The sequence below is a fragment of the Mustelus asterias genome, chromosome 1 (assembly GCF_964213995.1).
Source record: "Mustelus asterias chromosome 1, sMusAst1.hap1.1, whole genome shotgun sequence".
NCBI lineage: Eukaryota > Metazoa > Chordata > Chondrichthyes > Carcharhiniformes > Triakidae > Mustelus > Mustelus asterias.
In genome coordinates this window covers 189,379,156-189,667,513 of record NC_135801.1, presented here as the reverse complement: position 1 = coordinate 189,667,513, position 288,358 = coordinate 189,379,156, and the positions used below count along the sequence as shown (strand labels likewise).

The 288,358-nt window shown below is 46.5% G+C and overlaps 1 protein-coding gene and 1 non-coding gene across 3 annotated transcripts; one reads left to right on the top strand and one right to left on the bottom strand.

Moving 5' to 3' along the window:
* The first annotated feature begins 86,445 nt into the window (after positions 1-86,445).
* Positions 86,446-86,518, top strand: trnat-ugu (transfer RNA threonine (anticodon UGU)). Its single transcript has one exon. It is a non-coding gene; the product is annotated as a tRNA-Thr (tRNA).
* Positions 86,519-99,343: 12,825 nt separating this feature from the next.
* Positions 99,344-274,277, bottom strand: LOC144500844 (transcription factor COE3-like). Of its 2 annotated transcripts, none has more exons than XM_078224323.1 (10): positions 274,199-274,277; positions 230,561-230,678; positions 199,932-200,065; positions 198,086-198,212; positions 164,146-164,234; positions 130,964-131,029; positions 127,879-128,056; positions 121,718-121,897; positions 115,221-115,418; positions 99,344-110,458 (listed from the first exon to the last, which is right to left on the bottom strand). In XM_078224323.1, the coding sequence occupies exons 1-10, from the start codon at positions 274,211-274,213 to the stop codon at positions 110,427-110,429; spliced, it is 1,137 nt and encodes a 378-aa protein (XP_078080449.1). In that variant the 5' UTR covers positions 274,214-274,277; the 3' UTR covers positions 99,344-110,426. The 2 variants fall into 2 exon arrangements, with proteins under 2 accessions (XP_078080449.1, XP_078080456.1); XM_078224330.1 differs by having other exon boundaries at positions 199,932-200,062.
* Between the last annotated feature and the right edge of the window lie 14,081 nt (positions 274,278-288,358).

Here is a 288,358-nt window from a genome sequence, read left to right as displayed (position 1 = left end):
TAAGCCTTGAAAACTCCTGCTTAACAACAGAGAATAGCAGAGCCTGTTCCCACCATTTACTGAGACCAGGTTGTGACTTAACTCCACATACCCACCTTTGATCCATGTCCCTTAATGCACCAGTTTACGGACATCTTTCGATCTCTCATTTAAAATTCATGAATGAGCCTGCATTAATGTCAATAGAGAATTCCAAACTCTGCAGCCCTTTGTACGTGGAAGTGTTTTCTAAGCACTCCTGAAAGCTCTGGATTCAATTTTTAGACAATGTCCCCAACCCGTTTCTTTCTCGCTCTCCACCCTACCGGTACCCCAGAATATCTTGAAACCTTTGACCAGAGAGATTCCCTACAGTGCAGAAGGAGACCATTCGGTCCATTGAGTCTGCACTGACTCTCTGACAGAGTATCTTACCCAGGCCCTCTCCCCCATGCTATCCCCATTCCTTTACCATGGCTAATCCCTCTAACGTACACATCTTGGGACACTAAGGGGCAATTTAGCATGGCCAATCCACCTAACCTGCACATCTTCGGACTGTGGGAGGAAACCAGAGCAGCCGGAGGAAACCCACACAGACACAGGGAGAACTTCACACAGACAGAGACCCAAGCTGGGAATTGAACCCGGATACCTGGAGCTGCGATTTGATTTGATTTATTATTGTCACGTGGATTGATATTTAAAGTTTATTTATTAGTGTCGCGAATGAGCTTACACTAACACTGCAATGAAGTTACTGTGAAATTCCCCTTGTCGCCACATTCCGGAGCCTGTTCGAGTACATTGAGGGAGAATTTAGCATGGCCAACGCACCTAACCAAGTACTGCTTCTTGCGCGCTATACAGACAAAGCATACCATTCGTAGAGTACATAGGGGAGAAGGAAAGGAGAGGGTGCAGAATGTTGTGTTATAGTCATAACTAGGATGTGGAGAAAGATCAACTTAATATAAGGTCGGTCCATTCAAAAGTCTGATGGCAGCAGGGAAGAAGCTGTTCTTGAGTTGGTTGGTACATGTCTTCAGACCTTTATATCTTTCTTCCGACAGAAGAAGGTGGAAGAGAGTGTGTCCTGGGCGCGAGAGGTCCTTAATTATGCTGGCTACTTGAGTTGGTTGGTACGTGACCTCAGACAATTGTGAGGCAGCGGTGCTAACCACTGTGCCACCGTTCTGCCCCAAATCACCCCTTTTAAATTCCAGGGCATGCAGTGTTAGTTTTATGCAATCTCTCTTTGTAACTTAGCCCTTTAAGTCCAGGTATCATTCTGGCAAATCTGTACGCTACTCGTCGCATCAAAACGAATCCCTGTACTCAAGATGGTAACTCTAATTGAAAGGAATTCTTTGCGCTGAAAGGGCTCCCCCTGGACATTCTTTACCTTCTAAATCAAGAGCAAGCAACCTGGAATTGGCTCTTTGGCGATGTGATTCAAGACCATGGTTTTGGATTCAGGAAAAGAGGCAATGGGGAAAAGTAAAATGAAAACTATGGGCAAAAGACAGATAGACCTTATTTATAAAGCTAACCTTATTGGAGCAGTTCTACACCAGTGACAATAGTAAGATGGATGGTGGGCGCCTCTGTGTGCTGTCTGACAAAGCCCTTAGCCCTGAGACATTTATTTTCAGCCTTGTGCCACAGAGACAGTCTGTCCAAAGCCTGACAGAAAACGTTAGAAAAGCAATCGGATTTTGTTGGGCATTGCAAATTGTACTCACTGTAAACTTTTACTTTTTTTTGTCAAAAAAAAAAGTGAGGACTGCGCACAATGTTGAGGATGAATTCTGAGGCTCAAAATACATGTAGCAGTCACTAAAATGAATGGCAACAACGGCCATTACCATAGTAAAATGTCGTGAGGGGCTTCAGGGGAGTATAATCAAACAATATTTGATACCCTGCCACAAGTGGAGACATTAGGACAGGTGACCTAAACTCGGGAGGGTTTAAACTAGTTTGGCAGGAGTGTCGGACCAAAGCAGTAGGGAGATAAAGGAGAAGGTGGAGGATAGCACGGAAGTTAAAAAGAGCAGATTAAATAGCAGAGGCAATGTCAGTAGTCCTTGTAGTAGTCAGGCCAGGCAAGAACAGGACAGACAGCAAGGGAAGTCTAGATTAAACTGCATTTATTTCAATGCAAGAGGCCTAATGGGCAAGGCTGTTAGACTCAGGGCATGGATGGGTACATGGGACTGGGATATTATAGCTATTACTGAAAAATGTCTAAGGGAGGGACAGAACTGGCAACTCAATGTTCCAGGGTAAAGATGCTATAGGAAAGAAAGAACAGGAGGTCAGAGAGGAGGGTACAGATGCTATAGGAAAGATGGAACAGGACGTAAGAGAGGAGGGGGAGTTGTGTTTTTGTTTAAGGAGAACATCACAGCAATACTGAGAGGGGATATCCCTGAGGGTTCACCCACTGAGTCTATATGGGTAGAACTGAGAAACAAGAAAGGGGAGATCACTTTGATAGGATTGTACTACAGGCCCCCAAATAGTCCGCAGGAAACTAAGGAACAAATATGTAAGATTACTGATAACGCCAAGAAAAATAGGGTGGTAATAGTAGGGGGCTTTAACTTTCCCAACATTGACTTGGACAGCCATAGTATTAGGGGCTTGGATGGAGAGAAATTTGTTGGGTGTATTCAGGAGGAATTTCTCATTCAGTATGTGGATGGCCCGACTAGAGAGGGGGCAGAACCTGACCTCCTCTTGGGAAATAAGGAAAGGCAGGTGACAGAATTATTAATAAGAACATAAGAAATAGGAGCAGGAGTAGGCCATCTAGGCCCTCGAGCCTGCCCCGCCATTCAATAAGATCATGGCTGATCTGACGTGGATCAGTACCACTTACCCGCCTGATCCCCATAACCCTTAATTCCCTTACCGATCAGGAATCCATCCATCCGCGCTTTAAACATATTCAGCGAGGTAGCCTCCACCACCTCAGTGGGCAGAGAATTCCAGAGATTCACCACCCTCTGGGAGAAGAAGTTCCTCCTCAACTCTGTCTTAAACCGACCCCCCTTTATTTTGAGGCTGTGTCCTCTAGTTTTAACTTCCTTACTAAGTGGAAAGAATCTCTCCGCCTCCACCCTATCCAGCCCCCGCATTATCTTATAAGTCTCCATAAGATCCCCCCTCATCCTTCTAAACTCCAACGAGTACAAACCCAATCTCCTCAGCCTCTCCTCATAATCCAAACCCCTCATCTCCGGTATCAACCTGGTGAACCTTCTCTGCACTCCCTCCAATGCCAATATATCCTTCCTCATATAAGGGGACCAATACTGCACACAGTATTCCAGCTGCGGCCTCACCAATGCCCTGTACAGGTGCATCAAGACATCCCTGATTTTATATTCTATCCCCCTCGCGATATAGGCCAACATCCCATTTGCCTTCTTGATCACCTGTTGTACCTGCAGACTGGGCTTTTGCGTCTCATACACAAGGACCCCCAGGTCCCTTTGCACGGTAGCATGTTTTAATTTTTTTCCATTGAGATAGTAATCCCATTTGTTATTATTTCCTCCAAAGTGTATAACCTCGCATTTATCAATGTTATACTCCATTTGCCATATCCTCGCCCACTCACTCAGCCTGTCCAAATCTCTCTGCAGATCTTCTCCGTCCTCCACACGATTCACTTTTCCACTTATCTTTGTGTCGTCTGCAAACTTCGTTACCCTACACTCCGTCCCCTCCTCCAGATCATCTATATAAATGGTAAATAGTTGCGGCCTGAGTACCGATCCCTGCGGCACGCCACTAGTTACCTTCCTCCAACCGGAAAAACACCCATTTATTCCGACTCTTTGCTTCCTGTCGGATAGCCAGTCCCCAATCCACTTTAACACACTACCCCCAACTCCGTGTGCCCTAATCTTCTTCAGCAGCCTTTTATGGGGCACCTTATCAAACGCCTTTTGGAAATCCAAAAACACCGCATCCACCGGTTCTCCTCCATCAACCGCCCTAGCCACATCTTCATAAAAATCCAACATGTTCGTCAAGCACGACTTTCCCCTCATGAATCCATGCTGCGTCTGATTGATCGAACCATTTCTATCCAGATGCCCTGCTATCTCCTCTTTAATAATGGATTCCAGCATTTTCCCTACTACAGACGTTAAGCTGACCGGCCTATAGTTACCCGCCTTTTGTCTCCTTCCTTTTTTAAACAGCGGCGTAACATTAGCCGTTTTCCAATCAACCGGCACTACCCCAGAATGCAACGAGTTTTGATAAATAATCACTAACGCATCCACTATTACCTCTGACATTTCTTTCAATACCCTGGGATGCATTCCATCCGGACCCGGGGACTTGTCCACCTTCAGTCCCATTAGTCTACCCAGCACTGCCTCTCTGGTAACATTAATTGTATTAAGTATTTCTCCTGCTGCCAACCCTCTATCGTTAATATTTGGCAAACTATTTGTGTCCTCCACCGTGAAGACCGACACAATGAGGGATTACTTTGAGACCACTGACCATAATTCCACTAGTTTTAAGGAAAAGTAAGTAAAGTTTATTTATTTGTCACAAGTGAGGCTTACATTAACACTGCAATGACGTTACTGTGAAATTCCCCCAGTCACCACACTCCGGCACCTGTTCAGGCCAATGAACCTAACCAGCACGTTTTTCAGAATGTGGAAGGAAACCGGAGCACCCGGAGGAAACCCACGCAGACACGGGGAGAATATGCAAACTCCAGACAGATCGTGACCCAAGCCGGGAATCAAACCCAGGTCCCTGGCACTGTGAAGCAGCAGTGCAAACGACTGTGCTACCATCGATAGCTGTGGGGAATGATAGGTCTGGCCCAAAAGTTGATATTCTAAATTGGGGCAAGGCCAATTTTGATGGTATTAGATAGGAACCTTCAAAAGTTAATTGGGAGAGTCTGTGGGAAGGCAAACGAATGTCTGGTAAATGGGAGGTTTTCAAAAGTGTGTTAATCAGGGGTTAGGGTAAAAATATTCCTCTTAGAGTGAAGGACAGGGCTGGTAGAAGTAGGGAACCCTGGATGACTCGGGATATTGAAGCCCTGGTCAAGAAGAAGAAGGAGGCACATGACATGCATAGGTAGCTGGGATCAAGTGGATTCCTTGAAGAGTATAGGGGGTGTCTGAGTAGAGCTAAGAGTGAAATCAGGAGGGCAAAAAGGGGACACGAGATTGTTTTGGTAGATAAGGCAAAAGAGAATCCAAAGAGCTTCCACAAATATATAAAGGGCAAAAGAGTAGGACCTCTTAAGGATCAACAAGATCATCTATGTGCGGATCCACAAGAGATGGGTGAGATCCTAAATTAATATTTCTCATCAGTATTTACTGTTGAGAAAAGCATGGATGTTAGGGAACTTGGGGAAATAAATAGTGATAACTGGAGGAGTGTACATATTACAGAGAAGGAGGTGCTGGAGGTAGCCAATTGGATACAAAATTGGCTTGATGACAGAAGACAGAGGGTAGAGAGTTGTTTTTCAAACTGGAGGCCTGTGACCAGCAGTGTGCCTCAGGGATCGGTGCTCGATCCACTGTCATTTATCATGCATATTCATGATTTGGATGAGAATTTAGTAGGCATGTTTAGTAAGTTTGCAGATGACACCAAGATTAGTGCATTGTGGACAGTGAAGAAGATTATCTAGGATTGCAATGGGGTCTTGATCAATTAGGCCAGTGGGCAGATGGAGTTTAATTTAGATAAATACTAGGTGATGGATTTTGCTAGATCGAACCAGGGCAAGACTTACTCAGTTAAGGGTCGGGCGTTGGGGAGAGTTATAAAACAAAGAGATCTATGGGTACATGTTCATAGCTCATTGAAAGTGGAGTTACAGGTGGACAGGTGGTGAAGAAGGCATTCAGCATACTTGGTTTCATTGGTCAGAATATTGAATACAGGAGTTGGGACGTCTTGTTGAAGTTATACAAGACATTGGTAAGGACACTTGGAATACTGTGTACAGTTCTGGTCACTCTACTTTGGAAAGGATATTATTAAACTAGAAAGACTGCAGAAAAGATTTACTAGGATGCTACTGGGACTTGATGGTTTGAGTTATAAGGAGACCTGGATAGACTGGGACTTTTTTCCCTGGAGCGTAGCAGGCTGAGGGGTGATCTTATAGAGGTCTATAAAATAATGAGCGGCATAGATCAGCTCGATAGTCAACATCTTTTCCCAAAGGCAGGGGAGTCTAAAACTAGAGGGCATAGGTTTAAGGTGAGAGGGGAGAGATACAAAAGGGCCCAGAGGGCCAATTATTTCACACAGAGTGGTGAGTGTCTGGGACGAACTGCCAGAGGTAGTAGTAGAGGCCGGTACAATTTTGTCTTTTAAAAAGCGTTTAGACAATTACATGTGTAAGATAGGTATAGGGGGATATGGGCCAAATGCAGGCAATTGGGACAAGCTTAGGGGTAAAAACTGGGTGGCATGGACAAGTTGGGCCGAAGGGCCTGTTTCCTGCAGTAAACCTCTCTGACTGTGACCAAAGGTTTGGTCAAAGGAAAAGGTTTAAGGGGGTTCTGGAAGGAGGAGAGAGGTGGAGCGGAAAGGGGTTTTAGGAGGGCATTCCACAGAATAGGACATGGATTGGTACAGTGGTTAGCACTGCTGCCTCACAGCACCAGGGACCCGGGTTCGATTCCAGCCTTGGGTGACTGTGTGGAGTTTGAACATTTTCTCCGTGTCTGCATGGGTTTCCTCCGAGTACTCCGGTTTCCTCCCACAGTCCTAAGATGTGCAAGTTAGGTGGATTGGCCATGGTAAATTTCCCTTTAGTGTCCCAAGAAGGTTAGGAGAATTAGGGGGGTAAATATGAAGCGTTATGGGGATAGTGCCTGGGTGGGATGTTGAATCAGAGTTGGTGCAAGCTCGATGGGCCGAATGGCCTCCTACTGCACTGTCGGGATACTATGATTCTATTCTATGATTCTATGGCTGAAGGCAATTGCATGATGAAGTGAGCGAGGTATAGACAAGAAGCTAGAAATGGAGCAATGCAGAGTTCTTGGGCAAGATGCGGGACCGGAGAAGGCCACAGAGAGAGGGTGAGGTCAAGGAGGGATTTCAGCATGAGGATAACAATTTTAAATTTGGGAGGTTGCAGGACTAGGAGAGAAAGTAGGTCAGTGAGCACAAACCTGTAATAATGGTTCAGTGAGTGGGTCTATCCAAGAGACTTGCGAGACCTCTCTCTTTAGATTCAGAGCTGCTCTGTAATAAATGCATTGCAATAGCATGCTCCAGCAGGCCCCAGCAAATAAAGTCAAGTGTGTACAAATTTCCATTAATGAGAAGAGTCTCGATGGGCCTGTCATTGTGTTGTGGAGTGATTTCACAGATAATTCGATTACAGCGTTACTGATTGGCCACTCACAGCTACTCATGAATGTGTTTGGAACCTGAATATGTCCAAATATGCAAGGTAGCACACTGGAGTACACTGAGACCAGCAATGATCATGCTATGGGGAGGTGGTGACATAGTGGTATTATTACTGGACTAGTAATCCAAAGACCAAGACCTGGTGACCCGGTTTCGAAAGCCACCACAGCAGATGGTGAAATTTGAGTTCAATAAAAATCTGGAATTAGAAGTCCAATGACGACCATGAAACCATTGTTGATTTTTGTAAAAACCCATCTGGTTCACTCATGTCCTGGAAGGAAGGAAATCTGCCATCCTTACCTGGTCAGGCCTACATGTCACTCCAGGCCCACAGCAAATGTCTTCTGAAATGTCCCGGGCGGCACTGTTAGCACTGCAGGCTCATAGTGCCAGGGACATGGGTTTGATTCCCGGCTTGGGTGCAGAGTCTGCATGTTCCCCCCATGTCTGTGTTGGTTTCCTCCAGGTGCTCCGGTTTTCTCTCTCAGTCCTAAAGACGTGTTGGTTAGGTGCATTGGGCATGCTAAGTTCTCCCTCAGCGCACCTGAACAGGCGCCGGAGTGTGGCGACTAGGGGATTTTCACAGTAACTTCATTGCAGTGTTAATGTAAGCCTACTTGTGACACTAATAAATAAACTTAAATTTAGCAAGCCACTCAGTTCAAGGGCAATTAGGAATGGGCAACAACTGTTGGCCCAGCCAACATCACCCACATCCCATGACCCAATAGTTGTTAAGAGTTCCAGATGCAAAGGTTAAAATAGTCAAGCCTTTTCTGATTTCTAAGGTGACAGGGACATGGAGAGGAGAAATGTTCCATTGAATTATGGCACAGGGTGGGCCTCTTTTCAATGGACCGATCAGATGAAGTGAAAATCAAAGGCGATTTCAAGTTCACTCAACCCCTCACGTCCACTCCGATCATTCCATTGGAGTGTGGCTGGTCAGCATTCCAAGGGGGCACAGGTTCGACATGAGAGGGGGGGAAAGTTAAGGGAGATGTGTGGGGGGGATGTTTTTCACGCAGAGAGTGGTGAGTGCCTGGAACGCGCTGCCAGAGGAGGTGGTGGAAGCAGCGCATTAGCAACATTTAAGAGGCATCTGGGTAGGTACATGAATAGGGAGGGAATAGAGGGATATGGACTGAGTAAGGGCAGAAGATTATTTTTTGGTTTAGTTGGGAATCAAGATCAGCACAGGCTTGAAGGGCTTTGTTGATTGTTCTTGTCCATAAGACCATAAGACCATAAGACATAGGAGCGGAAGTAAGGCCATTCGGCCCATCGAGTCCACTCCACCATTCAATCATGGTTGATTTCAACTCCATTTACCCGCTCTCTCCCCATAGCCCTTAATTCCTCGAGAAATCAAGAATTTATCAATTTCTGTCTTGAAGACGCTCAACGTCTCGGCCTCCACAGCCCTCTGTGGCAATGAATTCCACAGACCCACCACTCTCTGGCTGAAGAAATTTCTCCTCATCTCTGTTCTAAAGTGACTCCCTTTTATTCTAAGGCTGTGCCCCCGCGTCCTAGTCTCCCCTGTTAATGGAAACAACTTCCCTACGTCCATCCTATCTAAGCCGTTCATTATCTTGTAAGTTTCTATCAGATCTCCCCTCAACCTCCTAAACTCCAATGAATATAATCCCACGATCCTCAGACGTTCATCGTATGTCAGGCCTACCATTCCTGGGATCATCCGTGTGAATCTCCGCTGGACCCGCTCCAGTGCCAGTATGTCCTTCCTGAGGTGTGGGGCCCAAAATTGCTCACAGTACTCCAAATGGGGCCTAACCAGTGCTTTATAAAGCCTCAGAAGTAACTGGGTATAATGGATTGCATGCTTATCTCCGATTCTGAAGTTGTAGGTTCAAGGCCCAGGAAACTAACTTTCGAGGGAATATTGCTGAAAGTGCCACCTTTCTCGTGAGCTGTTAAAACGAGGCCCTGTCTGTCCTCTCAAGTGGATGATAGAAATGAATCCCTAGAGTGCAGATGAGGCCATTCAACCCATCGAGTCTGCACCGACTCTCTGACAGAGTATCTTACCCAGGCCCTGTCCGTCCCCCACCCTATCCCTGTAACCCATCTAACCTCCCTAATCTATTCAGTTTTGGGCACTGATAATGTAGTCAGGGCAACCATGGATAGACAATCAATGCAGTCTTCCGAGCATTGCTTACATCCCAAGAATAGTGGGGGAGGCAATGGTCTAGTGGTATTATCGCTGGACTATTAATCCAGAAATTCAGCTAACATTCTGGGGAACCGGGTTCGAATCCACCACGGCAGATGGTGGAATTTGAATGCAAAAAAAAATATCTGGAACTTCTTCACACAAAGGGTTGTGAATCTGTGGAATTCCCTGCCCAGTAAAGCAGTTGAGGCTACCTCATTGAATGTTTTTAAGGCAAGGACAGATACATTTTTGAACAGTAAAGGAATTAAGGGTTATGGTGAGCGGGTGGGTAAGTGGAGCTGAGTCCACGAAAAGATCAGCCATGATCTTATTGAATGGCGGAGCAGACTCGAGGGGCCAAATGGCCTACTCCTGCTCCTAGTACTTATGTTCTTATGTTCTTATCAACAATGTACAGTTGCAGCAGTGTGTATCATCTACAAGACGCACTGCAGCAACTCACCAAGGCTCCTTTGACAGCATCTTCCAAATCTGTGACCTTTGCCACCTAGAAGGACAAGGCAGCAGGCACATGGTAACATCACTACCTGCAAATTCTCCTCCAAGTCACTCACCATCCTAATTTAATTATCATTGGGTCAAAACCCTGAAACTTATTCCCTAACAGCACCAGAGGTGCACCTGCGCCACCTGTAATGCAACGAGTTCAAGAAGGTGGTTCACTATCACCTTCTCAAGGGTAGTTCGGGATGGGCAATGAATGCTGGCCCAGCCATATACCAAGAACAATTGTTTTTAAATTGGCAGTTCTCAGGGTCATCTTTCCGAGGCTGGCCAGCAAAGGAAGAGATTTATTGAATTTAATTTCAGAATGTCCCATAGTGGGATCTTGGCAGTGATCCGGTCCCATAACCACTAGACCACTCCAAACTTTACAACGGCAGACATTGCACAATACAAATCGAGGTCATTTATCTCTCAGGCACTAAAAGCAAAAGTGTACAAGGGAAACGAGATAAGGAAGGGATGAAAACCTGCATTTACACAGCAACATTTCTAACCTTAGGATGTCCCAGATTAGCGTTCTCTAGAGTGGGATTTGTTGAGAGGCGGTGGTCTCATGGTATTATTGCTGCAATATCAATCCAGAAACTCAGCTAATGTTCTGGGGACCCGGGTTTGAATCCTGCCAGGGCAAATGGTGGAATTTGAATTCAATTAAAAATATCTGGAATTAAGAATCTACTGATGACCATGAAACTATTGTCGCTTTCTGGAAAAACCCATCTGGTTCACTAATGTCCTTTAGGGAAGGAAATCTGCTGTCCTTACTTGGCCTGGCCTACAGGTGACTCCAGAGCCACGGCAATGTGGTTGGCTTTTAACTGTGCCCTCGGGCATCTATGGATGGGCAATAAATGCTGGCCAGCCAGTGATGTCCATGTCCCATGAATTAATAAAAATAACCCTTGGACTCCAGAGATGAGAATGTTATCAACTGAATCGCCTACCCTAATCCAGTTTAATTTAATTCAGTAGATCCAAGTTGCCTGGCTCTCCACCCCTCAGCAATTCATGGCACAGGACCCTGAAGCCTCTCCCCACAGAGACCAATCTGAGTAGCAGTCGCTGTTTGTGTGCACAGCTCCCAGGCATGCTAAATCCTGTGCTAATACAGGTCAGAAAAGACCGAGAGCCTAAAGTTTGATTTGTCTGATCCACTTGGCATCTCTCAAACTGTCAGCTGTTTAAACCACATCTACTCAAGCCTTAGACTGATAACAGATGCAGGAAAGTGGCAAATGCCACAGTGTGGTGCTGTGCTGTAACTGAATTGCTATATAACAAGGACTTTCTGTCATGGAACACAGCCAGGAACCAAATCTGAATCGGGAGATCATTCCCAGGATTTTGAGCCTCGCCCGCCCGAGGCTCATAAGATCCTGCCCGAGGCCAACGGAGAATGCCATTCTGCGAGCTTTACCCACCCCGATTCTGGGACAGGCGCGGTGGTAAAGTTTCGGCACCTACATTGGCAGGACAAGTTCAGTGCAAAATAATTCAGGGCTGTGTTGGAGATCATCATAAAAAGCAGCCAGCATAATTAAGGACCCCACGCACCCCGGACATTCTCTCTTCCAACTTCTTCCGTCGGGAAAAATATACAAAAGTCTGAGATCACGTACCAACCGACTCAAGAACAGCTCCTTCCCTGCTGCCATCAGACTTTTGAATGGACCTATCTTATATTCAGCTGATATTTCTCCACACCCTAGCTATGACTGTCACATTATATTTTGCATCCTCTCCTTTTCTTTTCCCCTGCGTACTCTATGGACGGTATGCTATGTCTGTATAGCGTGCAAGAAACAATACTTTTCACTCTATCCCAATACATGTGACAATAATAAATCAAATCAAACCAAATCAAATCAAGGTGACAGGCCCATCCCCAGAAGTTTATTCATGAACCTCAGCTCAATATAAAGCATGCCTTTGGTATACTTTATTTATTTATTAGTTACAAGTAGGCTTACATTAAGACTGCAATGAAGCCACACTCCGGCGCCTGTTCGGGTACACTGAGGGAGAATTTAGCATGGCCGATGCACCTCACCAGCACGTCTTTCAGACTGTGGGAGGAAACCAGAGCACCCGGAGGAAACCCATGCAGACACGGGGAGAACGTGCAGACGCCACACAGACAATGACCCAGGGCAGGAAATGAACCCAGGTCCCTGGCGCTGTGGAGGCAGCAGTGCTGACCACTGCACTGTGCCGGCTATACTTATGTGTGAACAAGTGATTGGATCTTTAAGAATTATTGGGTTTGAAGTTAGACTGGGTGACATTTTTGGGCCCAGGCTCCAGCCTGAACTAAGCCCAAGGAGCAAAGCAAATGGTTCCTCTGGCCTCATCAGCTGTTGGTCCTTGTCGCACCCCCACAGGGAAGTTACCACCCAGAGGCAAGGTTTTAAATCAGGGGGATATAGAGTGTGTAGAGGGACGAGAACTGCAGGTGATGGTCAGCTATAATTCCACTGCCAGCCCCACAGGAAAATTTTTACGACATTACTTTTCAAAATTACCTTCCACGGACGACTGGGCAAAGCAACCACCAATTCTGAGCACTAAGGCCTGTCCCATCGAGAATCATATAGATTTTTATAGCATAGAAGAGTTGGCCATTAAGCCCATTGTGCCTTTGCTGGCTCTTTGAAAGCACCAACCAATTATTCCCTCTGACCTGTGTCCTGCAAAAATTTCTTCAAATTCTCGACTGGAGGGTAACATGAATCTGCTTTCATCTCCTGTTCAGGTTGGCATCAGATGACAATTGGCAGCCAAGGACCTTTCTGCAGTCACTGGGCCACTAATTAACATGTTCAAGGGGATTAAGAAGGGTTTCTGATGTCTACCTGGGATGCATAAAAAATAGGCCCCACGAACTTAACAGCGGGATAAATGTCTTCATCATTTGAACAAAGAACAAAGAATAAAGGAAAGTACATCACAGGAACAGGCCCTTCAGCCCGCCAAGCCCGTGCCGATCATGATGCCCTAACTAAACTAAACAAAAAGCCTTCTGCTCTTACTCGACCCATATCCCTCTATTTTCTCCATATTCATGTACCCTTCCAGATGCCTCTTAAATGTTAAAATGTGCCTGCTTGGACCACCTCCTCTGACAGAGAGTTCCAGGCACCCACCACTCTCTGTGTGAAAAACCTCCCCCACACATAAAGAACTAAGAAAATGACATCACAGGAACAGGCCCTTCGGCCCTCCAAGCCTGCACTGACCATGCTGCCCGACTGAACTAAAACTCCTTACGCTGAAATATCAAAGAAAATTAACGCACTGGAACATCTCCCTTAAACTTTCTCCCTCTCACCTTGAACCTGTGCCCCCTTGTAATTGACTCAAATAGAATCAAGCTGCCTCTTGCCTGTTTTAGTTTTGTTATGCAGTGAGTTGTTAAGATCTGAAGTGCCCGAACTGAAAGGGTAGTGGATGCAGGTTTGATTTGATTTACTATTGTCACATGTATTAACATACAGTGAAAAGTATTGTTTCTTGAGCACTATACAGACAAAGCATACCGTTCATAATGAAGGAAATGAGAGAGTGGAGAATGTAATGTTATAGTCATAGCTAGGGTGTAGAGAAATATCAACTTAGTGTAAGGTAGGCCCATCCAAAAGTCTGATGGTAGCAGGGATTCGATAGGAACTTGCAATAGTGAGGATACAGACAGATTTTTAATTAGCAATGGGTTGAAGGATTACGGAGAACAGGCAGGAATATGGCGTTGTGGCTGAGAGGAGATCATCCATGGTCATATTGAATGGTGGAACAGGCTCGAGGGGCTAAATTGCCGACTCCTGCTCCTAGTTCTTATGTTCTGATTGTAAGTTTTCAAGAAGGAGTTAGATAAAGCTCTTGGGGTGAAGGGGATCAAAGGATATGAGCGGAAGGCGGGACCAGAATACTGAGTCGGATGATTAGCCATGCTCATCCAACTCAGTCCAAAGATGTGCGGGTCAGATTGATTGGCCATGCTAAATTGACCCTAGTTTCAGGGGGATTAGCAGGGTAAGTATGTTGGGTTACGGGGATAGGTTGGGATTTTGGTCGGTGCAGGCTTGATGGGCTGAATGGCCTCCTTCTATACTGTAGGGATTCTATGATTCTATGATCATAATGAATGGCAGAGCAGGCTTGAAGGGTTGCTCCTGCTCCTATTTTCTATGTTTCTGAGTAGATTAAATACTTGAAGGAAAAGAATTTGTGGGGCTAAAGGGAAAAGGCAGGAGAGTGGGACTAATTGGATAGTTCTTTCAACGAGCTGACAGAGGTATGATAGGACGAATGGCCTCCGCCCATGCTGTGTAATTTGTATGATTACAACAGCGGCTGCACTGCTGAAAGGAGGACCTGGGTTGGCCGTGTTGCGCTCTGGGACATCCGGAGGTCATGGAAGGCGTTACGTTGGTGCAACTTCCTTCACTCCTCTCAAAGTGATCTGTCCCGACATGTCAATCCCGAGGTGAAGTCTTTGAGTGCACGGGTCAATCGATGTCGGCACGCTTTCCAAAAGAAAAGGAGGCTGACGGCTTCATGGTTCTTCATCAGGTCTCTGGGCGGGCAGCTTTTCAGCTCTGACCGTCCGAGGGTTGTCATACCTGTCAGCATCAACTGACTGCGATTACGTTAAGGCTGAGAGGACTTGTTATTTCACAGCGTATTGATTGATGTCTAAATGTTACATTCTTTCTCCCACTGTGATTTCTTTTTTTGGCGGCTTGTGTTGCGATTGGGATTTTAACCCCCTCTCGGGCTCCTTTCGAGACGAAACTTGCACAGTTAATAGAGAGGGGGCTTTATCTCTTGCAGGATGAACAAGGGAATAATTGCAAAGAAAGGGCTTGGATTTCGAAAGCATTTTTCACAACTTCAGAATGTCCCAAAGCACTTTTCAGCCAACAAGGGGATGCATAAAGTGTTACCACACTTATAATAGGAAACACAGCAGCCAATTTGCATACAGCAAGCTCCCACACACAGTCAGGAGATCAAAAAGGCAAAAACAGTAAACGCTGGAAAATCTCAGCAGGTCTGAAGTTTTAGTTTGTTTATTAGTGTCACAAGTCAGCTTACATTAACACTGCAATGAAGTTACTCTGACAATCCCCTAGTTGCCATACTCTGACGCCTGTTCGGGTACACTGAAGGAGAATTTAGCATGGCCAATACACCTAACCAGCACATCTTTCGCACTGTGGGAGGAAACCCACGCAGACACGGGGAGAACGTGCAAACTCCGCACAGACAGTCACCTAAGCCGGGAATCAAACCCGGATCCCTGGTGTTATGAGGCAACAGTGCTAACCACTGTGCCACCCCACACATTAGTGACAACATTCGAGAGAACAGAGCCATCGTATCGAGTCTGGATGATCCTTCGTCAGAGCCATTCAGGGTTCCAGACTTGAAACATTTGCTCTATTCTCTCCACAGATGCTGTCAGACCTGCTGAGATTTTCCAGCATTTTCTGCTATTGTTTCAGATTCCAGCATCCGCAGTATTTTGCTTATATCTATAAAGTCATGTTACAACACTAATCACAGCTTTATAAAAGTTCATCATACTTTCCTCACTTTTGTAACCAGTGCCTCTATTGATGAAGCCCAGATGCACATATCCTTTGCCAAATACTCTCTCTCAATCTGTCCTGTCACCTTCAAAGATGGCCACCATAACAAAATGATGAGTACTCTGGCTTCTACTGTTACACTTAAAGCTCTGCCTCACACAATTTTCATAAATGTTTCTCAGAGAAAATGGACGGGACCAGTTCCTGACTTTTTAAAAATTTGTTCACAGGACGTGGATTTCATTGGTGAGGCCAATGTTTATTGCCCATCCCTAATTTCCCTTGCAAAGGTGGCGGTGAGCTGTCTTCTTGAACCACTGCAGTCCCTGAGGTGTAGGTACATCCACAGCGCTGTTAGGGAGGAAGCTCAAGGGTTTTGACCAAGCAACAATGAAGGAATAACGATATAGTTCAAGTCATGGAAATGTGTATGACCTGGTTGAGGGCTCGCATAATAGAAACTAGAAGCAGGACTAAGTCATTTGGCCCTTTGCGTCTGATCATCTTGATCATGGCTGATCATAGAATTCAATATCCTGATCCCCCCTTCCTCCCATATCCCTTCATCCCTTTAGCCCCAAGAGTTTTATCTAATTTCTTCTTAAAGTCACACAACGTTTTGGCCTCAACTGCATTCTGTGCGAGTGAATGCCATACATTCACCACCCTCTGGTTGAAGAAATTTCTCCTCACTCATTCCTAAAAGTTTATCCCTTATCCTCAAACTATGACCCCTAGTTCTGGAAAACCCCACCATTGGGAACATTCTTTCCGAAGCTACCCTGTCTAAGCCTGTAATAGAGTCGCAGAGACTTACAGCATGGAAACAGGCTCTTCGGCCCAACTTGTCCATGCTGCCACTTTTTTTAACCCCTAAGCCAGTTCCAATTACCCGCGCTTGGCCCATATCCCTCTATACCCATCTTGCCCATGTAACTGTCTAAATGCTTTTTAAAAGACAAAATTGGACCCGCCTCTACTACTACCTCTGGCAACTCGTTCCAGACACTCACCACCCTCTCTGTGAAATAATTGCCCCTCTGCACCCTTTTGTAGCTCTCCCCTCTCACTTTAAACCTATGCCCTCTAGTTTTAGACTCCCCTACCTTTGGCAAAAGATATTGACTATCTAGCTGATCTATGCCCCTCATTATTTTATAGACCTCTATAAGATCACCCCTAGCCTCCTATGCTCCAGAGAAAAAAGTCCCAGTCCATCCAGCCTCTCCTTATAACTCAAACCATCAAGTCCCGGCAGCATCCTAATAAATCTTTTCTGCACTCTTTCTAGTTTAATAATACCCTTTCTACAATAGGGTGACCAGAACTGTACATAGTATTCCAAGTGTGGCCTGACCAATGTCTGATACAACTTCAACAAGATGTTCCAACTCCTGTATTCAATGTTCTGAACAATGAAACCAAGCATGCTGAATGTCTTCTTCACCGTTCTGTCCAACTGTGACTCCACTTTCAAGGAGCTATGAACATGTACCCCTAGATCTCTTTGTTCTATAATTCTCCCCAACGCCCGACCATTAACTGCATAAGTCCTGCCCTGGTTCAATCTACCAAAATGCATCACTTCGCATTTATCTAAATTAAACTCCACCTGCCATTCGTCAGCCCACTGGTCCAATTGATCAAGATCCTGTTGCAAACCTAGATAACCTTCTTCACTGTCCACTATGCCACCAATCTTGATGTCATCTGCAAACTTACTAACCATGCCTCCTATATTCTCATCCAAATCATTAATATAAATGACAAATAACAGTGGACCCAGCACCGATCCCTGAGGCACACCAATGGTCACAGGCCTCCAGTTTGAAAAACAACTCTCTACAACCACCCTCTGTCAAGAAGCCAATTTTGTATCCATTTGGCTACCTCAGCCTGGATCCCATGAGATTTAACCTTATGCAACAATCTGCCATGTGGTACCTTGTCAAAGGCCTTGCTAAAGTCCACATAGACAATATCAACTGCACTGCCCTCATCTACCTTCTTGGTTATCCCCTTCAAAAAACTCAATCAAATTTGTGAGACATGATTTTCCACTCACAAAGCCATGCTGACTGTCTGTAATCAATCCTTGCATCTCTCAATGCCTGTAGCAAAATACCTTCTAACAACTTACCCACCACAGATGTGAGGCTCACTGGCTTGTAGTTCCCAGGCTTTTCCCTGCACCCCTTTTTAAACAAAGGCACAACATTTGCCACCCTCCAATCTCCAGGCATCTCACCCGTGACTATCGATGATTCAAATATCTCGGCTAGGGGACCCACAAATTCCTCCCTAGTCTCCCACAGTGTCCTGGGATACACTTCATCAGGTCCCTGGGATTTATCTACCTTGATGCACTTTAAGACTTCCAGCACCTCCTTCTCTGTTAAATGTACACTCCTCAAGACATCACTATTTATTTTCCCAAGTTCCCTAGCATCCATGCTTTTCTCAACAGTGAATACTGATGAAAAATATTAATTTAGGATCTCACCCATCTCTTGTGGATCCACGCATAGATGACCTTGTTGATCCTTAAGAGGCCCTACTCTCTCCCTAGTTACTCTTTTGCCCTTTATATATTTGTAGAAACTCTTTGGATTCTCCTTTGCCTTATCTGCCAAAACAATCTCGTGTCCCCTTTTTGCCCTCCTGATTTCTCTCTTAACTCTACTCCTACACCCCTATACTCTTCAAGGGATTCACTTGATCCCAGCTGCCTATGCATGACATGTGCCTCCTTCTTCCTGTTGACCAGGGCCTCAATATCCCGAGTCATCCAGGGCTCCCTACTTCTGCCAGCCTTTCCCTTCACTCTAAGAGGAATGTGCTTACCCTGAACCCTGGTTAACACACTTTTGAAAGCCTCCCACTTATCAGATGTCCCTTTGCCTTCCCACAGACTCCCCCAATTAACTTTTGAAAGTTCCTGCCTGATACCATCAAAATTGCCATGCCCCAATTTAGAATTTTAACTTTTGGGCCAGACCTATCATTCTCCATAGCTATCTTAAAACTAATGGAATTATGGTCACTGGTCCCAAAGTGATCCCTCACTAACACTTCTGTCACCTGCTCTTCCATATTTCCCAAGAGGAGGTCAGGTTTTGCCCCCTCTCTAGTCGGGCCATCTACAAACTGAATGAGAAATTCCTCCTGAATACACTCAACAAATTTCTCTCCATCCAACCCCCTAATACTATGGCTGTCCCAGTCAATGTTGGGAAAGTTAAAATCCCCTACTATTACCACCCTATTTTTCTTGGAGTTATCTGTAATCTCCTTACATTTTTGCTCCTCAATTTCCCGCCGACTATTTGGGGGCCTATAGTACAACCCTATCAAAGTGATTTCCCCCTTCTTATTTCTCAGTTCAACCCATGGGCGAACCCTCGAATATATCCCCTCTCAGTATTGCTGTGACGTTTTCCTTAATCCCCCTCCTCTCTTACCTCCTGTTCTACCTTTCCTATAGCATCTGTACCCTGGAACATTGAGCTGCCAGTCCTGTCCCTCCCTTAGCCATGTTTCAGTAATTGCTATAATATTGCAGTCCCATGTACCCACTCATGCCCTGAATTCATCTGCCTTGCCCATCAGGCCTCTTGCATTGAAATAAATGCAGTTTAATCTGGACTTCCCTTGCTCTCTGTCTTGCTTTTGCCTGATCTGTCTGGTACTAGGATGACTGACACTGCCTTTACTACTTAATGTGCTCTCTTTAACTTCTGTGCTGCCCTCAACCTTCTCTTCTGTCTCCCGACTACTTTGGGTCCCACCCCTCTGCCAAACTAGTTTAAACCCCCCCAAGTGGCTCCAGCAAATGTCCCCACCAGGATATTAGTCCCCCTCCAGTTCAGGTGTAATCCGTCCCTCTTGAACAGGTCATCTCTTCCCCAGAAAAGATCCCAATGATCCAAAAATCTAAATCCCTGCCCCCTGCACTAGCTCTCAAGCCACGCATTTATCTGCCTAATCCTCCTATTCCGACTCTCAATAGCACGTGGCACCGGTAGTAGTCCAGAAATTACTACCTTCAAGGTCCTGCACTTTAGCCTTCTGCCTAACTCTCTATATTCACACTTCAGGATCTCATCCCTTTTCCTGCCTCTGTCGTTGGTACCAATATGTGTACAACGACTTCTGGCTGTTCATCCTCCTCCTTAAGAATGTTCTGCAACTGCTCAGAGATGTCCTTGGCCCTGGCACCGGGAAGGGAACACACAAAGAACAAAGAACAAAGAACAGTACAGCACAGGAAACAGGCCCTTCGGCCCTCCAAGCCTGTGCCGCTCCATGGTCCAACTAGACCAATCGTTTGTATCCCTCCATTCCCAGGCTGCTCATGTGACTATCCAGGTAAGTCTTAAACGATGTCAGCGTGCCTGCCTCCACCACCCTACTTGGCAGCGCATTCCAGGCCCCCACCACCCTCTGTGTAAAAAACGTCCCTCTGATGTCTGAGTTATACTTCACCCCTCTCAGCTTGAGCCCGTGACCCCTCGTGATCGTCACCTCCGACCTGGGAAAAAGCTTCCCACTGTTCACCCTATCTATACCCTTCATAATCTTGTATACCTCTATTAGATCTCCCCTCATTCTCCATCTCTCCAAGGAGAACAACCCCAGTCTACCCAATCTCTCCTCATAGCTAAGACCCTCCATACCAGGCAACATCCTGGTAAACCTTCTCTGCACTCTCTCCAATGCCTCCACGTCCTTCTGGTAGTGCGGCGACCAGAACTGGATGCAGTACTCCAAATGTGGCCTAACCAGCGTTCTATACAGCTGCATCATCAGACTCCAGCTTTTATACTCTATACCCCATCCTATAAAGGCAAGCATACCATATGCCTTCTTCACCACCTTCTCCACCTGTGTTGCCACATTCAAGGATTTGTGGACTTGCACACCTAGGTCCCTCTGTGTTTCTATACTCCTGATGACTCTGCCATTTATTGTATAACTCCTCCCTACATTATTTCTTCCAAAATGCATCACTTCGCATTTATCCGGATTAAATTCCATCTGCCACCTCTCCGCCCAATTTTCCAGCCTATCTATATCCTGCTGTATTGCCCGACAATGCTCTTCGCTATCCGCAATTCCAGCCATCTTCGTGTCATCTGCAAACTTGCTGATTACACCAGTTACACCTTCTTCCAAATCATTTATATATATCACAAATAGCAGAGGTCCTAGTACAGAGCCCTGCGGAACACCACTGGTCACAGACCTCCAGCCGGAAAAAGACCCTTCGACCACTACCCTCTGTCTCCTATGGCCAAGCCAGTTCTCCACCCATCTAGCCACTTCTCCTTGTATCCCATGAGCCTTAACCTTCTTAACCAACCTGCCATGTGGGACTTTGTCAAATGCCTTACTGAAATCCATATAGACGACATCCACGGCCCTTCCTTCATCAACCGTTTTTGTCACTTCCTCAAAAAACTCCACCAAATTTGTAAGGCACGACCTCCCTCTTACAAAACCATGCTGTCTGTCACTAATGAGATTGTTCCGTTCTAAATGCAAATACATCCTGTCTCTAAGAATCCTCTCCAACAACTTCCCTACCACGGACGTCAAGCTCACCGTCCTATAATTTCCTGGGTTATCCCTGCTACCCTTCTTAAACAACGGGACCACATTCGCTATCCTCCAATCCTCAGGGACCTCACCCGTGTCCAAAGAAGCGACAAAGATTTCCGTCAGAGGCCCAGCAATTTCACCTCTCGTCTCCCTGAGCAGTCGAGGATAGATGCCATCAGGCCCTGGGGCTTTGTCAGTTTTAATGTTCCCTAAAAAACCTAACACTTCCTCTCTTGTAATGGAGATTTTCTCTAACGGGTCAACACCATCCTGGATTCTCGATTGCGGCCACAGAAACGCCTGTCTGTGCCTCTAACTAATGAGTCCCTATTACTACTGCTCACTTGCTCTTTGCCCAGCCCTGCTCTACAGCAGAACCAGGTGTGGTGTCACAGGCCTGGCTGCTGCTGGGATCTCCCCCTGACAGGCTATCCTTCTCAACAGTATCCAAAATGGCATACTTGCTTGAAAGGGGAATAGCCACAGGAGACTCCTGCACTACCTGCCTGCCTCCCTTGTTAGAATTTTATAAGTTTCTATGAGATCTCCAGTGAATATAATCCTAACCGACTTAGCCTCTCCTCATATGACAGACCTAATACAGCATATAACTTTGTTACAACTTGTAGTTACACTTCTGTAGGTAGTAAAATCTCCCCGCACACTTCACAGGAGTATTACTGAACAAAATTTGTCACTGAACCTGATAAAGAGACATTAACACAAATGACCGAAAGTTTTGACCTTGGTCAAAGAGCGACTTAGAGGCAGGAAGAGTTGGAGATGGAGAGATTTAGCAATGAAATTCTAGACTTTAGGATGTTGAAGATGCGATCTCCGATGGTGGGGTAATTAAATTCAGAGATGGCCCAGAGGTAAGGATTGGTCTTGGAGATTGTTTTTTATTATTCATTTGTAGGGCATGTGCATTACTGCCTGGCCAGCATTTATTGCCCATCCCTAGTTGTCCTTGGAGAGCAGTTGAGAGTCAACCACATTGCTGCGGCTCTGGAATCACATGTAGGCCAGACCAGGTAAGGACGGTAGATTTCCTTCCCTAAAGGACATTAATAAACGAGATGGGTTTTTCCGACAATCGGCAATGGTTTCATGGTCATCAGTAGATTCTTAATTCCAGATATTTTTTATTGAACTCAAATTCTACCACTGACCATAGCGGGATTCGAACCCGGGTCCCTAGCTGAGTTTCAGGATTCATAGTCTAGCAATAATACCACTAGGCCATCGCCTCTCCTTGGTGGGGGTATGTGGGGCGACAGAGTGAGGAAGGAGGGAAGCTGCGGAAGAAGTTGAGAAAGAGAAATAAAGGATGAGAATTATAGAAATGCGATGTTGTCAGCTTGAGAGCTGATGTAGGTCGGTGGACATATTCCCGGGATTGCTGATGTGTTTAATCACAGAGGTTGGTGCTGCGGATCGTCTTGTGTGTTTGTGTTTTCACAGTGTCAACCAGGGATTTATATATGCTTCCCCTGGCTCGGGCAACAGAGGGCACTGGTGACCACCATGGAGAAAAGCAGGACAATATCAGTGATCACACACAGAAAACGGATGATCATTAGGCACTGGCTAAATTTCATTGATTCCCTCAGATATCACTGAGAGTGAGCTGCTGAACATGTTGGCATGAAATTATCTCCTTCTACCTTGAGACAGCCATTCGCTCATTAAGGAACAATGACCCAGTTTCTCTGCCTTCCTTTCACTGCGGCACGGTGGCACAGTGGTTAGCACTGCTGCTTCACAGTGCCAGGGAACTGGGTTCGATTCCTGGCTTGGGTCACTGTCTGTGTGGAGACGGCACATTCTCTCCGTGTCTGTGCGGGTTTCCGCTGGGTGCTCCGTTTTCCCCCTACAGTCTGAAAGACGTGCTGGTTAGGTGCATTGGCCATGCTAAATTCTCCCTCAGTGTACCCGAACGGGTGCCGGAGTGTGGCGACTCAGGGATTTTCACAGTAACTTCATTGCAGTGTTAATGTAAGTCTACTTGTGACACTAATAACTAAACTTAAGCCTCTATAAAACTATCCTCCGACTATTTCTTTCCAGTGTGCACAGTGAGTCTCTAGCTGTGTAAAAATATCCTTCCTCACAACCACCTGCATCACTTTCTCAACTCTGTCTCCCCTAGCCCTTGTGCTATCAGCCTGCCTGCCTGATGTAAACCAGTCATAATCTTGTACACTTTAATTAAATCTCACCCCAATCTCATTAATTCCAAGGGGTACCATCCCCAACTCCTCCAACCCAACTTTTGGAAGCTACAATCTCTCATTCCTGGGACCATCCTGGTAAATCTCCTCCATACCCTCTCAAGATCCCATTCATCCTTCTTAGGATCATAGAATCCCTACAGTGCAAATGGAAGCCATTTGGCCCATTGGGCCTGCACCGACGATGATCCCACCCAGGCCCTATTCCTGTAACCCCATATCTTTACCCTGCTAATCCCCTGACACTAAGAGGCAATTTAGCATGGACAATCCACCTAATCCGCACATTTTTGGACTGTGAGAGGAAACCAACGCAAACATGGGGAGAACGGGCAAACTCCACATAGACAGTGACCCAAGCCGTGAATGAAACCCGGGTCCCTGACACTGTGAGGCAGCAGTGCTCACCAGAGTGCCACTGTGCTGCCCCTTAGAATGTGGTGGCCAGAATTGGACACACTTTATACCGGTTTGGCTCAATGTTCAGAGCCATAGAGGGACTCAAGACATAAGCACGTCATCTGGGACAATGCCTGTGTTCAATATTCAATTTTGTGTGCTGCCGTTGTCTACTCTGTGGCCTGGATTTTTCGCCTGTTGGGCATGCACACTTGGTGAGCCCAGAAGCAGGGGGGAAACGCATTCCTGGCCATGGTCAGCCCCCAGCGCAATTTCACGCAGAATGGTCAATTAATGGCCATCTGGCGTAAAACGTGCTCTCTGAAAAACTGAGTGCTGCTGGGAAGGGTGGGGTGTGGGCAGGCGCGGAGAAAAGGGAGGGTGCGGGCTGACGTTTCTAACATGCTCCCTCGGGTGGGAGGTGGTGGGGGGTTGACGGGGGGATGTTGGGGGGGGGGGGCGATGCGAAGCTGTCTCACAGAGCTGCTAACCATTGGAATATAAATATTGACATGTTAAACTACACCACGAGTGTCTGGGCAGCACAGTCACACACACAGCTCAGTCCCAGACACATTTCTTCATTTTATTTGAGCCTTGATTTTCCACCCTGCCTTGGGTCGATGTTGCAGCTAAAATGTAAAGAGGGCTTTACCAATCGGCCCACCGGCCAAACCGTAAAAACAGACGGGCCACGCCAAATCCCAGTCAATTGCTGTTTAATTTCATTTAAATTGGCTTCTTTATTTTGGCGGGTGCTCTTCCAAATCGTGAGCGCACATGCCAGTTTTTGATGGGATTTTGATTTGATTTCATATATTATTGTCACATGTATTAATATACAGTGAAAAGTATTGTTTCTTGCTTGCTAGTCAAAACATACCGTTCATAGAGAAGGAAACGGGAGAATGCAGAATGCAGTGTTACAGTCATAGCTAGGGTGTACAGAAAGATCATCTTAATGCGAAGTAGGTCCATTCAAAAGTCTGACGGCAGCAGGGAAGAAATTGTTCTTGAGTCGGTTGGTACATGTCCTCAGACTTTTGTATCTTTTTCCCAATGGAAGAAGGTGGAAGAGAGAATGTCCGGGGTGCATAGGATCCTTAGTTATGCTGGCTGCTTTGTCGAGGCAGCGGGAAATGTAGACAGAGTCAATGGATGGGAGACTGGTTTGCGTGATGGATTGGGCTACATTCACAACCTTTTATAGTTCCTTGCGGTCTTGGGCAGAGCAGGAGACATACCAAACTGAGATACAACCAGAAACAATGTTTTCTATGGTGCATCTGTAAAAGTTGGTGAGAGTCGTAGCTGACATGCCAAATTTCCTGAGTCTTCTGAAAAAGTAGAGGCGTTGGTGGGCTTTCTTACCTATAGTGTCGGCATGGGGGGACCACAACAGGTCTGTATAGACACGCAGAGGGACCTGGGTGTACAAGTCCACAGATCCTTAAAGGTGGCAGCACAGGTGGAGAGGGTGGTCAAGAAGGCATATGGCATGCTTGCCTTTATTGGACGGGGCATAGAATATAAAAGTTGGCATATGATGTTGCAGCTGTATAGAACGTTGGTTCGGCCACATTTGGAATACTGCATCCAGCTCTGGTCGCCACACTACCAGAAGGACGTGGAGGCTTTGGAGAGAGTACAGAAGAGGTTTACCAGGATGTTGCCTGGTATGAAGGGTCTTAGCTATGAGGAGAGATTGGGTAAACTGGGGTTGTTCTCCCTGGAAAGACGGAGGATGAGGGGCGACCTAATAGAGGTGTATAAAATTATGAAGGGCATAGATAGGGTGAACAGTGGGAAGCTTTTTCCCAGGTCAGAGGTGACGAACACAAGGGGTCACGGGTTCAAGGTGAGGGGGACAAGGTTCAACACAGATGTCAGGGGGACGTATTTTACTCAGAGGGTGGTGGGGGCCTGGAATGCACTGCCAAGCAAGGTGATTGAGGCGGACACGCTGGGATCATTTAAGACTTATCTAGATAGCCACATGAGCAGACTGGGAATAGAGGGATACAAACGAATGGTCTAGTTGGGCACATGAGCGGCACAGGCTTGGAGGGCCGAAGGGCCTGTTCCTGTGATGTCTTGTTCTTTGTTTTTTGTTGGTGATCTGGACACCTAAAAACATGAATCTCTCGACCCTTTCTACTTCATACTTGTTGATGTAGACAGGGGCATGTTCTCCTTTACGCTTCCTTAAGTTGATGCCAATCTCTTTTGTTTTGTTAATATTGAGGGAGACATTATTGTTGCTGCACCAGTTCACCAGATTCTCTATCTCATTCCTGTACTCTGTCTCGTCATTGTTTGAGGTCCGACCCACTACAGTGGTGTCGTCAGCAAACTTGAAAATCGAATTGGAGGGGAATTTGGCCACACAGTCATAGGTGTATAAGGAGTATAGTAGGGGCTGAGAACACAGCCTTGTGGGGCACCGGTGTTGAGGATGATCGTGGAGGAGGCCTATCCTTACTGATTATGGTCTGTGGGTTAGGAAATTCAGGATCCAATCACAGAGGGAGGAGCCGAGGCCCAGGCCACGGAGTTTCGAGATGTGTTTCGTAGGTATAATGGTGTTGAAGGCTGAGCTGTAGTCAATAAATAGGAGTGGTGTCGGAGTGATTGGTGACCACCAGATATGAACAACAACAAAGTATTGATTAGAACAACTCTCCTCATATACAGAGGGCTAGGATGTGTCACCGACAGGTCCAGCATCAATTATGCCCGGGAAAGCCCGCACTCGGCCCCGGGATTCATATTCTTCGACCCGATTTATTAATCAGGTCACAGAATCTTCCGAACCCTGGCCCCTTAAAGGGGTCCGCTACTGCAGTATGTTTCAGTATTGCAATCTCTACAAGACAGAAAGTTCGAGGTGAAAACAGAAGGAATGCTCGGGAAAACAATTCAAGATGGCGCCAGAATGGCAACTTCCTGTGAGCTGTGCCCAGCATACCCTCTAAGAAGTCTCACAACACCAGGTTAAAGTCCAACAGGTTTATTTGGTAGCAGGAGATTTCGGAGCGCTGCTCCTTCATCAGGTGAGTGCAGTATTGGGTTCACAAACAGAGCATATATAGACACAGATTCAATTTACAAGATAATGGTTGGAATGCGAGTCTTAACAGGTAATCAAGTCTTTACAGGTGCAGACAATGCGAGTGGAGAGAGGGTTAAGCACAGGTTAAAGAGATGTGAATTGTCTCAAGCCAGGACAGTTAGTAAGATTTTGCAATCCCAGGCAAGTCATGGGGGTTACAGATAGTGTGACATGAACCCAAGATCCCAGTTGAAGCCATCCTCGTGTGTGCGGAACTTGGCTATCAGTTTCTGCTCGGCGATTCTGCATTGTATGTACCAATCCTCCCTCCACTCACCTGATGAAGGGGCTGTGCTCCGAAAGCTCGTGCTACCAAATAAACCTGTTGGACTTTAACCTGACGTTGTGAAACTTCTTACTGTGCTTACCCCAGTCCAACGCCGGCAATTCCACATCACAGCATGCCCTCTAATTCTATCTTTCACGCTCATTCTATGCTTTTAAAACTCCACTCTAATTCTTATAAACTCTGCACCTTATTTTAAGCTGATCTTTATCTACACCCTATCTGTACCTGTAACATTATATTCTGTACCCTCTCCTTTCCTTCTCCCCTATGTACTTTATTTGGTGATACCAAATAAACCTGTTGGATTTTAACCTGGTGTTGTGAGGCGGCACGGTAGCACAGTGGTTAGCACTGCTGCTTCACAGCTCCAGGGTCCCGGGTTCGATTCCCAGCTCGGGTCACTGTCTGTGTGGAGTTTGCACATTCTCCTCGTGTCTGTGTGGGGGTGCTCCGGTTTCCTCCCACAGTCCAAAGATGTGCGGGTTAGGTTGATTGGCCGGGTTAAAAATTGCCCCTTAGTGTCCTGGGATGCGTAGGTTAGAGGGATTAGCGGGTAAATATGTGGGGGTAGGGCCTGGGTGGGATTGTGGTCGGTGCAGACTCGATGGGCCGAATGGCCTCCTTCTGCACTGTAGGGATTCTATGATTATGATTCTATGACTTCTTACTGTACTGTATGAACGGTATGCTTTGTCTGTATAGCGAGCAAGAAATAATACTTTTCACTGTATACCAATACACGTGACAATAAGGGGACATAGCTTTAAATTGAGGGGTGAGAGATATAGGACAGATGTTAGAGGTAGGTTCTTTACTCAGAGAGTAGTAAGGGCGTGGAATGCCCTGCCTGCAGCAGTAGTGGACTCGTCAACATTAAGAGCATTCAAATGGTGATTGGATAAACATATGGATGATATTGGAATAGTGTAGATTAGAGGGGCTTTAGATTGGTTCCACTGGTCGGCGCAACATCGAGGGCCAAAGGGCCTGTACTGCGCTGTAATGTTCTGTGTTCTATGTTCTAAATCAAATCAAATCAAAAGGTTTTTAACCAGTACCAGCTCAAAGCAAAGAAAAGCACACAAATGGATGAGATATAAGCAATTACATCTGAAGCATCCATAAAACATGAAGAGCTTCTTCCAGCAAGACAGTGCCCCTTTAACAATAAAGGAATAAGGAATGGCCTTTGACTTGTGTTGCATGGTCCGTTTGATGACTCACTCATCCCTGCTGGCCAGATCTTCACCTACCACCCCAGTTATGTCATTTCCAAATGAGTCCTTCCACATTGCCCCTACTGAGAGTGGCTCAGTCCTATTAATCACAGCAGCCCCTCTGCGTACTGATGGATCTCTTCCCTGGATCATCATCAATCAGTCATTGCAGGACAAGCAGTCCTGGAGTAGGGTAAGGAGCGGAGCAGCTGTACAGAGCAAGAGGCTGCCTGGGTGCGACACATCTGTCGGGGAGTGATTAGTTGCCTTGTGAAAGACCGATAAATGGGCCACTTCCATGTCAAAATAAGCTTGAATTTATCTCGGACCTTTGTAGAATCATAGAATCCCTACAGCGCAGAAGGAGACCATTTGGCCCATCGAGCTAGCACCAACAACAATCCCACATAGGCCCTATCCCTGTCATCCCACATATTTACCCTGATACTAAGGGGCAATATTAGCATGGCCAATTAACCTAACACTTTGGACTGTGAGACGGAACCCCCACAAACATTGGGCGAACGTACAAACTTCACACAGTCACCTGAGGCTGGAATTGAACCTGACTCCCTGGCCCTGTGCGGCAGCAGTGCTAACCATTGTGCCACCGTGTCGCCCCATGCAAGGAGGATGTTCCCGATGGTGGGAGTGTCCAGAACCAGGAGTCACAGTCTGAGGATACAGGGTAGACCATTTAGGACAGAGACGAGGAGAAATTTCTTCACCCAGAGGGTGGTCAACCTGTGGAATTTGCTACCACAGATGAGGACAAAATATTGAATGTTTTCAAGAAACAGTTAGATATAGCACTTGAGCTGGAGGGGACCAAAGGATATAGGAGTGAAGGCGGGAGCAGGCTATTGAGTTGGATGATCAGCCATGATCATAATGAATGGCTCGAAGGGCCGAATGGCCTCCTCCTGCTCCTACTTTCTATATATTTTTACTATGTTTAAGACCATCTTCAAAACCTAGTTCGATGACCCTGCTTTTTAGTGACCAGTCCTGGTAGCTTCTTATGTCATTTGTTGTTGAATTGTATTTTTTATTCATTTAAGGGATGTGGGCATTACTGGCTAGGCCAGCATTTATTGCTCATCTCTAATTGCCCTTAAACTGAGTGGTTTGCTAAGTCATTTCACATGTCGGCCAGACCAGGACAGCAGATTTCCGTCCCTAAAGGGCATTAGTGAATCAGATGGATTTTTAGAACAATCGACAATGGTTTCATGGTCACCATTGGATTTAATTCTGGATTTTTATTGAATTCAAATTTCACCATTTGGGTGGGATTTGAACCTGGCTCCCCAAAGCCTGTCACCTCTTACCCTGTCTTACTGGTCCAGTGACAATACCACTCTGCTGCAGCCTCCCACTTGTTTAATAGTCTTGTGAAATGCCTTGAAGCACAGTTGTGATAATTGTCACAAGATATACCAGGGCCTTGGAGAGCCAAAAGGCCAACAGATGTGCCAAAATATTTACCAAACTGATTCCCCTCGAATAAAGAAGTGTGAGGAGAGACCTGCTCAGTGATGAAGGGGTTTGCTAGGGCAGATGTGACTAAACTCTTTTCGCTTGTGGTCAGAACTAAACCTAGGGGAAGCAGTGGCATAGTGGTATTGTCCCTGGGTTCATAATCCAGAGACCCAGGACAAGGTCCAAGGATGCAGATTCAAATCCCTCCACAGCAGATGGTAGAATTTGAGTTCAGTAAAAATCTGGAATTCAAAGTCTAATGATGACCATGAGACCATTGTAAAAACCCATCTGATTCACTGATGTCCTTCAGGGAAGAAAACCTGCTGTCCTTACCCTATCTGGCCTACATGTGGCTCCAGATCCACAGCAATGTGGTTGACTCTCAAATTAAATTTATTAATTTATTAGTCACAAGTAAGGCTGACACTAACACTGCAACAAAGTTACTGTGAAAATTCCCACACTCCGGCGCTTGTTCGGATACACTGAGGGACTATTGAACATGGCCAATCCACCTAACCAGCACGTCCGGGAGGAAGCCCACGCAGACACGGGGAGAATGTGCAAATTCCATACAGACAGTGACCCAAGCTGGGAATCGAACCCGGGCCTCTGGCGGTTTGAGGCAGCAGTGTTAACCACTGTGCCACCATGCCGCCCCATGTGGAAGGATATGTCGAGAAGGTGAGATGTGGCAGGGTCGGATGGAAGGTTGTGTGAAATAGAAACTCTGGCATGGACCAGTTGGGCCAAATGGCCTGTGTCTGAGTGATAAATTCTGTGTAATTTTATATTTCACCACTTATAATGGGACAGTGTCAGCAGAGACCTTCCGACAATTATTCACCACTCTTTGATCATTTCTGCTTCCAGTTTTCCTCCCCTTCTGACATTAAAAAACTAATTAAATCTGAACCGAAGCAATTAAGCTGAAAGTTCTAATGGAATTACAAATTGATTTCTGCCAATTCCTTTGTCCTTTATTGATTTGTATTTTCTTGTTTCATTCTTCAAGCGACACGAGAAAGTAACAAAACACCAAGCACTCATGCGAGGGACAGTCGCTGCCCCAACTCCCGAGATCTCTTACTTAAAGTCGCAGGCCCCAGAGCAGTGAAAGGGGAACACAACAGCTGCCCGGATCAGTGACAGTGGCAACTCGGTCAGCATTCGGAAAGATGAAAGAAGGGCCTTGCATTCCTTTAACAGCCTGTCACATCCTCAGCTTGGTCCAACGAAGAGAATGGCAAGGAAGTTACAGTGTAATAAGGCCATTCAGCCCAACTAATCCATGCCTTTCTTTATGCTACACATGAACCTCCTCCCATTCTACTTCCATTCACTCTTGGCAGCGTAGCCTTTTATTCCATTCTGCCTCATGGGGTTCCCTTTGAATGCATCATACTGTACGTCTCAACATGTTGGAGTTCCATATTCCCACATACTTTCTGGGTAACTTTTTAACGAGTAAGGGCGGCAAGGTGGCACAGTGGTTTGCACTGCCGCCTCACAGCGCCAGGGACCTGGGTTCAATTCTGGCCTCGGGTCACTGTCTGTGCGGAGTTTGCACATTCTCCCCGTGTCTGCGTAGGTTTCCTCCGGATGCTCCGGTTTCCTCCCACAGTCCAAAGATGTGCAGGTTAGGTGGATTGGCAATAGTAAATGCATGGGGTTACAGGGACAGGATGGTCCTGGGTGGGATGTTTTTTCGGAGAGTCGGTGCAGACTCAATGGGCCGAATGGTATCTTTCTGCACTGTAAGGGTTCTATGGTTCTGAAATACATTTATCCTGAATGACCTACTTGATTTATTGGTGGCTATCTTATTTATGACCCCCTAGTTCTCGTCCCGACTGCAAGTGGAAATATCTTCTCTATGTCCACCCTATCAAGTTCCCTTATAATCTTAAAGATCGCAATCAAGTCAGCACTAAGTTTCATCCTTTATGGACACAAGAGCCACAGCCTGGTCAGCATCAGCTCACAGTTCTGGTATCTGCCCTGTTTCTTTGCAACTACTCCGGTACCTCTATATCGCCTGGGAACACCACCACCTAGATGTTTCCCTCCAAGACACTCACCATCCTGACTTGGAAATATATATCACGGTTCTTTCACTGTCACTGGGTCAGAAAACCTGGAACTTGCTCCCTAAAAGCACTGTGGGTGTGCTTTTGCCACAGTGGTTCAAGAAGCACCTCCAGTGCTTTGGAAGTCAATCAGAGGAACTTTAGTAGATTGATTTGGGGGTCGGTTAGCTCAGTTGGCTTGGTGGCTGGCTCGTGTGTGTTCAATTCCCGTACCGACTGAGGTTAATTCATGATAGGCCCAGCCTTCTCAACCTTGCCCCTTGCCTGAGGTGTGGCGATCCTCAGGTTAAAATCACCACCAGTCAGCTCTCCCCCTCAAATGGGAGAGCAGTCTAGGGTCACCTGGGACCATGATGACTTTCCTTTTACTAGATTGATACCTAGAATGAATTTTCTTTTATTCATTTGTAAGACATGGATGTCACTGGTTGGCCAGCATTTATTGCCCATCCCTAGTTGCCCTTTGAGGGCAGTTGAGAATCAACCACATTGCTGTGGCTCTGAAGTCACATGTAGGCCAGACCGGGTAAGGACTGCAGATTTCCTTCCCTAAAGGACATTTGTGAACCAGATGGTTTTTCCAACAATCGACAATGGTTTCATGGTCATCAATAGATTCTTAATTCCAGACACTTTTTATTGAATTCAAATTCCACTACCTGCCGTCGCGGGATTTGAGCCCAGGTCCCCAGAACATTAGCTGAGTTTCTGGATTAATAGTCTAGCAATAATACCACTAGGCCATCATCTCCCCTATATCTTAGAGGAAAGACCGGCTAAACTGGGCTTGTTTCTGCTGGAGTTTCGTAAATTGAGGGGTGACTTGATTGAAGTATATAAGCTCCTGAACCAGCTTGACAAGTTGGATGTGGAAAGGATGTTTCCTCTTGTGACTGAGTCCAGAATTAAGGGGCATTGTTTTAAAATTGGGGTTGTCCTTATAGGAAAGAGGTGAGGAGGGTTGTGTGATTTTGGAACTCTCTGCCTTAGAAGATGGTGGAAAGGGGATCATTGAATATTTTTAAGGTGCAAGTGGATACTTACTTGTTAGGAAAAGGAATCAAAGGTTATCAAGACTAGATGGGGGTGAAGAACTTGAAACACAAGTGGATCAGCCATGATCTTATTGAATGGTGAAGCAGGCTGAAGGGGCCAAAAGGCCTACTTCTGCTCCTACTTTGCATGTTCATATGTTCTCAAGGGCAATTAGGGACAGGTAATCAATGCTGGCAACGTCCACATCCCAGGAATGGATTAAAAAATATGGGACGAATTCTCCTGTTCCGCCCGTCACTGGAATCGAAGCGGGAGAGGGGCAGACCATGGAAAGGTCCGTTGATCTCGGGCATGATTTCCCGGTTTTGGGGCGAGTATGGCTGGAAAATTCAGCCCTATATTTTTAATAATATGGAGACCATGTGGTCTGACAATGGTTTCTGCACCGGTTTAACAAAAAATAGTTTTATTTTATTTATTCATGTCACAGTAGGTTTACCTTAACACTGCAATGAAGTTGCTGTGAAAGGCTGCCTTTCTATTCTAATGAACAGTGATTCACATGCATTTTTACAGCATCACTATTCTTTGATGTGAGTGTCAATAATGATACAGCCCTTTGTTCCTCTATTACATTTTAGACTCTCATTTCCCCTGGGTCTCTGCTCTCCTTATTCCACCCACCAACCTTCACCGTCTCACACAAATTTTTTGTCCATTCATGCACCCGATTCGGAGAATTTCTTCATGCTGCCTGCATTCTGTTGCGGTCGCCCACTGTACTAACTATGCCCCTCAGTGCGGTGCCATCCATTGCCTGTCTTGTTCCCGACCAGGTCCAAACAAAGCTAAAGGGACACCATCAAATTCCGTGAGTGAGCTGGGGTGTGGGGGAGGGGGTAGGAGACAGTAGTGGAGGTGGGGGCAGGGCGGGGGAGGAGTGGGCAGAATATATATTGTCCATTCTTTCTGCCCTTTCCTATCACTTGACTTTATTTGTCACACTGAATCAGAGACACTCGCACTGCAGGACCCCTGCTGACTAGATAATCACCCAGTCCCATGCAATCCCGCGTTTGCAAAGCGCGTTCTGAACTCTTATTCTTTAAATATCGGTTAAGGGAGCTGGAGAAATAAGTCAGGAAACCAAAGTAGTAATTTGTTCCATCTTTATCTCTGGGCGTTTCCATGGATTTTGAATTGGTGTGTGATGTCCCATCTTTTTCACATATATATTAAATATACATGTGTATAATGTACAGGTGTAAGTTCAGTAATAAGATGAACCTATGCTGTACAGTGGTCAGAGTAAGTCTCACAAATCCTCACAGCAGGTTGACAAAGAGATTAAGCGACGAAGGCCGGAATTCTCCTACCTCGCTCACGGCTGGGATTCTCCAGTCCCGTTGCAGCGAATGGAGATTTGTCTGAGCGCCAAATTCTCCATCCTCACTGATGGTTGTGTCAGCACGAATGAGATTGGAGGATTCTGACCGAAATATAGAATTAATAAATCCCCTCTTCCCACTCCCACCCTCCAACTACCTCCTGATCTCTTGCGGCTAAAGGGATCAAGGGGTACGGAGGGAAGGCTGGAGTGGGCTACTGAAAATGCATGATCAGCCATATTGAAAGATCCAAAAATATGAAAGATTCATATTTAAATGTCCAAAGATCCGCGGGTTAGGTTGATTGGCCATGCTAAATTGACCCGAGTGGCAGGGAGAGTTATCAGGGTAAATATATGGGGTTCTGGGAAGAGGGCCTGGGTGAGATTGTGGACAGCGAAGACTCGATGGGCCAAATGGCCTCCTTCTGCACTGTAGGGATTCTATGATTCTATGATTCTATGAATGGTGGTGCAGGCTCGAAGGGCTGGATGGCCTACTTCTGCACCTATTTTCTATGTTTCTATGTTTCGTCTGCTTCACTCATCACCCAACCATGTCACCAAATGTTAAAAAGGGCAGAAAAAGTCTACAACTTGTATTTGTAGAAATACAATGTACAGCCCTTCGCAATGACCCAACACGCATGTCAACCAACCAAGAACATTTGAAGTTTTGTCACTGTTGCAGTGTAGAAAACACTTTAATTTGATTTATTATTGTCACATGTGTTAACATACAGTGAAGAGTATTGTTTCTTGCGCGCTATACAGACAAAACATACCGTTCATAGAGAAGGAAACGAGAGAGTGCAGAATGTAGTGTTACAGTCATGGCTAGGGTGTAGAGAATGATCAAATTAGTGCAAAGTATGTCCATTCAAAAGTCTCACAGCAGCAGGGAAGACTCTGTTCTTGAGTCAGTTGGTACGTGACCTCAGACTTTTGTATCTTTTTCCCGACGGAAGAAGGTCGAAGAGAGAATGTCCAGGGTGCGTGGGTTCCTTAATTATGCTAGCTGCTTTGCCGAGGCAACGGGAAGTGTAGACAGAGTCAATGGATGGGAGGCTGGTTTGCGTGATGGATTGGGCTTCGTTCACAATCTTTTGTAGTTTCTTGTGGTCTTAGGCAGAGCAGGAGCCATACCAAACTGTGATACAACCATTAGCGCATCTATAGCGCATCTGTAAAAGTTGGTGAGAGTCGTAGCTGATATGCCAAATTTCTATAGTCTTCTGAGAAAGTAGAGGCATTGGTGGGCTTTCTTAACTATAGTGTCGGCGTGGGGGGACCAGGATAGGTTGTTGGTGATCTGGATACCTAAAAACTTGAAGCTCTCGACCCTTTTGCTTTTGGTGCATTTTGGTGGGAATAATGTAGGGAGGAGCTACACGATAAATGGAAGAACCATAAAGGGTGTAGAGACGCAGAGGGACCTGGGTGTGCAAGTCCACAGATCTTTGAAGGTGACGTCACAGGTGGAGAAGGTGGTGAAGAAGGCATATGGCATGCTTGCCTTTATAGGACGGGGCATAGAGTATAAAGGTTGGGGTCTGATGTTGCAGATGTATAGAACGTTGGTTCGGCCGCATTTGGAATACTGCGTCCAGTTCTGGTCGCCACACTACCAGAAGGACGTGGAGGCTTTGGAGAGAGTACAGAGGAGGTTTACCAGGATGTTGCCTGGTATGGAGGGGCTTGGTTATGAGGAGAGATTGGGGAAACTGGGGTTGTTCTCCTTGGAAAGACGGAGAATGAGGGGAGACTTAATAGAGGTGTATAAAATTATGAAAGGCATAGATAGGGTGAACGGTGGGAAGCTTTTCCCCGGGTCGGTGGTGACGTTCACGAGGGGTCATAGGTTCAAGGTGAAGGGGGGGAGGTTTAACACAGATATCAGAAGGACATATTTTACACAGAGGGTCGTGGGGGCCTGGAATGTGTTGCCGGGCAAGGTGGTGGAGGCGGACACACTGGGAACGTTTAAGACTTATCTAGACAGCTATATGAACGGAGTGGGAATGGAGGGATACAAAAGAGTGGTCTAGTCTGGATCAGGGAGCGGCGCGGGCTAATTGTTCTTTGTTTCTCATTTCAAGGCTTCATTCTATGATCATCTTGCTGGTGCCAGTACAGAGCGAGACTGCGGATAGTTGGGAACCTGTCTCGGGGGCAGGGAATTCATATGGTGTTCGTAAAGCAGAAGTGGAAATGAATAGGGTTGGGAAGCATTTTCTGATCAGGGCCAGTGTGATCTCCTGGACACGTTTCAATCGCCTCAGGGGGTCGGAGAGGAATTTCCCAGATTTTTTTTTCCCCATATTGGCCCTGGGGTTTTCACTCTGGGTTTTCGCCTCTCCCTGGAGATCACATGGTCTGGAATGGGGGGGTGGGGGTGAGTTAATAGGTTGTGATGAACAAAGCATCGTAGCTGTGAGGGACAGCTCGGTGGATAGGATATTAGGATGTAGATAGGCTGGAAAATTGGGCGGGGATCCTGGATTCAGGATTCAATCCTGGACCGGGGAGTGGCGCGGGCTTGGAGGGCCGAAGGGCCTGTTCCTGTGCTGTATTGTTCTTTGTTCTTTGTTCTTTGTTCTTGTTCTTTGTTCTTTCTACTTCGTCTCCATTGATGTAGACAGGGGCATGTTCTCCTTTACGCTTCCTGATGTCGATGACAATCTCCTTCATTTTGTTGACATTGAGGGAGAGATTATTGTCACCGTACCAGTTCACCAGATTCTCTATCTCATTCCTGTACTCTGTCTCGTCATTATTTGAGATCCGACCCACTACGGAGGTGTCGTCAGCAAACTTGAAAATCGAATTGGAAGGGAACTTGGCCACACAGTGAGAGGTGTATAAGGAGTATAGTGGGGGGTTGAGAACAGAGCGTTGTGGGGCACTGGTGTTGAGGATGATTGTGGAGGTGGTGTTGTTGCTGATCCTTACTGATTGTGGTCTGTGAGTTAGAAAGTTCAGGATCCAGTCAGAAAGGGAGGAGCCGAGGCCCAGACCATGGAGTTTGGAGATGAGTTTCGTGGGAATGATGGTGTTGAAGGCTGAGCTGTGGTCAATAAATAGGAGTCTGACATAGGTGTCCTTGTTATCTAGGTGTTCCAGGGCTGAGTGCAGGGCCAGGGAGATGGCGTCTGCTGTGGACCTGTTGTGGCAGTCGGCGAACTGTAGTGGATCCAGGTAGTCCGGGAGACTGGAATTGATTCGTGCCATGACTAGCCTTTCGAAGCACTTCATAATGATGGATGTCAGAGCCACCGGCCAATAGTAATTAAGGCACACTGCTTGGTTTTTTTTAGGTACCGGGATGATGGTTATCTTCTTGAAGCAGATAGGGACCCCAGATTGTTGTAAAGAGAGGTTCAAGATATCTGTGAATATCCCCGCCAGCTGATCTGTGCTGGATCTGAGTGCTCGCCCGGTTACCCCATCCGGGCCAGCCGCTTTCCGTGGGTTGACCTTCAAGAAAGCTGCTTTGACATCTGAATAGTGACCCCATATACAGGTTCATCCAGGGCTTCCAGGGTGGAGGGCATGCTCTCACTGACCTCTTGCTCAAAACGGGCGTAGAATGCATTGAGCTCATCAGGGAGGGGTGTGTTGAAGCCGGCGATTTTACATGCCTTCATCTTGTAGCCTGTTATGTCTTGCAGAGCTTGCCATAGTCAGCGGGGGTCAGTGTGGCTAGCCTGGGACTCTATCTTGGTCCGGTATTGTCTTTTGGCATCTTCGATGGATCTCCTGAGATCGTATCTGGCTTTCTTGTACAGATCAGAGTCACCTGACTTGAACGCCTCAGACCTGGACTTCAGCAAGCAGTGGATATCCCTGTTCATCCATGGTTTCCGGTTGGGAAACACACGGATTTGCTTCTTTGGCACACAGTCTTCTACACACTTACTAATGAAGTCAGTTACTGCAGTGGACAACAGCAGTCCATTTGCACACAGCCAGATCCCACAAACAGCAAAGCAACAATGACAAGGTGATCTTTTTTAATGTCGGCTGAGGGATAAAGTTTTTCAGGACAGGTTTACAAGATCATGAGTGGCGTGGAAAAAGTCTACAAGATTATGAGGGACATGGACAGAGTGGCTAGTCAGAAGTTTTTTCCCAGGGTGGAAGAGTCAATTACTAGGGGGCATAGGTTTAAGGTGTGAGGGGCAAGGTTTAAAGGAGATGTACGAGGCAAGTTTTTTACACAGAGGGTGGTGGGTACCTGGAACTCGTTGCTGGGGGGGGTGTAGTGGAAGCAGATACGATAGTGACTTTTAAGGGGCGGCTTGACAAATACATGAATAGGATGGGGATAGAGGAATATGGTCCCTGGAAGGGTAGGGGGTTTTAGTTCAGACGAGCAGCATGGTTGGTGCAGGCTTGGAGGTCCGAAGGGCCTGTTCCTGTGCTGTAATTTCCTTTGTTCTTTCTTCTTTGACACCAGAGGAAGGCCCCCTGCTCTCCCTCAAAACAGTGCCTCAGAGGCTTTTACACCTGCCCTTGAGGTTAGGCCAGATGTCAATTCATTTTGAAATGCCCACAATGTTGCTCTCAGCAGGAAAGTGGTATTTATTTCCCATCTCTAGTTGGAAACAAATTAATGAAAAAAAAATTCCTTTCCTTGTGATTGTCCTTGCCATTCTGTTCGATAAATGGCCAATTTGTTCAATTCCATTTACCCTCATCCTTGATACCACTACAAAAAAAGGCAACCAATCTCAGTTTTAGTTTTGCTGGCTGGCCAGCATTTCTTGCACATCCCTGGTTGCGAGAGTCAACAAGATTGCATGTGTTCCCCAACCGGAAACCATGGATGAACAGGGATATCCACTGCTTGCTGAAGTCCAGGTCTGAGGCGTTCAAGTCAGGTGACCCTCATCTGTACAAGAAAGCCAGATACAATCTCAGGAGATCCATCTGGAATCACTTGTAGGTTAGACCAGGTAAGGACGGCAGATTTCCTTCCCTCATGGACATTAGTGAACTGGATGGGATTTTCCAACAATCGGAAATGGTTTCATAGTCATCAGTAGATTCTTGATTCCATATGTTTTATTGAATTCAAATTCCACCATCTACTGTGGTGGGATTCGAACCCGGGTCCCCAGAATATTAGCTGAGTTTCCATATTAACATTCTAGCAATAATACCATGAGGCCATTGCCTCCCTGTCACCTGAAAGCTCCAATTAACCTTCGGCATCAATGGCCTTTTACTAAGTGTAAGATTTCCACTATCTTTTGTGTGAAAAAGTAATTCTTGATTCCTAATTGGTCTGCCACTAGACTATCCTCTCGTTCTGCCTCGCATCAGAGGCAATTATTTCTCCACGTCCACTCCTATTGATTCCTCTTAACATTTCAGACATAATCATATCACTCCTTAATTTTCGAAACACCAGGGGACTTCAAGCCTGGTCTCTGTCACCTCATCTAATGTTTTAATCCTCTCTGTTTCCTGGCATCATTGTGAGAGCCAGTGCTACACCTCCTCCAAGACCACAATACACTTCCGGAGGTCTTTGGCCCAAAACCAAACACGATACTCAAATGAGATCAATCCAACACCCCATCCACTGAAGCATAACTTTGTATTTTAGTCACCTTCAATGAAGGCTAACATTTCATGAACATATTCTGATTACATTTGGTAACTATGCACTAGCTTTTATTTGATCTGATTTGATTTACTATTGTCACATGTATTAGTATACAGTGAAAAGTATTGTTTCTTGCGCGCTATACAGACAAAGCATGCCATTCATAAAGAAGGAAGGAGAGGGTGCAGAATGTAGTGTTACTGTCATAGCTCGGGTGTAGGGAAAGATCAACTTAATAGAGATAGGTCCATTCAAAAGTCTGACACAGCAGGGAAGAAGCTGTTCTTGAATCGGTTGGTACGTGACCTCAGACTTTTGTATCTTTTTCCCGACGGAAGAATTTTTTGATTTGATTTGATTTGATTTATTATTGTCACATGTATTAAAATACAGTGAAAAGTATTGTTTCTTGCGCACTATACAGACAAAACATACTGTTCATAGAGAAGGAAATTGGAAGGAGGCATTCTTGGGGAAAAGTACCGAAGGAAAGTGGAGGATTTTCAAGGAATGTTTGTCTGGAGCTCTGCATGACAACGTTCCGATGAGACAGGGGGGTGTTGGTAGGGTACGGGAACCGTGGTGCACGAAGGTTGTGATGAACCTGGTGAATAAGAAAAGAGAGGCGTACAGAAGGTTCAGAGAGCTAGGAGGTGTTAAGGATTTAGAGGAGTATACGGGATGTAGGAAGGAGCTTAAGAAGGAAATTAGGAGAGCAAGAAGGGGTCATGAGAAGACCTTGGCGGGTAAGATTAAGGAGAATCCCAAGGCTTTCTACAAATATGTCAAGAGTAAAAGGATGAGATGTGAAGGCATAGGACCCTTAAAAGGTGAAGGGGGAAAAGTTTGTGCGGAACCGTTAGAAATGGCGGAGGTGCTTAATGAATACTTTACCTCGGTATTCACGGTGGAAAGGGATCTGGGTGGTTGTACTGCTGGTTTGCGGTGGACAGAAAGGATCGAGCATGTGGACATAAAGAAAGAGGATGTGTTGGAACTATTGAATGGCATCAAGGTTGGTAAGTCGCCGGGACCGGATGGGATGTACCCCAGGTTACTGTGGGAGGCGAGGGAGGAGATTGCGGAGCCTTTGGCGATGATCTTTGCATCGTCGATGGAGACGGGAGAGGTTCCGGAGGATTGGAGGATTGCAGATGTGGTCCCTATATTCAAGAAAGGGAACAGGGACAGCCCGGGAAATTACCGACCGGTGAGTCTAACCTCAGTGGTTGGTAAGTTGATGGAGAGGATCCTGAGAGACAGGATTTATGATCATCTAGAGAAGTTTAGTATGATCAAAAGTAGTCAGCACGGCTTTGTCAAGGGCAGGTCGTGCCTTACGAGCCTGGTTGAGTTCTTTGAAAATGTGACCAAACACATTGACGAAGGAAGAGCGGTGGATGTGGTCTATATGGACTTCAGCAAGGCGTTCGATAAGGTCCCCCGTGCAAGACTTCTTGAGAAAGTGAGAGGGCATGGGATCCAAGGGGCTGTTGCCTTGTGGATCCAGAACTGGCTTGCCTGCAGAAGGCAGAGAGTGGCTGTGGAGGGGTCTTTCTCTGCATGGAGGTCAGTGACCAGTGGAGTGCCCCAGGGATCTGTTCTGGGACCCTTGCTGTTTGTCATTTTCATAAATGACCTGGATGAGGAAGTGGAGGGATGGGTTGGTAAGTTTGCTGACGACACCAAGGTAGGTGGTGTTGTGGATAGTTTGGAGGGATGTCAGAAGTTGCAGCGAGACATAGATAGAATGCAAGACTGGGCGGAGAAGTGGCAGATGGACTTCAACCCGGATAAGTGTGTAGTGATCCATTTTGGCAGATCCAATGGGATGAAGCAGCAGTATAATATGAAGGGTACCATTCTTAGCAGTGTAGAGGATCAGAAGGACCTTGGGGTCCGGGTCCATAGGACTCTTAAATCGGCCTCGCAGGTGGAGGATGCGGTCAAGAAGGCGTACGGCGTACTAGCCTTCATTAATCGAGGGATTGAGTTTAGGAGTCGGGAGATAATGCTGCAGCTTTATAGGACCCTGGTTAGACCCCACTTGGAGTACTGCGCGCAGTTCTGGTCACCTCATTACAGGAAAGATGTTGAAGCCATTGAAAGGGTGCAGAGGAGATTTACAAGGATGTTGCCTGGATTGGGGGGCATGCCTTATGAGGATAGGTTGAGGGAGCTTGGTCTCTTCTCCCTGGAGAGACGAAGGATGAGAGGTGACCTGATAGAGGTTTACAAGATGTTGAGAGGTCTGGATAGGGTAGACTCTCAGAGGCTATTTCCAAGGGCTGAAATGGTTGCTACGAGAGGACACAGGTTTAAGGTGCTGGGGGGTAGGTACAGAGGAGATGTCAGGGGTAAGTTTTTCACTCAGAGGGTGGTGGGTGAGTGGAATCGGCTGACGTCGGTGGTGGTGGAGGCAAACTCGTTGGGGTCTTTTAAGAGACTTCTGGATGAGTACATGGGATTTAATGGGATTGAGGGCTATAGATAGGCCTAGAGGTAGGGATATGATCAGCGCAACTTGTGGGCCGAAGGGCCTGTTTGTGCTGTGGCTTTCTATGTTCTATGAAACGAGAGAGTGCAGAATTTAGTGTTACAGTCATAGCTAGGGTGTAGAGGAAGATCAACTTAATCTAATGCAAGGTAAGTCCATTCAAAAGTTTGACAGCAGCAGGGAAGAAGCTGTCCTTGAGTCGGTTGGTACGTGACCTCAGACTTTTGTATCTTTTTCTCGATGGAAGAAGGTGGGAGAGAGAATGTCTGGGGTGCATGGGGTCTTTAATTATGCTGGCTGCTTTTCCAAGTCAGCGCAAAGTGTAGACAGAGTCAATGGATGGGAGTCTGGTTTGCCTGATAGACTGGGCTTCGTTCATGACACTTTTCTTGCAGTCTTGGACAGAGCAGGAGCTATACCAAGCTGTCTACTGTGTTCCTGACAGACACAATGGGCCGGATGCCCTCATTCTGCACTGCAGGGATTTTGTGGTACTCCAGATATGGTCTCACCAATAACCTCTAGAACTGACAGTCAAATCTACTCCAGTGTCCTATGATTCTTACCATGCATGTAATAGCTAGTTTACCCATCTTAAACCAAAGTGGATGGACTGACATTTCTTCCAGCATGGACAAGTTGGGTCAGCATGGACAAGTTGGGCTGAAGGGCCTGTTTCCATGCTGTAAACGTCTATCTGTCTATGTCCATTAATTTACTGTTCCAAAATGGGTCGGTTGTCCAATGAGGAAATGTTGAGGAGGTTAGGCTTGTGCACGCTAGAGTTTGAAGAGTAAGCGGCAACTTGATAGAAACCTTTACAATCCTGAGGGTGTTGACAGGGTGGATGTGAAGAGGATGTTTCCTCTTATTGAAGAATCTGGAACGAGGGACCACTGTTTAAAAATAAGGTGTTACTCATTTAAGGCAGAGGTGAGAATTTTTTTCTCTCACAGGGTTGCGAGTCTTTGGAGCTCCCTTCCTCAAGAGGCAGTGGAAGCAGAGTCTTTGAATGTTTTTAACATGGAGCTAGTTAGACTCTTGACTAACCCGGGGGTTATCGTGGGTTGACAGGTACGTGGGGTTGAGATTGCAATCAGATCGTCCATGATCTTAAATAGCGGAGCAGGCTCGAGGGGCCAAGTGGCCTCCTCCTGCTCCTAATCCATATGTTTGTATGTAATTTCACTACTTAATCTCAGTTGTAATTTTGTGACCTCGCAAACTTGGGGTGGACGGTGGCACAGTGGTTAGCACTGCTGCCTCACAGCGCCAGGGACCCGGGTTCGATTCCCGGCTTGGATCACTGTCTGTGTGGAGTTTGCACATTCTCCCCGTGTCTGCGTGGGTTTACTCCGGGTTCTCCGGTTTCCTCCCACAGTCCAAAGATGTGCGGGTTAGGTGGATTGGCCATGCTAAATTGCCCCTTAGTGTCAGGGAGACTCGCTAGGGTAAATAAGCGGGGTTACAGGGATAGGGCCTGGGTGGGATTGTGGTCAGTGCAGACTCAATGGGCTGAATGGCCTCCTTCTGTACTGTAGGGATTCTATGAAACTTGGATGGTCAACTCTCTATTCCGTTACCCTGGCACATTTTCCGGTTGGAGGGCTGTGACTAGTGGAGATCTGCAGGGCTCTGTACTGGGACCTCTGCTGTTTGTGATATATATGAATGATTTGGAGGAAGATGTAGCTGGTGTGATCAGTAAGTTTGCGGACGACACAAAGATTGCTGGAGTTGCGGATAGTGATGAACATTGTCAGAGAATACAGCAGGATATAGATAGGCTGGAACATTGGGCGGAGAAATGGCAGATGGAATTTAATCCAGATAAATGCGAAGTGATGCATCTCGGTAGATCTAACGTAAGGGGGAGCTATACAATAAATGGCAGAACCATCAGGAGTATAGACACACAGAGGGACCTGGGTGTACAAGTCCACTGATCCTTAAAGGTGGCAACACAGGTGGAGAGGGTGGTGAAGAAGGCATATGGCATGCTTGCCTTTATTGGACGGAGCATAGAATATAAAAGTTGGCATATGATGTTGCGGTTGTATAAGGCCACATTTAGAATACTGTGTCCAGTTCTGGTCGCCACACCACCAGAAGGACGTGGAGGCTTTGGAGAGAGTACAGAAAAGGTTTACCAGGATGTTGCCTGGTATGGAGGAGAGATTGGGTTGCCTTAGCTATGAGGAGAGATTGGGTAAACTGGGGATGTTCTCCCTGAAAAGACGGAGGATGAGGGGCGACTTAATAGAGGTGTATACAATTATGAAGAGCATAGATAAGGTGAACAGTGGGAAGCTTTTTCCCAGGTCGCAGGTGACGAACACAAGGGGTCACAGGTTCAAGGTGAGGGGGGCAAGGTTCAACACAGATGTCAGGGTATTTTACACAGAGGGTGGTGGGGGCCTGGAATGCACTGCCAAGCAAGGTGATTGAGGCGGACACGCTGGTATCGTTTAAGACTTATCTAGATAGCCACATGAACAGACTGGGAATAGAGGGATACAAACGAATGGTCTAGTTGGGCACATGAGGGCCGAAGGGCCTGTTCCTGTGCTGTATTGTTCTTTGTTCTTTGTTTATCGTATCTTGCATGACTTCAGGTTATCTCAAAGTACTGTGCAATTAAAATTAAATATAATGCATGTTGGAGTCACTGGCATTTCATTGGCCCATTGCTGTGTGTGGGAGCTTGCTGTGTGCCAATTGGCCACTGCGTTGTAACAATAACTATGCATCAAAAAGTACTTCATCAGTTATAACTCACTCTGGGGTGACCTGAGGTCATCTGAGGTCACGTGAATCTGAATCCTTTTACCATTCAATCCACTTTTGTTGGTGTTGTTTGAGAAAGGAATGTTGGCCAGGACGCCAAGAGAAATCTCCTCGGCTTTGAACAGCAGCATGGGATTCCTAACATCCATCGGGTCGTCGTATGAGGAACGGTCGAGGATTCTGGATCTGTACTCGTTGTAGTTTAGAAGGATGAGGGGGGATCTTATTGAAACTCACAGGCTACTGTGAGGCCTGGATAGAGTGGACATGGAGAGGATGTTTCCACTGGAAGGAAAAACTAGAACCAGACGGCACAACCTCAGGCTAAAGGGACGATCCTTTAAAACAGAGAAGATGAGGAATTTCTTCAGCCAGAGAGTGGTGAATCTGCGGAACTCTTTGCCGCAGAAGGCTGTGGAGGCCGGGTCATTGAGAGTCTTTAAGACAGAGATAGACAGGTTCTTGATTAATAATCAGGGGTTATGGGGAAAAGGCAGGAGAATGGGGATGAGAAAAGTATCAGCCATGATTGAATGGCGGAGTGGACTCAATGGACCGAGGGACCTAATTCTGCTCCAATTTCTTATGGTCTTACAGTCCAAAAGATGTGCGGGTTAGGTTGATTGGCCAGGTTAAAAAATTGCCCCTTAGAGTCCTGGGATGTGTAGGTTAGAGGGATTAGCGGGTAAAATATGTGGGGGTAGGGCCTGGGTGGCATTGTGGTCGGTGCAGACTCGATGGGCCGAATGGCCTCCTTCTGCACTGTAGGGTTTCTATGTTTACCGTCACTTCAGGCAGATGGGGATCTGTTTTAGCCTCTCTCCTGAATAAGGTGCTCACTCAATAACCTCTGAACTCTGAAATAAAAACAGAACGCGCTGGATAAACCCAGCAAGTCTGGCAGCATCTGTGGAGAGAGAAACACAGTTAACGGCTGGAATTCTCCAGTCTCACATGCCGTGCTACTACTGCCAGCAGGACCAGAGGAAGTTGGTGCTCAGCCAAAGCTCCGTTTCAACCAGGGGGACCAGATAGTACCAGGCGCGGGCAAGGTTCGGATTCTAACCAATGTTTCGGATACAATCATTGGCCAGAATTGTATCGCCGCTCCTGTCCCTGAATCCGGGCGGGCGAGGCTCACAAAACGGAATTCTCAATTAGCCTCGGGCAGGATTTTACAAGCCTCACTTGAGCAAGGTCATAAAATCCTGGCCGTTGATTCTGTTTCTCTCCACAGATGCTGCCAAACCTGCTGACTTCATCCAGCATTTCCCGTTTTTATTTCTGATTTCCAGCATCTGCAGTATTTTGCTCATATTTGACCCCTGAACTCATCAAGACACCATGGGGGAATTTTCCCATCCTGCCCATCAGGATGGTAGCGTGCGGGGTGTGGGGTGGGGGGGGGGGGGGGGCAGTGAACCACTCAAAGTTCCATTGAATTTGGGTGGGATTCTCCAGTTTTGGAGCGAGCGCGGCCAGAGATCCCACCCCAAGTTGCCTCTTGGAAATACGACTGCCTGTTCCTGAGAAATTGACACTTTACCTGCAATTCATGTGTTTAAAAGCAAATGAAAAATTTACCAGAGTTTAGTTGAAAGATAAAAAGGGATTTAATTCTCCTCACTGGATTTATAGGTCTGCTAACATTGGACTGCATCTGTTTTATCAATTGAGAGGCAAAAGATGGATAGAGAGAAGCACAGAAAGCAGGAAAGAAAGACTTGGATTTATATAGCGCCTCACATGATCCCAGAACACGGTGGCACGGTGGTTAGCATTGCTGCCTCACAGCGTCAGGGACCTGGGTTCGATTTCGGCTCAGGTTACTGTCTGTGCGGAGTCTGCACGTTCTCCCTGTGTCTGCATGGGCTTCCTCCGGGTGAAATCATAGAAACCCTACAATGCAGAAAGAGGCTATTCGGCCCATCGAGTCTGCACCGACTACAATCCCACCCAGGCCCTACCCCCATATCCCTACAAATTTTACCCGCTAATCCCTCTAACCTACGCATCTCAGGACACTAAGGGGCAATTTAGCATGGCCAATCAACCTAACCCGCACATCTTTGGACTGTGGGAGGAAACCGGAGCACCCGGAGGAAACCCATGCAGGCACGAGGAGAATGTGCAAACTCCACACAGACAGTGACCCGAGCCGGGAATCGAACCCAGGTCCCTGGACCTGTGAAGCAGCAGTGCTAACCACTGTGCTACCGTTCCCCCCTAACTCCGGTTTCCTCCCACAGTCTGAAAGATGTGCTAAATTCTCTCTCAGTGTACCCGAACAGGCGCCGGAGTGTGGCTACCTGGAGATTTTCACAGTAACTTCATTGCAGTGTTAATGTAAGTCTACTTGTGACACAAATAAATAAACTTTAAAGCTTTAGTGACCTTGAAACAATTGTCGATTGCCGGAAAATCCCACCTGCTTCATGAATGTCCTTTCGGGAAGGAAACCTGCCATCCTTACCTGGTCTGGCCTGCATGTGACTGCAGATCCACAGCAATGTGGTTGACTCTCTATTGCTCTCGGGCAACAGGGGATGGGCAATAAATGCTGGCCAGCCAGCGATGCCCATGTCCCATGAATGAATGAAAAAAAGGCCCTATTAACAGAGTTGTTGGTGAGGGTTCCATTCCAATTCACTCGGCACTAAAGTTATGTTCATAGCCTTTGCTGTGTCTGGTGTATGAAGTGGACTCACCTGAAGAAGGAGCGACACTCCGAAAGCTTGTGCGACCAAATAAACCTGTTGGACTTTAATCTGGTGTTATGAGACTTCTTACTGTGTCTGGTGTACCCAGAGGAATTTTACCTACTGTTAGAGGTGAGTCTGTCACCTACCCTGCTACTGTTTATCAGTCAACCTTTTCTTTATTGCTTGATTCTGTTTCTCAATGCGTAATGGAAGCACTTGCTAGATAAAGACATTAAAAGAGGCCAGTCAGCTCGTTTCTGTGGAACATTATTGTTGAGCGTGGGTTTGCTTTGAGGTTTTTATGAGCGGCATAATTTGGTGTTGATTGACATTTAATTGTTAATCTCAGTGTCGCCAACTGTTGTAATTGCCAAAGGGAGCCCCAGTGCATCATCAGACTCACGGTAATGTTGGAACAGAGTGGAAGCAGCAGCCTCAAGGATTACTTCAACAATTATATTACAGAACACAAGGGTGCCATTTGGTCCATCATACCTGTGCTAGCCTTTTGAAAGAGTTGAACAAAGAACAAAGAAAGGTACAGCACAGGAACAGGCCCATTCGTCCCTCCAAACCTGCGCCGAACATGATGCTCTAATGAAACAAAATAAAAACCTTCGGCCCTTAGTCTGTATCCCTCCAATCCGTCCCGATTCATGTACCCATCCAGATGTCTCTTAAATGTTGCTAATGTGCTGCTTCCACCACCTCCTCTGGCAGCGCGTTCCAGGCACCCACCACTCTCTGAGTGAAAAACCTCCCCCGCACATCTCCCTTAAACTTTCCCCCTCTCACCTTGAACCTCTGCCCCCTTGTAATTGACACTTCCACCCTGGGAAAAAGCCTCTGACTATCCACCCTGTCTACGCCTCTCATAATTCTGTAGACCTCTATAAGGTCTCCCCTCAGCCTCCGTCTTTCCAGTGAATTCAATCCTAGTTTATTCAACCTCACCTCACATCCAACACCTTCAAGACCACCAACATCCTGGTGAACCTTTATGCACTTTCTTTAAGCGGCCATCGCATTGATAATTCGGGGCAGCACGGTGGCACAGTGGTTAGCACTGCTGCCTCACAGCGCCAGGGACTTGGGTTCGAATCCCAGTTTGGGTCACTGTCTGTGTGGAGTTTGCACGTTCTCCCCGTGTCTGCGTGGGTTTCCTCTGGGTGCTCCGGTTTCTTCACACAATCTGAAAGATGTGCTGGTTAGGTGCATTGACCCAAACAGGCGTCGGAATGTGGCGACTAGGGGAATTTCACAGTAACTTCATTGCAGTGTCAATGTAAGCCTTACTTGTGACTAATAAATAAACTTAACAAAAAAAGCTGGGAATTGAACCCGGCTCCCTGGTGTGTGAGGCAGCAGTGCTAATCACTGCCACCGTGCAGCCGCAAAGGGGGAAAAGGACTAAAGCACTCTGTATAAGGTATCCAGCATCTGCCTCTTCATCGAGGGGGCCAATGGTCCCGAATCTTGCCGTCAATTTATTTTTCTGCCGGTGGGCATTTTCCCCCCCATTTTTCCCACCAAAGTGTAGGCCTGAAGCCTCCTCTCACTGTAGACATTAGCGGGGCTAAAAGATTCCACCGGCAGTCAATAGCAAGCCACCTCCATTGCTGGAAAACCCACCATGGATTGGGGGGTACGTGGGGGGGGGGGCAGAACTGCTACCCAAAGCCCCCTGGGATGTAACTTGAGCCCACAATCCCCTGACAGTTACCCGCTGAGCCTCAGCTGAGAACATACAGCATAAACTGCCAGCAATCGATGCACTTAGAGACAAGCTACATTTAGATAGCATCCTTTACACCTTCAGCACATTCCGAAAGACAGCCAGCAAAGGACTTCTGAAGTCAGAGCCCGTAGCCTTCTCTCAGCAAATGCAAGTTTATATCCTTCAGCAAGGTCAGTGAATTTAACAACACTGGAATCTTCCTGTCAATCGCTGGCCCATCCACAAAATATTCCATGGCGTAGACCGATAAGAATAGAATTGGTCACTTTTAAAAATTCATTTGTGTGACATGGGCGTCGCTGGCTGGCCAGCATTTATTGGCCATTCCTAGTTGCCCTTGGAAGGCAGTTGATAGCCAACCACATCGCTGTGACTTTGGAGTTACACGTAGGCCAGACTAGATAAAGATGGCAGATTTCCTTCCCTAAAGGATAATAATGACCCAGATGGGGTTTTTCAGAAAATTGACAATGATTTCATGGCCATCAGTAGATTCTTAATTCCAGATATCTTTTAATTGAATACAAATTCCACCATCTAAACACATGTGACTAAACACATTGACGAAGGGAAGGCGGTAGATGTGGTTTATATGGATTTTAGCAAGGCGTTCGATAAGGTCCCCCATGCAAGGCTTCTAGAAAAAGTGAGAGGGCATGGGATCCAAGGAGCTGCTGCCCTGTGGATCCAGAACTGGCTTGCCCAAAGAAGGCAGAGAGTGGGTATAGATGGGTCTTTTTCTAAATGGAGGTCGGTCACCAGTGGTGTGCCCCAGGGATCTGTTCTGGGACCCTTGCTGTTTGTCATTTTCATAAATGACCTGGATGAGGAAGTGGAGGGATGGGTTGGTAAGTTTGCCGATGACACGGTGGTTGGTGGGGTTGTGGACAGTCTGGAGGGATGTCAGAAGTTACAGAGGGAAATAGGATGAAAGACTGGGCGGACAAGTGGCAGATGGACTTCAACCCAGATAAATGCGTAGTGGTCCATTTTGGCAGGTCAAATGGGATGAAGGAGTACAATATAAAGGGAAAGACTCTTAGTACTGTAGAGGATCAGAAGGACCTTGAGATCCGGGTCCAGGGGACTCTAAAATCGGCCCCGCAGGTGGAGGAGGTAGTTAAGAAGGCGTATGGTGTGCTGGCCTTTATCAATCGAGGGATTGAGTTTAGGAGTCCGGGGATAATGATTCAGCTATATAACACCCTCGTCAGACCCCACTTGGAGTACTGTGCTCAGTTCTGGTCGCCTCATTACAGGAAGGATGTGGAAAAGATTGAAAGGATGCAGAGGAGATTTACAAGGATGTTGCCTGGATTGAGTGGCATGCCTTATGAGGATAGGCTGAGGGAGCTCGGTCTTTTCTCCTTGGAGAGACGTAGAATGAGAGGAGACCTAATAGAGGTATATAAGATGTTGAGAGGCATAGATCGGGTGGACTCTCCGAGGCTTTTTCCCAGGGTGGAAATGTCTGCTACGAGAGGACACAGGTTTAAGGTGCTGGGGGATAGGTACAGGGGAGATGTTAGGGGGACGTTTTTCACACAGAGGGTGGTGGGCGAGTGGAATCGGCTGCCGTCAGTGGTGGTGGAGGCAAACTCAATAGGGTCTTTTAAGAGACTCCTGGATGAGTACATGGGACTTAATAGGATGGAGGGTTATAGGTAGGCCTAAAAGGTAGGGATATGTTCGGCACAACTTGTGGGGCCGAAGGGCCTGTTTTGTGCTGTAGGTTTTCTATGTTTGTATCTGCCATGGCGGGATTCAAACCCGGGTCCCCAGAACATTAGCTGAGTTTCTGGACTCATAGTCGAGTGATAATACCACTAGCCCATCGCCTCCCCGTTTATGTGCATACTTGTTCAGTTTGCTTGCAATACATGGACAGGAATCTCAATCAAAATGAAATGAGTAAAAGGAACTGAATTTGATGGAAGAATGGCAGGTGAGGTGCGGGATTGAAAGTTAACAGTGATAAGTATAGATACTGATGAATTCATACTCCACAGAGCTCAAAGGCTCCATTCCAGGGGCACTGGGAATACGCTCTGTCTAATGCAACCAGTCACGGTTGAATAATCAAGATGATAATGTGAGATTGATATTCTGCACTTTCACTCGATTACCTTTGGGAGACAGGGAGATATCGGGCTGTTTTCCCTCTCGTTATTCACAACATCAAGAGATTAAATAAGTTCAGAAGTGTCTGGGAATGTTCGAATGCTCCTCTTAAATTCTCACTGATTCCGAGTTTCTCTCCCTTCAACTAAGTTTGAAAGTTTATTTATTCGTGTCACAAGTAGGCTTACACTGACACTGCAATGAAGTTACTGCGAAACTCCCCTAGTTGCCACACTCTGGCGCCTGTTCGGGTACACTGAGGGAGAATTCAACATGGCCAATGCACCTAACCAGCATGCGAGGTTATTCACTTTGGAGGAAATAATAACAAATGGGATTACTATCTCAATGGAAACAAATTAAAACATGCTACCGTGCAAAGGGACCTGGGGGTCCTTGTGTATGAGACGCAAAAGCCCAGTCTGCAGGTACAACAGGTGATCAAGAAGGCAAATGGGATGTTGGCCTATATCGCGAGGGGGATAGAATATAAAATCAGGGATGTCTTGATGCACCTGTACAGGGCATTGGTGAGGCCGCAGCTGGAATACTGTGTGCAGTATTGGTCCCCTTATATGAGGAAGGATATATTGGCATTGGAGGGAGTGCAGAGAAGGTTCACCAGGTTGATACCGGAGATGAGGGGTTTGGATTATGAGGAGAGGCTGAGGAGATTGGGTTTGTACTCGTTGGAGTTTAGAAGGATGAGGGGGGATCTTATGGAGACTTATAAGATAATGCGGGGGCTGGATAGGGTGGAGGCGGAGAGATTCTTTCCACTTAGTAAGGAAGTTAAAACTAGAGGACACAGCCTCAAAATAAAGGGGGGTCGGTTTAAGACAGAGTTGAGGAGGAACTTCTTCTCCCAGAGGGTGGTGAATCTCTGGAATTCTCTGCCCACTGAGGTGGTGGAGGCTACCTCGCTGAATATGTTTAAAGCGCGGATGGATGGATTCCTGATCGGTAAGGGAATTAAGGGTTATGGGGATCAGGTGGGTAAGTGGTACTGATCCACGTCAGATCAGCCATGATCTTATTGAATGGCAGGGCAGGCTCGAGGGGCTAGATGGCCTACGCCTGCTCCTATTTCTTATGTTCTTATGTCTTTCGGACTGTGGGAGGAAACCGGAGCACTCGGAGGAAACCCACGCAGACACGGGGAGAATGTGCAGACTCTGCACAGACGGTGACCCAAGCCGGGAATTGAACCTTGGCTCTGTGTGGCAGTGGTGCTAACCACTGTGCCAACATGCCATCCTAAGTGTTTTCCTCTGCTCTGCACCTGTATCAGCCACTTTGTGCTGTCACCTCAGAGTAAACCTCTACATTCCACTTCATCACGGACCATGTTTGTCCTTGCCTTTCCCTGCCTGCTTTAGCTCCTGAGTCGTTTAAACCCTCGGTAAACATTAATATCCTGCAATTCTGCTGGAAGGTTGTCAGCCTAAACTTCATTATTCTCTACAGATAGAATAAAGAACAAAGAACAAAGAGCAAAGAACAGTACTGCATAGGAACAGGCCCTTCGGCCCTCCAAGCCTGCACCGATCATGTTCACCTATCTAGACCAGCTGCTTATAAGCCTCTATTCCCTGTTTGTTCATATGTCCATCAAGATAAGTCTTAAATGTGGCTAACATAACTGCCTCAACCACCTCACTTGGCAGTGTGTTCCAGGTCCCCACCACCCTCTGTGTAAAAAACTTACCCTGCACATCTCCACTGAACCTTTCACCCCCTTATCTTAAACTTGTGCCCCCTTGTAATTGTCATTTCTGGGAAAACGCTTTCAACTGTTCACCCTATCTATGCCCCTCATAACTTTATAAACTTCTTTCAGGTCACCCCTCAACCTCCGTCTTTCCAGGAGAATATGGTGATGCATTTTGGTCGATCGAACCAGGGCAGGACTTACACAGTTATTGGTAGGGCATTGGGGAGAGTTATAGAACAAAGAGTTCTAGGGGTACATGTTCATAGCTCCTTAAGACAGGAGTCACAGGTAGACAGAGTGGTGAAGAAGGCATTCAGCATGCTTGGTTTCACTGGTTAGAACATTGAATACAGGAGTTGGGACGTCTTGCTGAAGTTGCACAAGACCACATTTGGAATACTGTGTGCAATTCTGGTCACCCTATTATAGAAAGGATATTATTAAACTAGAAAGAGTACAGAAGAGATTTACTAGGATGCTACCGGGACTTGATGGTTTGAGTTATAAGGAGAGGCTGGATCGACTGGGACATTTTTCTGGAGCGTAGAAGGCTTCGGGGTGATCTTATACAGGTCTATAAAATAATGAAGGGCATAGATCTGCTCGATCGCCAATATTTTTTCCCAAAGGTAGGGGAATCTAGAGGTGAGAGGGGAGAAATACAAGAGTCCAGAGAGGCAATTTTTTCACACAGAAGGTGGTGAGTGTCTGGAACAAGCTGCCAGAGGTAGTTGTCGAGGCGGGTACAATTTTGTCTTTTAAAAAGAGTTTAGACAGTTACATGGGTAAAATGGGTATAGAGGGATATGGGCCAAATGCGAGCAATTGGTACGAGCTTCGGGGTTTAAAGAAAGGGCGGCATGGACAAGTTGGGCCGAAGGGCCTGTTTCCATGTTGTAAACCTCTATGGCTCTATGATGAGAACAATCCCAGTTTATTCAATCTTTCCTCATGGCTCATACTCTCAATACCAGGCAACATCCTGGTAAGTCTTTTCTTCACTCTCTCCAAAGCCTCCACGTCCTTCTGGTAGTGTGGTGACTAGAATTGGATACAATATTCCAAATGTGGCCTAACCAACGTTTTATACAACTCTAACATAATTTGCCAACTTCTACACTCGATGCCCCATCCAATGAAGGTAAGTATGCCATATGCTTTCTTCACCACCTTTTCCACCTGTGCTGCCACTTTTAAGCAGCTGTGGACCTGTACTCACAGACCTCTCTGCGTGTCTATGCTCCTGATGATTCTGCCATTTATTTTATAGCTCCCATCTGAACTTCATCGACCAGAATACATCACCTCGCATTTGTCCGGATTAAATTCCATCTGCCATTTCTCCGCCCAATTTTCCAGCCTATCTATATCTTGCTGTATTCTCTGACGATCTTCATCACCATCCGCAATGCCGGCAATCTTAGTATCATCCGTAAACTTGCTACTCAGACCAGTAACATTTTCTTCCATGACATTCATATATATTACAAACAGCAGACGTCCCAGCACCAATCCCGACGGAATACAATTAGTTACAGACCTCCATTCAGAAAATGCTGAGATGCTGCGCAATTCCACAGTCTGACCACCAGCACATTAACACTCTTGGAGTCAGAGAGTCCCTGCGGTGCGGAAGGAGGCCATTCGGCCCATCGAGCCTGTACTGGCAATGATGCCACCCAGGCCATCTTTCCGTGTTTTTCCTAGTGGATAAAGGGGGTTTAGAGTTAGACCAGTGGATATGCTGTTTATTAAATGGAGGCTGTTTGACCATAGCTGACTTGTTCCATTCTGTTTCTCTCCAGTCTCGCGTGTAGACCTGAGCCTGTTTTTCCCCAGTCTAGAGTCATAAGAACTAGGAGTGGGAGTAGGCCATAAGGCCCCTCGAGCCTGCTCCGCCATTCAATAAGATCATGGCTGATCTTTTCGTGGACTCAGCTCCACTTACCCGCCCGCTCACCATAACCCTTAATTCCTTTACTGTTCAAAAATCTATCTATCCTTGCCTTAAAAACATTCAATGAGGTGAACAGTCCAAAGATGTGCGGGTTAGGTTGATTGGCCATGATAAATTGACCCTTAGAGTCCTGAGATGCGTAGGTTAGAGGGATTAGTGGGTAAATGTGTAGGGAATTTGGGGGTAGGGCCTGGGTGGGATTGTGGTCGGTGCGGGCTTGATGGGCCGAATGGCCTCCTTCTGTGCTGTAGGGTTTCTATGTTTCTATGAGGTAGCCTCAACTGCTTCACTGGGCAGGGAATCCCACAGATTTGCCACTCAAGTGGATAGAGCTGTGAAGAAGGCCTATGATGTGTTAGCGTTTATTAACGGGGTTTGAGTTTAAGAGCCGTGGGGTTATGCTGCAACTGTACAAGACCTTGGTGAGACCACATTTGGAATATTGTATACAGTTCTGGTCACCTCACTATAAGAGGGATGTGGAAGCGCTGGAGGGAGTGCAGAGGAGATTTTACCAGGATGCTGCCTGGTTTGGAGGGTGGGTCTTATGAGGAGAGGTTGAGGGAGCTCGGGCTTTTCTCTTTGGAGCGGAGGAGGATGAGAGGCGACTTAATCGAGGTTTATAGGATGATGAAGGGGATAGATAGAGTGGACATTCAGAGACTGTTTCCTCGGGTGGATGGAGCTATTACAAGGGGGCATAACTATAGGGTTCATGGTGGGAGATATAGGAAGGATATCAGAGGTAGGTTCTTTACGCAGAGAGTGGTTGGGGTGTGGAATGGACTGCCTGCAGTGATAGTGGAGTCAGACACTTTAGGAACTTTCAAGCGGTTATTGGATAGGCACAGGAGCACACCAGGATGATAGGGAGTGGGATAGCTTGATCTTGGTTTCGGACAAAGCTCGGCACAACATCGAGGGCCGAAGGGCCTGTTCTGTGCTGTACTCTTCTGTGTTCTGTGTTCTGTGCTGCCTGGCCGGCTGAGTGCTTAACCAGCCTTTTTGGTTTTAAATACTTACACTTGTGATGGGAGGATTGTATTTGGCTGCTGAGCGACGATTAAATCGTCAGGGATTAAGCAGCCGGATGAAGTATGGACACAAGCATATGCAGTGCATTATTCAACATGGATTCCTGTCAGAGAGTCATCATGGATTCCTGTCAGAGAGACAACATGGATTCCTGTCAGAGAGACAACATGGATTCCTGTCAGAGAGTCATCATGGATTCCTGTCAGAGAGACAACATGGATTCCTGTCAGAGAGTCATCATGGATTCCTGTCAGAGAGACAACATGGATTCCTGTCAGAGTCAACATGGATTCCTGTCAGAGAGACAACATGGATTCCTGTCAGAGAGACAACATGGATTCCTGTCAGAGAGTCAACATGGATTCCTGTCAGAGAGACAACATGGATTCCTGACAGAGAGTCAACATGGATTCCTGTCAGAGTCAACATGGATTCCTGTCAGAGAGACAACATGGATTCCTGTCAGAGAGACAACATGGATTCCTGTCAGAGAGACAACATGGATTCCTGACAGAGAGACAACATGGATTCCTGTCAGAGAGTCAACATGGAATCCTGTCAGAGAGACAACATGGATTCCTGTCAGAGAGACAACATGGATTCCTGTCAGAGAGACAACATGGATTCCTGACAGAGAGTCAACATGGATTCCTGTCAGAGAGACAACATGGATTCCTGACAGAGAGTCAACATGGATTCCTGTCAGAGAGACAACATGGAATCCTGTCAGAGAGACAACATGGATTCCTGACAGAGTCAACATGGATTCCTGTCAGAGATTCAACATGGATTCCTGTTCGGGAGTCATCATAGATTCCTATCAGGGAGACAACATTAATTCCTGTCAGTGAGTCAACATGAATTCCTGTCAGTGAGTCAACATGGATTCCTTAGGTCATCCCAATACTTCTGCCCTAGGGATCCCGGTCCCGTCTCAGTATTGGCACAAGATTCTGCCCATAGGGGCCACCCTTTCTTCTTAATAAATTCCCTGATTTTTGTTTCCCATATGGGACACTTCTCTGTCTCTGTTCTGTTTCTCAGAGGCCCTGTAACTCAGAGGGCTAAAGAAAAGAGGAGGAAGGCAGTATTAATCGGGGACTCGATAGTCAGGGGGACGGACGGGCGATTTTGCAGAGGCAGGCGGGAGTCTCGCATGGTGGTCTGCCTCCCTGGGGCTGGGATCCAGGATGTCGCTGGGCGAGTCCCGGAAATCCTGAGGTGGGAGCGAGAGGAGCCGGAAGTAGCGGCACATATTGGTACCGCTGATGTAGGTAGGAAGGGGGAAGGGGTCATGAAAATAGAGTATAGGGAATTAGGGAGACAGCTGAGAAGGAGGAAAGCAAAGGTAGTAATCTCAGGATTGCTGCCTGTGCCACAGGAAGGTGAGGACAGGAATGGAGTGAGGTGGAGGATGAATGTGTGGCTGAGGGACTGGTGCAGGGGGCAGGGATTCAGGTTCCTGGACCATTGGGACCTCTTCAGGGGCAGGTGTGACCTGTACACAAAAAACGGGTGGCACTTGAATCCCAGGGGGACCAATATCCTGGCAGGAAGGTTGGCTAAGGCTACTGGGGAGAGTTTAAACTAGATAGGTTGGGGGGAGGGGATCAAAATGAGGTGACTGAGAGTGAGGAAGGTAGCTCGCAAACAGAGAAGGGTTATAGGCAGTGCAAGAGGGTGGATGGACAGTTAATAGAGAAGGGGAGAGCTCAGACCAAAGGATTGAGATGTGTTTACTTTAATGCCAGGAGCACAGTGAATAAAGGGGATGAGCTCAGAGCATGGATCGATGCCTGGAAGTATGATGTGGTGGCCATTACGGAGACATGGATGTCTCAGGGACAGGACTGGATACTCCAGGTGCCAGGGTTCAGATGTTTCAGGAAGGACAGGGAGGGAGGCAAGAGAGGGGGTGGAGTGGCACTGCTGATCAGGGATAGTGTCACAGCTGTAGAGAAGGTGTATGCTGTGGAGGGATTGTCCATCGAGTCTCTGTGGGTGGAAGTTCAGAGTGGGAAAGGACGGGTCACTTTGCTGAGAATTTTCTATAGGCCGCCCAATAGTAACAGGGAGGTGGAGGAGCAGATAGGGAAACAGATCGTGGAGACATGCAGTAATAGCAGAGTTGTTGTGATGGGAGACTTTAATTTCCCAAACATAAATTGGAATATCCCTAGGGTAAGGGGATTGGATGGGGAAGAGTTTGTTAGGTGTGTTCAGGAGGGTTTCCTGACACAGCATGTGGACAAGGCTACAAGAGGAGAGGCTGTACTTGATCTGATACTGACCAATGAACCTGGACAGGTGTCAGATCTCTCAGTGGGAGAGCATCTTGGGGATAGCGATCATAACTCTATCTCCTTTATGCTTGCATTGGAAAAAGAGAGGATCAGGCAAGCTAGGAAAGCATTTATATGGAGTAAGGGGAAATATGAAGACATAAGGCAGCAAATTAGAGGAGTAAATTGGAGGGAGGTATTCTTGGGGAAATGTACTGAAGAGAGGTGGCAGTTTTTCAAGGAATGTCTGTCTAGACTTCTACAGGACAATGTTCCGAGCAGACAAAGAACAAAGAACAAAGAACAATACAGCACAGGAACAGGCCCTTCGGCCCTCCAAGCCCGCGCCGCTCCCCGGTCCAGGATTGAATCCTGAATCCAGGATCCCCGCCCAATTTTCCAGCCTATCTCCATACCAATATCCTATCCACCGAGCTGTCCCTCACAGCTACGATGCTTTGTTCATCACAACCTATTAACTCACCCCCACCCCCCCATTCCAGACCATGTGATCTCCAGGGAGAGGCGAAAACCCAGAGTGAAAACCCCAGGGCCAATATGGGGAAAAAAAATCTGGGAAATTCCTCTCCGACCCCCTGAGGCGATCGAAACGAGTCCAGGAGATCACACTGGCCCTGATCGGAAAATGCTTCCCAACCCTAGTCATTTCCACTTCCACGAACACCATATGAATTCCCTGCCCCCGAGACAGGTTCCCAACTATCCGCAGTCTCGCTCTGTACTGGCACCAGCAAGATGATCATAGAATGAAGCCTTGAAACGAGAAACAAGGAACAAGTAGCCCGCGCCGCTCCCTGGTCCAAACTAGACCACTCTTTTGTATCCCTTCATTCCCACTCCGTTCATATAGTTGTCTAGATAAGTCTTAAACGTTCCCAGTGTGTCCGCCTCCACCACCTTGCCCGGCAACACATTCCAGGCCCCCACGACCCTCTGTGTAAAATATGTCCTTCTGATATCTGTGTTAAACCTCCCCCACTTCACCTTGAACCTATGACCCCTCGTGAACGTCACCACCAACCCGGGGAAAAGCTTCCCACCGTTCACCCTATCTATGCCTTTCATAATTTTATACAGCCCTATTAAGTCTCCCCTCATCCTCCGTCTTTCCAAGGAGAAGAACCCCAGTTTCCCCAATCTCTCCTCATAACCAAGCCCCTCCATACCAGGCAACATCCTGGTAAACCTCCTCTGTACTCTCTCCAAAGCCTCCACGTCCTTCTGGTAGTGTGGCGACCAGAACTGGACGCAGTATTCCAAATGCGGCCGAACCAACGTTCTATACATCTGCAACATCAGACCCCAACTCTTATACTCTATGCCCCGTCCTATAAAGGCAAGCATGCCATATGCCTTCTTCACCACCTTCTCCACCTGTGACGTCACCTTCAAAGATCTGTGGACTTGCACACCCAGGTCCCTCTGCGTCTCTACACCCTTTATGGTTCTTCCATTTATCGTGTAGCTCCTCCTTACATTATTCCCACCAAAATGCATCACTTCGCATTTATCAGGATTGAACTCCATCTGCCATTTCCTTGCCCAAATTTCCAGCCTATCTATATCCTTCTGTAGCCTCTGACAATGTTCCTCACTATCTGCAAGTCCTGCCAGTTTTGTGTCGTCCGCAAACTTACTGATCACCCCAGTTACTCCTTCTTCCAGATCATTTATATAAATCACAAACAGCAGAGGTCCCAATACAGAGCCCTGCGGTTCACCACTAGTCACAGGCCTCCAGCTGGAAAAAGACCCTTCCACTACCACCCTCTGTCTTCTATGACCAAGCCAGTTCTCCACCCATCTAGCGACCTCCCCCTTTATCCCATGGGATCCAACCTTTTTCACTAGCCTACCATGAGGGACTTTGTCAAACGCTTTACTAAAGTCCATATAGACAGGGAGGAGTTGGTCGGTTAAAGGAACCGTGGTGCACGAAAGCTGTGGGGGACCTAGTCGAGAAGAAAAGGAAAGCGTACAAAAGGCTCAGAGAGCTTGGCGAAGATAGGGATTTAGAAGAGTATACGGCTTCTAGGAAGGGACTAAAGAAGGAAATTAGGAGAGCCAGAAGGGGTCACAAGAAGGCCTTGGCAGGTAGGATTAAGGAGAACCCTAAGGCGTTCTATAAATATGTGAAGAGTAAAAGGATGAGACGTGACGGAATAGGGCCTATAAAAGGTGAAGGCGGGAAAGTCTGTACGGAACCAGTAGAAATGGCAGAGGTGCTCAATTAGTATTTTGCCTCGGTTTTCACAGAGGAGAAGGACCTGAGTGGATGTACTGCGGGTGTGCGGTGGACTGAAAGGATTGAGTATGTGGACTTTAAGAAAGAGGTTGTGCTGGAATCTTTGAATGGCATCAAGATAGATAAGTCGCCGGGTCCGGATGGGATGTACCCCAGGTTACTGTGGGAGGCGAGGGAGGAGATTGCAGAGCCTCTGGCGATGATCTTTGCGTCATCGATGGAGACGGGAGAGGTGCCAGAGGATTGGAGGATTGCGGATGTGGTTCCTATTTTCAAGAAGGGGAATAGGGATAGCCCAGGTAATTACCGACCGGTGAGTCTAGCCTCAGTGGTTGGTAAACCGATGGAGAAGATCCTGAGGGACAGGATATATGAGCATTTAGAGAGGTTTAGTATGCTCAAGAATACTCAGCATGGCTTTGTCAAGGGCAGATCGTGCCTTACGAGCCTGGTGGAGTTCTTTGAAAATGTGACTAAACACATTGACGAAGAGAAGGCGGTAGATGTGGTTTATATGGATTTTAGCAAGGCGTTCGATAAGGTCCCCCATGCAAGGCTTCTAGAAAAAGTGAGAGGGCATGGGATCCAAGGGGCTGCTGCCCGGTGGATCCAGAACTGGCTTGCCCAAAGGAGGCAGAGAGTGTGTATAGATGGGTCTTTTTCTAAATGGAGGTCGGTCACCAGTGGTGTGCCCCAGGTATCTGTTCTGGGACCCTTGCTGTTTGTCATTTTCATAAATGACCTGGATGAGGAAGCAGAGGGATGGGTTGGTAAGTTTGCTGACGACACGAAGGTTGATGGGGTTGTGGATAGTCTGGAGGGATGTCAGAAGTTACAGAGGGAAATAGATAGGATGCAAGACTGGGCGGACAAGTGGCAGATGGACTTCAACCCAGATAAATGTGTCGTGGTCCATTTTGGTAGGTCAAATGGGATGAAGGAGTACAATATAAAGGGAAAGATTCTTAGTACTGTAGAGGATCAGAAGGACTTGGGGTCCGGGTCCAAAGGACTCTAAAATCGGCCCCGCAGGTGGAGGAGGTGGTTAAGAAGGCATATGGTGTGCTTTATCAATCGAGGGATTGAGTTTAGGAGTCCGGGGATAATGATGCAGCTATATAAGACCCTCGTCAGACCCCACTTGTAGTACTGTGCTCAGTTCTGGTCGCCTCACTATAGGAAGGATGTGGAAAAGATTGAAAGGGTGCAGAGGAGATTTACAAGGATGTTGCCTGGATTGAGTGGCATGCCTTATGAGGATAGGCTGAGGGAGCTCGGTCTTTTCTCCTTGGAGAGACGAAGGATGAGAGGAGACCTAATAGAGGTGTATAAGATGTTGAGAGGCATAGATCGGGTGGACTCTCCGAGGCTTTTTCCCAGGGTGGAAACGTCTGCTACGAGAGGACACAGGTTTAAGGTGCTGGGGGGTAGGTACAGGGGAAATGTTCGGGGTAAGTTTTTCACACAGGGGGTGGTGAGCGAGTGGAATCGGCCGCCGTCAGTGGTGGTGGAGGCAAACTCAATAGGATCTTTTAAGAGACTCCTGGATGAGTACATGGAGCGTAATAGGACGGAGGGTTATAGGTAGGTCTAGAAGGTAGGGATGTGTTCGGCACGACGTGTGGGCCGAAGGGCCTGTTTGTGCTGTAGTTTTTCTATGTTTCTATGTTTCCTGCCATTCTACCCCTACAAGGGGTAGGGAGTTGATCGGACTGCGGGTACGGCTTTGGGCTACGTTCCGGTTCTAATCCCTCCGGATTCTAATGCAAACCGACGGAGTTTACCCTATCCTCCTTGTTAGTAACAATGCATGCACAATAACCAGTTTCCCGAAAGCAGTTATTTGTCCAATAAGGAGTTTACACCCCCTGTTGGCTCTGAATTTTAAATAATCATTTAATAAAGATTCTGCGGGATTCGATGTCGGAGCAACAAAGTTACTTCTTGTCGATGTCCCGGCCGAGTCGCCAATTGTTGTGCCTGCCACACAATCTGTTTTAATCCTTATACTTTGGACAAATAACTGCGGGTAGACATCTGGTTAGTTGAATCAATATTTATTTAAGACACACAATCAATAATCACCCACCCAACCAACAATAACTTAAACTTACAGAAAAATACTTCAAGTCCAATATAAGACCTTGACTTAACTTTGCGTGACTGGCAAGTACCCAAGCAGATATTGGCCTTTATCTGTGCGTTGGTCTCGGTCGTCCTCTGTGTAGTCTGGTCCTTTGGTCTGGTCTGGCACTCTGGCTCTGGTCTTCCTTCCTTTTTGGGTGTGGTGGCTCTCCTCGTGCTGGTCGTCGCTGGCGATGGTCACCGTTGTTGTAGCTCGTTTGTGGGGTCAGAGAGAGAGAGATTCCTGGTTGCGCAGCACCCTTTATAACCCATTGGGTTTTGTGCCCCTTTTGGCCATTGCCAATCAATCGATCAGGACTTGATCACCCTGATCGATAAAGTCCAATCGGGTGCTGCCACACCAACCTCTGGGTGTGTCCCCAACGGCCATGTCTGCAGGTGCTGGGGGCACGTAGAATTCACAGCTCCCTCCCAAATAAGGGGTTACGGCGCCCTTATGCCTGGTAAACAACCCAGTTTGACCAGAAAGTCTCTTTTGTCCTGGAGATAACCCACATCCTGTGTATTCATCCGTCTGGGTTGCACATTGTTTATCTCTGTCTTTTAGGCTGCAGCCTGTTATTTCAGTTCTTGCCCAATTGTCCCAGAGTGCTTTACAAATCGCCATTTTAGATGGCCGGTTTGGCCACAGAGTCAACATGGATCCCTGACAGGGAGAGTCAACATGGATCCCTGACAGAGAAACAGGATCGAATCCTGTCACAGAGTCAACAGGGATTCCCGTCAGAGAGTCAACATGGATTCCTGTCACAGAGTCAACAGGGATTCCTGTCAGAGAGTCAACATGGATTCCTGTCTGTGAGTCAACATGGATTCCCATCAGAGAGTCAACATGGATTCCTGTCTGTGAGTCAACATGGATTCCTGTCAGAGAGTCAACATGGATTCCTGACAGAGAGACAACATGAATTCCTCTCAGAGTCAACATGGATTCCTGTCAGTCAGTCAACATGGATTCCTGACAGAGATTCAACATGGATTCCTGTTCGGGAGTCATCATAGATTCCTGTCAGAGATTCAATATGGATTCCTGTCAGTGAGTCCACATGGATTCTTGTCAGAGAGACAACATGGATTCCTGTCAGAGAGACAGCATGGATTCCTGTCAGAGAGACAGCATGGATTCCTGTCAGAGAGTCAACATGGATTCCTGTCAGAGAGACAGCATGGATTCCTGTCAGAGAGTCAACATGGATTCCTGTCAGAGAGACAACATGAATTCCTGTCAGAGAGTCAACATGGATTCCTGTCAGAGAGACAACATAGATTCCTGTCAGAGAGTCAACATGGATTCCTGTCAGAGAGTCAACATGGATTCCTGCCTGGGAGTCAACATTGGTTCCTGTCAGTAAATCAACATGTATTCCTGTCAGAGAGACAACATGAATTCCTCTCAGAGTCAACATGGATTCCTGTCAGTCAGTCAACATGGATTCCTGACAGAGATTCAACATGGATTCCTGACAGAGATTCAACATGGATTCCTGACAGAGATTCAACATGGATTCCTGACAGAGATTCAACATGGATTCCTGTTCGGGAGTCATCATAGATTCCTGTCAGAGATTCAATAAGGATTCCTGTCAGAGAGTCAACATGGATTCCTGTCAGAGAGTCAACATGGATTCCTGTCAGTCAGTCATCATGGATTCCTGTCAGAGAGTCAACATGAATTCCTCTCAGAGTCAACATGGATTCCTGTCAGTCAGTCATGATGGATTCCTGTCAGAGAGTCAATATGTATTCCTCTCAGAGTCATCACGGATTCCTGTCACAGAGTCAACATGGATTCCTGACAGAGAGTCAACATAGATTCCTGACAGAGAGTCAACATGGATTCCTGTCAGAGGGTCAACATGGATTCCTGTCAGAGAGTCATCATGGATTCCTGTCAGAGAGTCAACATGGATTCCTGTCAGAGAGTCATCACGGATTCCTGTCAGAGAGACAACATGGATTACTGTCAGAGAGTCAACATGGATTCCTGTCAGAGAGTTGACATGGATTTCTTTCAGAGATTCAGCATGGATACCAGTCAGAGAGTGAACATGGTTTCCGGTCAGTGAGTCAACTGGGACTCCCATCAGAGAGAGTCAACATGGATTCCCGTCAGAGAGTCAACTTGGCTTCCTGTCAGAGAGACAACGTGGATTCCTGTTAGGGAGGCAACGTGGATTCCTGTCAGAGAGACAGCATAGATTCCTGTTAGAGAGTCAACATTTCTGACGGAAATCTTTGTCGCTTCTTTGGACATGGGTGAGGTCCCTGTGGATTGGAGGATAGCGAATGTGGTCCCGTTGTTTAAGAAGGGTAGCAGGGATAACCCAGGAAATTATAGGACGGTGAGCTTGACGTCCGTGGTAGGGAAGTTGTTGGAGAGGATTCTTAGAGACAGGATGTATGTGCATTTAGAACGGAACAATCTCATTAGTGACAGACAGCATGGTTTTGTAAGAGGGAGGTCGTGCCTTACAAATTTGGTGGAGTTTTTTGAGGAAGTGACAAAAACGGTTGATGAAGGAAGGGCTGTGGATGTCGTCTATATGGATTTCAGTAAGGCATTTGACAAAGTCCCACATGGCAGGTTGGTTAAGAAGGTTAAGGCTCATGGGATACAAGGAGAAGTGGCTAGATGGGTGGAGAACTGGCTTGGCCAGAGGAGACAGAGGGTAGTGGTCGAAGGGTCTTTTTCCGGCTGGAGGTCTGTGACCAGTGGTGTTCCGCAGGGCTCTGTACTGGGACCTCTGCTATTTGTGATATATATAAATGATTTGGAAGAAGGTGTAACTGGTGTAATCAGCAAGTTTGCGGATGACACGAAGATGGCTGGAATTGCGGATAGCGAAGAGCATTGTCGGGCAATACAGCAGGATATAGATAGGCTGGAAAATTGGGCGGAGAGGTGGCAGATGGAATTTAATCCGGATAAATGCGAAGTGATGCATTTTGGAAGAAATAATGTAGGGAGGAGTTATACAATAAATGGCAGAGTCATCAGGAGTATAGAAACACAGAGGGACCTAGGTGTGCAAGTCCACAAATCCTTGAAGGTGGCAACACAGGTGGAGAAGGTGGTGAAGAAGGCTAATGGTATGCTTGCCTTTATAGGACGGGGTATAGAGTATAAAAGCTGGAGTCTGATGATGCAGCTGTATAGAACGCTGGTTAGGCCACATTTGGAGTACTGCGTCCAGTTCTGGTCGCCGCACTACCAGAAGGACGTGGAGGCATTGGAGAGAGTGCAGAGAAGGTTTACCAGGATGTTGCCTGGTATGGAGGGTCTTAGCTATGAGGAGAGATTGGGTAGACTGGGGTTGTTCTCCTTGGAAAGACGGAGAATGAGGGGAGATCTAATAGAGGTATACAAGATTATGAAGGGTATAGATAGGGTGAACAGTGGGAAGCTTTTTCCCAGGTCGGAGGTGACGATCACGAGGGGTCACGGGCTCAAGCTGAGAGGGGCGAAGTATAACTCAGACATCAGAGGGACGTTTTTTACACAGAGGGTGGTGGGGGCCTGGAATGCGCTGCCAAGTAGGGTGGTGGAGGCAGGCACGCTGACATCGTTTAAGACTTACCTGGATAGTCACATGAGCAGCCTGGGAATGGAGGGATACAAACGATTGGTCTAGTTGGACCAAGGAGCGGCACAGGCTTGGAGGGCCGAAGAGCCTGTTTCCTGTGCTGTACTGTACTGTTCTTTGTTCTTTGTTCTTTGATTCCTGACAGAGATTCAACATGTGTGTATTTTTTTGGCCTTTACTTTAACAGCAGTTTTTCAAGTTTAAAGTGAAAACTAGAAGTGGGCAGCAAAGGAGTCTGGGAAGGGTTTTTATTTTAACTTTAAAAGTCAGTTACCTGGGAGGTTCCCCCTCATTGATCCACTGGAGCAAGCTGAGAGGGGTGATTGAAAGCAGCAGTGCTGGTAAGAGATTAATTGGATTAATTGAATTGTTTATTTATTTAATTAGTCAGCTAGTGTGTGTATTTTTTTGGCCTTTACTTTAACAGCAGTTTTTCAAGTTTAAAGTGAAAACTAGAAGTGGGCAGCAAAGGAGTCTGGGAAGGGTTTTTTAAGCGCGTGAAGTATAAAAGGTAGGCTGCAGTATACAGCGGGCAGCGTCGGGAGCGGGCAGTGTAGTGTGTGGGAAGCAGAGTGTGAGCTATAAGACTTTGGCTCACAGGGCTTAGGCTGAAAGGGCGAGCAGGGGTGAGTCGAATTCATTTTTGCACTTTCTACCTGGTACTGGCAAGGTATCTCGAGAGGATGGGTGTGCAGGCAGTGCAATGTTCCTCTTGCACTATGTTTGAGGTGAGGGACGACGACAGTGTCCCTGCTGATTACACCTGTGGGAGGTGCACCCATCTGCAGCTCCTCCAAAACCGTGTTAGGGAACTGGAGCTGGAGTTGGATGAACTTAGGATCATCAGGGACGCAGAGATGGCCATAGACACAAGCTTTAGGAATACAGTTACTCCGAGGATTGAAAACAGATGGGTGACGGTGAGAGGGGCTGGGAGGAAGCAGTCCGTGCAGGGATCCCCGGTGGTCGTTCCCCTTAGCAACAAGTATTCCGCTTTGGATACGGTTGAGGGGGATGACATACCAGTGGGGAGCCGCAGTGGAGAGGATCTCCAGCACTGTGTCCGTCTCTGTGGCTCGGGAGGGAAAGGGGGAGAGCGGGAGGGCGATAGTTATTGGGGACTCGTTAGTTAGAGGGATAGATAGGAGGTTCTGTGGCAGCAAAAGAGACTCACGGATGGTATGCTGCCTACCGGATGCCAAGGTCCGTGATGTCTCAGACCGTGTTTTCCAGATTCTGAAGGGGGAGGGGAAACAGTCACAAGTCGTGGTACACATTGGTACCAATGACATAGGTAAGAGAAGGGATGGGGATTTAAAGCAGGAATTTCTGGAGCTGGGCTGGAAGCTGAGAGCCAAGACGAAACATGTGGTCATCTCTGGTACGTTGCCGGTACCACGTGATAGCGAGTTGAGGAACAGGGAGAGAGTGCAGTTAAATATGTGGTTGCAGGGATGGTGTAGGAGGGAGGGTTTCAGATACGTGGATAATTGGAACACGTTCTGGGGAAGGTGGGACCTGTACAAACAGGACGGGGTGCACCTGAACCAGAGGGGCACTAATATCCTCGGAGGGAAATTTGTTACGGCTCTTCAGGGGGGTTTAAACTAATTTGTCAGGGGAGTGGGAAAGGGAGTTGTAGTCCAGAAGTCAGTGAGGGTGGTGAGGTATTGGGGAAGGTATCAGGGTCAAGGGTGGGTACTGGTAGACAGGAAGGTGGGTTGAAGTGTGTCTACTTCAATGCAAGGAGCATCCGGAACAAGGTAGATGAACTTGGGGCGTGGATTAGTACTTGGGACTACGATGTTGTGGCCATTACGGAGACGTGGGTAGAACAAGGACAGGAATGGTTGTTGGACGTTCCGGGGTATAGATGTTTCACTAAGTGTAGGGAAGCTGGTAAAAGAGGTGGAGGAGTGGCATTGTTAATCAAGGATAGTTTAACGGCTGCGGAAAGGCACTTCGTGGGGGATCTGCACACTGAGGTAATATGGGCTGAAGTTAGAAATAGGAAAGGAGCGGTCACGTTGCTAGGAGTTTACTATAGGCCCCCAAATAGTAATAGAGATGTGGAGGAAGAAATTGCTAAGCAGATTATGGATATGTGTGAGGGTCACAGGGTAGTTGTCATGGGGGACTTTAACTTTCCAAATATTGATTGGAACCTTTGTAGGTCAAATAGTTTGGATGGGGCAGTTTTTGTGCAGTGTGTGCGGGAGGGTTTCCTGACACAATATGTGGATGGGCCGACTAGAGGTGAGGCCACATTGGATTTGGTACTGGGAAATGAACCAGGCCAAGTGTTAGATTTGGTTGTGGGAGAGCAATTTGGAGATAGTGACCACAATTCGGTGTCTTTTGTTATTGCAATGGAGAGGGATAGGGCCGTACGGCAGGGCAAGGTTTACAATTGGGGGAGGGGTAATTATGATGCGATTAGGCAAGAATTAGGGGGCATAAGTTGGGAACAGAAACTGTCAGAGAAAGGAACTAATGAAAAGTGGAATTTTTTCAAGGAACAAATACTGGATGTCCTTGATAGGTATGTTCCTGTCAGGCAGGGAGGAAATGGCCGAGTGAGGGAACCATGGTTCACAAAAGAGGTGGAATGTCTTGTGAAAAGGAAGAGGGAAGCTTATGTAGGGATGAGGAAACAAGGTTCAGATGGCTCGATTGAGGGTTACAAGTTAGCAAGGAATGAGCTGAAAAAGGGGCTTAGGAGAGCTAGGAGGGGACATGAGAAGTCCTTGGCGGGTCGGATCAAGGAAAACCCCAAGGCTTTTTACTCTTATGTGAGGAATAAAAGAATGACCAGGGTGAGGTTAGGGCCGGTCAAGGACAGTAGTGGGAACTTGTGTATGGAGTCAGTAGAGATAGGCGAGGTGATGAATGAATACTTTTCTTCAGTGTTCACCAAGGAGAGGGGCCATGTTTTTGAGGAAGAGAAGGTGTTACAGGCTAATAGGCTGGAGGAAATAGATGTTCGGAGGGAGGATGTCTTGGCAGTTTTGAATAAACTGAAGGTAGATAAGTCCCCTGGGCCTGATGAAATGTATCCTAGGATTCTTTGGGAGGCAAGGGATGAGATTGCAGAGCCTTTGGCGTTGATCTTTGGGTCCTCGCTGTCCACGGGGATGGTGCCAGAGGACTGGAGAATGGCGAATGTTGTTCCTCTGTTTAAGAAAGGGAATAGAAATGACCCTGGTAATTATAGACCGGTTTGTCTTACTTCGGTGGTTGGTAAATTGATTTACGACCATTTAGAAAGATGCGGATTAATCCGAGATAGTCAGCACGGATTCGTGAAGGGCAAGTCGTGCCTCACAAATTTGATAGAATTTTTTGAGGAGGTAACTAAGTGTGTTGATGAAGGTAGGGCAGTTGATGTCATATACATGGATTTTAGTAAGGCGTTTGATAAGGTCCCCCATGGTCGGCTTATGATGAAAGTGAGGAGGTGTGGGATAGAGGGAAAGTTGGCCGATTGGATAGGTAACTGGCTGTCTGACCGAAGACAGAGGGTGGTGGTCGATGGAAAATTTTCGGATTGGAGGCAGGTTGCTAGCGGTGTGCCGCAGGGATCAGTGCTTGGTCCTCTGCTCTTTGTGATTTTTATTAATGACTTAGAGGAGCGCGCTGAAGAGTGGATCAGTAAATTTGCTGATGACACCAAGATTGGTGGAGTAGTGGATGAGGTGGAGGGCTGTTGTCGGCTGCAAAGAGACATAGATAGGTTGCAAAGCTGGGCTGAAAAATGGCAAATGGAGTTTAACCCTGATAAATGTGACGTGATTCATTTTGGTAGGACTAATTTAAATGTGGATTACAGGGTCAAAGGTAGGGTTCTGAAGACTGTGGAGGAACAGAGAGATCTTGGGGTCCATATCCACAGATCTCTAAACGTTGCCACTCAAGTGGATAGAGCTGTGAAGAAGGCCTATAGTGTGTTAGCTTTTATTAACAGGGGGTTGGAGTTTAAGAGCCGTGGGGTTATGCTGCAACTGTACAGGACCTTGGTGAGACCACATTTGGAATATTGTGTGCAGTTCTGGTCACCTCACTATAGGAAGGATGTGGAAGCGCTGGAAGGAGTGCAGAGGAGATTTACCAGGATGCTGCCTGGTTTGGAGGGTAGGTCATATGAGGAAAGGTTGAGGGAGCTAGGGCTGTTCTCTCTGGAGCGGAGGAGGCTGAGGGGAGACTTAATAGAGGTTTTATAAAATGATGAAGGGGATAGATAGAGTGAACGTTCAAAGACTATTTCCTCGGGTGGATGGAGCTATTACAAGGGGGCATAACTATAGGGTTCGTGGTGGGAGATACAGGACGGATATCAGAGGTAGGTTCTTTACGCAGAGAGTGGTTGGGGTGTGGAATGGACTGTCTGCAGTGATAGTGGAGTCAGACACTTTAGAAACATTTAAGCGGTTATTGGATAGGCACATGGAGCACACCAGGATGATAGGGAGTGGGATAGCTTGATCTTGGTTTCAGATAAAGCTCGGCACAACATCGTGGGCCGAAGGGCCTGTTCTGTGCTGTACTGTTCTATGTTCTATGTTCTATGGATTCCTGACAGAGATTCAACATGGATTCCTGTTCGGGAGTCATCATAGATTCCTGTCAGAGATTCAAGATGGATTCCTGTCAGTGAGTCCACATGGATTCCTCTCAGAGAGTCAACATGGATTCCTGTCAGAGAGTCAACATGGATTCCTGTCAGAGAGTCATCATGGATTCCTGTCACAGAGTCAACATGGATTCCTGACAGAGAGTCAACATGGATTCCTGTCAGAGAGTCAACATGGATTCCTGTCAGAGAGTCATCATGGATTCCTGTCAGAGAGTTGACATGGATTTCTTTCAGAGATTCAGCATGGATACCAGTCAGAGAGTGAACATGGTTTCCGGTCAGTGAGTCAACTGGGACTCCCATCAGAGAGAGTCAACATGGATTCCCGTCAGAGAGTCAACTTGGCTTCCTGTCAGAGAGACAGCATGGATTCCTGTTAGAGAGTCAACATGGATTCCTGTTAGAGAGTCAACATGGATTCCTGTCAGAGAGGCAACATGGATTCCTGTCAGAGAGTCAACATGGATTCCTGTTCGGGAGTCATCATAGATTCCTGTCAGAGAGACAACATGGATTCCTGTCAGAGAGTCAACATGGATTCCTGTCAGAGAGTCAACATGGATTCCTGTCAGAGAGTCAACATGGATTCCTCTCAGAGAGACAACATGGATTCCTGTCAGAGAGACAACATGGATTCCTGTCAGAGAGTCAACATGGATTCCTCTCAGAGAGTCCACATGGATTCCTCTCAGAGAGTCCACATGGATTCCTCTCAGAGAGTCCACATGGATTCCTCTCAGAGAGTCCACATGGATTCCTCTCAGAGAGTCCACATGGATTCCTGTCAGAGAGTCAACATGGATTCCTGTCAGAGAGTCAACATGGATTCCTGTCAGAGAGTCCACATGGATTCCTCTCAGAGAGTCCACATGGATTCCTCTCAGAGAGTCCACGTGGATTCCTCTCAGAGAGTCCACGTGGATTCCTCTCAGAGAGTACACATGGATTCCTCTCAGAGAGTCAACATGGATTCCTGTCAGAGAGACAACATGGATTCCTGTCAGAGAGTCCACATGGATTCCTGTCAGAGAGTCCACATGGATTCCTGTCAGAGAGTCAACATGGATTCCTGTCAGAGAGTCCACATGGATTCCTGTCAGAGAGTCCACATGGATTCCTCTCAGAGAGTCCACGTGGATTCCTCTCAGAGAGTCCACATGGATTCCTGTCTGAGAGACAACATGGATTCCTGTCTGAGAGTCAACATGGATTCCTGTCAGAGAGTCAACATGAATTCCTCTCAGAGTCAACATGGATTCCTGTCAGTCAGTCAACATGGATTCCTGTCAGAGAACAAAGAACAAAGAACAATACAACACAGGAACAGGCCTTCGCCCCTCCAAGCCTGCGCCGCTCCCTGGTCCTAACTAGACCATTCTTTTGTATCCCTCCATTCCCACTCTGTTCATGTGGCTATCTAGATAAGTCTTAAACGTTCCCAGTGTGTCTGCCTCCACCACCTTGCCCAGCAGCACATTCCATGCCCCCACCACCCTCTGTGTAAAATACGTCCTTCTGATATCCGTGTTATATCTCCCCCCCCTCACCTTGAACCTATGACCCCTCGTGAACGTCACCACCGATCTGGGAAAAAGCTTCCCACCGTTCACCCTATCTATGCTTTCATAATTTTAGTAAGAAGTCTCACAACACCAGGTTAAAGTCCAATAGGTTTATTTGGTAGCAAATACCATAAGCTTTCGGAGCTTGCTGCTCCTTCTCAGATGGAGTGGTCTCTGTTCAACATGGCGGCACTGCTGCTTCACAGCTCCAGGGTCCTGGGTTCGATTCCCGGCTCGGGTCACTGTCTGTGTGGAGTTTGCACATTCTCCTCGTGTCTGCGTGGGTTTCCTCCGGGTGCTCCGGTTTCCTCCCACAGTCCAAAGATGTGCAGGTTAGGTTGATTGGCCAGGTTAAAAATTGCCCCTTAGAGTCCTGAGATGCGTAGGTTAGAGGGATTAGTGGGTAAATATGTGGGGGTAGGGCCTGGGTGGGATTGTGGTCGGTGCAGACTCGATGGGCCGAATGGCCTCCTTCTGCACTGTAGGGTTTCTATGATTTCTATGTTCTCCAACAGTGTACAGACACAGAAATCAAGTTACAGAATACTAATTAGAATGCAAATCTCTACAGCCAGCCAGGTCTTAAAAGGTACAGATAATGTGGTTGGAGGGAACATTAAACACAGGTTAAAGAGATGTGTATTGTCTCCAGACAGAACAAAGAACAAAGAACAAAGAACAGTACAGCACAGGAAACATGCCCTTCGGCCCTCCAAGCCTGTGCCGCTCCTTGGTCCAACTAGACCAATCGTTTGTATCCCTCCATTCCCAGGCTGCTCATGTGACTATCCAGTTAAGTCTTAAACGATGTCAGCGTGCCTGCCTCCACCACCCTACTTGGCAGCGCATTCCAGGCCCCCACCACCCTCTGTGTAAAAAACGTCCCTCTGATGTCTGAGTTATACTTCGCCCCTCTCAGCTTGAGCCCGTGACCCCTCGTGATCGTCACCTCCGACCTGGGAAAAAGCTTCCCACTGTTCACCCTATCTATACCCTTCATAATCTTGTATACCTCTATTAGATCTCCCCTCATTCTCCGTCTTTCCAAGGAGAACAACCCCAGTCTACCCAATCTCTCCTCATAGCTAAGACCCTCCATACCAGGCAACATCCTGGTAAACCTTCTCTGCACTCTCTCCAATGCCTCCACGTCCTTCTGGTAGTGCGGCGACCAGAACTGGATGCAGTACTCCAAATGTGGCCTAACCAGCGTTCTATACAGCTGCATCATCAGACTCCAGCTTTTATACTCTATACCCCGTCCTATAAAGGCAAGCATACCATATGCCTTCTTCACCACCTTCTCCACCTGTGTTGCCACCTTCAAGGATTTGTGGACTTGCACACCTGGGTCCCTCTGTGTTTCTATACTCCTGATGACTCTGCCATTTATTGTATAACTCCTCCCTACATTATTTCTTCCAAAATGCATCACTTCGCATTTATCCGGATTAAATTCCATCTGCCACCTCTCCGCCCAATTTTCCAGCCTATCTATATCCTGCTGTATTGCCCGACAATGCTCTTCGCTATCCGCAATTCCAGCCATCTTCGTGTCATCCGCAAACTTGCTGATTACACCAGTTACACCTTCTTCCAAATCATTTATATATATCACAAATAGCAGAGGTCCTAGTACAGAGCCCTGCGGAACAGCTAGTGAAATTCTGCAAGACCAGGGGCGAGCTGTGGGGGTTACTGATAATGTGACATAAATCCAACATCCCGGTTTAGGCCGTCCTCATGTGTGCGGAACTTGGCTATCAGTTTCTGCTCAGCGACTCTGCACTGTCGTGTGTCGTGAAGGCCGCCTTGGAGAACGCTTACCTGAAGATCCAAGGCTGAATGCCCGTGACTGCTGAAGTGCTCCCCCACAGGAAGAGAACAGTCTTGCCTGGTGATTGTCGAGCGGTGTTCATTCATCCGTTGTCGTAGCGTCTGCATGGTTTCCCCAATGTACCATGCCTCGGGACATCCTTTCCTGCAGCGTATCAGGTAGACAACGTTGGCCGAGTTGCAAGAGTATGTACCGTCTACCTGGTAGATGGTGTTCTCACGTGAGATGATGGCATCCGTGTCGATGATCCGGCACGTCTTGCAGAGGTTGCTGTGGCAGGGTTGTGTGGTGTCATGGTCACTGTTCTCCTAAAGGCTGGGTAGTTTGCTGCGGACAATGGTCTGTTTGAGGTTGCGTGGTTGTTTGAAGGCAAGAAGTGGGGGTGTGGGGATGGCCTTGGCGAGATGTTCATCTTCATCAATGACATGTTGAAGGCTCCGGAGGAGATGCCGTAGCTTCTCTGCTCCGGGGAAGTACTGGACGACGAAGGGTACTCTGTCCACCGTGTCCCGTGTTTTTATACACCTCTATTCGGTCACCCCTCATCCTCCGTCTTTCTAGTGAGAACAACCCCAGTTTACCCAATTTCTCCTCATAGCTAAGCCCTTCCATACCAGGCAACATCCTGGTAAACCTCCTCTGCACTCTCTCTAAAGCCTCCACGTCCTTCTGGTAATGTGGCGACCAGAACTGGGCGCAGTATTCCAAATGCGGCCGAACCTACGTTCTATGCAACTGCAACATCAGACCGCAACTTTTATACTCTATGCCCCGTTATATAAAGGCAAGCATGCCATATGCCTTATTCACTACCTTCTCCATCTGTGATGTCACCTTCAAGGATCTGTGGACTTGCACACCCAGGTCCCTCTGCGTATCTACACCCTTTATGGTTTTGCCATTTATCGTATAGCTCCCCCCTACGTCAGTCAACATGAATTCCTCTCAGAGTCAACATGGATTCCTGTCAGTCAGTCAACATGGATTCTTGTGAGTGGGTCATCATGGATTCCTGACAGAGATTCAACATGGATTCCTGTTCGGGAGTCATCATAGATTTCTGTCAGGGAGACAACATTAATTCCTGTCAAAGAGTCAGCATGATTTCCTGTCAGAGAGTCAACATGGATTCCTGTCGGTGAGTCAATATGGATTCCTGTCAGAGAGTCAACATGGATTCCTGTCGGAGAGTCAATATGGATTCTTGTTCGAGAGTCAACATGGATTCCTGTCAGAGAGTCAACATGGATTCCTGTGAGTGGGTCAGCATGGATTCCTCTCAGAGAGTCAACATGGATTCCTGTCACAGAGTCAACATGGATTCCTCTCAGAGAGTCAACATGGATTCCTGTCAGAGAGTCAACATGGATTCCTGTGAGTGGGTCATCATAGATTTCTGTCAGAGAGTCAACATGGATTCCTGTTCGGGAATCATCATAGATTTCTGTCAGCGAGACAACATTAATTCCTGTCAAAGAGTCAACATGGATTCCTGTCAGAGAGTCAACATGGATTCCTGTCAGAGAGTCAACATGGATTCCTGTCAGAGAGTCATCATGGATTCCTGTCAGAGAGTCAACATGGATTCCTGTCAGAGAGTCAACATGGATTCCTGTTCGAGAGTCAACATGGATTCCTGTCAGAGAGACAACATGGATTCCTGTCAGTGAGTCAACATGGATTCCTGTCAGAGGGTCAACATGGATTCCTGTGAGTGGGTCATCATGGATTCCTGTCAGAGGGTCAACATGGATTCTGTGGGAGAGTCAACATGGATTCCTCTCAGAGAGTCAACATGGATTCCTGTCACAGAGTCAACATGGATTCCTCTCAGAGAGTCAACATGGATTCCTGTCAGAGAGTCAACATGGATTCCTGTGAGTGAGTCATCATGGATTCCTGTTCGAGAGTCAACATGGATTCCCATCAGAGAGTCAACATGGATTCCCATCAGAGAGTCAACATGGATTCCCATCAGAGAGTCAACATGGATTCCTGTCAGAGAGTCAACATGGATTCCCATCAGAGAGTCAACATGGATTCCCATCAGAGAGTCAACATGGATTCCCATCAGAGAGTCAAAATGCTTTCCTGTCAGTTTGTCAACATGAAGTCCTATCAGAGTGTCAACATGGATTCCTGTCAGTGAGTCAATGTGGATTCCTCTAAGAGAGTCAATATTGTTCCTGTCAGAGAGACATGGATTCCCGTCAGAGAGTCAACTTGGCTTCCTGTCAGAGAGACAGCATGGATTCCTGACAGAGAGTCAACATAGATTCCTGACAAAGAGACAACATGGATTTGTGTCTGTAAGACAACATGGATTCCTGTCAGAGAGACAACATGGATTCCTGTCAGAGAGTCAACATGGATTACTGTCAGAGAGTCAACATGGATTCCTGTCAGTGAGTCCACATGGATTTCTTTCAGAGATTCAGCATGGATACCTGTCAGAGAGTGAACATGGTTTCCGGTCAGTGAGTCAACTGGGACTCCCATCAGAGAGAGTCAACATGGACTCCCGTCAGAGAGTCAACTTGGCTTCCTGTCAGAGAGACAACATGGATTCCTGTTAGGGAGGCAACGTGGATTCCTGTCAGAGAGACAGCATGCATTCCTGTTAGAGAGTCAACATGGATTCCTGTCAGAGAGTCAACATGGATTCCTGTCAGAGAGTCAACATGGATTCCTGTCAGAGAGACAACATGGATTCCTGTCAGAGAGTCAACATGGATTCCTCTCAGAGAGTCAACATGGATTCCTGTCAGAGAGACAGCATGGATTCCTGTCAGAGAGTCAACATGGATTCCTGACAGAGAGACAACATGGATTCCTGTCAGAGAGTCAACATGGATTCCTGACAGAGAGACAACATGGATTCCTGTCAGAGAGTCAACATGGTTTTCTGTCAGCGAGTGAACATGGATTCCTGTCAGAGAGTCGACAAGGATTCCTGTCAAAGATTCACCTTGGATTCCTGTCAGAGAGTCAATATTGATTCCTGTCAGTGAGTCAACGTGTGGTGAACCACTGTTAAGCTTATTGCCTGTGTGTGTGTGTGAGACATGCCTGGGCATGCCCCTGCCGGTCCTGCCTGAGACTCCTCCCCCCCTGGTCCAGGCATAAAGGTGACTGCTCCCAACCCCCCTGCCTCAGTCTCTGGACCAGTTCATCAGCATGGGTGTGCTCCAAGTCTTTTGCGAATAAAAGCCTATTTGTTCTTGCATACAAACTAGTCTTTGCTTGATTGATAGTGCATCAATTCTATTCGCAAAAAGTTTTGGGATGGAGCAAATACTAAAACCCGATAGATTAGAATTGGATCCTTAAGCCGTAGGAGCCTCTAACAGCTTTGATCACTGGCTGCGATGTTTCGAAACTTTCCTCACCGCCTCCACCTCGGTCGTCTGGACCGAAACCGACAAGCTACACGTGCTCCACGCCCGGGTAAGCGATCAAGTATTCTCGATGGTTAGAGACGCTGAAACTTACGAGGATGCGATCGAACTTTTAAAAGGCCAGTACAACAAACAGACTAATGTAATCCACGCCAGACATCTTCTGGCTACTCGCAGACAACAGCCAGGAGAATCGGGCGACCAATTCCTGCGTGCGTTGCGAGCACTTGGCAGGGCCTACAACTGCAAGGCCGTAACAGCCGCCCAAAACACTGAGGACTTAATCAGCGATACCTATGTCATGGGTATCAGGTCAAACTATATCTGACAACAACTGCTGGAACAGGGTGGGCTGGATCTACAAAAGACTGTAGCGCTTGCCGACTCGTTAGTTCCACTGGAGCAAGCAGAGAGGGAGTGATTGGAGGCAGGAGTGCTGGTGAGAGATTGATTGATTGAATTATTTATTTATTTAATTAGTCAGTTAGTGTGGGGTTTTTTGGCCTTTACTTTTGTAGTAGTATTTTTCTTAAGTTTAAAGTGAAAACCGGAAGTGGGCTGCTAAGGAGTCTGGGAAGGGTTTTTAAGCGCGCGAAGTATAAAAGGTAGGCTGCAGTATACAGCGGGCAGCGTCGGGAGCAAGCAGTGTAGTGTGTGGGAAGCAGAGTTTGAGCTATAAGGGCTTTGGCTCACAGGGCTTAGGCAGAAAGGGCGAGCAGGGGTGAGTTTAATTCATTTTTGCTGTTCCTACCTGGTACTGGCAAGGTATCCAGAGGGGATGGGTGTGCAGGCAGTGCTATGTTCCTCTTGCACTATGTTTGAGGTGAGGGACGACATCAGTGTCCCTGCTGATTACACCTGTGGGAAGTGCACCCATCTGCAGCTCCTCCAAAACCGTGTTAGGGAACTGGAGCTGGAGTTGGATGAACTTAGGATCATTAGGGATGCAGAGGTGGCCATAGACAGAAGCTTTAGGGATACAGTTACTCCGAGGAATGAAAACAGATGGGTGACGGTGAGGGGGGCTGGGAGGAAGCAGTCCGTGCAGGGATCCCCTGTGGTCATTCCCCTTGGCAACAAGTATTCCGCTTTGGATACGGTTGAGGGGGACGACATACCAGTGGTGAGCCGCAGTGAGAGGATCTCCAGCACTGTGTCCGTCTCTGTGGCTCGGGAGGGTAAGGGGCAGAGCAGGAGGGCAATAGTTATTGAGGACTCGTTAGTTAGCGGGATAGATAGGAGGTTCTGTGGCAGCAAAAGAGACTCACGGATGGTATGTTGCCTACCGGATGTCAAGGTCCGTGACGTCTCGGACTGTGTTTTCCGGATTCTTAAGGAGGAGGGGGAACAGTAACAAGTCGTGGTACACATTGGTACCAACGACATAGGTAAGAGAAGGGACGGGGATTTAAAACAGGAATTTCGGGAGCTGGGCTGGAAGCTGAGAGCCAAGACAAAACATGTGGTCATCTCTGGTACGTTGCCGGTGCCACGTGATAGCGAGTTGAGGAACAGGGAGAGAGTGCAGTTAAACATGTGGTTGCAGGGATGGTGTAGGAGGGAGGGTTTCAGATACGTGGATAATTGGAACACATTCTGGGGACGGTGGGACCTGTACAAACAGGACGGGGTGCACCTGAACCAGAGGGGCACCAATATCCTGGGAGGGAAATTTGATACGGCTCTTCAGGGGGGTTTAAACTCATTTGTCAGGAGAGTGGGAAAAGGAGTTGTAGTCCAGAAGTCAGTGTTGAGGGTGGTGAGGTATTGGGGAAGGTATCAGGCTCAAGGGTGGGTACTGGTAGACAGGAAGGTGGGTTGAAGGGTGTCTACTTTGTGGTGATATAAACAGGGCCTTTAAGGCTGATAAAATTGGATATCCTAAATTAAAGAATTGGGCACATTGAAATCAAACACAGTCACACCTCAGGCAGGCCAATTGTACAATACACAAATGTGTCTGGGCCTGACCCATCAACCACCCATCAAAGGTCGTTACACTCTACTTGAGACTTAGCAGGAGATCATGGCACCTCATTGAAATGCATCGGTCTATTGTTAGAAGCCCAGATCGGGCCAGACTTTCTGTCACCAAGAGTTCCTGTAGATACCTTATCTGATAACAAGTTCAACAACATGGAGATGGACACCTGGGGGGCGGACCCTGGTGTCCTGTCAGGCAGACATCAAGAAACCCACTGGGTATTGGAACACCCTCCTGGGACCTCATTGGCCGGAAGCCAGAGAAGTTTCTGGAAAGGCAAGCAGGCTGGGGATAAAGGGACACACTCAGAGGCACACGGCAGCGAAGACTCGACAGGGGAGACGGCCGTGACCATTCGGAAGACTGACCAGAGAAGGAAGGAAGGAAGAAGCGGCCATCGAGACTCACCTTCGTGACACAGACCAGAGGGACTCAGAGAATCGGGCCTGCAGTTTAACCAAGCCATCTTTACGGGTAGTATACTTGAATCTGGGGTATCCTCTTGTTTTATGTGGGTAATTTAAGGGTTGATAGTGTTATTATTAATAAACTTGTTGAATCTTTACTTGTGTTTGTCCTTTGTCCACCTTGCAAATAAGGGCACCGGGGTAAAACCTTGGAGTAAGTAAACTGGTTGAAAGTATCTGAGAATTAACAGGTACAACAACTTCAATGCAAGGAGCATCCGGAACAAGGTAGATGAACTTGGGGCTTGGATTGGTACTTGGGACTACGATGTTGTGGCCATTACGGAGACGTGGGTAGAACAAGGACAGGAATGGTTGTTGGACGTTCCGGGGTATAGATGTTTCACTAAGTGTAGGGAAGCTGGTAAAAGAGGTGGAGGAGTAGCATTGTTAATCAAGGATAGTTTAACGGCTGCGGAAAGGCACTTCGAGGGGGATCTGCACACTGAGGTAATATGGGCTGAGGTTAGAAATAGGAAAGGAGCGGTCACATTGTTAGGAGTTTACTATAGGCCCCCAAATAGTAATAGAGATGTGGAGGAAGAAATTGCTAAGCAGATTATGGATATGTGTGGGGGTCACAGGGTAGTTGTCATGGGGGACTTTAACTTTCCAAATATTGATTGGAACTTTGTAGGTCAAATAGTTCGGATGGGGCAGTTTTTGTGCAGTGTGTGCAGGAGGGTTTCCTGACACAATATGTGGATAGGCCGACAAGAGGTGAGGCCACATTGGATTTGGTACTGGGAAATGAACCGGGCCAAGTGTTAGATTTGGTTGTGGGAGAGCACTTTGGAGATAGTGACCACAATTCGGTGTCTTTTGTTATTGCAATGGAGAGGGATAGGGCCATACGGCAGGGCAAGGTTTACAATTGGGGGAGAGGTAATTATGATGCGATTAGGCAAGAATTAGGGGGCATAAGTTGGGAACAGAAACTGTCAGGGAAAGGCACTCATGAAAAGTGGAAATTTTTCAAGGAACAAGTACTGGGTGTCCTTGATAGGTATGTCCCTGTCAGGCAGGGAGGAAATGGCCGAGTGAGGGAACCGTGGTTCACGAAAGAGGTGGAATGTCTTGTGAAAAGGAAGAGGGAAGCTTATGTAGGGATGAGGAAACAAGGTTCAGATGGCTCGATTGAAGGTTACAGGTTAGCAAGGAACGAGCTGAAAAAGGGGCTTAGGAGAGCTAGGAGGGGACATGAGAAGTCCTTGGCGGGTCGGATCAAGGAAAACCCCAAGGCTTTTTACTCTTATGTGAGGAATAAAAGAATGACCAGGGTGAGGTTAGGGCCGGTCAAGGACAGTAGTGGGAACTTGTGTATGGAGTCAGTAGAGATAGGCGAGATGATGAATGAATACTTTTCTTCAGTGTTCACCAAGGAGAGGGGCCATGTTTTTGAGGAAGAGAAGGTGTTACAGGCTAATAGGCTGGAGGAAATAGATGTTCGGAGGGAGGATGTCCTGACAGTTTTGAATAAACTGAAGATCGATAAGTCCCCTGGGCCTGATGAAATATATCCTAGGATTCTTTGGGAGGCAAGGGATGAGATTGCAGAGCCATTGGCTTTGATCTTTGGGTCCTCGCTGTCCACGGGGATGGTGCCAGAGGACTGGAGAATGGCGAATGTTGTTCCTCTGTTTAAGAAAGGGAATAGAAATGACCCTGGTAATTATAGACTGGTTAGTCTTACTTCGGTGGTTGGTAAATTGATGGAAAAGGTCCTTAGGGATGGGATTTACGACCATTTAGAAAGATGCGGATTAATCCGGGATAGTCAGCACGGATTCGTGAAGGACAAGTCGTGCCTCACAAATTTGATAGAATTTTTTGAGGAGGTAACTAAGTGTGTTGATGAAGGTAGGGCAGTTGATGTCATATACATGGATTTTAGTAAGGCGTTTGATAAGGTCCCCCATGGTCGGCTTATGATGAAAGTGAGGAGGTGTGGGATAGAGGGAAAGTTGGCCGATTGGATAGGTAACTGGCTGTCTGATCGAAGACAGAGGGTGGTGGTGGATGGAAAATTTTCGGATTGGAGGCAGGTTGCTAGCGGAGTGCCACAGGGGTCAGTGCTTGGTCCTCTGCTCTTTGTGATTTTTATTAATGACTTCGAGGAGGGGGCTGAAGGGTGGATCAGTAAATTTGCTGATGACACCAAGATTGGCGGAGTAGTGGATGAGGTGGAGGGCTGTTGTAGGCTGCAAAGAGACATAGATAGGATGCAAAGCTGGGCTGAAAAATGGCAAATGGAGTTTAACCCTGATAAATGTGAGGTGATTCATTTTGGTAGGACTAATTTAAATGTGGATTACAGGGTCAAAGGTAGGGTTCTGAAGACTGTGGAGGAACAGAGAGATCTTGGGGTCCATATCCACAGATCTCTAAACGTTGCCACTCAAGTGGATAGAGCTGTGAAGAAGGCCTATAGTGTGTTAGCTTTTATTAACAGGGGGTTGGAGTTTAAGAGCCGTGGGGTTATGCTGCAACTGTACAGGACCTTGGTGAGGCCACATTTGGAATATTGTGTGCAGTTCTGGTCACCTCACCATAAGAAGGATGTGGAAGCGCTGGAGAGAGTGCAGAGGAGATTTACCAGGATGCTGCCTGGTTTGGAGGGTAGGTCTTATGAGGAAAGGTTGAGGGAGCTAGGGCTGTTCTCTCTGGAGCGGAGGAGGCTGAGGGGAGACTTAATAGAGGTTTATAAAATGATGAAGGGGATAGATAGAGTGAACTTCCAAAGACTATTTCCTCGGGTGGATGGAGCTATTACAAGGGGGCATAACTACAGGGTTCATGGTGGGAGATATAGGAAGGATATCAGAGGTATGTTCTTTACTCAAAGCGTGGTTGGGGTGTGGAATGGACTGCCTGCAGTGACAGTGGAGTCAGACACTTTAGGAACATTTAAGCGGTTATTGGATAGGCACATGGAGCACACCAGGATGATAGGGAGTGGGATAGCTTGATCTTGGTTTCAGATAAAGCTCGGCACAACATCGTGGGCCGAAGGGCCTGTTCTGTGCTGTACTGTTCTATGTTCTATGTTGTAGGTGGCCTTCCGTAATCTCGAGGCCTACACCCCCGACCACGAGGGCGCATCTTGGCCGCTGCAGTCGCCACCACCTCTGTACTCGGGAGGGCCGCAGGCCTACGCCACGCCACGTCCCACCAATGACCCGACTGCTGCGGCAGTCTCTGGAGGCCCAAAGTGCTACTTCTGCGGCCTGGGGAAGCGCCCCCGACAACGCTGCCTGGCAAAGGATGTGATCTGCTCCGGGTGTGGAAAGAAGGGCCATTAGGCGAAGGTATGCAGGGCGAAGTCGACCTCCAAGCCCAGTAGCGCCGCGTGCGACCCGCGGGGGCCGCCATCTTGGCGTCGGTAGCCACGTGTGAGCCGTGCGGGCCGCCATCTTGGATGCCTTCAGCTGCGGCGTGTGCTCCAAGTCTTTTGCGAATAAAAGCCTATTTGTTCTTGCATACAAACTAGTCTTTGCTTGATTGATAGTGCATCACAACGTAGATTTATTTTAGAGAGACAACATGGATTCCTGTCAGAGACTCATCATGGATTCCTGTTGGTGAGTCAACATAAAATCCTGTTAGAGACAGTCAACATGGATTCCTGTCAGAGAGAGTCAAAAGGATTCCCATTAGAGAGAGTGAACTGGGACGTGGCTATTGTAGAGTTGGTTCACTTGTGTTTCAGGGTAATACCAACAACTCTGGTTCAATTCCCATTCTGGCTGAAGTAGACTTTGCACCTGACTCCTCGCTTGGCCTGAGCTTTATGTGGAATGGTACCTCTCAAGCTAGATCACCATTTGTCTGTCACATAGAGAGATGCCTATGGCCCCTCATGGACAATAATTAATTCTCTACCTGACTATACTCCAAAGAGTGGTTGAGTATATTCCAGATGAAGGTTTTCCGATGCAAAGGATACCAAGGACTCCGGGGACAATTCTTCAATCTGAGTTGAAGATCAGCTGTCATCTTGTTGCTTGGTGGAACAGTTCAAAGGGTTGTACGCCAAAACCTCAACCCATTGCATCGAGTCATAGAGGTTTACAGCATGGAAACAGGCCCTTTGGCCCAACTTGTTCATGCCGTCCTTTCTTTTTAACCACGAAGCTTGCCCAATTGCCCGCATTTGGTCCATATCCCTCTATACTCATCTTACCCATGTAACTGTCTGAACTTTTTAAAAGACAAAATTGTACCTGCCTGTGGTAAACCACTGTCGTGCCTTCGGCACGGTTGAGCTGTATATATTGTTGCCACTACTGTTCGTATATGAGACACTCCCTGACACCTTTAATTCGGCTGCACCTTTAACTGGAGGTTCCGCCCTCAGGGTATAAAGACTGCAGCCCTCCCCCTCCGGCCTCAGTCGGGAGATCCTCATGCCCAGTATTGTTCTGTTTATTGTCTGTTCCACATCGTTCCTTTTTAGCGAATAAAAGCCTTCTGTTCCTGACAACATCAGCCTTGTCTATTTATCAGACGCGCCTCACCGCCTCTACTACTACCTCTGGCAGTTTGTTCCAAACACTCACCATCCTCTGTGTGAAAAAATTGCCCCTCTGGACCCTTTTGTATCTCTCCTCTCTCGCCTTAAATCTATGCCCTCTAGTTTTAGACTCCCCTCCCGTTGGGAAAAGATGTTGACTATCTAGCTGATCTATGCCCCTCATTATTTTATAGACCTCTATAAGATACCCCTCAGCCTCCTACACTCCAGGGAAAAAAGTCCCAGGCTATCCAATCTCTCCTTATAACTCAAACCATCAAGTCCCAGTAGCATCCGAGTAAATCTTTTCTGCACTCTTTCTAGCTTAATAATATCCTTTCTATAATGGGGTGACCAGAACTGTACTCCAAGTGTGGCCTTACCAATGTCTTATGTCTTATCTCTCATGTTCTTATGCAAAAAGGCACCAATGCGACGAGTCAGCTTAGTGAGGAGAGATGGAACAAACAAAGATATCTGTCGAGCATGAAAATGCACAAAGGGTGCATTATTCAAAATTCACAACTCGCAAGTACTGGGAAATCAGGAGAGAGGGACGGCATGTGCGGAATACAATTATATAACCTATAAACACTCTACGGGCAGGATTTTCTGTACCCCCTCCCTTGCTCCCACAGCAGTGGAGGTGGCCTGCCATTGATTGGTGGAGGGATCTTCTGGTCCTGCCGTTGTCGATGGAGTTTACCATTATTCGTACCCTCCTGTGCCACGGGGCCCATAGCGGGGTCTCGCTGACAGCAGGATTGGAAGTTCTCACCGGTAGGAACGGCCAGATAATCCCACCCTACATCTTCATTCAGACACTCCTCTGCCCTCTCTAAGGCAAAAGCTACTTGGCAACTGATGAGATCATTCTGGAGGAGAACAGGAAGCTCTGGAAAATTCCGGAAGGGATCATGGTGATGAGCCTCTAAAATCCGAGGCCGGCAGCCATAGAATCATAAAATGGTCACAGGACAGAAGTAGGCCATGCACTAGTCTGTGCCAGCACTCTGCCGGAGCAAATCAGCTAGTCCCACTCGCTCACACTCTCCCTGTGCAGCTCTGTAATTACTGGCTCCATAGCTCAGTGGTTAGAACGCTGGTCTTGTAAACCAGGGATCATGAGTTCAATTCTCGCTGGAGCCTGTGGTTAAATTATACGGCGGCACAGTGGTTCGCACTGCTACCTCACAGTGCCAGGGCCCCAGGTTCAATTCCCGGCTTGGGTCACCGTCTATGTGGAGTTTGCACATTCTCCCCGTGTCTGTGTGGGTTTCCTCCGCATGTTCCAGTTTCCTCCCACAGTCCGAAAGACGTGCTGGTTAGGTGCGTTGACCCGAACTGGTGCCGGAGTGTGGTGACTAGGGGATTTTCACAGTAACTTCATTGCAGTGTTAATGTATGCCTACTTGTGACGCTAATCAATAAACTTTCTTCAGGTACTTATACAATTCCCTTTGAAAACCACTATTGAATCTGGGTCCACCACACTTTCAGGCAGTGCAGTCCAGATCCTAACTATTCGCTGAGTAAAAAGGCTTTCTGCGTGTTATCGTTGCTTCTTTTACCAATCCTCCTCTGGGTCATGATCTTTCCATCAATCAGAATAGGTTCTCCCTGTCTACTCTGTCCAGACTACTCATGACGGTGAAGACTTCTGCCAAATCTCCTCTTTACCTCGACATGGTGGCAAAGGATGGCACGGTGGCACAGTGGGTTAGCATCGCTGTCTCACAGCGACAGGGACCTGGGTTCAATTCCCGCCTCGGGCGACTGTCTGTTTGGAGTTTGAACATTCTCCCAGTGTCTGCGTGGGTTTCCTTTGGGTGGTTTGGTTTCCTCCCACACTCCAACGCTGCGTGGGTTAGGTTGGTTGGCCATGCTAAATTGCCCCTTAGATTATCAGGGTAAATATGTGGGGTTCAGGGCCTGGGTGAGTGATATTGTGGTCGGTGCAGGCTCGATGGACTGAATGGCCTTCTTCTGCACTGTGGGGATTCTCTGATTCTTCTTCAATGAATGAACTTTTCCAATCCATGCTGTACCAGTCCTGAGAGCACTTGCGACACACACTGAAACACTGAAATGAGGAAGGTGAGTGTCTGGAACGAGCTGCCAGAGGTAGCAGTAGAGGCGGGTTCAATTTTGTCTTTTAAAAAGCATTTAGACACTTACATGGGTAAGATGGGTATAGAGGGATATGGGCCAAACTTGGGTGGGTGGCATGGACAAGTTGGGCCAAAGGGCTTGTTTCCGTGCGATAAACCTCTATGACTGAGATTGATGACATTTATATAAAGGCAAAATACTGCGGATGCTGGAATCTAAAACAAAAACAGGAAATGCTGGAAAATCTCAGCAGATCTGACAGCATCGGTGAAGAAAGAATCAAGCCAACGTTTTGAGTCTGGATGACCCTTCACTCGAAACATTGGTTCTATTCTCTATCCACAGATGCTGTTAGACCTGCTGAGATTTTCCAGAATTTTCTGCTGTTATTGTTGATGCCATTTATGCTGTGGACTACGACGGTAATGCACAAGATCTATTTTAGTTGTATCTGCCACTTAATATGTCATTTATAATTTCTAATCAATTGCAAATTGCCTGTTAATTCATGTTTAACATAGTGATCCTGGGTTTGAGAGGACAGGCGATTACATTTAGTGTTTGCTTTGTTTTGACTCTTGCATAGTGAAATCTCTTCTATTTCAAACCATTGAATCTTGTTGCTTCATTCTTTTAGTAAACAGTTGGGATTTGGGATTTGCTCTTCAAAAAAAAATGTTGCTGGTTTCTACCAAGTTTGTGACAAAATGTGCGATTGATTTTGCTTCCACCAGCCTTTCAGGCAATGTGCTCCGCACCGTAACAACTCAGTGCATCAAACAATTTCTGCTTTGCCAATTATTGTAAACCTGTGTCCTTTGGTTACTGATGTCTGCTCTCTTCACCCATGCATTAGACACACCACATTGACCTGTTGGGCCTGTGCCTCGAGAGGGTTGTTGGTTTGAGTTGAGTTTGTATGCTTCTCATTTGTTATGTGCTATTTTGTTCTCACTTTCAGCTACACCACTAGCTAGCAGCAAGGTGGAAGCGAATCATAGAAATCATAGAAACACTACAGTGCAGAAAGAGGCCATTTGGCCCATCGAGTCTGCACCAACCACAATCCCACCCAGGCCCTACTCCCTTATCCCTACATATTTATCCGCTAATCCCTCTAAACTACGCATCTCAGGACACTAAGGGGCAATTTTAGCATGGTCAATCAACCTAACCCGCTCATCTTTGGACTGTGGGAGGAAACCGGAGCACCCGGAGGAAACCCACGCAGACACGAGGAGAATGTGCAAACTCCACACAGACAGTGACCCAAGCCGGGAACCGAACCCAGGACCCTGGAGCTGTGAAGCAGCAGTGCTAACCACTGTGCTACCGTGCTCTAGGCATAACCTCACTGTTGCTAAGTTCTCTGCTGTGTCTCCACACTGCAACACATAGACATGGAAAAATGTTGAACTGGAAGGGAAAAATAAATTACATGTGTGGCATGGTGGTTAGCCCTGCTGCCTCACAGTGCCAGGGACCCGGGTTCAATTCCAACCTCAGATGACTGTCTATGTGGGATTTGCACGTTCTCCCCATGTCTGCATGGGTTTTCCTCTGGTTGCTCCGGTTTCCTCCCACAATCCAAAGACGTGCAGGTTAGGTCGATTGGCCATGCAAAATTGCCGCTTAGTGTCCCAAGATATGTAAGTTAGGGGGATTAGTGAGGTAAATATGTAGGGTTACAGGGATAGGTTTCTGTTAAGATACACTGTCAGAGAGTCGGTGAAGACTCGATGGGCCAAATGGCGCACTGTCGGGATTTTATGAAGTTACAAGGACAAAGAACAAGGGAAAGAGTGGGGTTAATTGGATGGCTCCACCAAAGCTCTGTGTCACAGGCATGATGTCAAAGGGACCACATGCCCCTAAAGGCATGCTTGAAGATGGGACTGGGAGGATATTTTCAAACAAAGTTTAAAATTTAAAGTTTATTTATTTATTGTCACAAGCAGGCTGACATTAACACTGCAAAGAACTTACTGTGAAAATCCCCTCCTCGTCACACTCCGGCGCCTGATAGGGTACACTGAGGGAGAATTTAGCATGGCCAATGCACCTAACCAGCACGTCTTTCAGACTGTGGAAGGAACTAGGGGGCATAGGTTTAAGGTGGGAGGGGTAAGGTTTAAAGGAGATATACGAGGCAAGTTTTACATAGAGGGTGGTGGATGCCTGGAACTTGCTGCCGGGGGAGGTTGTGGGAGCAGATACGATAGTGACTTTTAAGGGGCGTCTGGACAAATACATGAATAGGATGGGAATAGAGGGATATGGTTCCTGGAAAGGTAGGGGATTTTAGTTCAATTGGGCAGCATGGTCGGTGCAGGCTTGGAGAGCCGAAGGACCTGTTTCTATGCTGTAATTGTCTTTGTTTGTTGTCCTTTGAACCCAGGGCATCTGGAGGAAACCCATGTGGACACAGGGAGAATGTGCAGACTCTGCACAGACAGTGACCCAAGCCGGGAATCACACCCGGGTCCCTGGTGCTGAGAGGCAGCAGTGCTAACCACTGTGCCACACAAGGGCGCCAGGTTAGCAGTCCAACACCTTGCTGCCTGCAGACCCTCTTGTTGGATGTGGGCCAACACCAACAATGGCCACCCCCGTAGCGGAGGGTAACCAATATGAATAATGAAGTGTCCAGCAGGATCTACCTGGTGAAGAATGATTGGGCCCCACTTTGAGGCTAAAGCCTGATAGATGCCCAGAGATGGTTTGCTGGCAGTTGACCAGGAGCCAGTAAGGCCTCCTGTACTTAGCTCAAGGGATCAGCAAGCCACAGCTCTCGTGGCCCCATGGGCTCCCTCCTACAGCAGAGCACCCAGCTTTCTACATGGAGGTGCCCACCATCCATCCTTAATGGGACAACCTCCAGTGGCAGCCTGTTGATTGGTTGCCTCGGGAAGATCTCATTGGTTGGTGCGTGCACCGATTAAGTGTGGGATTGGAACCTGGAAATTTGCCCTGACTCCTGAATACTGTCGAAATCTTATGCATTGCTGTTCCCTTTGAAATTTGCCATTCTTGCATCTGTCCTGATGGGTGAGCTTGGCCAACATGACTCCTTCTTCAGCAACATTCAGGTTTTGTGCTACCAAGCGACGACTTGGTTAAGGGTGGCACAGTGGTTATCATTGCTGCCCCACAGCGCCAGGGACCTGGGTCCAATTCCAACTTTGGGTGACTGTGTGGAGTTTGCACATTCTCCCCATGGCTGTGTGCATTTCCTCCAGGTGCTCCGGTTTCCTCCCACACTCCAAAGATGTGTGGGTTAGGTTGATTGGCCATGCTGAATTGCCCTTAGTGTCAGGGAGATTAGCAGGGTAAATATGCGGGGCTACAGGGATAAGGCCTGGATTATTGTTGGTGCAGGCTCGATGGGCCAAATGGCCTCCTTTTGCACTGCAGGGATTCTATCATTAATTTCTACTTTTAAAGTTCTTAAACTACCGCTCTTTCTGGGCTGTGTCATTCAGTGGTTATGTAAGTTTTGAACACCTCGACTGAATCTCCCTTTAACCTTCCTCACTCTACAGAGAACAAGCCCAGATTCCTTCCTCTTTATAAGAAGCAGCGTGATTATGTTTCATGCCTGGATGGGGAAAAGAGACCCGGTTTTGCTCTTCGTGCTCCACGTGGGAGGCCGGGAATGTTTCCAGTGCCTGGGGCCAGCATGAGTGTAGGAAGTGTCTCCAGCTGCAGCTCCTGGAAGCCCACATTTCAGAGCTGGAGCTGTGGCTGGGGATACTGTGGAGCCTCTGCGGGGTGGAGAAAATCGTGGATAGCATGTATAGAGAGCTAGGTAGGCAGTGCAGGAATCTCCTGTGGCTATTCCCCTAAAAAACAGATGCACCATTTTGAATACCATTGTACCACGGTTGGTTCTGCTGCAGACAGGAGGGGTAAAAAGTGTGGGAATGCTATAGTTATAGGGGATTCAATTGTAAGGGGAATGGATAGGCATTTCTGTGGCCGCAAATGAGACTCCAGGATGGTATGTTGCCTCCCTGGTGCTAGGGTCAATGATGTATCGGATCATTTAGAGGACTTCCTGAAGGGAGAGAGTGAACAGTCAGTGGTCGTAGTACACATTGGTACAAATGACATAGGTACAAAAAAAGGGATGAGGCCCTAAAAGCACAATAAAGGGAGCTAAGAAGCAAGCTGAAAAGTAGGACCTCAAAGGTAATGATGTCAGGATTACTACCTGTGCCAAGTGCTAGTCAGAGCAGAAACAGCAGGATACATTGGATGAATATGTGGCTGAAAAGCTGGTGTGACGGGGAGGTTTTCAGATTCCTAGGGCATTGGGACCGGTTTCGGGAGAGTTGGGACCTGCACAAAATGGACAGTTACACCTGGGCAAGATCGGGACTGATGTCCTTGTGGGGGTACTTGCTAGAGTTGTTGGGGAGGGTTTAAACTAATATGGCAGGGGGATGGAAACCTTTGCAAGGATTCAGAGCAGGCTGAATAAGTACAAGAGGAAAAGACATTCTGGAGAGTAAAGAAAGTGATAGGCAGAGAAATCAAGGGCCAGAGTCAAATAAGGACTGGGGAAAAAAATAGTAGGAAAGGGAAAAGAAATATTAAAAGTGCCCACCTTAAGGTTTTGTACCTGAATGTTCAGAGCATTTGAAATGAAATAGATGAATTAGTTGCACAGATAGATGTAAAGGGGTGTGATATAGTTGGCATTACGGAGATGTGGCTTCAAGGTGAGCAAGGATGGGAACCAAACATTGAGGGCTATTCAGTGTTTTGGAAGGACAGACAGAAAGGAAAAGGTAGTGGAGTTGCATTGTTGATTAAAGATGATATAGATACAATATTGAGGAAGGATATTAGGATAGATGATGTGGAGTCTATATGGGTCGAGTTAAGAAACAACAAGGGGCAAAAATCATTGGTGGGAGCAGTATACAGACCACCAAACTGTAGTGGTAATGTTGGGAAAAGCATTAGACAGGAAATCAGAAATGCAGATGTTGAAGGAACACCTATGACTATGGGCGTCTTTAATCTGCATATAGATTGGGAGAGTCAAATTAGTCACAGTACAATAGAGGATTTCTGGATTGTATGCAGGATGGTTTTCTGAAACAATACATTGAGGAACCAACAAAGGAGCAGGCCGTCTTGGACTGAGTGTTGTGCAGTGAGAAAGGATTAGTTGGCAATCTAGTTGAACATGCGTGTCTGCGTGGGTTTCCTCCGGGTACTCCAGTTTCCTCCCACAGTCCAAAGATGTGCCGTTCAGGTGGATTGGCCATGTTAAATTGCCCCATAGTGCCAGGGTGACTAACTAGGGCAAATGCATGGAGTTATGATGATAGGGCCTGGATGGGATTATGGACAGTGCAGACTTGATGGGCCGAATGGCCTCTTTCTGCACTGTAGGAATTCTATGGTAAAATTCTTTGTCAAGGTGGATAATGATGTAGTTGATTCTAAGACCAGGGTCTTGAATCTCAATAAAGCTAACTATGATGGGTATGAGGCATGAATTGTTTATGATGGACAGGGAAACATTACTGAAAGGAAAGACAGTGGACAGGCAAAGGCAGGCATTTAAAGAACGAATTGATGAACTCCAGAAGTTGTTGATTCCTGTTTGGCGCAAGGGTAGTAAGGGAATTGTGGCCAAACCATGGCTTACAAGGGAAATTAGAGATAGCATCATATTCAAGGAGGAAGCATACAAATTGGCAAGAAAAAGCAATAGGACTGAGGACTGGGAGCAGCTCAAAATTCAGCAAAGGAGGACCAAAGGAAAACCCCAAGGCTTTTTACTCTTATGTGAGGAATAAAAGAATGACCAGGGTGAGGTTAGGGACGGTCAAGGACAGTAGTGGGAACTTGTGTATGGAGTCAGTAGAGATAGGCAAGGTGATGAATGAATACTTTTCTTCAGTGTTCACCAAGGAGAGGGGCCATGTTTTTGAGGAAGAGAAGGTGTTACAGGCTAATAGGCTGGAGGAAATAGATGTTCGGAGGGAGGATGTCCTGGCAGTTTTGAATAAACTGAAGGTCGATAAGTCCCCTGGGCCTGATGAAATGTATCCTAGGATTCTTTGGGAGGCAAGAGATGAGATTGCAGAGCCTTTGGCTTTGATCTTTGGGTCCTCGCTGTCCACGGGGATGGTGCCAGAAGACTGGAGAATGGTGAATGTTGTTCCTCTGTTTAAGAAAGGGAATAGAAATGACCCTGGTAATTTAGAGACTGGTTAGTCTTACTTCGGTGGTTGGTAAATTGATGGAAAAGGTCCTTAGAGATGGGATTTACGACCATTTAGAAAGATGCGGATTAATCCGGGATAGTCAGCACGGATTCGTGAAGGGCAAGTCGTGCCTCACAAATTTGATTGAATTTTTTGAGGAGGTAACTAAGTGTGTTGATGAAGGTAGGGCAGTTGATGTCATATACATGGATTTTAGTAAGGCGTGTGATAAGGTCCCCCATGGTCGGCTTATGTTGAAAGTGAGGAGGTGTGGGATAGAGGGAAAGTTGGCCGATTGGATAGGTAACTGGCTGTCTGATCGAAGACAGAGGGTGGTGGTGGATGGAAAATTTTCGGATTGGAGGCAGGTTGCTAGCAGAGTGCCGCAGGGATCAGTGCTTGGTCCTCTGCTCTTTGTGATTTTTATTAATGACTTCGAGGAGGGGGCTGAAGGGTGGATCAGTAAATTTGCTGATGACACCAAGATTGGTGGAGTAGTAGATGAGGTGGAGGGCTGTTGTAGGCTGCAAAGAGACATAGATAGGATGCAAAGCTGGGCTGAAAAATGGCAAATGGAGTTTAACCCTGATAAATGTGAGGTGATTCATTTTGGTAGGACTAATTTAAATGTGGATTACAGGGTCAAAGGTAGTGTTCTGAAGACTGTGGAGGAACAGAGAGATCTTGGGGTTCATATCCACAGATCTCTAAAGGTTGCCACTCAAGTGGATAGAGCTGTGAAGAAGGCCTATAGTGTGTTAGCTTTTATTAACAGGGGGTTGGAGTTTAAGAGCCGTGGGGTTATGCTGCAACTGTACAGGACCTTGGTGAGACCACATTTGGAATATTGTGTGCAGTTCTGGTCACCTCACTATAAGAAGGATGTGGAAGGGCTGGAAAGAGTGCAGAGGAGATTTACCAGGATGCTGCCTGGTTTGGAGGGTAGGTCTTATGAGGAAAGGTTGAGGGAGCTAGGGCTGTTCTCTCTGGAGCGGAGGAGGCTGAGGGGAGACTTAATAGAGGTTTTATAAAATGATGAAGGGGATAGATAGAGTGAACGTTCAAAGACTATTTCCTCGGGTGGATGGAGCTATTACAAGGGGGCATAACTATAGGGTTCGTGGTGGGAGATACAGGAAGGATATCAGAGGTAGGTTCTTTACGCAGAGAGTGGTTGGGGTGTGGAATGGACTGCCTGCAGTGATAGTGGAGTCAGACACTTTAGGAACATTTAAGCGGTTATTGGATAGGCACATGGAGCACACCAGGATGATAGGGAATGGGATAGCTTGATCTTGGTTTCAGATAAAGTTCGGCACAACATCGTGGGCCGAAGGGCCTGTTCTGTGCTGTACTGTTCTATGTTCTATGTTCAAACGATTGATTGAGAAAGGAAAAATAGAGTATGGAAGTAAGCTAGCGAGGAGCATAAAAACTGACTGTAAAAGTTTCTATAGATATGTAAAGAGAAAAAGATTGACAAAAATGAATGTAGGCCCCTTACAGTCAGAAACGGGAGAATTCATAACAGGGAATAAAGAAATGGTTGAGGAATTAAATTTGTACTTTGCTTCAGTCTTCACAAAGGAAGACATGAATAATGGATCAGAAATGCTGAGAGAAACATGTTTTAGTGAGGAGCTGAAGGAAATCAGCATTAGTAGAGAAATGGCTTTGGGGAAATTGATGGATTTGATGATAAATCTCAAGGTCCTGATAATCTTCAGCAAAGAGTACTTAAGGAGGTGGCCCTGGGAATAGTAGATCCATTGGTGGTTATTTTCCAAAATGTTTTGGACTCTGGAATAGTTCCTACAGATTGGAGGGTAGCTAATATAAGCCCACTTTCAAAAAGGGAGGTGGAGAGAAAACAGGGAACAAGAGACCAGTGAGCCTAACGTCGGTACTGGGGAAGATGCTAAAGTCTATTATTAAGGATTTCATAACTCGGCATTTGGAAGGCAATGGTATAATCAGACAAAGCCAACATAGATTTACAGAAGGGAAATCATGCTTGACAAATCTATTGGATTTTTTGAGGATGTAACTAATCGAGTGGACCAAGGAGAACCAGTGAATATGGTTTATTTAGACCTTCAGAAGGCTTTCAACAAGGTCTCACATAACAGGCTACTATGTAAAGTTAAAGTGCATGGGATTGCAGGTAATGTCTTGAGATGGATAGAAAGCTGGTTAGCAGATAGAAAGCAAAGAGTTGGCATAAATGTGTCTTTTTCTCATTAGCAGGCAGTGACTAGTGAGGTACCGCAGAGATCTGTGCTGGGACCCCAACTGTTCGCATTATATATTAATGATTTGGAAGTGGGAACAGAATATGTTACCTCCAAATTTGCAGATGACACAAAGTGGGAGGGTGAGCTGCGAAGAGGATGCAGAGATGCTGCAGCGTGATTTGGACAGGCTGAGTATGTGGATGTTTGCATGGTAGATGCAGTATAATGTGGATAAATGTGAGATTATCCACTTTGGTAGCAATAATAGGGAGACAGATTATTACTTGAAAATTGAGAGAGGTGGATACTCAACGAGACCTTGGAATCCTCGTGCATCAGTTCTGAAAGTAAGTGCAAAGGTACAGCAGGCAGTAAAGAAGGCAAATGGTATGTTGGCCTTCATAGTGAGAGGATTTGAGTATAGGAATCGGGATTTTTTTTGCTGCAATTGCATAGGGCGTTGGTGAGGCCCAACTGGAGTATTGTGTGCAGTTTTTGTGTCCTTATCTGAGGAAGGATGTCCTTGCTGTAGAGGGAGTACAGTAAAGGTTTACCTGGCTGATTCCTGGGATGGCAGGTCTGTCATATGAGGAGAGACTTTATTCGCATTAAGTTGATCTTTCTCTACACCCTAGCTATGACTGCAACACTATATTCTGCACTCTTTCCTTTCCTTATCTATGAATGGTATTCTTTTTCTGTATAGTGCGGAAGAAACAATATTTCTCACTATGTACCGATACATGTGACAATAATAAATCAAATCGAATCAAAAAGACTAAATCAGGTAGGATTATATTCACTGGAGTTTAGAAGAGTGAGAGGGGATCCCATAGAAACTTATAAAATTCTAACAGGGTTACACAGGGTAGATTCAAAAAGAATGTTCCCGATGGTGGGGGAGTCCAGAACTAGGGGGTCATAGTTTGAGGATAAGGGGTAAACCTTTTAGAACTGAGGTGAGGAGAAATTTCTTGACCCAGAGGGTGATAAATGTGTGGAATTCACTACCACAGAATGTAATTGAGGCCAGAGCGTTGTCGGATTTCAAAAAGAAATTAGATATAACTCTTGGAGCTAAACGGATCAAGGGATATGGGGGGAAGGGGGGAATCAGGATACTGAATTTGATGATCAGCCATGATCATAATGAATGGTGGAGCAGGCTCGAAGGGCCCGAATGGCCTACTCCTGCTTTTAGTTTCTATGTTTCTAAGGGTGACAGACTCAGAACACGAAAAGGAAAGATTGGAAACGAAAGGTGTTTGAATTAATTTATTTAGGAATTGTAAAAGTCATCATGAACACACTGATATTATACACAGCTTTTTAAGTACAACTTCAGCGGGAGTTTTAAAAAAAAATTAAAAAATCACAAAGTGTTAACAGTTTTTTTTAGAACTACGTACAAAAAAACACAACAGAGAAAGGATCGTTAAGCAACAAATTGGTACCAGTTTCATATCACAGGAACAGCAAGCATTTAAACATATTGTACTGTACAGTACTCGGCAAAAACCCCACCTAGCCCAGAGAATGTTCAACCCTTTTGATATCAATATATACATAGCCTGTACAATGCACACACACTCTCGCAGCATCTGTGGAAGTATCGCCTCTTGTGCTATAGATAACATTGCCTAATTTCCCTGTTCAGTTTATAGACACCAGGCTTTCAAGACTAGAATGTGCCAAGTCCGGTTTTCTAGTCTGTACCGAGGTGGACGAGCTTAAGCAGTTTGGTTGTTGCAATTGGCCTCAGTGTCTTCTTAGCTTGGGGGGGGGGGGGTGGTTGGGGAAGTCATGCAGGGGGAGAAAAGCGAGGGGTGATTATGGGGGGGTGGGCGGGGTGGGGGGGAGGGGAGGTGGGGGCTGCGTGGAGGAAACTCATTGAAACTTACTGAATACTGAAAAGTCTGGGTAGAGTGGACATGGGGAAGATGTTTCCATTAGTGGTGGCGCCTAGGGTCCGAGGGCACAACCTCAGAGTAAAGGGATGACCCTTTTGAACTGAGATGAAGAGGAATTTCTTCAGCCAGAGGGTGGCGAATCTGTGGAATTTATTGCCACAGAAGGCTGTGGAGGCTGGGTCATTGAGTGTGTTAAAGACAGAATAGATAGGCTCTTGATTGGTAAGGGAATCAAAGGTTATGGGGAAAAGGCAGGAGAATGGGGTTGAGAAACCTTTCAGCCATGATTGAATGGCGGAGCAGACTCGATGGACCGAATGGCCTAATTCTACTCCTGTATCTTATGGTCTTATGGAAGTTGGGATGAGGGAAGATTTCATTCCGAATCGCTTGGGTAAGAAAATCGTGAACAAAATCCCTGTGCCTTCATGACAAGGAGAGGAGAAATGAGAACATTGGAAACTGAAAGAAAAATGGGCCGCCTGAGAAACTTGCCAGCCCTCCGTCAGCTGACGTGGGCACGAGCACGACATTCACTCCAATTGGCACTTTTCCCCTGACTTCCTCTGACCTCGACCGTGGGGGCAGCATTGAATAACTGGGTAATCTTATCAAGTATGTGTGAGCAAATACACACTCACACACACACACTCACCACACACACATCACACACACACACTCACCACACACACATCACACACACACACTCACCACACACACATCACACACACACACTCACCACACACACATCACACACACATCACACACACACACACATCACACACACACTCACCACACACACATCACACACACACACTCACCACACACACATCACACACACACACTCACCACACACACATCACACACACACACTCACCACACACACATCACACACACACACTCACCACACACACATCACACACACACACTCACCACACACACATCACACACACACACTCATCACACACACATCACACACACACACTCACCACACACACATCACACACACACACTCACCACACACACATCACACACACACACTCACCACACACACATCACACACACACACTCATCACACACACACACTCACCACACACACATCACACACACACACTCACCACACACACATCACACACACACATCACACACACACACTCACCACACACACATCACACACACACACTCACCACACACACATCACACACACACACTCACCACACACACATCACACACACACACTCACCACACACACATCACACACACACACTCACCACACACACATCACACACACACACTCACCACACACACATCACACACACACACTCACCACACACACATCACACACACACACTCACCACACACACATCACACACACACACTCACCACACACACATCACACACTCAACACACACATCACACACACACACTCACACACATCACGCACTCACACACACACTCACACACACACTCACACTCACACACACACACACTCACACACACACATCACACACACGCTCACACACACACACTCACACACACACATCACACGCACGCTCACACACACAGACTCACACACACACATCACACACACAGTCACCACACACACATCACACACACACACTCACACACACACTCACATACACACACACATCACACACACAGACTCACACACACACATCACACACACACTCACCACACACACAGCACACACACACACTCACACACACACTCACACACACACACACACACATCACACACACAGACTCACACACACACATCACACACACACGCTCACACACACAGACTCACACACACACAGACTCATACACACACCACACACACGCTCACACACACTCACACACACACCACACACACCACACACACACTCACACACACACATCACACACACGCTCACACACACAGACTCACACACACACATCACACACACGCTCACACACACACTCATACACACACCACACACATGCTCACACACATTCACACACACACCACACACACACACACCACACACACATGCACCACACACATACACACACAGACACTCACACACACACCACACACACACACACCACACACACACTCACTCACACACTCCACACTCACACCACACACGCACAAACACACACACACTCACACACACCGCACACACACACGGGAATTGTAACGGGCGGGACATGGACCGTGCAAAGGTCTGTTGACCTCGGGTGGGATTTTCCGGTTTTGGGCAAGCGCGGCCGGAAAATTCAACCCACAGAATGCCGAGTTATGAAATCCTTAATAATCCCCCATCCCAACTTCCATAAGGCAACAGGGATTAGGAGCTGGAACCTCAGCTGATGTCCCACACCACTGCTCTGACCTTCCCCTCCCCCCGAGTCCGTGGGATGCTAAGACCGATAGCACCATCGCTGTGGTTACCATGATTGAAGCCAACACAGAGTCATAGAGGTTTACAGCATGGAAACAGACCCTTCGGCCCAACTTGTCCATGCTACCCTTTCTTTTTAACCACTAAGCTAGTTCCAATTGCCCGCGATTGGCCCATATCCCTCTATACCCATCGTACCAATGTAACTGTCTAACTGCTTTGTAAAAGACAAAATTCCAGCCGCCTCTACTACTACCTCTGGCAGCTTGTTCCAGACACTCACCACCCTCTGTGTGAAAAAATTACCCCTCTGGGTAAAAAATTACCCCTCTGGACAATTGTTTTCACAATTATTCACTCTGAGGAAATTGGTCTGATACCAGTCAAAGCAATAACTTGTATCTGGCACTCCTGTGCCAGTGTGTGTGTGTGTGGGTGTTCAGTATTGTAAAAGCTCGCTGTAGCATTCCTAGATTGCAACACATCCTCTGTAATTTATTTTGCTGAGTTTGATTTTGTGCTTATTGGAGAGGTGAGTGCAGCTAAGATTGGAATTTGTTTTATTGTTCATATCCGGTGTCAGTGACGATCACTCGCAGGTCTGGCTCAATATAAAGATCTCTCCACACTCCCCAGGGCAGGAATACCTCACAGGTCACATTCAAAATATATCCTCCTCTACACCGCACCCATCGAACACCCCCAGCGCAGCACGGATTAGATACTGAGTGAGGCTCTCTCCGCACTGTCCCATCACATACTCCTTCGAGCTCAGCATGAAAAGGCTGCTTTTCCAGACACCACTATCACTGTAGCCTTTGAAACATAGAACAGTACAGCACAGGAACAGGCCCTTCAGCCCATGATGTTGTGCCGAACATGACACCAAATTAAACTAATCCCTTCTGCTCTGACGAAGGGTCATCCAGACTCGAAACATTGGCTCTATTCTCTCCCCACAGATGCTGTTAGACCTGCTGAGATTTTCCAGCATTTTCTGTTTTTGGCCCTTCTGCCTGGCCTTGGTCCGTATCCCTCTATTCCTTGCATATTCATGTGCTTATCTAAAAGCCCCTTAAACACCCCCTGCATGCACTACCATCCCTGGCAGCATGTAATGGACTTTCCACTCTCTGTGTAACAAACTTGCCCCTCAGATCTCCTTTGAACTTCTCCCTTCCACAGATCATGAGGTGGGTTTGGTTTCTCAATGAGCTTTTATCCTTAGCTACTCTTGGAAGCTCCCTCTTTACCTCTGCAATCTGATCCTCCTGTAATGTGTTTTAGGATTCAGTGTGGAACATTCTGAGCAATGGCATCCATGCTCCCTTCCTTTCCTCCCATGCCCAATATACAAAATAACTCATTATCCCCACTGACCCACCAACCCACCTTCCCCACCCACCCAGGCCTACCCCACAAACCATGTTGAAAGGTGGCATCAAAATTAGGCAGTAAATTTGTGTGTACATGTGTTGAACTCATATAAGACCAAACAGAGCCACTGAAGTAGAGGAAATGCTTTGTACATCCACAAACTCTACATGTTCCTGCACTATACAAACTCATTTCTGGTCACCTACCCCAATGTCTCCTTATGTAACGATACCTGCCTGATATCTTTCCTGTGAAATGCCTCAGGGCTGTATTACTATGTTTCAGGTTCGATTCCCAGTTTGGGTCACTGTCTGTGTGGAGTCTGCACGTTCTCCCCGTGTCTGCGTGGGTTTCCTCCGGGTGCTTCGGTTTCCTCCCACAGTCCAAAGATGTGCAGGTTAGGTTGATTGGCCATGCTAAATTGACCCTAGTGTTGAGGGGATTAGCTAGGGTAAATGCGTGGGGTTGCGGGAATAGGGCCTGGATGGGATTGTGGTCAGTACAGACTCGATGGGCCGAATGGCCTCCTTCTGCACTGTCGGGATTCTATGATTCTATGAATGATAATTCAGCACTAAGTTAATTGGTCACTTGGGCAAATGGTGGTTAATGAGCACAGCACAGATTTGTCACGGAACAATCATGTTTAACTAACCTGCTGGCATTTTTTTGAAGAGGCAACTGAGAGGGTTGATATGGGCAAAATGTCAGTTACACTTTAGATGCAAAATTGGCTGAATAATAGGAAGCAGAGAGTAATGGATAAAGGGTATTTTTCAGGCTGGAGGAAGAACAAACAACAAAGAAAATTACAGCACAGGAACAGGCCCTTCGGCCCTCCAAGTCTGCACCGACCATGCTGCCCGACTGAACTAAAACCCCCTATCCTTCCGTGGACCATATCCCTCTATTCCCATCCTATTCATGTATTTGTCAAGACGCCCCTTAAAAGTCACTACCGTATCTGTTTCCACTATCTCCCACGGCAACGGGTTCCACTACTTTCTGTGTAAAAAGTCTGCCTCGTACATCTCCTTTAAACCTTGCCCCTCGCACCTTAAACCTATGCCCCCTAGTAATTGACACTTCCACCCTGAGAAAAAGCTTCTGACTATCCCCTCTGTCCATGCCTCTCATAATCTTGTAGACTTCTATCAGGTTGCCCCTCAACCTCCGTCGTTCCAGTGAAAACAAACCAAGTTTCTCCAACCTCTCCTCATAGCTAATGCCCTCTATCGCAGGCAACATCCTGGTAAATCTTTTCTGTACGCTCTCCAAAGCCTCCACATCCTTTTGGTAGTGTGGCGACCAGAATTGAACACTATATTCCAAGTGCGGCCTAACTAAGGTTCTATAACGCTGCAACATGACTTGCCAATTTTTTAACTCAATGCCCCGGCTGATGAAGGCAAGCATGCCGTATGCCTTCTTGACTACCTTCTCCACCTGCATTGCCACTTTCAGTGACCTGTGTACCTGTACACCCAGATCCCTCTGCCTACCAATACTCTTAAGGGTTCTGTCATTTACTGTATATGAAGGTTCGTAGTGGAGTTCCCCAGAGGTTGGTATTGGAACTCTTGGTTTTTCTGATACATATTAATGATCTAAATCTTGGTGCAGGGGATAATTTCAAAATTTGAGGATGATACAAAACTTGGAGACATTGTAATCTGTGAGGATGACAGTATAAAACTTCAGAAGGACATAGACAAGTTGGTGCAGTGGGCAGCTAGGTGGCAGACGCTGTGAATTGTAATGTGATGCACTGTGGTAACAAAGAAAATATGAAATGAGGGATACAATTCTAAAAGGGGTGCAGGAGTGAAGGGATATAGGTGTGGATGTGCATAGATCATATAAGATGGCAGGGTAGGTGGAGAGCGCAATTAATAAAGTATAGAGGATCCTGGGCTTTATTAATAGGGGCATAGCGTACAAGATCAAAGAGATTATACTGAACTGATACAAGACACTAGTTGGACTTCAGTTGGAATATTGTGTACAGTTCTGGGCACCACACTATAGGAAGGATGTGAATGCATTGGAGAGAACTTTACAAGAATGGTCCCAGGGATGAGAAACTTCAGCTATGGGGATAGATTGGAGAGGTTGGGACTTTTCTTAGAGAGAAGGCAGCTAAGAGGAGGTTTGATAGAGAAGTTCAAAATCCTGAGGGGACTGGCTGGACAGAGTAGAATCATAGAATCATAGAAACCCTACAGTGCAGAAGGGTCTGCACTGACAACAATCCCACATTATTTCCGTAACCCCACACATTTACCCTGCTAATCCCTCTAGCCTACCCATCCGGGACACTAAGGGGCAATTTAGCATGGCCAATCGACCTAACCCGCACATCTTTGGACTGTGGGAGGAAACCGGAGCACCCTAAGGAAACCCACACAGACACGGGGAGAACGTGCCGATTCCGCACAGACAGTGACCCAAGCCGGGAATTGAACTCAGGAACCTAGAGCTGTGAGGCAGCAGTGCTAACCACTGTACTCTATCTGGCGGCACGGTGGCAGAGTAGACAGAGCGAAACTGTTCCCTTGGAAAGGGATCAAGAACGAGAGGGCACAGATTTAAGTTGATTTGCAAAAGAAGCAAGTATGATGGGAGAAAAAGCTTTTTCACACAGTGAGTGGTTGGGGTCTGGAATGCACTGCCCGGAAGTGTGGTAGAGGCAGGTTCAATCGAGGCAATTCAAAAGGACATTTCTGGGGAACCACAATTTAGGAAGGATGTGAAGTGATTAGAGGGAGTGCAGATACCATTCATGAGAATGGTTTACCGAATGGGAAACTTCAGTTACCTCGAAAAATTGGAGAATTTGGACCGTTCTCCTTGGAGGGGAGAAGGTCAAGAGGAGATCTGATAGAGGTGTTCAAAATCATGAGGACTCTGGGCAGAGTGGATAGGGAGAAATCGTTCCCGTTGGTGGATGGATCGAGAATGAGAGGGCGCAGGTTTGAGGCAATTGGTAAATGGAGCTGTGGCGGAGTGAAGAAAAACCCTTTTATTCAGTGAGTGATGAGGATCTGATGTACGCTGACTGAATGTAACGGGGAGGCAGGTTCAATCGAGACTTCCGAAAGGGAATTGGATCATTTCCTGGAAGGGAAAAGAAAATGCAGAGCTATAGGGAAAAGGCAAGGGAGTGGCAATGGGTGAATTGCTCCTTTGGAGAGCTAGCTCGGACAAGACAGGCCAAACAGCCCCTTCTGTGCTGTTACCATTCTATGATTCTGTAAAGATGCGAGATGCTATTTCCATGCACGTTGTTGCTCTCACATAGCCCCCACGTTTACATCACCTCTCAACACATATTTTGCTCCCCATTCGACAGATTTATCTTGTGTGTCCCTTTGTTGCTGTTTTATTACTTAACAAGGAAACTTTTGGCTTACAAAAAAGAGAAAGCAAATATTGCATTTCAACAAGCATCTAGAACTACCAATATTACAGAAAAAAGAACTTCATCTCTGAGCCCATTCTACGAGACTCTTAGTATTCTTTAGAAATTATTTGCACTGAGATACAAGTTGCTTATGAAACTATTTTTTTTTCTTTTTAAACAGTGGAAACCCTGCCCCAAGAACTGTGCGTCAGAGAATCTAACACACGCTGTAAGGCCCTACTTAACACTACAAAATCTGATCTTGTTGCAATGATGTTCACTTCAATAATATCAGCTTTCTGAAAACAAAAATTTGTCAGGATATGTGCGGCATTAATTAGGCCAGAATTTCCCTTGAGAAGGCGGTGGTGAACCTTCTTGGACCGCTGCAGTGCGTGTAGTGTAAGTACACCCGCAGTGCTGTTAGGGAGGGTGTTCCAAGATTTTGACCGAGCAACAATGAAGGAACAGTCAATATAATTCCAAATCAGGATGGTGGGTGGTTTGGGAGGGGGGTGTTTCCATGTGCCTGCCGACCTTGTTGCTTTAGCTGGGACAGGTTATGGGTTTAGGAGGCTCTCGAGGGAGTGGTGGCAAGTTCCTTTCTTTTTATTCATTTGTAGACATGGCCATCACTGGCTGGCCAGCATTTATTACCCATCCCTACTTACCCAAGGGCAGTAGAGAGTCAACCACATTGTTGTGGCTCTGGAGTCAAATGTAGGCCAGACCGGGCAAGGACGACAGATTTCCTTCCCTAAAGGACATCAGTGAACCAGATGGGTTTTTCCGACAATCGATGGTTTCATGGTCATCAGTCGATTCTTAATTCCAGATATTTTTTGTTGAATTCAAATTCCACCATCTGCCGTGGCAGGATTTGAACCCGGGTCCCCAGAACATTAGCTGAGTTTCTGGATTAATAGTTGAGTGATAATACCACTCGGCCATCACCTTCTGTTGTGCATCTTGTGGACAGTGCACACTGCATGAGAAACACACTCTGCAATCTCAATCACAAATAAGCCAGGAAGATACATATCTATAAAATTCCATTATCAACTGTGGCAACTGATCTGCTTCAAGTCATGAGTTTCATTAATACCGAGGACAGAAACTTCATAGGGATTAGTTAATGGGTTATTGTTGGGGAGAAAGCTAGATTAGCCTTTCTTGATATAGCTCTTTATTGTTCTCTCAGGAATATCTCAAGTTGGAACACAAGAATATAAGAATAAGCATGTCTGATCCTCTTGAGCGTGTTTCGCCATTTAAGAAGATCTTGGCTAATCTCCTATGTCAGTTCCAGGGAGGTGCTAGTAGCATGTGGTAATGTTACTTGACTAGTGGTTTGGACTAAAGCTCTAATGGTGTAAATTGTCACTGGACTAGTAATCCAGAGACCCAGGCTAATTCTTTGGGGACACGGGTTCGAATCCTACCACGGCAGATGGTGAAATTTGAATTTAATAAAAATCTGGAATTTAAAAAGTCTAATGACTGGGGCAGCATGGTGGCACAGTAGTTAGCACTGTTGCCTCACAGTGTCAGGGACCTGGGTTCGGTTCCAGCTTAGGGTGACTGTGTGGAGTTTGCACATTCTCTCCGTGTCTGCGTGGGTTTCCTCCAGGTGCTCCAGTTTCCTCCCACAGTCCAAAGATGGGCAGATTCGGTTGATTGGCCACACTAATCTGACCCTTAGTGTCAGGGGGAATTGCAGGGTAAATACATGGGGTTACGGGTATAGGGCCTGGGTGTGATAGTTGTCCGTGCAGGTTTGATGGGCCAAATGGCCTCCTTCTGCTCTGTAGGGATTCTATGATCATTAAACCCTTGCCAATTGTCATAAAAACCCAACTGGTGGGAAAGGAAATCTGCCGTCCTTATCTGGTCTGGCCTACATGTGACTTCAGACCGACAGCAATGTGGTTGGCTCTTAAATGCCCTCAGGGATGGGCAATAAATGCTGACCCAGCCAGCGACGCCCACATTCCATGAATTAATAAATGCTTAAAAATTCAAATCCCATGACAGCAGCTGAAGGGAGTTTAAAATTGATTAATAAAAAAAGGGAATTTTCTAATGAAAAAAAAACTTAATATCATGAATCTATTGTGGATTGCTATTAAAAGCTCATCTGGTTCATTAATGCCCTTTCGGGAAGGAAATCTGCCATCCTTACCTGGTCTGGCCTACATGTGTCTCCAGACCCACAGCAATCAGTTTGGTCTTAATTACCGAGCACCTTCTCCAGTCGGGAAAAAGATACAAAAGTCTGAGGACACGCACCAACCGACTCAAGAACAGCTTCTTCCCTGCTGCTGTCAGACTTTTGAATGGACCTACCTCGCATTAAGTTGATCTTTCTCTACACCCTAGCTATGACTGTAACACTACATTCTTCACCCTTTCCTTTCCTTCTCTATGAACGGTATGCTCTATCTGTATAGCGCGCGAGAAACAATACTTTTCACGGTATACTAATACATGTGACAATAATAAATCAAATCAAATTAAAATCAAAGCTATTCAGTTATGACGAACCCGCAACTGAAAAGTAAGCACTATGGCTGTCCTTGCAGCACGTGGACTGCAGTGGGTTAAGAAGACCGCTCGCCACCACCTTCTCAAAGGCAATTGGGGTTGGGCAATGAATATTGGCTGATAACCAGCGACACCCACATCCCCAAAAGAAACAAAACAAATCCCACTTTCCTGCCCTATTCCCAAACAGCTAAATTCCCTTTGGATGAAATTAAGTAACGGAAGGTGAACAATTTTGAAATATAGTTTCTGCAGCTAAGTAGGAAAGACAGAGGCCATTTTCTGCACAGCAAGATTCCAAACATTAGAAAGTGAATGAACGGCTGGTAGTTCTGCTTTTCTTTTTGCCTTTGGCTGGGGACAGAACGTTGGCTGGGGCAGCAAGGGAACTCCCTCTCTGGTACGCAAATAGTGGGAGTGAATCTTTCCTTTTTAACTGACCTGGCAGATAAAGCCTTGGTTTACCACCTAACCCCCAAGATGACATCTCTGACAGACCAGACAGATGGCATCTCAGTACCAAATCACAAAATGGGGCAAGAGTTAGTTGGTGAAATAGAGGCAAAAAGGAAGACGATTGTCAGCTAAATACTTCCACCTGCCACGTCACTCCAGAACCAGATTATTTCAACCTTTCAATGCAAAAGCAACAAATCTCCTTCCAGCAACACGTACAAGACCATCGAACCATACTGAGCATGGCCCCTTGAGGAGTCCAAGAAATTGCCTGTTCAGTTCCTGTCTACAGTCCGACAAGATCAGATTTTGCAACGTTAAGTTTACAATTCAGCAAACACCATTTTGTACAACATCGTGCTTCATTTAAGTTTGGTCCCTGTTAATCCCTGATAAGATCAGAATCTGCAGCTCGTATGGGACGTTACACAAAGTGCAGTGAGGTGAAGTGTCTACACACTTGCACTCGGAGCGAGTGAGTCAGCGGGGGCAGACCCAAGGGGCCGAATGGCCGACTCCTGCTCCTGTTTCTCACACTCTTACGACTCCGCTAGCCTCTCTCATTGGAAATCTGAACCTGTTGTGCTTAACACCAAACAGGAACTAGAGTGAGTGTGGTCAGGTGGACAGCAAGGTAAAGATACTGGAGGCAAACTGCAAATGGCGTGCTAGTGAGGAATTTGCGTTTATTTAGTGCCTGGCACAACCTCAGGATGTCCCCCAAGTGTTTTATAGCCAATGGAGTACTTCTGAAGTCATCGGTGTAACACAGGACGGGTGGCAGCCAGTTTGTACACAGCAAGCTCCCACAAATAGTAATGTGATAATAACTAGATCATTTGATTAGGTGGTGATGGAGAGATGGATAAGTGTTGTTCCAAGACCCCAGGGGGAAATCTTCTACTCTTTTTCAGAGTGGTATAATGGGATCTTTGTCACCCTTCTGAGAGGGCTGACAGAACCTCCACTTAAAGTCTTATCTGAAAGACAGCACCTCTGACAGTGCAGTGCTTCCCTCAGTACTGCATATTAAGGTTAGTCTGGATGTTGTGCTCAAATCTCTGGAGGGGAACTTAAATCCATAACCTTCTGACTCTGAGGCGATACTCATTGACATAGATCATAGCAGCAACTCACCTCTGCTCTATCTTGCCATACTGTGTTCCACAGTGAATTGGAAATGGATGGCTACTCTCCCTGTTTTGTTGACAATGGGTCATGGAGCAGAATGGTGCCATCTGTTAAAACGTCAAGCACTCAGGGAAGCTGGGACCTCAACCATGAATTAAAAACACTGGGCGGAGTCGTCTGAGACCCTGGGAAAATCCTGCATGGCGAAGCGTGCATCATCCGGAATTTTTCGACAAGCCGTGGGACGTAAACCCGACCAGTCGGACCGAGGGCCCTCAGAAAGTTCCTCCAGCCCTTCGTGCTTCGCTAAAGGGTTGATTGTGGATGATGGATTTCGACCACGGAGGCAAGAGAGGAAGAGGAGGTAAGAGAGAGAGAGAGAAAGAGGGAGAGAGAAAGAGAGAGGGAGAGGGAATTCTTGTCACATAATTAGTGTTCCTAATAACCTGTGAACAATCGGTCACTATACCTTCTGCAGAAACAGAATGCCCCAGGAACAGTGCACCGATTGGTGTACTCCAGTCAATGATAAAGACCACCATAACTATGTGGGGGTCAAAGGGCCTGATGGGATCTAGCCTTCACTGACAATGGAATCAACTTTACCCTCCCTTTGATTCCCTCTGAGCACAGTCTCTCAAATTCTCTTCACCACCAGTCTTGGCATCGCCTGGGACTGATTTTGATTCCAAAAAACATTCCTCAGTTTTTTTTTTACACTGCTGCCATTTGTTGTCTATTTTCAGAATGTCTTCCTTCTCCTCCAAGAGTTCCACCGTGTCATTTCTCTCTTTCCCTCCGAGAAGAAAGAAGAAAATAAATCGAGGGAAAGGAAGACCCCCTCCTTGGTTTGGGTTTTTTAGAAATGTTGATAGCCCACCGTCATTGGCCCGACTTGAAGGAAGGCAGATGTGGGGGGGGGGTGAGGGGGTGGTGTGTGGAAGGGGGGTTTGTCTGGCAGAGGGAGGGGGAATGGGGAGGGGACAGGAATCGGGAGGGAAAACTCGCTGTCCATCTCCTGCACAACACCTCACGCCGTTCAACTCGTGGATGGCCGCTCCAGAGTATTTCCACTCGCCTCGAAATATAAAGCCCACGAGTCCACGGATAAAATATCGTCGCTGCATGAGACATCTCAAATTTGGGGGGGGGGTGGTGGCGGGGTGGGAGGATGGGGAGCACAGACAAAAGGAAATGGATGACGTCGGGCCTTGTCTCCAGCTTGACCCATCCGTTGACTTGCGGAGCTGTTTGCCTTCGTCATGCGCGAGTCTCCTCTACATCGGGGGAACTATCAGGCCAGACATGGCTGAGGGAAAGAAGGAAAGAAAACACGTTTTAGAATGGCCTTCCCCTCCACCACCAACATTCACTGTCTGAAGTGTATTGCGTGTGAAAACGGGGTTAGACATGGCGGAGAGGGGTTTTTCACAGTAACTTCATTGCAGTGATAATGTTAGCCTGCTTGTGACACCAATAAAAAATAAATAAATAAGTTGAGTGAAAATTGTAATTAAGGAATCTTATCTCTGGCACTAAGATCCAAGTGACATGGATGGTTAGTGGGCTTCACAATGAACAACAAGATGTATATGAAGGGTGTGAGGCTCAAATAAGACAACAGGCCATGATTAGGGATTGGGGAGTCCTTGAATATTAATTTCATGGGGATTGGGAAGACAGTTGAGAAAATATTTATAGGTATTGGATGAAACATAGATCGACAAGAATAAGCAACAAATGGACCTATGATAGGCGACATTCTGAAATTTTGGTCAGGGTGTTCACTGAATATGTGTGGGTCATTGGTGGCAATGGGAATCATTTGCTGTGGCACTTGGTTTCTGTCTCCCCTTCAATGTTTTTCTCTCGTGTGAGTGCTGGCTACACAGCACGGTACCCAGCGGAATAGCCGCCACTGGGTTGAAGCCATCAGCCAGGGGGAAAAGGGAAGCAAAGGGGAAGAAAGGTAAGAAAAGGGGGAATAAAACAGAGGGAAAGAGTGGGGGTGGAAAAGAAAAATAGAGAAAGACAATAAAGAAATAAAAGGTAGAGAACAGTTAAAATGTAATAAAGTTGAAACAAAGGGGTCGAGGTGGGGTAGAGCTAATCGTCTGAAAATGAGGGGCGGCACGGTGGCACGGTGGTTAGCACTGCTGCCTCACAGTGCCAGGGACCCGGGTTCAATTCCCAGCTTGGGTCACTGTCTGTGTGGAGTCTGCACGTTCTCCCCGTGTCTGCGTGGGTTTCCTCCGGGTGCTCCGGTTTCCTCTCACAGTCCAAAGATGTCTGGGTTAGGCCATGCTAAGTTAACCCTAGTGTCAGGGGAATTAGCAGGGTAAATATGTGGGGTTACGGGAATCGGGTCTGGGTGGGATTGTGGTCGGTGCAGACTCGATGAGCTGAACGGCCTCCTCCTGTCGGGATTCTATGATTCTCTGAATGAGAGGAACTTTGTTTCGTTGCTCAATATGAAGGAAATTCCAGTCCCTTTGTTATAGTTCCCCTACTGGCACAATGGTTAGCACTGCTGCCTCACAGTGTCAGGGACCCGGGTTCAATTCTGGCCTCGGGTCACTGTCTGTGTGGAGTTTGCACTTTCTCCCCATGCCTGTGTGGGTTTCCTCCGGGTGCTCCAGTTTCCTCCCACAGTCCAAAGATGCGCGGGTTAGGTGGATTGGCCATGCAAATTGCTCCTTAGTGTCAGGGGGACTAGCTAGTGTAACTGCATGGGGTTATGGGGATAGGGCCTGGGTGGGATTGTGGTCAGTGCGGACTCGATGGGCCGGGTGGCCTCCTTCTGCACTGTAGGATTCTATGACTGCCTTAAAATCAAACCACTTTCCTGAGCCAGAAGTGTGAATGCGTTTTGATAGGAAGAATGAGGAAAGGAAAAAACAACTAACAGGTACAATGTACTAACAGGTTTCATGCTGCAACTGTACAGGGTACTGGTGAGGCCGCACCTCGAGTACTGTGTACAATTTTGGTCCCCTTATTTAAGAAAGGATATATTAGCTTTGGAGCGGGTACAGAGAAGGTTCACCAGGTTGATTCCGGAGATGAGGGGGTTAGCTTATGAGGAGAGATTGAGCAAACTGGGCCTGTACTCATTGGAGTTTAGAAGGTTGAGGGGAGATCTTATAGAGACATATAAGATAATGAAGGAGCTAGACAGGGTAGAAACAGCGACGTTATTTCCACTTACAATGGAAACAAGAACTAGGGGGCAGAGCCTCACAATACGGGGGAGTCAATTTAGAACAGAGTTGAGGAGGAACTTCTTCTCCCAAAGGGTAGTGAATCTTTGGAATTCTCTGCCCAATGAAGCAGTCGAGGCTACCTCGTTAAATGTGTTTAAGTCACAGATAGATAGGTTTTTAACCATTAAGGGAATTAAGGGTGATGGGGAGCGGGGGGTAAGTGGAACTGAACCCACTATCAGATCAGCCATGATCTTATTGAATGGCGGAGCCGGCTTGAGGGGCTAGATGGCCTACTCCTGCTCCTATTTCTTATGTTCTTATGTTCTACAATCTCAAAGAGGGTGCAGGAACAGAGAGACCTGGCCCGGTGTGTGCACCAACTATTCGGGGATAGTCAGAGACTTTTACCCAAGGTGAAAGTGTCAATCATAAGGGGGCACAGGTTTAAGGTGAGGGGGAAAGGTTTAAGGGAGATGTGCGGGGGAAGTTTTTCACGCAGAGAGTGGTGGGTGCCTGGAACGCGCGGCCAGAGGAGGTGGTGGAAGCAGCACATTAACAACATTTAAGAGGCATCTGGATGGGTACATGAATGGGGAGGGAATAGAGAGATACAGACTGAGTAAGGGCAGATGGTTTTTTTTAAGTTTAGTTAGTGCATCATGATGGGCACGGGCTTGGAGGGCGGAAGGGCCTGTTCCTGTGATGTACATTTCTTTGTTCTTTGTTCTATTGAAGACAGTGTAACAAGTGGAGAAGGCTGTTAAAGAAAAAAACACGTTCTATCCTTGGCTTTATGAATGGAGTATAAAAGCAAGCAAGTTAAAAAGATTTTCTAAATCACATTTTACCCCTCAGCTGGAGTATATTGTGTTCAATTTCAGGCACCACACTCTGTGAAGACATTGGAGGGGAGATTTACCAGGGTAGGATACTGGGGGTGAGGGGCCTGAGGTATGTGGAGACACTAACAATGCTGGGATTGCTCTCATTAGATCAGAGGTTAAGGATGGAGGTGTTCAAAATCATGAGCGGCTTTGGTCGATTAAAACAGGATAAATTGTTCCCGCTGCCATGAAGGTCAGTAACCAGAGGAAACAGATTTAATACAAGTGCCAAAAAAGGGAAGATGTGGAGATTTTTTTAAAAACTGAGCCATTTGTTATCTTGAACTCATTGCTTAGTAAGAAAGGAAATGTGCCAATCTTGTGGATGCAGGCCCCATGTGACTCCAATCCTGTATTATGGAGGCCGGTTTAGCCCAGTTGACTGGACAGTGAGTTCGTGATGCAGAGTGAAGCCAAAGTGTGGGTTCAATTCCCGTACCTGCTTAGATTCCCCTTCTCAACCTTGCCCCTCGCCTGAGGTGTGATGATCCTCAGGTCAAAATTGCCACCAGTCAGCTCTCAAAGGGGAGAGCAGCCTATGGTCCTCTGGGACGACATTTACATTTGGGAAGAACGGTGGCGCAACTGCTGCCTCACAGCACCGGGGACCCAAGTTCAAATTCCGGCCTCGGTTGGCTGTCTGTGTGGAGCTGGCATGTTTACCCTGTGTGTGCATGGGTCTCCTCCGGGTGCTCCGGTTTCCTCCCACAGTCTGAAGATGTGCGGGTTAGCGAGATTGGCCATGGAAAATGTGTGGAGTTACAGGGTTTGGGCGGAGGAGAGGGCCTGAGTAAGAGACTCTGTCAGAGAGTCAGTCCAGACCCGATGAGCTGAATGGCCTCCTTCTGCACTGTCGGGATTCTATGGTTACCAAATCGAACCTTAATGACCTTTATAGGAAAGCCATTCAGTTGTAATTGCTAGTTCACGATTCCCATTATCCTGTCAGGGCGAGTAACAATGGGCAGTAATCGTGGCCTTGCCAATGTTACCACCATTGTGTGTAGCACTGTTGTGGAAAATGCTGCATGGATTGATTAAGTTGAAGGGCCTGCTTCTGCGGTGTACAGTCTCGACAGGCATGCTCCCGAACTTTTTGTCTTGTGTTCAGCAGGGCAAACACAAGAATGCTTAATTTCAAATGATCACAGCAATTTCTGCCACACAAGAAAAGGGTGCTGATTGGTTGGCAAGTCGACTCCCATTGGCTGAAGTGTTGCCATGGAGAATGTATAAACTATTGCAACCGTTTGAAGTTTGGTATTCTTGCGATTGTCCTGATGAGCCCAAGGTGAAAAGATTCGGTAGCATGTTTCTCTTTTCAGCAACAAGTTTAAAGTTCTGTTAAGTGACTGGTCTATGCAATTTTGTCATTTGCAATGGTCCCAATGGGCTCCTGACGACACTCCCTCTTCAGGTTTACACATGAGGTTTTGGGTGAATCTGAGCAAGACTCAGCACCTTCAGGAGCAGAGAGGAATGAAGCAAAATCCAGGGTAATCATGGGACATGGTGGGGTGGGAGACTGTAAGAGGCAGGCACCCTTGAGGCAAGATCTGACATTGAAACTATAAAAAGTCCTTTGCTTTTCAAAACCTCCCAGTAGACGCAAGGATGTGACCTGAATCACATCTTTTCTGAGGCTGCTTTTCTACAATCCTTGTGAAAATCCTGCACTGTAATAACTCCTCCCGTATAGTGCGCAGACATTCTCCAAGTGAGTCACCTACATCCAGCAAGTTGAGCTGCTCTTACCCACAGTCCTAATAGGAACATGTCACTACAGGGCTCAAGTGCGGCCTACTAACCCACAAGCTGATCTCTGACCTTTCACGCCCAGCATTGCGGTCCCCCCTTCTCCCCCACCTTGTGGCTTCACTTGCCTGAAATAACTGCCAACAAAAAAAAGGAAAAGAAAGCCCTTTAAGTGTAAACTTAAAATAAAGAAGCAGTACCATTGAATGTGGCAGCTTTAGCTCACCTTGCAGGTTGTTCCCATTGGAGCCGGTGCAGGTAGGGGGCGGAGAGGCCTGAGGCCTAACGACAGGGGCAAAGGCGCTCTTCTGTTTCACTGCAGAGATCATATTGACAGGAGAGAATGAGAAAATGCCTGGGGTAGTGTTACCATTGGAAGAGAGGGTGATGGAGGGTGCCGTCATAGGTGGGCTGGACGGCACGACTGAAACAGAAGACAGATACGAAGGGAATACACGTTAGCATTCATTGTGGTTAAGGGAGGCTAAGTTGCAGATTGCCTCAGGCGACTCTAAGCAAAGTTTCTCTCCCTCCCTGCCCCCACTTTCCCCTCTCCATTCATCCACCCCTCAAATTCCATCCAGTTGGAGCACTGTGATAAGTCCTGGGGGGGTTTTACTCATCAGGAAGGAAATAAGTTGACCTTGGAGCGGGAGCAGTATCATAGAATCCCTACAGTGCAGAAGAAGGCCACTCGGCCCATCGAGCCTGCACCGACATCAATCCCACTCAGACCCTATCCCCGTAACCCCATGTATTTACCCTGCGAAGCCTTCTGACAATTTAGCTTGGCCAATCCACCTAACCTGCACATCTTTGGAGTGTGGGAGGAAACCGGAGCACCCGGAGGAAACCCTGTAGTGCATTGGAGTTAAATTATACGGACAGGTTATGTAAATTTGGTTTATATTCTTGTGTTTTCACAGGATTGAAGGGTGGTCCAGTCGAGCTCTTTTAAAATGTTCAAAGGGTTTATTTAGGGAGATGGAGAGAAATCACGAACATTTCAAAATGGATGTTAGTCCATTTAAGAGAGAGATCAACAAGTATTAATTTACATAAAGGACATTGGAAATTGGAATCTTCTCCTCCCAAAACACTGTGGGTGCTGGAATTGAATCAGAGCTTCGAAGACTGAGATTGCTGGACTTTTTTTAAGCAATAGTAGATAAGAATGTAGACCCAAAGGTTAGGGTTAAGATTGGGGTTGTGGTTAGGGAGAAAGCCTGAGGGGCTGAATGGCCTCCTCCTGTGCTTAATGTTCCACACAATGCATCCACCTTACGTGTGAACTTAACAAGAGTCAACGGCAATTCTCCTTCTTCCTCTTCACAAGAGATTCAACCTCCTTAGATAGGGAATTGGTTTCACCCTATTATAGAAAGGATATTATTAAACTAAATAAAGCGCAGAAAAGATTTGCTAGGATGTTACTGGGACTTGATGATTTGAGTTAGAAGGAGAAGCTGGATAGACTGGGACTTTTTTCTCTGGAACATAGGGGGCTTAGGGGTGATCTTATAGAGTTCTATAAAATAATGAGGGGCATAGACAAGGTAGATAGTCAACATCTTTTCCCAAAGGTAGGGGAGTCTAAAACTAGAGGGCATAGGTTTAAGGTGAGAGGGGAGAGATACAAAAGGGTCCATAGGGGCAATTTTTTCACACAGAGGGTGGTGAGTGTCTGGAACAAGCTGCCAGAGATAGTAGTCGAGGCGGGTACAATTTTGTCTTTTAGAAAGCATTTCGACAGTTACATGAATAAGATGAGTGTAGAGGAATATGGGCCAAATGCGGGCAATTGGGACTATCTTCATGGTAAAAACTGGGCAGCATGGACAAGTTGGGCCGAAGGGCCTGTTTCCATGCTGTAAACCTCTATGACTCTATGACATACGGAAGTTGAGAAAATGTCATTCAGCGCATCAAGCAGGATGAATTCAGCAGATCAATAAAAACGGAAAGTTCTAGAAAAAACTCGGCAGGTCTGGCATCCCCTGTGGTGAACGAAACAGAATTAACGACCGGAATTTTACCGTTCCGCCCGCCACGGGAATCATAGTGGGCGGGACACGGACTATGCAAAGGTCCGTTGACTTTGGGTGGAATTTTCCGGCATTGGGGCTGAGCACGACCGGAAAATCCCACCCAGCCTTTTGAGTTGAATATGACCCATCTTCGGAGTTCGAAAGAAGATTCACATGGACGCAAAATGTTGGCCGTGATTTTCTGGCTCCATTGCACCTGGCGCAGAATGCGTTGGAGCTGAGCGGGACCAGGGAATCATGGGTGAGTGGTTTGGCACGTTCTGCACTGGTGCCAAACCTCACTGGTACCTACCCACCCACTGCCCCCGGGCATAATCTGGTTCCCACTCAGTAAGTGCGGACCTAATGAGCATTTAAATATGCTGAGTCCGTTCGACGCCGGATCTTCCCTGCTCCCGGGATTTTCCTACCCTAGGGCACAGCGAGAACCTGGTGAGGATCACAACTGGTCTCCATTCATGGAGACCCAGGGCTGATGGCCACACTGGGGTGGGGGAGGTGGGGGGGGAGGGGGCGCTTGGAGGCCATTGAAGTCCCCAGTGGTCAAGGACATGGGCATTGTCCATCTGGCATTGCCAGCCTGGCAGTGCCAACCTGCCGGCGTGAATCACACCAGTGTTCTTGCCCGAAATGACACTGTGGCCTGAATTCTCCCTAAATGTTTCTAAGGACACGATCTGATGATTAAAATTCTAAGTGCTGAATGAGCGAGAAAATGGGAGAGTTCCAGGCTTGTTTTTTGGGTGAATTTGAAAATGCAATCTTATGGCGCATAGTGCAAAAAAAAACCCAGGATGCAATTCTCGCCAGCAGGAGGGGTGGGGAGCCTGAGCTGACCAGTGAACTGGGAGATCTCCTCCTGCTTGCACACCACACGGACATCGCCAACACTGATCCCCCACCCCCCGCCGATCACCTCCCCGGCAGAGTTCCCTCCCTCCCACCCCCATCGCCAACCCTTCTGCAGAGTTCACATCCCCCACCTCCCCCTGCGGATGTCGAACCATACCCCCACCCGACCCCCCCCCATCATCAGCGACATTGTCCCCCCGCCCTGCACCAACACGGGTCGCTGACATCGGGCCATGAGGGACCTCCCGCCATGACTCACCCCAGAATGCCCCGCTCCATAGGACGCCCCCCCCCCTCCCCCCCCCCCCCCCCCTGCTTGCATAGCACAGGCACAAATCAGATTTTTGTCCTCTCGTACTATCATCCCGGCTCGTCACGCTGATTGGCCAGCGAGACGGTAAGATCATGCCCTTATTCATTCTTTGGGTAATTTCTGCCCATTAACTCTGCTTCTCCCTCCACAGATGCTGCCAGACCTGCCGGGCTTTTCCAGAACTTTCCATTTTATTATCGTAAATTAATCTAGCACAGAAACGAAAAGAGAAAATGCTGGAAAATCTCAGCAGGTCTGGCAGCATCTGTAAAGAGAGAAAAGAGCTGATGTTTCAAGTCCAGATGACTCGTCAAAGCTTTGAGCTTTGACATCGGGTCATCAAAGCTTTGAGCTTTGACAAAGGGTCATCTGGACTCGAAACGTCAGCTCTTTTCTCTCCTTACAGATGCTGCCAGACCTGCTGAGATTTTCCAGCATTTTCTCTTTTGGTTTCAGATTCCAGGATCCGCAGTAATTTGCTTTTAATTTAATCTAGCATAGATTTATTTACTTAAGAAGCAGTTTCAATTTCTAAAACAAACTCGCCGTTATTTCTGTACATTATCACTGAAAGAGACTATTTGGCCCATTATGTCTTTTCTTTGAATAGACTACTCACTTCCCTTGGTCTTTGCCTGTCGCCTTATCATTTCTTATCTTTTTTAAGTTTTTATCTAAATCTCTGCTTGACCTTCTCAGCTCTAAGGAGAACGATCCCAGCTTCTCCAGTCTCTCCGCATAACTGAAGTCCTTCACACCTGGGACCATAATAGTCAATCTCACCCGAATCCTCTCCAAGGCCTTAACAGAATTGTAAAATGTCATGCTCAGAATTCACCACAATAGTCCAGCTGAGGTCTAGCCAATGATTAATGAGGGCTTAGCATAGCTTCCTTGCTTTTGTTCTCTATTGTTTGACCAATGAAGACAAGGATTTTATATACTCATATTGAGAGTCTTTATTGCCCTGTCATTACTTCTGTACCTTTTGCGATGATACTGTGCTTTAAGAACTGTATTTGTGTCATGTTTCTTGTGCAGGATGTTTTTTAGCAGTCAGTTTCTATTTATTGATGCCGCCTTATCTATAACCGCAGCCTACATATTGATTCTGTAGAAGCATAATTGACCCTAAATGCTGGAATGTTTGTTTTAATCTGAGTTAATGTAGTGTTGTTATTTTTGTGTTCTCCCCTGGGGTTTTTCAGAGTAGGGTTTTATTAGGTTGATTGACAGGAAAGTTATGTGACTGGCCACGGCTCAGCTCACAGAGTGACACAAGCTCAGTTGCTGCTTGGGACCTTTAGAGAGAAGTCGCTCTTTGTTTCTTTCTCTCTCTGGTGATTGGAGACTGGAACCTGCCAAAAAAGGTCTCTTTCTCTGACGTTCTGCTGTTTTGAAGGTAGATCTTTCTCCGGAGGCTGTTGTACGGGAGTTAGAAACAAGTGTCTTTCTGTATCTCTGTCCAGAAGGGTTAAAAGGCTGGAAGCCTATATGTTTTTGTGCCAACTGATTCTGAAGAGGGGTTTGTGTCTGTGGAGATATTGCTTAAATTGGAATATAGAGTTAGCTAGCTGTTAAGAATTATATCTTGTCATGTTTAAGTATTTCAATTGGTAAAAGATTTGCTAATTATTTTTGTTACATTTTAACTGTGTTGTTAAATAAAGTTTGTTTTAAGAAAAGCTTCCTAGTGGGTCAATCGAATCATACCTGGAGTGAAACACCTCATGCTCGCACTAATGCCAAAATCAGAAAATAAAATGGGGTCTAGGTTAACTCCATAATGTATCTTGGAGTTTCTGATCTGGTCCCTAACACTCTGGCCTGCGGATATGTTGGGGAAATGGAACCTTGATGAAATTTGGCTATCACTTTTCCATAGTTTTCCCTGGCCAGGGCAGGTAGGTTATTCAAACAGTTGATCAACTGGGTCATGTAAAACCTTCACGATGGCATGTTTGGTATTGTGTTGTACCGAATCATCAGGACAGTCCGAGGTTAGATCCACACTTCCTCCTGAGCTGGCTGACTGTAACCTAGCTGAGCATTGTCATGATGTGGCTGCCATGCCCAGCAGGCCCTAGGCTAACTAGCGAGTGAAAAATCACATCAAGGCTTCTCTCCCGCGCTCATGATTGCTATAGGGTGACTGGCTAGTATAGGCCCACAGATGAGGAGAAGACAGCGGGGGGAGGGGGCGGGGGAGGGGACGGTGGTGGACAGAGATGCTAAGCACAGTTGAACCATGTGCCAACGCTCCCAGCCTGGTTTAGCTTCAGCTGTGGACTGGCATCAATTATTTCTGATTGGCACTCTAACACATGGCTCACTGTTAAGAAGATGGGGAAAATCCCAGTGCAAGGGTAAATGGCCACTGACAGCATCCAGGTCCCTGAGGTCTGAGAGGTGGAATGGTTCCCACTCCCAACCCCCCCCGTAATGAGCTGGTGAACTCGGGAAAGGAGGGGAAGTAAACTGTGCTCAAAAATACACAAGGCCCAACTCACAAAGTCTATGAAATCCGGTTCCGGTCTGCACTCCACGAAAGGTCAAAGGAGATGTGAGGGGTAGGTTTTTTACACAGAGAGTGGTTGGTGTCTGGAACGCGCTGCCAGGGGTGGTGGTGCAGGCAGATACGATAGGGGTGTTTAAGGGGCTTTTAGATAAACACATTAATATGCAAGGAATAAAGGGATACGGACCAAGGGCAGGCAGAAGGGATTAGTTTAATGTTTGGCACAACATCGTGGGCCGAAGGGTCTGTTCCTGTGCTGTACTGTTCTATGTTCTATCTATTTGCCTTTGCCTTCTCGATGAAGGGGTATCGGGGTTGGAGTGAAGGGACAAAGTGGATGGAGAATGCTGGTGTGAGCAATGGGGAAATCATGAATAATCAAAAGCATAACGGCAATGGCTCAACATGGGATTAAAATGGTTGCTATGCATTGGCACAGGCAATAATACTCTCACAATTAGTGCCACACTGTCACTAGGGGACTGGGAATCTGGGCAATTTTGACATCGGACAAGATTGTGAATTGGATCAAGTTCGTGTCAAATGTTTCACTCTTGGGCCGGAATTCTCCAGCCGTTCACCCCGGTGAGATTCTCTGGTCCCGTTGGCAGCGCACCCCTGCCCGTGGGTTTCCTGCCGGCGCAAGGTGGCATCAATGGGAATTCCCATTGACAACGGAAGGATCAGAGAATCCCACCACTGGCAAACAATGTGCCACCTCCAGCCGACAGGAAATCCGTGGCTGGGAGGTTCTGGAATCTCGCCCGGTTTCCAGTAATCGGGAGAGAGGCATTTAATAGGCATCCCCCTTGATATCACCCATCTCACATCATTGACACCCTCCGCCCCCCCCCCCCGCCCCCCCCACCACCCTCCCCCCCCACCCCCCCGCAGTCAAACGTTTACCTCCCTGTCCTCATGCCCCAATCCCGTCTCTGATTAATTTGGTCTTGCCACCTCGAAGATCACCTGCACAGCTTTGTGCAACTTACTGGCATAAGGAGAGTTGGCAGTCGAACCATTCAGGAAGCTCGGAGAGCCGGGTATTCCCAAATTGGTCATTCCGGCGTTCCCGTATCCGTTCATACTGCTAGTGTTGTAGCTGGACTGTTGGGGGGTTGAGCTTGTCACGTAGCCCCGAGGGGAGACGCTGTTGGTATTGCGGGAGTAACCTGCATGGAGAAAGACATAGAAACATACAATACACAAGATAGAAGGAGGCCATTCTGCCCATTATGTCAATGCCAGCTGAAAATGATTCATCCAACCTAGTTCCATCCTTGGCACTTCCAGTGCAAATCCAACTATGTTGTAAATGCAACGAGGATTTCTGCTTCTACCACATTTAGTAAAAAGTCTCACAACACCAGGTTAAAATCCAGCAGGTTTATTTGGAATCACGAGCTTTCAGAGCGCTGCTCCTTCATCAGGTGAGGGGGAAAAGAAAAATAAAGAAAAACAATAAAGAAATAAAAGGTAGAGAACAGTAAAAGAATAAATAAAATGAAAACAAAGGGGTCGAGGTGAGGTAAAGCTAATCATCTGAAGTTGTTTAACTCGATGTTGAGACCGGAAGGTTGTAACGTGCCTACTCCAGAAGATGAGATGCTGTTCCAATGGATACCTGGAAGTGGGTTACACAGAATAATCGATACCTGGGAGTGAATTACACAGAGTAATAGATATCTGGGAGTGAGTTACATGGAGAGTAATAGATACCTGGGAGTGAGTTACACAGAGTAAAGAACAAAAAACAAGAACAGTACAGTACAGGAACAGGCCCTTCAGCCCTCCAAGTCTGTGCCGATCACGATGCCTTAACCAAACTATAAAAAAACCTTGTAATTGACACTTCAACCCTGGGAAAAAGTCTCTCTCCATCCACCCTAAAAGTACTGGATATCTGGCAGAGCTGAGCAGGGAATAGTTGTTGGTGCATTATGCAACGTAAATGCAAATGAAACTTTCAGATAATGGGATGTGACAGTGTTCTCCAACAATTTGTTTAATGGTGTGATCCTCTTTATTGCAGGGTGCATCATTAGTCTGGGGTCACTTTGCATCTGACATTCACTCGAATGATAGTGAAATTCTCTCGGTGGAGCCCCGCATAATGATTTGGATTCACTCAAAATACACATACAGAGATTACAACAAGTCCTGGGAAGCTGGAAGCAAGGTGCACAGAACAGGGAAAGATATCAATGTTACTCTTTTGTCCAGAAAACAGAAGTCAGAAGGATTGATCTGATAAAGAACTTGAACATTCACATGGTGGCACAGTGGTTAGCACTGCTGCCTTACAGCGCTGGGGACCCGGGTTCGATTCCCAGCTTGAGTCACTGTTTGTGCAGAATCTGCACGTTCTCCCCGTGTCTGCGCGGGTTTCCTCCGGGTGCTCCGGTTTCCTCCCACAGTCTGAAAGACGTGCTGGTTAGGTGCATTGGCTATGGAAATTCTCCCTCAGTGGAGCCGAACAGGCACCAGAGTGTGGCGACTATGGCATTTTCACAGTAACTTCATTGCAGTGTTAATGTAAGCCTACTCATGACACTAATGCATAAACACCAGCATGGAGCTGTTGGGCTGAATGGCCTGATTCTAAGCTGTAATAATTTATAACTTATCTTGGTTGCGAAATGTCCTTGCCTTACTGATCAACCGCTGCCGTGAACTGTGGCCAGGCCCAAGAGCCATCAGGGGTCACTACTTGTGGAGCCAGAACCCGCCCCAGCAATAGTTAACCCCTTCACGGCAGGGATGGAGGCGGTAAAAGGAGGGGCGGCAAACTCAACTCAAAGGTTAAATTTTAAATGGCATTTCTTTCCAAACAAGTTCAACAAAGCAGCCACGTACGAGCGGTGTGAGGAGGGGCCAAAGCTGGGGGAGGGTCAGTCACAGCTGTGCCTGGGGCCTGGGGATACGGCCCTCTTAACTACCACCAGCCTCAGGCCTTGCTAGGCCTGCTGATTGAGATAGAAAAGTGAGTTTCCTCTCTGTCTCTTTCTCTCTCCTCCCCCCCCCCCGTCTCTCTCTCTCTCTGATTGCACGTGGCATCTGTGAGGACACAGCTTCTCGATTAAGGCCTCGGTTGATCCAGCTCAGACCTCCCGCGGTCCTTTAATTGGCCACAGTTACGAGAGCACGCACCCTGCAATCAGCAGGGTGGCTGCTGAGAAGCGGAGGGGATCTTTTAAGAGGCACTCTGATGTCTGAGACCGCCTGGGATCCGTGCCTGCAGCCCCTGGACTCCAGCAGCACCACAGGCACAGCATATTAAGTCTGGAGAGGCTCAAGTGACCATGCAATAAGAGGAGACCATAGCAATGGCACGTTTCTCTGTTATCTATCAAAATGGCATTTGGCCCAATTGGTGATGACACAAATTGTTCCAATTTATTTCTGTTACCTCGTCTCAAAGAGAGATTTCTCTCTTTCCCCTTTGAGATGTGTCAAATACAAAACCTGAGGAGTAGTGGCGAGAGGTCTCGGGCCAGAGTAATCACGCTTTATTTTTCCATTACATTCTCTTTCGGGGGCAGGCAGTGATAGAAATATAAACGGAAAGGTGATGTTAGTCAGAGATCTACAGATAATATGAAACACACTCTGGCTATTGCACTGTTCATAGAATCTAGAATCCCTGCAGTGCAGAAGAAGGCCACTCGGCCCATCGAGCCTGCACCGATCCCACAATCCCACACAAACCCTATCCCCTTAACCCCAAGTATCTACCCTACTAATCCCCCTGACACTAAGGGGCAATTTAGCATGGCCAAACATCCTAACCTGCACATCTTTCGTCTTTGGGAGGAAACCCACGCAGACATGGGGAGAACGTGCAAACCCTGCACAGACAGTCATCCGAGACTGGAATTGAACCTAGGTTCCTGTGAGGTAGCAGTGCTAATCACTGTGCCACCCTGCTGCCCGTGATCTGTGAAAACCTCAGGCTAGAAGCCCATACCCACATTTCACTCTCTGTCATTTATCCTTATCCATTAAAACTGTGGTTCAGTGGCTGTTCCTTTCGCCTCTGAGCAAGCAGGCTATCGCTTCCCATCCCAAGGTTATTTGTTTTATTTAGTCAAAGGCCAGCATTTGTTACCCATTCCTAATTGCCCTTGAACTGAATGATTTGCGAGGCCATTTCAAGATTCAATCACATTGTTGTGGATCTGGAGTCACATGAAGGCCAGGCTGGGTAAGGATGTCAGATTTCCTTCCCTAAAGACGGGTCCCAGCTGGAATGTTTGGCCAGGAGAGCAGTTATCATACGATGTGACCTCTAGAAATCAATCCAGAGTTTAGAAGCGGTGGTGTGGTGGTTTTGTCAGTGGACTAGCAATCCAGAAACCCAGGATAATGTTCTGGGGACGTGGGTTCGAATCCAACCATGGCAGATGGCAGAATTTGAATTAAATAATAAAAAAAATCTGGAATTACGAATCCAATGATGACCATCAAACCATTGCCGATTGCCGGAAAAACCCATCTGGTTCACTAATGTCCTTTAGGGAAGGAAATCTGCCGTCCTTACCTGGTCTGGTCTATATGTGACTCTAGAGTCACAGCAATGTGGTTGACTCTCAACTGCCCTCAGCCAACTAAGGATGGGCAATAAATGCTGTAAGAAGTTTAACAACACCATGTTAAAGTCCAACAGGTTTATTTGGTAGCAAAAGCCACACAAGCTTTCGGAGCTGCAAGCCCCTTCTTCAGGTGAGTGGGAATTCTGTTCACAAACAGAGCATATAAAGACACAGACTTAATTTACATGAATAATGGTTGGAATGCGAATACTTACAACTAATCAAGTCTTTAAGAAACAAAACAATGTGAGTGGAGAGAGCATCAATGTCTTGATAAATAAACCTGTTGGACTTTAACCTGGTGTTGTTAAACTTCTTACTGTGTTTACCCCAGTCCAACGCCGGCATCTCCACATCAATAAATGCTGGCCAGCCAGCGATGCCCATGTCCCAAGAATGGATCAAAAAAAGGCTAGCCAGATGGGGGCGATACTTGTGGGGTCCTAAGCCCGAAGTGGTGATGAAACCCTGCAAAGAGGATTGTTAGGGACCAAAATGGAGTTTGGAAAATGGTATTTACTTTCAATCAAATGATTCACTGAGTTTTAGAGTCATAGAGTCGTAGAGGTTTACAGCATGCAAACAGGCCCTTTGGCCCAACTTGTCCATGCCGCCCTTTTTTTTTTAAACACCTAAGCTAGTCCCAATTGCCCGCATTTGGCCCATATCCCTCTATACACATCTTACCCATGTAACTATCTAAACACTTTTTAAAAGACAAAATTGTACCCGCCTCTACTACCTCTGGCAGCTTGTTCCAGACACTCACCACCCTCTGTGTGAAAGAATTGCCCCTCTGGACCCTTTTGTATCTCTCCCCCCTCACCTTAAACCTATGGCCTCTAGTTTTAGACTCCCCTACCTTTGGGAAAAGATATTGACTATCTAGCTGACCTATGCCCCTCATTATTTTATAGACCTCTATAAGATCACCCCTCAGCCTTCTATGCTACAGAGTTGAACAAGACAACTATGGTGGGGGAAGGTCAGTTCCAGAATCTCCCAGGGACAGATGTGCCTTGGGGTCAGAGACCTGCGTGGCACGCTCATCCAACAAGTTCAGGCATTCCAGCTAATCAGGAACGATAAACATTTTTTCTCATTGGCTGCAGCATGGGTTACAGTCCCACACGCAAACCAGCCTCCCATCCATTGACTCTGTCTACACTTCCCGCTGCCTCAGAAAAGCAGCCAGCATAATCAAGGACCCCACACACCCCGGACATTCTCTCTTCCACCTTCTTCTGTCGAGAAAAAGATACAAAAGTCTGAGATCACGTACCAACCGACTCAAGAACTGGAACCAGAGGGCACAACCTCAGGCTAAAGAGATGATCCTTTAAAACAGAGATAAGAAGGAATTTCTTCAGCCAGAGAGTGGTGAATCTGTGGAACTCTTTGCCGCAGAAGGCTGTGGAGGTCATTGAGTGTCTTTAAGACAGATATAGGTAGTTTCTTGATTAATAAAGGGATCAGGGATTATGGGGAAAAGGCAGGAGAATGGTGATGAGAAAAAAAAATCAGCCATGATCGAATGGTGGAGCAGACTCGATGGGCCGAGTGGCCTAATTCTGTTTCTTATGGTCTTATGGTCTTAAGAACAGCTTCTTCCCTGCGGCTATCAGACTTTTGAGTGGACCTAACTTGTATTAAGTTGATTTTTCTCTGCACCCCAGCTATGACTGTAACACTACATTCTGCACTCACTCGTCTCCCTCTCTATGAATGGTACGCTTTGTCTGTATAGCACGCAAGAAACAATACTTTTCACCAAAAGAGAAAATGCTGGAAAATCTCAGCAGGTTTGGCAGCATCTGTAAGGAGAGAGAAGAGCTGACGTTTCGAGTCCAGATGACCCTTTGTCAAAGCTAAAAGGCATAGAAAGTGGGAGATGTTTATACTGCAGGGTGAGGGAATGAAAGATGAGTCATAGCCACAGAAACCAGGGAAAAAGACTGCTAATGGCTGTCCACAGAGAGAATAAAGGGTGTGAATGGCCAAACGGCAGAGAAGCTAAAATGAAAGGGTAAAGTGTGACAGATGAAGATGTTGGAAGATGGGGGGGTAATGAATGAGACAGAGGTAAAATTTAGAAAAGGGGGAGAAAAGGTAAGGGAAGGGGGATAAAGGAGGGGGAAAGAGTGGGGGAGGCAGAAGAAAAATGAAGAAAGACAATAAAGAAATAAAAAGTAGAGAACTGTAAAAAATTAAATAAAATAGAATGAAAATAAAGGGGTCGAGGTGGGGTAGAGCTAATTACCTGAAGTTGTTGAAACAACTTTTCACTGCAGACTAATACATGTGGATAATAATAAATCAAATCAAATTGCAATTGAGGGCAGCTTTGCATGGAAGCAGAATGGTGGGAATGTTGTCTACTCCATCCCTCCATCCTCATTTACAAGCCCAGATTTGTTGGCCTCACTTTTCATTTTTTGACTTCCCTCATTTCCTCTCCATCACTTCCAACTCTGACTTGTCTCGTGAACTTTGAGCCTTGACCATTCACCTTGCTTTCACCCTCAACCGGAAGAAAAGAAGAACGAACCAGTGGTACAAACCTTGATCGTTGGCTTGTGATGTCTCCGAGACGTTGACTGCCAGCTGGCTGCTAAAGGAGTTCACTCCCATCATCCCCGAGTGGCCCGGTGTGTTGGCTAGGGATGGAAGCTGGTTGTGGCTCCGTGGGACACTGTACAGAGCTTCCGCAATATCTGCCGCTCGCTTCAGGATAATCTCCTGAGGTGCCGGGAAATAAACAAACGGTACGAGGTTTAACAAAGGTGGAACATTTCTAGAAGCACCCAATCACCCATTAAATATCTGAAAGAGGAGGATCTATTATACTAACATTGGTTAGGCCACAGCGAGAGTATTGTGTGCAGTTCTGGAATCATAGAATCACACAGTGCAGAAGGAGGCCATTCAGCCCATCGAATCTGCAACAACCACAATCCCACCCAGGTCCTATCCTCCTAACCCCATGCATTTACCCTAGCTAAATCCACATTATAGGAGAGATGTTATGGGCGGCACGGTGGCACAGTGGTTAGCACTGTTGCCTCACAGTGTCAGGGACCCAGGTTCAATTCTCAGCTTGGGTCACTGTCTGTGCAGAGTCTGCACGCTCTCTCCGCATCTATGTGGGTTTTCTCCAGGTGCTCCGGTTTCCTCCTACAGTCCAGAAGACATGCTGGTTAGCTGCACTGGCCATGCTAACTTCTCCCTCAGTGTACCCGAACAGGCGCTGGAGTGTGGTGACTCGGGGATTTTCACAGTGACTTCATTGCAGTGTTAATGTAAGCCTACTTGTGACACTAATAAATCAATGTTATAGTATTTGAAAGGGTGCAGAGGTATTTACCAGGATGTTATCTGGGCAGGAGAGTTTTAGTTATGAAGAGAGTTTAGATTGAGCGGGGTTGTTTTTCTTGGGATGGGGGCGGGGGGGGTGGCAGGCGGGGGCATGATTGAGATGCATAAAATTATGAGAGGTATAGATAGAGAGGAAGAAACGTTTCCCCTTGGTGGAGGGATCAATGACCAGGGGGCATAGGTTTACGGTAAGGGGCAGGAGGTTTATTGGGGATGTGAGGAAATACCTTTTCACCCAGATGGTGCTGGGAGTCTGGAACTCACTGCCTGAAAGACAGAGACCCTCATAACATTGAAGAAGTATTTAGATGCGCACTTGCAATGCCAAGACACCCAAGGCTACGGGCCAAGTGCTGGGAAATGGGATTAGAATAGTTGGGTGGTTTGTCTTTGACCGGCGCAAATGTGATGGGCTGAATAGCCTTTTCCTGTGCTATATACCTCTCTGACTCAATGAGTTCGATATTGGAACTTGTAAAGTGAACCCATTTTACTGCTTTGACCAAAACAGAAAGCACTTGGGAGTTAGGTCAAATGACAATCCTTGACTTAGTGCCAGGAGTGATTACAGGATATTAATGGGTTAAGTGATGGAGATGTTTATGATGGTCATTTGTTTCTTTTTGTTCTGAACTCCTTTCAATTTAGATCCGGGATTGGTTGGGTGTATTGCCCAGGATGGGCCAATCAGGTGCGTACAGAAGAGTGTGAAAGGATATAAATCCTGGCAGGATTGTGGAGGCTATTAATGAACAAACACACCACTGGCTGGTACAATGTTCTTTCGTCTGCTTAGGGAAGAAACAAAGTACTGAACATAAATGATAAAATCAAAGAATCCCTACAGTGCAGAAGGAGGCCATTCGGCCCATCGAGCCTGCACCAACAAGAATCCCACCTCAGCCCACATATTTACCCTACTAACCCCCCTGACACTAAGGGGCAATTTAGCATGGCCAATCCACCTGACCCACACATCTTTGGACTGTGGGAGGAAACTGGAGCACCCGGGGGAAACTTACTGAGACACTGGGAGAACGTGCAGACTCCACACTGACAGTGACCCAAACCGATAATTGAACCCAGGCCCCTGGCATTGTGAGGCAGCAGTGCTAACCACTGTGCCACCTTAAATGGGTCAATATAACGGATACAAAGGGTGGGATTTTCCCGTCCCGCCCGCCACGGGAATCGTAGCGGGCAGGACACGGACCATGAAAAGATCCGTTGACCTTGGAGATAATTTTCTGGACTTGGGCCGAGGGCGGTTGGAAAATCCCTCCCAAAGAATGAACTGCAGGTTTCTCCTGAATTCCCAATTAGATTTATTCGTGCCTACTTCGCATTTGTGACCTGTAGTTTTGGTCTCCCACCCCACCACTCCGACATATGGGAACATCTTTAGTATGTTTAACCGATCAAAACTCTTCAGAAAATGGAAACGCAGCAATGCTTTCACCCACAAACAGCAATGTAAAGGCAGTCAAAGTAACATGCTGCTTTTCTCCAGATTTCAGGATGAGTTAGGATTTGGAATGCGCTGCTTGGATACAGATTTAACAGCAGCCAAATTGGACAAATACCTGAAGGAGAAAAAAAAGATCTCGGTGGTATTGGGAAAGAGTGCAGGGATAAGCACTATCTGGATTGTCCTTTGAAAGGGCCCGTGCAGTCTCAATGGCTCTCAATGGATGGTGGGGGAGTCCATGACTACGGGTCATAGCTTGAGGATAAGGGGTAAAGCTTTTAGAACTGAAGTGAGGAAAACGTTCTTCACCCAGAGGGTGGTGAATGTGTGGAATTCACTACCACAGAATCAGGCAAGGCCCAGATCCAGTGAACCTGGAAGTGCCACCATACGAGTTCATTAATGAGGATCTTACAGTTGTAGAGTAATGTTATGAGCTTTCAGTTGAGTGTCTTCCAGTTATATTGATGTGTTATCTGCTCAGTTGAACTGAACATTCTTAGCAGCAATTTGTTAAGGTAATCCTTGTTGTGTGATTTCAAGAAATTAGATATATCTCTTGGGGCTAAAGGGATCAAGGGATATGGGGGAAAGGGAGGATCAGGATATTGAATCTGATGATCAGCCATGATCAAAATGAATGGCGGAGCAGGTTAGAAGGGCTGAATGGCCTACTCTTGCTTCTAGTTTCTATGTTTCTTCCAGTGCTGTTCTATTGTATGATTTTACTCCAATAGTAAATTGGGAGTAATTTACTGCCAGGTGTTGCTGCCATGGGCAAACCATCCCCTGCTGTCACCCACCTGGTTGTTGTGTGGCATCCCGTACAAGGCCTCGACGAGGTCAGCAGCTCGTTTCAGCAGAACCTCCTGTAAAAGAAACAATTAGACTTAAAAACAGGTCCTCCTTGTTTATTTAATTCGGATGTGAGCATCACTGGCCAGGTCAGCATTTATTGCCCATCCCGAGTTGCCCAAGGGTAGTTGAGAGTCAACCACATTGTTGTGGCTCTGGAGTCACATGTAGGCCAGACCAGGTAAGAACGGCCGATTTCCTTCCCTAAAAGACCAGAGTGAACCAGATTGGTTTTTACAATAATTGACAATAGTTTCATGGTCTTCATTAGACTTTTTAACTACAGATGTTTTATTGAAAATAATTTCCACCATCTGCTGCAATGGGGTTTGAACCTGGGCCCTCAGAGCATTACCCTGAGTCGCTAATCCAGCAACAATACCACTGCACTGCTGCCTCCCAGCAACACTGTCTTCCTGTGGGTTTAGAGCTCTTGGCTATGTTTGTAGATGGAGAGATTGATCGGGAGACACAGAGAGAGAGAGAGATACTGATGAACACAAAGAACAAAGAAAAGTACAGCACAGAAACAGGTCCTTCGGCCTTCCAAGCCTGTGGCAATCATGATGCCTGAACTAAACTGAAAAAAATCCTTCTGCCCTTACTCGGTCCGTATCCCTCTATTCCCTCCCTATTCATGTACCCATCGAGATGCCCCTTAAATGTTGCTAATGTGCCTGCTTCTACCACCTCCTCTGGCAGCACGATCCAGGCACCCGCCACTCTCTGTGTAAAAGAACTTCCCCTGCATATCTCCCTTAAACTTTCCTCCTCTTACCTTGAACCTGTGCCCCCTTGTAATTGTCTCTTCCGCCCTGGGAAAAAGCCTCTGACTATCCACCCTGTCTATGCCTCTCATAATTTTGTAGACCTCTATCAGGTCTCCCCTCAGCCTCTGTCTTTCCAGTGAAATCAATCCTAGTTTATTCAACCTCACCTCACAGCCAACACCATCGAGACTAGGCTACATCCTGGTGAACCTTGTTTGCATTCTCTCCAAAACTTCCACGTCCTCCTGATAGTGTGGTGACCAGAACTGCATGCAATATTCCAAATGCGGCCTAACCAAGGTTTTATATAGCTGCAACATGATTTGCCAACTCTTGTACTCAATGCCCCGGCTGATGAAGGCAAGCATGCCATATGCCTTTTTAATCACCTTGGCCACCTGTATTGCCACTTCTAGGGAGCTGTGGACCTGCACGCCCAGATCCCTCTGTATGTTAATGTTCCTAAGGGTTCTGCCATTTACAGTATAATTCACACCTAAATTTGATCCTCCAAAATGCATCACTTTGAATTTGTCCATCTGGCGTTTCTGTGCATAAGTCTCCAATCTATCCATATTCTGTTGTATCCCCTGACAATCCTCGACACTATCAGCAATTCCACCAATCTTCGTGTCATCCGCAAACTTACTAATCAGACCACCCACATTTTCCTCCAGATCATTTATACAAACAACAGAGGTGCCAACACTGATCCCTGAGGAACACCACTAGCTACAGGTCTCCATTCTGAAAAACACCCTTCCACCGCTACTCTCTGTCTTCTATGATCAAGCCAGTTCTGTATCCATCCAGCCAGCCCACCCCGAATCCCATGTGACTTTAGTTTTTGTACCAGTCTGCCATGTGGAATCTTGTCAAGTGCCTTACTAAAGTCCATATAAACTACTTACAAAGCCCTTCCTTCATCAATTACCTTTGTCACCTCTTCAAAAAACTCAATCAAGTTGGCAAGACATGACCTTTCCCATACAAAAATGCTGCCTATCACTAACTAGTCAATTTTCCTCCAAATGTGCATATATCCTGTCTCTCAGTATCTTCTCCAAAAGCTTCCTCATCACTGACATCTAGCTCACCGGCCTATAATTTCTTGGATTATCCCTGTTTCCTTTCTTAAAGAAGGGAACAGCACTGGCTATTCTCCAGTCCTCTGGAACCTCACCTGCGGTCAAAGAGGATGGGAAGGTACCTGTTAAGGCCCTAGCTATTTCTCCCCTTGCCTCCCACATCAGGCCCGGGGAACATGTCTACCTTAATGCAACTTAGGATATCCAACACTTCCTCCTTCGATATATTGAAATTCTCTAGAGCGCTCGCACACTTATCCCTGACCTCAACATCCGTTTTTTCCTTCTCCTTGGTGAATACTGATACAAAGCAGTCATTAAGGATCTCACTCACTTCCTGTGACTCCATGTATAACTTTCCTCCATTGTCCTTGAGTGAGCCTACTCTTTCTCTTGCTATCTCTTGCTCCTAATATATGCATAAAAAGCTTTGGGATTCTCCTTGACCCTGTTTGCTAAAGACATTTCATGGCCCCTTTCAGCCCTCCTAATTCCGTGTTTAAATACCTTCCTGCTTTCACTATGCTCAAGTGTTTCGTCAGTTTTTAGATGCCTAGACCTATCATACGCTTGCTTTCCCTGTCTGACTAAGCTTACAATTTCCCTTGCCATCCATGGTTCCTGAATCCTGCCATTTCTATCCTTCATTTTTGCGGGGACCTGCACTTCAATCTACTGGCCTTTAAAAGCCCTCAAATATTCGCTCCCAATCCGCATTCCCCAGTTCCTGTCTCACTTGGATGTTATTGACCCTCACCCAGTTAAGCACCCTCACCCGAAGGCCACTCTTGTCCTTATCCATGTCTACCCAAAATCTTATGGAATTATGATTGCTAAGCTCAAAACACTCGCCCACTGAAACATCGATCACCTGGCCTTGCTCATTCCTCAATACCAAGTCTAGTATGGCCCCCTCCCTGGATGGATTGTCAACATACTGTATAAAAAGCCCTCCTGGACACATCTAACAAATTGCTCCCCATCCGAGCCCCTGGTTATAAGGGAGTCCCAGTCAATATGGGGGAAGTTGAAGTCACCCATCACAACTATCCTGCTTTTTTTCACACCTTTTCAGTATCTGACTACACAACTGCTCCTCTGTGTCCTGCGGGCTGAAGATACAGAGTTGGAGTGAGATAAATATACAGAAATAGAGAGACAGGCAAACAAAGATAGAAGCAGTGATATAGACAGTCCAGCAACAACAGCAGCTTAACTTAGATAGGGCCTTTATCACAACAAAATGGCCCAAGCTACTTCGCTGAAAACATTGTAAAAACATAGTATGACGCCCAGCCATAAAGATTTTTTAAAAAGTTTATTTATTAGTGTCACAAGTAGGCTTACATTAACACTGCAATGAAGTTACTGTGAAAATCCCCACGTTGCCACACTCCGGTGCCTGTTTGGCACACTAAGGGAGAATTTAGCATGGCCAATGCACCTAACCAGATACCTTTCAGACTATGGAAGGAAACCGGAGCACCCAGAGGAACCGCATGGAGACACAGGAAGAATGTGCAAACTCCACACAGACAGTCACCTAAGCCGGGAATCAAACCTAGCTTCCTGGTGCTGTGAGGCAGCAGTGCTAACCACTGTGCTACCGTGCCGCCCCAGATGGCTAAAAGCTTGGTCAAAGAGCTAGGTTTTAAGGAGCATTGTGAAGGAGGAAAATGGGGTAGGGAGAGGGAAGAGGTGTCAGGAGAGAATTCCAGAGTTTGGGGCCTAGGCTACTGAAGGCACACCGCCACCAATGGTGGGATGATTAAAATGGGGGATGCTCCAGGGCCAAATTTAGAGGGGTGCAGATATCTCAGGGAGTTGTGTGGTTGGTGGGGATTACAGAGACAGGGATTTGGAACTACAGGTGGAAATTTTAAAGTCATTGTGTTGCTGGACCAGGAGTCAATGTAGGTCAGCAAGGCCCGAGTGTACTGTGTGAATTAGCAGGAATACAGGGAATGGGGGAGGTGATGGCCAAGCGGTATAATCACCAGACTATTAACCCAGAAACTCAGCTAATGTTCTGGGGACCCGGGTTCGAATCCCACCACGGCGGCTGGTGAAATTTGAATTCAATAAAAAATATCTGGAATTAAGAATCCACTGGTGATCATGAAACCATTCTTGATTGTTGGAAAAACTCATCTGGTTCACTAACACCCTTTAGGGAAGGAAATCTGCCGTCCTTACCTGGTCTGGCCTACGTGTGACTCCAGAGCCACAGCAATGTGGTTGACTCTCAACTGCCCTCGGGCAACTAGGGATGTGCAATAAATGCTGGCCAGTCAGTGACGCCCATGTCCCACAAATGAATATGAAAAAAAAGGAGGAGGAGTCAGCCATTTGACTCCTGGCGCCTGCTCTGCCATTGAATTAAATCATGGCTGATCTTTGACCTCAACACCATTTGCCCGCATTATCCCCATATCCCTTCATGTCTTTATGATGTAGAAAACACGGCCAGAAGAGTTTTGAATGACCTGAAATGACCTCAGACAACAGGTACACATGCATAAACAAATAGCCATCATGTACATCTGCCCTGTTTAAGTACACAGACAGATACATGAACCAGGACACACGCGGACATGCTTCTGTTCTGCTGCTGGTTTGCAGCCTGAACCACAGTCATCTCCTTCCTGCAGTTCACTTTTTCATTTTCATTCCCTCTCAAAGTGATTTGAAATTAATTGGGAGTCGAGGGATTGCGGGGTTGGGGGATTGCGGAATCCTGAGTCTAATCCACTGATGTAGCCGCTGGCTGATTAAAGTTTACACCAAAGGGGATGAGAGGCTCATCGCTATTTCAAAGGAACAGTCTCTCCAGCCCGGCACCTTTCTCTCGGGTTGTTTTCCTGATTGCGAGTTTAAGGTCAGGCAGATAATCAGGGACCGTGTGTGGCGAGGCTCTTTCACTTATTCATTCATCTGTACCTCCCAGGCGGCTTAATGGTGGCCAAACAAAACTGGAAGTCATAACATGTTCAGGGAGCGCTCCTAAAATCCTTAACTCATTGACCTCGCCTTTGATCGCCTGTCCACATCTCTCTTTATGTGGATCAATGTCAAGTTTAGGTTTTTATTTAAATTAATTTGTGGGACATGGGCATGGCTGGCTGGCCAGCATTTATTGCCCATCCCTATTGTTTGTGATCCTGTCAACCATTTCCAGGGGCTCTCAACATTTTAGCCCTTTATGTTTCTTGTTTATGGACTCATCCACAAGTAGAAGCAATTTTCCCTGCCCTCTCTATTGAGCTCCTTCACAATTCTTATCCTAAGTGTTTTCCCTTTTGTTACTGGTAAACCGACAACTGGTAACAATCTTTTCGAACAAAGAACAAAGAACAATACAGCACTGGATGCACAGTTGCCCGAGGGCAGTTGAGAGTCAACCACATTGCTGTGGCTCTGAAGTCGCACATAGGCTAGACCAGGTAAAGACGGCAGATTTCCTAAGGACATTAGTGAACCAGATGGGTTTTTCCGACAATCGACAATGGTTTCACGGTCATCAGTAGATTCTTAATTCCAGATATGCTTTATGGAACTGAAATTCAATCTCCTGCCATGGCGGGATTCGAACCCGGGTCCCTAGAACATTAAGCTGAGTTTCTGGATTAATAGTCTAGCGATAATAGCACCAGGCCATTGCTCCTGTGATGTATTTCAGGGCATATTATGATGTTAAAAGGACTATATAAATGCAATTTGGTTTCCCAAGGTGTGTGTGTGTGTGAAACAGAGTGCTGAATGGCTGCCCCACCAACCAGCACATCAATTTAGGGCAGGATTTTCTGACCCCACCCCGCTCTTCCCCCACACCCTGGGGCATTTTTTCTGGCAGTGGAGGCCAGTTGAAATTGGACATCGCCGGCAATGCAATATCCGCCAACGTCTATGGCATTCTGCGTGGCTTGCGTTTCCCGCTCCAGGTGAAGCCTGCTGTAAGGGGCTTCCATTGGTAGGACTGGAAGATTCCACCGATGGGAAAGGTCCTGGATTAATGGTCCAGTTATATAACTGCGACTGTACCAGTGCACATTTGTACTTCGTACGTTAGTTAGTCGGATATACCAATGGAAAGAAGGATATGCCAGTGTTTTTTGATTATTGAATGCTTCAACTTCCTTTGTTGCAAAGGGTAGTGATATTGTAAAGCCCCCATACACACATGAATATATGGATGTAGAGAGCATAGAAAGGCAGAATCATGAATAGGCCATTCAGCCCTTCAAGTCTACCCTGCCATCAATAAGATCTGATATGGCCTCAACTCCACTTTCCTGTCTCAGAGAATTATCTCTTTCTGTTTTCTTTGGGCAGCACGGTGGCACAGTGCTGCCTCACAGCTCCAGGAACCTGGGTTCAATTCCCGGCTTGGGTCACTGTCTGTGTAGAGTTTGCACATTCTCCTCGTGCCTGCGTGGGTTTCCTCAGGGTGCTCCGGTTTCCTCTCACACTCCAAAGATATGCGGGTTAGGTGCATTGGCCGTGCTAAATTGCCGCTTAGTGTCCTGGAATGCGTAGGTTAGAGGGATTAGTGGGGTAAATATATAGGGTTATGGGAATAGGGCCTGGGTCTGATTGTTGTCAGTGCAGACTCAATGGGCCGAATGGCCTCCTTCTGCCCTGTAGGGATTCTATGATTCTAAGTTCTGAAATCCAAATCAACCAATTTTGTCGTTTGTTACAAGTGGAAATGGCCATGGAAGTTGTCGGCTTGTTCTAAAAACTCAAAGGAACAAGGGAAGTAGCAGGACGAAATGGAGCATTCATCATCCCAAAACTCTTTACAGCCACTGAATACTTTTGTAGGTGCTATTATAATATAGGAAATGTGGCAGGCAAATTGTGCACAGCCCGCTCCTACAAACAGCAATGGGATAACCATCATCAACTTGGGCAGCACGGTGGCACAGTGGTTCGCACTGCTGCCTCACAGCTCCAAGGACCCGGTTCGATTTGGCCTCGGGTCACTATCTATGTAGAGTTTACACATTCTCCCCGTGTCTGCGTGGGTTTCCTCCGGGTTCTCCAGTTTCCTCCCACACTCCAAAGATGTGCAGGTTAGGTTGATTGGCCCTTAGTGCGAAGGGGATTAGCAGAGTACCTACATGGGGTTATGGGGATAGGACCTGTGTGGGATTGTTGTTGATGCAATCTCAATGGGCCGAATGGCCTCCTTCTACACTGTAGGGATTCTATGAGTCTATGAAAGGCCCTCCCACCATCAGCTTCTTGAAGCAACTAGAGGGAGACGGTAAATGTAGCCTTTGACCATCATTCAGATCTTCAGAATAAATAAAAGTAATGCGGAATCTTTCTGTCAGATGGTTGCGTATATGTCAACTTATTTTACAGAAGGAGGCCATTCGACCCATTGCATTTGTGACAGCCTTTTGAAGATGTGATTCAATTCATCACAGTTCCCGATCTCTCTCCACTGACGACTATTTCTCTTTCCATTTTAAGTTGCTATACAAATTGTTGTTGGATCGGTTACCATCGCCCTTAAGAAAAGTTCTCATTTCCCCCTCTGGCTCTTTTGCCAATTATCGTCAATCCATGTAATTTTAATTTTGTCATCCCCTAACCTACATATCTTTGGAGTGTGGGAGAAAACAGGAGCACCCGGAGGAAACCCACGCAGACACGGGCAGAACGTGCAAACTCCACACAGTCACCATGCCGCCCATTCCTAATTGCCCTTGAACTGAATGGCTTGCTGGGCCATTTCAGAGGGAAGCTAAGAGTTAACCACACTGCTGTGGGTCTGGAGTCACATGTAGGCCAGACCAGGTTAAGGACAAAAGACACCATTAGTTAACTAGATGGGTTTTTCTTAACCACAATCAATGATAGCTTCATGGTCACCATTAAGGAGACTAGCCTTTCAATTCCAGATTTTATTCACCGAATTAAAAATCCAACAGTTGGATTTGAACCCATGTCCCTTGAGAATTTTCTGGGGTCTCTGGATTACTAATCCGACACCACGACACCACCACCGCCTCTGATTAATGACACTCCTGCCGATTAGAAACAGATTATCCCGATTTACTCTATCAAAACCCCTCATAATAGTGAACACTTACAGACTAACTTTTGATCTAACTGAACAAAGACAACCATGCGATAGAGATAAAAAGTAACAAAGGCACTTGCTGAAAATCAAGGATTAGTTAATCCCAAGTGACAAAAATGTCAATTTGTCATTTTGTCTTTGGCTTCTAGCTGCGTGTTTCTGGTTGTTCCGTTCTCAGTTTGAAATGAGTACCTTGCAAGTCTTTAACTGCGCATACTGACCCCTCACTGTGGGGAGCCCCAGGGCACCCTGTATTCATATTCATCCCTGCACATCGCATTTAACAGAGACATCCTTTTTTAAAAATTCAGTTACAGATGTGGGTATCGCTGGCTGGGCCCAGCATTTACTGCCCATCACTAACTGTCCTCCATTTCAGAGGGACATTTGAGAGTCAACCACTTTACTATGGCTTTGGAGTCACATGTCGGCCAGACCGGGTAAGGACGGTGGATTTCCTTCCCTAAAGGACATTAGTGAACCACATGGGTTTTTCCGACAATGGTTTCATGGTCTTCATTAGACGTATAATTCCAGGTTGGATGGTGGGATTTGAACCCGTATCACCAGAACTTGCCCTGGGTCTCTGAATTGCTAGCCCAATGTCAATGCCACTACACCACTGCGTCCCCCTCTTGAAACAATGAATTAATGTTTGATAAGGCCCCCCCATGGTCGGCTTATGATGAAAGTGAGGAGGTGTGGGATAGAGGGAAAGTTGGCCGATTGGATAGGTAACTGGCTGTCTGATCGAAGACAGAGGGTGGTGGTGGATGGAAAATTTTCAGATTGGAGGCAGGTTGCTAGCGGAGTGCCGCAGGGATCAGTGCTTGGTCCTCTGCTCTTTGGGATTTTTATTAATGACTTAGAGGAGGGGGCTGAAGGGTGGATCAGTAAATTTGCTGATGACATCAAGATTGGTGGAGTAGTGGATGAGGTGGAGGGCTGTTGTAGGCTGCAAAGAGACATAGATAGGATGCAAAGCTGGGCTGAAAAATGGCAAATGGAGTTTAACCCTGATAAATGTGAGGTGATTCATTTTGGTAGGACTAATTTAAATGTGGATTATAGGGTCAAAGGTAGGATTCTGAAGACTGTGGAGGAACAGAGAGATCTTGGGGTCCATATCCACAGATCTCTAAAGGTTGCCACTCAAGTTGATAGATCTGTGAAGAAGGCCTATAGTATGTTACCTTTTATTATCAGGGGGTTGGAGTTTAAGAGCCGTGGGGTTATGCTGCAACTGTACAGGACCTTGGTGAGACCACATTTGGAATATTGTGTGCAGTTCTGGTCACCTCACTATAAGAAGGATGTGGAAGCGCTGGAAAGAGTGCAGAGGAGATTTACCAGGATACTGCCTGGTTTGGAGGGTAGGTCTTATGAGGAAAGGTTGAGGGAGCTAGGGCTGTTCTCTCTGGAGCGGAGGAGGCTGAGGGGAGACTTAATAGAGGTTTATAAAATGATGAAGGGGATAGATAGAGTGAACGTTCAAAGACTATTTCCTTGGGTGGATGGAGCTATTACAAGGGGGCATAACTATAGGGTTCATGGTGGGAGATATAGGAAGGATATCAGAGGTATGTTCTTTACGCAGAGAGTGGTTGGGGTGTGGAATGGACTGCCTGCAGTGATAGTGGAGTCAGACACTTTAGGAACATTTAAGCGGTTATTGGATAGGCACATGGAGCACACCAGGATGATAGGGAGTGGGATAGCTTGATCTTGGTTTCAGATAAAGCTCGGCACAGCATCGTGGGCCGAAGAGCCTGTTCTGTGCTGTACTGTTCTATGTTCTATGTTCAGTAACTACAATGACGACAACCATTTGCCCACCATAAAATCACATCCCATGTTGGCATAGATGTTTAAAGTTTTTCTATGTTTATTTATTCGAGTCAATCAAAAATCTGTCTAACTCAGCCTTAAATAAATTCAATAACTCAGCCTCCAGTGGAAAGTAAAGTTTATTTATTCATCACAAGTAGGTTATATTAACACTGCAATGAAGTTACTGTGAAAATCCCCTAGTTGCCACACTCCGGCACCTGTTTGGTTACACTGAGGGAGAATTTAGCACGGCCAATGCTAAATTTAGCATAACCAGCACGTCTTTCAGACTGTGGGAGGAAACAAGAACACCCGGAGGAAACCCACGCAGAAGCAGGGAGAACGTGCTGACTCTGCATAGCCAGTGACCCAAAGCCGGGAATCAAACCCAGGTCCCTGGCACTGTGAGGCGGCAGTGCTAACCACTGTGTCACCCAGATTTGAGACCAGGGAGAGATCAGCCATGATTAGATTGAATGGCGGAGCAGGCTCGAAGGGCTGAATTTGCCTATTTCTGCTGCTAATTTCTATGTTCCTATGTTTCAGGTTGATAAGGTTGTTAAGAAGCCATATGGTGTGTTAGCTTTTATTGGTAGAGGGATTGAGTTTCGGAGCCATGAGGTCATGCTGCAACTGTACAAAACTCTGGTGCGGCCGCACTTGGAGTATTGCGTACAGTTCTGGTTGCCGCATTATAGGAAAGATGTGGAAGCGTTGGAAAGGGTGCAGATGAGATTTACAGGATGTTGCCTGGTATGGTGGGAAGATCATATGAGGAAAGGCTGAGGGACTTGAGGTTGTTTTCGTTAGAGAGAAGAAAGTTAAGAGGTGACTTAATAGAGGCATACAAGATGATCAGAGGATTAGATAGGGTGGATAGTGAGAGCCTTTTTCCTCGGATGGTGATGGCTAGCACGAGGGGACATAGCTTTAAATTGAGGGGTGAAAGATATAGAGGTAGGTTCTTTACTCAAAGAGTAGTAAGGGCATGGAATGCCCTGCCTGCAGCAGTACTGGACTCGTCAACATTAAGAGCATTCAAATGGTTATTGGACAAACATATGGATGATATTGGAATCGTGTAGATTAGAGGGGCTTTAGATTGGTACCACTGGTCGGCGCAACATCGAGGGCTGAAGGGCCTGTACTGCGCTGTAATGTTCTATGTTCTATGTAAGGATGATGTACCACTGAAATTACAACAATCCCCTCTCTGTAGTTAGTGAGGAGATTACACGTGCAGAGAGCAGGAAGGGGACTTAAATACTTGACCTCCTGACTCAAGGCTGAGTTCAACAGTGGCAAACTCGGGAAAGGTAGATTGGCTGGGGTTTACCGAGTGGTTTGTGTGGCCCACTGCCAGAATTCGACAAAGTACCACATTTGCTTTGAAAGAGTTGATTAAACTACGAGGTTGCTAGTGATTTATAAAAACAGTCTGTTTAATGGTGCGGGGTTACACTGTGCATTAGAGGGCTGCTCTCATTCATTTTTAATGCTGTATTTTTCCTTTGCAATATTTTGAAAATAAATATTAATAATAAACCAAGCCGAGCTTGACTCCCAATTCATCAGGCGCTTGGGAAGGTTATCATGATTACAATCAGAATGTCTATATGACCATGGGGCAAAATATTATTGATATCTAAACTCTTCCAAATCAAAAAAGAAGAGAGATCCCATGCACCACAGGTGTCATTCATTCAGATTCCCCCAAGATTGTAGCCATGGCAACAATCCATTAACATCATCAAGGTTTTTAACCATATAACTGCAGACTCCCAAGTTAGCACTCTTAAGAATTGCTTTTGACAGGAGGTTTGCTGTATGTGTGGCATTTAAAGCATAACAGGGACTTTGCATCAATGAAGTCCATTCCATCGCTCACACAGACCACTCCTCAACCCAGCCAATCGCACACTCGTTTCTCACTGTAGTTACTTGCTAAGCGCTACGCTTCTACTTTCTCAGGAGGCTAAGGAAATTCTGCATGTTCGCTTCAACTCTCACCAATTTTTACAGATGCACCACAGAAAGCATGCTTTCCAGATGTATAGTAAGTAGTCTCACAGCACCAGGTTAAAGTCCAACAGTTTTATTTGGTAGCACCAGCTCTGCTCCTTCATCAGGTGAGTCCGGATGGATCAGAGCTTGGTATGGCTCCTGCTCTGTCCAAGACCCCAAGAAATGACAAAGGGTCATGAACAAAGCCCAGCCCATCACTCAAAACAGCCTCCCATCCATTGACTCTGTCTACACTTCCCACTGCCTCGGAAAAGCAGCCAGCATAATCAGGGACCCCACGCACCCCAGACATTATCTCTTCCACCTTCTTACATCAGGAAAATGATACAAAAATCTGAGGTCACGTACCAACTGAGTCAAGAACAGCTTTTTCCTGCTGCCATCAGATTGTTGAATGGACTGACCATATATTAAGCTGATCTTTCTCTACACCCTAGCTATGACTGTAACACTGCATTCTGCACTCTCTCCTTTTCTTCTCTATGAACGGTATGCTTTGGCTGTATAGCGCGCAAGAAACAATCCTTTTCACTGTATGTTAATACATGTGACAATAATAAATCAAATCAAATCAAAGTAAATACAGGCTGGAATTCTGTGGTCGTTCACACCAGCGGGATCCTCTGGTCCCACCAGTGGCGCAATCCCTGCCGCAGATTTCCTGGTGCTGTAGGAAATGGGATTCCTCTTTGACAGTGGCGGGTCCAGGGGATCCCGCCACCAGCGAACCGCACGCCTCCTCCTGCCTCCGAGCAAAACGCTGAGGGGAGGCCAAGAAGCTCGCTCAATGCTTTCCTTATAACAGTGATTGTACTTGAAACATACTTACTGGGTGTGAAACACGCTGGGACAACCTCAGACAACGAGAAGTGCTTTATAAATGCAATTTTTTTTTGTTGAAATAAGGGTGAGAGGAATTCCTGGCAGATTACACATGTTATGAACATTAAAGGTTGCAAATTCTCATTGCTGGTTTACAAGCTGTGTGTTACACTCCCTGGCGCAATAAATGCCAGTGAAAATTTTGATAGAGGTTCCAGGGGTTTTAACAGAGCAGACAAGAAGAAAATACTTCCACTGGCACTGTTCATACCTGGGGAGGGGGTGGGTGAGCAGTGCGAGTGGTCACCTTGTCCAGAAACTGAACCAGACTTAGCATATAGATATTGTGGCTACAAGAGCAGGTCACAGGCTGGGAATTCTGCAATGTGTAACTTGCTTCCTGACTCCCCAAAGCCTGTCCATCATCTACAAGGCACAAGTCAGGACTGTGGTAGAATATTCCCCACTTCAAGAACACTCAACAAGCTCAACACCATCCAGGACAAATCAGCTCACTTGATTGTCACCCTCTACACCACTTTAACCAATACAATCAACCCCTCGACTGCCCCCCACCCCCTCCACCCAGTGCCCACTGTTACACAATGTGCACCATCTACGAGATGCAACCTGTCAAGCCTCTTTTAACGGCACCTTCCTAACCCACAATGTTTACCACCGAAGAGGATGAGGACAGTAGACACATGGGAACACTGCCACCTGAAATTTCCCCTCCAAGGCACACCCCATCCTGACTTGGATCTGTGCACGGTGGCACAGTGGTTAGCACTGCCGCCTCACAGTGCCAGGGACCCGGGTTCGATTCCAGCCTTGGGCGACTGTCTGTGTGGAGTTTGCACATTCTCCCCGTGTCTGTGTGGTTTTCCTCCGGGTGCTCCAGTTTTCTCCCACAGTCCAACCATGTGCAGGTTAGGTTGATTGGCCGTGCGAAATTGCCCCTTAATGTCTCAAGATGTGTAGATAAGGTAGATTCACGGAGTATAAATGTGGGGTTACGGGGATCGGGTCTGGGTGGGATGCTTCCTTCTGCACTGCAGAGATTCTATGATTCTGTATCGCTGTTCCTTCACTGTTGTTGGGTTAAAATCCTGGAACTCTCCCTAACATCATAATGGGTGTACCTACCTCAGTGGGACAAGAGCAATTCAAGATGGAGGCCACCACCTTCTCAAGGGCATTTCAGAATAGACAATAAATGTTGGTCTAGCCAGCAAAGCCCACACCCAAAGAATGAATAAGAAAAAAGATCCACAAAAAGAGAACACAGAATAAAGGAAAAGAACCAGAGGGGACATGAGGGAAAAGAAATGCAGCGAGTTATAATGAGATGGAATAGAACATAGAACATAGAACATAGAACATTACAGCGCAGAACAGGCCCTTCGGCCCACGATGTTGCACCGACCAGTTAAAAAAAAACTGTGACCCTCCAACCTAAACCAATTTCTTTTCGTCCATGAACCTATCTACGGATCTCTTAAACGCCCCCAAACTAGGCGCATTTACTACTGATGCTGGCAGGGCATTCCAATCCCTCACCACCCTCTGGGTAAAGAACCTACCCCTGACATCGGTTCTATAACTACCCCCCCTCAATTTAAAGCCATGCCCCCTCGTGCTGGATTTCTCCATCAGAGGAAAAAGGCTATCACTATCCACCCTATCTAAACCTCTAATCATCTTATATGTTTCAATAAGATCCCCTCTTAGCCGCCGCCTTTCCAGCGAAAACAATCCCAAATCCCTCAGCCTCTCCTCATAGGATCTCCCCTCCATACCAGGCAACATCCTGGTAAACCTCCTCTGCACCCTCTCCAAAGCCTCCACATCCTTCCTGTAATGTGGGGACCAGAACTGCACACAGTACTCCAAGTGCGGCCGCACCAGAGTTGTGTACAGTTGCAACATAACGCTACGACTCCTAAATTCAATCCCCCTACCAATAAACGCCAATGCATTGCCTGAGAGGGCAGTGGAATCAGATTCAACAGTAATTTCAAGGCTAATAGCGTAAAGTGAACGGCATGGTAGCACAGTAGTAAGCACTGCTGCCTCACAGTGTCAGGGACCCAGATTTGATTTCCGGCTTGGGTTACTGCCTGTGTGGAGTTTGTATGTTCTCCCCGTGTCTGCGTGAGTTTCCTCTGGGTGCTCCGGTTTCCCCCCACAGTCCGAGAGACATGCTAGTACGGTACATTGGCTGCGCTAAAAATATTCTCCCTTAGTGTACCCAAAGAGACGCCGGAGTGTGGTGACTCGGAGATTTTCACAATAACTTCACTGCAGTGTTAATATAAGCCTACTTGTGACACTGATAAATAAACGTAAACTTAAAAGGGCTGAGGGGAAACATTCGGATAACTATAGGCAAAGAAAGATGAAAATCCAAAGGGCCAGCACTGTGGGAATGAGCCGAATGGCCTGCTTCTGTCCTGCCTCATTCATTGAATCTCATGAATGTACATAGTGCAGTGGCAGCTTCAACAGTACCCAGCAGTTGGAGGAGCCCTAAGCCATCATTATATCAATTGAGAAATTATAGGCTTGTGAGGAACTCCATGCATCACTGCAGCTGAAAGTGGGTTATTATTCATCATTTTTCTATTTGTTTAAATTGACTGGGCGCACAAATTACATCCTGAACAACCATCACTGCTAGGCCTCAGCTGTGAGCTGGCAGGAGTTGGCTGTTTTACATCCTTGACATTATCTACTTAACCCCCGGGTCAGGCCAACTCCATGTCTGGCAATCAAAATACCAGGAGCTTTATTGTTGAGGTGAGCTGCCGGGCAAAATATCATAGCTAAACCTCATTGTGCCCAGAACTCATTCTGATACACCACTCAAAGGCCAGATCTCAATCCGCATTTCCCCCAAGGTTTATATAAAAGACTTCACAGAAGATTTACAGAGTGGCACGGTGGTTAGCACTCCTGCCTCACAGTGCCAGGGACCCAGGTTCAATTCCCGGCTTGGGTCACTATCTGTGCGGAGTCTGCACTTGTCTGCGTGGGTTTCCTCCCACACTCCAAAAGACGTGCTGGTTAGGGTGCATTGGCCATGCTAAATTCTCCCTCAGTGTACCCAAACAGGCGTCAGAGTGTGGCGACTAGGGGATTTTCACAGTAACTTCATTGCAGTGTTAATGTAAGCCTACTTGTGACACTAATAAATAAAATTCAAACTGCAGCTCAGGAGGAGGCCACTTGGCCCATCATGCCTATGCTAGCCTTCCGAAGGAGCAATTCACCCAGTGCTAGTCCCCCACCTTCTCTCCAGAGCCTTGCATATTCTTCCTTTTCAGATATTTCACTCTTTAAGACCTCAACTGAACCTTCCTCCACACACTCAGTCAATACAATCACGTTCCCTTAACCATTCGCCGAATAGAGAATGTTTCTCCTCGGGTCTCCCTTGCTTCTCTTGCCAATCATCTTAAATCTGCACCTTCTAGTACTCGATCCTTCTGCCAATGGGAACAGTTTCTCCCTATCTGCTCTGACCAGACCCCTCACGATTTTGAACACCTCTATCAAAGCTCCCCTCAACTTTCTCTTTGTCACAGAAAACAGTCCCAACTTCTCCAGTCTATTTACATAACTGAAGTCTATCATCCCTGGAACCACTTTCCTCGATCCTTTCTGCACTCTCTACAATGGCTTTACATTCTTCCTAAAATGTGATGTCGAGAGCAGATTCAATACTCCAGTTGAGGCGTTTTATGCAAGTTTAACATTTCTGGTGTTAAAAGGAGCAGCACGGTGGCACAGTGATTAGCACTGCTGCCTCACAGCAGCAGGGGCCCGGGTTTAATTCCAGACTCGGGTCACTGTCTGTGTGGAGTTTGCACATTCTCCCCATGTCTGTGTGGGTTTCCTCTGGGTGCTCCAGTTTCCTCCCACACTCCAAAGATGTGCAGGTTAGGTTGATTGGCCATGTTAAATTGACCCTAGTGTCAGGGAGATTGGCAAGTGAATATATATGGGGTTACGGGAATAGGGCCTGGGTGGGATTGTGGTTGGTGCAGACTCGATGGGCTGAATGGCCTCCTTCTGCACTGTGATCTAAATGATTCTATGATCATTCTATTCTATGATAAGTGAGCAGGAATATCCAGGCTGACACTTTCGGGGCAGTGCTGAGGGAGTGCTGCATTGTCAGAGGTGCCGTCTTTTGAATGAGATATCAAACTGAAGCCTTCTATGCCCTCTCTGGCAGATGTAAAAAACATCCCACATCCACTATTGAGGTAAGACCACAAGAAAAAGGAGCAGAAATAGGTCATTCGGCCCATTCTGTCTGCTCCGCCCTTCAATCATGGCTATTATGTTTCACAACCCCATTCTCCTGCCTTTTCCCCATAACCCTTGATCCCCTTACCAATCAAGAACCTATCGATCTCTGTCTTAAATACACTCAATGACCTGGCCTTCACAGCCTTCTATGGCAATTAATTCAAGATGGCGCCAGAGGGTGGCAACATCTTGCAAGCTGTGCCCAGCACATCCTGTAATTCTATCTTTTACTCTCATTCTATGCTTTTAAAACTCTACTCTAACTCTCTAATACTGTTCTATTTCAATGGTACGCTTTGTCTGTACAGCGTGCAAGAAACAACTTTTCAGCATATGCCAATACAGGTGACATTAATAAATCTAATCAAAAAAATTAATTCCATAGATACCCCACCCTCTGGCTGAAGAAATTCCTCCTCATCTCGATTCTAAAGGGTCGTCCCTTTATTCTGAGGCTGCGTCCTCGGATCCTAGTCTCTTCTACTAATGGAAGCATCTTCAGAAGGGCAGGGAGTTCTCCAATATTTATGCCTCAAACAATATGACAGTAATAGGTTGTCTGGTCACTTATCTCACTGCTGTTTGTGGGAGTTTGCTGTGTGCATATTAGCTACTGCCTGTCCTCCATTACAACAGTGACTACTGCTTCAAAAGTATTTCATGGGTTCTGAAACACTTGGGGACAACCTGAGGCTGTGAAGGGTGCGACAGAAATGCAAAGTTCCAAAATCAGTTCCCCGCCTCAAATTGGGCAGCGACCAGTTGGCACAAAATGCTGGACAATGACTGAGAAGATTTATAAATGCAAGACCTTTCTTTTCATTATATGCACAGTGGGGAACTCCGACTCGCTAACTGAGTGAAGAAGAAGGAATGCAAGAAAAGAGAGAAGATATCGCGAGGGGAAAAGGGGGTGATGCAGGTGAGAGAGAGAAGAATGGGAAGACAAAAAATGAGAGAAGGAGAAAATTCCAGAAGGAGGAAAGAAAATAATGGGAAGAAAGGATAAGAGAAGAAGAAAGGCAAAGGGCGAGTCATAGAAGAGAAAAAGAACCAAATGAGGTGAATAAAAAATGTAGGTAAAGAAGATACAGAGAAGGTGCAATGAAGGTTTACCAGAATGATGTGGAGATGCCGGCGTTGGACAGGGGTGGGCACAGTAAGAAGTCTCACAACACCAGGTTAAAGTCCAACAGGTTTATTTGGAATCACGAGCTTTCAGAGCGCTGCTCCTTCATCACCACTCACTTGAGGCAGACTTAATTAGGGAACTTAAGGTGAAGGAACCCTTAGGGAGCAGTGACCACAATAAGATAGAATTTACCCTACAGTTTAAGAGGGAAAAGCTGGAATCGGATGTAACGGTATTACAATTAAATAAAGGTAACTACAAAGACATGAGGGAGGAGCTGGCCAGAGTTGATTGGAAAGGGAGCCTAGCAGGGAAGATAGTGGAACAGCAATGGCAGGAGTTTTTGAAGTTATTCGGGAGGCACAACAGAAATTCATCCCAAGGAGGAGGAAACATGCGAAGGGGAGGACGAGACATCCATGGCTGACGAGGGAAGGCAAGGACAGCATAAAAGCAAAAGAGAAAGCATACAAAGTGGCGAGGATTAGTGGGAAGCCAAAGGATTGGGAAGCCTTTAAAAGCGAGCAGAGGATAACTAAAAAAGCAATAAGGGGGAGAAGATGAAATATGAATGTAAGCTCGCTCGTAATATAAAAGACGATAGGAAGAGTTTTTTTCAATGTATGAAAAGTAAGAGAGAGGGAAAAATAGCCATTGGACCACTGGAAAATGAGGCTGGAGAAGTAATAACAGGAAACAAAGAAATGGCAGAGGAACTGAATAGTTACTTTGTATCAGTCTTCACGGTGGAAGACACCAGTGGGATGCCAGAGCTCCAGGAGAGTGTAGTGACCATCAGTAAGGAGAAGGTTCTGGGGAAACTAAAAGGTCTGAAAGTGGATAAATCACCTGGACCGGATGGACTAGACTCCAGAGTTCTAAAAGAGATAGCTGAGGAAATTGTGGAGGTATTGGTGGTGATCTTTCAGGAATCACTGGAGGCAGGATGGGTCCAAAAGGACTGGAAAGTAGCTAATGTAACACCGCTGTTTAAGAAGGGAGGGAGGCAGCAGACGGGAAATTATAGGCCGGTTAGCCTGATTTCAGTCATTGGCAAGATTTTAGAGTCCATTGTTAAAGATGAGATCGCGGAGTACGTGGAAGTGCGTGAGAAAATAGGACTGAGTCAGCACGGTTTTGTCAAGGGGAGGTCATGTCTGACAAATCTGTTAGAGTTCTTTGAGGAGATAACAAGGAATTAGATAAAGGAGAACCACTGGACGTGATTTATTTAGATTTCCAAAAGGCCTTTGACAAGGTGCCGCATAGGAGACTGTTAAATAAGTTAAGAGCCAATGTTGTGAAGGGTAAGATCCTGGCATGGATAGAGGATTGGTTGACTGGCAGAAGGCAGAGAGTGGGGATAAAGGGGTTTTTTTCAGGATGGAAGCAGGTGACTAGTGGTGTGCCTCAGGGGTCAGTGCTGGGACCACAACTTTTCACAATATACATTAACGATTTGGAGGAAGGAACTGAAGGCAATTTTGGTAAGTTTGCAGATGATACAAAGATATGTAGAGGGACAGGTAGTATTGAGGAAGCAGGGGGCTGCAGAAGGAATTGGACAGGTTGGGAGAGTGGACAAAGAAGTGGCAGATGGAATACAATGTGGAAAAGTGTGAGGTTATGCACTGGGAGCAGACTTGATGGGCCGAGTGGCCTAATTCTGCTCCTATGTCTTATGGTCTTATGGAAGGAAGAATGGAGGCATGGACCATTTTTTAAATGGGGAAATGCTTAGGAAATCAGAAACACAAAGGGACTTGGGAGTCCTTGTTCAAGATTCTCTGAAGGTTAAGGTGCAGGTTCAGTCAGCAGTTAGAAAGGCAAATGCAATGTTAGCATTCATGTCGAGAGGGCTAGAGTACAAGAGCAGGGATGTACTTCTGAGGCAGTGTAAGGCTCTGGTCAGACCCCATTTGGAGTATTGTGAGCAGTTTTGGGCCCCGTATCTAAGGAAGGATGTGCTGGCCTTGAATTCTATGATCAACCATAATCAAAATGAAGGGCGGAGCAGGCGAGAAGGCCCAAATGTCCTCCTCCTGCTTCTGGTTTCTCTGCCGGTTCTACGGAGGACGGAACAGTGATGAAAAAAAAATCCCCTATTCTCCTGTCACAGGAGAGCGAACCCCACCCACACCCCACCCCCATGGAGCTCCCTAGAGGGCCTCCCCTGTCATTGTGTCAAGGGGCATGCCATCAGGCAGTTCCAGGGTACTGCCCAGGCATGTCTCTCCCCCCAGGGGGCTGCACTGGACTGTGCTCCCCTGGCAGACTTCCTTTGCCGGGCTCATATTTTGTGAAAGCAATTGTACAGCAAAATGTTAACTTTAAGCGTTTAAACCCGCTAAGCAGGGAGGGTGTGGGGTGGGGAGGAGTAAGAGGGACCATGGCAGGAAACTGCTTTGATTATATTATAATTGATTGAAATGAGGTTCCTAACCTTTCTGGACAGGAACCTTGTTACGTCATTGGCGGGTTGCGGGGGGTGAGAATTGGAAAACAAGGTCTCGCTGGTGAGATTCGTGTTTTCCGAGTTCCGTGAGATTCTGCTCCCAAATCCCTGTTTGCGCTCATGACAAACACGGGCGCACAATCGCAGCACATATGTTACAGGTAGGAGCTGGCCCAAGTAATGTAGGGTCAGTGGTATGTAGCTGAAGTTTAAAGTTTTTAAAGTTTATTTATTAGTGTCACAAGTAGGCTTACATTAACACTGCAATGACGTTACTGTGAAAATCCACTCGTCGCCACACTCCGGTGCCTGTTCGGGTACACTGAGGGAGAATTTAGCATGGCCAATGCACCTAACCAGCACATCTTTCAGGCTGTGGGAGGAAACCGGAGCATCCAGAAGAAACCCACTCAGACACGGGGACAATGTGCAAACTCCACACATAGTGACCCAAGCCAGGAATTGAACCTGGGTCCCTGGAACTGTGGGGCAGCAGTGCTAACCACTGTGCCACCATGCTGCCCATTGGGGATGAAAAATGATGTTGTCAATAGTGACGTAATTCTATGTGGGCTGCATGGTGGTTAGCACTGCTGCCTCACAGCGCCAGGGACCTGGGTTCAATTCCAATCTCGGGTCACTGTCTCTGTGAAGTTTGCATGTTCTCCCCGTGTCTGCGTGGGTTTCCTCCGGGTGCTCCAGTTTCCTCTCACATTCCAAAGATGTGCAGGTTAGGTGGATTGGCCGTGATAGATTGATCCTCGTGTCAGGGGGATTAGCAGGGTAAATATGTAGGGATATGGGGATGGAGCCTGGGTGGGATTGTGGTCAGTGCAGACTCGATGGGCCGAATGGCCTCTTTTTGCACAGGGTTTCTATGATTATTCAATGATGTAGCCTGCCTCAGATTTGTGCGGAGGGGTCGGACATGACCAAGAATAACGAAACCATGTCGCCCACAGCGCAGGTTCTTCAAGTTTCATTTCAGGGCACTGAAGTAATTTCACTGCTTGTTCCTCGCTGCCCCCTGAGGCTAGACAGCTGATTGAGGACAGGGGGCAATTTGTCAGAATCGTCCTACAAAACGGATTTTAATAAAAGATTCTTAATCCCATGCACAATGACACTGTCTTGCCGGCACAAATAACAGAGACCATAGCTGATGGCTCGCTGACTCAGTATTAACTGGACACGCTGAGGAAAAGACTTAGAAATATGAAATGATTACACAAACGACATTAGTTAGTGAATTAATACACCAACAGCTCTCAGCTGAATTTTAAGATCCCCAGGGCAAAGCTACGTGCAGTTTGTCATTTTTTGTCAATTTTTTTTTAATCGTTCATGGGATGAGGGCAGCGCTGGCTGGGCCAGCATTTGGTGCCCATCTCTGAGTCCACTGCTGTGGATCTGGAGTCACATATAGGCCAGACCAGGTCAGGATGACAGATTTCCTTCCCTTTCGGGGGGTGACACAGTGGCACAGTGGTTCGCACTGCTGCCTCACATCACCAGGAACCCGGGTTCAATTCCCGGCTTGGGTCATTGTCTGTGTGGAATTTGTACATTCTCTCCATGTCTGCGTGGGTTTCCCGCACTCCAAAGATGTGCGGGTTAGGTGGATTGGCCATGGTACATTTCCCCCCAGTGATCCAAGATGTGCAGGTTAAGGGGATTAGTGGGGTAAATACATGGGGTTATGGGGATAGGGCCCGGGTGGGATGCTCTGCCGGTGAGTCGGTACAGGCTCATTGACCGAAGGACATCCTTCCCAGCATGGGTCACTGTCTGTGCAGAGTCTGCATGTTCTCCCCGTGTCTGTGTGGGTTTTCTTCTGTTTCCTCCCACAGTCTGAAAGATGTGCTGATTAGGTGCTTTGGCCATGCTAAATTCACCCTCAGTGCACCCGAACAGGTGCCAGAGTGTGGTGACAAGGGGATTTTCACAGTAACTTAATTGGAGAGTTAACATAAGCTGACTTGTGACACTAATAAATAAACTTAAAACGAAAGTACTTTAGTGAACCAGATGGGTTTTTTACAACAAACGATGATTGCTTCATGGTCATCATTAAACTATTAACTCCACATTTTCATTGAATTCAAATTTCACCGTCACAATGGTACAGAGTGTGGCGACAAGAGCAATTTTCACAGTAACTTCATTGCAATGTTAATGTAAGCCTACTTGTGACAATAAGAAATAAATTTTCAACTTAAACTTAAATAATTTGTAGGCAGGGGAATTTGCTGAACTGCACAATTCTAAGTTTCAAAAGATAAGCAAAAGAGAGAGAGGACACAGGTTTAAGGTGCTGGGGAGTAGGTACAGAGGAGATGTCAGGGGTAAGTTTTTCACTCAGAGGGTGACGGGTGAGTGGAATCGGCTGCCGTCAGTGGTGGTGGAGGCAAACTCGATGGGGTCTTTTAAGAGACTTCTGGATGAGTACATGGAACTTAATAGGATTGAGGGTTATAGGTAAGCCTATATACAAGCCGAGGTAGGTAGGGACATGACCGGCGCAACTTGTGGGCCGAAGGGCCTGTTTGTGCTGCATTTTTTCTATGTTCTATGTTCTAAAAAAAAATGTTATTCTGTCCTTGAAATTGGGGATTGGCTGTATGAAAAATGTCGCTTTTACCTTTTTGCATTGACTGACCGAGAATGTTCATGAAAAGTGGCCCGCAGGTGGAAAATACCCCAGTCTGACTCAGTCCTCTCCAGGCAAACCAACCTTGGACAGTTCCTTTAACAATGATAAATCACTTGTTCTCTGCACTCCTCCCCTACCCTCCCCAACAACCCACCCATCCACCCACCCCCCTCCTCCCGCCACCATCCATCACCACTTCCTCAACTCTAACTGAATTGCCGGCCTGGAGAATGCTCTGGCAGGCAAAAGAAATCATCAAAGTATATTTCAGATAATGTATCGGGGACACAGCAGCCTTACTTCAGCGTAATCACATTGGGTCGTGTCTTTTCCAATGAGCGTCTGTCGGACAGGAGAGGGTCGAATTAAGCTTGCTACTCGATTGCTTCTCTGGTGGTGATGGGGGTCGGGGGACGGAGTGGGGTCGGGGGGGGGGGGGGGGAGGAATGGAGACATGACACAATGTGTGGATTCCCCAGCCTCGAGTAATGCAGTTAGCGCTTAACAAACACTTTGAGGACTGGAACCCTCCTTGACATTGTATCAGGTCGAAATGGACAGAAGTAAATTTGATAGCTCTACCTGTCTCAAATTGAATTTTCTACTCCTGCCTCATTGATGCGATGGCACACTCCAAATATGCTCGCCTGGTCCCTGAAGGAATCAGGAACGGTGCTTCTGGGCTTTGTGTCATCCTTTCTTTCATTCCTTGCTAGGAGTTGCAAGCATGGTCGCCGCCAAAATATCACAGAGCTTCTTTCTTTTGAGTACAAATTAGCATGGGATTGCGACTTTGTTACGTGTGGAGAGAGAGAGAGAGAGAGAGAGATAACAGGCAAAGAGATTGAGCCTCAGCGATGCAAAAATATGGAGAGAATAAAGACATGAGGAAGACATCACAGAGATGGAGGAATGAAACAGAGGAAGGGATTGAAAGTGCAGAGAAACGGAGGAAATGAGACAGAGGTGTCAAAACAGATAGAGGGGTAACAGAGAATGTGAAACAGCAGAAGAGGCAGATGATAGTCTAAAGATGTGCGGGTTAGGTTGATTGGCCATGCTAAATTGACCCGAGTGTCAGGGGATTAGCAGGGTGAATATGTAGTGATACGCGAATAGGGCCTGGGTAGGATTGTGGTCTTGATGGGCCGAATGGCCTGCATCTGCTCTGTCAGGATTCTCTGATTCTATAAAGAAATAGGGAAACAGGTTAAAGGGAAACAGAGGCAGGCAAGCAGGCAGAGAGATGGGGAGACGGAGAATAAGAAGCAGAGAAAACGCAGAGTTGTGAGACTTCTCACTGTGCTTACCCCAGTCCAACGCCGGCATCTCCACATCGAAGCAGAGAGAGACAGAGAAACATAAGGTGGAATTATACCACCCCGGCATTTACCGCCTCAGCATTGAGGGGACGGCACTGGAAAATGGGGCAAGCCGTTAAAAAGCCCACTGACTTCAGCGAAACTGGAAAATCCCATTGGCGGGATTATGGGTCTTAAAATTCCGCACTTTGAGACGGAGAGAGAGTGTGGCAGAGATAGAAGCAATAAAGAGAAAAAAACATCAAGAGAAACACAGGCAGTGAGGGACAGAAAAAAGAGGAAGTCAGAATGAGAGGCAGAGAGAGTGACAGAGAAAGAAGAGAGAGGGAGAGAAAGAGAGAGAGAGAGAAATAGAGAGAGACAGTGAAGGAGAGGTAGAGAAAGAGAAAGAGGCAGAGAACGAGAGAGAAGCAGAGAAAGAGAGAGATAGAGAAAGAGAGGCAGAGAAAGAGAGAGAGGCGGAGAAAGAGACAGAGAAAGAGAGTGAGATAGAGAAAGAGAGAGAGAAAGAGAGGCAGAGAAAGATAGAAAAAGACAAAGAGAGTGAGATAGAGAGAGAGAGAGATAGAGAGAGAGAGAGATAAAGAGAGAGAGGCAGAAAAAGAGAGAGGCAGAGAAAGAAAGTGAAATAGAGAAAGAGAGAGAGGTAGAAAGAGTGAGAGAGAGAGAGAGTGGTAGAGAAAGAGAGGTAGAAAGAGAGGTAGGGAAAGAGAGTGAGATAGAGAAAGAGAGAGAGAGAAAGAGCGAGAGGTAGAGAAAGAGAGGTAGCGAAAGAGAGTGAGATAGAGAAAGAGAGAGAGGCAGAGAAAGAGGGCGAGAATTTACACCTTGCTCGTCCCAAAACTGTAAAATCCTGCCCGAGGTCAATGGATCTTTCCATGGTCCGCTCCTCGCCCACTCCAATTCCCATAGTGAGTGGGCTGGTAAAATTCAGGACCTCTTCTCTCCCAAACTGCACCCTCATCCTCCCCCCTCCTAATGTCCTAATCCCTGACCAAGTTACATAATAATTTCTTGTGATCTGAAAAAAAGTGTTGGAAGCAGTTTCAAGAACAACTTTCAAAAGATAAGTACTTGAAAATGAAAACGTGGCAGGACAATGAGGAAAGCAAAGAGGAATGGGATGAATTGGATAGTTCATAGAATCCCTAAAGTGCCGAAGGAAGCCATTCGGCCCATCGAGTTTGCACTGAACTTCCGGAGATTCATCTTTCACAGGGCTCCATCCCCGTAGCCCCATATATTTACTCCCCCTGACCTACTAAGGGGCAATTTATCATGGCCAATCTTTCTAACCTACACATCTTTGGACTGTGGGAGGAATCCGGAGCACCCGGAGGAAACCCACGCAGACACGGGGAGAATGTGCAAACTCCACACAGACAGGGACCCGAGGCTGGAATCAAACCTGGGTCCCTGGCGCTGTGAGGTTGTAGTGCTCACCAGTGTGCCACCGTGCCGCCTCTTTTCAAACAGTTGATACAGGCAAGTTGGGCTGAATGACCTGCTTCTCTGGACAGTGCAAATGATCTCAAATGGAGTAAGAAGGAAGTTTATCACATGGTGGTTACATCAAGTTGATCCATTAAAGCAGATGGGTATGAAGGGGATTTTTTTATTCATTCGTGGGACATGGGCGTCACTGGTTGGCCAGTATTTATTGCCCATCCCTAGCTGCCCTTGAGGTGGTGATGAGCTGCCTTCCTGAAATGCTGCAGCCCACATGCTGTAGGTTGACCCACAATGCCGTTAGGGAGGGAATTCCAGGATTTTGACCCAGCGACTGTGAAGGGACGGCGATATATTTCCAAGTCAGGATGGTTAGCGACTTGGAAGGGAACTTGCAGGTGGTGGTGTTCCCATTTATCTGCTGCCCTTGTCCTTCTAGACAGAGGTGATTGTGTGTTTGGAAGGTGCTGCCTAAGGATCTTTGGTGAATTGCTGCAGTGCATCTTGTAGATAGTACACACTGCTGCTACTGAGCATCGGTGGTGGAGTGAGTGGATGTTTGTGGATGTGGTGCCAATCAAGTGGGCTGCTTTGCCCTGGATGGTGTCGAGCTTCTTGAGTGTTGCTGGAGCTGCACCCATCCAGGCAAGTGGGGAGTATTACATCACACTCCTGACTTGTGCCTTGTAGATGGTGGATAGGCTTTGGAGAGTCAAGATTTGAGTTACTCGCCGCAGTATTCCTAGCCTCTGACCTGCTCTTGTAACCACTGTGTTTATGTGGCGAGTCAAGTTGAGTTTCTGGTCAATGGTAACCCCAAGGATGTTGACAGTGGGGGATTCAATGATGGTAACACCATTGAATGTTAAGGAGCGGTGGTTAGAGTGTCTCTTATTGGTGATGGTCATTGCCTGGCATTTGTGGGTCAATGAGTTTTACACAGACTGAAATAAAACTTACATTTTTATTGATGACCTCAATTTGATTCAAATTCATTGCCAGGTTATGATTTCTTCCTTAACCCTGCGAAGCTTTTAAATTAGCCAAGATCTCTGGTGAGGAATCAAATGCTTCCTGATATATTTCCCTCACCCATTAATTCTATTAATTTCTTCCAAAGAATTCAGATTAACTTGGCACAGTGCAGCAAGCCTTTGCTGGCTCGCTTTTAAGTTTACTGAATGCATTCAAATGGCTTCCTCCCACGTGGCCATTGGTGTTTTCTTCACAGTAGATGCCTCAGTCTTGACCTTTCTTGGGGTCATTTCTTAGAGATGGGAATTGCAATTAGACTTACTTGCAATTTCCCCCAAGAAACCCACTCTTCAAACGACTGTAAAGTATGGGCGGCACGGTGGCACAGTGGTTAGCACTGCTGCCTCACAGCACCAGGGACCCAGGTTCAATCCCAACCTCGGGTGACTGTGTGGAGTTTGCACGTTCCCCCTGTGTCTGCGTGGGTTTGCTCTGGTGCTCCGGTTTCCTCCAAAGATGTGCAGGTTAGGTTGAGTGGCCATGCTAAATTGTGCTTAGTTTCAGGGGGACTAACTGTGTAAATATGTGGGGTTATAGGGGTAGGGTCTGGGTGGGATTGTTGTCAGTGCAGGCGCTGTAAGGCAACAGTGCTAACCACTGTGCCACTGTGCCGCCCATAACATCTCTCCTATAATGTGGATTTAGCTAGGGTAAATGCATGGGGTCACGGGAATAGGGCCTGGGTGTGATTGTGGTCAGTGCAGACTCGATGGGCCAAATGGCCTCCTTCTGCACTGTAGGGATTCTACGATTCTATTTCTAGTCACGATCATTCCAATATTTCTACCTTCTCTCTATCAAGTGTTACCAGATGTGGTCCTTGAGCATGGTCCAGCTTTCAATAGCCATTCGTGGGCTGTGGGCATCACCAGCTAGGCCAGCATTTATTGCCCATCCCTAATTGCCCTTGAGAAGGTGGTGAGCTGCCTTCTTGAACCGCTGCAGTCCATGTGGTGTGGGTACATCCACGGTGCTGTCAGGGAGGGAATTCCGGGATTCTCCAGAACACTGGAGAATCAGGTGGATCTTTACGAAATCCAGTTGCTTTATTGTCATAACCATGAAACCATCATCAAAAACCCATCTGGTTCACTAATGTCCTTTAGGGAAGGAGATCTGCCATCCTTATCTGGTCTGGCCTACATGTGACTCCAGAACCTCAGCAATGTGATTAAGTCTTAAATGCCTCTGAAATGGCCTAGCAATGGCCTAGAGTTAAGAAAGCCCACGAACGCCTCTATTTTCTCAGGAGGCTAAGGAAATTCAGCATATCTGCTACGACTCTCACCAATCTTTACAGATGCACTGTAGAAAACATCCTTTCCAGATGCATCACAGCTTGGTATGGCTCCTGCTCTGACCAAGACCGCAAGAAACTACAAAGGATTTTGAACAAAGCCCAGTCCATCATGCAAACCAGCCTCTTATCCATTGACTCTGTCTACACTTCCCCCTGCCTTGGGAAAGCAGCCAGCATAATCAAGGACCCCACGCATCCTGGACATTCTCTCTTCCACCTTCTTCCGTCGGGAAAAAGATATAAAAATCTGAGGTCACGTACCAACCGACTCAAGAACAGCTTCTTCCCTGCTGCCATCAGACTTTTGAATGGACCTACCTCGCACTAAGTTGATCTTTCGCTACACCCTAGCTATGACTGGAACACTACATTCTGCGCTCCCTCCTTTCCTCCCCTATGACTTTTGAACGGACCCACATTATATTAAGTCGATCTTTCTCTACACCCTAGCTGTGGCTGTAACACTATATTCTGCATCCTCTCCTTTCCTTGTCCCTTATGTACTCTATGAACAGTATGCTTTGTCTCTATAGCAAGCAGGAAACAATACTTCTTACTGTATCGCATTACATGTGACAATATTAAATCTATCAAATCAAATCAAAATCAAATCAAATCAATCCACTTAGTTCTAGGCAATTAGAGTTGGGCAATAAATGCTGGCCCAGCCAGCGAGACCCACATCCCATGAATGAATTTTTTAAAAACACCGTTACTAGCTTTTTATTCAATTAATTAATCGAATTTAAATTCTGCTGTGGGATTTGAATTCACGGCTCAGGGTTATTAATCCAGGACTCGTCCACTAACATCACCACGAAGCTCACATAATAATTGTAGTAACTGGAATCGCCAAACTGCCACGTTCCTTGACATCTGCTCACACGGACGAGAGTATCAAGTTTCCAGGCCTGCATAACGCCCGTAAGCCTGTATACACAGGGTGCGTACACACCTTCCAGCACTATCTATAGCTCGCCAGTCCTGACAGACCATCATGTGTAGGCTAACACTACCTCCATTCCTCCTCATATTATATTAAGAACCCTTACTATATTAATATAATAATTACCTCCTGAGGGATAAGGGAATCCAGAGATAAAACAATTAAGAAGAAAATTGTAAAAATTCATGTGACCCCCTTTAGGACTTCAATATTAAGCAGAACACCAAGAGATTATTAAAAAAAAAACATGGTACAACAGATAATTAAACAATCCTCAATCTTTTATAGCAATAATATGATCTATTATTTAATAACATATATAATATGCTGAGAGCCTGGGCGGTACAATAGATAAGTGCCCCATATTTTAATCTCTGGTGCCTAATTCTGAATCCATCTGAGACTAATGTGATGGAGGGAAGGAAGCAAAGGAAATAAGGATGAAAGGAAGGAAAGAAAGACTGCATTTTTTTTGGTGCCATTTATCACCTCGTCCTACCGAAAGTGCTTTCAGAGTGTTGTCACTGTTGAACAAAAAGCAGGAGAAGGCCATTCAGCCCCTCAAGCCTGCTCCCCCATTGAATAAGATCATGGCTGATCTGATATCTGCATCCCACCTACCTCTGATAACTGATCGCCCCCTTGCTTATCAATAATCTATCCACCTCTGCTGCACAAATATTTAAAGACTCTGCTTCCACCGCCTTTTGAGAAATAGAGTTTCAAGGCAATGGCCTAGTGGTATTATCACGGTGGCACAGTGGTTAGCACTGCTGCCTCACAGCGCCAGGGACCCTGGTTCAATTCCCAGCTTGGATCACGATCTGTCTGGAGTCTGCACATTCTCCCCGTGTCTGCGTGGGTTTCCTCCGGGTGCTCTGGTTTCCTCCCACAGCCCAAAGATGTGCGGGTTAGGTGGATTGGCCACGTTAAATTGCCCCTTAGTGCCAAGGGGACTATCTAGGGTAAATGCATTGGGTTATGGGGATAGGGCCTGGGTGGGATTGTGGTCAGTGCAGACTCAATGGGTCAAACGGCCTCCTTCTGCATTATAGGATTCTATGATTCTATGATTCTATTAATCCAGAAACTCAGCGAATGTTCTGGGGACCCGAGTTCGAATCCTGCCACAGCAGATGGCGGAATTTCAATTCAATAAAAAATGTCTACTGATGACCGTGAAACCATTGTCAATTGTCGGAAAAGCCCATCTGATTCACTAATGTTCTTTAGGGAAGGAAATCTGCCATCCTTTCCTGGTCTGGCTACATGTGATTCCAGAGCCACAGCAACGTGGTGACTCTCAAATGCTCTCTGAACAATGGGATGAGCAATAAATTCTGGCCAAGCCAGCGACGCCCATGTTCCACAAATGAACAAAGAACAAAGAAAATTACAGCACAGGAACAGGCCCTTCGGCCCTCCAAGCCTGCATCGAACATGCTGCCCGATTGAACTAAATCCCCCTACCCTTCTGGGGACCATATCCCTCTATTCCCATCCTATTCATGTATTTGTCAAGACGCACCTTAAAAGTCACTATTGTATCCGCTTCCACTACCTCCCCCGGCAGTGAGTTCCAGACACCCACCACCCTCTGTGTAAAAAAACTTGAATGAACGAAGAAAAACCTGCCCATTCCAGGTATTAGTCTGGTAAATCTCTGAACAGTTTCCAATGCATTTACATCTTTCCTGACATAAGGTGACAAATACTGTGCACAGTACTCCACATGCCGCTGGAATCCTCTGGTTTTGCACGGCCCGCTACCGCTGCTAGCGCGAATGGAGAAGTTGGTACTCAGCCAAATATCTATTCACAACAGCGGGACTGGATAAGCCCGGCCACGTGCGAGGTCGGAGAATTCCAGCCCTGGTCTCACCAATTCCCTGTACAACTGAAGCATAACCTCCCTACTTTTGTAATCAGTTCCCCTCACAATAAATGATAACATTCTACTAGTTTTCCAAATTACTTGTTGTACCTGCATAATAGCCTTTTGTGATTCACGCACGTTCTGCATTGCAGAGCTCTGCAATCTCTCACCTTTGGATATGATTCTTTTTTATTCTTCCTGTCATAGTGGACAATTTCACATTTTCCCACATTATTCTCCATTTGCTACATCTCTCCCAACTCAATTAACCTATCTGTATGTTTTTGTAGCCTTCTTAGGTCCTACTTTCCTCCCGATCTTTTTGTCATCAGAATATTCGGCAACCATCCTTTCAATTCCTGCATCTAAATCATTTATATAAATTGCAAACAGCTGAGTTCCCAGCATTGATCCCAGTGACATAGCTCCCGTCACATCTTGCAAACCTGAAAAAGACCCATTTATGCCTACTCTCTGCTTCTGGTTAGCCAGAATATTCTATCCATGCCAATACATTACTCCCTGCACCGTGAGCTTTTATCTTCTGCAATAACCTTTGGTGTGACACTTTATCAAATGTCTTCTGGAAACCTGAGTACAGTACATCCACCAGTTCCCCTTTATCCACAGCACATGTTACTTCCTCAAAGAACTCTAATAAGTTGGTTAAACATGAGTTCCCTTTCACGAAACCATGTTGACTCTGCTTGATTACCTTGAACTTATCCAAGTGGCCTGCTATAATATCATCTTTGAAAATAGCATCTAACATTTTCCCTATGACAGATGTTAAGCTAATTGGCCTGTAGTTTCCCACTTTCTGTTTTCCTCCCTTTTTGAATAATGAAGTTACATTTTCTATCTTCCAACCTAATGGGACCTTCCCCAAATCTAGGGATTTTTGGAAAATTAAAACCAATGCATCAACTATCTCATTGGCCAGACATTTGGATGAAGTCCGACAGGACCCGGGTTCTTGTCAGCTGCAGCTCCAACAATTTGCTCAGTGCCACTTCTCTGGTGACTGTAATTTTCCTGAGTTCCTCCCTCCCTTCCATTCCCTGATTTATAGCTGCCTCTGGGATGTTGCTTATATCCTCTCTAGTGAAGACTGAACATAGAACATAGAACAGTACAGCACAGAACAGGCCCTTCGGCCCACGATGTTGTGCCGAGCTTTATCTGAAACCAAGATCAAGCTATCCCACTCCCTATCATCCTGGTGTGCTCCATGTGCCTATCCAATAACTGCTTAAATGTTCCTAAAGTGTCTGACTCCACCATCACTGCAGGCAGTCCATTCCATACCCCAACCACTCTCTGCGTAAAGCAAATGATGCAAAATAGTTGAGGACAAAATGTTGTCTGATTTCAAGAAGAAATTCGATATAGCTCTTGGGGCTAAAGGGATCAAGAGATATGGGGGGAAGGGGGATCAGGATATTGAATTCGATGATCAGCCATGATCAAAATGAACGGCGGAGCAGGCTCGAAGGGCCGAATGGCCGACTCCTGCTTCTAGTTTCTATGTTTCGATGTAAAATGCCTGTTGAATTCACAGAATCCCTACAGTGCAGAATGAGGCCTTTCGGCCCATTGAGTCTGCACTGACCACAATCACAATGTACCCTTCACCCCAATGTACCATCATACACTCCAATATACTCCTTCACCCCAATGTACCCCTTCACCCCAATATATCCCTTCACCCCAATGTACCATCATACACCTCAATGTATCCTTCACCCCAATGTCCCCTTCACCCCAATGTGCCCCTTCACCCCAATATACCCCTTCACACCAACGTACCCCTTCACCCCAATGTATCCTTCACCCCAGTGTACCATCACTCATTCTAATGTATGAACAAACCCCAAAAGATTGCTGTAGTCACAGTGATGTCTTAATGACTGATGGCCTTTCTACCATCCCATTACCATTATAATGCCCTGTTAACCTTAATACTTGCCATGTCTTTCTTTGGCGAATGGAAAATCATGTATTTAAAAATCTAACCTTGGGTAATCGCTCAGGGTCGCCGGGGTGCCGTGGGATCACCTTCTGTAGCCGCTGAAATCCATAGTCAATGGTGGGTTCATTCAATGCTGTAGGATTAAAGGGGGAACAAGAAGAAATCAGTCAGTGACATGTCGACAGGACAGTGCACAGTAAGCCTCAGCCACAGCTAACCTGCTGCTGACATTGGTTGAGAGTAAGAGACTAGACTGCAACCCCAATCCAGGGTGCTGAGGCCAATTGCAGAGGTCTTATCGCTGCCCCCAAATGATGTCAGTGATGAACACATTGTAAATGAGACATTACTAGTTTGCATTGAGCAGTTCCACCTTGGAGATTGCAATATCCAATAAAGCCATCAGGGGAGGAACATTCAAAGACTGGACAAAGTTCAATTTCTGATCCTAAGAAGTTGGGGAGAGAGCCACCAGACCTGGACTGCTAATTATCAGTTTGGTTTAGTTGGTGGAACTCTCCTCTCTGAGTCAGAGGTTCTCACAGAATCATAACGTCACACAGTCCAGAAGAAGGCTGCTCCACCCATCCTATGTGTGCTGGCCCTTTTGAATGAGACGGCCAGTTAGACCCATTCCCCATCACCCTGATAATTCATGCGCTTCAAGTACTTATCCAATTTCCTTTACATCAAAGGAGCTTCATAAATGAAAGCTGCTGAGATGGGGCGGAGAAGAGGTCTGCAGGAACTAAAAAGGGGGCAGCGTTTATAGACCTGAGGTGCAGCACTGAGTGGAGTTGCATTGGCAAAATTAGAGAAGTAAGAAAGGCTGATCTGGATGGAAAGGACAAGACCTTATTTTGTATTCAGTCATGAGGATGGGCGTCACTGGCTACCCATCCCTAGTTGCTCTTGAGAAGGTGGTGGTGAGCTGCCTTCTTGAATTGCTGCAGTCCACATGCTGTGTGGGTTGACCCACAATGCAGTGAGGGTGGGAATTCCAGGATTTTGACCCAGTGACTGCAAAGGAACGGCGATATATTTCCAAGTCAGGATGGTGAGTGGCTTGGAGGGGGACTTGCAGGTGGTGGTGCTCCCATGTATCTGCTGCCCTTGTCCTTCTAGATGGAAGTGGTCGTGGGTTTGGAAGGTGCTGTCTAAGGATCTTTGGTGAATTGCTGCAGTGCATCTTGTAGATAGTACACACCGCTGCTACTGAGCGTCGGTGGGGGAGGGAGTGGATGTTTGTGGATGTGGTGCCAATCAAGCGGGCTACTTTATCCTGGAAGGTGTGTAGCTTCTTGAGTGCTGTTGGAGCTGCACCCATCCGGGCAAGTGGGGAGTATTCCATCACACTCCTGACAGGTGCCTTGCAGATGGTGGACAGGCTCTGGGGAGTCAGGAGGTGAGTTACACGCCGCAGTATTCCTAGCCTCTGACCTGCTCTTGTAGCCACTGTGTTTATGTGGTGAGTCCAGTTGAGTTTCTGGTCAATAGTAACCCCAAGGATGTTGACAGTGGGGGATTCAGTGATGGTAACGCTGAAGGAACAATTGCCCATCAAAGCAGCCATGTTCCTGTATTCCAGACAGAATATGCTCAAGGTGGAGTAATGGGGATGAGAAGCATATCAGCCATAATTGAACAGCGGAGCAGACTGAGAGGGGGTTATCCAGTGATTTATAGGATCCCTACAGTGCAGAACAGGCTATTCAGCCCATCAAGTCTGCATCGACTCTTTGACAGAATATCTTACCTAGACCTTCTGCCCCACCCATATCCCCAGCTTGGGTCACTGTCTGTGCGGAGTCTACACATTCTCCCCATTTCTTCTTGGGTTTCCTCTGGGTACTCCAGTTTCCTCCCACAGTCTGGCTGGGTACATTGGCCATGCTAAATTCTCCCTCAGTTACCCGAACAGGTGTCGGAGTGTGGCGACTAGAAGATTTTCACAGTAACTTCACTGCAGTGTTAATGTAAGCCTAGTTGTGACACTAATAAATAAACTAAAAGTACGCTTACGAAACAATATTTACTGGATGGCAATAAAGGCATTACTTTCAGACGCCAAATTGAGTGTAATTCTTTTCTTCATACAAGTTTAGTTAGATGGTTAGAACTGGATTTATGTCCATCAACACTCCCATCTGGACTTGTTCTGTATTTTTGTTGTTGGCTGTCTTTGTGCTGCTCCTCTCTATTCCTGCCAGTAACAATCTGAGGTCTCATGCTTAATAGATTTTCATTTAGTCTGTTGTCCAAGATTGAGATCTTACCAGCTGTGATGACACCATTATTATCTATTGCCAGTTGGTGGGTGCCAGCTGATGTGGCTTCCAGCTGTGGTTCAATGGGCAGCATTATTGTCTCTGAGTCACAAGGTTCACGCCTAAGATTTAAGTATAAAAATCTGCACTGACTCTCCCTGAGGGGAGAATGTGTATTGAGGGGAGCACTGCGCTGTGTTTGGGGTGAGCGATGCCTGTTCAGGTGGATGTATAAGATGCCATGGCAATAATTTGAAGAGGAGTAGGAGGGTTATCCCTGGGTGCCCTGGCCAATATTTATACCACAATCACCATCACAAAAATAAACAGACTAACTGGCCATTATCACATTGCTGCTTGTGGGAGTTTGCTCTGCATTGACTGCTGTGTTTCCTGATTGACTACACTTCCAAAAGTACTTCATTAGCTGTAAGCACTTTGATATATCTGGAGGTGTGAAAAGAGCCTCATAAATTAAAGTTCATTCACTCTCTCTTTCTCTCTCGCTCAGTAAGACCATAAGATTTTTATTAATTCATTCATGTGCCATGGGCATCGCTGGCTGGGCCAGCATTTATTGCCCATCCCTAGTTGCCCAAGGGCAGTTGAGAGTCAACAACATTGCTGTGGCTCTGGAGTCACATGTAGGCCAGACCAGGTAAAGGCGGCAGATTTCCTTCCCTTAAGGACAGTAGTGAACCACATGAGTTTTTCCAATAAGCGACAATGTTTTCAGGGTCATCAGTAGATTCTTAATTCCAGATATTTTCTATTGAATTTAAATTACACCATCTGCCATGGTGGGATTCGTACATAGAACATAGAACAGTACAGCACAGAACAGGCCCTTCGGCCCACGATGTTGTGCCGAGCTTTATCTGAAACCAAGATCAAGCTATCCCACTCCCTATCATCCTGGTGTGCTCCATGTGCCTGTCCAATAACCGCTTAAATGTTCCTAAAGTGTCTGACTCCACTATCACTGCAGGCAGTCCATTCCACACCCTAACCACTCTCTGAGTAAAGAACCTACCTCTTAACTCAGTCCTATATAGCCAGACCCTCATTCTGAGATATTTCATTGAGGTCTCAACCTCCCTCTCAGACGAACGTTAAAGATCCCAGTGTATTGTTTTCCCTGGAAAGATGGAGGCTGAGGGGAGACCTGATAGAGGTTTACAAAATTATCAGAGGCATTGACAGAGTGGATAGTCAGAGGCTTGTTCTCAGGATGGAAATGTCAATTACAAGGGGGCACAGATTCAAGGTGAGCGGGAGAAAGTTTAGGGGAGATGTGTGGGGGAAGTTTTTCACACAGAGAGTGGTGGGTGCTTGGAATGCGCTGCCAGGGAAGGTGGTGGAAGCAGGCACATTAGCAAGATTTAAGAGGTGGTATCTGTGGGTACATGAATAGAGAGGGAATAGAGGGATACAGACCGAGTAAGGGCAGATGGTTTTTTCAGTTTAGTTAGGGCATCATGATCGGCACGGGCATGGAGGGCCGAAGGGCCTGTTCCTGTGCTGTACTTTTCTTTGTTCTTATTATTTTCAAAGAATAAGAGGGGGCTTCTCCGTCAAACAACAACATGGACATTATGGGCGGGATTTTGTGGCTGCGTTCGCTCCAAAACCAGAAAATCCCACCCGAGGTCAATGGACCTCTGCATGGTTCCCTCCCCCTCACTACAATTCCCGTGGCGGGTAGGATGGAAAAATTTCCCTCGATGTCTTTGGTGCTTGTGTTTCCAGGCCTGTGTGCGAGAATTGGCTGCTACATTTTCCACAACATTGAACGTAGTTCAAAAATATTTCATTGCCTGTAAAACGCTCTGTGATGTCCTGATACTCTGTCAGGGAGTCGGCGCAGACTTGATGGGCCAAATGGCCTCTTCTGCACTGGAGGGATTCTATGATCCTATGAGAACAATACGTCACCGCCTCCCCATTCAACCTTAATTCCACCTTTCTGTACTGTCCCCCTATCTCTTGAGTGCTTTTGTATAAAACACTTACAACCCTGTCTTGAATATACTCGAACACTGAGAGCCCACAGACCTTTGGAGGGTGGGGAGGGGGGAGACAAAATTTCAAAGATTCATAACCACTTCCCTGCCCCGAGTGAAAACATTTCTTATCTTAGTCCTAATTATGAGGTTATGAAAAACCCTACATAAATGCAAGTCCTTCCTTCTCACACCATGTTCTGTGCTCAACCTCAAACGGCTGGAGGAATGAAGGGCCACAGAACGCAAAAAGGTGGCACAGCAACATTATGGGATGGAAATGAATGTCTTATTATGTACAAATTGACAAACAGACTCGGGCAAAATTCCTCTGATTGCTATTTTAATTAAGTCATTAACCCGTTAGATTGACACTGAATTAATGTCTTTGGTAATGGTGATTAGAAAGATTTTCCAAACTCATTAAGAGTGGTACGCCAAGTAATTTCAAACCCTTAAAGTATTGGATAGGACTCGACGAAGAAGCATGCTTCAGCAGAAAGGAACAAAGGGGGATTATTGCTGGAAGAGCAACACATTTCCGAAGCTTTTTATTCAGCACTCATCAGGACAAATGCGAGGATTTCAAACAAGTCGGGGGACCTGGGTTCGAATCCCACCACGGCAAGTAGTGAAATTTAAATTCAATAGAAAAAAATATCTGGAATTAAGAATCTACTAATGACCATGAAACCATTGTCGATTATCAGAAAAATCTATCTGGCTCATTAATGTCCTTTAGGGAAGGAAACCTGCCGTCCTTACTTCAGCAGCCAGCATAATCAAGGGCCCCATGCACACCGGACATATTCTTTTCCACCTCCTTCCGTTGGGAAAAAGATACAAAAGTCTGAGATATCATGCACCAACCGACTCAAGAACAGCTTCTTCCCTGCTGCCATCAGACTTTTGAATAGACCTATCACATATTAAGTTGATCTTTCTCTACACAGCAGCTATGACTGTAACACTACATTCTGCACTCTCTCCTTTCCTTCTTCCCTATGTACCCTATGAACAGTATGCTTTGTCTCTATAGCGCGCAAGAAACAATATTTTTCACTATCTCTCAATACATGCAACAATAATAGATCAACAAATCTGGCCTACATGTGGCTCCAGAGCCACAGCAATGTTGCTGACTCTCAACTCCCTCCGGCAACTAGAGATTGGCAACAACTGCCAGCGATGCCCACGTCCCATGAATGAATAATAAAAAAGTGAAGAGAGTTACCTTAACTGAGTGCGGAATAGATTTGATGGGCTGAATGGCCTACTCTTGTTCCTATGTTAACATGTGTGCTGACCCGTTGATCTCAAAGCTCTGTTAACAGATCAGAGATGAGCCCTGGTCCGGGTGCAGTGACGACAATAAGTGTGAGGCAGCAGGCCACACGGTGCCCACGGCAACTCAGACCTCCAGTAGGCCGGTCTCCTTTCCGGACTAAAGAATATACAACATCTCCTGACTAAATGCCATCCATTTCCCTCTCCGTGGCTGTTCGGTGGAAACAATTTCCATCTTTATGTAATGCAAATTCAAAACGTGTGTAAGAAAAAAACGCTCCCATAATCAGGCCATTAATCACAAAAAGGCTGTCAGATTTGACTTTGGGGACAATTTGTCAAGCAAGTTGCTCACTCCAGTTTGTCAAGTACAAATCTTGTATTCGCTAAAATGATTGACACTCCAAATATAAGCAAGTCGAATACCTTGTTTGCACTAATATGCATAACTCACCGTTTCATGAATAACAATCAGAGGTTCTCCCCCACCCCTCCCCGTGCGCACACACCTTTACAAAGATTGGAACTCAGTCAGCAAACTGCAGATAGACTTTATTACTCAAATTACAATATTTGCTTTCCACTGAAACACCCTTTGCGGTGGATTTACTTCCAAGAGCTCTGTGATAAATCAAATTGATTTAAGGCAGATTGTTTGCACAGAGCAAAAGGGGTGTTAAAGCTCAGGATTGTTACTTGGGCTGTTCTATTGCAACACGCTTGATTACATCCAAATGGCTGATTTATTTATCCCTCACCTATTTAAATATTTACGCTGATTCTTTTCTCTCCTCTCTCTCTCTCTCTCTTTGCTTTACACTCTCTGTGTGTTTCCCGGACCATATTTCAACGTCGTTCATCTCCCTCTGTTTATCTCGGGCTCGTTCCATCTTTCGGCATCCTTTATCTGCCTCTGACTTCTTCAACAACAACTTCCTGGCGTCGCCAATATAGTTGAACAGCATGCCGGGCGCGACGCAGGAATGGAATGCTTTTCGTACGCGGTGCTTCTGAGGACGCTGGGTCTGTACTCGATGGAGTTTAGAAGGATGAGGGGGAATGTTGTCATAGAGTCATCGAGGTTTACAGCATGGAAACAAGCCCTTCAGCCCAACTTGTCCATGCCGCCCAGCTTTTACCATTAAGCTAGTCCCAATTGCCTATGTTTGGCCCATATCCCTCTCTACCCATCTTACCCATGTAACTATCTAAATGCTTTTTAAAAGACAAAATTGTACCCGCTTGTATTATTGCCTCTGGTAGCTCGTTCCAGACACTCACCACCCTCTGTATGAAAATATTGGCCCTCTGAACCCTTTTGTATCTCTTCCCTCTGACCTTAAACCTATGCCCTCTAGTTTTAGACTCCCCTATCTTTGGGAAAAGATATTGACTATCTTTGATCTCTTCGAAACTTACAGAATACCGAAAGGCCTGGATAGAGTGGACATGGAGAAGATGTTTCCATGAGAAGGAGAGACTAGGATCCGCGGGCACAGCCTCAGAATAAAGGGATGACCCCTTTAGAACCGAGATGAGAAGGAGTTTCTTCAGCCAGAGCGTGGTGACTCTGTGGAATTCATTGCCACGGAAGGCTGTGGAGGCCAAGTCATTGAGTGCATTTAAGATAGAGATAGATAGGTTCTTGATTAATAAGGTGATCAAGGGTTATGAGGAAAAAGCAGGAGAATGGGATTGAGAAACTTATCAGCCATGATTGAATGGTGGAACAGACTTGACGGGCTAAATGGCCTAATTCTGCTCTATCTTATGGTCTTATGGTTATCAGGCAGAATTTGACACTGAGACACTTAAGGGGATGTTAGGGCAGCTGGCAAAAGCTTAGACATAGATGTACAGTTGAAGGAGTGTCCAAAAGGAGGGAAGGGAGTAGGGTTGTCAACCATTAAGGATTGGCCTGGGAGTCTCCAGGATTTGAAGATCAATCTTCAGGATACTGCTGTGTGCAACGCTGGAGAAACATCATCGGGACATTAACAACAATTGTTATATTCTTTGAACATTTCTCTTTACCAGATATAAAAATAGTGAACAGAAAATGCTGGAAAATCTCAACAGGTCTGGCAGTATCTATGGAGAGGGAATCGAGTCAACGTGAAGGGTCATCCAGACTTGAAATGTTGGCTCCATTCTCTCTCGGCGAAGAGGTAGAATGCATTAAGATGGGAATTCCAGAGCTGAAGGAGTAGATGGGTGGCACAGTGGTTAGCACTGCTGCCTCACAGTGCCAGGGACCCGGGTTCAATTCCGGCCTCAGGTGACTGTGTGGAGTTTGCACGTTCTCCACGTGTCTGCATGGGTTTCCTCCGGGTGCTCCAGTTTCATAAGAAAATCAGGAGTAGGCCATCTGGCCCCTCGAACCTGCTCCGCCATTCAATAAGATCATGGCTGATCTTTCTGTGGACTCAGCTACAATTACCCGCCCGCTCACCATAAACCCTTAATTCCTTTACTGTTCAAAAATTCATCTTTGCCTCAAAAACATTCAACAAGGTTGCCTTAACTGCTTCACTGGGCAGGGAATTCCACACTCCAAAGATGTGCAGGTGAGGTTGATTGTCCATGCTAAATTGGCCCTTAGTGTCAGGGGGACTAGGGGGGTATGTACATGGGGCTGCGGGGATAGGGGCTGGGTGGGATTGGTGCAGGTTCGATGGGCTGAATGGCCTCTCTCTGCACTCTAGGGATTCTATGATTAAAAAAAGATGGCTGAAAGTGCTGCTACCAATGGTCGCTCAAAAGAAATCGGGGATGCACATGGGGCTAAGATTGAATGAACGCAGATTTTGGGAAGACGAAGTTACGAAGTTAGGGAGGGGGAAGGTAGGATTCGGATACGAGTGTGAGAAATTTACAATGGAGACACTGATCCGTTGTGTAAGTCAGTTAGTTCAAGGGTAATAGATGAATGGAATGCAGTGCAAGTCAGGAGACTGGCAAAGAGTTTGGATGAGTTCAAATTTATGGAGCTTGGAAGATGGGAGTTCAGTCAGGAGGGCAGGTGTGGAGGTAAGCATGATATAGTTGAGAATTTTAGCAGCTGACACAATGTGATGGAGCCAGACAATACTTTCAAGGTGGCAGTAGGTGTTCCTGGTGAAGGGGTCATAGGTCATAGCTCAGGAAAGGCCCTTCAACTCATCAAGCCTGCACCATCAATAACTACCGGTAAAGGCGCGCTAATCCTATTTTCCTGCACTCGTTCCATATCCTTGAACGTTATGATATTTCAAGTGCTATTTCATTGAATCATAGAATCATAGAAACCCAACAGTGCAGAAAGAGGCCATTTGGCCCATCGAGCCTGCACTGACAACAATCAATCCACCCAGACCCTCTCCCCATAACCCCACGTATTCACCCTGCTAATCCCCTTGACACTAAGGGGCAATTTTAGCACGGCCAATCAACATACCCTGCACATCTTTGGACTGTGGGAGGAAACTGGAGCACCCGGAGGAAACCCACGCAGACACGGAGAGAATGTGCAAACTCCACACAGACAATGACCCAAGGCCGGAATCGAACCCGGGTCCCTGGCGCTATGAGGCAGCAGTGCTAACCACTGTGCCGCCCAATTCAAATATTTTTTACAAGTTGTAAGGTTTCCAGCCTCCACTACCTTTCCAGGCAGTGCATTCCAGATTCCCACCACTCTCTGAGCGAAAATGTTTTTTCTCAAATGCCCTCTGAATCTCCTGCCCCCCTTATCCTAAAACTATGTCCCCTCGTGATTGACCCCTCCACCAACTAATGGGATTGGAAATTAAGTGTCCTTCTTTCTCCGTCTGCTCTGTCTTTGCTACACCGTTCTGTCCTCCCAGCCTGTATACTCTTTCACTCTGATCCATCTGGTCAGAACGAGTAGAGCAGCGACTAAATGAGAGGCCCAACTCCTACCGATCAACAGGCCATCTGTTAGCCTGCGTGGCACCCCAGTGGAATTTTACCTCCATCCTAGGTGAGGTCCCAACTGCTCGGTGAGCCTCTTGGGCAGCCAGGGTAATCCGCTGAGGTGTGTCATATAAAACTTCCCAGAATTGAGGCCAAGAGGAGTACACATGCTCCTGACTGGCCCCACAAGGAATGTCCAGCTATCATATCAAGGAATAGTAGGAGGAGGAACAATCAAAGGAGCAAAGGAGGCCATTCAGCCCCTCGACCCTGTTCTGCGAATCAGATCATAGCCAAACTCCCATCTTAATTCCAGCTACCCACCTCGATTCGGTAACCGTTCACACCTTTGCATAACAAAAATCTATTAATCTCAGTTTTGAAGTTTTCGACTGACCCTCAACCTTAAGGGCTTATTTTGGAGGGGCAGGGGACCCGGCTTCCAGATTTATACCCTTTGTATGAACACGTACTTCCTGACATCACCCTTGAATGGCCTTATGCTAACATTAAGGTAATGTCCACTTCTTTATAGATTCCCAAACTGTGCAGGATATAGTTCCTCTCAATTTACCATCTTAAACATCTCAATTAGTCACCCCTTTAATCACAGAATCATAGGAATTTATGGTATAAATCTTCTCTGCCGACAGAAATAGTTCCTTCCTATCCACTCTATTTATGCCTCTTATAATTTTATGCACCACAGTAAAATTTCCCTTTAGCCTCCTCTCACAGAATCCTGACTGCACAGAAGAGGCCATTCACCCCATCAAGTCTGCACTGGCACTCTGACAGAGTATCTTACCAGTGCAAACCACTGTGCCATCGTGCCGCCCACCTCTCTCTACTGTACTGTACAGCACTGCACTGAAGTGACCAGCTGGAGACCTTAAACCCATTGGCTGTTTAAAACCAACACCGTCAGGACATACGATGTCAACCTACAATATACAGACCAGCTCACCCCATCAGTCTGTGTTGATCATGGCTCAATGGGGAGCACTTTCGCCTTTGTGTCAGACTTCTATAGGTTCAAATTCCACTCCAGAATCAGAAGCACAAAAATATAGGCTGACACTTCAATGCAGAACCGAGGAAGTGCTGGAAGGCCATAGGTGCTATTTCTTTCTTTCACAGGATGTAGCCTTCGTTGGGTAGGCCAGCATTTATTGCCCATCCCTAATTGCCCTTGAGAAGGTGGTGGTGAGCTGCCTTCTTGAACTGCTGCAGTCCATGTCCCACAGTGCTGTTAGGAGGGTGTTCCAGGATTTTGACCCAATGATGGTGAAGGAACAGTGGTTAGCACTGCTGCCTCACAGCGCCAGGGACCCGAATTCAATTCTGGCCTCAGGTTACTGTCTGTGTGGAGTTTGCACGTTCTCCCCGTGTCTGCATGGGTTTACTCCGGGTGCTCTGGTTTCCTCCCACAGTCCAAAGATGTGCGGGTTAGGTTGATTAGCCAAGATGAATTGCCCCTTATTGTCAGGGGGATTAGGAGGGTAAATACGTGGGGTTACCGGAATAGGACCTGGGTGGGATTGTTGTCGGTGCAGGCTCGATGGGCTAAATGGCCTCCTTCTGCACTGTAGATTCTATGATATTTCTAAGTCAGGATGGTGAATGGCTTGGAGGGAAACTTGCAGATGCTGGTGTTCCCAGATATCTGCTACCCTTGTCATTCTAAGTTTAAGTTTATTTATTAGTGTCACAAGTAGGCTTACATTAACACTGCAATGAAGTTATTGTGAAAATCCCCCAGTCGCCACACTCCGGCGCCTGTTCAGGTACACTGAGGGAGAATTTAACATGGACAATGCACCTAACCAGCACGTCTTTCTAGATGGTGGAGTCCGCGGATTTGGAAGCATGAAATATTAAATTGAGGTCCGCACTTGCCCTCTGAGTGAAAAATCCCACGGCGCTATTTTGTGATACATTGATATCGGACCTTACCAACTCAAAAACGCTGCAAAATTGCTTCAGACAATTAATAACGATTGGAATCCAGTGATTTGTTATTGTGTAGGCAACAGGCCATTCCTAACACCTCACCCACAAACACCTATGCGATGATTGACCATTTAATCTGCTGGTGGAGACAGGATCTTCAATCTCCGTTTAAGTGGGAAGACAAAAGCTTGGCTAACAGCTCTCTCTCTCTCTCTCTGAGAAAGGCACGGGGATAAAAGGGTCCACTTTCTCACAGAAAAACCCCTTTAAGTAAACGGCTTCGCAAAAGGGAAGGGATAGAGATGAGCATCGTCGCCACCGAGTGACACACAAACCCTATGGGGGCCTTCCGGAACAGTGCTGGGACCCAGAGGTTTGCTGTTAATTTATTTCTCCGTGCACTCTTTGAAATTGAATATTGCAAAACTCAACTGCATTATCTCCTTTGTGTAATCGTCTGCTCAGCGACTCGTGAAAGGGCCCAGGGAAAATCAATACCAATTACCTCAGAGTGCCATGACGCTGATTCCTCCAATTGCAGCATATGTTTGTGTAGAATCAAGCAATCCATCTTCATATCAGCTAAGTAATGCACTTTGGGTTAAAGGTCAGCTCAGCTTCCCTCCCCGTCTCCCCCCGCCCCCCCCCCCCCCCCCACCCCCAACCACCCCTTTATAATTACCTCACGATGAAACAGGAAAGTGTTTATTGATTGGTTTGAATGTACTGGAATCTACCAATCAGGGACGGGATAGGAAGAGGGTAAAAGGGTCAGAGGAGATGCGGTTGTGTCATTGTGAGGTGCTAATATCTGCCAATCGACAATGCACTTTATCATGCCGCTGGTAGTTTAAAGGTAGACACTCTACTCTGGAAGGATAATCCATGTCTGGCAGTGTAATCTGCCCTATTTTTCTTCACTCTCAGTCCAGCTATGCCTCTGTTTTTCTTTGTTTTCGAATCCTTCCATGGCCTCACCATTCCCCACCTCTGTAACTTCCTCCAGTCTTGCAAACTTCTAAAATATCTGCGTTTATCCCCTTTTGGCCTCTTGTACATCCATGAATTAAATCGCTCCAACATTCCCGGCTCTGCTTACAGCTGCCGAGGCCCTAAACTCTGGAAGAGATAATGGCCTCCTTCTGTGCCATGCCACTTCTCCTTCCATAACACGATTTGTCAGTCCTGCTTCTTGGATCACAGTTTTCGGTCATCTCCAGAGGAAGGGCTTTAGCTTGCGAAGAGAAGTTTCTTTTCCCAGGAGTCGGGACCATTCCGGATTCCCATTCTCCCCATGCAGTGCACCATCTGGCACAACCTTCCAGGAGGCCCCCCTCTCCTGTCCAATTGAGTGGGTCCCTGAGGCTTCAGACCAATCAGAGATTCCGCAACTGTGGATTTCAATTTAGCATGGCCAATCCACCTCATTTCCATATCTTTGGAGTGTGGGAGGAAACCGGAGCACCCGGAGGAAACCCACGCAGACATAGGGAGAATGTGCAAACTACACACAGACACTGACCCAAGGCCAGAATCGAACCTGGGTCCCTGACGCTGTGAGGCAGTAGTGCTAACCGCTGTGCCACTGTGCCGCCCCACAAAGTGATGTGCCAATTTTTTCCCTCATCGCCAATGTAGTAATGGAGACTCCAGACGACCACCAGTTAATAATCAACTATCACTATACAAACAACAACAATACACAGATTCTGATACAGGCCGTACTTTCCAAACCAAAGAACTGAGGACAAAAGCCCGTGCTCTCTTTTAGGTCACACCAACTCCCTTCCTATTGGATGAATATGTCACATGGTCCAACCAGAGTTCGCCCCTTAAAGGAATCTCACTCCAACATACAAGAGATTAATGAAAATTTCCAGCAAAGTGGTTGTGAATATTTGGAACTCTTTTACCCTGCTTTTCAGTACATTGGAGCCTGAGGTCAAAAGGTTTTTAGGAATTAAGGGGTAGTGTGGAAAAGGTGAGGTAACGTAAAAGATCAGTCACAATGTTTTGAATGATGGAGCAGGCTTGAAGGGTCAAATGGCCTATTCCTCTTCCTTACATTAATCTTACGTCCCATCCCCCAGGCAACACAATGGGCAAAATTGAGGGGGTGCAGAAGAGATTCACCAGGATGCGGCACGGTAGCACAGTGGTTAACACTGCTGCTTCACAGCTCCAGGGACCTGTGTTCGATTCCCGGCTTGGGTCACTGTCTGTGTGGAGTTTGCACATTCTCCTCGTGTCTGTGTGAGTTTCCTCCGGGTGCTCCGGTTTCCTCCCACAGATGTGCAATTGTCTGAAGCAATTTTGCGGCGTTTTTGAGTTGGTAAGGTCCGATATCAATGTATCACAAAATAGCGCCGTGGGACTTTTCACTCAGAGGGCAGGTGCGGGCCTCAATTTAATATTTCATGCTTCCAAATCCGCGGACCCCACCATCTAGAAAGACGTGCTGGTTAGGTGCATTGTCCATGCTAAATTCTCCCTCAGTGTACCCGAACAGGCGCCAGAGTGTGGCGACTGGGGGATTTTCACAATAACTTCATTGCAGTGTTAATGTAAGCCTACTTGTGACACTAATAAATAAACTTAAACTTAGAATGACAAGGGTAGCAAATATCTGGGAACAGCAGCACAGTCCAAAGATGTGCGGGTTAGGTTGATTGGCCATGCTAAAAATTGTCCTTAGCGTCCTGAGATGCGTAGGTTAGAGGGATTAGTGGGTAAATATGTAGGGATATGGGGGTAGGGCTTGGGTGGGATTGTGGTTGGTGCAGACTCGATGGGCCGAATGGCCTCTTTCTGTACTGTAGGGTTTCTATGATTCTATGATGCTGCCTGGGATGGAATGTTTAAGTTATGAAGAGAGGTTGGATAGGCTTGGGTTGTTTTCATTGGAGCAGAGAAGACTGAGGGCGACCTGATCGAAGTATACAGGATTTTGAGTGACATGGACAGAGTGGATAAGGAGGAGCTGTTCCTCTTAGTTGAAGGGTCAGTCATGAGGGAACATAGGTTCAAGATGAGGGGCAGGAGGTTTGGGGGACTGTGAGGAAAAACCTTTTTACCCAGAGGGTGTTGCTGATCTGGAATACGCTGCCTGGGAGGGTGGTAGAGGCGGGTTGCCTCACATCCTTTAAAAAGTATCTGGATGAGTACTTGCCAGGTCCCCAGACTATCACCTGGATTACTATATCTCTGGATTACTAGTTCAATGATAATACCACTAAGACACCATCTTCCCTCTGAATGCCAGTGGTTAAGGGAGTGAATATTTGAGGTGACAGCTGGGGTGAAAATAAAGAAAGACTCACTAATTTGACAACCATTGGACTTCACAAATCGCTCTACTGCCAATGAAATGCTTTTGAAGTGTAGTTACTGCTATAATGTGCCAGTTTTATATGCTGCTTTGTGATGGATGATGGCAAGCTCCTTGAGTGTTGTTGGAGCTGCACTCATCCAGATAACATACTCCGTTGTTAGAATATAACCAGTGATCACATTGGATCTGTTGTAATGCAACCAATGGAAACAAGCTGTAAAGGTCAGCTGACCCAGTAAACCACGCAACCAATGACAGAATGATGTGATGATCAGTTGACTCAGTATAAATTAGAACATGTTGGGAATTGTGGGGAATGGCCCAGGTTGAGGCCTCAAGTTTGGAATAATGAAGTTTCATGATTGAACCTTTTCTTTGATTTATAAGTTCTGTTATATTTCTGTTGTCCACATTTGAAGAGTTCCTTCTGGATTAACATCTGTCACACTCCTATAGAATCATACAGCGCAGAAGAGGCCCTTCGGCCATTGAGTCTGCACCAACAATCTGCGCCAAGGGTGGCACGGTAGCACAGTGGTTAGCACTGCTGCCTCACAGCTCCAGGGACCTGGGTTCAAATCCCGGCTCGGGTCACTGTCTGTGTGGAGTTTGCACATTCTCCCTGTGTCTGCGTGGGTTTCCTCCGGGTGCTCCGGTTTCCTCCCACAGTCCAAAGATGTGCGGGGTAGGTTGATTGGCCATTCTAAATTGCCCCTTAGTGTCCTGGGATGCATAGGTTAGAGGGATTAGTGGGTAAATATATAGAGATATGAGGATAGGGCCTGGGTGGGATTGTGGTTGGTGCAGACTCGATGGGCCGAATGGCCTCTTTCTGCACTGTAGGATTCTATGATTCTATGATTCTAACAATCCAGGAACCTGACCTTCCACCGAATCCCATTTACCAGCACTTGGTCCATAGCCTTGAATGTTATGATATGCCAAGTGCTTTCTGGAAAGGAGCAGAAGAGATTGAGGGGACCAGAAAGAGAAGCAGGGAGAAGAGGCAAGGGCGAGTGAGGGTTGGGACAGGCTTCTTGGGCCTCAGGCCTATTCCTGCTGCAGGAAACTCATTTGGATCCTAGCAAAGCATGAAAGGGGTAAGGAGACTCAACCTTTTATTACTAAAGACCCCATTCCTTAATGAGGCAAACTCAGGAAGGAAGACAGTCAGCAAGGGCTTGTGTTTTGCAGTGACAATAATAAATTGTCGAATAATGATGAAGTGCCAACAAATGGCAATTACCATCAATCTACGGGAAATGCCAGGTTATGCAGGGGAGAAAGCAAGGCTGTATTAAAAATACACACAATGCTACCTTAACAGTTTTATACAGTTACCTAAGTCATTATTATCCTGTTCAAGCCCTCTTTACTATAGTTCTGCTGCTCATTAAGATGAGGGATGAGACTGTGGCAGCAGAGAACATTTCTCTGTTAAATAACAGCTCTCGTACCATTCTCATTGAGATGAATTTTCCTCTCTGCCTCTTTCCCTCCTAACAGGACAACAACGAGTTGCACCGACGTGCCGTAGAACAAAAAATTGGCCATAAGCTGACTCTGAGTCACACAAGGAGGTATTTCAGGGTCAGGTGATCAAAAGCTTGGTCAAAGAGAGAAAATGTCCAATGGGCGGCACGGTGGCACAGTGGTTAGCACTGCTGCCTCACAGCGTCAAGGACCCGGGTTCAATTCCGGCCTTGGGTCACTGTTTGTGTGGAGTTTGCACATTCTCCCTGTGTCTGCATTGGTTTCTTCCCACAGTCCAAAAGGCATCCTGGTTAGGTGCATTGGCCATGCTAATATCTGCCTCAGTGTACCCGAACAGGCGCCGGAGTGTGGCGATTAGAGGATTATCACAAATTATTTGTATTTTTTTATTATTCAGTTTTCTGGTTGTCACTACATATTCCTCTCAAGTGGACGTAAAAGATTCCATGGCACCATTTTCAAGAAGCGTAATGTGCTGGGAATCAACAACATCAAAAAAAATCTGGTCATTTATCTCACTGCTGTTTGTGGGAATGTGCTGTGCTCTAATTGGCTGCCATACTTCCTACGTTACACCAGTGATAACATTACAAAAATATCACTTCATCGATGATGAAGCACTTTCTAATGCACCAAAGTCATGAAATACAAATGCTATAATTAATGCAAGTTTTTTATGTTTCCTCAAACCAGTAGTTTTGTTTTTGATTTGATTTATTATTGTCACATGTATTGGGATACAATGAAAAGTATTGTTTCTTGCACGCTCTACAGACAAAGCATACCGTTCAGAGAGAAGTAAAGGAGAGAGTGCAGAATGTAGTGTTACAGTCATAGCTAGGGTGTAGAGAAAGATCAACTTAATGCAAGGTAGGTCCATTCAAAAGTTTGACAGCAGCAGGGAAGGTGCTGTTCTTGAGTCAGTTGGTCCGTGACCTCAAACTTTTGTATCTTTTTCCCGAAGGAAGAAGGTGGAAGAGAGAATGTCCGGAGTCCGTGGGGTCCTTAATTATGCTGGCTGCTTTGATTGGTCATTGAAGACTTTACAGTGAATTTACAGATGAGTGGAGGTTTCTTTTGATCTCCTGGGCCACAGTCCCTTTGACTCTAAACACGGGAAATTGGGACCAGCTGGGAGAGCACCATGGCTGGCACAGACCTGTTGTGCCAAAGGGCCTGTTTCCATGCTGTATTGCTCTCTGACTCCAATCAATCACAGATCAGAGAATTGAGCCACTCATTTTTGATAACTGTGAGATCTTGCTGTGTGCAAAATCTTATATTCCCTGGAGTTTAGGAAAGTGAGAGGGGATCTCATAGAAACTCATAAAATTCCAACAGGATTAGACATGGTGGATTCAGAAAGAATGTTCCTGATCATGGGGGGAGTCCAGACTAAGGGTTATAGTTTGAGGATAAGGGGTGAACCTTTTAGAACTGAGGTGAAGAGAAATTTCTTCACCCAGAGGGTGGTGAATGTGTGGAATTCACTACCACAGAAAGTAGTTGAGGCCAAAACATTGTGTGGTTTCAAGATACAATAATTAGATATAGCTCTTGGGGCTAAAGGGATCAAGGATGTGGCAGGATATTGAAATTGATGATCAGCCATGATCAGAATGAATGGCGGAGCAGGATTGAAGGGCCGAATGGCCTACTCCTGCTTCTAGTTTCTATGTTTCAAGCATGTCTGCCATCTTGGTTATGTGCGGCAAAAGAGTTCATTGCATGAGATATCCCTTTGAAACGACCCTGAGAGTTTGGGATGAAACTGCCTCAATGCGGAACTGTCTCTTTCTTTGCACCTTAACGCAACAAATGCATTAAAAATGCTCACTCGCTGACAGTGCCTGGGAGTTAATTGACCTGTTTGCCTCTCCATCGCTTCAGCCAGACAAGAAAAATATAAAGGAGCGCACTCTGTAAAAGAAATTAAAATTTCAAAAGATTTGCAAAGGGGAAAGAGAGCAAAAGAAAATCAATTGAATCCAATCAATTCTCATAGAAATTTCATGAACTTTAAAATCAGACGGTTTCTCACGAGGGGCCAGAGTCTGTAATCCATGGGGAGGGGCGAGTAACACTTAAATGAAAGGCTTAGCATCCCTAACCCCCTCCCCAGCTCACCAGCCCTTCCCCCATCTTGATTAGGCCCATAAAATTAGCCCTTTGAGAAAGTGGACTCACCACTAAAAGGAGCCTGATTAAACCTAGGGATGATGTATGATCAATAGGTCTGGAGGATGAATGGTTTCTGAAGTCAATCTGTTCATCCCTGTTTCTCCTGACTGATAAAAAAAAACAACCTCGACAGTGGTCATGAATCCCTTCACAGTGCTTCCCTCCGAGTTGATTTGATTTATTATTGTCACATGTATTAACATACAGTGAAAAGTATTGTTTCTTGCGTGTTATACAGACAAAGCATACCGTTCATAGAGAAGGAAAGGAGAGAGTGCAGAATGTAGTGTTACAGTCATAGCTAGGGTGTAGAGAAAGATCAACTTAATGCAAGGTAAGTCCATTCAAAAGTCTCGATGGCAGCAGGGAAGAAGCTGTTCTCGAGTCGGTTGGTACATGACCTCAGGCTTTTGTATCTTTTTCCCAAAGGAAGAAGGTGGAAGAGAGAATGCCGGGGGTGCGTGGGGTCCTTAATTATGCTGGCTGCTTTGCTGAGGCAGTGGGAAGTGTAGACAGAGTCAATGGATGGGAGGCTGGTTTGCGTGATGGATTGGGCTACATTCACAATCTTTTGTAGTTTCTTGCAGTCTTGGGCAGGGCAGGAGCCATACCAAGCTGTGATACAACCAGAAGGAATGTTTTCTCTGGTACATCTGTAAAAGTTGGTGAGAGTCGTAGCTGACATGCCAAATTTCCTGAGTCTTCTGAGAAAGTAGAGGCGTTGGTGGACTCCATCCTGAATGTCCAAAATGGAACAGGGCGAGCTCTTGCAAGCTGTCCCCAGCCTCCCCTCTAATTCTATCCTTTACACTCATGCTTTTAAAACTCGACTCTAACTTTTATAAACTCTCACCCTCTCCTTTCCTTCTCTATGAACAGTATGCTTCATCTCTATAGTGTGCAAGAAACAATACTTTTCACTGTATCCTAATACATGTGACAATAATAAATCAAATCATAGAAACCCTACAGTGCAGAAGGAGGCCATTCGGCCCATCGAGTCTGCACCGACCACAATCCCACCCAGGCCCTACCCCCACTAATCCCTCTAACCTACACATTTTAGGATTCTAAGGGGCAATTTTTAACCTGGCCAATCAACCTAACCCGCACATCTTTGGACTGTGGGAGGAAACCGGAGCACCCGGAGGAAACCCACGCAAACACGAGGAGAATGTGCAAACTCCACACAGACAGTGACCTGAGCCGGGAATCGAACCCGGGACCCTGGAGCTGTGAAGCAGCAGTGCTAACCACTGCGCTACCGTGCCGCCATCAAATCAAATAAACTTTAATTCAAAACTTCACTGCCCATATCAGAACTGGCACCATGTCCTGGATGTCCTCTGTTTACCAGCATAGGACTTCATCCCGGTGCAGGTGTGGAAATTAAGTTATAACAACTATGGCAGGCAGCTCTGTCAGCAAGAATGGAAAAAGCCAGCTGTTGCATATTCAGTAAAGAGACTAACCTAACCTTGTGTCAGTTTCATAAACACTGCATTCCCAGCCTTAGCCACAGGAAGAAATAGAGACAAGTTACCATAACAAAGACCAAAAAACAAACTATGGTGACATATTATGTTCGAGATCATAACCTCGTCCCCCATTCTTTTGAGTACAAAGAATAAAGAAAAGTACATCACAGGAACAGGTCCTTCGGCCCTCCAAGCCTGTGCCGATCATGATGCCCTAACTAAACTAAAGAAAAAACCTTCTGCCCTTACTAGGTCCGGATCCCTCTGTTCCCTCCCTATTCATGTACCCATCCAGATGCCTCTTAAATGTTGCCAATGTGCTGCTTCCACCACCTCCTCCGGCAGCGCGTTCCAGCACCCACCACTCTGCGTGAAAAAGTTCCTCCGCACATCTCCCTTAATCTTTCCCCCTCTCACCTTGAATCTGCGCCCTCCTTGTAATTGACACTTCCACCCTGGGAAAAAGCCTCTGACTGTCCACCCTGTCTATGCCTCTCATAATTTTGTAGACCTCTATCAGGTCTCCCCTCAGTCTGTCTTCCCCAGTGAAAACAATCCTAGTTTATTCATCCTCTCCTCATAGTCAATACCCTCGAGACCAGGTAACAACATCCTGGTGAACCTTCTTTGCGCTCTCTCCAAAGCTTCCACATCCTTCCGGTAATGTGGTGACCAGAACTGCACGCAATACTCCAAATAAATAAGTAGCAGGTGCCAGTAAGGATTCTGCTATTTACACCTCCTCTTTATCCCTTTACTCTGGGCTTCGAGCCTCAGTGGGTGGGGTGGGGCAGAGGAGAGGGGGCAAGCAATTGAGGTTACAAACTCTGAGGAAGCAATGGTGGCTGTGGAGCAGAGAGGAAGGTTTGATAGTCCTGGGATCAGATGTGAGGCCCCATTAAATCTGTGTGATATTATTTTGCCTGTGGGCATGACCGAAGCAATGAGCTCTGAGGCCTAATGACCAACACCATAGTCTGCAAAATGGGAGGTGTTTGAAGGAGATAGTCATCGACTTCAGGAAGTGTAGTGGAGGACATGCCCCTGTCTACATCAATGGTGCTGAAGTGGAAATGGTCGAGAATTTCAAGTTTTTAGGTGTCTAGATCACCAACAACCTGTCCACCACACGGATGCTATAATTAAGAAACCACAACAATGCCTCTACTTTTTCAGGAGGCTAAGGAAATTTGGCATGTCTGCTACGACTCTCTCCAATTTTTAACGGATGCACGATAGAAAGAACATCCTTTCAGGATGTATCAGAGCTCGGTATGGCTCCTGCTCTGACCAAGACCGCAAGAAACTACAAAAGGTTGTGAACTTAGCCCAATCCATCATGCAAACCAGTCCCCCATCCATTGGCTCTGTCTACATTTCCCAATGCCTCGGAAAAGCAGCCAGCATAATCAAGGACCCCACGCACCCCGGACATACTGGCCAGAATTTTACCAGCACGCCCGATTCCGGGGTGGGCAAGGCTTGCAGAACGGCATTCTCCGTTGGCCTCAGGCAGGCGAGGCGGTAAAATTCCGGTAACTCTCTATCAAACCTCTTTTGTCGGGATAAAGATACAGAAGTCTGAGATCACGTACCAACCGACTCAAGAACAGCTTTCTTGCTGCCAATAGACTTTTGAATGGGCATACCATATATTAAGTTGATTTTTCTCTACATCTTAGCTATGACTGTAACACTATATTCTGCACCCTCTCCTTTCCTTCTCCCCTATGTACTCTATGAACGGTATGCTTTGTCTGTATAGCACGCAAGAAACAATACTTTTCATTGTATCCCAATACATGTGACAATAATAAATCAAATCAAATCAAACCATTACCCTTTAACCTTGCACCATCATTCCTTTTTGTCATCTAATCTCTCCAACCATCCTATCGTAGGTCTTCCTCCTCCCACCTCCCCCTACCCTGCCCTTTCCCTCTTTCTGTTTTTGCTTGAAGCCAAATAAGATCTCAAACTTTAATGACCTTCAACACTAATTGAAGAGCGGGGATCAACGCGAAATGATTCTCTTGTTTTCGTTTCCACAGCAGCCCTGAGCTCAGCGTTTCGAACGCTTTTTGTTTGTATTTTCGAAGAAGTCCCCAGCGGATGTCTAAAGCAGGTTTTAATTGCCTTCAATGTGTTAATTAGTGGCCTAATACCTGCTGCAGTGGAGAAATTAGTTCTTCAGGATTCTTCAGCAAGCAGAACGAGTCCATCTCCGGGATCTGTGCATATACTCATGACTGACACGTCAGTACGAAGGGAATGCTACAATGTCAGAGGTGTTGTTGAAGCCCCAGTCTTCCCTCTCAAGAAGAGGATTTTTTTCTTAATTAATTTATGGTTCATGCGTTTCGTTGGCTGGCCAAGCATTCGTTGCCCATCCCTAGTTGCCCTTGAACTAAGTGGCCATTTCAGAGGGCAGTTGGGACTCAACCATTGTTGTGGCTCTGGAGTTTGTTACCCATTTATTGCTTATTTATTGCCCATCCCAAGTTGCCCTTCTATCAACCACATTGCTGTGGCTCTGGAGTCACATGTAGGCCAGACCAGGTAAGAACGGCAGATTTCCTTCTCTCAATAGTTTCATGGCCATCAATAGATTCTTAAATCCAGATTTTTTAAATTGAATTCAAATTCCACCATTTGCCATGGCGGCATTCGAACCTGGTTCCCCAGAACATTAGCTGAGTTTTGGGATTAATAGTCTAGCGATAATACCACTCGGCCATCGCCTCCCCATAAAAGATAAAAGGTCACGTAGTAGGCTTTGAAGAAGAGCAGGAGATTTCTCCTTCGCACCCTGGCCAGTATTCATGACTTGGACAATACGTCAAAAACATCACCTTGTTGCTGTTTGTGGAATGTTGCCGTGCACAAAATGGTCGCCACATTTTCCATGTTGCAACAGTGACTACACTTTTTTTCCATTTTTTGTCTCACAGGTAGGCTTACATTAACACTGCAGTGAAGTTACTGTGAAAATTCCCCAGTCGCCACACTCCGGCGCCTGTTCGGGTACACTGAGTGAGAATTTAGCATGGCCAATGACATGACGTGCTGCTTAGGTGCATTGGCCATGCTAAGTTTCAAAACTAAGACTGATAGATATTTGTTAGGCAAAGGTATTAATATTCATGGAATCAAGATGGCGGGTAGATAGAGTTAAGTTGTCGATCAGCCACAATGTAGTTGAATGGAAGCAATCTTGAAGAGCTGAATAGCCTCTTCCTGCTTCCACACTCCAAGTAATTAGTCTGATCAATGATCCTTTCTTAAAGTTTTCAAGTTTGTTCATTAGTGTCACAAGTAGGCTTACATCAACACGACAATGAAGTTGCTGTGAAAATTCCCTAGTTGCCACACTCTGGCGCCTGTTCGGGAACACTCAGGGAGAATTTAGCATGGCCAATGCACCTTAGCAACACACAGACAGTGACCCAAGCTGGGATTCGAACCTGGGTCCCTGGCGCTATGAGGCAGCAGGACTAACCACTCGTCGCCCCTGGGCAGGATTCAGGATAAAAAAACAGGTCTTCACCAGTTCCCTTTCAGAACTGTGAGTGGGAGTGTAAATCTTGTAGCTAATGTGGTATGAAATCCTTATTCCAGCTGTTAGTGAATACACTCAATAAAGATTACCATTAGATTGACAAAGAACAGTCATAAAATTGACGTTATGAGCTCGGCATTCTGAGCTGCGTGCGGAAGTGTCAAATATTGAGCAGTGGAATATTTGGGACTGAAGGGAGTTCTCCACCCCTCCCAGGGACAGCACCAAGCCCATCTGATCACCGAGGTGTTCTCTGGCCTCTGCCAGAAAGTCGGTGCCCTTGCCCTCTAAGTTAGACACCCAAAAACTAAACACAATACCAATCCTGATTAATGCTATCAGATCACACCAACAATCAGCTCGCACCCAGCCCGCTTCCCTTCACCATCCTCCCCCCCGCCACTGCCCTGACCCTGTTTATTTTTGTGTGAGGTGGTATCAAGAGTAGGGTAAGATTGGCGGATGCAATGCCGCCTCTTTGAGCTCCAATTACCCCTTCAGTTCTTGATTGAGTGTTAAAGAAGGGGCGGCATGATGACACAGTGGTTAGCACTGCTGCCTCACGGCGCCAAGGGCCCAGGTTCGATTCCCGGCTTGGGTCACTGATTATGCGGAGTCTGCACGTTCTCCTCATATCTGCTTGGGTTTCCTCCAGGTGCTCTGGTTTCCTCCTACACTCCAAAAGACATGCTGGTTAGGTGCATTGACCATGCTAAATTCTCCCTCAGTGTACCCGAACAGGCTCCAGAGCGTGGCGACCAGGGGATTTTCACAGTAACTTCATTGCAGTGTTAATGTAGGCCAACTTGTGACACTAATAAATGAACTTACACTCGTGGCAATATCACTGGGCTAGTAATCCAGAGACCCAGGCTAAGGCTCTGGGGACATGGGTTCAAATCCTGCATGGCAGCTGGTGGAATTTTAAATTCAGTTCATAAATGCAAAATTGAAAGTATGAAGCTATTGCCAATGTATAAACTCATCTGGTTCACTAATGTCCTTGAGGGAAGGAAATCTTACCTGGTCTGGTCTACATGTGACTCCAATCCCACAGCAATGTTTTTTTTAATTCGCCCATGGGATGTAGGCGTCGCTGCATTTATTGAGCATCCCAAATTGCCCTTGAACTGAATGGCTTGCTAGGCCATTTCAGAGGGGCATTTAAGAGTCAACCACATTTCTGTGGCTCTGGAATCACATGTAGGGTAAGGACAGCAAATTTCCTTATTTAAAGGACATTAGTGAACCAGATGAGTTTTTATGACAATTGACAATGGTTTCATGGTCATCATTCGACTTTAATTCCAGATCCTTTTATTGAATTCAAGTTTCACCATCAGCCGTGGTGGGATTTGAACCCGGATCCCCAGAGCATTACCCTGGTCTCTGGATAACTAGTCCAGTGAAAATGCCACTGCATTAGTTTTAAAGTTTAAAGTTTATTTATTAGCGTCACAGGTTTACATTAACACTGCAATGAAGTTACTGTGAAAATCCCTGAGTCTCCACACTCCGGCGCCTGTTCGGGTACACTGAGGGAGAATTTAGCATGGCCAATGCACCTAACCAGTCTTTCGGACTGTGGGAGGAATCCGGAGCATCCGGAGGAAATCCTCGCAGACACAAGGAGAACATGCAGACTCCGTCTGCACAGACAGCGACCTAAGCTGGGCATCGAACCCGAGTCCCCGGCGCTGTGAGGCAGCAGTGCTAACCACTGTGCCGCCCTGCCGGCATGTCACTGGTTGACACTTAAATTTCCTCTGAAATGGGATAATAAATCATTCAGTTCAAGGGCAATTAGGGACGGACAACAAATGCTGGCCTTGCTAGTGACCACAGTAAGAGTTTAACAACACCAGGTTAAAGTCCAACAGGTTTATTTGGTAGCAATACCATTAGCTTTCGGAGCACTGCTCCTTCGTCAGATGGAGTGGAAATGTGCTCTCAAACAGGGCACAGAGACACAAAAATCAAGTTACAGAATACTGATTTAGTCCAACGCCGGCATCTCCACATCTTGCCAGTGACACCATGAAGGGCGAGATCAGAAATGATGGCCTCAGGTAAACATGCAAACTTTGTATTCTGCAAGCACAGGCCAGGGCTGTATAAGAATAGACCCAGATTATTTCAACATGGTATTTCAGGAACATTAGAGTCACACAAGGGCCTGGCATTCCTTACTTCAGGACTTGCATTCTCCGCCATTAGGGAGGATTCTCGGAGAGAGGCAAAGCCTAGCAACCAGGTTGTATTATTTGCATATCATCGAATATAAATGGAAGACCAATTCAGTCACTGTGATAAAGCTTGTTATAATAAAAACTACTCACACATGAATCATTACTGTCACAGAACGAACAATGCTTTGTTGTGATGGTAACCAGTAAGAAATCCACCAAAATGCGAAGAGGTCTAAAACGCACGCAAAACATATTCACCGAAAACCTCCGCCCTCGTTCGCGGCTGGGATTTTCCGGCACCGCTGGAAGTGAATGGATCTCACTCACAGTGGGAGGGGAGGAGGGTGGGGGGGGGGGGGGTTCGGGGTCATGGACGAGACTGGAGAATCCTGCCTATTATAAATCACTGTTTGGATGTCCGCTGGAATATTGGGCAGGATTTTCCGTCCCTTCGCCATCCTGCAGCGGTAGTGGTAGCCCGCCATGGACCAGTGGGATCTTCCCATCCAGTGCTGTCGATGGGGTTTCCCATCGTTTGCACTTTACACCACAAGGGAACTCACCCATGGGTCGGGGGGGGAGGGGGTGCACTGTTGACGGGACCAGAAGCTCCCGCTAGGGAATGGCGAGAACATACCGGTCACTGTGTCTAATTGAGGCAGTAGAGTTTAGGGAGGACGTCAAGGCCTTGGAGAAGGTGGCAGTGGAGGTTCATGGGAATGGTAGCAGGGAAGAGGGAATTCAGTTACATTGAGACACTGAAGGAGCTTGGATTGTTCTCCTTAAAGAACAAAGAAAATTACAGCATCGGAATAGGCCCTTCGGCCCTCCAAGCCTGCACCGACCATGCTGCCCGACGGAACTAAAACCCCCTACCCTTCCAGGGACTGTATCCCTCTATTCCCATCCTATTCATGTATTTGTCAAGATGCCCCTTAAATGTCTTAGACCAGAGAAGGTGAAAGAGGCATTAAAAATGATGAAAGGTTTTGATAAAGTTAGTACACAGAAACTGTTTGCATTTTCAGAAGGTCCGGATGACACACTCAAGATAATTGGAGATGATATGGAGATGAAGAGAATGCTTTCTGCTGAACAAATTGTTATCAAAACATAGAAAAGTGGGAGCAGGAGGAGGCTATTCAGCTCTTCAAGCCTGCTCCACCATTCTTTATGATCATGGCTGATCATCCAACTCAGTAGCCTGATCTCCCCTTCCCCTCCATATCCTTTGATCCCCTTTACCTTAAGTACTCTATCCAACTGCTTCCAAGTGATTATCTGGATGGCGCTGCTTGAGAGGATGGTGGCAGAAGGTTCAACAGGAACTTTCAAAAACAATTGGATAAAGAATTGGAAAGGAAAATTGGCAGGGCTGTGGGGAAGAGCCAGGGAGTGGGGTGGCACGGTAGCACAGTGGTTAGCACTGCTGCTTCACAGCGCCAGGGACCCAGGTTCGATTCCCAACTTGGGTCACTGTGCAGAGTCTGCACGTTCTTCCTGTGTCTGCGTGGGTTTCCTCCGAGTGCTCCGGTTTTTTCTTCCATGTTCTGAAAGACGTGCTGGTTAGGTGCATTGACCCGAACAGGTGCCGGAGTGTGGCGACTCGGGGAATTTCACAGTAAGTTCATTGTGGTGATAATGTAAGCCTTACTTGTGACTAATAAATAAACTTAAAACTTAATAATTGGATAACTCTTTCACAGAGCCAGCAGAGGTATGATGGGTCAAATGGCCTCCATCCATATTGTCAAAACTATTCGCCCTGGCCTGGTGCACACTTCAGCTTGGTGTGGACCATTTGGAGCATCCCGCAGCAGGGTCTAAGTGAGGTTTGAGTTAGTCTAAGTTAGTCTAACAAAGCAACTCAAGCACCAAGACTCAAGGCTGTATCACGAAGTTAAATAGTTTCTCTTGAAAAATACAACAGATTTTTGGATCTAATATTGATCTTTCTATAAATATTACAAACTATACATCTCACTCTTATGGGGCGGCAGGAGGGCACAGTGGTTAGCACTGCTGCCTCACAGTGCCAGAGACCTGGGTTCAATTCCGGCCTTGGGTCACTGTCAGTGTAGAGTTTTCACTTTCTCCCCGTGTCTGCGTGGGTTTCCTCCGGGTGCTCCGGTTTCCTCCCACAATCCAAAGATGTGTGGGTTAGGTGGATTGGCCACGCAAAATTGCTACTCAGTGTCAGGGGGATTAGCAGGGTAAATATGTTGGGTTACGGGAATAGGGCTTGGGTGGGATTGTGGTTGGTGCAGACTCGATGGGCTGAATGGCCTCCTTCTGCACTGTAAGGATTCTATGATTCTCATGAGCTTTCAGATCAAATCATCTCACCATTGATGTCACCTTGGCACTTGAGCGAACTGAAGGCAAGGCACGATGTAAGTCAGTGCTCGAGATCCTCCTGACTCCAAAAACCATTGTGACAATTGCCATCCCACCTCAGTCATGTTCACACCCACCCCACCACCTGTTACCCACATTCCTCTGACAATGCCCCTGCCTGTCATCAGCCTGAGGCCTAAACCCAGCAATCTGTCCCTGTGTGTGTTGTCCCTCAGAGAAGAAATCCGTGATACTGCACAGAGAATTGATTCTGTTTGATTTGATTTGATTTATTATTGTCACATGTATTGGTATACAGTGAAAAGCATTGTTTCTTGCGTGCTATACAGACATTGCATACCGTACATAGAGTACAAAGGGGGAAGGAAAGGAGAGGGTGCAGAATGTGGTGTCATAGCTAGGGTGTAGAGAAAGAGCAACTTAATATAGGGTAGGTCCATTCAAAAGTTTGATGGCAGCAGGAAAGAAGCTGTTCTTGAGTCAGTTGGGACGTGATCTCAGAATTTATATCTTTATCCCGATGGAAGAAGGTGGAAGAGAGAATGTCCGGGGTGCGTGGGGTCCTTAATTATGCTGGTTGCTTTTCCGAGGCAGCAGGAAGTGTAGACAGAGTCGATGGCTGGGAGGGACAGGCCCTAGAAAACCCGGAGCTGCCTTTTGGCCATTGGACATGGGCAACTGGCCAGCAGGCAAGCTCCATGACTGACCCAGATGTGTCTACCTCCATTTTAAATCACAATGTTGGCATTCGATTATTTTCAAACAGTGAGAGCGGTGTGGGTTTGCGCGCTGCCCTTACAGCTGTGGGTTCAGTTTCCCCCAAGGTGGTTGCTGAGGATCCCATCTGATGTTAGGCCTGGGTCCACAATGCGAAACTGAGGTCAAACTGACCTAAATTTGCTGAGCAGGAAACAGGGGGCAAGCCATTGTGGGCAGTTAAAAATGTTAAGTTGGCCGGTGGGCCGGGGGGGGAACATGTTGAGTTGTGCAAATGCCGAATGCAGCCCGACTTACCATTGCTGGTTATGTTGTGCATCACTTCACCTCACAAGTGGCGGCTTTGCCTTCAGCTACCTCAGCCCTCGCTCTGGAATTCCCTCCCCTGCCTCACTCCATCTATCTTCTTCTTTAAGTCACTCATTAAAATTTAGCTCTTTGACCGAGCTTTTGGTCAACTTTCCTGATACCTCAGAAATTAGAAGCAGGAGTAGGCCATTTGGTTCTTCGAGCCTGCTGCATCATTCATTTTGATCATGGCTGATCATCAAATTCAATATCCTGATTCCCTCTTCCCCCCCATATCCTTGATCCCTTTAGCCCCTCGAGCTATATCTAATTCTTGAAATCACAAAAATATTTGGCCTTAACTATATTCTGTGGTAGTGAATTCTACAGATGCACCACCCTCTGGCTGAAGAAATTTCTCCTCACCTCAGTTCTAAAAGGTTTACCCCTTCTCCTCATACTATTACCCCTAGTTCTGGACTCCCCTACCATTGAGAACATTCTTCTGAATCTACCCTGTCTAACCCTGTTAGATAAGTTTCTATGAGATGCCCCCTCACTCTTATAAACTCCATTGAATATTTTACTAACCAACTTAATCTCTTCTCATATTACAGCCCTGCCATCCCAGGAATCAGCCTGGTAAACCTTCACTGTACTCCTTCTACACCCCTGATGTTTTCCTTATTCATTCATGGGATATATGGGTGTTGCTGATTGGCTAGCATTTATTGCCCACCCCTAGTTGCCCTTGGATCAACTACCTTGCTGTGGCTCTGGAGTCACGTGTAGGCCAGACCAGGTAAGGACGGCAGATTTCCTTCCCTAAAGTGAACAAAATGGGTTTTTCCGAAAAATCGATAATGGTTTCGTGGTCATCAGTAGATTCTTAATTCCAGATTTTTTTTATTGAATTCACATTCTACCATCTGCTATGGCGGGATTTGATCTTGGGTCACCAGAACATTAGCTGAGTTTCTGGATTACTTGTCTCCCGATAATACCACGAGGCCATCATTACCCCTGAGCTGTGCTCAGTCTAAAACCTCTTTGTCTATTAATGCCCCACCCACCCCGTGAAGTGATCCAGGGCATTTTCCTACATCAAAAGTATGACAGAAAGACAAGTTTTTTTGCTGTTATTTGGAGTCAATTGGTAAAACTGGATATCTGAAATGAGAACAATCTATGACTGAAAATCCATACAAATATTCAACCAAGTGCCTTGCAAGCGAATCTTTACCTTATACCACTCTGAATAAACAGGGTGACCCATTTTAATATGAACAGCAAAGAGAATGAATCCTTTGAAGGGGTTAATACACTTCCCTTGAAGGCGGCCTGATTTACTCATTCTGCTTTTGTCAATACTCAGTGTTGATCCCCTTTGTAACCGACTTGCTGGGTTGGTAGATTTTCCTTTTCGTAACAGCAAGTCTGTTGAATTATACATTTCATAAGCAAATCTATTTTTCAAACTATTGGCTCCTCGACACCGTACGAACAGATTGTCCGGTGATATTGCGAGGGACTGTGGACAGCTTGACAAAAGCAAATCATTCTGACAAATCTAATGGTTAGAAATGGTCAAATGGGATGAAGGAGTACAATATAAAGGGAAAGACTCTTAGTACGGTAGAGGATCAGAAGGACCTTGGGGTCCGGGTCCATAGGACTCTAAAATCGGCCCCGCATGTGGAGGAGGTTGTTAAGAAGGCGTATGGTGTGCTGGCCTTTGTCAATCGAGGGATTGAGTTTAGGAGTCCGGGGATAATGATGCAGCTATATTAGACCCTCGTCAGACCCCACTTGGAGTACTGTGCTCAGTTCTGGTCGCCTCATTACAGGAAGGATGTGGAAAAGATTGAAAGGGTGCAGAGGAGATTTACAAGGATGTTGCCTGGATTGAATGGCATGCCTTATGAGGATAGGCTGAGGGAGCTCGGTCTTTTCTCCTTGGAGAGATGTAGGATGAGAGGAGACCTAATAGAGGTGTATAAGATGTTGAGAGGCATAGATCGGGTGGACTCTCAGAGGCTTTTTCCCAGGGCTGAAATGGTTGCTACGAGAGGACACAGATTTAAGATGCTGGGGGGTAGGTACAGGGGAAATGTTCGGGAGAAGTTTTTCACACAGAGGGTGGTGGGCGAGTGGAATCGGCTGCCATCAGTGGTGGTGGAGGCAAACTCAATAGGGTCTTTTAAGAGACTCCTGGATGAGTACATGGGACTTAATAGGATGGAGGGTTATGGGTAGGCCTAAATGGTAGGGATATGTTCAGCACAACTTGTGGGGCCGAAAGGTCTGTTTTGTGCTGTAGTTTTTCTATGTTTCTAAATTGGAGTTTCATTGCGGCCCTAACCAGCAGGACTTTATATTACAACCTAAAGGTCACCATCAAAGCAGTCTGACATGACAGGAGATAAAATGATAACAACCCTGTGGGAAAGACAATCTATAACAATGGCAGCACTGGTCATTACTTCAATGCTGATCAGTTCAATTAGTGTCCATCATGGTCAGTGCTAAAGCCACTGCCCAGCCTCTACTTATGGTATCAGGACCCCTCTTGGATCCAAACATAAGATGAATCTATGACAGCAGAGTAAACACCTTTCTATTCCTCCCTCAGGGCAGCATGGTGGCACAGTGGTTAGCACTGCTGCCTCACAGCCCCAGGAACCCAGGTTCGATTCCCAGCTTGGGTCACTGTCTGTGCGGAGTCTGTACGTTCTCCCAGTGTCTGCATGGGTTTCCTCCGGGTGCTCCAGTTTCCTCCCAAGTCCGAAAGACGTGCTGGTTAGGTGGATTGGCCGCGCTAAATTCTCCCTCAGTTTAAAGTTTATTTATTAGTGTCGCAAGTAGGCTTACATTAATACTGGAATGAAGTTAGTGTGAAAATCCCCTAGTCGCCACATTCCGGCGCCTGTTTGGGTACACTGCGGGAGAATTTAACATAGCCAATGCACCTAACCAGCACGTCTTTCTAACTGTGGGAGGAAACCGGAGCACCCGGAAGAAACCCATGCAAACACGGGGAGAACGTGCAGATTCAGTGATCCAAGCCAGGAATCGAACCCAGATTTCTGACACTGTGAGGCACCAGTGCTATCCACTGTGCCACCGTGCCACCCATTGTCCCCGAACAGGTGCCGGAGTGTGGCGACTAGGGGATTTTCAGAGTAACTTCATTGCAGTGTTAATGTAAGCCTTTTTGTGACACTAATAAATAAACTTTAAACTCTTCAATCATCCAATGACAATGCTCCCCCCATTCCCCGCCTTGACTCTCTTCCTAATCTAACATCTGATTGACGGCGGTGAAGTTTGCTAAGGGGTGCTTGCACTATCCTTATTCCACTTTTAGCATTATTAACTCACAGAATGTGGATATCGCAGCAAGGCCGACATTTATTGCCCATCCCTCATTGCCCTGAGAAGTTAGAGGCAGACCTACTGACTGACATGGCTAACTGACATGCAGCGCCACTTCGAGTAGGATTGCTAAGTGTCTTTGGCTACTTGGAGACATTGGGATTCTTTTCCTTATCGCAGAGAAGGTTAAGAGTAGATTTAATTGTCGTGTTCAAAATTACAAAGGGGTCACGATAGACGCACAAAGAGGAAACTGTACGCACTGGTGGAAGGATGGTAATAGATTTAAGATAATTGGCACAAAGACCAGAGGGGGAGATGGAGAGTCATTTTCTTCAATACAGCGAGTTATATTACAATCTGGAATGTGCTGTCCATGTGGAGTTTGCACATTCTCCCCATGTCTGAGTGGGTTTCCTCTGGGAATTCCAGTTTCCTCCCACAGTCCAAAGATGTGCGGGTTAGGTTGATTGGCCATGCTAAATTAGTGTCAGGGGGATTAGCAGGGTAAATATGTGGGTTTATGGGGAGAGGGCCTGGGTTCGATTGTTGTCGGTGTAGGTATGATGGGCTGAATGGCCTCCTTCTGCACTGTGGGGATGCTATAATTCTATGAAACGAGGTGAAAGCAGATTCAATAGCATCTTGCAAACAAAATTGGCTGAATACCTAAAACGGGGGACAAGAGATCTGGGCTATGGGATAAAAATGAGATAAAGCAGTGGAGAATGGGTCATTGGATTAATTCAAGATTGGAGACATTGGGATTCTTCTCCGGTACGGTACGGTCGCACAGTGGTTAGCACTGTTGCTTCACAGCTCCAGGGACCTGGGTTCGATTCCCGGCTTGGGTCACTGTCTGTGTGGAGTTTGCACATTCTCCTCGTGTCTGCGTGGGTTTCCTCCGGGTGCTCCGGTTTCCTCCCACTGTCCAATGATGTGCGGGTTAGATTGATTGGCCATGCTAAAATTGCCCTTAGTGTCCTGAGATGCGTAGGTTAGAGGGGTTAGTGAGTAAATATGTAGGATATGGGGGTAGGGCCTGGGTGGGATTGTGGTCGGTGCAGACTCGATGGGCCTAATGGCCTCTTTCTGCACTGTAGGAATTCTATGATTCTATGAAGAGTGCGTTTGGTCGGATTTTTGATCGAATTGGAGTCAAAGGCTATGGGGGAGCAGGCAGGTAAGTGGAGTTGAGACCACACTAAATCTTATTGAATGGCAGAGCAGACTCGAAGGGCTGAATGGTCTACTCTTGCTCCGAAGTCCTATGATCCTATAATGGGGCTGATTTTGTAGCTCCTTTAAAGAGCTGACACAGGCTGGATAGGATGAATGGTCTTTTTTAACAATTTGTTTATGGGATATGGGTGTCGTTGGCTAGACCAGCATTTATTACCCATCCCTAGTTACCCATGAGAAGATGGTGGTGACCTCCCTTCTCGAACCTCTGCAGAACTCCCTTTGTGCAGTGTGATCTGTGGGCCTGTGTTGAGGTGGGTGCTTTGTAGTATTGACCTTTCCTCTAGCATAGGAGACTTGTGAGTGCAGGTGTACCAGGCGGTATAGCCACAGAACACAACACTAACCTGTGTAGACAAATCTCCCCGGTGCTCCTTTACAGAACTGCTTCGACTTGTAAGATAGCGTGACTTCCACCACTCCCGGGATGTGCCGTGGAGGCGTCTGCACTCGGATCGCGTGAGGCGTGATCAACTGGTCCGGGAACAGGGAAAAAAATAACATCAAAATCAATGACAAAATCTTCACAAACTCAGCAAACCCAAACGACATGAAAACACAGGGCACGCTGTGTCCCGATATTGGCAACTGTCCTGTCAGCGATTGTACAGTCAGAGACACAACTGTCCTTCCTCGACCAATCCTTGAGCCTAATGGAGGGATTGTAGCAATTGGAATTGTTGTCCTCTCAGCTTAAGAGGTGAACAGGAGATTTAATCGAGGTGTTCAGAACCAAGGAGGCTTTGGAGGCTGGCACGGTGGCACAGTGGTTAGCACTGCTGCCTCACAGTGCCAGGGACCCGGGTTTGATTCCTGGCTTGGGTCTCTGTGCGGAGTCTGCACCTTCTCCCTGTGTCTGCATGGATTTCCTCCGAGTGCTCTTGTTTCCTCCCACAGTTTGACTGACGTGCTGGTTAGGTGCATTGGCCGTGCTAAATTCTCCCTCAGTGTACCTGAACAGGCATCGGAGTGTGGCGACTCGGGGACTTTCACAGTAACTTCATTGCAGTGTTAATGTAAACCTGCTTGTGACTAATTAACTTTAACTATTGTTCACAGTAAAGAAGAAGAAAATATTTCTAGTCGCATCTTTAAAAACTTTAAGAGTGCCCACTTGGTGTGCTTGGCCAACATTCATCCCAGTACCAATAAAACAGGCCAAACAATTCACTCACTTCCTGTTTGGCCCATCTTTTTGCATACAATTTAACTGCCTGTGGGGAGCAGAGGCAGCACTTTGCATTGATGCAAACCTTTCATTTCAGTTTTTCAAACTTTATACAACATAAGTTTAGTTTTTGTCTCCTTCTGAATTGCAAATAACCTAAGAAGAAAAGTCTCTCCTCATTTTATTGCCAAAATATCTTGTAAATCTGCTGCTATATTAACACTTGTCGTGGGTTGTTATCTTAAACTACAGGCAGGTTTGTTTTATCTTTGAAATTTGCCCTCTCCGGAGGCAGTATGGACCACAGACCCTTGCTGCCCTCTGTCACCTGATACCAGGGGGCATTGGGTATTCCCACACATGTCACATTGGGCAGTGTGTCCCGCCAAGTTATCTGACCATGATGCTGAATCCAATCCTATTCACACACAACTTTGTAGAAAGGGGGGAATGTGGGCTCACTGGATACAGCTCAACAGAGAGAGAGAGAGACAGAGAGGGAGAAGGAGAAAGAGTGAGATCTTGCCCTGACAGATCGTTTGCCCTCCGTAGCCCAGGTGTTCCAGGACCCGAGTTGAGGACACAATGCAAGGGGAGGGTGTGGCAGCCAGGGTCAAGCCCAGGACCTCCTGGCCGGAGAGCCAAAACCGTGCAGGGAAATCCCGGGATCATTAATAGAAAGGACGTGCTGTGGTGTGTTCCCTGGAGGTGGGGACGAAACGACAAGAGGCAGCCTAGCAAAACATCCCGGCAGCTGATATGAGGGATGCATTGGAAAAGAAGGAAGAACAGACCGTGGACTCACTCCCCCCTCCCCCATCCCTCCCCCCAGTTAAGGGAATAGTCTCCAAGGAGTGAAACTGAATAATGGGGATGGTTGGAAAGAAATACATTCTTATTATTTTGTTTAAAAGTGAGTCATGCACTTTTAAAACATTAATGGAACTTCCGTTTGTACAGTGGTAAGAACTGACTGTATCCTAATTGATAGCTCAATGGGTTGCTTTATAAGATTTAGGACGTACCTCACTCCAGACCAACATCGTTCCAAAAACAACCTGTAATCCATCAAAGAAGTTGTCTCCGATAATGATGACAGTGGCTCCGCCTGTAGTCCACCCTTCACTCGGGCTAATTGCTTTGATGCATGGAGTGGCTGCTTTGCAAGAGAAAAGACAGAGTTCTTTAGCACCTCTGGAGAGTTCTACCCACGCGCAATCTTCTCCACTTTAACTCCTGTGTTCCTTCGCTGTTGTGGAATTGCAAACCCAATTCTGGCACTGCACCATTTCCATGACACAAATTAACAAGGGAACTGCAGGCTTCCCGACCCCCATTCCTGAATTTTGGCTGACGTAGATTCGGGATCTGGGAAGGCTGATCAAGCCCACGAGGTGGGCAGGCATTCAGGCTTGTTAAATATCTTGTCAAGCATGGATTAAGGAGGCTGGCTCGGGATTTTTCCCTTTGATGTACGACAGAGGTACTGGAAAGAAGGGTTGATGGAAGGGAGCTGGCCAACTGCCTGGAAGCGGGCACCAAGGGGTGTCAGTGCTCCTGTCAGGCCTACAGGTCCTCTCCACCACTTGGGTGAAGGAAGAGCCAAGACCAACCTGTAGAGGGGTTCCCCACTCCATCCCCCAGCCTCCTCCCCACCACAGTGCTGGCCTGGCTGCTTTCTTTTTTTCCAATGTTTTTAATAAGTTATCACCTTCCCCCCAGCATCAGGAGTTTGTCCACCTAAATTGGATTGGAAACCTGTCTCTATGTCAATTAAAGGTCCTCAACATTGAAAATCTTGAAGTGAATCAGCTTCTCACTGGCGACGTAAAGGGGCCTAAAATAAAGTCCTGACTCCTTTTCGAAAAAAACATTTTCACAGGATGTGGGTCTTGTTAACAATGTCAGCATTTGTTGCCTGTCCCTAAGTGTTCACTGGCATGGTGGCACAGTGATTAGCACTGCTGCCTCACAGCGCCAGGGACCCGGGTTCGATTCCCGGCTTGGGTCACTGTCTGTGTGGAGTTTGCACATTCTCCTCGTATCTGCATGCGTTTCCTCCGAGTGCTCCGGTTTCCTCCCACAGTTCAAAAGACGTGCTGGTTAGGTACATTGGTCATGCTAAATTCTCCCTCAGTGTACTCGAACAGGCGCCGGAGTGTGGCGTCTGGGGAATTTTCACAGTAACTTCATTGCAGTGTTAATGTAAGCCTTACTTGTGACACTAATAAATAAACTTTAAACTTGTAGAAGGTGGTGGTGAGCCACTTTCTTGAACCACTACAGTCCATCTGATGTAGGTACTCCCACATTGCTATTAGGATGAGAGTATCTGAGGAGTCGCAAATTGTTTTGAACTCTGTAGAATGATCCATGAACATCCCCACTTCTGACCTTATGATGGAAGGAAGGTCATTGATGAAGCAGCTAAAGATAGTTGGGCCTAGGACACTACCCTGAGGGACTCCGACAGTGATGTCCTGGAACTGAGATGGTTGATCTCCAAAAGCCGCAACCATTTTCCATCTATCAGGTAAGACTCCAACAAGTGGACAGCTTGTTCCCAATTCCCATTTACTCCAGATTTCTTAGGGCTTCTCCATGTCATACTTGGTCTTGGTGTCAAGCGCAATCACTATCTGCTCCCTTCTCGAGATGAGCTCTTTTGTCCATGTTTGAACCAAGGCTGTAATGACGTCAGCAGCTGAGTGGACCTGGTGGAAGCCAAACTGAGTGTCCTTGGGCAGGTTATTGCCTCCATGGGGAGAATCCAGCCCACATTAGTGATGTAAAACCCAGAGGCCACTCAGCCCCACAAATCTATCTGATTTGTATCTCACCCATTAGCCACCTCTATACAGCAATGTGGTTGACTCTCAACTGCCCTCCCAGGACAACAAGGGGTGGGCAATAAATGCTGGTCGGCCAGTGACACCCATGTCCCATGAGTGAATTTTTAAAAAATTTCACCGGTAAATACTCTAAAACCCCTGCCTAACAAAAATCTATCGATCTGAGTTTTGAAATTTTCAATTGACTCCCCCCTGCCGCCCCTAACCCTCTCCCCAGCCTCGCAGGAGAATAGAGAGTTCCAGATTTTCACTGCATTAATTAGCACTGCTGCCTCACAGTGCCAGGGACCTGGGTTCAATTCTGGCCTTGGGTCACTGTTTGTGTGGAGTTTGCACATTCTCCCCGTGTCTGCATGGGTTTCCGCCGGTTGCTCCGGTTTCCTCCCACAGTCCAAAGATCATAGAATCCCTACAGTGCAGAAGGAGGCCATTCGGCCCACCAAGTCTGCACCGACCACAATCCTACCCAGGCCATATCCCCTTAGCTTCATGTATTTACCCCGCTATTCCCCCGGCACTATGGGGCAATTTAATATGGCCAATCAACCTAACCCACACATCTCTGGACTGTGGGAGGAAACCGGAGCACCCGGAAGAATCCCATGCAAACACAGGGAGAACATGCAATCTCCACACTGCGTGTTAGATGGATTAGCCATGTTGAGTTGCTCCTTAGTGTCTCAAGATGTGTAGGTTAGGTAGATTGGCCATGCTAAATGCGCGGGGTTACGGGGATAGTGGTGGAGGAGTGGGCCTGGATGAGATGCTCTTTTGGAGAGTCTGTACAGATTCAATGGGCCAAATGGCCTCTTTCTGCACCGAGAGATTCTTTATGGGAAACCATCAGGAATCTCTGAATGATGGTGAAAATGGAACAGCCATAAACAGAACCTTTAGGAATAGAACTATTAAGAACAGGAGGAGGCCATTCAACCTTTGGACATGCTTGGTTCAATTAGTAAATAGTCTCACAACACCAGGTTATTTGGTAGCACAAGCTTGGGTATAAACCTAAACTGGTGTTGCGAGACTACTTACTGTGCCCGCACCAGTCCAACGCCGGCATTTCCTCATCTTGATTCAATTAGATCATGACTGATCTGGATCGTAAATCTGGCCTTTGCTGTGTTTCCCTTGATATATTCACCTAAAAATGGACGATTTATCATAGTCTTGTAAATTCACATTGACCCACAATATCCACAGTCTTTTGAGAAGTGAGTTCCAAATTTCCATTATTTTTTGTATCATAAGTGCTTCATGATTTTCCTTAGAATCATAGAAGGACAGAGGGAGGTCATTCAGCCCATTGGGTCTGTACCGACCACAATCCCATCCAGGCCCTATTTTCCTAACCTCACACATTTACCCTGCTCATCCCCCTGAGTCTAAGGGGCAATTTTAGCATGGCCAATCAACCCAATCTGCACGTCTTTCAGACCATGGGAGGAAACCGGAGCACCCGAAGGAAACCCATGCAGACATGGGGAGAATGTGCAAACTCCACACAGACAGTGACCAAGGCCGGAATCGAACCTAGGTCCCTGGCGCTGTGAAGCAGCTGTGCTAACCACTGTGCCACCGTGCCGCCCATAGCTTGGCTCGAAATGTAAGATTATGCCACCTTGTTCTTGATCTCCTCCCATGCACAACATTCCATACATATTGTGTGATAGCTTGAGTGCTTGATAACCAACGGCCATTTAGAAATTAGTTAAAATTAATGATGGTGATGCATTGAAAATCCTTTCCTCTTTCTTTCATTCAATAAAAAGACTCACTTAAAAAAAAGGACATGTGAGCGCCCACCGATCTTGTGGATCGAGATATCTCCCAGTGATGAGCCAGAGGAAAATCTGAGTACGATAAAGACAGGCTGAATAGCCATCAGCGTTCCAACAATGGGAATTTGATGATATCTCCCAGTGATGAGCCAGAGGAAAATCTGAGTACGATAAAGACAGGCTGAATAGCCATCAGCGCTCCAACGATGGGAATTTGATGACCCTGGGTTCTGAGAGTGTAAAAGGCAGATCCAGAGAGCTATGCAGTGATATAGAGGTCATAGAGGCTTATAGCATGGAAACAGGCCCTTCGGCCCAACTTGTCCATGCGCCCTTTTTTTTTAAACCCCTAAGCTAATCCCAATTGCCCGCATTTGGCCCATATCCCTCAATACCCATTGTACCCATGTAACTATCTAAATGCTTTTTAAAAGATAATATTGTACCTGCCTCTACTACTACCTCTGGCAGCTTGTTCCAGACACTCACCACCCTCTGTGTGAAAAAATTGCTGCTCTGGACACTTTTGTATCTCTCCCCTCACACCTTAAACCTATGCCCTCTAGTTTTAGACTCCCCTACCTTTGGGAAAAGATATTGACTATCTAGCTGATCTATGCCCCTCATTATTTTATAGACCTCTATAAGATCACCCCTCAGCCTCCTACGCTCCAGAGAAAAAAGTCCCAGTCTATCCAGCCTCTCCTTATAACTCAATCCATCAAGTCCCGGTAGCATCCTAGTAAATCTTTTCTGCACTCTTTCTAGTTTAATAATATCCTCTGTATAACATGGTGACCAGGATTGCACACAGTATTCCACGTGTAGCCTTACCAATGTCTTGTACAACTTCAATAAGTCATTCCAACTCCTGTATTCAATGTTCTGACCGATGAAACCAAGCATGCCGAATGCCTTCTTCACCACTCTGTCCACCTGTGACTCCACTTTCAAGGAGCTATGAACATGTACCCCTAGAACTCTTTGTTCTGTAACTCTCCCTAGTGCCCTACCATTAACTGAGTAAGTCCTGCCCTGGTTCAATCTACCAAAATGCATCACCTCGCATTTGTCTAAATTAAACTCCATCTGCCATTCGTCAGCCCATTGGCCCAATTGATCAAGACATGTATCGGGAAAGGCGCTTGTGTGCTTGCATATGCCTGCATATGGAAACAAACTCTGCCACAAGTCGCTGGCCACCACACTTTCAGCTTCCAACAAGACAGAATCTAACCATCCACCCATGATATTCAATAGCATTAGAGTTATTGAAACCCCATCAGTATTGGGAGGGTTACTACTGACCAGAAACTTAACTGAGACAACCATATAAATACTAAAGCTACAAGAGCAGGTCAGAAACTGGAAATTCTGCAGTGGCTAACTCACCTCCTGACTCCCAAAGGTCTGTCTCCCATCTATTTTGATTTGATTTGATTTATTATTGTCACATGTATTAACATACTGTGAAAAGTATTGCTTCTTGAGCCCAAACAGACAAACCATACCATTCATCGAGAAGGAAAGGAGAAAGTGCAGAATGTAGTGTTACAGTCATAGCTGGGGTGCAGAGAAAGATCAACTTAATGTGAGGTAGGACCATTCAAAATTCTGACAACAGCAGGGAAGAAGCTGTTCTTGAGTCGGTTGGTACATGACCTCAGACTTTTGTATCTTTTTCTCGATGGAAGAAAGAGGAAGAGTGTATGTCTGGGGTGCGTGGGGTCCTTAATCATGCTGGCTGCTTTGTCGAGGCAGTGGGAAGTGTAGACAGAATCTGAAAGGCAAGATCAGGAGTCTCCACTTGCCTAGAGACTCAAGAAGCTCAACGTGATCTGAGATGCTTGGGAACACCACCACCTTCAACTTTTCCCTCCAAGTCATACATTATATTGACTTGGAATACATTGCCGTTCCTTCACTGTCGCTGAGTCAAAATCCTGGAACTCCCTCCCGAACACTACTGTGAGTGTGTATCTACACCACATGAACTACAGTGGGTCAAGAAGGCAGCTCACCATCACCTTCCCAAGAACAAAGAACAAAGAAAATTACAGCACAGGGACAGGCCCTTCGGCCCTTCAAGCCTGCACCGACCTTGCTGCCTGACTTAACTAAAACCCCCTACTCTTTCGGGGACCATATCCCTCTATTCCCATCCTATTCATGTACTTATCACGATGCCCCTTAAAAGTCACGACTGTATCCGCTTCCACTATCTCCCCCGGCAACAAGTTCCATGCATCCACTACTCCCTGTGTAAAAAATCTGCCTCGTACATCTCCTTTAAACTCTGCCCCTCGCACCTTAAACCTATGCCTCCTAGTAATTGACTCTTCCACCCTGGGAAAAAGCTTCTGACTATCCACTCTGTCCATGCCCCTCATAATCTTGTAGACTGCTATCAGGTTTCTCGTCAACCTCCGTACAAACCAAGTTTCTCCTACCTCTCCTCATAGCTAATGCCCTCCATACCAGGCAGCATCCTGGTAAATCTGTTCTGTACCTTCTCCAAAGACTCCACATCCTTCTGGTAATATGGCGACGAGAATTGAACACTATATTCTAAGTGTGGCCTAACTAAGGTTCTATAAAGCTGCAACATGACTTGCCAATTTTTAAACTCAATATCCCGGCCGATGAAGGCAAGCATGCCGTATGCATTCTTGGCCACCTTCTCCACCTGCATTGCCACTTTCAGTGACCTGTGTACCTGTACACCCAGACCCCTTTGCCTATCAATACTCTTAAGGGTTCTGCCATTTACTGTATAATTCCTATCTGTATTAGACGTTCCAAAATGCATTACCTCACACTTGTTTGGATTAAACTCCATCTGCCCACCTCTCTGCCCAAGTCTCCAACTGATCTATATCCTGCTGTATCCTCTGATGGTCCTCATCGCTATCCGCAAATCCGCCAACCTTTGTGTCATCTGCAAACTTACTAATCAATCCAGTTACATTTTCCTCCAAATCATTTATATATATTACAAACAGCAAAGGTCCCAGCACTGATCCCTGAGGAACACCACTTATCACAGCAACCTGAAGAAGGAGCGACACTCCAAAGGCTTGTGCTACCAAATAAACCTGTTGGACTTTAACCTGGTGCTGTGAGACTTCTCACTGTTCTATTCTCTCTCCCCAGATGTTGTCAGGCCTGCTGAGATTTTCCAGCATTTTCTGCTTTTGTTGAAGAAACAACCATATTGGTGTTGGACTGGAGTCACTTGTAAGAAGACCAGCAGAGGACAGCAGTGTCTCCCATCCTGAAGGCCACTGGTGAACTAATTGGGTTTTTACAACAATCATGACCATTTCAAGGTCACTATTACTGATACCGACTTTTTTATTTCCAGATTTTGAAGACAAAATTCACACTTTCAATCTCCCACAGAGTCCCATTCTCTGAATTATTAGCCAATTACACATTGGGTAACATGTCTCTACACCACAATCCCCCATGTCTGCACACTCAGCTCAATTGTAATTTTCTAATTCTAGCTGGGTAGGTATCCGGTTAATCTACCAAGTGCAGACTTGCATTTCACTGTGACATTTGCCTTTGTTAATTGGATCATAAGCACTTCCCCACATGCAGATACCAGGATCCAATCTCCCGGGGATCAGTGAGGGAATTCTGCCTTCTTAATGTTCTGCAGATAAGCTTTCATAATCCATGCTAATTGTTGGCTAATATGACATCGAATCTACAGGACAGAAACAGGCCATTTGACCCCAACAGGTCGATGCTGGTGTTTATGTTCCACATGAGCCTCCTCTCACCTTTCGTCACCTAACCTTTTATTCCATTCTCGCTAACACACTGAGTGAACCTCCTCCTGAATGCATCTATGCCATTCAACTCAACTATTCCAAGTACTCAGTTCCACATTCTGAGCACTCGCTGGGTAAAGATGTTTAGTCTCCAACCTTGAGTGGACTCATTAGTGACTTGACTACTATGCGTTTGGAGATGTCTTGTGGCTCACTGGGTAGCACCCTTGCCTCTGAGGCTGAAGCCCTGAGGTCAAGAGCCAGCCGAGGACTTGTTGGTCAAGGAAGACTTATTCATAACTTGGCCTAACTTGGCCAAGCAGGTTGATTACCAACGTGCAAATCCTTCCAACCCATGCCAATGGCAGGTGGTAAGAGTGTGGTAAGCCAGGTAATGGAACGGAAATCTACCATCACTATCCATAGACGAGGGGAAAGTTTAAGAAGGCAGGACATCATGAAGAACCTTAGCCAGTGCAGGGATTGAACCCGTGCTCGATCTGCATCACAAGCCAGCCATCACAAGCCAGTAGTGTGTCGGTCATCAACGAGTGGAGAAGGTGAAGAGCAACAGATCTGCTAGGAAATTATAGAGAGTGGCAATCATGATCGAATAGTTATAATGGGGGATTTCAATTAACTCACAGTTTTGTATATCGCAATCAAATGTCCAAGGTGTGCGGGTTAGGTGCATTGTCCGTGCTAAATTGCCCCTTAATGTCTCAGGATAAAATCATAGAATCCCTACAGTACAGAAGAAGGCCATTTAGCCCAACTGTACTGACCACACTCCCACCCAGGCCCTATTCCCGTAACCCCACACATTTGCCTGCTAATCCCACTGACACTAGGGTCAATTAAGCATGGCCAATCAACCTAACCCACACGTCTTTGGACTGTGGGAGGAAATCGGAGCATCCGGAGGAAACCCACACAGACACAGGGAGAACATGCAAACTCCACACAGACAGTGACTGAGGCCAGAATTGAACTTGAGTCCCTGGTGCCGTGAGGCGACAGTGTTAGCCAATATGCTACCGTGCCGCCCCATGCATAGGTTAGAGGGATTCGTGAGGTAAATAGGTGGGATTATGGGGATAGGGCTTGGGTGGGATTGATGTCGGTGCAGAATCGATGGGCCGAATGGCCTCCTTCTCACTGTAGGGATTCTATGGTTTCTAAATTTCCCTCAGCCTCCTCTGTTCCAAGGAGAATAACCTCAGCCTATCCAATCTTTCTTCATAGCTGCAATTTTCCAGTCCTGGCAACATTCTCGGAAATCTCCTCTAACCTCTCTGGTGAATTTGTTAGTGCTAATTAACGGGAAGGTTTTGGCATTTTTAAAATTAGAAGCAAAATCAGGTGACTTGCACCAATCAAATATGCCACTGTTGGTTCAAGATATTTTCAGTTTATTAATTGGATTGTTTGTGGTGCTTGTGAGGTTCACGTCATCTGGCTTTAGCGAACGTCAACCTTGCATTCACCTCTGGTGGCGCATACCCCTCTGTAGGATACACAGGAAAGTGGGGGTGGAAGTGGGTTACCTTTTGAGCCTAGGTTTTCCTCCTCTCTGGCCTGGTGTGTGAGTTGTTTTTTGGGCAGGAAGGAGTAGGAGGAAGAAGGGGAGAATGGGTTCCTGGCTTCCCCCTTCTGCCATCTTGATGTAGTGTTTTAGTGGGCTGGGGCTTGCATAGGAAAGCAAAGATATGGCCAGGGGCTAGACTACATCACCAAGAACGCATTGTGGCTGTCAAAACAAATGGCCTTATGGGTTGAGGTTCTAGCTCCAGGTTGATTGAATATTGAGCACTGGAGCCACTGCACATTTATGTGAGAACACATTGTGCCACGAGGTGGCTATTTGATGTGGAAAGGAATGGTGCTGCTGTGAAGGGCAAATGGAAAGGTGGCAAATAAAGTCCAGGCCCTCCAAAGTTATGATGCCTGATGTGTTGCACCTTCTGCAGCTTCCCTCCCAGGCCATGCCTCGAGGTGAATTATCCTCAGGGCGGCATGGAGTCACAGTGGTTCACACTGCTGCCTTACAGCGCCAGGTTCGATTCCCAGCTTGGGTCACTGTGTGGAGATTGCACATTCCCCCCGTGTCTGCGTGGGTTTCCTCCGGGTGCTCTGGTTTCCTCCCACACTCTGAACGACATGCTGGTTAGATGCATTGGCAATGTTAAATTCTCCCTCAGTGTACCCGAACAGGCACCGGAGTGTGGCAACTAGGGCATTTTCACAGTACTTTCATTGCAGTGTTAATGTAAGCCTACTTGTAACACTAATAAATAAACTTTACCTTAAGAGAGCTAGCACAGACTCAACTATTTTAAGATTCTCTGTCGAAGAAGTCTTAAGCCTCACTGTTAACCACCTGTCCAATCTTTGTGTCATCCACAAACTTACTAATCCTACCCCCCACATAGTCATCAATGTCATTTATCAATGACAAATAATAGAGGACCCAACAGATCCCTGAGGTACGTCACTGGACACTGGCTTCCAGTCACTAAAGCAGCCTTCTGTCATCACCCTCTGTCTCCTACAACTGAGCCAATTTTTAATCCACTTTATCTAATTACCCTATATCCCATGTGAATTTACCTCCTTTACAAGCCTCCCATGTGGGACCTTGTCAACGTCTTTGCTGAAATCCATATAAACTACATCGACTGCACTACCCTCATCTACACATCTGGCCACCTCCTCAAAAAATTCAAACAAATTTGTTAGACATGACCTCCCTCTGACGAAGCCATGCTGACTATCCCTGATCAAGCTTTGCCTCTCCAAGTAGAGATAAATGCTCTCCTTCAGAAGTTTCTCCAATTGTTTCCCTACCACTGGTCTGTTGCTCCCTGGTTTATCTCTACAACTCTTCTGAAATAGCAGAACCACATTTGCTGTTCTCCAGTCATCTGCCACCTCCCCCGTGGCCAGAGAGGAATTGAAGATTTGCGTCAGAGCCCCTGCAATCTCCTCCCTTGCCTCCCACAGCAGCCTAGGTCACAATTAATCTGGACCTGGAGATTTATCCACTTTTAAGGCTGCTGACACCTTCAATATCTTGTCCTTCCCTATGTCAATCTGCTCAAGAACCTCACAGTCTCTCTCCCTGAATTCCATACCATCGTCCTCACTCTCTTGGGTGAAGACGAATGTGAAATATGCATTCAACATCTACCAATGTCCTCTGGCTCCACCCACAGATTTCTCCCTTGGTTCCTAATGGGCCCTACTCTTTCCCTGGTTATCCTCTTCCCATTGACATACTTACAGAATATATTGGGATTTTCCCTGCCAGAATTTTCTCATATCCCCACTTTACATTCCTGATTGATTTCTTAAGCTCCACCCTGCACTTTCTATATCTCACTAATGCCTCCACTGTTTTGCTCCCCTTGTACTTTTTTAAAAGCTTTTCCTTTCCTTCTCATTGTTTCCTGAATTTTTTATGAAGTTTATTTATTTATTAGTCACAAGTAAGGCTTACATTAACACTGCAGTGAAGTTACTGTGAAATTCCCCTAGTCGCCACACTCCGGCACCTCTTCGGGCACAATGCACCCTAACCAGCATGCCCTTCAGACTGTGGGAGGAAACCAGAGCACCCGGAGGAAACCCACGCAGACACGGCAGAACATGCAAACTCCACACAGTGACCCAAGTCGGGATTCGAATCCGAGTCCCTGGACTCTGGTCATCCATGGTTTTCTGGGCTTGTTATTCCTACCCATCACCCGAGAGGGAACATGTTGGGCTTGCACCCTCCCCATTTCCCTTTTGAATGTCCCCCACTGCTTTTCTGTCGATTTTCCCATGAGTAGCTGTTCCCAGTCTAACTTGGCCAAGTCCTATCTTATTTTACGAAAATCCGCTCTCCTCCAATCCAAAACTTTTTTTTTGCAGCTTGTCTATTTCTTTGTCCATAACAAGCTATCACTAAAATGCTCCTCCAACACCATCTCAACCACCTGTCTGGTTTCATTTCCCCAGAATTAGGTCCAGTACAGCTCCCTCCCTTGTTGGACCCTTCACATATTGATTTAAAAAGTTCTCCTGTACACATTTCAAGAAATCTACTCCATCCAAGCTTTAACATTATGTATATCCCAGTTAATGTTGGAAAAGTTGAAATCATCTACTATAAAATCACCTAATATAATAACCCTATTGTTAGAGTTATTGTTTTTACACACCTCTGCCTCCTGGAGATGATGGATGGGCTTTAGTGAGTCAGGTATTGAGTTCTCACCACCAAAGCCCAAGCCTCTGACCCGGTCTAGTGGCAACAGTATTTATATGGCTCATCCAGTTAAGTTTCTGGATATTTCATTCATCTTGCTGAACACTCTTTTAGTGATTAGTGAACATAGTCACCTAAACCTAAGATTATCCCCTACATTGCTCCCCTGTAAGCCAGTCACTGTAACCAATACACTCCTAATTCTGTTTCTTCACCCAGCCATGAACGGAGGTCTGTAACTAGTGGTACTCATGATGTGGAGATGCCGGCGTTGGACTGGGGTAAGCACAGTAAGAAGTCTCACAACACTAGGTTAAAGTCCAACAGGTTTATTTGGTAGCAAATACTAGTGGTACTCTGCAGGGATCCGTGCTGGGACCTCTGTTGTTTCTGGTATATATAAATGAGAAAACATAGTTGGTCTAATTAGCAAGTTTACGGATGATACTAAGATTGCCGGCATTGCGGATAGTGATGAAGATTGTCAGAAAATACAGCAGGATATAGATAGGCTGGAAAATTGGGCGGCGAAATGGCAGATGGAATTTTATCCGGACAAATGCGAGGTGATGCATTTTGGTAGATCCAATTCAGGTGGTAGCTATAAAATAAATGGCAGAACCATCAGGAGCATAGACACACAGAGAGATCTGGGAGTACAGGTCTCCAGATCCTTAAAAGTGGCAGCACAGGTGGAAAAGGTGGTGAAGAAAGCATATGGCATGTTGCCTTCATCGGCTGGGGCATTGAGTGTAAAAGTTGGCAAATTATGTTACAGTTATATAAAATGTTGGTTGGGCCACATTTGGAATACTGTGTCCAATTCTGGTCGCCATGCTACCAGAAGGATGTGGAGGCTTTGGAGGGAGGACAGAAAAGGTTTACCAGGATGTTGCCTGGTATGGAGGGTATTAGCCATGAAGAGAGATTGAATAAACTGGGATTGTTCTCCCTGGAAAGACAGAGATTGAGAGGCAACCTGTTAGAAGTTTATAAAATTATGAGGGTATAGATAAGGTGAACAGTTGGAAGCTTTGTCCCAGGGCAGAAATGCCAATTACAAGGGGGCACAATTTCAAGGTAAGGGGGGAAGGGTTCAGTAGAGATGTGCGAGGAAGGTTTTTACACAGAGGGTGGTGGGAGCCTGGAAAGCTCTGAAAAGTGAGGTGGTTGTGGCAAACACATTAGCGACATTTAAGACTAATCTAAATAGACACATGAACAAGCAAGGAATAAAGGGATACAGGCGGTTGGTATAGATAGGACAATGTGATCGGCACAAGCTTGATGGGCTGAAGGGCCTGTTCCTGTGCTGTACTGTTCTTTGTTCATAGTCAAGCAGTGTGACACTGGGAGAAATGAATTCGATACACAAAACCCGAGAAAATTGTTCGCAGATGTAACTGAATTGACAGCAGATTCTCAGCAGAAATGGAATCAGTAACGCAAGGTGCTGGGGCAGGCAAGAGCTACTGAGAGTGTCAGAGTGCTAGATTAACAAAGCCAATAACACAGGGAGCAAGGGGAGGAATTGCTGAGTTTAAACTTTAAGTTTACTTATTTTATTACTACTTTATCACAAGTAGGCTTACATTAACACTGCAATGAAGTTATTGTGAAAATCTTAGTCGCCACACTCCGGCGCCCGTTCGGGTACACTGAGGGAGAATTTAGCATGGCCAATTCACCTAACCAGCACATCTTTCAGACTGTGGGAGGAAACTGGAGCACCCGGAGGAAACCCACGCAGACACGGGGAGAACGTGCAGACTCCGTACAGACAGTGACCCAAGCCGGGAACCGAACCATGTGTCCTGGCGCTGTGAGACAGCAGTGCTAACCACCGTGCTGCCCATGTGGCAGTGGAAGTGATCTTGATTAACATCGGTAAAATACAGATAAGAGAGATCCAACGTATCACATCCTTGACTGGTGTCCTTTGGCAGCTGATATTTGCAAGGGTCTCAAGAGGTCTAGAGCAAATGGTCGATTCCTTCTATCTCTTAATCCTCTTTCGAACTAGATATTCATTTAGCTTATACTGATAGGTGTTAATTAGCAAAGCATTAACTGGATGAGCCAAGAGTCTTAATTCAGGCTTGTTAACCACACTGTCACGTTTCCTTTCTCTGTCGTCACAGTCTGAGTGGAGCACACCATCAGATTCTACATTGCCCATTTCTTTTTGTTTAGAGTGTGCAGTAATCACTAAGCCAAGCAACAGCTTCCTCAGTGACTAAACGGAGCTCTCTCAGCCTCCGCTGAATTCCGTCAGGAGGCAGTCTTCAATGATGTGACTCATTGATTGGGGTACACCACAGCTGCAGGCCGGGTTCCCTGCAAGGCCCCACTTGTGCCAATTTGCTGCACAAAGGCCTTAGTCAGTGTGGAAGCAGTTGAGGAGTGCCCAGCGTTGGCATGGCAGGGTGGACAGGCTGCGGGATCTGTGATGAGGAAGTGTTTTTAATGGTGGTGTGTTGGTTCCATTCCCGTTGCCACAGGGCCTCTGCTGTGGTTCCTTGGCACGGTGGTCTGAGCCATGCAGACTGGCGTGATGGGAGGAAAGCAGCCTGTGCTTTGGTAACGTCCTTGTGTAGCAACAGGCTTTGGACATTCCCTACAATACAAAGGAGGCCATTCGACCCATCGAGTCTGGGCTGACTCTCCTAAAGAGCATCTACTAAGGCTCACTCCCCCGACCCCCCGCTGCCCCCCCCCGCCCCTTCCCATCCCCATAAGCCTGTGCATTGATCATGGCCAATCCACTTAACCAGCACATCTTTGGACTGTGGGAGGAAACCGGAGCAGCCGGAGGAAACCCACGCAGACACAGGGAGAACATGCAAACTCCACACAGACAGTCACGTAAGGCCGGAATTGAACCCAGATCCCTGGCGCTGTGAGGCAGCAGTGCTAACCACTGTGCCACAGCGCTGCCTATTTAATACCTCAGCCACACCCCAGCCTCCATGTGCAAATCCCCATTTTGATTCCAAATCAGACCTATACCTCCTTTGATAACTCTTTCACTGTTTATATGCCTATAGAAAGACTTTGGGATTTATTTTTTATGTTCGCTGTCAGCCTCTCTCTTTCCTTCTCTTACTTGTTCCTTCACCTCCTCTTTAAACCTTTTATATTCAGTCTGGTTTTCAACTATAATTTTTTACCTGACATCTGTCATGAGCACATTCTTTCTTCTTTTGCATAATTTCGATCTCTTTTGACATCCAGGGTGATCTTGATTTGTTTGCCTTCCCTTTCCCTCTCGAGGGAATATACCCTGACTGTTCCAGAACCATCTCTACTTTGAAGTTAATCCATTGTTCAGTTATCACTTTCCTTGCCAAACGTAACTCCAACTGAGAATCGCAGAATCACAAAGCACAGAAGAGGCCCTTCGGCCCATCGGGTCCGCATTGACACCTGTGAAACACCTGACCTCCCACCCAATCCCATTTCCCAGCACTTGGCCCATAGCCTTGAATGTTATGATGTGCCAAGTGCTTATCCAGATACCTTTTAAAGGATGTGAGGCAACCCGCCTCTACCACCCTCCTAGGCAGCGCATTCCAGACCCTCACCACCCTCTGGGTAAAAAGGTTTTTCCTCACATCCCCCCCGAAACCTCCTGCCCCTCACCTTAAACCTATGCCCCCTCGTGACTGACCCTCAACTAAAGGGAACAGCTGTTCCTTATCCACTCTTTCCATGCCCCTCATAATCTTGTACACCTCGATCAGGTCGCTCCCTTAGTCTTCTCTGCTCCAAAGAAAACAATCCAAGCCTATCAAACCTCTCTTCATAACTTAAATATATTAACTGGGACTCACTTAGTGTGAGGGGCATGAATGGGGCAGAGTTTGTAAGGAGCATCCAGGAGGGCTTCTTGAAACAGTATGTAGGATAGTCCAACTAGAGAAGGGGCCATACTGGACCTGGTATTGGGGCATGAGCCCGGCCAGGTGGTCGATGTTTCAAAAGGGAGCAATTCGGGAAGTGACCATAATTCAATAAGCTTTAAGGTACTGATGGATAAAGATAAGTGTAGTCCTCAAGTGAAGGTGCTAAATTGGGTGAAGGCTAATTACAATAATATTAGACAGGAACTGAAGAATGTAGATTGGGGGCAGATGCTTGAGGGCAAATCAACATCTGGCATGTGGGAGGCTTTCAAGTGTAAGTTGATAGGGATTCAGGACCAGCACACTCCTGTAAGGATGAAGGATAAGTGTGGCAAGTTTCGGGAACCTTGGATGACGAGAGATATTGTGAGACTAGTCAAAGAGAAAAAGGAAGCATTTGTCAAAGCTAGGAGGCTGGGAACACACGAAGCAAGTGTGGAGTACAAGGAAAGAAACTTAAGCAAGGAGTAAGGAGGGCTAAAAGAGGACACAAAAAGTCATTGGCCAGCAGGATTAAGGAAAATCCCAAGGTTTTTTATACATCTATAAAGAGCAAGAGTGTAGCCTGGGAGTGGGTTGGCCCACTCAAGGATAGGGGAGGGAATTGGGCAGGGTAAGCACAGTAAGAAGTCTCGCAACACCAAGTCAAAGTTGGTAGCACAAGCCACAGGCTTTTGGAGCACTGCTCCTTCATCAGGTGAGTGGGAGTCGTGTTCACAAACAGGGCATTTAAAGACACAAAACTCAATTTACAAGATAATGGTTGGAATGTGAGTCTTTACAGGTAATCAAGTCTTAAAGATACAGACAATGTGAGTGGAGAGAGAGTTAAGCACAGCTTAAAGAGATGTGTATTGTCTCCAGCCAGGACAGTTGGTGAGATTTTGCAAGTCCAGGCAAGTCGTGGGAGTTACAGATAGTGTGACATGAACCCAAGATCCCGGTTGAGGCCTCATGTGTGCAGAACGTGGCTAACAGTTTGGCTGATTCAACCATTATCTTGTAAATTGAGTTTGTGTTTTTATAGACCCTGTTCGTGAACACGACTCCCACTCACCTGATGAAAGAGCAGCGCTCCGAAAGCTTGTGGCTTGTGCTACCAAATAAACCTGTTGGAATTTAACCTGGTGTTGTGAGACTTCTTACTGTACAGGGGAGGGCCCAGAGGGTTGGAGAATAGCCAATGTTGTTCCTTTGTTTAGCAAGGATAATCCAGATAATTACAGGCCGGTGAGCCGTATGTCAGTGGTAGGGAAATTATTGGAGAGGATTCTTCGAGACAGGATTTACTCCCACTTGGAAATAAGTGGACATATTACCGAGAGGCAATACGGTTTTGTGAAGGGGAGATCGTGTCTCACCAACTTGATCGAGCTTTTTGAGAAAATGACGAAGATGATTGATGAAGGTACAGCAGTGGATGTTGTCTACGTGGACTTCAGTAAGGCCTCTGACCATGTCCCTCATGGCAGACTGGTGCAGAAGGTGAACTCGCATAGGATCAGAGGTGAGCTGGCAAGATGGGTAAGAACTGGCTCGGTCATAGAAGACAGAGGATAGCAGGGGGAGGGTGCATTTCTGAATGGAGGGCTGTGACAAGTGGTGTTCCACAGGGATCAGTGCTGAGACCTTTGCTGTTTGTAACATATATAAATGATTTGGAGGAAAATGTAACTGGTTTGATTAGTAAGTTTCTGGAGAACACTAAGGCTGATGGATTTGCAGATAGTGATGAGGACCGTCAGAGGATACAACAGCATAGAGATCAGGTGGAGACTTGGGCGGAGAGATGGCAGATGGAATTTAATCCGGACAAATGTGATGTAATGCATTTTGGAAGGTCTAACACAGATAGGAAATATACAGTAAATGGCAGAACCCTTAAGAGTATTGATAGCAGAGGGATCTGGTGTACAGGTACACAGTTCACTGAAAGTGGCAACGCAGGTGGAGAAGGTGATTTTACCAAAGCTTCGTGCATGTTTTTGGGCGCGAAATCACGGTAAAGTTGGGCGTTGGGCCTATACCGCGATCTGCACCCGATTCCAAGCAGATTGCGGCTTTACCGACACCCGATTCGGGCGCGGGTATCGTGCGGCCCGGCGATTTTAAGTGCATTTGCATGCATTTAAATCGACTTAATGAATCGCGCGCCCAACTCTACCGCCAAATCCCACTTCACCGTCTTCTGGTCCGATGCGGATCCGTGCTCTATTCGACCTGCCGAATAAAAATCCGAAGTCACTGCTGCAGCCTCCAAAGAGCGGGGTCAGAGATTGCAACGGCTCTCTGACCCAGCTCCTCCTCTGGGTGGGGGGGTGGGGGGGGGGGGGGGGGGGGGGGGGTGGTGGTCCGGGGAAGAGAGGGGGTGTGACGTATCATCCTCTCGGGGTGGGGGGGGGGGGGTGCTGTCACTCTGCAGCTGATCGGTGTGAAGGGAGCGCCCCCCTCCCCCCCTCCCGAGAGGATGATCGGTCACACCCCCTCTCCTCCCCCCCACCTCCGGATACGGTAGTGACTTTTAAAGGGCGTCTGGACAAATACATGAATAGGATGGGGATAGAGAGATATGGTCCCCGAAAGGGTTTTAGTTGAGTCGGGCAGCATGCTCGGTGCAGGCTTGGAAGGCCGAAGAGCCTGTTCCTGTGCTGTAATTTTCTTTGTTCTTTGTTCTAAATGTTCCATCCCAGGCAACATCCTGGTGAATCTCCTCTGCACCCACTCCGGTGTAATCACATATTCCGACAATGTGGTGACCAGGACTGCACACAGTACTCTCGCTGTGGCATCAGCAAAGTTCTATACAACTCCAACATGATCTTCTGTTTTTGAAATCTGTGCCTCGACTGATAAAGGCAAGTGTCCCACATGCCTTTTTCACCACCCTACTAACATGTTACTTACAGGGCAGCACGGTGGCACAGTGGTTAGCATTGCTGCCTCACAGCTCTTGGTACCTGGGTTCATTTCCCAGTTTGGGTAACTGTCTGTGCAGAATCTGCATGTTTTCCCTGTATCTGCGTGGATTTCCTCCGGGAGTTCTGGTTTCCTTCTACAGTCTGAAAAACACGCTGGTTAGGTGCATTGGCCATACTAAATTCTCCGTACCTGAACAGGCGCCGGAGTGCGGTGATGAGGGGATTTTCACAGTAACTTCATTGCAGTGTTAATGTAAGCCTACGTGTGACACTGGTAAATAATCTTTCAAACTTATGGACAAACACACCAATGTCCCTTTGTTCTACAGAAATTCCTCGTGTCATGCCATTCATTGAGTACTTCCTTATCAAATTATTCCTTCCAAAGTGTATCACCTCACACTTTTCAAGGTGAAATTGCATTTGCTACTTATCTGCCCATTTGATCATTCCGTTCATGTCGTCTTGTATTTATTCAGCCCAGACCCATTCTTAAAGTTTTTAAAGTTCAAAGCTTTAATTCAAATTCCACCATCTGCCGTGGCGGGATTTGAACCTGGGTTCCCAGAGCATTAGCTGAGTTTCTGGATTAATAGTCCTGCAATATTTATATAGTGCCTTCCACAACCTCAACTTGTCGTAGAAACATAGAAACATAGAAATTAGAAGCAGGAGTAGGCCATTCGGTCCCACGAGCTTGCTCTGCCATTCATTCTGATCATGGCTGACCATCAAACTCAATATCCTGATCCCCCCTTCCCCCCCGCCCCCCCCATATCCCTTGAGTCCTTTAGCCCCAAGAACTATATCTAATTTCTTCTTGAAATCAGACAACATTTTGGCCTCAACTACTTTTATGAGAGTGAATTCCACACATTCACCACCCTCTGGGTGAAGAAATTTCTCCTCACCTCAATTCTAAAAGGTTTACTCCTTATCTGTGGCATGGCGGCACAGTGGTTAGCACTGCTGCCTCACAGCACCAGGGGCCTGGGTTCAATTCCGGCCTCAGGTGACTGTCTGTGTGGAGTTTGCACGTTCTCCCCGTGTCTGCATGTGTTTCCTCCGGGTGCTGCGGTTTCCTCCCACACTCCAAAGATGTGCAGGTTAGGTCAATTGGCCATGCTAAATTGCCCCATAGTGTCCCAAGATGTTTAGGTAAGGGGAATTAGCAGGGTAAATATTTGGGGTTACAGGTAACAGGTCTGGGTGGGATTTCCCCTGAGTGTAATGGGGATTACGTGTGGTTACAGGGATGGAGCCTGGGTGGGATTGTTGTTGGTGCAGGCTTGTTGGGCTGAATGGCCTCCTTCTGCCCTGTAGTGATTCTATGATTATCCTCAAACTATGACCCCTCGTTCTGGACTCTCCCACCACTGGGAACATTCTTTCTGAATCTACCCTGTCTAACCCTGTTAGAATTTTATAAGTTTCTATGAGATCCCCTCTCACTCTTTTAAACTCCAGTGAATATAATCCTCACCAACAGTCTCTCCTCATATGACAGACCTGTTATCCCAGGAATCAGCCTGGTAAACCTTTGCTGTACTCCCTCTATAGCAAGGGCATCCTTCCTCAGATAAGGACTCCAAACTGCACACAATACTCCAGATGCAGCCTCACCAACACCCTATACAATTGCAGCAAAATATCCCTATTCCTATACTCAAATCCTCTCGCTATGAAGGCCAACATACCATTTGCCTTCTTTACAGCCTGCTGTACCTGCGTGCTTACTTTCAGCGACTGATGCACGAGGACGCCAAGGTCTCGTTGAGTATCCACCTCTCTCAATTTACACCCATTCAAGTAATAATCTGTCTTCTTATTATTGCTACCAAAGTGGATAACCTCACATTTATCCACATTATACTGCATCTGATGCCCACACACTCAGCCTGTCCAAATCACACTGAAGCATCTCTCCATCCTCCTCACAGCTCACCCTCTCATCCAACTTTGTATCATCTGCAAATTTGAGATAAGACATTCAGTTCCCTCTTCCAAATCATTAATATATAATGTGAACAGTTGGGGTCCTAGCACAGATCTCTGTGGAACCCCCTAGTCACTGACTGCCAATCAGAAAAAGATCCATTTATGCCAACTCTTTGCTTCCTATCCAAAGATGTGCGGGTTAGGTTGATTGGCCATGCTAAAAATTGTCCCTTAGTGTCCTGAGATGTGTAGGTTAGAGGGATTAGTGGGTAAAATATGTAGGGATATGGGGGTAGGGCCTGGGTGGGATTGTGGTCGGTGCAGGCGCGATGGGCCGAATGGCCTCTTTCTGTACTGTAGGGATTCTATCATTCTATCATTCTATCTGCCAACCAGCTTTCTATCCATCTCAAGACATTACCTGCAATCCCATGTGCTTTAACCTTACATCGTAGTCTGTTACATGATAATTTGTTGAAAGCCTTCGAAAAATGTAAATAAACCACATCCACTGGTTCTCCTCGGTCAACTCTACCAGTTACATCCTCAAAAAGTTCCAATAGATTCGTTGAGCATGATTTCCCTTGTGTAAATCCCTACTGAATTTGTCTGATTATACCACTGCCTTCCAAATGCCGAGTTATGAAATCCTTGATAAAAGGCTCGATTTCCAACTGTCTTATAGCCAACGAAGCACTTTGGAAGTCAAGTCACTACTGTGATGTCGAAAAAAAGACAGTCAATTTGCACACAGCAAGCTCCCCCCAGGCAGCAACGAGTTAATCATCAGTTAATTTACTTTTCATGATGTTGGTTGAAGGCTGAAAGGTTGGTCGGATATCATTGCTGCTCTACTTCAACGTAGCCCACTCACAAGGGAAAGAAGAACCCCACCTTAATGTCTCATAAAACTACACCTCTGGTAGTGCAGCACTCCCTCAGTATGTGCTGAAGGATCAATCACAACAGCTTGCATTTACAAAATGTTTTCAATGCAGGAAAACATAGAACATGGAACAGTACCGCACAGAACAGGCCCTTTGGCCCACGATGTTGTGCTGAGCTTTATCTGAAACCATGATCAAGCTATCCCACTCCTTATCATCCTGGTGTGCTCCATGTGCCTATCCAATAACCACTTAAATGTTCCTAAAGTGTCTGACTCCACTATCACTGCAGGCAGTCCATTCCACACCCCAACCACTCTCTGCGTAAAGAACCTACCTCTGATATCCTTCCTGTATCTCCCACCACGAACCCTATAGTTATGCCCCCTTGTAATAGCTCCATCCACCCGAGGAAATAGTCTTTGAACGTTCACTCTATCTATCCCCTTCATCATTTTATAAACCTCTATTAAGTCTCCCCTCAGCCTCCTCCGCTCCAGAGAGAACAGCCCTAGCTCCCTCAACCTTTCCTCATAAGACCTACCCTCCAAACCAGGCAGCATCCTGGTAAATTTCCTCTGCACTCTTTCCAGCGCTTCCACATCCTTCCTATAGTGAGGTGACCAGAACTGCACACAATACTCCAAATGTGGTCTCACCAAGGTCCTGTACAGTTGCAGCATAACCCCACGGCTCTTAAACTCCAACCCCCTGTTAATAAAAGCTAACACACTATAGGCCTTCTTCACAGCTCTATCCACTTGAGTGGCAACCTTTAGAGATTTATGGATATGGACCCCAAGATCTTGCTGTTCCTCCACAGTCTTCAGAACCCTACCTTTGACCCTGTAATCCACATTTAAATTAGTCCTACCAAAATGAATCATCTCACATTTATCAGGGTTAAACTCCAGGGTTAAATGAGGCAAAACTAAGCCAGGTGATCCAGCAGCGGTTCAAAAAGACAGCTCACCACCATCTTCTCAAGGGAAATTAAGGATGGGTAACAGATTTCTATTTATTCTTTCATGGGACGTCGCAGGCTGGCCAGCATTTATTGCCCATTCCCTTGGAGGGCACATGTAGGCCAGATTAGGCAAGGACGGGCAGATTTCCTTCCCTAAAGGACATTAGTGAACCAACTGGGTTTTTCCGACAATCGCCAAAAGTTTCATGGTCATCAGTAGATTCTTAATTCCAGATATATTTTTTATTGAATTCAAATTCCACCATCTGCCGCGATGGGATTCGAATCCGGATCCCTAGAGCATTAACTGAGTTTCTGGATTAATAGTCTGGCGATAATACCAGTAGGCCATCACCTCCTCAGATGTTTGCCTTTCCAGCGACGCTCTCATCACATGAACATTTTTTTTAAAAAAGCCTCCTATCAGTCACCTGCCAGTCTTCACTTTCCTGGAGGAAGGAGCCAGTTCCACCTTCTCAGTGGCACTTTTCTCTGCACTCTCTCCAGTGTTCTGAGTCAGGGTGAGCAGATCTGTGCTCAATTTGCGAAGTATCTGCCTTATTGCAGTCTCAACGAACAGAATGTATTTGGTTTTGTAATGGATATCCCTTATTCTGGGCCTGCCAAGAGAAGAGCTAATTTCTCGTCTTAATACAAACTGATCTTCATGCCTAAAGTTATCTTTGAATTTGCAGTAACGACTTTTAGACCCCGCACAAACTGTTTCCAATTAGGCTGTCCAGATGGCAGCTGTTCAATCCACTAATAGGATATAAAGTTTCCCTCTTTCGCGGCCATCTGTTCCTTTATTTACGAACAGTATCTGCTGTGTAACTCCAAGAAAACTTACGTTACCCTTCCCAGCAATGTATATATCTGTATTATTTCTAAGGTTTGAGGCATCTGTCTGTCTTCCATGGCTGCTTGAAATCTCCCAAGGATTTCCTCTCAGTCCCTTCTTTGTAATTGCCAAATATTCATTCCAAGGTTTCCTTAATAATTAAACTTCGTTATACACAACCTGAACCTTCCACTCCCCCACCTCCGTGGATGTACTGTGCACTTTCTACAAGAAGCACTGGGCAGCAACTCGCCGAGCCTCTTTCAATAGCGCCTTCCAAACTCATGACCTCTCCCATCAAGAAGGACAAGGGCAGCAGATGCATAGAATAATCTGCAAATTCCCCTCAAAGCCCCCCCCCCCAACACCATCCTGACTTGGACATACATGATCGTTAGGTCAAAATCGGCACAGGGGTACAGTGGTTAGCACTGCTGCCTCACAGCGCCAGGGACCCAGGTTTGATTCCGGCCTTGGGTCACTCTCTGTGTGGAGTTCGCACGTTCTCCCTGTGTCTGCGTGGGTTTCCTCCAGGTGCTCCGGTTTCCTCCCACAGTCCACAGATGTGCGAGTTAGGTTGATTGGCTGTGCTAAATTGACCCTAGTGTCAGTGGGACTAGCAGCGTAAATATGTGGGGTTACGGGTATAGGGTCTGGTTGGGGTTGTGGTCGGTGCAGACTCGATGGGCCGAATGGCCTCCTTCTGCACCGTTGGGATTCTATGAAAATCCTGGAACCTTCTACCCAGCATCTAATCCTTTCCACCCGCACGCCCTCAAGGGAGGTAGGTTTGCCGATCTCACCCGCTGCAGGAATCGTTATGGGCAGGATCAGAAAATTTGATGAACCATTGAAAGGCCCATTGACCTTGGGCAGGCAGAATGGAAAAATTCCACCCATGATGTGCCCTGAGGTGGTAGGGACTTGTGGGATCTTGAGCAATCGACCATGAAGGTACGACCAAATCGGTCAAAATCATGATGGTGTATGACTTTTTGAAATAGGACTTGGTATTGATGGTGTTCCTGTGATTTTGCTGCTTTTGTGCTTCAGTGGCAAGAGCTGGGAAGTGGCAATCTTGGTAAGTGGCGATAGGAAGTGAATTTGTACCCAGAAAGAATGGTCCACAGAGGAGTTAACCCCAAAGCAACAACTCAAATTTGCATTTAAATAACACATTTAACATTGCTCAATGTCCCCAGGCACTTCACAAGAGCATGTTCAGATGAAAATTGACACTGGAATGAAGGTGAGTAACCAAAGGACACAGATTTCAAATATTTGGCAGGGAAGAGATGAGGAGAACTTTTACACAGTGCGTTTTAATGAACAAGAATGCACTGTCTGAAAGGTTGGTGGAAACCAATGTAATGGTAACTTTCAAAAGGGGATTGCACATCCATTTGAGAGGAAGATATGATATCTGATGGTTTAGTGGCATTACTGCTTGACTATTAATCCAGAAAATCAGCTAATGCTCTGGGGACCCGGGTTCGAATCCCGCCACGGCAGACAGTGGAATTTGAACTCAATAAAATATCTCTGGAATTAAGAATCTACTGTTGACCATGAAACCATTGTCGATTGTCGGAAAAACCCATCTGGTTCACTAATGTCCTTGAGGGAAGGAAATCTGCTGTCCTTATCTGGTCTGGCCTACATGTGACTCCAGAGTCACAGCAATGTGGTTGACTCTCAACTATCCTCGGGAACTATAGAGTCACAGAGTCATTGGGATTTACAGCATTGAAACAAGCCCTTCGGCCCGACTTGTCCAAGCCGTCCCTTTTTAAACCACTAAGTTACTTCCAATTGCCCGCATAGTTTAGGGATGGGCAATAAATGCTGGCCAGCCAGCGACGCCCATGTCCCATGAATGAATAATAAAAACCCACAGGGAACAGCAGGGAGCGGGGCTCCCAACAAACTTATGAATTAGGAGCTCAGATCAGCCATTCAGTCCCTGGTGATCTGATTGTGCCCTCAGCTCCATATTCCTGATGACCTTTGACTCCCTCGTTAGTCAAGAATCTATCCACCACTGCCTTAAAAATATTGATTGACCAAGCCTCCACCACGCTCCAGGGAAAAGAGTTCCATGGATTTATGGCCCTCTGAGAGACTTTGTTTCTCATTCTCTGTTTCATATGGAAGACCGATTATTTTAACTGTGGTGCCCTCGTTGTATTCTTGCCAATTAGGGGAAACATTCTCTCAGCACCCACTCTGCCAAGTTCCCTCAGGATCTTATATGTTTCAGGAAGATCACCTCACAATTCTTTAAACTCTGATGGATACAACCTTTCCTCATCAAATAATACTCCCCCTTGCCGCCCCACCATCCCATGTGTCAGTGCAGTGAACCTGCTCTGAACTTCTTCTCATGCATTCAAACACAACGCACCAAAGATCCTTTAACAGCACCTTCCAAACTCACAATCTCTACCACCTAGAAGGTCCAGGGCATCAGATGCATTGGTACACACCATCTTCAAGTCCCCCTCCAAGCCACTCACCATCTTGACTTGGAAATATATCATCGTTCCTTCACTGTCGCTGGGTCAAAATCTTGGAACTTTCTCCCTAACAGCACTGTGGGTGTGCCTACACCACATGGACTGCAGCAGTTCAAGAAGGCAGCTCAGTATCACCTTCTCTAGCTTAATTAGGGAAGACAAATGCTGGCCGAGCCAGTGATGCCAACATCCCAGGAATGAAGGTTCCGCCTTTTCAACCTTGTTTTTGTCTGAAGTGTGGTAGCCCTCAGGTTAAATCACCACCAGTCTGCTCTCCCCCCTCAAAGAAGAGAGCAACCTATGCCATCTGAGACTAGGACAACTTCACCTATCTACAAGACGCACTGTAGAACTCACGAAGGTTCCATCGACAGCACCTCCCAAACTCGCAACCTCTAAAACTTAGAACAAGGACAGCAAATGCATGGGAACACCATCGCTTGGCAATTCCTCTCCAAGTTGCACATCATCCTGACTTGGAAACACATCGCCGTTTCTTCACTGTCGCTGAATCAAAATCCTGGGACTCCCTCCCTAACAGCACTGTGGATGTACCTACACCTTACAAATCAAAGTGGTTCTAGAAGGTGGCTCACCACCACCTCCTTCTGAGCAATTAGGGATAGGCACGCTGGCCTAGCTAATGATGCACACATCCCATGAATGAATTTTTAAAATCCTTTCTTAAATAAGGAGACCAACACTGGACGCAGTACTCCACATGTGTGGTCTCACCATCTCCGTGTATAACTGTAGCAAAACATCCCGACAAATATATTTAAAAAAAATCCCATCAGGCTGAAATAAAAACAGAAAAAGCCGGTAATACAGATTTGACAGCATCTGTGGAGAGAGAAACAAAGATAATAGCCGGAATTTTACCACCCTGCTCACCACAGGAATCGGAGCAGGCAAGGGGCGAAGGATGGGAAGGTCCGTTGACCTCGGGCAGGATTTTATGGTTTCAGGACGAGCAAGGCCGTAAAATCCCATTAAATGTTTGAGGTTGATGATCTTTTCAGAATCTAGCATGGAATCTGGATCAGGAGCCAATTCTGAGAGACCAGTTTCTGTGCAAGCTCATCCATCAATGGCATGCTTCAAAAACTTGGATGCCAAATTGACCCGAGTGTCAGGGGGATTAATAGGGTGAATATATGGGGTTACAGGAATAGAGCCTGGGTGGGGTTGTGGTCGGTACAGACCCGATGGGCCGAACGGCCTCCTTCTGCACTATAGGGATTCTCCCAGGAAAGGAGGAGGAAGGCGGTATTAATCGGGGACTCGACAGTCAGGGGGGACGGACAGGCGATTTTGCGGAGGCAGGCGGGAGTCTCGCATGGTGGTCTGCCTCCCTGGGGCTGGGATCCAGGATGTCGCTGGGCGAGTCCCAGAAATCCTGAGGTGGAGGGAGAGGAGCCGGAGGTAGCGGTACATATTGGTACCGCTGATGTGGGTAAGAAGGGGGAAGGGAACATGAAAAGAGAGTATAGGGAATTAGGGAGACAGCTGAGAAGGAGGAAAGCAAAGGTAGTAATCTCGGGATTGCTGCCTGTGCCACGGGAAGGTGAGGAAAGGAATGGAGTGAGGTGGAGGATGAATGTGTGGCTGAGGGAATGGTGCAGGGGGCAGGGATTCAGGTTCCTGGACCATTGGGACCTCTTTAGGGGCAGGTGTGACGCGTATACTAAAAACGGGTGGCACTTGAATCCCAGGGGGACCAATATCCTGGCAGGAAGGTTGGCTAAGGCTACTGGGGAGAGTTTAAACTAGATAGGTTGGGGGGAGGGGATCAAAGCGACGTGACTGAGAGTGAGGAAGGTAGCTCGCAAACAGAGAAGGGTTATAGGCAGTGCAAGAGGGCAGGTGGACTGGGAACAGAGAAGGGGAGAGGTCAGACCATAGGATTGAGAGGTGTCTACTCTAATGCCAGGAGTATAGTGAATAAACAACTAGCTAAAGGAGGAGAGGGCTTGGGAGATGTTAGTGGCGCTTCAACAAACCGGGTCCAGATAAAGGCTGGCATAAAGACACTTTGCCTGAATGCACGAAGCATTCGAAACAAAGTAAATGAGTTGATGGCACAAATCCATACAAATGAATATGATCTAGTGTCCATCACAGAAACGTGGTTGCAGGGTGACCGGGACTGGGAACTGAATATACAGGGTTATCAGGCATTTAGGAAGGATAGACAGGTAGAAAAAGGAGGTGGGGTAGCTTTGTTAATAAAGGATAATATCAGGACGGTAGTGAGAGACGACATAGGCTCTAAGGAGCAAAACGTGGAATCGTTGTGGGTGGAGATAAGGAATAGTAGGGGGAGAAAGACACTGGTAGGCGTGGTCTATAGGCCCCCAAATAATAACTTAGAGGTGGGGAGGGCTATAAACAAGCAAATAATGGATGCGTGCAAAAGTGGAACGGCAATAATCATGGGGGATTTTAACCTACATATTGATTGGTCGACTCAAATTGGACGTGGAGGGCTTGAGGAAGAGTTCTTGGAATGCTGTCGGGATTGTTTCATTGAACAGTATGTTACAGAACCTACGAGAGAGCGAGCTATCTTGGATCTGGTTCTGTGCAATGAGACAGGTAGGATTAAGGATCTTCTTGTGAAAGATCCTCTTGGGATGAGTGATCATAATATGGTGGAATTTCTGATACAGATGGAGGGTGAGAAAGTAGGGTCCCAAACCAGTGTCCTCTGCTTGAACAGAGGGGAGTACGATAGGATGAGGGTGGAATTGGCTAATGTAGACTGGGCGAGCAGACTGGTAGGTAGGACAGCTGAGGAACAGTGGAGGATTTTTAAGGAGATTTTTTTAAGTATTCAGCAAAAATATATTCCGGTGATAAAGAAGGACTGTAAGAAAAAGGATAACCGGACGTGGATAACGAAGGAAGTAAAGGAGAGTATTAAAATAAAATCAGATGCGTACAGAGTGGCCAAAAATAGTGGAGAATTAGTGGATTGGGAAAGCTTTAAAGAAAAACAAAGAACGACTAAGAAAGCGATTAAGAAAGGAAAGATAGATTATGAAACTAAACTAGCTCAAAGTATAAAAAATGATAGTAAAAGTTTTTACAAGTATATAAAAAGGAATAGAGTGGCTAGAGTGAATGTTGGACCCTTGGAAGATGAGAGGGGGGATTTAATAGTGGAAAACGAGGAAATGGCTGAGACTTTAAATAAGTTCTTTGTGTCGGTCTTCACGGTGGAAGACACAAATAGTTTGCCGAATATTAGAGATCGAGAGTTGGTGGGAGGGGAGGTCCTTAATACAATTACTGTTACTAAGGAGGTGGTGCTTGGTAGACTAATAGGATTGAAGGTAGACAAGTCCCCGGGCCCGGATGGAATGCATCCCAGGGTACTGAAAGAAATGGCTGAGGTAATAGCAGATGCGTTAGTAGTAATTTATCAAAATTCGCTGGACTCTGGGGTAGTGCCGGCTGACTGGAAAACAGCTACTGTTACGCCGCTGTTTAAAAAAGGAAGTAGACAAAAGGTGGGTAACTACAGGCCGGTTAGCTTAACGTCCGTAGTTGGGAAGATGCTAGAGTCCATTATTAAAGAGGAAATAACAGAGCACCTGAATAAGAATGGTTCGATCAAGCAGACACAGCATGGATTCATGAAGGGAAAGTCGTGTTTGACGAATCTACTGGACTTTTATGAAGATGTCACTAGTGCGGTTGACAGAGGGGAACCGGTGGATGTGGTGTTTTTAGATTTCCAGAAGGTGTTGGATAAGGTGCCTCACAAAAGGTTGCTGCAGAAGATTGGGGTACACGGAGTTAGGGGTAAGGTGTTGGCGTGGATTGGGGATTGGCTATCTAACAGGAAGCAGAGAGTTGGGATAAATGGGTGCTTTTCTGGTTGGCAGCTGGTGACCAGTGGCGTGCCGCAGGGATCGGTGCTGGGGCCTCAATTGTTTACCATTTACATAGATGATCTGGAGGAGGGGACTGAATCTAGGGTATTCAAGTTTGCTGATGACACGAAGGTGAGTGGGAAAGCGAATTGCGTGGAGGACGCGGAAAGTCTGCAGAAAGATTTGGATAGGCTGAGCGAGTGGGCGAGGATCTGGCAGATGGAATATAACGTTAGCAAATGTGAGGTTATCCACTTTGGAAGAAATAATAGTAAATTGGAATATTATTTAAATGGAGAAAAATTACATCATGCGACTGTGCAGAGGGACCTGGGGGTCCTTGTGCACGAATCGCAAAAACTCAGTCTGCAGGTGCAGCAGGTGATCAAGAAGGCGAATGGAATGTTGGCCTTTATCGCAAGGGGGATAGAATATAAAAGCAGGGAGGTCTTGCTGCAACTGTACAAGGCACTGGTGAGGCCGCAACTGGAGTACTGTGTGCAGTTTTGGTCCCCTTATTTGCGAAAGGATATATTGGCCTTGGAGGGAGTGCAGAGAAGGTTCACCAGGTTGATACCAGAGATGAGCGGTGTAGCTTATGAGGAGAGATTAAACAGATTGGGTCTGTACTCGTTGGAGTTTAGAAGGATGAGGGGTGATCTTATAGAGACATATAAGATAATGAAGGGGCTGGATAGGGTAGAGGTGGAGAGATTCTTTCCACTGAGAAGGGAAACCAGAACTAGAGGGCACAGCCTCAAAATAAGTGGGGGCCGGTTCAGAACAGAGTTGAGGGGGAACTTCTTCTCTCAGAGGGTAGTGAATCTCTGGAATTCTCTGCCCATTGAAGTGGTGGAGGCTTCCTCGTTGAATATGTTTAAATCACGGGTAGATAGTTTTCTGATCGATAAGGGAATTAGGGGTTATGGGGAGCAGGCGGGTAAGTGGAACTGATTCGCTTCAGATCAGCCATGATCTTGTTGAATGGCGGGGCAGGCTCGAAGGGCCAGATGGCCTACTCCTGCTCCTATTTCTTATGTTCTTATGTTCTTATCATTCTATGAACAGCACCTTCGAAAGGCAACAGAGAGCAATGAGTGGTACTGCAGCTGTGTTCCAGAGGTGACGTACCTTCGCAGGGGTCAAGCCTCCGAGCCCTCCGCCCGTGTTTCGAGTTGTTGTGGATGAACATGTTGTCGGACACCGCCAGGACATGACCGTCCACATTAATCGTTGTGCATATGACCACCTGCAAAGAGAAGACAAGCTGGGGGTGAGGAGTCAGGGACACAAATAGTCAACCTTTGACACAAAACATAATTAAATCACACCAATATGCCTTTTAGCTCGACAGGTCCAAACTGGCGTTGATGCTCCACGCAAGTCCCTTCTTCAAAAACTTTACCCCGTGCGGCACGGTGACACAGTGGTTAGCACTGCTGCCTCACAGCTCCAGGGACCCTGGTTCGATTCCCAGCTTAGGTCACTGTCTGTGTGGAGTTTGCACATTCTCCTCGTATCTGCATGGGTTTCCTCCGGGTGCTCCGGTTTCCTCCCACACTCCAAAGATGTGCGTGTTAGGTTGATTGGCCATGCTAAATTGCCCCTTAGTGTCCTGGGATGCGTAGGTTAGAGGGATTAGCGCGGTAAATATGTGAGGGGATCAGGCCTGGTGGGATGATTATCGGCGCAGACTCAATGGGCTGAATGGCCTCCTTCTGCACTGTAGAGATTCTATAATTCTATTCACACTGATTGAATTCATCTAAATTTGTCCAAAAGCACCTTAGCCAAGAGCTGCTGAGTATCCAAACGTGCTCAGCAACCAATGATATTATTCTACGGCCCGAGATACTTTTAGCACACCAGACAGGGTATCCACACCTGGGGTACCACATTCCATACATTCATCTGTCTTCCATGATACTGCCTGAGAAATGGATGTTGACGGATGTAGACAATGGGGACAATACACAATGCTATAAACAATGCCCACTGGATATTTTAGGCAAACTGAACATACGAAATGTGTCATTTGAAAAAGTTTATTATATTTATTAGTGTCACAGGTAGGCTTACATTAACATTGCAATGAAGTTACTGTGAAAATCCCCCAGTCGCCACATTCCGGCGCCTATTCGGGTACACTGAAGGAGAATTTAGCATGGCCAATGCACCTAACCAGCACGTCTTTCAGACTGTAGAAGGAAACCGGAGCACCCGGAGGAAACCCACGCAGGCACGGGGAGAACATGCAGATTCCGCACAGACAGTGACCCAAGCCGGAATCGAACCCAAGTCCCTGACGTTGTGAGGCAGCAGGTGCCACCATGTCGCCCAATTGGTCACCAACAGATTCTAATATGAAGTAAGGAAGACCCCCAGCGGTGGAGAGCTTCGGGAACTGTAGATCCAAAGTCACCAGTACCTTCCAAACACGTTGCACTTACCACACCTCATGGCCTTGGGTTAAACAGATACTGGATCCCAAAATGGTACTTCCTGGAAGAAATGTACCTTACAACAACAACTTACACTCATTCTTCTTAATGTAGAAGATTGCTCCAAGGTTGATCACCGGGATGTAAACCAACACAAACTGTCAGTGATGCCACGTAAGAAGATACGGGGACAAGTGACCAAGAGTTACGTCAAAGCGGTTAGTTTTGAGGAGCATCCTTAAAGGAGGAATGAGAACGAGGGAGGCAGGGAAGTTCAGAGAGGGAATTCCAGAGCTAAGGGACCAGGCAACTGGAGATACAGTCGCCAGTTCTGGGGGAGTGATGGAAATCAGGGATGTGTAAAATGCGGGAATTGGAGGAGTGCGGAGGTCTCATCGGAGGGAGATTGCTTTTGAATGAATCAACATTAACTGCTTGCACGTGAGTGACCACTCACTCACTGAAATAGTGGGCATGACTGTCCGGTCCCTTCCGCCGTGGGCATCATCGCGGGCGGGACAGAATATTTGACGGATCAGGAAAAGGTCCATTGACTTTGGGCGGGATTACGCCACAGGACTGGAAAATGCCGCCCTTAGTTTCCACAGCTTTGCATTTTAGCCTCCTTCCAATTCAGTCCATTTCCCTGGGTTCTACTCTCCTGGACACGGTGAGACAGCTTGTCTGTGACAAGATCGCAAAACGAAGATCCAACATAGAGCATAGAACAGTACAGCACAGGAACAGGCCCTTCTGCCCACAATGTCGTGCCGAACATAATGCCAAATTAACCTAATCCCTTCTCATAGAGACATAGAGGTTTACAGCATGGAAGCAGGCCCTTTGGCCCAACTTGTCCATGCAGCCCTTTTTTTTTAAAACCCGTAAGCTAATCCCAATTGCCCGCATTTGGCCCATATCCCTCTATACCCATGGTACCCATGTAACTATCTAAATGCTTTTTAAAAGACAAAATTGTACCCGCCTCTACTACTACCTCTGGCAGCTTGTTCCAGACACTCACCACCCTCTGTGTGAAAACATTGCAAGAAGTTTAACAACATCAGTTTAAAGTCCAACAGGTTTATTTGGTAGCAAAAGCCACACAAGCTTTCGGAGCTCCAAGCCCCTTCTTCAGGTGAGTGCTCACCTGAGTGCTCACCACTCACCTGAAGAAGGGGCTTGGAGCTCCGAAAGCTTGTGTGGCTTTTACTACCAAATAAACCTGTTGGACTTTAACCTGGTGTTGTTAAACTTCTTACTGTGTTTACCCCAGTCCAACGCCGGCATCTCCATATCATGAAAACATTGCCCCTCTGGACACTTTTGTATCTCTCCCCTCTCACCTTAAACCTATGACCTCTAATTTTAGACTCCCCTACCTTTGGGAAAAGATATTGACTATCTAGCTGATCTATGCCCCTCTTTATTTTATAGACCTCTATAAGATCACCCCTCAGCCTTCTCTGCTCCAGAGAAAAAAGTCCCAGTCTATCCAGCCTCTACTTATAACTCAATCCATCAAGTCCCGGTAGCATCCGAGTAAATCTTTTCTGCACTCTTTCCAGTTTAATAATATCCTTTCTATAATAGGGTGACCAGAATTGCACACAGTATTCCAAGCGTGGCCTTACCAATGTCTTGTACAACTTCAACAAGACATCCCAACTCCTGTATTCAATGTTCTGACCGATGAAACCAAGCATGCCGGATGCCTTCTTCACCACTCTGTCCACCTGTGACTCCACCTTCTGTCTGCCCTTAGTCCATATCCCTCTATTCCTTGCATATTTATGTGCTCATCTAAAAGCCCCTTAAATGCCCCATCACATCTGCCTCCACCACCACCCGTGGTAGCGCATTCCAGACACCCACCACTCTCTGCATAAAACATTGGCCTTTCACTCTTTAAGTGCATGCCCTCTAGGTTTTTTAAATTATTCATTTGTGGGACATGGGCGTCGCTGGCTGGCCAGCATTTATTGCCCATCCCGAGTTTCCCGAGGGCAGTTGAGCTCTGGAGTCACATGTAGGCCAGACCAGGTAAGGATGGCAGATTTCCTTCCTTAAAGGACCTCAGTGAACCAGATGGGTTTTTCCGACAATCAACGATGGTTTCATGGTCATCAGTAGATTCTTAATTCCAGATTTCTTTTGGTGAATTCAAATTTCACCATCTGCCGTTGCGGGACTCGAGCCTGAGTTCCCACAACATAAACTGAGTTTCTGGATTCAAAGTCGAGCGATAATACCATTAGGCCATCACCTCCTCATCTGGTATTAGACATTTTGGGTGGGATTTTATGGCCTCGCTCGTCCCGAAACCGTAAAATCCCACCCGAGTTCAACGGACCATTTCCTGCTCCACCTCTCATCCGCTCCTATTCCTGTGCAGGGCAGGCCGATAAAATTCCGGCCTCCAACTCTGGGAATGAGATTCTGACTGTCAACCCTATCTATGCCTCTCATAATTTTATAGACTTCTATCAGGTCTCCCCTCAGCCTCCGCCACTCCAGAGAAAACAACCCTAGTTTGTCCAGCCTCTCCTCATCCCCTCTAACCCAGGCAGCATCCTGGTAAACCTCTTCTGCACCCTCTTCAAAGCCTCCACATCCTTCCTGTATTGTGGCGACCAGAATTGAATGCAATGCTCTTAAATGCGGCCTAGCTAAAGTTTTATAAAGCTGCAACATGACATCCTGACTCTTGTACTCAATGCCCGGACCAATAAAGGCGAGCGTGCCATTCCGCCCTGTAATGTGTAATCTTGTAGCCTCAGGTGGCAATGCCGTTTAAGGAGTTAATGAAACGGCGCAGAAAATCTTTTCTTTATTCTTTTGGCAAACTCTTGCACAATGTGAGCAGTAACCAGGCAGTTAATCCATGTAAGTAATGGAGTTTTCCTTGCAGTAATTTCATTATCAGTCACTCACAGTGCCTTACCAAGTGGCTCTGGTTAGTCCCCTCTTTGTTTTGATTGATCTTTTGACAGATTAACCAGTGGCTTTATTTAATTAAGTTCGCCTCACTTGAGAAATGCAATACGCATAAAAAAAAACTTCAGCCCCTAATGGAATTGCTCTCATAATAAAGGAGTTTGTGAAATGCTTGTGGATGTTCTTCCGTTTTATTTGTTCTCCAGTGCCTGGGGCCAGTTTGAGGCTCTTGTGTTTTCTTTTTAATTACTCCTTATACAGTCAATCTCACTTAATCAGGCAATGCTTAAATTTGCCTCCCTCTTCACTGGAGCTGAGGGTAGTTTTTTTGTTGCTTCCCCTCACACATTCCCAATTTTTATTTAACTGGAATAACATATTGCAGATGTTGACAACTGTGAAATTCGATAATTTTTATGTATGAGAAACTTAAAACTGGCCCGTTGCATCATCTCATTTTCGAGTCGCACTCTAACCCAGGGTCTCTGAACTGTGGAGCTCCTTCCCTCCCTCAGCCTTTCCACCATCCTTATCTTTTAGTCTTTCATTTCTTTATTCAATCGTGGGATATGCGGCATCGCTGGCTGACCAGCATTCATTGCCCATCCTTAGTTGCCCAGAGAGGGCAATTGAGAGTTAACCACATTGCTGTGGCTCTGGAGTCTCATGTAGGCCAGACCAGGTAAGGACAGCAGATTTCCTTCCCTAAAGGACATCAGTGAACCGGGTTAGTTTTCCCGCCAATTGACAATGCTTTCATGATCATCAGTAGATTCCTAATTCCAAATTTATTTTTTATTCATTTGTGGGACATGGGCGTCGCTGGCTGGGCCAGCATTTATTGCCCTTCCCTAGTTTCCCGAGGGCAGTTGAGAGTCAACCACATTGCTGTGGCTCTGGAGTCACATGTAGGCCAGACCCGGTATGGATGACAGATTTCCTTCCCTAAAGGACATCAGTGAATCAGATGGGTTTTTCCGACAATCGACAATGGTTTCAGGGTCATCAGTAGATACTTAATTCCAGATATTTTTTATTGAATTCAAATTCCACCATCTGCCGTGGTGGGATTCGATCTCGGGTCCCCCAGAACATTCGCCGACTTTCTGGATTAATAGTCTAGCGATAACACCACTAGGCCATCGCCACCTCAACATGGGTCCTTGGATTACTGGTCCAATGACAAATCCAGGCCCCAGAACAAATTCTGGATTAGCGATAATACAACTACACCATCGCCAACCCAACCTGGGTCCCTGGATTACTAACCCAATGACAACACCATTACACCACTGCCTCAACCTTCTGATGGCAGTCAAGTACATTGCTGTAGGTCTGGAGTTGGAAGCAAGTCTGGGTAAGGGTGGCAGATTTGGGGGCGGCACGGTAGCACAGTGGTTAGCACTGCTGCTTCACAGCTCCAGGGACCTGGGTTCGATTCCCGGCTCGGGTCACTGTCTGTGTGGAGTTTGCACATTCTCCTCGTGTCTGCGTGGGTTTCCTCCGGGTGCTCCGGTTTCCTCCCACAGTCCAAAGATGTGCGCGTTAGGTTGATTGGCCATGATAAAAATTGCCCTTAGTGTCCTGGGATGTGTAGGTTAGCGGGATTAGTGGGGAAAATATGTAGGGATATGGGGGTAGGGCCTGGTGGGAGTTTGGTCGGTGCAGACTCGATGGGCCGAATGGCCTCTTTCTGTACTGTAGGGTTTCTATGATTTCTATGATTTCCTTCCCGAAACATTCATGTTGTTTTACACCAATCTGGTAGTTTCACTGCCAACACAACTGACACTTGCTTTTTGTTTCAGAGGTACTCATTCAAGTGAGGTTAAATTCCACCAGCTGCCATGGTGGGATTTGAACCTGGTTGCCGGAACTTCCTGTCCTGCTGTTGCCCGCTTTGGGATGGAAAATTCCTACCCAAAGCCAACTGACCATTGGCCGGTCAGTCAGATTTTCCGTGCCGCTCACGATTCTTGCCATGGGCAAACCAGAAACTTCCGGCTGGCGTCTGGAGCATTAGTTCTGGCCTCTGGGTTCCTAGTCCAGTAACATTACCAAGACATTACCAAGCCCCCATTTCAACAAGCTAAAAGTAAATTATTAAAGTTTATTTATTAGTCACAAGTAGGCTTAACACTGCAATGAAATTACTGTAAAGATCCTCTATTCACCACACTCCGGTGCCCGTTCGGTTACACTGAGAAAGAATTTAGCATGGCCAATGCACCTAACCAGCACGAATTTCAGACTTTGAGAGGAAACCGGAGTACCCGGAGGAAACCCATGCAGACATGGGGAGAATGTGCAGACTCCACACAGACAGTCACCCGAGGCCGGAATCGAACTCAGGTCCCTGGCGCTGTGAGGCAGCAGTGCTAACCGCTGTGCCACTGTGCCATCCATTGTGTTGTAAGCCTGTTCCTCAGTACTATCTCTTCTCTCCAAATGGCACAGCCTTTGCCATCCGAATGCTGGAAGGTCACAACTCTAGGTGCCATTCTTTAGGAAGGATATCAGAGATAGCCAGAAGGGTTCAGTTACTGTTGCAGCGTAAGAGACGTGACAACCAGTTTTCACCTCGCAAGCTTCCAAAAATAGCAGTGTGGGTGGCAGGGTGGGACAGTAATCAATGGTAACCCCCAAAAACCACGAGGTTTGATCCCCAACTTGGGTCACTGTCTGTACGGAGTCTGCACGTTCTTCTCTGGGTGGGTTTTCTCCCACAGTCCTAAAGATGTTAAATCTTTCCTCAGTGTACCCGATCAGGTGCCGGAGTGTGGCGACTAGGGGATTTTCACAGTAACTTCATTGCAGTGTTAATGTACACCTACTTGTGACACTAATAAATAAACTTTAAAAACAAAAATGAAATTCCACGAAGTCCTGTGGACGTGTTGAAGTGAGAACTTTCCTCCTGTGAAAGATTCTCAAACGTTCTGGCATCCTCTGGCCTAATTTATTTCCCAGCATGAACCATTCCCAAAACCTGACAGGAATGCAGTCTTTGGTTTCAAAGAGTTTGGGATGGCCACCCAAATACTTCCATTGAAATACGCTGATTACTTACACAAGAAACTTGCCAAAGAAACTAACAGCTCCTCCTGAATGACAACAGCTTGCATTTATATAGCGCCTTTCATGTACTTAAACATCAGGAGCATTATCAGACAAAATCCAACAGCAAACATGAAAAGAAATAACAGAACAGGTGGCACAAAACCTGGCCAAAGAGAATAGCAACAGCAATACCAACAACTTATATTTATATTGTGCCTTTCATGTAATAAGGAGTTCCTCCAGGGTAGGCCCAACCATTTTCAGCGGTTTCATCAATGACCTTCCCTCCATCAGAAGGTCAGAAGTGGGGATGTTCGCTGGTGATTGAACAATGTTCAGCACCATTCGCGACTCCTCAGATACTGAAGCAGTTCATGTCCCAATACAGCAAAAGCTGGATGATATCCAGACTTGGGCTGACAAGTGGCAAGTAACATTGGCGCCACGTAAGTGCCAGGCAATGACCATCTCCAACAAGAGAGGATTGAACCATATCCCCTGACATGCAATGGTATTACCATTGCTGAATCTCCCACTATTAATATTTTGGGGGTTACCATTGACCAAAAACTGAACTTGTCCAGCCATATAAATACTGTCGCTACCAGAGTAAGTCCAAGTTTAGGAATCCTGCAGTGAGTAACTCACTTCCTGAACCCTCCCCCCCACAAAGTGTGTCTACAGTTGAAAAGGCGCAAGTCAGCAGTGTGATGGAATACTCCCCACTTGCCTTGATGAGTTCCAACAACACTCAAGAAGCTCAACACCATCCAGGACAAAGCAGCCTACTTGATTGCTCCCCCTTCCACAAGCAATCGCTCCCTTCACCACCGATGAACAGTAGCAGCCACGAGTACCATCGACAAGATGATAGAATCATAGAATACATTGCAGAAAGAGGCCATTCGGCCCATTGAGCTTGCACTGACATCAATCTCACCCAGGCCCTATTTACCATGCTAATTCACAAAGGGACAATTTAGCACGGTCAATCCACCTAACCTGCACATCTTTGGACTATGGAAAGAAATCGGAGCACCCAGAGGAAACCCATGGAGACACGGGAAGAACATGCACACTGCACGTTTTCACCATGTACATTGACTGTAGGGCCTCACCAAGGCTCCTAAGGTAGCACCTTCCAAATCCATGAACACTACCATCTAGACGGACAAGAGCAGCAGCTACCTGGAAACACCACCACCTGCAGGTTCCCCTCCAAGCCACTCATCACCCTGACTTGCAAATATTTCGCCGTTCCTTCATTGCTACTCGGTCAAAATCCTGGAATTCCCTCCCTAATAGGTCTGTGGGTGTACCTGCATCTCAGGGCTCAAGAAGGCAGCTCACCGCCACCTTCTGAAGGATGGACAATAAATTTTAACATAAGAACTAGGAGCAGGAGTAGGCCATCCGACCCCTCGAGCCTGCTCCGCCATTCACTAAGATCATGGCTGATATTTTTGTGGACTCAGCTCTACTTACCCGCCCGCTCACCATGACCCTTAATTCCTTTACTGTTCAAAAATTTATCTATGCTTGCCTTAAAAACATTCAATGAGGTAGCCTCAAGTGGGCAGGGAATTCCACAGATTCACAACCCTTTGTGTGAAGAAGTTCCTCCCCAACTCAGTCCTAAATCTGCTTCCCCGTACTTTGAGGCTATGCCCCCTAGTTCTAGTTTCACCCGCCAGTGGAAACAACTTCCCTGCTTCTATCTTATCTATTCCCTTCATAATCTTATATGTTGATCTAGCCAGCCACGCCCACATCCCATAAAGGGGAACTTCACAGTGACTTCATTGCAGTGTTAATGTAAGCCTTACTTGTGACTAATAAATAAACTTTACTAAATGTATTGATAAAAAAAAACCACTTGCTTTAATTAATTAATGACATTATGACATTTAGGATCCATTTCGAAAATGGAGACAGAAGGGAAAGTCCTCCATTGTTCTCCTGATTGTAACCAGTGCACAAATAAACACTCCCACAAAACCCCTATATAAAGGAACGCTTAATGTAAAAGGTTATGATCTGGAAAGCACTTTTTAAAAAATTCATTCATAGGACATGGAGGTCGCTGGCTGGCCAGCATTTATTGCCCATCCCTCGTTGCCCTTGAGAAGGTGGTGGTGAGCTGCCTTCTTGAATCGCTGCCGTCCATGTTCTGTGCATTAACCCACAATGGCGTGAGGGAGGGAATTCCAGGATCTTGACCCAGTGACTGCGAAGGAACGACGATATATTTCCAAGTCAGGCCTGCCTGAAAGAAAGGTGGAAGCAGGTTCGCTCATAATTTCGAAAAAAGGTCGGGATAAAGGCTTGAAAAGGAAAGTTTTGCTGGACAGGAAGGAGGTAGGTTTGATCAGACAGCTCTTTCAGAGGGCTGCCGCAGGTGGAATGGGATGAATGGCCTCTTTGTGTATTACTCTGTGACTCTGTGAAAGAGAGGCTGAGCAGCTCCTGCTCTCCTCTTGTGAAACCTAGTTCCTCTCCAGTTAATCAATGTATTGTCTTGGCTTTCTGTGCTGCGTCAGGCTCACATTAATGCAGAAGCCTGACCTTTAGGCCGCTGAGGCCTGATCCCTGGCACAACAATGTGAGAGAGCCTGGCTGAAACTCACGTTGAGCAATTGAGGCGATTTACTTTCTTCTCTTTTCTAAAGAACTCCTCCCTAGGTGGCCTCGAGCTGCCAGCCGACTCCTTGTGAGAACTGAGCATGCTGAGAGTGTGAGAAGTGATCCTCATTTGTTTTGGCACACAGTCACTGGGCAAGCCGCTTGCACTATTTACATGCCACATTCAAGGGTGCTGTGGGGGGGCGGTGGGGGGGGTGGGGGGGGGGGGGGGTGGGGGTGTGGGGGGGGCGGGGGAGGGGGTCGAGGGGAGCAAGGTAGGGGGATGGGGCGGTGAGGGGCGTGCGGTCTCTGGTTGACTGCCAATTATTACTAAGAAGCTCAATCTAGCCCCTTGGGAGGCCACAGTTTGTCACTTACAGCTTTAGTGGTAGTTATAGACAGTGCAGACTCGATGGGCTGAAGGGCCTTTCTGTGCTCATCATAGAAATCATAGAAACCCTACAGTACAGAAGGGCCATTCGGCCCATCGAGTCTGCACCGACCACAATCCCACCCAGGCCCTACCCCCATATCCCCACATATTTAACCGCTAATCCCTCTAACCTACGCATCTCAGGACACTAAGGGCAATTTTTAGCATGGCCAATCAACCTAACCCGCACATCTTTGGACTGTGCTGTACGGCTCTATGTACGATGACTTAGAGTAAGTTGTGCAACACATCACGGTCATCCTTTAATTAATTAACGCCACTTTTGCTCCTCTTGGACAGATTAGGCCTGCACTGAAATCTTTAATATGTAATCTTTAATTTGCTCCCAGGATGTGGACAAATCAGCATTTATTACCCATCTCCAGTTACCCACTGAGGGCACTGAGGTGACTAGAACAAAGAACAAGAACAAAGAGCAAACAAAATAAAGTACAGCACAGGAGCAGCCCTTTGGCCCTCCGACCCCATGCCGATCATGATGCCCTCACTAAAGACTTTCAGACTCAAGTCCGAAAGAAATGCTGGTTGGCTGCATTGGCCATGCTAAATTCTCCCTCAGTGTACCCGAACAGGGGCTGGAGTGTGGTGACTCGGGGATTTTCACAGTAACTTCATTGCAGTGTTAATGTAAGCCGACTTGTGACACTAATAAATAAACTTAAGTTTAAACTAAAAAAAAACCTTCTGCCCTTACTTGGTCCGTATCCCTCTATTCCCTCCCTATTCATGTACCCATCCAGATCCCTCTTGAATCTTGCTAATGTACCTGCTTCCACCACCTCCTCTGGCAGCGTGTTCCAGGCACCCACCATTCTCTGCGTGAAAAACCTCCCCCGCACATCTCCCTTAAACTTTCCCCCTCTCACTTTGAACCTGTGCCCCCTTGTAATTGACACTTCCACCCTGGGAAAAAACTTCTGACTGTCCACCCTGTCTATGCCTCTCATAATTTTGTAGACCTCTATCAGGTCTCCCCTCAGCCTCCATCTTTCCAGTGAAAACAATCCTAGTTTATTCAACCTCTCCTCATAGTCAACACCCTCGAGACCAGACAATATCCTGGTGAACCTTCTTTGCATTCTGTCCAAAAATTCCACATCCTTCTACTATTGTGGCGACATCCAAATGCGGCCTAACTAATGTTTTATATAGCTGCAACATGATTTGCCAACTCTTGTACTCAATGCCCCGGCTGATGAAGGCAAGCATGCCATATGCCTTCTTAATTACCTTGAGTTACATTTGACCAGACCAAGCAGGATAACAAGGTTTCTTTCCCTGAAGAACAGTTAGGACATTTTGCATCAATATTGATGCAGCTAGCCACATGTCCGATCAAAAAAGAAAATCTGAAAAACTTGCATTTTTATAGCGCCTAGCAAGATCTCAGCATGTCCCAAAATGTTTTCCAGCCAATTCAGTACTTTGGAAGTACAGTCACTGTTGTCATGTAGGAAGCACAGCAGTTGATTTGTACACAGGAAGATCCCACCAACAACAATGTGCCAGTGAGCATAATGGTCGGGATTCTCCGACCTCGCCTGTGTCTGGGAATTTCCAGTCCCGCTGCAGTGAATGGAGTTTTGGCTGAGCGCCAAACTCTCCATTCTCACTGGCTGTGGTTCGGGTGAATGGGATCGGAGAATTCCGGCCGATGTTTTTTCTTGAGGTTGGGAAGAATTCTTCCATCCGGGAGTAAATCCTATAGTGGGGCCGGATACGTGGAGTGTTTCCCGCTGTGGAGGGGGCTGACGGCAAACCACATCTTATCTTCCATCCCGAGTATCATTGATTATCCATCTGGGAGTTTTATGCGGGACAGACCTGACGGCATGTCTCCCCCTGTCATATCTGGGTGCCATATTTAAACAGTCCCCAACATCACTGACCCATCATTGAAGAAAGAAGATGGACCTCTTGAAGAAAGGGGTTGGATGTCCAGGAGTATCATGAGGCTGAAAGGTGGACCTCCACGAAGACACTGAGGCTGGAAGATCCAGCTGATAGAAATTCCCTCCACACCCACTGCTGTGGTGTTCCCATTCCAGGGTCACAGCTGGCCTCCATCCTGAAATTCAGAGTGAGCTCCAGGCCTTCTTCAGGTAAGCCCCGGCTTGTGCACGCCATGTTCGTCTGGGCGTATTTTGGGCTGGCGTGTCACCCTACTGGCATCGCGGAGATTCGGGCGTTGGGGGAAGATTCCAGTTGGGTTTTTGTCTGCATCTCATTAGCAAATTGATTTCACGCTGGGCTCCAATGGGATTCCCAATCTACCATGGCAAAAGCCTGCTGTAAATTCACACCAGATTTTGGGCCTTCCATTATATTCTCCGCCCTTGCCCACCATTGATTCCAGCAGTGAGAGCATGGGAGAATCCCACCCACAGACTGAGCAATGAACATTGGCCAGGACACCAGAGGAAATCTCTCCTACTCCTTTGAAATAGTAAAACATTTTCACCTAAAAGAGCAATGAAGCCTTAAGTTTAAACATCCCAACCGAAAGACAGATCAAGCACTCCCAGAACTGGTATAGCATGGGGTTAGATACAGAGTAAAGCTCTCTCTATGTTGTCCCCATCAAACACTGTAAGAATTTTAACAACACCAGGTTAAAGTCTAACAGGTTTATTTGGTAGCAAATGCCATTAGCTTTCGGAGCCCTGCTCCTTCGTCAGATGGAGTGGATATCTGCAGATATGTGCTTCTCCACCACTCATTTTGATGTTCACTGGCACAGCAGATGTCCACTCCATCTGACGAAGGAGCAGCGCTCCGAAAGCTAATGGCATTTGCTACCAAATAAACCTGTTGGACTTTAACCTGGTGTTGTTAAAACTCTTACTGTGTTTACCCCAGTCCAACGCTGGCATCTCCACATCATGACTCCCATCAAACACTCACAGGACAGGTACAGCATAGGGTTAGATACAAAGTAAAGCTCCCTCTACACTGTCTCCATCAAATATTCCCAGGACAGGTACAGCACAGGGTTAGATACAAAGTAAAGCTCCCTCTACACTGTCCCCATCAAACACCCCAGGACAGGTAGAGCATGGGATTAGATACAGAGTAAAGCTCCCTCTACATTGTCCCATCAAACATTCCCAGGACAGGTACAGCGCGGGGTTAGATACAGAGTAAAGCTACCTCTACACTGTCCCATCAAACACTCCTGGGACAGGCACAGCACAGGATTAGCTGCAGTGTAAAACTCCATCTACACTATTCCCATCAAACACTCCCAGGACAGGTACAGCACAGGGTGAGATACAGAGTAAAGCTCCCTCTACACTGTCCCCATCAAACACTCCCAGGACAGGTACAGCACGGGGTTAGATACAGAATAAAACTCTCGCTACACTGTCCCCATCAAACACTCCCAGGACAAGTACAGCACGGGGTTAGATACAGAATAAAACTCTCGCTTTATCGAATGGTTTCCTTCTGCACTGTAATGATTCTATGATTTTATAGTGTCTGATTAAATACTCCAAGAACAGTGCATCACAGGGTATCTGGCACAGCAAGTGATAATGCGGGACTGGGAAACAGTACCATCTACAGTGTGAGGGAGCTTTACTCTGCATCTAATCCCATGCTGTATCTGTCCTGAAAGAAGCTCGAAAGCAGAACTGAGAGCAGAAAGGCAGAAAGATACCATTTGGCCCATTGAGTCTGCACCGACTCTCCGAAAGAACATCCCACCCAGGACCATTCTGTCCCTGTAACACCATGCATTTACTATTGCCAATCAACCTAACTCGCACATCTTTGGACTGTGGAGGGAAACCGGAGCACCCGGAGGAAACCCGTGCAGACAGGGGGAGAATGTGCAAACTCCACACAGACAGTGACCCGAGGCCAGGATTGAACCCGGGTCCCTGGCGCTGTGAGGCAGCAGTGCTAACCACTGTGCCACCGTATCCTCTCTTGTCAAAGAGTCTCGCTCTCGAGGCCATTGTTGTAAAAATAAGGTTGACCATTTAAGGCAGAGATGAGGAGAATTATTTTCTCTCAGAATCGTGAGTCTTTGGAACTCTCTTCCTCAAAAGGCAATGGAAGCAGAGCAGAATATTTTAAGGGGGTGAAAGGTTATCGGGGGTTGGCAGGAATGTAAGCCCGAGGTTCCAATTGGATGAGCCATGTTCTTATTGAATGGCGGAGCAGGCTCGAAGGGCCGAGTGGCCTACTCCTGCTTCTAATTTAGATATGTTTGTGTGAAAGCAGCGCAGGCCGCCTGGGTTCAGCACGCACAGGGCAGCTGTGCTCATTGTAATAAAGAATGAACTGGACGGTTTAAAATCTTCCGGTTAAAGCCAGGAATCCACTGTAAAACACCTGAAATTCCTCCAATATCGCAGGGAATGGCCCAGAATAGTCGACTGAGTAACTGCTGCACAAAACTAAAGACAAAATGGCCGGGACTGCCATGGCCGGAAGAGCCCGCCAAAACCTGACGCCGCAGGAACTCTGAAAAATGGGCGGCACGGTGGCACAGTGGTTAGCACTGCTGCCTCACAGTGCCAGGGACCCGGGTTCGATTCCCGGTTTGGGTCACTGTCTGTGCAGAGTCTGCACTTTCTCCCCCGTGTCTGTGTGGGTTTCCTCCGACTGCTCCGGTTTCCTTCCACTGTCGAAAGATGTGCTGGTTAGGTGGATTGGCCATGCTAAATTGCCCCATAGTGCCTCAAGATGTGTAGGCTAGGTGGATTAGCAGGGTAACTATGTGAGGATATGGGTATAGGGACTGGGTAAGATGCTCTGTCGGAGAGTCGGTGCAGACCCGATGGGCCAAGTGGCCTTCTTCCACACTGTAGGGGGATTAGTGGGATAAATGGGTTGGCTTACGGGGAAAACGTGGGGGCAGTGCTGAGTAAGATGCTATGTCGGAAAGTTGGTGCAGACCCGATGGGCCAAATGGCCTCCTTCTGCACTGTGTAACTCTATGTTCGCATTAAAGCAGCACAGGCAGCCTGGGTTCAGAATCCACACGGTGGCCGTGCTCATTGTAAAAAAGAATGCACTGGAAGGTTTAAAATTCTCTGGCCAAAGTCAGGAATCCACTGCAGAAAAAAACCTGAAAATCCTCCGATATCACACCGAAAACCGAGAATAGTTGACTGAGTAAACTGCTGCACAAATCCAACAAAACAAAGAAAATTATAGACAGGAACAGGCCCTTCAGCCCTCCAAACCTGCACCAACCATGCTGCCCGCCTGAACTAAAACCTCCTACCCTTCCAAGGATCATATCCCTCTATTCCCATCCCATTCATGTATTTGTCAAGACGCCCCTTAAAAGTCACTACCGTATCCGCTTCCACTGCCTCTCCCAGCAATGAGTTCCAGGCACCCACCCCCTCTGTGTAAAAAATCTGCCTCATACATCTCCTTTAAACCTTGCCCCTCGCACCTTAAACCTTTGCCCCTCGTAATCGAATCTCCCACCCTGGGAAAAAGTTTCTGACTATCCACTCTGTCCATGCCCCTCATAATCTTGTAGTCTTTTATCAGGTCGCCCCTCAACCTCCGTCGTTCCAGTGAGAACAAACCAAGCTTCTCCAACCTCTCCTCATAGCTAATGCCCTCCATACCAGGCAACATCCTGGTAAATCTTTTCTGTATCCTCTCCAAAGCCTCCACATCCTTCTGGTAGTCTGACAACCAGAATTGAACACTATATTCCAAGGGCGGCCTAACTAAGGTTCTATAAAGCTGCAACATGACTTGCCAATTTTTAAACTCAATGGCCCGGCTGATGAAAGCAAGTATGCCATATGCCTTTTTGACCACCTTCTCCACCTGCGTTGCGACTTTCAGTGACCTGTGTACCTGTACACCCAGATCCCTCTGCCTATTAATACTCTTAAGGGTTCAGTCATTTACTGTATATTTCCTATCTTTATTCGACCTTCCAAAATGCATTACCTCACATTTGTCCGAATTAAACTCCATCTGCCATCTCTCCGCCCAAGTCTCCAACCGATCTATATCCTGCTGTATCCTCTGACAGTCCTCATCGCTATCAGCAAATCCACCAACCTTTGTGTCGTCCGTAAACTTACTAATCAAACCAGTTACATTTTTCTCCAAATCATTTATATATATTACAAACAGCAAAGGTCCCAGCACTGATCCCTGAGGAACGCCACTTGTCACAGCCCTCCATTCAGAAACGCACCCTTCCACTGCTACCCTCTGTCTTCTTTGACTGAGCCAATTCTGAATCCACCTTGCCAACTCATTTCTGATCCCATGCGACTTCACCTTCTGCACCAGTCTGCCTTGAGGGACCTTGTCAAAGGCCTTACTGAAGTCCATGTAGACAACATCCACTGCCCTACCCTCATCAATCATCTGCGTCACTTCCTCCAAGTTAGTGATTATTCTTGCTACCCTTCTTAAACAAAGGAACAACATTGGCTATTCTCCAATCTTCTGGGCCCTCCCCTGTAGCCAGTGAGGATACAAAGATTTCTCTCAAGGCCCCAGCAATTTCCTCCCTTGCCTCTCTCAGTTCTGGGGTATAACCCATCAGACCCTGGGGACTTGTCTACCTTAATGTTTCTCAAGAACCCTAAACCTCCTCCTTTTTGATCTCAACATGACTCAAACTATCTACACAGCCTTTCCCAGACTCATCATCCACCAAGTCCTAAAACTAAAGACAAAATGATCGGGACTGCCATCGCCAGGGGAACCCGGCCAAAACCTGATGCCGCAGAAACACTCTGAGAAATAGATACCGTGGCCACATCTTTAGAACCTGCACAGCATTTAAAGCTGTACTCACCTGAACTTCAAAGCAACCGCGGACAACACATCAACGTTAGCGGACCAATTAATTTAGACTGAGCCAAGGGCCAGACCAAATACAACACTGGGGACTTTGACAGAAAAGATTCTTATAATACATGACAACTTCAGGATTAGATATAAAGACAGAGGAGGCAATGGCCTAGTGGTATCATCGCTAGACTATTAATCCAGAAACTCAGCTAATGTTCTGGGGACCCGGGTTCGAATCCCCGGCAGAAAAATCTGGAATTAAGCATCTACTGATGACCATGAAACCATTGTCGATTGTCAGAAAAACCCATCTGGCTCACTGATGTCCTTTAGGGAAGGAAATCTGCCCTCCTTACCTGGTCTGGCCTACGTTTGACTCCAGAGTCACAGCAATGTGGTTGACTCTCAACTGCCCTCCAAAGGCAACTGGGGATGGGCAATAAATGCTGGCCAGACAGCGACGCCCATGTCCCTCAAATGAATAAACAAAAAGGAGCTAAATAAGCGAATACACTACGTTATTCAGTCGGTCTGATCGTCGATGATATTATTGTGAAACATTATTGTAAACAAATCCTCAAGATAAATTTGATAAATTCAAAAATCATTCAATATATAGTTTAATCTAAAAAGCAAGACAAGTTGAGAGACAGTGAAATTCGATAAATGTCTCCAACAGACTGGAGAACCGGTTGGTTTGATTTGATTTGATTTATTATTGTCACATGTATTACCATACAGTGAAAAGTATTGTTTCTTGTGCGCTATACAGACAAAACATACCGTTCATAGAGCAGGAAAGGAGAGAGTGCAGAATGTCATGTTACAGTCACAGCTAAGGTGTAGAGAAAGATCAACTTAATATCAGGTAGGTCCATTCAAAAGTCTGATGGCAGCAGGGAAGAAGCTGTTCTTGAGTCAGTTGATAAGTGACTTCAGATTTTTGTATCTTTTTCCTGATGTAAGAAGGTGGAAGAGAGAATGTCCGGGGTGTGTGGGGTCCATGATTATGCTGGCTGCTTTGCCGAGGCAGCAGAGTTAATGGATGGAAGGCTGGTTTGTGCGATGGACTGGGCTTCATTCACGGCTCTTTGTAGTTTCTTGTGGTCTTGACTTTTTTATAAATTGATTATACAGATTGGCTGAAGGCCACGATGACAGTGACCTTGAGTCAGAACTGATAAGGTTCAGAATTGTTGCCGGAGTGACAGATGATGTCCTTTCGGACATATTACACACCAAGAAAGATCTGACTCTCGAAAAGGCCATCCAAACAGTTAGAACAATATAAGATCCATTAATAACATTTATTTTACATGGTATAAGCATGCCATGGGACTGACCAATCCCAACTGTCCAGTGAGTAAGCCAGTAAAGTGGCAAATGGGACTCCAGGCCAAGGAAGGCAATACCCAAGCTGACAACAAGATGGCGGGAGACCATGTCAACTCTGTGGAACCAAATGACCTTACAGGCGATAGCAATGTCCAATCTGGTTCATTCTTTCAACTGCCACCACCTAGGACACTTTAGGAAGCTATGCAAAGCTGAGACCCCTGGGCTGGGGAAGGATCCCAAGACAGTCCATAAGATTGAGGTGCCACATTTCTTGGGTGAGGCCAAGAATCCTGGATTCTCTCTTTGTTTCTTTTTATTCATTCACGGGCGTCGCTGGCTCGCCAGCATTTTATTGTCCCATCCCTAGTTGCCCTTGGAGGGCAGTTGAGAGTCAACCACTTTGCTGTGGCTCTGGAGTCACATGAAGACCAGACCAGGTAAGGACGTCAGATTTCCCTCCCTAAAGGACATTAGTGAACCAAATGGGTTTTTCCGACAATCGACAATGGTTTCATGGTCATCAGTAGATTCTTAATTCCAGATATTTTTTATTGAATTTAAATACCACCACCTGCCGTGGCGGGATTCGAACCCGGGTTCCCAGAACATTAGCTGAGTTTCTGGATTAATAGGTTAGCGATAGTGCCACTAGGCCATCACCTCCCCTTGGAATGCAGACGTTTCAGTGAATGATCACCTCACCAATTTCAAATTGGCAATGGAAGCCAATGTTATGATCCCGTCCAAGGGCAGTGGCTGAGAGATTCTGGCTATGAACAACAGGCACATCACTCTGAGTCTGGAGGAATCCGATTTCTAGTCATAGAAATTATTCCAGAGCCACTCCAGTATGGTGACAAGCAGATGTTCAAAGTCATGTATGTCATCAACACCAATCTCTCTCTCTCTCTCTCTTTGAGCAGCCTGTCTTGCCTCTAACACGGCGAAAGATGTCAAGACCACCTCTATCATCAACTACATGGAGCTATAGGTTCCCGAGAGGCCCACCTGTAAAGATACCTGACTGCGTCTTCAGCTCTGAATTGACTTTGCTCTGTGCTGAGTCAGTTTGTCCAATCTCTTTGCAGGTGGCAAGTGCTCCTCTTTGGTCAGACTAGCAAAACCTTCAACAATCACCGCTGTACCTCGAGTGGAAGGCACACAGGAAAAGGACCAGCTGATGAAGAAAGAGTCCCAAACCCAGGCTCCAACAGTTGCTGTCAGATGACCTGCATATACAATGGCACAGATACAATGGCACAGCGGTTACAAGAGCAGGTCAGAGGCTGGGAATCCTGCAGCGAGTCTCTCAGCTCCTGATTCCCCAAAGCTTGTCCACCATCTACAAGGCACAAGTCAGGAGTGTGAGGGAATACTCCCCACTTGCCTGGATGGGTGCAGCTCCAACAACACTCAAGAAGCTTGATCCATCCGGAACAAAGCAGCCCGCTTGATTGGCACCACATCCATTTCTTCCACCACCGACGCTCAGTAGCAGCAGTGTGTACTATCTACAAGATGCACTGCAGCAATTCACCAAAGATCCTTCGACAGCACCTTCCAAATCCATGACTATCTGGAAGGACAAGGGCGGCATATATATGGGAACACCACCATCTGCAAGTTCCCCTCCAAACCACTCACCATCCTGACTTGGAAACATATCGCCGTTCCTTCACAGTCGCTGAATCAAAATCCTAGAATTTCCTCCCTAACAGCATTGTGGATCAACCCCAGCAGGTGGACTGCAGCGATTCAGGAAGGCAGCTCACCACCACCTTCTCAAGGGCAACTAGGGATGGGCAATAAATGCTGGCCAGCCAGCGACGCCCATGTCCCACGATTGAATTTTTTAAAAAACCTACCCCAACAACTACCTTCAAAGGCAATAATGGTGAGGCAGAGGGCAGAAGTCATATTACTGAGGTAACAATTTGTTTTTTTTTCAGAAGAAGAAGCATTGTGGCAAGTCTGGTGATCCTTTCTCGTTCACTGAAGGCCATTTTCCAGCGGTATAGACATGCAGAAAACGCCGCGCTCACCCGCAGTTTTCAACATGAAGACCCCTTAATGATGTGTGGCACTAAACCTGTGGTGAATCGCTGTCTTTACCCACCACCCCCACCCTGGGATGCTTCACTACTCATTCCCAGTGGTGCATAACAGACATCTCACACATCATCGATATGGCAGGCAAACCAGTTATAGGATTTCTCTATGCTAATAGCAGATTAGGCCTTTTAATCCTTCACTCTCTTGCTCTCCTGAGAGCCAAGTCTCCATCAGACACCAGATCAGAATCGGAATACATATTGTATTGCCACCACTTCTTTCTGTTTGATGAGATTCACTGACTACATCAGTTGCAAGCAGGAATTAACCTTTTCAGCGTCGGTGAAGGAGCAACTATTCCAAAAGAACGAAATCTAAAAAATAAACTTTAAATTGTTTTAAAAGCCGCTTGCCTCCGACTGCAGCAGACTGAGCTGTGGCTCAGTGGGTAGTACTTGCATCCCTGAGTTGAATGCTCATGGGTTCAAACCCCACACTGAAGTTAATTTAATGGCAGGGGATTATGCTTTGCATGCGGAGGCTGGTGGGGTGAAATGTGAAATTTCCTCCACATTTTCGCCAACTCCAGCGTGATGCCACCACCAAACACATCTTCCCTAAACTCCCTTTGTCAGCATTCCGCAGAGACCATTCCCTCCGGGATAACCTAGTCCACTCCTCCACTATACCCAACACCTCTCCCGTCACCCATGGCACCTTCCCATGCAATCGCAGAAGGTGTAACACCTGTCCATTTACCTCTTCTATGCTCACCATCCAAGGCCCAAAACACTCATTCCAGGTTAAGCAGCGTTTCACTTGCACCTCTTTCAATTTGGTCTATTGTATTCCCCGCTCCCAATGTGGTCTCCTCTACATCGGGGCTACCAAGCATAGACTGGGTGATCGCTTTGCTGAGCACCTTCGGTCTGTGCGCAATCAGGACCCTGACCTTCCGGTTGCTTGCCATTTTAACACACAATCCTGCTCCCGAGCCCACATGTCTGTCCTTGGCCTGCTGCAATGTTCCAGTGAAGCTCAACGCAAATTGGAGGAACAGCATCTCATCTTCCGACTCTTCCAGCCTCAACATTGAATTCACCAACTTCAGATGACTTGCCCTACCCCACCTCCACCCCTTTGTTTTCATTCTATTTTATTTTTTAACTGTTCTCTCCCTTTTATTTCTTTATTATCTTTCTTTATTTTTTCCCCCCACTGGTTCCCCCTATTTTATCCCCCCTTTCTTACCTTTTCTTCCCCTTTGCTTCCCTTTTCCCCCTTTTTCTCAATTTTACCTCTCTCTCACCCATCCCCCCTCTCCCCTCACATCTCCATCTGTCACAGCTTACCTTCTGATTTCAGCTTCTCTGCCGTTTGGCCTATTCTCTCTGTGGACTGCCATTAGCAGCCTTTCCCCTTGTTTTTGTGGCTATGACTCATCTTTCATTCCCTCGTCCTACAGTATAAGTATCTCCCACTTTCTATGCCTTTTAGCTTTGACTAAGGGTCGTCTGGACTCGAAACATCAGTCTTTTCTCTCGTTACAGATGCTGCCAGACCTGCTGAGATTTTCCAACATTTTCTCTTTTGGAGTCTGGATACAGAGAAAAGCTGCCTTTACACTGACCCCATCTTCCAGCTGTTTTAACACAACGGAATTGTGTTTCTCCAGGTTTCCACTTGCTATGGTATTGTGATCTGGGTGGAATTGGCTGAACCAGGACAAAAGATCTGGGATGGGCCCCGATCCCCCTTACCTTGCTGATTTTCACCACCACTGTTTAAATTCACCTGGGTCAGACTCTGCCAGGGAAACTGGCTACTTCAACTCAAGACCTCTGGTCTCGGGTCACGTCATCAGGTCAAAATTGCAGGATGCCATCAATGGCGCTGACCCAGAGGGAAAATATTTTTCAACACTTGAAAAGACGACGCTTTTAAAGATCTTTCCATATCAAAAGATGCTGAAGCTGGCTACGGTACATCAATGAAACCTAAAAAAAAAATCCATACTGGAGCTTTTTATAGTTGTTTCCAGTGAATTTGTATTAAATTACACACTGAGGGAGGATTGGACCCTCTTATTGAAAACATTTATTTTGTTGATGAATCAATTTTCAGTGGTATTAGTGAAACTGCACCAGGTTACGACACTTACAAAGAGTACAGTACAGCACAGGAACAGGCCCTTTGGCCCACGATGTTGTGCCGAACATGACACCAAATTAAACTAATCCCTTCTGCCTGCCTTTGGTCCATATCCCCCTATTCCTTCATATTCATGTGCTTATCTAAAAGTCCCTTAAACATCCCTATTGCATCTGCCTCCACCACCACCCCTGGCAGTGTTACAGACACCTACCACTCTCTGTGTAAAAAAACTCACCCCTTACATCTCCTTTGAATTTTCCCCCTCTCACTTTCAGTGCTTGCTCCCTCGTATTAGACATTTCAACTCTGGGGAAAAAAAAGATTCTGACTGTCAATCCTATCTATGCCTCTCAGAATTTTATAGACTTCTATCAGGTTTCCCCTCAGCCCCTGCCATTCCAGAGAAAACGGTCCTAGTTTTTCCAGCCTCCCCTTATATCTTATACCCTCTAATCCAGGCAGCATCCTGGGAAACCTCTTCTGCATCCTCTCCAAAGCCTCCACATCCTTCCTGTAATGTGGCGACCAGAATTGAACGCAGTAATCCAAGTGTGATCTAACCAAAGTTTTATGAAGCTTATGAAGACATCCTGACTCTTTGTGCTCCAATGCCCCGACCAATAAAGGCAAGCATGCTATACGCCTTCTTTACCACCCGAATCTACTTGTGTGGCCACTTTCAGGGAGCTATGGACTTGAACCCCAAGATCCCTCTGTACATCAATGATGTTCAGGGTCCAGCAAGCATCTTCTGGATATGCTTACCATGAGGGACCTTGTCGAAAGCCGTACTAAAATCCATGTATAGAAAATCCACTGCTCTACCCTCATTGATCAAGTAAAATATCCCTATCCCTGTACTCAAACCCTCTCGCTATGAAGGCCAACATACCATTTGCTTTCTTTACTGTCTGCTGTACCTGCGCACTTACTTTTAGCGATTGATGCATGGGGATACCAAGTTCTCACTGAGTATCCAACCTCTCTCAATTTACACCCATTCAAGTAAGAATCTGCCTTCCGATTATTGCTACCAAAGTGGATAACCTCACATTTATCCACATTATACTGCATCTGCCATGCATTTGCCCACTCACTCAGCCTGTCCAAATCACACTGAAGCATCTCTGCATCCTCCTCACAAACTTAATTTACCATTCCAGTATATTGCTTGTAAATTCCTCACTGATAGAATCATACAATGATGCAGCACAGAAGAAAGTCAATTCTCCCGGCTTTTCTCCCATTACACTGTTGTTTATTTTCCTTCAAATATTTATCCAATTCCCTTTTGAAAGTTACTGTTGAATCTGCTTCCATCATCCTGTCAGGCAGCACATTCCAGATCATGACAACAGGCTGTGTAAAAATACAGTCCACCATGTTGCCTCTGGTTCTTCCATCAATTATCTGAAATCTGTGTCCTCTGGTTACCAAGGCTTCACAGTAAGAAGTTTAACAACGCCAGGTTAAAGTCCAACAGGTTTATTTGGCAGCAAAAGCCACACAAGCTTTCGGAGCCCCAAGCCCCTTCTTCAGGTGAGCCCACTCACCTGAAGAAGGGGCTTGGGGCTCCGAAAGCTTGTGTGGCTTTTGCTGCCAAATAAACCTGTTGGACTTTAACCTGGTGTTGTTAAACTTCTTACTGTGTTTACCCCAGTCCAACGCCGGCATCTCCACATCATGACTACCAAGGCTTCAGCCAGCTTTTTAAACAACACTCTCAAAATTTGTCTGATATACCCCAGGTATCTCTGATCCTGCGCGCCACTTAAAACTGCGGCATTTTGTTTATATTGCCTTCAGCTTTTCTCCTCACAAACATTTCTCTGCATCAAATTTGGCCACCCATGTGCTTGTCCATCCCAGCAGTCTGTTCATCGCATCTTGAATTCCGTTACCATCCCCTCTCTTTACTACATTCCCGAGTTTTAGTTTAATCTGCAAACTCGGAAGTCGTGCTCTCTCTACCCGAGTCCAAGTCATTAAAAAGTAGCGTGAAATGGAGCCCTGGGAAATATCACTCTATTCTCTGAAACATTATTGTTCTCCAACTCACTATTCTCTGCTTTCTGTCCCTTAGCCAATCTTGCATCCATGCTACCACTGTCTCTTTAATCCCACGGGCATTAATTTTGCTGACAAGCTTATTATGCGGTACTTTATCAAACGCCTTTTGGAAGTCCACATATACATCATCCGTCACTATTACTTCAAAGAACTGAATGAAGTTTACTATTTATATGTTTATAAAAGAATGTTGAGTTCCCTTTTATGTTAGCCGCCAACTTATTCTTATTCTCTCTTTGCCCCTCTTACTTCTTTTTCTGGATCTCCTCTGTACTTTCAGCTTGGTTCTCTACTGTGAACTGAACATTTCTCAAGAGCTTCCTATCTTTGCTTTAATCTGTTTGGTCCTTCCTTTACCCCTCTTGGGGAAACTGTCTACTCTGTATTTGCACAATCTCCTCTTTGAAGGTCTCCCATTGTTCAGCCAACCAATTTTTGATTTAAATCCACCTGAGCCAGGTACGTGTTCAAGTCACTGAAATTAGCCTTCCTTCAGTTGAGGGATTTTACATAATAGTTCTTCCTGCTTTCTTCAAAACCCAAAGATGTTGTGATCACTGTTCCCCAAATGCTCCCCCACTGAAATGATCTCCACTTGCCCCACTTCTCTCCCCCAGAACTAGATTCAGCCCCGATTCCTCTCTTGTCAGACAGGAAATACAATACTGAAAGAACAATACATAGAACATAGAACAGTACATAGAACAGTACAGCACAGAACAGGCCCTTCGGCCCACGATGTTGTGCCGAGCTTTATCTGAAACCAAGATCAAGCTATCCCACTCCCTATCATCCTGGTGTGCTCCATGTGCCTATCCAATAACCGCTTAAATGTTCCTAAAGTGTCTGACTCCACTATCACTGCAGGCAGTCCATTCCACACCCCAACCACTCTCTGCGTAAAGAACCTACCTCTGATATCCTTCCTGTATCTCCCACCACGAACCCTATAGTTATGCCCCCTTATAATAGCTCCATCCACCCGAGGAAATAGTCTTTGAACGTTCACTCTATCTATCCCCTTCATCATTTTATAAACCTCTATTAAGTCTCCCCTCAGCCTCCTCTGCTCCAGAGAGAACAGCCCTAGCTCCCTCAACCTTTCCTCATAAGACCTACCCTCCAAACCAGGCAGCATCCTGGTAAACCAGGTAAATCTCTGGTAAATCCCTGGTAATACAGAACAGGGATAGCCCCTTCGGCCCACCAAGCCTGTGCCGATACGTCGTTTCTATCCCTCTGTTTGCCTTCTTTTCCTGTACCTATCAAGATACGCTTAAGAACTTGCTAAAGTGCCTGCTTCCACTACTTTCACTGGCGGCGTGCTCCAGGCACCCACCACCCTCGGTGTGAAAAACCTTCCCCCACACATCGCCCCAAAACCTACCCCCTCTCACCTTAAACCTGTGCCCTCTTGTAGCTGACCTCTTCACCCTGGGAAAAAGTCTCTGACTATCCACTCTATCTATGCCTCTCATAATTTTGTTGACAATTTTCTATCAGGTCACCCCTCAGCCTTCGTCTTTCCAGTGAAAACAATCCGAGTTTATCCAACTTCTCCTCGTATCTAAGCCCCTCCAGACCAGGCAACATCCTGGTAAACCTTCTTTGCACCCTCTCTCCAAAACACCCACATCCTTCTGGTAGGGTGGCGACCAGAACCACAAGTAATATTCCAACCAAGAAGGTTCTCTAGGAATTCCTCCCCATTTTTATCCTTTACACTACTACTGCAGCCGAAATGAGGAAAGTTTTTGACGAGGTAACAAAGAGGTATTCTGTTCGATGTAGTAGTCGACGTGGATTTTAACAAGACTTTTGACAAGATTTCACATGGTCAGAAAATTAAAAGCCTCTGGGATCTAAGGGCAAATGAGGTTTGGTGGATTGGATATGCTAAATTGATTCCAGTGTCAGGGGGATTAGCAGGGTAAATATGTGGGGTTGCGGGGATAGGGCCTGGGTGGGATTGTGGTCGGTGCAGACTCAATGGGTCATGTGGCCTCCTTCTGTACTGTAGGATTCTATGAAATGGCAAACTGGATCCGAAAGTGGCTCACTGGCAAAGTGCTTTGGTTTGATGGGTGTTTTTGTGACTGGGAAACTGTTTGCAGTGTGGTTTCACAGAGCTCAGAATCATGTCCCTTGCTGTTTGTGCCATATATCAATGATTTAAAGTTAAATGGCGAGAGCATGATTAAGAAGATGGTAGACGATACAAAAATTGGCCATGTAGTGAAGGGGAAAGCTGTAGACCGAAGGAAGATTTGATTTGATTTATTATTGTCACATGTATTGGTATGCAGTGAAAAGTATTGTTTGCTTGCATGCTATACAAAGCATACCATTCATAGAGAAGGAAAGGAGAGGGTGCAGAATATAGTGTTACAGTCATAGCTAGGTTGTAGAGAAAGATCAACTTAATATTAGGTAGGTCCATTCAAAAGTCGGATGGCAGCAGGGAAGAAGCTGTTCTTGAATCAGTTGGTTCGTGACCTCAGACTTTTGTATCTTTTTCCCGAGAGAAGAAGGTGGAAGAGAGAATGTCCGGGGTGCGTGGGGTCCTTAATTATGCTGGCTGCTTTTCCAAGGCAGCGAGAAGTGTAGAATCAGTGGATGGCAGGCTAGTTTGTGTGATGGACTGGGCTTCGTTCACGACGCTTTGTAGTTTCTTGCGATCTTGGTCAGAGCAGGAGCCATATCAAGCTGTGATACAACCAGAAAGAATGCTTTCTATGGTGCATCCACAAAAGTTGGTGAGAGTCATAGCGGACATGCCGAATTTCCTTGTCCTTCTGAGAAAGTAGAGGTGTTGGAGATGTCAATGGACTGGTCAGGAAAATCGAAAATGGAAATCAATTCACTTGAAGATAATCAAAGTGGGAACACAGAGTGTGATGGTAGGAATTTGGTGCAGGTGAGGTGTTTAGTACTGAAGAGGAGCTGCTTTTTCTAGCTTTTCGTTTAACCTCCAGAAGATGGAGAGTGTTCAAGGCTTTAATGAGGGGAGCAGATAAATGATTGGTTAATGAGTTTTAAATATTTTATTCCTTCAAACTTGGGCAGTAGTTTAAATCATTACGAGAGTGCACACTCCATGGGCCAAATGGCCTCCTTCTGTACTATGGAGCAGCACGGTGGCACAGTGGTTAGCACTGCTGCCTCACAGTGGCAGGGACCCAGGTTTGATTCCTGGCTTAGGTCATTGCCCGTGTGGAGTTTGCACGTTCTCCTCATGTCTGTGTGGGTTTCCTCCGGGTGCTCCGGTTTCCTCCCACAGTCCAAAAATGTGCAGGTTAGGTGCATTGCCCATGTTAAATTGCACCATAGTGTACCCGAACAGGTGCCGGAGTGTGGTGACTAGGGGATTTTCACAGTAACTTCATTGCAGTGTTAATGTAAGTCTACTCGTGACTAATAAATAAACAAACTTTACTTTAACTTCTATGATTCTGAGTGATATAAGCATTGCATTAAATTTATAGATTAACTGGCTAAACTACTTGGTAAAGAAGTATAAAAGCAAATTACTGCTTCAAGTTCAGCTCGTTTGTCCATGATTGAACCAAGGCTGTAATGAGGTCAGGAGCTAAGTGGCCCTGGCAGGATCCAGACTTCCTATATCATTGGTTCCAACATGAACCACCACTTTTAGATGTTCCCTCCATCTCAAAATGTCTGCACCCTGTCAGCGATGTCTTTGGAATTCTGGACACCCCACCGTTGGGAACATCCTTCTTGCATCCGCAGCAGAAGGAGGCCATTTGGCCTATTGTGTCTGCACTGGCTCTCTGAATTAAAGTGTGATAACCTAGTGCCATTCTTCTGCCATCTCCCCATAACCCTGCATATTGTTTCTTTTCAAATAATCATCTAATCCCCTCTGGAATGCCTTGATTGAACCTGCTTCCATTATTCGCAGACAATGCAATCCAGACTCTAACCACTTGCTGTGCAAATAAGTGTTTCTCATATTGAATTTTTACCAATTACCTTAAATCTCACTCGAGGTGTCGTCACTGAAGCCTGGCTAGCGAGAGATACGCTCCTGAGTGGCCTAACACTTACCCTGCCAGAACCCAACCACTTCCTGCCAGAGCTCTCTGTGGCTGAGGGAGTGCTGTCTCCGGGAAATTCCCAGACTCCTGTTTTCCTTGCAGTCATCTCAGTCACTCCTCAAGAATCCTGGAGCTCAGGCTTGGTGGTATTTCCTACGCACATAATTATCACGGACACCTGTAGTGTCCTGGAATTCACACATGTCAGAGGAATTGCAGACAATCCATTTGACCAGAGCCACAGCTCTATTTCGAGTGGATTTATAATTTGTTTATAATGATAGATCTGATTTTAGTCCCTCTTAAAGTCTTGTCTTAGATTTCTTTCCATAATCTCTTGTAGAGTCTCAATACAATTTTGGATATCTTTAGTTTTAGAGTTCGCCACTTAATTAAATTATCCCCTTGGATAATTAAGCTAAATATTAATCCTAAATAGTTATCTGTAATTCCTCAAGCTCCACCCTTTTTGCTGGTTGTCACGTTACATCCTCAATCTTTCTCCCTTTGAGTGTTTTCCTATGCTCTCCATTTCTCTCTCTAGCACTGCAATGTATTTATGTTCCTTTTTGATTTGATTTGATTTATTATTGTCACATGTATTGGGATACAGTAAAAAGTATTGTTTCTTGCTCGCCAGAGAGACAAAGCATACCATTCATAGAGAAGGAAGGGAGAGGATGCAGAATGTAGAGTTACAGTCATTGCTAGGGTGTAGAGAAAGATCAACTTAATATAAAGTAGATCCATTCAAACATCTGATGGCAGCAGGGAAGAAGCTGTTCTTGAGTCGGTTGGTATGTGTTTTCAGACTTTTGTATCTTTTTCCCGACAGAAGAAGGTGGAAGAGAGAATGTCCGGGGTGCATGGGGTCCTTGATTATGCTGGCCGCTTTTCCGAGGCAGCGAGAAGTGTAGACAGAGTCAATGGATGGAAGGCTGGTTTGAGTGATGGACTGAGCTTCGTTCGCGACCCTTTGTAGTTTCTTGTGGTCTTGGGCAGAGCAGGAGCCATACCAAGCTGTGATACATCCGGAAAGGATGTTTTCTATGGTGCATCTGTAAAAATTGGTGAGAGTTGGTGGAGCCTCTGCAATGCGCTGCTTCACGCTTTCTTTCTGCTGCTGCGCCGTATTTATTTTCTTTGGATCCTCCCGCAATGCCTCTCTCTGCCCCAGCACTATATTTATGTTCCTTGAGGCCTCCCTCGATGCTCTCCGTGGCTTACTCCACCTTGACACTGTAATTATATTCTTTGTCCTTCCATAATACTCTCTGTCTCCAGTACAAAGGAGTAAATTTACTACTCAAGTACAATACAAGTAACATCAGTAATCCAGTGCCGCAAGTCTAAATTCATCACCCAGTGCAAAAGGCAATTGAACAATTCCAATGTACCACAGAACAAATTGACTCCTCCAGCCCAATCCAAGGTAAACTCAGCATTCATGCATAATCAAACAGAACTCAACACTCAAGAACAATTTAAGATCAAGGAATTAAGGCCTCCAGCACAATCCAAGTCTAATTGACTATCACGGAAGATTAGAAATAAATTAACCACTCCAGTTCAACAGAAGGTAAATTCACCACACTCTGCACAATTTTAACATGTAGGTACAGCAAACAGTTAGGAAGGCAAAGAGTAGTTTTCCAAATATTTCCAATTAGTATTTTTCCAAGTATTGTTCCATATATTATTTCAAGAGAGCTGGAACATTAAGCGGAAGCAAGGAAATCTTGATGCACTTATAAAGAGGTTGAGATCACATCTGGAGTCCAGTGCACAGTACTGTTCAGATTAGATTTGATTTGATTTATTATTGTCACATGTATTAACATACAGTATTGTTTCTTGCGCGCTATACAGACAAAGCATGCCATTCATAGAGAAGGAAACTAGAGAGTGTAGAATGTAGTGTTACAGTCATAGCTAGTGTGTAGAGAAAGGTCAACTTAGTACAAGGTAGGTCCATCCAGAGGTCTGATGGCAGAAGGGAAGAAACTGTTCTTAAGTCAGTTGGAACGTGACCTCAGACTTTTGTATCTTTTTCCCGACGGAAGAAGGTGCAAGAGAGTATGTCTGGGGTGTGTGGGGATCTTCATTATGCTGGCTGCTTTACCAAAGCAGCGGGAAGTGTGGACAAAGTCAATGGATCAAAACTAGGCTCACATTAACACTGCAATGAAGTTACTGTGAAAATCCCCGAGCCGCCACATGCCGGCACCTGTTCGGGTACACTGAGGGAGGACTTAGTATGGCCAATGCACCCAACCAGCACAGCTTTTGGGCTGTGGGAGGAAACCTGAGCACCCAGAGGTGACCCACGCAGACACAGGGAGAACGTGCAGACTCCACACAGATAGGGACCCAAGCCAGGAATCAAACCCAGGTCCTTAGTGCTGTGAGGCAGCGGTGCTAACCACTGTGCTACCATGCCACCCTGTCAGTGATTATACTTCATATAGTGTCACTGGTGGCTAAGCTGGAAAGCCTGAGACTGTATGAGCTTATTTTTTAACTGGGCAAAATATATCATTGTAAAAAGGTGGATTATGACGTACAATTACCCTGTGCTAAATATATGTTGCCTGTTCATGAGAATAATTTCCGTGTGTACCCATCGCTAACTGCTGTACATCTGCTGCATGAATCAGCAGGGTGCATATAGGATTACTCCTGAGAAATAGTTGAAGCTAGGCTGCACTTTGTAAAGGGAAGTTGCTGGAGGTGTGAAAATTATTGCTGCGCAGTCCAATATTCCCAAACAACAAATGATGATCACAGGATGGTGCACTGGACACCTTAGTGGAAAAGGTGGAAGAGGTGAGATGTCGTGTATGGTATCTGCAGGTGGGAACGAGGCCCTCCAGACACCCGATTGAGAAGATAGAGGGAAAATACTGCGGATGCTGGAATCTGAAACAAAAACAGAAAACACTGGAAAATCTCAGCATGTCTGACAGCATCTGCGGAAAGAGAATAGTTTCGAATCTGGATGACCCTTTGGCGACATTGGCTCTATTCTCTCTCTCCACAGACGTTGTCAGACTTGTTGAGAATTTCTAGAATTCTTAAAAGCATAGAGCAAGAGATTTTATTGAATTCAAATTCCACCATCTGCTGACCATGAAATCATTGTCGATTGTCAGAAAAACCCATCTGGTTCACAGATGTCCATCAGGAAAGGCCTTACCTGGTCTGTCCTACATGTGACTCCAGATCCAGAGCAATGTGGTTAAATCTTAAATGCCCTCAGCAATGCTGGCCCAGACAGTGATGCCCACACCCATCAAACAAATTTTTTTAAAAGCCAAAGGACAACACTTCCCATTTTTACCCATCCGAACCATTAGGAAACCACTTACACTAGAACGCCCACCTCGAAGGATGGCTGAAATAGTCTAGTTTCATGTTCTTTAGGTCACCAAATGATGGGAAATTAAGCATGAATTTATCCAGTTTTAATTTTTTTTTATTTGCCCAGGAAACATTTGCAGCTTTAGGTTGTTTCATCAGAGCCTGTAATTTCAACACATCAAAACTAACACCTTGATTCCCTAACCATTTCAAATTACCAATCAAGCTTTGCAGTTACACTGTCCCTTCTTTAAATACAACATCATCTTTCTCTGGTGACCTAGTAAAATTAACCTGGATCAGAGTAACACTCTCCAAATAGAATTGTTGATTTAAAGGCATTCCAGACCTGCTTTGCATAACATCTGAATGAATATATCTATTAACCCCACAAGCCTCACTTCCAATATTAAACTCCACTCTAATCTTATTAATAACACACTCTTAAATTCCGCAGGACCACCCCATAAGAAAGCATTAACGTGCATCATGAGGATGTCTGAAAGTTTTCCTTTATTCTACAAATAAGACATTGTGGGGTCTGTTTTAAGTCGATCACAACCCATTTTCAGCAAAACAGATTTCAATGTTATGAACGCTGGACCTTATAAGACAGTTATGTTTTAAACTGTCTCCTTCATGTGCGGAGTCTGGATGTTCTCCCCGTGTCTGCGTGGGTTTCCTCCGGGTGTTCTGGTTTCCTCCCACAGTCTGAAAGGCGTGCTGGTTAGGTGCATTGGCCGTGCTAAACTCTCCCTCAGTGTACCCGAACAGGCGCCGGAGTGTGGCGACTAGGGGATTTTCACAGTAACTTCATTGCAGTGTTAATGTAAGCCTACTTGTGACACTAATAAATAAACTTTAAACTTTAAAAAACTTTACCTTTAAAACTTCAAACTTTAAAGGTCAAATAGAGTCATGGGAGACGTGACTTTCTCTGTAGCCCATGTGACCTCATACTAACTCTGCCTGGAGACAAGTTGATATGACCTGGTTGCCAAGGAGACAAGGGGCCAGGTCAAAACATATTGAAAATAAGGTGCAGGTTTTAACAGCTGGACACAAAAAAGGAGGCAGCAGTTCCTACAGACTCTCTGGGCAGAATTTTCCGGTCCCGCCCGCCACAGGAATCGTAGCAGTTAGGACAGAAAATTCGGTGGACCATGCAAAGGTCCGTGACCTCGGACAGGATTTTCCGACCTTGGGGCGAGCGCGGCCAGAAAATCCTGCCCACTGAGTCAGCAAGCGAGGTTTGGGGAAGAGGGCCCACATCAGGTGATGTCGTGTCAGGCAGGACGAAAGAACGACGTTGGGGTTAACTACCAAGCAGAGTGCTGGTGAAGATAGGTCCCCTGTTCAAAGAGTTTATGGCCAAAGATGTGCCAGTGCGTGCTTTGCTATCAGAGGTCCAATCAAGGATGCTTACGAGATTGGGGGAAGGGAATGTTCTTTAAAAGGACACTGGAAGATTCACCTTGATTGGGGTTATAAAAAGCCCAAACCTGGCTGTTAGGACAATGAAACATAGGGCGAACATGCCTTTGTCTTTAGATCCTTGGAAAATGTAATGACTTAGGAAGCACAACTGGAAAGGAATACAATTTATTAAAGAATGCGAAGTGAAACAGCTACCATGATGTAAACATACTTGTCCCTGCCTGGGACCACAGTGCAACAGGCCCGCCCTGGGCCTGCCTTAAAGAAGGTTCAGGAAATGAGTTCCAGCTCAGGTCTCTGGCTGTTACCATGGGAATTCATACTCAATGAGCTCCACAGGGAGATCAGTCAATGTTTCCTCATTGACCTCATGGCGGTTATCACACACCGCCACCCCCCCCCCCCCACCCCCCCACCCTGAGTCCCAGGGTTTCCCTCGCTCCCATGACAATGGGACCTTTGCTCGTGGCCTCATCTCCATCATACGTAGGGTCTGGTCGGAGAACGTGTACCGATAGGTGAACGTCTCTTCCTCGAAGTGCCACGCCAGGGGACTTGTACTCGGTGCTGACCTCTGACTGGGTGTCCACTTTGCCTCTGTCTCTATGTCAGAGCCAGAATCTTCATCGTTCAGATGACTGGCTCTTGAGTTTTTAGAGGGCAAAGTTTCCCGTCCACAGGCCAGTGCGAAGAACACCGATGGTGGCGTATCCATAGTTGCCGCTGTGGTGGGTTCCCTGTGACACAGGTGATCTACATGTTCTTTAAGGTCTTCTTCCTGGTTTTTTACCTCATAAGACACCAGTCATGTTTTCTTGAGAATAGCTCCCAGAATCCATGGAGAGCCATCACCGAAATTCCTCACGTGGACCGTATCTTCAGGTTTGAAGTCTCTATCCAGTCTCTGACCATCGTGGCCCCTTCTCTGGGCTTCTTGCTTTAACTCGGCATTACCGGCCAAATTTGGGAACATCTGGCTAAGCCTTGTCCGAAGGCATCAGCCTGGCATTAGCTCCACTGGGGTTATTCCTATAGTCATATGAGGCACAGTCTGATAGCTAAAGAGGAAACGTGCGAGCTTTGTTTTACTTGCCACAAATTATTTGCCACAAACCTGTGGTTTGATTCTTCACGCCACTTTTGAATGTCTGGACCCTCTCGCTCAGCCAGGCCTTTTGCAAGGGTGCCACGCGGTGGTGCCTTGCTCCATTCGGACTCAAGAAGGTCTGAAACTCTCTGCTGGTAAATGGGGTCCTGTTGGCTGTCCCGAGAACCTCGGGTGTACAATGTGTACTAAAAAACTGATGGAGTTTCTCTTTGGTATTGTAAGACAGTAGAAGCAACCCGGTGCACAGCATTCCATTTTGAATGGGCGTCAATGAGAATTAAAAACATGGAGCCCATAAATGGCCCTGAGAAGTCTGCATGTACGTGCATCCAGGGTCTCCCTGGCCATTCCCAAGGGTTCAACGAGGCTGCTGGTGGAGCTTTCTGCTTTTCCTGGCAGGTTTTGCATCACTTGACCAGGTTTCCATTATCACAGTCTATGCCAGGCCTCCAGACATAGCTCCTTGCAAGCATTTTCATCTTAGAAATTCCTAGTGGGCCATTGTGCAATTCTTGAAGTTTTGGTTGCTGGCCTGGACGTGGGACAAACACCCGGGCTCCCCACAAGATGGTGCCATCTTCTATACTCAACTCCTGATCCTTAGAGAGATAAGGTTTCAAATCCTCCGTAGGAGACCCTAATGGTCCATTACTTAGATGTGATGTAGTTTCACCAATGTAAAGTCCTTCTGGGTCCATGCCTGGATTTGCTTGGTGTATCCTGACAGAGTGTGCATGAGGTGGGAGGCACAGCGGCACAGTGGTTAGCACTGCTGCCTCACAGCGCCAGGGACCTGGGTTCGATTCCTGGCTTGGATCACCATCTGTGCGGAGTCTGCACGTTCTCCACGTGTCTGCGTGGGTTTCCTCCAGGTGCTCCGGTTTTCTCCCACAGTCCAAAGATGTGCGGGTTAAGTGGATTGGCAACACTAAATTGCCCCTTAGTGTCAGGGGGACTAGCTAGGGTAAATACATGGGGATATGGGGATAGGGCCTGAGTGGGATTGTGGTCAGTGCAGATTCGATGGGCTGAATGGCCTCCTTCTGCACTGTAGGATTCTATGATCTAGGTTCAGAGTCATGACGACTTCATCCATCTTCAGAGGAGAAGGTAGGCTGGTGAGTAATGGCAGGCAGCTCAAGGCATCCGTGTTGGCAATATGTCTCCCTGGATAATATTCTAAGGTTGATTCCTAGACACCTAATAGCAGTGCCCAGCATTGGATCCAGGCTGATGAGTTGGGACAAAATCACCTGAAGAGGTTTGTAGTTAGTTACTATGGTAAAATGCTGAGCCTAAAATGATGTACTGGTGGAACTTTTTCATGGTCAAACCTTCTTTTTCGAGCCGGGCATACTTCCTCTCTGCATCCACAAGGGTTTGTGATGGGTACGCGATTGGACACTGATTTGCATCGTCCCAACGTTGTGATAATACCATTCTTAACCCATAGGGGGAGGTGTCGCAGGTTACAATGAGTGGTCTCGGGGGCGGGGTGGGGGGAGGTCATAATGGGCTACTGCATTTGTTGACTCCAATTGTTCAATTGTCGTTTGACATTTGTGGTGTTTGCCATGACCATTCCTGATTTTTTTTTAAACAGTACATGGCGTGGCGCCAGCAGGTTTGCCAAATTCGTAACGAATTTTCCATAGTCATTTATGAGACCCAGGAAAGACTCCAACTTCAAGTTGTATTCCTTGGAGTAAGAACCCCCTTTATGGCCTTCACTTTCTCTGCGACAGGCGTAATGCATCCTTGTCAACTCTGTACCCGAGCTACATTAGCTCATTTATCTGGAACACACATTTCTCTATTTTTAATCGGATGCCAGCATCAGAAAAAAGCCATAAGACCTCCTCCAAACTTTCCTTTGCGGGAGCTCCTGAGATTAAAACGTCATCAAGATAGACTGCCACTCTGGGCACCCCTTGAAGGCTGTTCTTCATCAATCTTTAAAAATGGCACAAGCCAAACACACCCCAAAGGGCAACTGAGTATAATCATACAGTCCTCTGAGTATTTATGGTGACGTACTTCCTGGATGAGAACTCAAGCTCCAGTTGGAGGTAGTAATGGGGGTGGCACGGTGGCACAGTAATTAGCACTGCTGCCTCACAGCGCCAGGGACCCGGGTTCGATTCCCAGCCTGGGTCACTGTCTGTGTGGAGTCTGCACGTTCTCCCCGTGTCTGCGTGGGTTTCCTCCGGGTGCTCCGGTTTCCTCCCACAGTCTGAAAGACATGCTGGTTAGGTGCAGTGACCCAAACAGGTATCGTAGGATGCCGAGGAGGAGAATTTCACAATAACTTCATTGCACTGTTAATGTAAGCCTTACTTGTGACTAATAAATAAAATAAATCATGTCTAACTTGGAAAATATGTGACCTCTCCAGCCAACTTCGCATGCAAGTCTTCTATGCGTGGCATAGGATATCTTGTCTAAGGGGGAGGCTTTGTTGACCATCAACCTATAATCCCCACAGAGATGGACTGAATTGTGAAGTTTTTAAAACTGGGACTACTGACACGGCCCATTCAGCAAGTTGTCCTGGGTGTGCAGTGCCAAGTTCCTCAAGACATTCCAATTTCAGTAAACCGTTTGATAAGGTTCCCCACGGTAAGCTATTGCAGAAAATACGGAGGCATGGGATTGAGGGTGATTTAGTGGTTTGGATCAGGAATTGGCTAGCTGTAAGAAGACAGAGGGTGGTGGTTGATGGGAAATGTTCATCCTGGAGTTCAGTTACTAGTGGTGTACCGCAAGGATCTGTTTTGAGGCCACTGCTGTTTGTCATTTTTATAAATGACCTGGATGAGGGCATAGAAGGATGGGTTAGTAAATTTGCGGATGACACTAAAGTCGGTGGAGTTGTGGACAGTGCGGAAGGATGTTGCAGGTTACAGAGGGACATAGATAAGGAGCTAGGGCTGTTCTCTCTGGAGCGGAGGAGGTTGAGGGGAGACTTAATAGAGGTTTATAAAATGATGAAGGGGATAGATAGAGTGAACGTTCAAAGACTATTTCCTCGGGTGGATGGAGCTATTACAAGGGGGCATAACTATAGGGTTCATGGTGGGAGATATAGGAAGGATGTCCGAGGTAGGTTCTTTACTCAGAGAGTGGTTGGGGTGTGGAATGGACTGCCTGCAGTGATAGTGGAGTCAGACACTTTAGGAACATTTAAACAGTTATTGGATAGGCACATGGAGCACACCAGGATGATAGGGAGTGGGATAGCTTGATCTTGGTTTCATATAAAGCTCGGCACAACATCGTGGGCCGAAGAGCCTGTTCTGTGCTATACTGTTCTATGTTCTATGTTCTAGATAAGCTGCAGCGCTGGGCTGAGAAGTGGCAAATGGAGTTTAATGCGGAAAAGTATGAGGTGATTCACTTTGGAAAGAGCAACAGGAATACAGAGTACTGGGCTAATGGTAAGATACTTGGTAGTGTGGATGAGCAGAGAGATCTCGGTGTCCATGTGCATAGATCCCTGAAAGTTGGCACCCAGGTTGATAGGGTTGTTAAGAAGGTGTAAGGTGTGTTAGCTTTTATTGGTAGAGGGATTGACTTTCGGAGCCATGAGGTCATGTTGCAGCTGTACAAAATTCTGGTGCGGCCGCATTTGGAGTATTGTGTACAGTTCTGATCGCCGCATTATAGGAAGGATGTGGAAGCATTGGAAAGGGTGCGGAGGAGATTTACCAGGATGTTGCCTGGTATGGTGGGAAGGCCTTATGAGGAAAGGCTGAGGGACTTGAGGCTGTTTTCGTGAGAGAGAGGGTTAAGAGGTGACTTAATAGAGGCATATAAGATGATCAGAGGATTAGACAGGGTGGACAGTGAGAGCCTTTTTCCTTGGATGATGATGGCTAGCACGAGGGGACATAGCTTTAAAATGTGGGGTGATAGATATAGGATAGATGTCAGAGGTAGGTTCTTCACTCAGAGAGTAGTAACGATGTGGAATGCCCTGCCTGCAACAGGAGTGGACTCGCAAACATTAAGGGCATTGGAATGGTCATTGGATAATCATATGGATGATATTGGAACAGTGTAGGTTAGATGGGCTTTAGATTGGTTTCACTGGTCGACGCAACATCGAGGGCCGAAGGGCCTGTACTGCGCTGTAATGTTCTATGTTCTAATTCGCCTCTACTTTTGCACGTAGAGCATAGGGGACTGGTCATGCCTTGATGTATTAAGCTTGGGCCTCTGGGTCCATGTAGATCTTGGCCTTAGCGCCTCTAATCTTCCCGAGGTCTCGTTGGAACACTTCAGGATACTTCCCAATGACTTTGTACAAATGGCCAGTGCCCATTTTAAAGATCTGCTGCCAATCCAAGTGGATTTTCCATCGGCCAGTCTCTTCCCAAAAGGCTCGTACCCCCTCCCTCCCCCACACACAAGTATTGGGTTCACTTCCACCCACCCCCCCCAACCCCACCACCACCATGGGGCTTGCCAGAGTGCTCGTCCCTTGCAGTGTCACCCGCCGCCCTGGAGTTAGTGATCCACTTTAAAAAGGCGAGAATGATTTACTTTTATAAAAAAAGTGAGTGATCCATTTTTGTAAATAATCAGTTATCTTCTGTTCCTGATGCTAAATACAGCACATTGTCCCAAGGTATTTCTGGTTGACCCAATTCTCATGGTTTCTTTCCTAAAGCTATCATTATGGCTAACTTCTGTTCAGTAAAAGTTTTTCTTTCAGACCTGAAGACTTGTGCCATTTTCCAGTTAGTAACCGAGAGTGTGAATTTCTTTTAAAAAGTTCACTGAGACGGTAACAATATAAAAGCATTTAATAAGGTGCAATGTAAGATTATGACTGGAAGGGGGTAGGGTTATATATTAGCACGGACAAAAGATTGGCTATCAGACAGAAACAGAACAGGAATAAAAGAGTCATTCTTGGGTGAGCAATCTGTTACTAATGTGCTTTCTGTCAGGATCAGTGCTTGGGTCCCAGCTATTTACAATTTATAAATAATCGCAAATCACTGCGGACGCTGGAATCTGAAACAATGCTGCAAAATCTCAGCAGGTCTGACAGCATCTGTGGAGGGAGAATACGTTCCGTGTCTGGATGTCAAAATGTTGGCTCTATTCTCTGTGTACAGATGCTCTCAGACCTGCTGTACAATTGATATACATTTGACTTAGAAACATAGAAACAGAGAAAAACTACAGCACAAACAGGCCCTTCGGCCCACAAGTTGTGCCGAACACATCCCTACCTTCGAGACCTCCATCCTATTAAGCTCCATGTACTCATCCAAGAGTCTCTTAAAAGACCCTATTGAGTTTGTCTCCACCACCACTGACGGCAGCCGATTCCACTCGCCCACCACCCTCTGTGTGAAAAACTTACCCCTAACATCTCCCCTGTACCTACCCCCCAGCACCTTAAACCTGTGTCCTCTCGTAGCAGACATTTCTACCCTGGGAAAAAGCCTCTGAGAGTCCACCCGATCAATGCCTCTCAACATCTTATACACCTCTATTAGGTCTCCTCTCATCCTTCGTCTCTCCAAGGAGAAAAGACCGAGCTCCCTCAGCCTATCCTCATAAGGCATGCCATTCAACTTAGATGAAGGGACAGAATATAATGTAACCTGCTGCTGATACAAGTTTTAAGTTTATTTATTTACTCCAGAACTAGTTTAAAGTAAAATTTTATTAATCACAAGTAAGACTTATATTAACATTGCAATGAAGTTACTGTGAAATTCCCCTCGTCGCCACACTCCGGTGCCTGTTCAGGTCAATGCACCTAACCAACATGTCTTTCGGACTGTAGGAGGAAACTGGAGCACCCGGAGAAAGCCCACACAGACACAGGGAGAACATGCAAACTCCACACAGACAGTGACCCAAGCCGGGAATCGAACCTGGGACCCTGGCGCTGTGAGGCAGCAATGCTAACCACTGTGCCACCGTGCCGCCCCCTAGGGATCCCACTAGGGGTCATAGTTTGAGAATAAGGGGTAAATCTTTTAGAACTGATGCGAGGAGAAATTTCTTCTCCCAGAGGGTGGTGAATGTGTGGAATTCACTACCACAGAATGTAGTTGAGGCCACAACATTATCTGATTTCAAAAAGAAATTAGATATAGCTCTAAGTGGATCAAGGACAATGGGGGGAAGGGGGGGATCAGAATATTGAATTCAATGATGAGCTCTGATCAAAATGAATAGTGCAACAGGCTCGAAGGGCTGAATGGCCTACCCCAGTTTTATGTCACAAGTAGGCTTACATTAACACTGCAATGAAGTTACTGTGAAAATCCCCCAGTCGCCACATTCCGGCACCTGTTTGGGTACACCAAGGGAGAATTTAGCATGGCCAATGCACCTAACCAGCACATCTTTTGGACTGTGGGAGGAAATTGGAGGACCCGGAGGGAACCCATGCAGGGGTAGAACATGCAGACTCTGCACAGGCAGTGACCCAAGCCGGGAATCGAACCCAGGTCCCTGGTACTGTGAGGCAGCTGTGCTAACCACTGTGCCAACTTTAATCACCATTGCTGATATCTCTTTATGTGTTATAATAATTGCTCCTGTGAGTCACTCGCTGCAGGATATCTAGCTTCTGACCTGCTCTTGCGGCCACTTGCTGGAATTTTACCGTCTCGCCCGCCCGAGGTTCGTAAGATCCCGCCCGAGGCCAATGAAGAATGCCGTTTTGCAAGCCTCACCCGCCCCAATCTTGGGGTGGACGTGCTGGTAAAATTCCAGCCATTGTGTTTATCTGGCTGGTTCAGTTCAGTTTCTGTGCCGGTTTTGTCAGGGTAAATGCCAAGGAACTATTTCCCCTGGTTGCAGAGTGAAAAGAGAAGACTGGCAGGAAACCTTGGCGGCATGGTGGCACAGTGGTAGTGAATTCCACACATTCACCACCCTCTGGGAGAAGAAATTTCTCCTCACATCAGTTCTAAAAGATTTACCCCTTATTCTCAAACCATGACCCCTCGTGGGATCCCTGGGGGGCGGCATGGTGGCACAGTGGTTAGCATTGCTGCCTCACAGCGCCAGGGTCCCAGGTTCGATTCTGGCCTCCGGTCACTGTCTGTGTGGAGTTTGCACGTTCTCCCCGTGTCTACGTGGGTTTCCTCCAGTTTCCTCCCACAGTCCAAAGATGTGCGGGTTAGGTTGATTGGCCATCCTTGGTGTCAGGTGGATTGGCAGGGTAAATATGTGGGGTTGCGGGAATAGTGCTTGGGTGGGATTGTGGTTGGTGCGGACTCGATGGGCTGAATGGCCTCCTTCTGCACTATCGGGATTCTATGATTCTATGAAACCTGACAGAGGATATTAAAATGCTGAAATGGTTTTGTCGAGGCAGACCAGAAGTGGAGGCTGTACTCACTAATAAATGCAATAGGGACTACAGGACGTAACCATTTGTACAGAGAGTGGTTAGCATGTGGAACACCCTGACACATGGAGTTGAGTAGTATCATAATATTACAGGGTAATCCAGGTAAACACAGAAGGGAGAAAGAAATCGAAATAAATGTTCATGTGCACTATATAAACAGCACAGCTTGATTGGTCTAAATGGCCTTTTTCTGTGTTGTACATTGGGCCTTATTGTCAGGAATTCCTCCCATTCCCCTCTTCAGCAAGAGAATTGCCCCTTTACCACTCTTCTCTCCTTTCAGACACTCCTTAAAACCCAGCGCTTTGATCAAACATAAAACTCTTTTAGGGAAGGCGATAGCCCATTAAAGCAGAAACTTAACTAATGTTCTGGGGACCTGGGTTTGAATCCCAACATGGCAGCTGGTGGAATTTGAATTCGATAAAAAATATCTGGAATTAAGAATCTACTGATGACCATAAAACCATTGTCGATTGTCAGAAAAACCCATCTGGTTCACTAATGTCCTTTAGGGAAGGAAATCTGCCGTTCTTACCTGGTCTGGCCTACATGTGACTCCAGACTCACAGCAATGTGATTGATTCGCAACTGTCCTCAGGCAACTAGAGATGGGGCAATAAATGCTGGCCAGCCAACGACAAACATGTCTCATGAATGAATTAAAGAAAACATTGGAACACCACCAACTGCAAGTTCCCCTCCAAGTCTCTCACCATTCTTTCACTTTCACTGGGTCAAAATCCTGAAAATCTCTTCCTAACAGCACTGCACCACAGGGTGGTTCAAGAAGGTGGCTCACAACCAGCTTTACCACTACCGCTTTACCACACCGTTACCACTACCACAGCCAGGGGATTTTCACAGTAACTTCATTGCAGTGTTAATGTAAACATACTTGTGACGCTAATAAATAAACTTTAAACTTTTCAAAAGCAATTAGGGATGGGCAATAAATCCTGGCCTAGCGAGCGATGCCCACATCCCATGAATGAATAGAAGAAAGCTTTTGATCAATTGCTCTAACACCCCCTGAGGGTGGCACAATGGTTAGCACTGCTGGCTCATAGCTTCAGGGACCCAGGTTCAAATCTGGCCTCGGATGCCTGTCCATGTGGAGTTTGCATGTTCTCCCCGTGTCAAAGAACAAAGAACAAAGAACAAAGAACAGTACAGCACAGGAAACAGGCCCTTCGGCCCTCCAAGCCTGTGCCGCTCCTTGGTCCAACTAGACCAATCGTTTGTATCCCTCCATTCCCAGGCTGCTCATGTGACTATCCAGGTAAGTCTTAAACGATGTCAGCGTGCCTGCCTCCACCACCCTACTTGGCAGCGCATTCCAGGCCCCCACCACCCTCTGTGTAAAAAACGTCCCTCTGATGTCTGAGGTTGTACAAGGTACTGCTTTTTCTTCTACTCAATGTCTTTCCATTCAGTTCTTAATCCACAATAAACACAGCTAAAATTTTAGAAATGAATGAGCAGTCGGACTCTACCTGGAATCGCCGCATGTCTCTCGGATTCCCAGCATTTTTCAAACAGTTCTGATTGCACTTGAGGAAGAACTTTAAGAAGAATCTGCAGGAAGCAAATGAAATCTGGGTCAGAACACCTCGCGGAGTCTTTGTTCAAGTTAGCTTTTATGTGTGCCTGAGTGAAGCACAAGTGTGTACAGTTTAACCAAACCCACTGCCATTCACACAACCTGACACCATTCCAATGGATCAAATACCCTTCCATTCACCCCCATCATGTAGCACCAATGAGATCGAATGACCTGTTTCTAAAGTTTAAGTTGATTTATTTGTGTCATAAGTAGGCTTACATTAACACTGCAATGAAGTTACTGTGAAAATCCCCTAGTCGCCACACTCCGGTGCCTTTTCAGGTACACTGAGGGAGAATTTAGCACGATCAATGCACCTGACCAGCATGTCTTTCAGACTGTGGGAGGAAATTCTTGCAGACAACATGCAGATTCCACACAAACAGTGACCCAAGCCAGGAACTGAACCCAGGTCCCTGGCGCTATGATGCAGCAGTGCGAACTGTTGTGCCACTGTCCGTTTCTGCACAGTGAGCTTGATGGGCTGAATCAATGGCCCTGCCCCCCAACAGGAAAGTCATGCAAAACTGCAACATCCACTTTTTTGAAAGGTCTGGCAGGATTAAAAATGTGAAAACAGGCAATTAACTGCCTATTGCAGGGTCTTCCGCCACATGGAGGGTGAAGGTCCCACCAATCAGAGCTCTTCAGTCCCAGTAGCGCTATGGGAAAGCAGTGGACACTGTTGGTACTACAGCAAGGCACAGCAAGCCAGCATGGAGAAGGCAAGGGAAGGAGGGTGGCTGTCAGCGGCCACCTCCCTGCCCCATGTCCAGGATCACAAGAAACTACAAAGGGTCACGACCGAAGCCCAGTCCATCACGCAAACTAGCCTCCCATCCATGACTCTGTCTACATTTCCCGCTGCCTCGGAAAAGCAGCCAGCATTATCAAGGACCCCACGCACCCCGGACATTCTCTCTTCCACCTTCTTCCATTGGGGAAAAGATACAAAGGTCTGAGGTCACATATCAACTAACTCAAGAACAGCTTCTTCCATACTGCCATCAAACTTTTGAATGGACCTACCTTGTATTGAGCTGATCTTTCTCTCCACCCTAGCTATGACTGTAACACTACATTCTGCACCCTCTCCTTTCCTTCTCTATGAATGGTATGATTTGTCTGTATAAGAAACAATACTTTTCACTGTATACTAATACATGTGACAATAATAAATCAAATGATATCAAAATCAAATGTCCTCAAGCTTGCACAGATTAGTGCAGATCGAGTGATCACTCTTCCAGCTGACATGCAGCCCGCAGTTTAACCAGTCGCACAGGCTGCCTTTCATCAGGGCCGCCTGGAGCTGGGAAGATTGCAACAGAGATGGGAAGAGGCCCTTATGGGGTCATTAATTTGCCACTTAAGAAACTCAAGTGGAGGCGGGGCAGAAAGGTCAGCCATGGGCCTTCCCATCCAGAACTTCCTTCCAGCATCAGCGGGAAGGCATCGGGTGTCAGTGCTGAGGTCAACCCGCTGAATTCTCAGACCCACCTGCCTCCTTCTTCACCTCCTACAGGAGTCCTTAAGTCCAACTTCTGAACTCACAATGCTACGATTTCTACCTGATTTCCCTCTTAATCACTGTGTTATCCGCTGACGATAGTGTCACGAATCTTGTTACAGCTGAAATATCATCATGTATCAATTGCATTGAGCAGTGTTCGGGTCCTGATTGACTGTGTTGGCCATTGCACCTGCCAGTATAATAGACTGGTATTTCCCACTGTTAGGAACAGAATGAAGACATACCACTGAATATATTGACTTTGATTTGATTTGATTTATTATTGTCACATATATTAACATACAGTGAAAAGTATTGTTTCTTGCGCACTATACAGACAATGTGTACCATTCATAGAGAAGGAAAGGAGAGGGTGCAGAATGTAATGCAGTCATAGCTAGGGTGTAATGAAAGATCAACTTAGTCCATTCAAAAGTCTGATGGCAGCAGAGAAGAAGCTGTTCTTGAGTCGGTTGGTACATGTCCTCAGACTTTCGTATCCTTTTCCCGACGGAAGAAGGTGGAAGAGAGTATGTCCGGGGAGCGTGGGGTCCGTAATTATGCTGGCTGCTTTACCGAGGCAGCGGGAAGTGTAGACAGAGTCAATGGATGGGAGGCTGGTTTGAGTGATGGACTGGGCTTCATTCACGAGCCTCTGTAGATTCTTGCTGTCTTGGGCAGAGCAGGAGCCATACCAAGCTGTGATACAACCGGGAAGAATGCTTCCTATGGTGCAGCTGTAAAAGTGCAGGAAGGATGTAAGTGCTCTGGAGTGAGTGCAGAAGAAGTTTACAAGAACGTTACCAGGGCTGGAAAAGTGTAGCTATGAGGAGAGATTGGATAAGTTGGGGTTATTTTCCTTGGAACAAAGAAAGCTGAGGTGTGACTTGATAGAGTTACAGAAAATTATGAGGGGAAGAGATTGAATGGGCAGGATAAAATTATTTCCCTTGGTGGAGAATTCTAGAACCAGGGGACATCGATTAAAGATAAGTGGGAGCAGGTGTCGAGGAGGCGCGAGGAAGATCTTTTTTACGCAGATGGTGTTGGGTATCTGGAATTCACTGTCCGAGTTAATGGTGGAGGCAGAGACCCGAAACTCCTTTATAAAATACCTGGATCTGTACCTTAGATGTTGTAAGCTACAGGGCTATGGGCCAGGTGCAGGAACGTGGGATCAGAAAGGGCACCTGGTTGCCCTTGGGTTGGCATGGATAAGATGGGCAGAATGGTTTCCTTCCATGCTGTAACTGTTCTTTGGTTCTATCAGAAGGACCTTGGGGTCCGGGTCCATAGGACTCTTAAATCGGCCTCGCAGGTGGAGGATGCGGTCAAGAAGGCGTACGGCGTACTGGCCTTCATTAATCGAGGGATTGAGTTTAGGAGTCGGGAGATAATGCTGCAGCTTTATAGGACCCTGGTTAGACCCCACTTGGAGTACTGCGCGCAGTTCTGGTCACCTCATTACAGGAAAGATGTTGAAGCCATTGAAAGGGTGCAGAGGAGATTTACAAGGATGTTGCCTGGATTGGGGGGCATGCCTTATGAGGATAGGTTGAGGGAGCTTGGTCTCTTCTCCCTGGAGAGACGAAGGATGAGAGGTGACCTGATAGAGGTTTACAAGATGTTGAGAGGTCTGGATAGGGTAGACTCTCAGAGGCTATTTCCAAGGGCTGAAATGGTTGCTACGAGAGGACACAGGTTTAAGGTGCTGGGGGGTAGGTACAGAGGAGATGTCAGGGGTAAGTTTTTCACTCAGAGGGTGGTGGGTGAGTGGAATCGGCTGACGTCGGTGGTGGTGGAGGCAAACTCGTTGGGGTCTTTTAAGAGACTTCTGGATGAGTACATGGGATTTAATGGGATAGAGGGCTATAGATAGGCCTAGAGGTGGGGATGTGATCGGCGCAACTTGTGGGCCGAAGGGCCTGTTTGTGCTGTGGCTTTCTATGTTCTATGTTCTATATTTAAAGAAGAAAGAATTGGGAGAACGTGAGGAAAAATCTCCCCTCGGAGTGTGCCCGATTATAACCAGACTGAGCTTGAGCCTCACTGTGTATATCACTTGGATCCTTCAATGGTTGCAATTCCTTCTACCCGCCACAGTGTTTTGGCTTCATGTTTTCCCATTCGTACCTTCCCTCTTCACTCACTCCCCGCACTCACTTCTTGCATGTGGGAATTGTAAACAGGAATCTCCTGTTAGTCACTATCTCCCATCATTTGTGTTCCTCCCTCAGTCTCTTTATCGATCATTAGCTGTTCTAACCCTGCGTGGAGCTCAGCTAATGCCTTCTATTGCTCTCAGATTTCAGTAATGAACATCATCCCACACAGGAATATAATCCCCCAGCATCAGAGACTATACAGCAATATGGGTGAGTACCAACCGAGTTTAACTCTTTGCATTCTTCTTCATTCACCCTTATCATAGAGTCATACAGTGCAGAAAAAGCTCTTCAGCCCATTGAATCTGTTCCGACAATAGCTACCATTAAAGTTGCACTGATCTTATTTTCCTGTACTTGTCCCATATCCTTGAATGTACTGATATTTCAAATGCCCATCCAAATATTTTTTAAAGGTTGTAAGGCTTCTGGCTTCCACTTCCTTCCCAGGCAGCGTGTTCCAGATTCTCGCCACCTTCTGAGCAAAAATCTTTCTTCTCAAATCCTCTCTGAATCTCCTTTCCCATCCCCTCCAAGTATGCTCCCTCAACCAAGGGGAACAACTGCTCCCTACTCACCCTGTCCATACCCCTCATAATCTTATAGGCCTCAGTTGTAACCCCCCCTCGGCCTTCTCTGCTCTGAAGAAAACAATCCAAGCTTATCCAGCCTCTCCATATAGCTCAAATGCTCCATCCCAGGCAACATCCTGGTGAATATCCTCTTAACCCCGTCTAGTGCTATCACACCCTTCCTATAGTGAGATGATCAGAACTGCACACAGTAGAACAAAGAACAAAGGACAAAGAACAGTACAGCACAGGAACAGGCCCTTCGGCCCTCCAAGCCCGCACCGCTCCCTGGTCCAAACGTTCCCAGTGTGTCCGCCTCCACCACTTTGCCCGGCAGCGCATTCCAGGCCCCCACCACCCTCTGTGTAAAATACGTCCTTCTGATATCCGTGTTAAACCTCCCCCCGCCCCGCTCACCTTGAACCTATGACCCCTCGTGAACGTCACCACCGACCTGGGAAAAAGCTTCCCACCGTTCACCCTATCTATGCCTTTCATAATTTTATACACCTCTATTAGGTCACCCCTCATCCTTTGTCTTACCAGTGAGAACAACCCCAGTTTACCCAATCTCTCTTCATAACTAAGCCCTTCCATACCAGGCAACATCCTGGTAAACCTCCTCTGCACTCTCTCTAAAGCCTCCACGTCCTTCTGGTAGTGTGGCGACCAGAACTGGACGCAGTATTCCAAATGCGGCCGAACCAACGTTCTATACAACTGCAACATCAGACCCCAACTTTTATACTCTATGGCCCGTCCTATAAAGGCAAGCATGCCATATGCCTTCTTCACCACCTTCTCCACCTGTGATGTCACCTTCAAGGATCTGTGGACTTGCACACCCAGGTCCCTCTGCATATCTACACCCTTTATGGTTCTGCCGTTTATCGTATAGCTCCTCTCTACGTTAGTTCTACCAAAATGCATCACTTCGCATTTATCTGGATTGAACTCCATCTGCCATTTCTTTGCCCAAATTTCCAGCCTATCTATATCCTTCTGTAGCCTCTGACAATGTTCCTCACTATCTGCAAGTCCAGCCATTTTTGTGTCGTCTGCAACTCCAGCTGTGGCCGAACAAATGCTCTGTACAACTCCAACTCTTTGCTTTTCTACTCTATACCACGACTGATGAAAACAAGTGTTCCATTTGCCTTCTTTGGTGTTTGTATGTCTGCTAGGGTTGACAATTCTCCAGGCCTGGCCTAGAATATTCGGGAATTAAAGATTAATCTCCACCGTTACAAGCCCTCACCGCAGTTCTTCCAATGTCCAAGGCCGCAAGAAACTACAAAGGGTCGTGAACATGGCCCAGTCCATCAAGCAAACAGCCTCCCATCCATTGACTCTGTCTACACTTCCCGCTGCCTCAGGAAACCAGCCAGCATAATCAAGGATCCCACACACCCCGGACATATTCTCTTCTACCTTCTTCCATCAGAAAGAAAATACAAAAGTATGAGATCACATACCAACCAACTCAAGAACAGCTTCTTCCCTGCTGCCATCAGACTTTTGAATGGGCCTAACTCGCACTAAGTTGATCTTTCTCTACACCCTAGCTATGACTGTAACATTACCTTCTGCACTCTCTCCTTTCCTTCTCGGAAGGAAGCTTTGTCCGTACAGCGTGCAAGAAACAATACTTTCCACTCTACACCAATACATGTGACAAGAATAAATCAAATCAAATCAAATAAAAACCAGAACTTAATGACCTCGGCAGCTGAAGGCGCAGCATGAGGAAGAAATTGGGGGATGCACAAGGGGCTGGAATTGGAAGAACAGAAAGATCTAAGAGGGTCAGAGGGCTGGAGGAGGTTGCATGGATATAAGGAGGATATAATAGCAAGTATTAGAATTTTAAATTTGAGGCTTTGTCAAATCTGGAGCCAACATGATACAATTCTGCAATCCAAGCAGACAAAAATAATTTTTTTTCTAAAGTTAGAAGCAAACACTGCCATGCTATCAGAAGGATGTTGATGCATTGGAAAGGGTCCAGTAGAGATTTATCAGGACATTGCCTGGTTTGGAGGATATGGACTATGAAGAAAGGTTGAACAAACTTGGATTGTTTTCATTGGAGTGTCGGAGGATGAGGGGGGACCTGATAGAGGTTTACAAGATTATGACAGGCTTGGACAGAGTGGATAGCAGAGTCTTTTTCTCAGAGTTGAAGGGTCAATTACTCGAGGTTGGGGGGGGGGGGGGGGGGGGGGAGGGCGGGGGGGGGGTGGAGGCAGAGGTTAAAAGTGAGAGGGGGAAAGTTTAAAAGAGATGTAAGGGGAAGGTTTTTCACACAGAGGGTGGTGAATGCCTGGAACGCGCTGCCGGAGGAGGTGGTGGAAGCAGATTCTACAACAACGTTCAAGAGGCATCTGGATAGATACATGAATAGGCAGGGAATAGAGGGATATGGACCATGTAGAGACAAGAAAATATTAGACTGGGGAGGCATCTGTGTCGGCACAGACTTCGCGTGCCGAAGGGCCTGTTCCTGTGCTGTACTGTTATTTGTTCTTTGTTCTTTGAAATCTTGCAGGCGTGTAGGCTGGTGAGAGCGCACCCCCACTGCAGGTTTCCCGGTGGCAAAAGACGTACAATGGAAAACTTCATTGACCACGCAGGACCATAAAAATCCTGCTGCCGCAAAACACGCCACGGCGAAGGAGAAAAATCCTGCCCACAGATGCCACATTACCTCAAAATCCTACGAGGAATATTAAGGCCGGTTATGTGGTAACAGACAGCGTAGAGAGAATTACTTTATTTATTCTGGCGAGCATGACTTTAAAGAAAGATATAAAAAGTGTACTAATCTTTCCTTCCTTAACATCCCCCCCCCCCCCCCCCCCCCCCCCGCCACCACCCCCACCTATCACCGCATTATAAAACCTTATTAAAATAGAATAAATAATTAATGCCTGCATCGAGCTTATCAGCAATTATTGGTTTTGGAGCAAATGGGACTAGCTAATGAGAGAGGAGGGGAAGAACTCGCTCCCTTCGCTACAAACGTTCCTGCTTCATTGCCGTTTTGTCAAAAGATCAGCAGGGAGAGAGAGAGTAACAAGACAGCCCTGTGATCCATTACCCTGCCCGAGACTGTGTCACCGTTTGCTCTGTCCCCACTGAGGTGGCAGCAGCTATAAATCAATCTGCAGCCGGACATTTATGTTCCGCGTGCTTCAGCCCGCTGTTAACAAACATCTTCATTAGCAGCTCCAGCCTGGCATTGGATCAATAACAACAACGACAACCTGCATTCAGATAACACCTTTAATGCCACAAACTGCTGCGTCAGGTTGAGGCCGTCCTCGGGACGGCCTCAACCGGGATATTGGGTTCATGTCACACTATCTGTAACCCCCACAGAGTTTCACTGGCTGTCTTGTCTGGAGACAATACACATCTTTTTAGCCTGTCTTGATGCTCTCTCCACTCACATTGTTTTGTTTCTTAAAGACTTGATTAGTTGTAAGTATTCACATTCCAACCATTATTCATGTAAATTGAGTTTGTGTCTTTATATGCTCTGTTTGTGAACAGAATTCCCACTCACCTGAAGAAGGGGCTTGCAGCTCCGAAAGCTTGTGTGGCTTTTGCTACCAAATAAACCTGTTGGACTTTAACCTGGTGTTGTTAAACTTCTTACTGTGTTTACCCCAGTCCCACGCCGGCATCTCCACATCTTAAATGGATGACCCCTTACTCTGAGATTATGCCCTCTGATCCTAGATTCTCCCACAAGGGGAAACAACCTCTCAGCATCTACGCTATCAAACCCCCTTCGAATTCTATATGTCTCAATAAGGTCACCTCTCATTCTTCAAAGAAAGAATAAAGAGAACAAGGAAAAGTACAGCACAGGAACAGGCCCTTCGGCCCTCCAAGCCCGTGCCGATCATGATTCCCTTACCAAACTAAAAATAACTTTCTCCCCTTACTTGGTCCATATTCCTCTATTCCCTCCCTATCCATGTATCCATCCTGATGCCTTTTAAATGTCGCTAATGTGCCTGCTTCCACCACCTCCTCTGGCAGCATGTTCCAGGCACCCACCGCTCTCTGCGTGTAAAACTTTCCCGCACATCTCCCTTAAACCTTCCCCCTCTCAACTTGAACCTGTGCCCCCTTGTAATTGACACTTCCATCCTGGGAAAAAGCCTCTGACTATCCACCCTGTCTAGGCCTCACGTAATTTTGTAGACCTCTATCAGGTCTCCCCTCAGCCTCCGTCTTTCCAGTGAAAACAATCCTAGTTTATTCAACCTCGCCTCATAGTCAACACCCTCAAGACCAGACAACATCCTGGTGAACCTTCTTTGCACTCTCTCCAAAGCTTCCACGTCCTTCTGGTAGTGTGGTGACCAGAACTGCACGCAATACTCTAAATACGGCCTAACCAAGGTTTTATATAACTGCAACAAGGTTTCCCATAACATTCTGAAGTCCAATGAGTACGGACCCAACCTACTCAACCTCTCCTCATAAGAAAATCCTTCCATTCCCGAGATCAACCGAATGAACCTTCTCTGGACTGCCTCTGATGCCAATATATCTTGCAAAGAATAAAGAAAATTACAACACTAGAACAGGCCCTTCGGCCCTTCAAGCCTGCACTGACCAGGCTGCCCATTTGAACTAAAACTCCCTACCCTTCCAGGGACCATATCCCTCTATTCCCATCCTATTCATGTATTTGTCCAGACGCCCCTTAAAACTTACTATCGTATCTACTTCCACTATGTACCCCAGCAGTGAGTTCCAGGCACCCACCACCCTCCGTGTAAAAAACCTGCCTCATACATCTCCTTTAAACCTTGCCCCTCGCACCTTATCCCTATTCCCCCTAGTAATTGACTCTTTCACCCTGGGAAAAAGTTTCTGACTATCCACTCTCTCCATGCCCCTCATAATCTTGTAGACTTCTTAGATGTGGGGACCAAAACTGCTCACAGATTGGTGCCAGCAGTATGGGGCCTGGTCCCCACTTCAACAGAGGTGGATTCAGCACTTGCCTCCTTGCCCTACCCATGGTGTGGGTCAGAAATGCCTTCAAGCAGAGAACTGAAGAAGAGGCTAGAATTGGGGGAGCGCAAATGTTTTGAAGGGGATGGAGAGTTGGAGGAGATGAGGGAGTCTCACCATTAATCAGCAGGTTTATTGGAGCACTGAGCAATCTTAAGGAATCCTCATTACCAAGGATGGTCAAATTTAAGCCCTTCAGCCATGCTGAGATCAACAAATCGGCAATCATCAAAGCAAACTCATGTTCGACACTCAATTCGCTGAATTAATGGGCAGTTTGGTTTTTGTAATTACACCTGTTTATCCCCTTTTAAATGTGTGTACAGTACGAGGAAGGAGCAAAGAGATGGGACATAGAGCTTTTATCCGATATTAGTGGGAATGTCCTGACAACACTGGCAACCACAGTCGAACCATTACAAGTAATCAGAGGGGGAATCATCTGTAAACTATCAGGAAGGGATTGACAGCAAAGACTGGGACAGCGTGCACTGCATTACTTTCTGAAATAATCTCAATAATTCTTGCTCAAAAAAGGGCCTTAATTGGCCCTGCAGCCTCCCAATTACGCACCCATCGTGAGCAAGTCGCGGGCTTATCCAGCCCAGTGCTGAATCTGCCTGATCTGAGGCTTACTACTACAACATAAATAATTCAAGGAGAGAGTTGGCAATTACAGAACCATGCACAATCAAAATAAATATTTTATGAGGCACTAAAACAGCTTCTGGAATGAATCTCTCTCTCTCTCTCACTTTCTCTCTTCAGTGAAGCTAGGCAACTCATGCCCCCACCCCTCACCCCCCCCACCCCCCATCTTCCACCCACGCCCACTCCCCATCCCCCAGCTGGCAATGCCTGTTGAGGCCTCCTCTATCACCTTGTTGTAAATACCAGTTGCCAGAGGATGAGGCCCACCTGTCCCTTGCTTGACCTCTGCCCCCATTTCCCATGTGGCTTTGCATTGTCAAGCAACGAGTGAATGATGTTGCAATGAGCAGACAGTGACTTCCCTTCAAGGGCCAGCTACCAACTATCGCCCCCTGACCTATACCTCCCTTTCACGCCCTTACTGTCCTCGTCTAACACAAAACCCGCAAACTTCTATCACTTTTCAAGGATGTGATGGGCCTACCTCAGGGAAGACCAAGTTACGGCAACAAGTTCCATTGCCTTGAGGCAATCCAACAAATCACCAGCAAGTAGGGTGAGAAGGTCAGTCACAGTCTGATGCACGACAATCGAGCATGAGACACAAGGCTTCAGTAATTGAAGGCTTTTATTGTCTAACAATGGAACTATTTAAACACGAGTACACCATTCCAGACTGGAGGGGTCCCGACCGAGCAGAGGGTCTTATACCTCTCCCAGGAGGCGGGGCCCGACTGGGATGTGCCACAACAGCAACCACCACAGGTATATTAATCCCACAGTGTAAACACCCTAGCCCAACAACAACATTATAACAACCCCACAGTGTGAACACCCTAGCCCAACAGCAACATTAGAATAACCCCACAGTGGTAACCAACGATGGTTCACCACACAGTCTATGAGTGTGTGTGTATTAAGTGCGAGTGTGTGTACATGTGTGTGAGTTTCAGGCTCAGCAGCAAGAGAGGGGGTAGGCTCTCATTGTGCCCTGTACCCGATATCCTGATGCCAGATCTGATACCAGAGGACGGCATGGTGGCACAGTGGTTAGCACTGCAGCCTCACGGCGCCAGGAACCCAGGTTCGATTCCCGGCTTGGGTCACTGTCTGTGCGGAGCCGGCATGTTCTCCCCGTATCTGCGTGGGTTTCCTCCGGGTGCTCCGGTTTCCTCCCACAGTCCGAAAAACGTGCTGGTTAGGTGCGCTGACCATGCTAAATTCTCCCTCAGTGCCCCCAAACAGGCATCGGAGTGTGGCAACTAGGGGAATTTCACAGTAACTTCATTGCAGTGTTAATGTAAGACTAGTTGTGACACTAATAAAGAAATAAATTTAAGAAAAAACTCAATCAACAGTGACTCTGAACAAATGGGAAGAGTGCCCAAAAGTCAGGAATGCAGTGATGCAGTGTGTGAAGAGTGTCCTGCAGTCAGCATCGCAGTGAAGCAGTCTGGGAAGAGTGTCCTGCAGATAGCAATGCAGTGAAGCAGTCTGGGAAGAGTGTCCTACAGTTAGCATCACAGTGAAGCAGTCGGGAATAGTGTCCTGCAGTCAGCATCACAGTGTAGCAGTCTGGGAAGAGTACCCGACAGTTAGCATCACAGTGAAGCAGTCTGGGAAGAGTACCCAACAGTTGACATCAGAGTGAAGCAATCTGGGAAGAGTACCCAACAGTTGGCATCACAATGAAGCAGTCTGGGAAGAATGTCTTGCAGTTAGCATCACAGTGAAGCAGTCTGGGAAGAGTGTCCTGCAGTCAGCAATGCAGTGAAACAGATTGGGAAGAGTGTCCTGCAGTCAGCATTGCAGTGAAGCAGTCTGGGAAGCTGCTGATCGGTCTGAAGGAATTGCTGTGTAACGATTCTACCGTTGGAAAGTGAATTAGGAATACGAGTAAGGTCTGTTGTTATAGAATCAGCATCTGAAGTAGAAGGAACAGGTAGGTTTCTGTGGAAACAAATGTGATTCCAGAATGGCCTCCTTGGTACTGGGGTCCAGAGCAGCTGAAGGACATTTTGGAGGTGGAGGGTGAAGAGCTAACAGCCATGGTACACATTGGTGCCAGTGACATAGGTTAAAGAAAAGGATGAGGTTCTGAAAGCTGAATATAGGGAGTTAGGATAAATTAAGAAGCAGGACCTCCGAGGTAATATCTCTGGATTACTCCCAGTACCACCACTGGCGAGAGCAGGAATAGCAGGATAGGTCAGATGAATGTCTGGCCCGAGGAGTGGCGCAGAAGAATGGGTTTAAGATTCCTGAAACCCATTTATTAAGGAGGGAATAGCAATGTATCTGAATAGTCATAATCAAAGCAAGCAGAGTCAACATGGCTTCATGAAGAGGAAATCATATCTGATCATTTCACTAGAGTTTTTTGAGGAGGTATCAGCCAGGGTAGATAGAGGAGAACCAGTCGATGCTGTACATTTGGCTTTTCAAAAGGCTTCTACACAAGATGGGAGGTCAGGGTTTGGAGGTAATATTCAGGAAAGACAGAGGATTGTCTAACTAACACGAAGCAGCAAGTAGCGATGAGGGAGTCTTTCTCAGGTCGGAGGATATTAACCAGTGGAGGGATCAGTGCTGAGACTGCAGCTCTTCACAATATATTACTGATTTGGAGAAAGGAACAGAGAGTATCGTGTCCAAATTTGTGGATGATAAAGGTGGGAGGGAAGGCAGGTTGTAAGGAGGATATAAATAGTTTACAAAAAGATAGTGACAGGTTACATGAGTAGGCAGAAAATCGACAAATGGAATTCAGTGTGGGAAAATGTGAGCTTGTTCATTTCGAAAGAAAGAATGAGGAGGTGGATTATTATCTAAATGGAGAGAGGCAAATATATAATTATATTAATATAGAATTATATATAAATATGTACCTTTGTACAAGTATGTAAAATGAGAAAGAGTGGCTAAAGTAAACATTGGTCCTTTAGAGGATGAGAAGGGGGATGTAATAACTGGAAATGAGGAAATGGCTGAGGCATCGAACAGGTATTTTGTGTCGGTCTTCACAGTGGAAGACACAAATAACATGCCAAAAATTGATGACAGGAAGGCAATGGCAGGTGAGGACCTAGAAACTATCATTATCACGAAAGAGGTAGTGCTGGGCAAGCTAATGGGGCTAAAGGTAGACAAGTCTCCTGGTCCTGATGGAATGCATCCCAGGGTAATAAAAGAGATGGCGGGGAAAATAGCAAAAGCACTTGTGGTAATTTACCAAAATTCGCTGGACTCTGGGGTGGTTCCCGCAGATTGGAAAACAGCAAATGTGACGCCACTGTTTAAAAAAGGAGGCAGACAAAAGGCGGGTAATTATAGACCAGTTAGCTTAACTTCTGTAGTAGGGTAAATGCTTGAATCTATCATCAAGGAAGAAATAGCAAGATATCTGGATATAAATTGTCCCTTTGGTAAGACGCAGCATGGGTTCATGAAGGGCAGGTCATGTTTGACTAATTTGCTGGAATTCGTTGAGAACATTACATGCACAGTGGACAATGGGGAACCTGTGGATGTGGTGTATCGGGATTTCCAGAAGACATTTGACAAGGTGCCGCACAAAAGGCTGCTGCATAAAGGTGCACGGTGTTACGGGTAATGTATTAGCATGGATAGAGGATTGGTTAACTAACAGAAAGTAAATGGGTGTTTTTCTGGTTGGCGATCAGTGACTAGTGGTGTGGCTAAGGGATCAGTTGAGACTGCAATTGTATACGATTTACATAGATTATTTGGAGTTGGGGTGTAGTGTGTCAAAATTCGCAGATGACACTAAAATGAGTGGCAGAGCAAAGTGTGCAGAGGACGCTGAAAGTCTGCAAAGGGATAGAGATAGTCTAATTGAGTGGGCAAGGGTCTGGCAGATGGAGTAAAATGTGAGGTCATCTATTTTGGTAGGAATAACAGCAAAATGGACTATTATTTAAATGGTAAAAAATTGCAGCATGCTGCTGTGCAGAGGGACCTGGGTGTCCTTGTGCATGAATCACGAAAGTTGGTTTACAGGTGCAGCAGGTAATTAAGAAGGCAAATAGAATTTTGTCCTTCATTGCTAGAGGGATGGAATTTAAAAACAGTGAGGTTATGTTGCAGCTGTA

Excerpts from the sequence above, each read along its gene's own strand:
- LOC144500844 (XM_078224323.1), bottom strand. Across the intron at positions 200,066-230,560 it reads GAGGCTTGACCCCTGCGAAG|CAGCCACTCCATGCATCAAA; the intron begins GTACGTCACCTC and ends TCTCTTGCAAAG. Across the intron at positions 164,235-198,085 it reads GGGGAGATTTGTCTACACAG|CATTGAATGAACCCACCATT; the intron begins GTTAGTGTTGTG and ends TTAATCCTACAG.